The sequence below is a fragment of the Martes martes genome (assembly GCF_963455335.1).
Source record: "Martes martes genome assembly, chromosome: 14".
In the NCBI taxonomy this organism is placed as follows: Eukaryota; Metazoa; Chordata; class Mammalia; order Carnivora; family Mustelidae; genus Martes; species Martes martes.
The window spans coordinates 85,726,110-85,968,539 of NC_137902.1; the positions used below are offsets into that span (position 1 = coordinate 85,726,110).

At 46.2% G+C, this 242,430-nt stretch overlaps 3 protein-coding genes across 8 annotated transcripts; 1 reads left to right on the forward strand and 2 right to left on the reverse strand.

Annotated features, from left to right (window-relative positions):
- Positions 1-250: 250 nt before the first annotated feature.
- Positions 251-73,393, forward strand: TBCE (tubulin folding cofactor E). Of its 4 annotated transcripts, XM_080822456.1 has the most exons (19): positions 251-464; positions 16,688-16,818; positions 37,267-37,351; positions 52,500-52,685; positions 56,824-56,912; positions 59,781-59,880; positions 61,881-61,983; positions 63,139-63,215; positions 64,309-64,404; positions 64,951-65,015; positions 65,115-65,179; positions 66,607-66,759; positions 67,319-67,472; positions 68,847-68,915; positions 69,452-69,511; positions 71,738-71,829; positions 72,008-72,096; positions 72,615-72,681; positions 73,309-73,393. In XM_080822456.1, the coding sequence occupies exons 2-18, from the start codon at positions 16,719-16,721 to the stop codon at positions 72,622-72,624; spliced, it is 1,593 nt and encodes a 530-aa protein (XP_080678582.1). In that variant the 5' UTR covers positions 251-464; positions 16,688-16,718; the 3' UTR covers positions 72,625-72,681; positions 73,309-73,393. The 4 variants fall into 4 exon arrangements, with proteins under 4 accessions (XP_080678582.1, XP_080678581.1, XP_080678583.1 ...); XM_080822455.1 differs by lacking the exons at positions 72,615-72,681; positions 73,309-73,393 and adding an exon at positions 70,115-70,265 and having other exon boundaries at positions 72,008-72,147; XM_080822457.1 differs by lacking the exons at positions 72,615-72,681; positions 73,309-73,393 and having other exon boundaries at positions 72,008-72,305.
- On the reverse strand, positions 70,996-129,550 carry B3GALNT2 (beta-1,3-N-acetylgalactosaminyltransferase 2). 3 transcript variants are annotated; one of them, XM_080822459.1, is made up of 12 exons: positions 129,207-129,524; positions 116,814-116,961; positions 108,907-109,007; positions 105,789-105,982; positions 97,937-98,032; positions 85,823-85,933; positions 83,293-83,371; positions 78,987-79,170; positions 76,334-76,459; positions 75,559-75,718; positions 74,921-74,977; positions 70,996-73,575 (listed from the first exon to the last, which is right to left on the reverse strand). In XM_080822459.1, the coding sequence occupies exons 1-12, from the start codon at positions 129,316-129,318 to the stop codon at positions 73,429-73,431; spliced, it is 1,515 nt and encodes a 504-aa protein (XP_080678585.1). In that variant the 5' UTR covers positions 129,319-129,524; the 3' UTR covers positions 70,996-73,428. The 3 variants fall into 3 exon arrangements, 2 of the variants coding, with proteins under 2 accessions (XP_080678585.1, XP_080678586.1); XR_013967904.1 differs by having other exon boundaries at positions 73,440-73,575; positions 75,559-75,813; positions 129,207-129,444; XM_080822460.1 differs by lacking the exon at positions 97,937-98,032 and having other exon boundaries at positions 70,998-73,575; positions 129,207-129,550.
- Positions 129,551-173,308: 43,758 nt separating this feature from the next.
- On the reverse strand, positions 173,309-235,976 carry GNG4 (G protein subunit gamma 4). Its single transcript, XM_080823665.1, has 4 exons — positions 235,804-235,976; positions 204,474-204,583; positions 199,840-199,948; positions 173,309-176,723 (listed from the first exon to the last, which is right to left on the reverse strand). The coding sequence occupies exons 3-4, from the start codon at positions 199,936-199,938 to the stop codon at positions 176,595-176,597; spliced, it is 228 nt and encodes a 75-aa protein (XP_080679791.1). The 5' UTR covers positions 199,939-199,948; positions 204,474-204,583; positions 235,804-235,976; the 3' UTR covers positions 173,309-176,594.
- Between the last annotated feature and the right edge of the window lie 6,454 nt (positions 235,977-242,430).

Sequence of the window (242,430 nt, forward strand, 5' to 3'; positions counted from 1 at the left end):
AAGCAACGTGCCTATGGAATTTGCTGTTACTGTGTTTACTTTCATTCTGCCTCGTGTTAATTATTATTACTATTTGTCGCTTGTGAGGCAGCAACACCACCTTCTCCTCTGGGACTACCCGCGTCCTACGTGCTAGACTGCGTAAACGCGGTACTGAGTAACAGGCAAACTAGAACGTGCACGGTCATTGGCCTGTTCTGACTTCCTGGGTTTGCGGGAAGCACGCATGCAACACGGGGGCGGAGAGCCTGTGCGGGTTTGGGTGGATGGACCGACCGTCCATCTGGCTCCCGAGACCCTTGCCGATTACGTCCACGCCAGAGCGCCAGCGGCCGCCGCTCATCTCGCGGAGGCGGGACTTCCTGTCTCCCTAAAGAAGCACTTCCGGCCAAAGCCGGAAGCTTCGCTGCGGACCGGCGCGTGCGAGGGTCGCGGTTCCGACCACCCCACTGGCCGCGGGGCAGGTGAGCTTCGGAGGGGCTGAGGGGCTGTGGGAGCCAAACGCTGGTAGCTGGCCTGTGGCCGGTGCGTCGCCCTGCGGTGCTTCGGTCCTTCTGTCCTCTCCTAGAAACTTCCCGGGTTGTCGGAGTCGGGCGGTGCCTGCTCTCCGCCACCCCGGCCAGACCCAGACCCGGACGCGCGGGCCGGAAGGGAGTCCGGGCGGGCGGGGGCCCCGCGCCGGCGGCGGGCGAGGGGGCGGGGTGGGCCGCGCCGCCCCGCGCTGTGCGGAGATGCCTTGTTGGCGCGTGGCTTGGGAAGAGCGGAAGAGAGGAGATGGCTCCGGTGAGGGAAATGGCCCTGAACTTCCCGTCATTTAACGTCTGTGACGGGGGAGTAACGTGAAGGAGGCGCCGAACTTGGAGCGTTTTGGAGAAGTTCCATTTCCGGCCGCTGGGGAGGGGCCGGGGTGGTGGGTGTCCGCGGGAGGGCGTGACGTCCCCGCTGCGGGGGCCGCGTCTGGTGGGAGGACGGGGCTCACGGGCGCGCGGCTGCAGGACGGAGACAGCGGAGACGAAGGACCGGGAGGGCGACGTCGTGTGTGACAGCGGCCCAGCGGGCGCTGCCGTCTGAGATTGGTCCCAGCGTCCCCACCCCTTCACTTCTCACCCTTCCCTCCGCTGTCACACACAGCGCGTCGCTGGGGACGTGTAAAAACCCAGGTCGACAGACTCTGCCTTCTGACCGTGCGGTGTTTATACTCGTTCTTGCCGTGACTGAGGTGTCGTTCAGGTCCAGACCTCCGGAGTCGCCCGTGACCCCTCGCGCCGCGCGTGTCGTCCGCCGGCGAATCCCGAGACCGTCAGAGCCCGGCCCTCCCACGCTTCTCTGGGCCGGTTTACAGCCCTGCCACCCGGGCTGCTGCCGGGCCCCCTAACTCGTGCGCCGTCCTTCCAGCCTCTTTTCGTCCCAGCATCTAAAGCGACCCGCCTAAAAAATCAGACTGTTGGCCTCCTTTCCCAAGGCCGGCCAGCGTTCCCCGCTTCACCCAGAGTAAGAGCTGAAGCTACCGCTGCTCTCTGCCCCGCTCTCCGGCCTCTTCAGGCACACCCCGGCCTCGGGATGTTTGCAGTTGGGGCCCCTTTGCCTGGACTGCTGTCCCCCGCATCTGTGCGCACGGTTTAGTCCCTTAACTCCCTCATTTATGGGAATGCCGCCCTCGCAGCCGGGTCTCTCCGACGCGGCCTTCCCGCACCTCCCCGTTGTGCCCGCCGTCGTTGAACGCGCCGTGTGCGCTGTGCCTTCCTCGGGTCCGCGGTGCTTCCCCGCTGGGATGGAACCTGCGCGAGGACATCTTTGTCCGTTTTGTTCACCGCTGTATGCCTAGTGTCTGACGCAGTGTCTGGCTTCCCGTGGATTTTCTATACTGTAACTGTGGAAGGACTGGATTTGAACTTTTCCTACCCTCTTACACTTGGTACTTTCTGTGCTTGCTTTCTTTTCTTGCCTTTTTTTGGATTGACGTTTGATCTTGTGGGTTTTCTCTGTTCATTTTTTCTTCTCTGTTTCTTTGGAAGATAATATTACTCTAGGTACTCTATTTCGGTACTTACAGGGCTAACCTTTTAATTTTTAATTTAGCTATGCATACTTAATTGAATCTAATTCAATCTTAGATGAATCTTAACCCTGCTGCACAATATTGTTTTTACCTTTGTTTTACCTTTGTCTGATTTTAAACAGACTTCTTGGATCATCTCCATACTTAATTATTTTTGTAAGATGTAAATGTTCAACAATAAAACTAGAGTTATTACTATTTTCTGGTGGTTTTGATTATTTTCTTTTTGACTTATTTTTTTAAAGATTTTATTTACTTGAGAGAGAGCATGAGCGGGGATAGGGGCTCCTAAGGGGGAGGTCAGAGGGAGATGGAAAAGCACGCTAACCACTGAGCAGGGGCTCACTCTTTCCAGCACTCTGAAATCATGACCTGAGCCCAAGGTGGGTGCTTAACCCAATGACCCATCCAGGTGCCCCTTGTGATTGATTTATCAAAGTCAGTTTATCATACACTTAATAGAATATTTGTTGTATACTTAGCACTTAAGAGTTTATTTTTTTAAAAGTATACTTTCCCTACTTTAGCATTTTCCTGGGAAAACAAGAGTCCACTGGAAAACAATATGGCAGACAGTAAGAGTGAAATGAATATGACCCAGTGAGTGAAACTAATAGTACACTATATGTTAACTAACTTGAATTTAAATTTAAAAAAATATGACCCAGAGAGTAATTAGGGTCTACCGGAATGGAGAAACATTATAGTTTGCCAATTATTAGGAGTGCTGGGATGAATTTGTGGAAGAGTGGTTTGGGGAGATTTGCTAGTATTTAAAAGGGCACAAAGTTATTGATTAATTTTGTTCTCATTCATACAGTTTTGTCATAAAAATTGTGGGTTTGGTGTAGATTTTACATATTGGTGTTTTAGAGAGGAATGCCTTTGGCCTCTTAGGAAATGCTTAAAGCTTTTTGGGGGACCTACTTAAAATTACGGGAGACAATTCAGTATGCGAAGGCTAAGAATCTCCTGTCAGGTTGTAGTAAAACTTGGGAGACAGGCTTTGACATTTAGCATAAAAGGACAGCAAGACATTATGGTAAGTAAAGTAAGCCAGTCACAGAGACAAATACTGTTTGATTCCACTTACATGAGATACCTCGAGTAGTCAAGTTCATAAAAACATAAGGTAGGGGCTGGGGAGAAAGGGATATGGGAGTTGTTTAACGGGTATAGAGTTTCACTTTGGCTGGATGAGAAAGTTTTGATAATTGGTTGCCCAACAATGTGAATATATCTAATGCCACTGAACTCTATTCTTAAAAATGGTGAAGATGGTAAATTTTATGTGTATTTTACAACTAAAAACACTTTTTTTTTTTTTAAAAGAACAGCAGATGGATTTGTTTAAAATTATGCTAAATGCAAGCACATCGCTGGCTCGGTAGAGCATGTGACTCTTGGTCTTAGAGTTGTGAGTTTGAGCCCTGCATTGGGGGTGGAGCTTACGGTAAAAAAAAAAAATTGGGCTAAATACTTGGAAATTGTAACATTTTTGGGTGGTAATTTTTTTAAAGATTTTATTTATTTCTTTTTTTTTTTTAAAGATTATTTATTATTTATTTCACAGACAGACATCACAAGTCAGACAGAGATCACAAGTAGGCAGAGAGGCAGGCAGAGAGAGGGGGGGTACAGGCTCCCCGCTGAGCAGAGAGCCCGGTGCAGGGCTCGATCCCAGGACTCTGGGATCATGACCTGAACTGAAGGCAGAGACTTAACCCACTGAGCCACCCAGGCACCCCAAAGATTTTATTTCTTTATTTGACAGAGAGATAGCACAAGTAGGAAGAGCAGCAGGCAGAGGGAGAGGGAGAAGCAGGCTTTCTGCTGAGCAGGGAGCCCGATGTGGGACTTGATCCCAGGACCCTGGGATAATGCCCTGAGCTGAAGGCAGCTGCTTAACTGACTGAGCCACCCAGGCGCCCCTGGGTGGTAATTTTTTAAAAGATTTTATTTATTTCAGAGAGATAGATAGCATGAGCAAGGGGGAGGGGGAGAAGCGGAGCCTGATGCAGGGCTCAATCCCAGGACCCTGGGCTCATGACCTGTGCTGAAGGCAGATGCTTAACCAGCTGAGCCACCCAGGTGTCCCAGCTTATTGAAATTAAACTTCCCCGTGTTAGCTACTGTTATTTTTTGAATTTGTGATATAGTTCTTTGATTTATGGAATATTTCCCCTTACCTAAATATAGAATCTAATTTATGATGTTAATGATCTTAATCATTAAGAGATCTTAATGACTACATTGACTGTTTATGTTGGGCACTTATACACATAAAAACTCATTTAATTCTCACAACACCTATGAAGTAGGTCCTAATGCCATCTACATTTTACAGGTGAGGAAACTGAGACACAGAGAGATTAGATTATCCCGTGTCCCATTGCTATTCTGTAGTGGACAAGGTCGAATTTCTCTCCAGCAGCCTGGCCGCATATAATGTCCAAATTACGTTAAATAGGAACAAATGTCTTAATTCTTATGTGTTTTGCAGTATTCTTTCAGTAGTGGGAGAAAGAAACTGTGTTCAAACTAATGTAAACAAAAGAAAGACTACTGTTTCATTTAACTGGGCTAATGAAAGGCTTTAGGCATAGTTGGATCAACTCCACTTCCCTTTCTGGCCTTATTTTCAGACAGATTTTTCCAAATAATGGGAGAGGTACCTCTCAGCGATTCCATGTTTAAGTGGTCCTTTTGTTTTAAGGTCTAGGGAAAGAGAGAGATGGATCCTGTCTTCAAGAGCGCATGTTATTTTCTAGAAGACTGACTCTCCTTGGGTTAGGATCTTTACATATGGACCAGTTGCTATATGCCGGAAATGGAGGTGAGGAGTCATCATATTGGCCATTGTGGGCCATGTGTCCACTCCTTGAGTGGGTGAGTGACAGCCCACCAGGCCGAGAGAGTACACTTCCCATGAAAGTAGGTAGGAACCGTTTCGATAGTATAGATAGAACTCTACGTCTCTGTTAGGTGCTTTCCCAGCTTAAGATTCTTCCACTCTTTTTTTTTTTTTTTTAAGATTTTATTTATTTGAGAGGGAGAGAGAGAGGGAATGAGAGGAGAGGTCAGCGGGAGAAGCAGATTCCCTGCCAAGCAGAGAGCCCTATGTGGGGCTCGATCCCAGGACTCCTGGATCATGACCTGAGCCGAAGGCAGTTGCTTTACCAACTGAGCCACCCAGGCACCCAAGATTCTTCCACTCTTAAACAATAATAGTCATTTTTAGAAGAATTCTTAAAAGAATTAAAGAAATTGTTAACATTTTGAGTGGATATTGTGCAGTTAAGGTAAAGAAAAGGAAAGCATGTGCTACATGTTGGAGACTGACCAACAAACTCCGCTCATGTCCGCAAATTTTCTTTGCTTCTTTATCGAGGATAAAGACCCCTTTAGCAGTCTGATAAATCTTGTGAGCTCCTTAGAATTTGTTTTTAAGATTTTAGTTTTAAGTAATCTCCACACCCAACATAGGGCTTGAAGTCAGAACCCCAAGATCAAGAGTCACACACTCTACTGACTGAGCAGCCAGTCACCCTTAAAATGTGTGGGTTTGTTTGTTTGTTTGTTTAGATTTTATTTATTTATTTGAGAGAGTGCCAGTGCAAGAGAGAGCACAAGCGAGGGAGGGGCAGAAGGAGAGGGATAAGCATACTCCCCGCTGAGCAGGGAGCCCGAAGTGGGGCTCGGTCCCAGGACCCTGAGATCATGACCTGAGCTGAAGGCAGACTCTTAACTGACTGAGCCACACAGGTGCCCTAAGGTGTTTTTAAATATAGAAAACACATAGCATTTCATATAAAGAACTTCTACAACTCAGCACCCAAACCCCAAATAATCCAGTTAAGAAATGGACTGAAGATACGAATAGACATTTTTACATGAAAAAATGCTCAAAATCACTCACCGTCAGGGAAATACAAATCAAAACTACAGTGAGATATCACTTCATACTAGTCAGAATGGCTAAGAACAACACAGGAAACAAGACGTGTTGGTGAGGATGTAGAGAAAGGGGAACCCCCTTGTGCTGTTGGTGGGAGTGCAAACTGGTGCAGCTACTGTAGAAAGCAGTGTGGAGATTCCTCAAAAAGTTAAAAATAGAGCTACTCTATGATCCAGCAATTGCAGTGCTAGGTATTTACCCAAAGGATACAAAAATACAGATTAAAAGGGGGTACATGAACCCAATGTTTATAGCAGCATTATCAACAAGAGCCAAATTATGCAAAGAGCCTAAATGTCCATCAACTGATGAATGGATAAAATGGGGTACATGTATACAATGGAATATTATGCAGCCATAAAAAAGAATGAAACCTTGCCATTTGCAACCATGTGGGTGGAGCTAGAGAGTATAACCCTAAGTGAAACAAGTCAGAGAAGGACAAATACCATGTGATTTCACTCATGTGTAATTTAAGACACCCAACAAACATGGGGGAGGGATAAAACAAGAGGAGAATCAAGAAACAGACTCTTAATTATAGGGAACAAACTGATGGTTACCAGTTGGCAGGTGGGTGGGGGGATGGGTGAAATAGGTGATGGGGATTAAGGATTGTGATGAGCACTGGGTGTTTGAATGGAATGCTGAATCAATAAATTCTGCACCTGAAACTAGCGTTACACTATATGTTAACTAACTGAAATTTAAATAAAAACTTGGGGGGAAAATAGAAAATATATAAGGATTTCAGATGAAATCCAGTTATGTGAAATGAAGTTTTTATGTCAAGAGACTTAAAAATTGTAATATCAACATGTGTTCATTAACATTAAATGACAAAAATCTAGTGGCAGGTCTAATACTGTAATTTTGAAATAGTGATGCATATAAAGAGTATCTTGAGATATCTGTAATAGCTATAATGTGATATAAAATATCTGCGGTCACAGGTGCTGCTAATCCAACTGATTTTTTGGCTTATACGCACAATTTCAGTGAGAAGTTAGTGAATTTCTTCAGTTGGAAGATACCTTGAGGGGACGCCTGGGTGGCTCAGTTGGTTAAGCCGCTGCCTTCAGCTTGGGTCATGATCCCAGCGTCCTGGGATCGAGTCCCACATCGGGCTCCTTGCTCGGCAGGGAGCCTGCTTCTCCCTCTACCTCTGTCTGCTACTCTGTCTGCCTATGCTCGCGTGCGCGCGCGCTCTCTCTCTCTCTCTGACAAATAAAATCTTAAAAAAAAAAAAAAAGAAGATACCTTGAGAACCTATGGACTTAGAGTAAAAAATACTTAACTTAGGTGCTGTCCAGGTAGTCAGCCCAGTACTCCAACCACCTGGTGAGAGTGAGGTCTCACTCTGTTCTTTTTAGTTGGCCCTGATCCCCAGTTGCATGACTTGTACTGTTTCTTTGACCAGGCCTCCCAGATGCAGTCTTTGGGTTTCTGAGAAACAGTCACTTGGACTGTCCCTTATTGTGCTGTTTCCGCTCTTTGGGAGCCATCTATGTTTTCTTGAATCCTTTAATATACCAGACATTAACCTTGATCTCCCTTCATGGTCATGACTTAACCACTTAGATATATTCCCTCCCATCTTTTTATTTTTTTAATATTTTATTTATATATTTGACAGAGAGTGTGTGCGTGTGAGAGAGAGAGGTGGGGGCAGGGGCGGAGGTGGAGGGGGAGAGGGAGAGGCAGAGAGAATCTCAAGTAGACTCCACGCTGAGTGCAGAACCAGATGTGGGGTTGGATTTCATGACCCAGTGTCCCAGTTGAAGGTGAAGCAAATCAAAACTCTACAAAACTTAAAATACTGGGAATTAAATTTATTCTTTTTTTTAAGATTTTGATTTACTTGACACAGAGAGACACAGGGAGAGAGGGAACATAAGCAGCAGAAGTGGGAGAGGAGGAAGCAGGCTTCCCGATGCAGGGCTCCATCCCAGGACCCTGGGATCAGGACTTGAGCTGTAGATAGACACTTAATAACTGAGCCACCCAGGTGCCCCATAAATTTCCTATTTTTTAAATTGTATTAAAATACAGATAACATTGAGTATCTTTATTTTTTTTTCTAAGATTTTATATTTAAGTAATCTCTACCTCCAGAGTGGGTTTGAACTCGCAGCCCTGAGATCAAGAGTGGCACACTCCACCGACTGAGCCAGCCCGGCACCCCAGACCATTTGAACAATTTTTAAATGTACTACAGTTCAGTAGTGTTAAGTAAATTCACATCGTTGTACAACCATCACCACCATCTGTCTGCAGAACTCCTTTCATTTTGCAGAACTGAAACTCTTAGCCATTAAACAACACTTTCCCCTTCCCCACAGCCCTTGACAACCACAAATCTGCTTTCTCTCTCTATGCATTTGATGACTCTAGGTACTTCTTCTAAGTGTAATCATACACTATTTGTCTTTACGGGCTTGTTTCACTTAACATGATGTCCTCAGGGTTCATCCATGTTGTAGCATGTAGCAGAATTCCCTTTCTTTCTTTCTTTCTTTTTTTTTTTTTTTAAAGATTTTATTTAGTTATTTGACAGAGATCACAAGGAGACAGAGAGGCAGGCAGAAAGAGAGGGGGAAGCAGAGAGCCCAATGCGGGGTCCGATGCCAGGACCCCGAGATCAGGAGCTGAAGGCAGAGGCCCCAACCCCCTAAGCCACCCGGGCGCCCCCCCTTTCTTTTTTTCTTTCTTTTTTTTTTTTTTTCAAAGATTTTATTTATTTATTTGACAGACAGAGACCACAAGTCGGCAGAGAGGCAGAGAGAGAGGGGGGAAGCAGGCTCCCTGCTGAGCAGAGAGCCCGATGCGGGGCTCCATCCCAGGACCCTGAGGCCAGGGCAAAGGCAGAGGCCTGAGCCGAAGGCAGAGGCTTAACCCACTGAGCCACCCAGGCACCACCTCCCTTTCTTTCTAAGGCTGAATAATATTGTATGCATACACCACATTGATATTTGGGTTAGTTCCATCTCTTGGGTCTTTGTGAACATGGTTGCAAAGTACCTGTTTGTGTCCTTCCTTTTAGTTCTTTTCAAATATTTTATTTGAGGAATTATGTAGTCCTCTCTCATCATGAAGAACATACAGGAAACTGTTTAGATTTTAAAAACAGATTATGAGAAAGATCAATAAACCAACAGGAAAATGGATAAAGGATGTGAACAGTTAGTTCATGGAAAAGGGAATCAAAATGAAGAGATGCTCAGCTTCCTTCATAAAAGAAAATGTAAATAAAATGCGTATTTCACTTGTCAGACTGACAACCAAAATTGTGTTAATATTTTGTGAAGGGCAATGTGACAACACAGGGGCTCAAAGGGTGCTGCTGGGACTGTGAATTGGTCCAGCCACTAAAAAGGGACATTTGTTATTGCCTATCAGCATTAAAAATGCACATACCCTTTGACTTAGCAATACCTGTTTTGAGAATTTTCTACAGATATTTTTGCACAGGTATAAAAAAAATAAATGAGCAGGTTTAGTCTTTGCAGTATTATTTGTAATAGCAAAAACTTGGGAGTAACTGAAGTCCATCAGTTTGAAGACTGGTTAAATCACGCTGTATCTACACAAATACTATGCAGCCAGAAAAAATTTAAAAGCTCCTGACATGGCTGTAGATAAATTTCCAGGTTATATTATTGAATGAAAATGGAAGGAACAAAACCACATATGTAGTATGGTATCATTTGTATAAAGAAAGAAGAAAAATACCGGTGTGTATAAGCTTAAGATGGGTATGGAAGTATATATAAGGTACTAATAAAGCTGTTGCCAGCAGGAAGAGATAATGACTAGCAGGAGTGGAAGGGAAACTTTCAGTGTATTCCTTTTTATACTTGAGTATCATCTATTTAAAAAATTAAATGAGAAAGATATGCCTAGAAAAATACAAGGATTGGGGTGCCTGGGTGGCTCAGTCGTTAAGCATCTGCCTTTGGCTCAGGTCATGAACCCAGGATCCTGAGATCGAGCCCTGCATCAGGCTCGCCACTCAGCAGGAAGCCTGCTTCTCCCTCTCCCACTCGCCCTGCTCGTGTTCCCTCTCTCTCTCTCTCTCTATCTCTGTCAAATAAATAAATAAAAAATCTTAAAAAAAAAGAAAAAGAAAAATACAAGGATGAAATGGAAAAAGAGACCGCCTAACCAGTGACTTCCAGACACTTGAATAGATTTCTTTTTTTTTTTTACTTGAATAGATTTCTTAAGAAAAACATCAGTAAAGTTGAGCCTCGAATTCAACTTGTGAAAAAATGTGAAGACAAGAAAAGAAGCTTTTAGGATTGATCTAGACTAAAAAGTAGTACAAGAAAGTCTATTCCTTGGGTGTAGTAGTATATGTCTTTTAGCTTTAAATCCTGAATATTTTGAAACATAGGAAACACCCAGATACTTGTTGCTTTTATTTAATGATTGTTAATATTTTGGCAGCTTTGCTTCATCTTTTAAAAATATATTTAATGTAGCATAAGAGAGGACAGAAAAGTAGCAGATTGATTCAATTTCTTATCTTTTGTTATTTCTGTGGAGAATGATTTCCTGTCTTGTCCAAAAAAAAAAAAAATCTGGTTAGAAAGCATGTTGAAGATAAAAAGAGATAGGATAGCATTTGGCCATTTTCAATTAGTCTGCATTCTCCGGGTGCCTGGATGACTCAGTCAGTTAAGCCTTTGCCTCAGGTCATGATCCTGGTCCTGGAATTGAGCCCTGCATCCTCAACAGGCTCCCGGCTCAGCAGGGAGTCTGCTTGTCCCTCTCCCTCTGCTCCCTGACTCATGCATGTGTGTGCATGTGTGCGTGCGTGTGCGTGTACGCATACACGTCCACGCTCTCTCTCTCTCTTTCTCTCTCTCTCTCATAAATACATCTTTGAATTAGTCTGCATTCCAAGAGAAATTACATCTAGAACATTATGAAAAACTGGCAAAAACGATTGCAAAAAATTCCTGTTCATAATCTTTAAAGAGTAATGAACAAGGGGAACTAGGATTTCTAGAAATGATGTTTTGTGAACATTTGGAAAAGTAATAATCCTAAGGAGATAGGAAGAGTTTAGTGAGTCTTGGCTAAAGTTACCTTTCTTTGTTTGTCTTTTGGATTGTAATTCCCTGGCAAGCCAGGGAAATTTGCAGAGAACAGTGCATTATTTCCTTTTGCTTTTCATCATCTTTCCTTTCCTCCCTCCTCATTACTGTTAATAGAACAAATAACAGTTATTCCTTCCAAATACATTCATACAGTTGAGAGGTGTGTAAGTTAAAAAGTGAGGAGACACCTTCCCTCACCCCACTCCTCTGACAGTATACTCTGGGACTGACAGTGGGGTTTGATTTCAGTGGGGGGCTCATGACATTCACAAAGCTCATGACATTCTTGCTTGTGAACTGGGTAATAGGAGAGCTTGTAACTAAAAAACATTTTACCCACAGTTTGTATGAGTTCTTTGGTTAGGTCATATATACGTGGGTCATATACATATACATACACACATATTTTATCTTTGATCTTATAAAAATTAGGATAGAACTAGGAGAGATAATGTTGGGTTATTCTATGTTTAAAATATATAAATGTAAAGTCCTACATTTACACATAATGTTATGATGTGTTAAGTCCTACTTCAGTAATTAGTTGCACAAGGGGTGCCTAGGTCAGCGTATAACTCTTGATCTTGGGGGTCGTGAATTCAAGCACCACATTGGGTATAGAGATTACTTGAAAAATAATTTGTTGTACAAGTATAGCATAGAGAAGACCTGATTTGAAAGTTCTTCATGGTAATTCATAAGACTTTACAGAAACAAGTAAACAAGTAGACTTTCTCCTGGTCTCAGTGTAAGTATTTAACTTTTCCTTTGGATGGATGGTTTGGGCATGGCTTTCTCGAATCTTAAATATATTTATTTACTTTGAATAACTGTCTCAAGAATTTTTCCCAAGGAAATAGTTCGAAGGACAAGAATAATTTAAAAGTGAAGATGTTTTTAGCTGTTTTCTTTGAGATAGTAAACAATGGAAGCATATATCAACAGGGAAATCTTTAAATTGTGGTATCTACAGGTCAACATTAAAGAGATTAATATGACTCTGTGGCTATATAGAAAAATGTTCATGCTATTAAAGAAATAGAACAGATTACATATCTATATCTTTTTTTTTTTTTAAGAGATTTTATTTATTTATTTATTTGACAGAGAAACACAGCGAGACAGGGAACACAAGCAGGGGGAGAGGGAGAAGCAGGCTTCCTGCTGAGCAGGGAGCCCAAGGCGGGGCCCATCCAAGGATCCTGGATCATGATTTGAGCCAAAGGCAGATGCTTAACGACCGAGCCACCCAGATGCCCCTCATATCTATTTCATTCATTCATTCATTTATTTTAGATTTTATTTATTTGACAGAGAAAGAGAGGGAGATCACAAGCAGGCAGAGAAGCAGGCAGAGAGACAGGAGGAAGCAGGCTTCCCGCTAGGCAGAGCCCGATTCGGGGCTCGATCCCAGGACCCGGGAATTATGACTTGAGCTGAGGCAGAGGCTTAACCCACTGAGCCACCCAGACGCCCTTATCTATTTCAATTGTAAGAAAATTGTATTTACATGTTAATGAAAATTGAAAAAGGCATTTAAAACTAGTGAAAACTGTTTTTAGTGTAGAGTTAAATTTAAATTCTTTTACACTTGAATCTTTTTTTTTTTTAATAAATGTTTATTTATTTATTTGACAGACAGAGATCACAAGGAGGCAGAGAGGCAGGTAGAGAGAGAAGAGGAGGAAGCAGGCTCCCTGCTGAGCAGAGAGCCCGATGCAGGACTCGATCCCAGGATCCCGGGATCATGACCTGAGCCAAAGGCAGAGGCTTTAACCCGCTGAGCCACCCAGGCGCCCCTACACTTGAATCTTTATTATTTATTTAAAAAATTATTTTATTTGACGTGCTCGCTTCGGCAGCACATATACTAAAAAAATTATTTTATTTGAGTATAGTTGATACACAGTGGTACTTTAGCTTCAGATTTACAACATAGTGATTCAGTTTCTTTATACATTTTGCTATGTTCACCACAAGTGACGCTACCATCTGTCACTACAGAAGTCTATTATACTATCATTGACTGAATTCCCTATACTGTGCCTCTTATTCCTGTTACTTACTCATTGCATAACTGGAAGCCTAGAGCTCCCATTCTACCCACCCACCCATTCCCCCCTCCCCTCTGGCAAACATCAGTTGTCTGTATTTAAGGTCTGATTCTGCTTTTTTTGTATTCATTTGTTTTTTTGTAGATTCCACTATATGATATTGGTCTTTTTCAGTCTGAGTTATTTTACTTAGCTTAATACCCTCTAGATCCATCTTTGTTGTCGAAAATGGCATAATCCCATCCTTTTTTTTTTCTTCTCCAAAAAAAATTTTTTTATTAACATATAATGTATTATTAGCCCCAGGGGTACAGGTCTGTGAATTGCCAGGTTTACACATTTCACAGCACTCACCATAGCACATACCTTCCCCAGTGTCCATAATCCAACCACCCTCTCCCTCCCCCTCCCCCCAGCAACCCTCAGTTTGTTTTGTGAGATTAAGAGTCTTTTATGGTTTGTCTCCCTCCCGATCCCATCTTGTTCCATTTATTCTTTTCCTACCCCCCAAAACCCCACATTGCATCTCCACTTCCTCATATCGGGGAGATCATACGATAGTTGTCTTTCTCCGATTGACTTATTTCGCTAAGCATAATACCCTCTAGTTCCAGTCACTGTCGCAAATGGCAAGATTTTATTTCTTTTGATGGCTGCATAGTATTCCATTGTATATATATACTACATCTTCTTTATCCGTTCATCTGTTGGTGGACATCTAGGTTCTTTCCATAGTTTGGCTATTGTGGACATTGCTGCTATAAACATTCGAATCCCATCCTTTTTTATGGTTGCATAATATTTGTGTGTGTGTGTGTGTGTGTGTGTGTGTACACACACCTTTCTTCCTTATTCATTCGCCTGTCAGTGGACATGTAGGTTGCTTCTACATCATGGTTATTAGAAGTAATGCTGCAATAAACACAGGGTGCGTATGATGTAGGAAAGACGTTAGGGTTTGAAGCCAATGGCCAAGAAAGAATTCTTGAGATGTCTTTGGTGCAAAATGTGGTTTTATTAAAGCACGGGGACAGGACCCTTGAGCAGAAAGAGTGGCACTGGGGTCATGAGGAGTGGCTGATTATATACTTTCAGGTTTGGAGGGGGTTAGAGATAGTGTAAGTCTAAGGATTTTGGAACCAAGGTTTCCAGGACCTTGAGGGGCTAGCTGTTGTTAGGATAAGGTCATTTATTACTGTTTGGTAAAGCCTTGGTCATGAGATCCTTCAAATGTATATTGGTGGGTCATATGCTTGGGGGATGATAGCCAATAGGTATCTTGGGGAATACAGATAAAGGAAGTTTCCAAAGGAATTTTTAATATGCTAAAGTAGACTTACAGGATCCTGGGGGTCAGGCTAAGATTGCCTTTTGCCCTTAACAAAGTGTTAACATTGGAGCAGTTGAGTCCCTAGAGGAATGTCACTCTGCCTGTTTTAAGAACCTGTCAAGGGGTTGTAAGTAGTAAGGAAGTTTAATTTTTCTTTTGCCTTTGTTTCCCAGATTACATACATCTTTTCAAATTACTAGTGTTTTCATTTCCTTTGGGTAAATACCCAGCACTGCAATTGCTGAGTCATATGGTAATTCTATTTTTAATTTTTTGAGGACACCCCATACTGTTTTCCACAGTAGCTGCACCAATTTACATTCCCACCAACAGTGCATGAGGATTCCTCTCCCTCCACATCCTTACTGACACTTGTTATTTCTTGTCTCTTTGATGCTAGCCATTCTAACAGGTGTAAGGTGGTCTCTCATTGTAGTTTTGATTTGCATTTCCCCGATGATGAGTGATGTTTAGCATCCTTTCATGTATGTTTTGGGCATCTGTATGTCTTCTTTGGAAAAATACTAATTCAGGTCCTCTACCCATTTTAATTGGATTTTTTGTATTTTTGGTATTGAGTTGTGTAAGTTTTCTATGTATTTTGGATATTAACCCCTTATTGCATATGTCATTTGCAAATATCTTTTCCTATTCAGTAGGTTGCCTTTTGGTTTGTTGATTGTTTCCTTTGCTGTGCAGAAGGTTTTTATTTTGATGTGGTCCCAAATAGTTTATTTTTGCGTTTGTTTCCCTTGCCTCAGGAGACATGTTTAGAAAAATGTTGCTAGGGTCAATGTCCAAGAAATTACTGCCTATGTTTTCTTCTAGGAGTTTTGTGGTTTCAGGACTCAGTTTAGGTCTAATGTAGTTTGAGTTCATTTTTGTGTATGTATAATAAGCAAGTGGTCCAGTTCCATTCTTTTGCATGTAGCTTTCCAATTTTCTTAACACCATTTGTTGAAGAGACTATCTTTTCCGCACTATATACTCTTGCCTCTTTTGTCATAGGTTAATTGACCATATTAAGTGTGGGTTTATTTCTGGACTCTTATTCTGTTCTATTGGAATATGTGTCTATTTTTGTGTATTTTTGACCTTTGATTACTATCGCTTTGTAATATAACTTGAAATCTGGAATTGTGATACCTCCAGGCTTGTCTTTCTTAAGATCGGTTTGGGTGTTTGGGGTCTTTCGTGGTTCTATACAATTTTAGGATTATTTGTTCTAGTTCTGTGAAAAACATGATTGGTATTTTGATAAGGATTTCATTGAATTTTAAAGTTATTCTTTAATCTCAAATCTAGTCAGGGTTCAAATTTTCAATATCCTCATTTCTTTTACTTTAAAATTATTTACGATTTTTAAAAATTAGGATCCACATGAAGTCCATATATTGCAATTGGTTGACATAGTTCTTAAGTTTCTTTTAATCCACTCATCCTCCGGATCTCCATGCCTTTCTTTTTCTCCTTGCGTTTTATTTGTTGAAGAAGTGGACTTGTGTGACAGTAGGGATCCCCCGGTCTGGATTTTGGCAGACTGCAGCCTGGGAATGTCATCTAACATGTTCTTCACTCTTCTGCTTTGCTGCGAAGTAGGAGTTGGATCTAGTTTTATCCCTAGATTGGGGATACTTTTCACTCAGTCTCCCTTTAAGACCTTCTCTTTCTCTTTAATTTTAGGGTTCTGTATTTTTAGAGAGGCATGTTCCACCAGCTGAACCAGCCAGGTGCCCCTGGAGTTTAATTTTTTATTTATTGTTCATTCTGTGTGTTGCCCCATGTATCTATGGATTTGGGTTTTTCTCCCTTCCTGAAGAGACAACAGTGCCCTTTTTCTTTCCCTGTTCTCTATCACTTTTATCCCCCTGTCTCTGTTCTCCTCTCCTTCCAGCCTCTTCAGGAAATGACAGAATAGACCAGTTATGTGATGTGAGCTAACTAGAGTTAAACAAAACTTAGAAAAATGTGTTATCAAAATACAGTTAAAAAGTAAAGTAAAATCAAATTATGAGAATATGGCACATATATCTGTCAGTCCTTCTTTTCACCAAAATATGAAGACCAAATTGGTCAGGAGTGTTGACCTTAAGAATTATCTCAATGAAATGAAAAAAATATTTTTTAAAGGACTTTTTAAATCTGTATTCATTCTTGTTAATTTTATAATATTCTTCCTAGATCTCATATTTTGGATTCTGGCTACATTATAATGAATGACACTTCGACATCAGATGTCATTGGTCGACGAGTTGAGGTTAATGGAGAACATGCAACAGTGCGTTTTTCTGGTATCGTCCCTCCTGTGGCAGGTATGTTTGTGCATTTGTTTATTTTAGAGTTCTTTCTTTGCAGGCTTCTCTCTAGTGGTTTGTAACATCGATTTTGAAGAAATTAACTACAAATTTGTAGATGCTTTCTACATACAATTGTTTGGTTTGGGTAACAGTATCCTGTGGTATCTTATGATTTTATTTAATTTTAAACTTATCTAATTATTTAGTGTTGCCATTTTATATTAATTTAACCTTAAGATATCTTCTGAGTAAACTTTAAACAACAAGTAATAATTTTGATTTCTCATATCCTAACCTCAAAAACTAAGAATTTTTGGAAAATTCTTTTGTCATTAATTCATGTGTATATGTACTTAGAGTAGTTTAAATTGATAGGCATACAATTTTGTGATATCTTTTTTCACATATTATCTGGCACATATTTATGTTTCTACAGCATCATTTTGTTTACTTTTTTTATTGAGATATAATTGACAGATAACATTATATTAGTTTCAGGTGTACAAAATAATGATTTGATATTTATATGTATTGCCAAATGATCACCAAGATAGGTCTAGTTAACATCCATTACTATACATAGTTAAAGTTCTATTTTTCTTTTAAACAGTATCATTCTTTTCTTTTTAAAATTAATTAATTTATTTCTTTAAATTTCAGTACAGATAACATACATTGTTATATTGGTTTCAAGTGTACAATATAGTGATTCAGCAATTCTATACATTACTCAGTGCTTGTCAAGATAAGTGTGTTCTTAATCTCCTTCACTATTTCACCTATCTCCCCCCCCCCCACCTCCCTTCTGGTGACCATCAGATTGTTCTCTGTAGTTAAGAGTTTGTTTCTTAAAAAAAAAAAAAAAAGAGTTTGTTTCTTGGTTTTTTGTTTTGTTTTGTTCCCCTTTACTAGTTTGTTTTGTTTCTTACATTTCACATACTAGTCAAATAATATGGTATTTGTCTTTCTTTGACTGACTTATTTTGGTTAGCATTATACTTCCTAGCCCCATCCATGTTGTTGCAGATGGCAAGGTTTCATTCTTTTTTATGGCTGAGTAATACTCCATTGTGTGTGTACATACACTATTCTTTATTCATGCATCAGTTGATGGACACTTGGGCTGCTTCCATAATTTGCTATTATGAACAATGCTGAAGTAAACATAGAGGTGCATATATTTTTTCGAATTAGTGTTTTCATATTCTTTGGATAAATAACCAGTAGTGGAATTACTGGACTGTATGGTAATTTTGTTTTTAATATTTTGAGGAACCCCCCACACTGTTTTCCACAGTGGCTGCACCAGTTTGCATTCCCACCAGCAGTGCACGAGTGTTCTTTTTCTCCACATCCTCGCCAGTGCTTATTTCTTGTATTTTTGATTTTAGCCATTCGGACAGGTGTGAGGTGTTATCTAACTGTGGTTTTGTTTTGCATTTCACCGATGGCTGAGTGATGTTGAACATCTTTTCATGTGTCTCTTGGCCATTGGTATTTCTTCTTTGGAGAAATGTCTATTCCAGTCTTCTGCCCATTTTTTTTTTTTAAAGATTTTATTTATTTATTTGACAGACAAGAGATCACAAGTAGGCAGAGAGGCAGGCAGAGAGAGAGGAGGAAGCAGGCTCCCTGCTGAGCAGAGAGCCCGATGCGGGGCTCGATCCCAGGACCCTGAGATCATGACCTTAGCCGAAGGCAGAGGCCCAACCCATTGAGCCACCCAGGCGTCCCACTTTTTTTTTTTTTTAAGACTTTATTTTTAAGTATCTCTACACCCAACGTGGGGCTCAAACTCACAACCGTGAGATCAAGAGTTGCGTGTTTGTGGGATGCCTTGGTGGCTCAGTCAATAGTTAAGCATCTGTCTGCCTTCAGCTCAGGTCATGATCCTGGGATCAAGTCCCATATCTGGCTCCTCGCTCAGTGGGAGTCTGCTTCTCCCTCTGCCTACTACTCTCCCTGCTTGTGCGCGCTCTCTCTCTCTGGCAAATAAATAACATAAAATCTTAAAAAAAAAAAAAAGTTACATGCTCATACGGAGGTTCCTCAAAATGTTAAAAATAGAACTACCCTATGACCCAGCAATTGCACTACTAGGTAATTATCCAAAGGTACAAACATAGTGGTTCGAAGGGGACATGTGCACCCAAATATTTATAGCTGCAGTGTCCACAGTAGCCCCCCTATGGAAAGAGCCCAGATTTCCATCGATGCAGGAATGGGTAACGATGTGTGTGTGTGTGTGTGAGAGAAGTACGCACACATGATGGAATATTACTCAGTCATCCAAAGGAATGAAAGCTTGCCATTGGCAGTGATGTGGATGGAACTAGAGTGCATTATGCTAAGCGAAATAAGTCAGAGAAAGATGAATACCATATGATTTCATTCATGTGGCATTTAAGAAGTAAAACAAATGAACGTAGGGGAAGGGAGGGAAAAATAAAATAACAGAGAGGGAGGCAAACCGTAAAAGGCTCGACTATAGGGAAGTGGGGGGGAATGGAGGGGAGGGGAGGTGGGGGGATGGGGTAATTGAGTGATTGGCATTAAGGAGCGCACGTGATGTAATGGGTGTTCTGTGCAACTGCTGAATCACTGAATCCTACCCCTGCAACAAATAATACACTCTATGTTAACTAATTTGAACTATAAAAAAAAAAAAGAAAAAAGTTGCCTGTCCACTGACTGAGCCAGCCAGGTGCCCCTGTGATACAGTCTGAACGTAAGTTCCACCTGACCCTGTGGGAACTCTGAAGGGAGGGTGGCCCTTCAGATTTTCGCAGCTGAGATGAGGGGCGGGGCACTTACACCTGTGATGGTCTATCACTGGGTTTTGTGGAAGCGGGTGTGCCAAGCACTTTCTCCAGCGGAGACAGTTCTTGAAAGTGGGTTCATAGTTGAGGGCTAATTGCCAGAGGCTGGTTTGCCCAGCAGCTGGCGGGAATAAGTCTCAATTTCTAAAGGCAGGTTGGAGTGGCCCGTCGCAGATCCAGTGATGCCAATGGAAGCTATTTCATGGTAATTTAGTGACTATGAAGTGGTACATATTATTTTCATTTATTAAATTGCCTGTGAGTTTGACAATTCCTTCATGTATGTATGATCAGGCAAATTTTCCCTCCTCAAATTATAGTTCTGCGAAGAAGGAGCTACCGTATATTCACTCCATTAATTATCTCATCGTGTGGGGGCATTCTGTAGGACTTTACTTCAACGGGTGTGACTTTTGAGTTTCTTTCAGAAGTCAACAGGTGGAATTGGTACAAAGATGCAGTGAAATTGAACACAGATTCAGTAATTACTCCTGGAGCTGCTTCACTGGGTATAAATTTTAGGGTTGTTGTGATAATTAAATAAATGAAGGTGTTTAAAGCGCTTAGACCAGTTCCTGGTGCATAGTGGTAGCTATTGCTGTAGATAAAATTTGCTTAAGAAAGAAATAGAGCAGTTCTAATGTTTTACAAATGGCTTGGGTTGGAAATTGAGATATCCTGAGATAGCATCACATGCAGGTTTTTAAATTTTTTATTTTTTTAAAGATTTCTTGTAGAGCGTGTGAATGAGTGTGGGGTGGGGAGGGGCAAAGGGAGAGGAAGAGAAAGTCTCAAACAGACTGCTCTGAGCTCGGAGCTGGACGTGGGCTTGATCGATCCCACGACCCTGAGACTATGACCTGAGCTGAAACCAAGAGTCATTGCTTAACTGACTGAGCCATCCAGGTGCCCCCATATGCAGTTTTTAAAAAAGTGTTTAAATAAAGAGGATATGCTGTGATGAGTAGAAAAATGCCCCTCCTCTTCCAACAAAGACGTCCCCAGGAGCTGGGAGCATTGTGTTCGGTTACATGGCAAAGGAGAATTAGGGTTGCAGGTGGAATTAAGCTTGCTAATCAGCTGACTTTTTAAGATGGGGGGAGATTATCCAGGTGGGTTCAGTGTGATCTGAAGGATCCGTAGAAGTAGAAGAGGACAGTGCAGGAGTGCAGCGATGTGAAAAAGTTTTGACTGGCCACGGTGGGCATTGAAGATGGAACTGGGTTGTGAAGCCGAAGAATGTGTGCAGCCCCTACAAGCTGGGGAAGGCAAGGCAATGAGTTTTCCTCTCTCGCCTCCAGAAGGGAACACAGCTTTGCAACCCCTTGATTTGATTTGATTTGATTTTTTAAAGATTTTATTATTGAGAGAGAGAGAGCGTGCACGAGAGTGGGCTGAGGGGCAGAGGGGAGAAGCAGACTTCCCTCTGAGCAGGAACCTGATGGGGGGCTTGACCGGAGACTCCAGGGTCGTGACCTGGGCCGAAGGCAGACACTGAAGCAACTGAGCCACCCAGGCGCCTCTGCAGTGCCTTGATTTTAGACCAGTGAGACTGTCCTCAGGCTGTAGGATAATAAATTTGTGTGAGGGGGGGATGATAGTCAGACACTAATGTTATAACTGTGTTTGGAGAGTCTGTTTAGAATTGTTTCATGAATGTGGGAGTGAGGAAGCACTTTTTCTAAATTTGTTTCATGTGATTTAAATAATTAACTGATTAATGAAATACTACCAGTAGACCTTTTATTAATATACATCTGTATGCTTAAAAATTAGATATTTGTTACTCGATATTCTCATATTCATGTACTTGGAGTTAAGATCAATCAATATATACATTGTATTTTTATTTTCTCTCCAGTGATTATCTTCATGGTTCTTTGCCCTTAGTTATTGTTTTGCAATACATTTTATGGTGACTGAAATCTGGTATTATTGTCAACCTGTATAGAGTGACTAAATTAAATGGCCCTATAGTATCTTGGGTTCCATTTATCCTGTAGTAACAAGTTAATTTAAAAATAGTTGAGGGGCGCCTGGGTGGCTCAGTGGGTTAAAGCCTCTGCCTTCGCCTCAGGTCATGATCCCAGGGTCCTGGGATCGAGCCCTGCATCGGGCTCTCTGCTCGGCAGGGAGCCTGCTTCCCCCTTTCTCTCTGCCTGCCTCTCTGCCTACTTGTGATCTCTCTCAAATAAATAAAATCTTTAAAAAAAATAGTTGAAACATATTGCTTCTAAGTTCTTATGGAGGTATTTTGTATTCTGCACTCAGTTTATTGATCCTAGTGATTGAAATGCATTGGCACCTATCAAAGCAAATATTGGCAATCCAAATTCATCAGGGAACAGCTGACTCAGCAAAGTCAGATAGAAGTCTGCTTTTGATCTTTTTTAGTATTTTTCTCCATTCTTCACATCTTCTTACCAATTTCCAGCCCCTCAGATTCCAGCTTCTAACCTGGAGCTCTCCAAGGGTCTGACTCTACCATGCACATCTCTTGAGGCTTATCACAAGAATTTGATCAGATTCATTTTTTTCTTGTGTTTTAGAGGATTAATATAATTTTCCATGACAAAAGAAGCAGTTTTTGTTTTTTTTTTTAGGTCTTGGATGATGTTGTTTTTAATATACAACAAGATTTTCTTCTAGTTTCATTTAGTAATGCTGCTAGTTGATCTTCCGGGCCATTCTTGAAGTCTCGTTGCTGTGTTTCCTTTGTGGTTTTTTTTTTTTTTTTTTTAGTATCTATTAAAATAATACATGAGCATGATAAAATATAGTGCCTAAGGGCTTAGGATGAAAAGCCAAAGTGTCCAGCTGTGGGTGTTTCTTCACTGATTGGTTGTCCGTGTTTTCTTGGTTAAGCCTGTTTAATTGAGGTCACATGTACCTTTTCAGTTATGAAATGTTTTCTTCTAAGATTATCTTTGATAATGTTTACCCTTCCATTTTACCTGTTTTCTCTTTCTGGCACCCCTATAAGTTGGATATAGGATTTCCTAGAATGATCTTCTACGTTCCTTTTTTTCTTCCTTGCAATTTGTTGGAAAAAATTGTGTTTGTCTTCTAAAATTTCTCATGTTCTGGATTCTTCTGATTACATCCATGTGATGTCGTTAACATGTATTTCTGTCTCTACGTTTCCTGTAAATTGGTAACTGTATATAGGGTTTATCAGATTCAGGTTTGATAATCTCTCTTTTTGGTACAAATACTCTGTAGGTAATGCATTCTTCAGTTAGGAGGCGCACAATTTCTGGTTGTATCTCTTTTTGTGATGTTAGCAGCTCTAGATGAACATGGTTTTATGTCAATTATTTGGGGGTGGTCAAATGGTGAAAGTCTCAATTTTCTTCTGTTGTTCTTCTGATGGACTGCGTATATTGTGGAAAATTTCCCTATGTTAATTAGTTTCTTTCCAAATAATTGGGTGATTGAAAGGCAAGATAAATGTTGGATTTTTTCCTTTTATTTGTCTTCATAAAAATGAATTGGTTGACTTAGAAAACCAATGAATTTAAAAAAACTTTATAAAGTCATGGGTTTAAACATATTTTATCTGTTTTAGTCCATTGCTGTTATCCTTGTTGATGCTCAGACTGTCCCAGATTCGGCCAGAAGGACCCCCTTCAGATTGCCTCCTGAGTACTTTTGATGTGACCCAGTGGTTTTTGATAGTTTCCTTACTGAGATTTGATAAGGAAGCTATCATATGTGAAGGGTTCATCTAACACATTTTTTGCCCCACAATCAGCCATTTCTCCAAGGTTCTGCTTTCCTTTTTTTTTTTTTAAGTGGCAGGTAGCATTTGGAATAGTATAAGGAACAACTGTATATACTTGTTATGTCTGTTTAACATTGCTAACACTTTGCCTTATTTGCTTCATTCAATAAAAAAATCTTTTTTGCCTAAGCATTTTATTTTTTAAAGACTTTATTTATACATTTAACAGAGAAGAGATCATGAAAGAGCATAAGCAGGGGGAGTGGCAGAGGGACAGGGAAGAGCAGGCTCCCCACTAAGCAGGAAACCCAGTCCAGGGGTGGGGTGGTGGGCTCAGTCCCAGGACTCTGGGATCATGACCTAAGCTGAAGGCAGATGCTTAATCAACTGAACCACCCAGGCGCCCTGCCTAAGCATTTTATTTATTTATTTATTTATTTATTTTAAAGATTTTATTTGTTTATTTGACAGACAGAGATCACAAGTAGGCAGAGAGGCAGGCAGAGAGAGAGAGAGAGAGAGGACGACCCAGGCTCTCCGCCGAGCGGAGAACCCGACTTGGGACTCGATCCCAGGACCCTGAGACCATGACCTGAGCCAAAGGCAGAGGGTTTAACCCACTGAGCCATCCAGGCGCCCTGCCTAAGCATTTTAAATAAAGTGTTATGCATAGTGGCATTTCATCTCTGAATACTTCACCATGCATCTCCAAAAAGTAAATGCATTTTCTTATAAAATACATTTTAAACTCAAATTCTGATTCGTATCGTGTTACTGGTGAATAGAATTCTTTTATGGTAAATAGAGTTTATGTAAGCCACTGAATAAACAAGATTATTGAAAAACTCTGTCCTAATTAACCTCTTGGTTTATAGTCTTTGAAGATTAGTCCTAAGGTGAAGTGTGTCCGTTCTTTAAAAGGGGGCGATTATAGGCGCACCTGGGTGGCTCAGTCTGTTAAGTGTCTGCCTTCAGCTCAGGTCATGATCCCAGGGTCCTGGGATCGAGCCCCAAGTCAGGCTCCCTGCTCAGTGGGGAGGCTGGTTCTCCCACTCCTTCTCCTCCTGCTTGCACATGCACCCTCTCTCTCTCAAATAAAATCTTTTTTTTTTTTTTTTTAAGATTTTGTATTATTTGACAGAACATGTGCACAAGCAGGGGGTGGGGCAGGCTTCCCACTGAGCCAGGAGCCTGATGCAAGGCTCAATCCCAGGACCCGGGTTCATGACTTGAAGCAGATGCTTAACCGACTGAGCCACGTACATGCCCCTAAATAAACTCTTAAAGAAAAAAATGATAGGACTTTGTTTGTTTAGGTAAAGTTGACACAGGTGTACAATGTAGTGATTGGACAACTCTATAGTTAGCTAGTGTAGCTGTCATCATCTGTCACCATAAAGTGCTGTTACAGTACCGCTGACTATTCCCTACCCTGGACCTTTCATCCCCACGATTTACTCATTCCATAGCGGGAAGCCTATACCTCCCACTCCCCTTCAGCCATTTTTCCCATCTACCCCCCCCACCCCCTCCCCTCTGGCAACCATCAGTTCTCTATTTGTAGGTTGGTTTCTGCTTGGTTTGTGGTGTTTTTTAGATTCCACATGTAAGAGAAATCATGGTATTTGTCTTTCTCTGACTCATTTCAGCAAAATCTTAGGTGTTTTCATCTGTATCATCAAAATTCTGCACTAGCTTTTTTCTCTCGATTAGTTTTATTTTTAAAGTTTTTTAGTTTATTTTTAATTTTTATTTTTTTTAAAAGATTTTATTTATTTATTTGACAGAGAGAGAGAGAGCACAAGGGGGCAGAGTGGCAGAGGGAGAGAGAGAAGCAGGCTCCCTGCCAAGCAAGGAACCCAATGTGGGACTCGATCCCAGGACCCTGGATCTGATGACCTGAGCGGAAAGCAGCTGCTTAACCGACTGAGCCACCCAGGCGTCCCTTATTTTATTTTTTAGAGGGAGACAAGGCACATGCCTGCATGGGGTAGGGTAGCGGCAGAGGGGGAGAGAGAGAATCTCCAGTAGGCTCCATGCTCAGCGAGGAGCCAAGGGGTGCTCAGTCTCAGGACCCTGAGATCATAACCTGAGCTGAAACCAGGGGTTGGCCACTTAAGCGACTGAAACACCCAGTGCCCCTTTTTGATTAATTTTAGATATGAGTTTCTTATTCCCTCATAAAAGAAAATTTGTATCTAGTCTTTACTGTTCTACTTTTTTTTTCCCAAGAGGAACGGTGTTTATTTAACATTTTAAGGCTTTTGTAGCATTTATTTACCTACTTTAGATTTTTTACATTGAGTTGAGTTAATTGCCCTAGGTTTTTTTTTTTTTTTTTTTTAAGTAATCTCTGTGCCCAACATGGGGCCTGCAGTCCAGACCCCGAGATCAAGAGCCACATGCTCTTCTGACTGAGCCAGCCAGATGCTCCTAAGGTATTTTTGTTTAAATAACATGTTTCTTAATTTTTAAATTTATTTTTAAAGGATTTTTTTTATTCATTTGACTCAGAGAGAGGGAGCCACAGGCAGAGGGAGAGGCAGGCACCCCGCTGAGCAGAGAGCCCAATGTGGGACTTGATCCCAGGTTCCTGTGATCAGGACCTGAGCCAAAGGCAGACGCTTAACTGACTGAGCCACCCACCCAGGTGCCCCCAAATAACACTTATTGATTGTACTTTATTAGTGTTGTTTTGTTGCTATTGTTATTCCAAGGTTTTTAGTGGGTTTTATTTTCTCACAGCTTTTATTGAACAGATTCTACTTTGAGAATCAGAATTAATGCAAATTGTTTGGTAGCAAATCTCTACATAAAGTATGTATAACAGTGTTCTTCTTTGAGCATTTTCAAATGAATCTTGCTTTTGTCCTCCTACCAGAGCAAATAGAAAGGTATATGTGTGTTTAAATGTGGTGATGACCAGATAGGTTTTCATGTTCTGGGAGTTGATGGAAGAAATGGCTAAAGTTACAATTTGTTGTCTAGAAGAACATTTAAACATTATGTTAAAACCAAAGTTGTTGGGGTGCCTGGGTGGCTCAGTGGCTTAAAGCCTCTGCCTTCACCTCAGGTGATGCTTCCTCCTCTCTCTCTGCCTCTCTGCCTACTTGTGATCTCTGTCTGTCAAATAAATAAATAAAATCTTAAAAAAAAAAAAAAAACCAAAGTTGTTGTCTTTGACAGACACATGATAGTATTCAGATGAAAAACTCCGGTGTCATTTAACTAGGTAATCATTTAATTATTTCAGGATGATTTTTATAGCTTATTTCTTACTGGGATGTAGTCCTGCTACAAACTGGTAGGAGATCTTATTATAGGAGTAATAGGCATTTCGTAATTTGTAACTTCAAGTATGTTAGGCCCTTAGTCATCTCTTCTGTATTTATAGGTGCAAAAAAATTGGTACTCAAGTGTGTCCTTGTTTGAGGCTTTGGACAGATGTGGGGTTGCTTCCTGAGAGAGAATTCTTGCTCCTGAAAGTTAGCGGTCTTTCTGTGGCCCACAGTCGTGCTGAAGTGGATGGCCCTCTACTTCGAAGGGTTGTTATGAGGAGTCAATAAATTAATATATATATAAAGCATTTAGACCTAAACTTGACAGGATGTAAGATCTTTTTAAATGTTCGCTGTTCTTGTTGTGAATCAGGAGAAAAGTACTCTTTTTCTCAGAACACTCCATTTCCCTCTATAGGAAAACCATCATAGAATCTTGATTTTTGTTGGAGCATGGTACTCACTGTCATCTGTCAGGGTATTGATGTATAAATAGAAAAATTATATTTATCATTGGAAATTAATAAACCTATATTCTCATGTCTGCTTCAGTCTTTTGCACATTTGAACTCGGTAGACTGAAGGTAATCAGGGCCTTATCACCCCTGGCGTGTAGGAGGCAGAAGCCTGGGTCTACCAGTGTTGGGAAATGACTGATGAGGTCCTACCAACCTCCACTTGGGTCGCGCTCTCATCTCTGCTGGTTTCCGGACTCGCTCTGCTGTCTTTAGTGGACAGGGTGAGAGTTTGCCAGACAGGAGCGATGCTTCGCCACAGTTACAGCTGATCCCAAGTGCGTGCTGGCCTCGCTCTCCCCACCTGTGTGAGTCTGAGAAGCGACTTGTTCCTTGCAGTGCGAGTGGCCTTCTTAGTGATGTCCGCCAACGCAGTTCATTTGGGTGAAGGCTTTTATGATGAATAACATTACTTGTGTTTAAGGCCTTTGTTTAACAAAGTGGATTAAGACACAAAAGGATTGTGTGTGTGTATTAGTACACAGTTTGGTCCTTTTTTACTGTGTTATTTTGGCAAGTGTAATATAATAAGACAAATACACCTGGTCTCTGTCTCAGGTTCTTGACACAAAGCTCCCCAAACCCACGTAACTTCCTGTGTGTTAGGGGAACATCTGTTAATCTTGAAAATAAAAGCTGCTGGGGAGCCTCGGTGGCTCATTCGGTTAAGCATCTGCCTTCGGCTTATGTCGTGAATCTGGGGTCTTGGGATCAAGTCCCATGTAGGGCTCCCTGCTCAGCTGCCTCTCCCTCTTGTACCGCCCCTCCCCCTGCTTGTGTTCTCTCCCTCTCTCAAATAAATAAAATCTTTAAAAATTAATAAATAAAAGGAGCACCGAGGGGCTTCTGCCTTCGGCTCAGGGCATGATCCGGGGGTCCTGGGATGGAGCCCCTCCTCCGGCTCCCTGCTCAGCGGGGGGTCTGCTTCTCCCTCTCCCTGCTGTTCCCCCTCCTTGGACTTGCTCCCTCCCTGTCAAATAAGTAAATCTTTAAGAAGAAAAAAAAAAAGATGGGCTTTTTTAGGAATAAAAGAGAATTGCAATCCAGGATAAATAAACTGTGGTAAAACCTGTAGGAAGGTCAGAGGGAATAAAGGAGAGGCATGCTTTTTAAGGAGGAAGGGGGTAGGTTGGGAAGTCTGTTATAAACTAAAAGTCCACTGGAGTAAAGTGGAGGTCGTAGTATGGTGGCTTTTCACTGGCCGAGCTGTTGGCTTATGTCAGCGTGAGGTGGCTTTTCATTGGCTGAGCTTCTCTGCTTTTAGCCGGAATAGTGGAGTAGTATCTGGGTGCGAGGTCAAGTCCATGTAAAGCCAAGTTCGTCTCTTCCTGTTGGGTCTGCAGTTGACCACCAATGATGGTAGGGCTCGAGAGCTCCCTCCGTGACCTCCCGACTACATTTTGGTGAGATTTCCCACTACTGATTTTCACATGCTCTAATATTTGTCCTTCAATCCCGGTTCTCCACCGAGGACTTCTAAAGAAGGCCCTTGGAATCTCCAAAGTGATAATTGTCTTTTTGCACGCTAATGACGACCGGTGGCTGGGTTGCCCTGGATAGCTTCAGGATGGGGGCTGGTCACCAGCACCTTAATTAGGAGTTTGGAACTTTGACTCACCCCCATCCCCTGGGGAGGGAAGAGAGGCCTACATGAGGAGGTCTCCATGAAAATCCCCAAACTATGGGGTTTGGAGGCCTTCTGGGTTGGTGAACATATGCACACACTGACAGGTACACCTCAAACTGTGGGGACAGCCACCTGTGCTCAAGACCCTTCTGGGTACCTCTTCTTGTAGATGTTCATCTGTTCTTTGTTTTATCTTTTATAATACACTGTAAATGTAAGGGTTTTCTTGATTTCTGTGAAGCAGTTCTAGCAAATGATCAAAAGTACGGGCTATGTACTTTTGTATAAACCCCTGATTTATAGCTGGTGGCTGAGAAGTTAGAGGTGACAGCCTGGGACTTGTGACTGGCATCTGAAGTGGGGACATTCTTGTGGGACTGAGCCCTTAATCTGTGGGGTCTGCACTAATCTGGCCAGTTAGTATCAGCTCGGAGGTAAATTGTAGGACATCCAGGTTGCGTCTGCCAAGAATTAGAGAATTGCTTGGAGTGGGAACCCCACACATCTGATAGCAGAGTGCTGTGAGACTGCAGGAAGAAAGTTTTCCCGTGAGTAACTGACGTACTTCTCCTGAGCTTCAATTTCTTCTCTTTCAAGATGGAGATCCTGTGTCTCCATGCTGCTTAGCGAAGGAGAAGCAGGGTAAAGTTCAAGCTCTTTACTGTGTCATTGGAGAGTTTTATGTTAGGGTTCAGCCTCTTGGCGGCCCTGCTAGTCTTTTCCTCCTGCTCCTGGCTCCTGCCCTGACTCTGGGCTACACCCCCAGCTCTACCTGTGTGGGACTTTTTGAGGCTCCCTAAGCAGGTCCTGAGCTCTACTAGGCTTTGGCCTCTGCTCTTTTCCCTTCACGGTTTCCTTCCTGCTGCCACTGCACGTCTTTCCCACACACCACCCCCAACCGTATGAACGGTCTTCTTCCCCTTTTTTTTTTTTAAATATTTTATTTATTTATTTGACAGAGATCTCAAGTAAGCAGAGAGGCAGGGCAGAGAGAGAGGAGGAAGCAGGCTCCCCACCGAGCAGAGAGGCCGATGCGGGGCTCGATCCCAGGACCCCGAGTTCATGTCCTAAGCCAAAAGCAGAGGCTTAACCCCCTGAGCCACCCAGGCACCCCTGAATGTTCTTTTTTTTTTTTTTTAAATATTTTATTTATTTATTTGACAGACTGAGATCACAACTAGGCAGAGAGGCAGGCAGAGAGAGAGGGGGAAGCAGGCTCCTTGCTGATCAGAGAGCCTGATGTGGGGCTCGATTCCAGGACCCTGGGATCATGACCTGAGGCGAAGGCAGAGGCTTTCCCACTGAGCCACCCAGGCGCCCCTTGAACGGTTTTCTTAACTGTGCTTCCTTATCACCTGCACTCACTTTTATTCCAAGAGTTAGCCTTTATAAAATGGCTGCTGGTTTTCACATGTATCCCTGTTGGAAAGCTTTGAGCTGTTTTACAGCGAGAAACGGTCTTATTTATTTTTCTGCCATATTCATTTTTCCTCTTTATTATTTACTTCTGCTTTCTATAGGTTTAATTTAGGCTGTTTTTCTCCCCTTAACATTTTGAGATAGATGATTATTTTCTGTCTTCCATCAACCTATACATTTAAGTCTGTAAGTTTCTCTCCAAATGCAGCTTGTGGCTACATTTCCCAAATTTTGATATGTGGTATTTTTATCATCATTCTGTTCAAAATATTTTCTAATTTACATTGTGCTTTTTTTTAAATTAAAATTTTATTTTTTAAAAAGATTTTATTTATTCAAGAGAGAGAAAGAGCACCAACAGGAGGAAAAGCAGAAGGAGGGGGAGAAGCAGATTCCCCACTGAGCTGGGAACCCGTTGTGGGGCTCTATCCCAGGACCCAAGCCAAAGTCAGATGCCTAACCATCTGAGCCACCCAGGCACCCCGTGCTCTGCCCCCACCCCCGGATTTATGTATTTATTTGAGTGAGAGAGAGCACACGTATGTGGGGAGGTGCAGAGGGCCAGAAGGAGAGGGAGAGAGAATCCCCAGCAGACTCCCTGCTGAATGTAGGTGCCTGACGTGGGGCTTGATCTCAGGACCCTGAGGTTATGACCTGAGTGGAAATCAAGATTGGACACTCAACCAACTTTGCCACCCAGGTCCCCCTGTACTTTCTCTTTTGAAGCAAGGTAATTTAGAATGATATGGCTTAATTTCTACACATATAAGGATTTTCTAATAAAACTTTATTGACTGCCAACTGAATTCCACTGTGTACAGAGCCGCTACTCTGATTTCAGTCTTTTATATTTTCATTGCGGTGAAATGCACAGAATGTAAAAATCCACATTTGTTGCATTGGTTACGTGTGTGGTCCGTGGCATTGGGTTTATCACGTTGTTCTGTAGCCATCACCACTGTCCACTCCCAGAACATTCTTTCATCTTCCCAAATTGAAATTTCATATTCATTAAACAGTAGTTTCTCATGCTTCTCTCTCGCCAGTCCCTGGCAACCGCTATTCTGCTTTCTCTCTCTTGGGAATTTGCGGTGTTTGTCTTTTTTTTTTTTTTTCCCCCCTAAGATTTCATTTTTTAATTTAGAGTATGTGCACACGAGCAGGGAGGAGAAGCAGAGGGGGAAGGAGAGGGAAAGAGTCTCAAGCAGACTCAGCGCTGATCGTGGAGACCAGTGTGGGGCTTGATATCACAACCCTGAGATCATGACCTGACCTGAGATCCGGTGGGGGACACTTAACCAACTGAGCCACCCACATGTCCCTGTGGAATTTGCTTTTTTATGAGTATCGAATCTCACCAAGCATGATGTCCTCGAGGTTTACCTGCGATGCGGCATGTGTCAGAACTTCCTCGTAAAGGCTGAATAATACTCCGTTGTCTACATGTACCACATCAAAAAGAATGAAACGCTTGGGAATTAACCAGGGAGGTGAAAGGCATATACAAGGAAAATTATAACATGTTGCTGAAAGAAATGAAACGCAAATAAATGGAAGGACATCCCTCGTTCATGGATTGGGACTATTATTAAAATGTCAGTACTACCCAAAGCAATCTACAGATTCTGTTTGATCCCTGTATAAATCTCAGTGATGGTTTCTGTGGACTCTCTTTAAAACAGGTTTTATTTTTCTTTTAAGATTTTATTTATTTATTTGACGGACAGAGATCACCAGCAGGCAGAGAGGCAGGCAGAGAGAGAGGAAGGAAGCAGGCTCCCCGCTGAGCAGAGAGTCCGATGCGGGGCTGGATCCCAGGACCCTGAGATCATGACCTGAGCCGAAGGCAGAGGCTTCAACCCACTGAGCAACCCAGGCGCCCCTCTGTGGACTCTCTTAATCAAAATGTTTAGTCCTTGTTTCACTTATTTCTTTTTTTTTTTTTTTCCCACTTATTTCTTGATAATTTGGGTTTATAGCTGCCATCTTACTATTTGCTTTCTGTTTGTCTTGCCTGTGGTTTTTTTTTTTTTTTTTTTTTTTTTTTGGTCTCCCCTCTCCCCTCCTTTTTGGAATATTTTTTAAACTTTATTTTTCCTCTCTATTAATCATACTTTTTTAAAAGTAAGTTTTTATTTATTTGGCAGAGAGAAAGGATCACAAGTAGGCAGAGAGGCAGGCAGAGGGGGAGGGGGAAACAGGTTCCCTCCTGAGCAGAGAGCCCAATGCGGGCTCGATCCCTGAACCCTGAGATCATGACCTGAGCCGAAGGCAGAGGCTTTAACCCACTGAGCCACCCAGGCACCCCTAATCATACATTTTTTATTAAGTAATTATCAGGGAGATAATAAGCTGCATCTTTGACCTACAGAAGTCTAACTAGTAATTTTACTTCTTCCTGGACTCCTGCAAAGACCTTGGAATACTTGAATACTAATTCTGCTCACCCAATCCTAACTCATGTTGGGTATTTTAATCTTTGTGCATATAAAGCACCAAGAACTGATAATGGTTTATATCATTTTTATTAATTTAGATGTATCTATATATTTACCCTTTTCTTTCCCTCTGTATCCTCAGGTTTTCATCTGGGATAATTTTCTTTTCTTTTTTTTTTAAAAGATTTTATCCATTTATTTGACAGAGACAGAGAGAGGGCACAAGCAGGCAGAGGGAGAGAGAGAAGCAGGCTCCCCACCAAGCAAGGAGCACGATGCGGGACTCGATCCCAGGACCCCGGGATCATGACCTGAGCCGAAGGCAGCCGCTTAACCCACTGAGCCACCCAGGCGTCCCTCATCTGGGATAATTTTCTTTATCCTTGAAGATCACTCCTATTAATTTTTCTTTGCTGAAATCATCTTTGTTTTTTAAAATTTTTAAATTGTGGTTACATGCATATGAAACATAAAATTTGCCATTTTGACCATTTTTTCTTAAAAACTCTTAATTGTAAAATACAAGATTTACTGTTTTAACCTTTTTTGAATAGGCTTTGTTTTTTGGAGTAGTTTTAAGTTCACAGGAAAGCTGAAGAGCAGGTAGAGCGATTTCCTCCTGCCCCACACACATGCCTAGGCCCCCCCATTACAAATGTCCCCCACCAGAGTGTACATGTGTTGCAACTGATCAACCTGTATTGATACATCATTATCACTCAAAGTCCATTGAAGTTCACTCTTGGTGTTGTATATTCTATTGCTTTGGGGAAATTTATGATGACATTATCGTAGAGAGTAGGTTCGCTGCCTTAAGAATTCTGTGCCCTACCTGTTCATCTCTTCCTTCCCCCTATTTTTAAAATGTTAACATATTTAATTGTGGTAAAATATACATAACATAAAATTAACCATCTTAACCTTTTGTTTTTTCTCTCTTAAACCATTTTTTTGGGAATATTTTATTTATGTATTTGACAGAGCTATAGTGAGAGAGGGAACACAAGCGGGGGAGAGGGAGAGGAAGAAGCAGGCTTCCTGCCAAGCAGGGATCCTGATATGGGGCTCGATCCCAAGACCCTGGAATCATGACCTGAGCCGAAGAGGCGCCCCTCTTAAACCACCCAGGCATGCCTCTTAAACTATTTTTATTTATTTTTTATTTTTTTTTTTTTTTTAAGATTTTATTTATTTATTTGACACAGAGAGAGAGATAACAAGTAGGCAGAGAAGCAGGCAGAGAGAAGGAAGCAGGCTCCCTGCCGAGCAGAGAGCCCGACGAGGGGCTCAATCCCAGGACCCTGGGACCATGACCTGAGCTGAAGGCAGAGGCTTTAACCCACTGAGCCACCCAGGCGCCCCTTAAACTATTTTTAAGTGTATAGGTAAATAGTGACTAGAGTACCTCATATAAATAGAACCATAGAAGCCTTTGTCCTTTCAGGATGGCTTTTTTTATTTAACAAAATACCTTCAAGGTTCCTCCATGTAGCATGTGCGAGAACGTCATTCCTTTTTACGGCTGAATGTTCCATTGTATGTGTATCACGTTTTTTCATCTTTCTGTTTGTTGATGGATATTTGGGTTATTTCTGCCTTTTGCCTGTCGTGGGTAATGCTGCAATGAACACTGGCATACGAGTGTCTGAGTTTTTTTAATGCTTGTGGTTATATGCCTGTAAGTAGAATTGATGAGTCCTATGGTAATTCTACATTTAGCTTTTTCAGGAACCACCTGAAAATGTTTTCCAAAGTGGCAACACCGTTTTATGTGTCCGCCAGCAGTGTATGAGGGTTCCGCTTTTTCCACATCCTTGCCAGCACTTGTTACTTCCCATTATTTTGGCTATAGCCATACTATTAAGTGTGAAGTGGTTTCTCATTGTGGTTTTGATTTGGATTTCTGTAATGACTAATGATCATCTTTCTGCGTGTTTATTGGACATGTGTATATCTTTGGAGAAATGTCTATCCAAGTCCTTTGTCCATTTTTCAGTTGGGTTGTCTTTTTTTTTTTTAGCTTTTTATTTTAATTCCTGTTCATTAACGTATGGTGTTGTATTAGTTTCCAGTGTACAGTCTAGTGGTTGAACAATTCCATACATCACCCAGTGCTCATTATGACAAGTACAGTCCTTAATCCTCTTCAGCTGTTTCACCCATCCCCCACCCACGTCGCCTCCGGTAACCATCAGTTGGTTCTCTATAATTAAGAGTCCATTTCTTGATTTGTTTCTCCTTTTTTTTCCCCTTTGCTCACTTGTTTTGTTTCTTAAATTCCACATATGAGTGAAATATGGTATTTGTCTTTCTCTGACTTATTTTGCATAGCATTATATTGTCTGGCTTCATCCATGCCATTGCACATGGCAAGATTTCATTCTTTTTATGGCTGAGTAATGTTCTATTGTATATATAGACCACATCTTCTTTATCCATTTGTTCATGTGCGGACACTTGGGTTGCTTCCATATCTTGGCTATTGTAAATAGTGCTGCTATAAACAATAAGCATACATGTATCCCTTTGAATCATGTTTTCTAGTTCCAGAATTTTTATTTAGGGTTTGGGGAAAAAAACACAGTTGTAAAATTCTCTGCTGAAATTTTAAGGTCATCCTTTATTTTCCTGAAAATATTAAGCATCGTTAAAACTCCATTATGCAGATGCCTGATGAATCTGTTTATGTTGGCTGTTGTTTTCCTTGGTTCTCAGTCACGGAATCTTTGTCTTTTTCTGCGCTTGGATATTTTTGTTAGAATGCCAGATATGATGATGAAAAATTGTAATTCCACCTTTGCAATAGTGTTATCTTCCTTCAGTCCTTTCCAAGGATTTACATTTAATCCCTACGAGGGTTAGTTTATGTATCTTATCGCTGGTGTCTCCTTACTCTTAGAATGAAGACATCTTGAGCTCAGTACAAATCCTAGAGACTTTCTCAGCAACTTGGACCTTCCTTGGGGGGCTGTGAGTCTCAGTATTGATTTCTTAGCCCTTGAAATCTGTCCAAAGCTCTGTTCAGCTTTTTAGCTTCTTATCTCAGAATTACCAGATGCCTTAGGGGAAAACATTGCTCTAAATGTTTATTAGTTCAGCTCTTTGGGTTTCCCTTTTCTCCCACATGTTGTCTTTGTAATTCTTGGCTGCCTTAGTAGCTCTCTGGGATGTACACACATATCTTTAAAATTGTAGTAAATATACATAACTAAATAGACCATTTTAACCATTTTTCAGCGTAGAGTTCGGTGCTATTAAGTACATCTACATTGTTGTGCAACCCTCACCACCGTGCACCTAGAACACTTCATTTTACGGATCTAGAACTCTGTATCTATTAAATAATAACTCCCCATTCTCTTTTCCACTCAGCCCCTGACAACCCCCATTTTACTTTCTGTCTCTGAATTTGACTGCTCTAGGTGTCTTGTGTATGTGGAATCCTATCTTGTCTCTTTGGGTTTGGCTTATGTCATTTTAGTATAATATCTTCAAAGTTCAACCGTGCTGTGGCATGTCTCAGACTTTCATTCCTTTTATTGGCTGAATAACCTTCTGTCGACTGGATACACCACATTTGGTTTGTCCATTCATCATTAATGGACACTTGGGTTGCTTCCACTTTTGGCTGTTGTGTATAATGCTGCTGTAAACCTAAATATGCAGGTGTGTGGGTCCCTGCTTTCAGTTCTTTTAGGTTTATACCCACAAGTGAAATTGCTACATGATTTGGTAATTCTGTGTTTAGTTTTTTTGAGGAACTATCCTACTGTTTTCCATAGTGGCTGCAGCAGCATTTTACATTCCCATGAGGAGGGCACAAGGGTTCTAATTTTTCCATATCCTCACCAGCACTTGTTATTTTGTTTTGTTTTGTTTTTTGACTTTGGCCATCATGATTGATGTAAAGTGATTTTCAAAAATAGTTTATCTAGCTTTTTACTAGTTTATCCTATCCTAAAATAGTTTATCCTAGTTTTTACTAGGAGGGTTGATCCACAAGTGAACCACTCCATCTTTCTTTTGTACCTAGCACAGTACCGTATATAGTGTGTTCTGGAAACTGAGGGGGTATACAAACACAAGGTCTGTGTCAAAGACAGCAAAGTGTGATGGGTAAGCCTTGGCTTCTGGAATTACAATCACCTGGGTTTGAAGTTGTGTGACTTTGAGTGAGTTATTTTACCTATGTTGAATAAGGATACTATTTATATATAGATTTTTATTTTAGGAAAAGCAGAATAGTAGACGAGGACTCCAAAAACTTGGGTTATTTGTCCAGGAATTAGTAAAAAAGAAGGTAATACTATCTGCTTGACAAAGACAAAGTGTCTTGTGAGAATAACATGAAGTAATGCAAAGAAAAGTTTCTGGCATTCAGTAAGTGCTCAGTAAGTTTTAGCTATTGTTTCTTTCAGTTGTAGTTTTTGTTGGCTTATGAACCAGACATGCTATCTGTCATATTTGCTGATTGCAGTCCCAAGTCAAAGGTTAACTTGCTCTTTTTTAAAAGATATTTTTCGCCCCCAGTGGTGTCTGTGTGATAGGGTTTCCATTGCTAACTGTATTTGCTTGCAGCAAAAAGGAGCGTTAATTATCTCCGTCCTCACTTAGTCCTCATTTTTTTTTTCTTATTCTGTTAGGACCCTGGTTAGGAGTAGAATGGGACAATCCCGAGAGAGGAAAGCATGATGGAAGCCACGAGGGGACTGTGTATTTTAAATGCAGGTAATTTTTCATTATGAATTTGCACGGTTATTTCAGGTAATATTCAATAGTCGAATAAAGGGGGATGGAGAAGAAGAAATGTTTGGCTTTGGGTATAGTTATAATGTAGAATTTGATGTATTCTAAAAAAAAACAAAAACAAACCTAATTTGCAGATTTTTTTCCCTTAGCTTTTAAAACTCTGGCTCTTAACTTCACAAGTAAGATTGCTTGCTTTTTCCTTCTTTGGGTTTTGTTTCTTGACAGCTTTTTAAAATTGGATAAATATAAACATTTCTCATTGATAAACAATTTACAGTCCACTAAGTGAATAATAAAAAAGAGAAATAGGGGCACCTGGGTGGCTCAGTGGGTTAAGCCTCTGCTTTCAGCTCAGGTCATGATCCCAGGGTCCTGGGATCGAGCCCCGCATCGGGCTCTCCACTCAGCGGGGAGCCTGCTTCCTCCTTTCTCTCTGCCTGCCTCTCTGCCTACTTGTGATCTCTGTCAGTCAAATAAATAAATAAAATCTTTTAAAAAAAAATAAAAAAGAGAAATAACCTAGATACCCAATAAGAAGCAGTTGGTTAAACAAAGTACAGACCATCTGAATAGGGGACTGCTTAGGCCACTGTCAAGAAAAGTGCTTATATTGCTTATCTACTAATATTTTTAACTGCTTGAATTCAGAGAAACTTTATGAAGCTTTGAAGAGGATGGTGGGATGCTATCGGACAGAATTTTTAAAATTTTTGTTGTTTGTTTTCCTTAGTAGGTTTCAGTTTCTCAGAAAGACCTTGGTGGGTTTTTTGTTGTTGTTGTTGTTGTTTGTTTGTTTTTAAAGATTTTATTTATTTATTTGTCAGAGAGAGAGTACAAGCAGGCAGAGAGGCAGGCAGAGGCAGCGAGAGAAGCAGGCTCCCTGCTGAGCAAGGAGCCCGACGTAGGACTCGATCCCAGGACCCTGGGACCATGACCTGAGCCGAAGGCAGCGGCTTAACCAACTGAGCCACCCAGGCGCCCCTGTTTTTTGTTTGTTGAGAGAAAGCACAAACCAGGGGGAGGGCAGAAGGAGAGGGAGAAGCAGACTCTCTGCTGAGCAAGGAGCACAATGCAGGACTGACCCCAGGACCCTGGAATCAAAACCTAAGCCAGAGGCAGAGGCTTGACCAACTGAGCCACTTAGACAGATCAAAAGATCAAAAAGATCTTTTAACATCAAGCTTATTTTCCCTTAAATGTGGCAGAGTGAACGCAGTCCTGGCCCTGAATAAGACTAAATTTACTAAGCTCTAAAATGGGGATCAAAATTAGATGATAGCACAATATATTTCCCAGCCTACCATTCTGTCATTTTAGAGAATCAGGGTGGAAGAAGAATCAGGCAGATGGCCGACTTGGAATGAGGCCGGCTCAGAATGTGTCAAGAGTTCATGGAAGATACGTTTAGGGAGGTGTGGAAAATAGAAATTCCTTATCCTGGCTTGTTGATCCCTCACCTTCCTGAACCAGGAGACCTCATAAACCTTCCAGTGAAGGAGCTTTTCCTCAGGAGCCTGCCCAGCACAGTTCCCTTTTCTAAAAGCGTGCCCACGTCATTCGTGATTGCATGGACCTTAATGGGCTCTAGATGGAGTGATGTTTTCAGTCTTGGTTATTCTTAGTGTGAAAATGAAGAGTTGTTTCAGTTTTGACAGACCTTGGGGATTTGCCCTGAAGTGCTGATAGAGGCCTCGGTTCAGGAACAGGGACTCATTGTTTGGATTCTTGCCCTTGGAATAGCATTTGCTTATTTCCTCATGTCTTCTAGTGTGGTCATGCCTGAGCATTTACAGACTGAAATACATACTCTCCTGTTACAAACTACTGTTCTTTCATTTCAGTGAAATGAGCCTTTTGTTGATTTTAAGTTTTATATGGGTAGGTAATGTTAAGTATGTATCCCGTTGCAGAATATTTATGGGGCAGTACAGAAGGGAGCATTGGATCTAGAGTAAGGGAATCACCTTTATAGTTGTTAGTGCTTATATTGGCATAATTAGGAAGGACATGACTAATAGAGATCGTATCAGTATCGTGGAATTTCTGCCTCATACAAAACATTATTACATGTATTTGTTATTAAGTTCATTGATCTCTTCCTAATATATCATACTTGACACTTCTTCCCTGTCAAAACCCGTGTTCGGAGGTGGCCGTAAGAGGTGATCTGGTCCACCCCCAATCCTCTTTTGACAGTGTCGTGCCAACGACTTGGGTGGTGGCAGGGGTGGGGGTTGATCATTTCATGTCACTCTAATTTTAATCTGATCTCTTACATGACCTGAGGTACGTCTGGCAATCTTCTGAACTACTACTCATAATTAATATTTGTGACACAAGTTTACAGGTTTATCCTAGAACTTATGGCTGTGAATCTCTCATCAGCATGATCCCAGGTGCTTCCGTTCTCCATCTGTTGTTTTTTTGGGGTGTAGAGAGGTTCAGTTAAGGTGATTAACCTGGAAGTTCTTTCCACCTTGCCCCTAGACAGCAGAATGATTTCCAGGTTTTTTTCGTTCAACCTAAACTAGAGAGCGTACTCTCAGCAGAGCCCTGTGGGTCAGTATTCCACTGTTCAGTTTTTATTTAAAGTGTTCTCTTTCTAAACAGTTATTTTTTTCTTCTGGTGAGCATGACATCTTTCTTTCTTTCATTCTTTTTTTTTTTTTTGAGATTTTATTTATTTGAGAGAGAGCACGCACACACAAGTGGGCCAGGGGTGGGAGGATGTGGCAGAAGAAGAGGAAGAAGTAGGCTCCCTGCTGAGCAGGGAGCCCAATGTGGTTCTTGATCCCAGGACCCTGAGATCATGACCTGAGCTGAAGGCAGATGCTTAACTGACTGAGCCACCCAGGCAGCCCCCACCCCGCCACCTTTTTAAAGAAATCTGAAAATGTAACTTTTTGGTGTGCCTGTCTAGCTCAGTCAGTAGAGTATGCGACTCTTGATCTTGGGGTTGTAAGTTTGAGCCCCACGTTGGGTGTAGAGAGGACTTAAAATCTTCAGAGGGGTGCCTGGGTGGCTCAGTTGATTAAGCGTCCAACTGTTGATCTCTGCTCAGGTCTTGATCTCAGGGTAGTGAGTTGAAGCCCTGTTTTGGGCTCCACACTGAGTGTGGAGTACTTAAAATATACTTAAAAATATATATATATATACACATATATATATACACACACATATATATAAAATATATAAAATATAGTTAAAATAACTAACTAACTTTTTAAAAAAGTGACTTTTCTTTGGCACCAGTGAACGGAATACTTGACATCAGAAGAAATGCGCTGTTCTAGACTTTGTGCACAATACTGGATAACTTACAAAATAGAATCTTGATTTGCTCATCCTGCATTTGTCATAAGATTGTTGTAAAGTATTTTGAGGTTCTTAAGTGAGCATTAATGGATTAATATAACTTATTCCCCTGCTATGGTGTAAAGAGTTAAAAGAACTTTTTTTAAAAAGTCACCATGTACTGATAGTTTGCAGGCAGGGCACATTTCTGCAAAAGACGAAGAAGAGAGGTATTTCATTCTTGGAAAACTCCCATAAATCAGGGCAAAATAAAAATTGCGTCACTCAGGGTCAGTCTACAAAAAAAACTGAGCTGTTTTTCCATTGGAAAATTAGTCTACCAGATCAGTTCTTGCGTAAAGCACTGTACATCAAGTGAAATGGAAGTTAGTTTTGCAAGCTTGCCTAAAAGGCTCTAAACATGTCTAATTTTGTCTGCAGCAAAATAGGGTATGAAGATCAACAAGATTTACTGCAATCTCCCCAGACACCCAGCCTTTCCCAGGAGGTAGCATCTAAAGCCCCAACAAGAAAAATGCTTACTATGGTCAATTGGTCTGTGGAGGACCCTTGCCTTTGAGTGATATTGCCAGATTCAGGAAAGAAAAACATGGAATGCATAGTGAAATTTGGATTTTTAGATCAGCAGCCAGTCATTTTTTAGTATAAATATTGGACATGTATGGGACATGCTTATACTAAAAAACGATTGGCTATCGATCTAAAATTCATATTTCACAAAATTCATCCTGAATTTTAGCTGGCAAACCTGTTGGGGAGGTAATAGTGAAAACTGAATCTCGATGACAGGGCTTCATGACCGTCCTCCATTCCCACAAGGGCCATGGTCGGGATGTTGATTTCATTCAGAGCATCTGTAATTGGTGGGCAGGAGGAGGACAGAACCAGCACAAGCTGAATGCTTACGAGGGAAAAATGTTTGGACTCTCCTCCTTCCACCCACCCCCCCCAATTTTTTTTTCTTTGGGCAGGGTTCAGAATTTCAGTGTTTTGATCTACCATCTCAGTAATCATCTGGAATGAGTCTGTGTAGGTTATTAGTTTATTTTTCGATATTTATTGTTACTGGTGGGCCTTCATTCACTTGGTATGTTTCAGTATTTGCCAGTCTGTTTTGTTATCTGAGAAACCCTCCAGGAATGTTCCAGAGGAGACTGATCTTTGATGTTATCCTTTGATCTGTAAAGGGCATAGCATCCACTTTGCAGCTACCTAATACATACCATTCTAACTCCTTTGATCTGCCTGCAGTCAAACTAAATAGTAATACAGATCTCTTCTTGAATGGCTCATTACCACTGTTTAAAAAGTGTGAATTTAGAACAAAAAGTGAAAACCATGGCATTTGTTTTGTATTGAGTTTTCTCATTAATTAGAACTGTGCTAGTTTTTAAACTTATGCACTCAAACTATTTCCTTTATTTTTTGTTGCCGTATAGTTGACACACAATATTATGTTAGTTTCAGGTGTACAGCATTGTGGTTTGACAGTTCTGTGCATTGTACAGTGCTCACCACAGTAACTGTAGTCCCCATCTGTCAACGTACAGTGTTACTTTGGTAGTGTTGACTATATTCCCTGTACTGTAGTCTTCATCCCATGACCTTTTTTTTCTTAAAGATTTATTTATTTATTTGGTGGGGGGCAGAGGGAGAGAGAATCCTTAAGCAGACTCCCTGCTGAGCACAGGGCCCAAGGCTCGATCCCAGGAGCCTGAGATCAGGACCTGAGCCAAAATCAAGAGTCAGCTGCCTAACTGACTGAGCCTCCCAGGCACTGCCCCACCCCCATGACCTATTTTTAACTGGAAGTTTGTACCTCTTAATCCCTTTACCTGTTATGCTTATCCCCACCTGTCTTCCCACTTTGGTAACCACCAGTTTGTTCTCTGGATTTAGGACTGTGTTCCTGTTTTTGCTTATTTGTTCATTTGTTTTTTAGATTCTGCATATAGGTGAAATCATATGGTATTTGTCTTTCTCTGACATATTTCATTTTTCATAATACTCTCTAGGATATTGTTGTGAACATGTAGTGCATTCCTATTGTGGATGGCAAGATTTCATTCTTTTTTTTTTCTGAGTAATTGTTCCATTGTATATTTGTATGTCTGTATCTCATCTTTATCCGTTCATCTATGGATGGACACTTAGGTTGCATCTGTATCTTGGTTGTTTTAAATAATACTGCAATAAACATAGGGATGCATATATGTTTTTGAATTAGTGTTTTTGTTTTCTTTGGTTAAATACCCAATACTGGAATTGCTGGATTGTGTGCTATTTCTACTTTTAATTTCTTTCTTTTTTTTTTTTTTAAGATTTTATTTATTTATTTGACAGAGATCACAAGTAGGCTGAGAGACAGGCAGAGAGAGAGGAGGAAGCAGGCTCCCCGCTGGGTGGAGAGCCCGATGCGGGGCTCGATCCCAGGACCCCGGGATCATGACCTGAGCTGAAAGCAGAGGCTTCAACCCACTGAGCCACCCAGGCGCCCCTACTTTTAATTTCTTAAGGAACCTCCTTACTGCTTCCCATAATGGCTGCACCACTTTACATACCCACCAATAGTGCACAAAGGCTCTCTTTTCCCCACATCCTTGCTAACACTTACCTTTGTCTTTTTGATAGTAGCTATTCTGACTGGTATCTTATTTTTTTTTTGTATGTATGTGTGTATGAACGTATTTTTAAAGATTTCATTTTATTTATTAGAGAGAGATGAGCAGGGGGAGGTGCAGAGGGAGAGCAAGAAGCAGGCTCCCCACTGAGCAGGGAGTTGGGTGCAGGGCTTTATCCCAGGACTCGATCCTAGGACCCTGAGATCATGACTGAGCTGAAGGGAGACGCTTAACTGACTGAGACACCCAGGTGCCCCTTGTTTTAATTCTTTTTATTTTTTATTAATTTTTTTTAAGATTTTATTTATTTATTTGACAGACAGAGATCACAAGGAGGCAGAGAGGCAGGCAGAGAGAGATGGAGAAGCAGGCTCCCTGCTGATCAGAGAGCCCGATGCGGGACTCGATCCCAGGACCCTGGGATCATGACCTGAGCCGAAGGCAGAGGCTTTAACCCACTGAGCCACCCAGTATGTTTTTTTTTTTAAAGATTTTAATTTTTAAGTAATCTCTTAGCCCAACGTGGAACTTGGCACTTACAACCCCGAGACTGTGACTTGAGCTGAAACCAAGAGTCAGACACTCAACAGACTGTACCACCCAGATGCCCCTAAGATTTTAATCCCTACACCCAGTGTGAGCTCAAACTCTCAACCCTGAGATCAAGAGTTGCATGTTCCATCACTGGAGCTAGCCAGGTGCCCTGCATTTTTGTTTTGTTGATGGGCTCCTTCCTGTGCGAAAACTTCTTAGTTTGGTGTAGTTCCCATAGTTTATTTTTGTTTCCCTTGCCTCAGGAGACATATCCAGACATATCCATTATATTTGTCCATGGTCTAAGAAGGTCACTGTCACTCTTGCGTGTAGCTATCCAGTTTTCCTGACATCACTTATTGTGAAGACCACTACTGCCCCATGGTATATTTTTGTCTCCTTTGTCATTGATTGGTGATTGGGGTTTCTTTCTCCCGCTGGGCTCTCTGTTCTGTTCCATTGATATATCTGTCTGTTTTGTGCCAATATCTTATTGTCTTGATTAGTTCAGCTTTGTAGTATAGCTTAAAATTTGGGATTGTGGTATCTTCAGCTTTGTCCTCCTTTCTCAAGAGTGCTTTGGCTATTCTGGGTCTTCTGTGGTTCCATGTAAATTTTAAGATTATTTGTTCTAGTTCTGTGTAAAATGCTCTTGGTACTTCAATAATGATTGCAATAAATCTGTCTATTGCTTTGGGTAGTAAAATGGACATTTTAATGTATTCTTCCCATTCATGAGCATGGAGTATCTTTCCATTTGTTTATGTTCTCTTCAGTCGCTTTCATCACCGTCTTACAGTTTTCAGAGTAGGTCTTTCACTTCTTGGTTAAATTTATTCCTAGGTGTTTCAGTCTGTTTGATGCAATTGTATGTGGGATTGTTTTCTTGACTTCTCGTTCTGCTACTTCATTATTAGTGTATAGAGACGTTATAGATTTCTGTGTGTTAATTTTTTATCCTGCAGCTTTACTGAATTCATTTATTCTGATAGTTTTTTTGGCGCACTCTTTAGGGTTTTCTATACATAGTATCATGTCATCTGCAAATAGTGACAGTTTTACCTTTTTTTTTTTTTTTAAAAAGATTTAATTAATTTATTTGACAGAGACAGAGACAGCAAGAGAGGGAACACAAGCAGGTGGAGAAGGAGAGGGAAGCAGACTTCCCACTGAGCAGGGAGCCGGACGTGGGGCTGGATTCCAGGACCCTGGGATCATGACCTGAGCTGAAGGCCAACACTTAACGACTGAGCCACCCTGGCGTCCCACAGTTCTACTTTCTTACCAACTTGGATGCCTTTTTTTTTCTCTTGCCTGATTACTGCCTCTAGGATTATTTTTTCATTTAAGTCATATGATATTTGAAAAACAGATATTCCAAAAAAATTTAAAAAGGAAGAAAAGTAGATCTTCCCCATTCTGTTTCTATACCCTCCCCATTTTATTCCTTTAAGGCAAACCAGTACTATTTCATACTTTCCTTTCACCAGAATTACAAATTTCACTAGTTCTTTTTAAAAATTTTTTTGTTTTTCTTTTATTTTAAGATTTGACTTATTTGTCAGAGAGAGAGCACAAGCAGGGGGACTGGCATGCAGGGAGAAGCAGGCTCTCTGCTGAGCAAGGAGCGTGATGTGGAACTGTCTTTCTTACTTAAAGATTTATTTATTTGAGAGAGTGCATGCATGTGAGTCCTAGCCCCTTTCGGCACTGGCTCGAAATCCAGGGTGTTGCCATTGAAATTAGTTCCAGGTACCAGTGAGGCTCCTTGGATGCATTTTCTGGTGCAGGTGCTCGGGAGGGGCTCCTTGATCCGGTGAGAGGCGAAAAGTTCTTGGCCCTCCTCACATCCGATGCACAGTGACGAGAGGGAAGGAGTAATTGCAGTTACCGGTTCCAGGAGAAGCACACAGCAGCCACTGATCTGTATGGTTCTGGTCTGGCCTGGTGCTCCTTGCCAGTTCCTCTTCCTCTGAGGCATGCAGTGTTCCTTTTTTTTTTTTTTTTTAAAGATTTTATTTATTTATTTGACAGAAATCACAAGTAGGCAGAGAGAGGGAGAAGCAGGCTCCCCGCCGAGCAGAGAGCCTGATGCGGGGCTCGATCCTAGGACCCTGTGATCATGACCTGAGCTGAAGGCGGAGGCTTAACCCTCTGAGCCACCCAGGCGCCCCCATGGAGTGTTCCTTGTTGAGGGCCCACCTCTCTTCCTTGGAAGCACAGTTTGCTAGTAAATGTAATGGTTCAAACCAAGACACCTGTAACATGAAAGCACCTGGAATCATTCTTGACACCTGCTTGGCTCTCAGAAACGTTGAGTTATGTAGTAGTAGCTTCTCAATAGCGAACGCTGCTCTTGTGGGACATTAAAAGCATGGGTGTTTCAACTTTCAGGCACAAGTAAAACATATCGAAGATGGAAAATTCACAAATTAATAATACTATATTTCTTGAAGTTTTTGCTTAGTTTTTTAAAATAATAACCTTTAATCTTCTTTTATAATAACCTTTTGTTTTGCCCCTCCTGGTTTCTTAATTTGTGCTTTGAAGCAGTTAAAATTTGATTCAGTTAAGATAAGATTCTCTTAATATATATATATATATATGTGTATGTGTGTGTATACATATATGTGTGTGTGTGTATATATATGTATACACACACACGCATATATATACACTCCTTCCATTTTGAATGCCGTATTTCTCAGATATAGTGAATATAATTATATTCAGCGCATTAGATGTTTTATTTTGAGTAGATGCTTATTTAAAAAGTTGACTTTTAAAGTTTTTATTTCAATACCAGTTAACATACAGTATAATATTAGTTTCAGGTGTACTATAAAGTGATTCACACTTCTGTACAATACATGGTGCTCATCACAAGTGCTGTTCTTAATCCCCCTCACCTATTTAACCCATTCCCCCACGGCAGTCAGACAACAAAAAGAACTAAAAGGCATCCAAATTATCAAGGAAGAAGTAAAACTGCCACTATTTGCAGGTGACATGATATTCTATATAGAAAACCTGAAAGACTCCACTAAAAAATTGGTAGAAAGGATACATGAATTCAGTGAAGTGACAGGATTCAAAAGCAATGTGCAGAAAACTTGCAATTCTATTACTAGCAATGAAGTAGCAGAAAGAGAAATTAATTACAATTAATAATTGTAAATCCTATTTACAATTGTTTCCAAAACCGTAAGGTATCTAGGAATAAAACTAGCCAAAGAGGTGAACAACCTGTATTCTGAAAACAGTAAAACACTGATGGAAAAAAAAAAAATTGAAGGTAACCTAAAGAAATGTGAAGACATTCCATACTCATGGATTGGAAGAACAAACATTGTAAAATGTCTATACTACCCAAAGCAGTCTACACATAATTTAATGCAATCCCTATCAAAATACCAACCACATTTTTTACAGAGCTAGAATAAACAGTCCTAAAATTTGTATGGAACCACAAAAGACCCTGAATACCCGAAGCAACCTTGAGAAAGAAAAGCAGGGGCGCCTGGGTGGCTCAGTTGGTTAAGCGGCTGCCTTAGGCTCGGGGCATGGTTCCGGAGTCCTGGGATTGAGCTCCGAGTCAGGCTTCCTGCTCAGTGGAGAGCCTGCTTCTCTCTCACCTTCTGCCTGCAGCTCTGCTTGCTTGTGCTCTCTATCTCTCTATCAAGTAAATAAATCTTAAAAAAAAAAGATAAAAAGAAAAGCAAAGCTGGAGGCATCACAATTCCAGATTTCAAGTTATATTACAAAGGTGTAGTGATCCAAACAGTATGATATTGGCACAAAAATAGACATGTAGATCAAAAGAGCAGAAAAGGGAACCTAGAAATGAACCCACAAGTATATGGTCAATTAATATTCAACAAAGCAGGAAAGAATATCCGATGGAAAAAAGGCAGTCTCTTGTTAAATGGTGATGGGAGATTTGGACAGCCGCATATAGACGACAGGCCCAGCCCGCCACTCCAAGATTGGAAGCCACCTTAGCCCAGGTGCCGGTCATCTGACTGGAGCCATGTTGGATCGTGAAAGCCTCCACTGACTCCCTGCTGAGTGCAGTCACCCGGATCATGTCACCTGACATCATGAGAAACAAGGACCGCTCAGCAGAGCCAAGCCTGCCCCAGTGAATTACAAGAAATAGACCACTGTTTTAAGCCACTATGCTTTGGGGCAGTTTTTTTTTTTTTTAAAGATTTTATTTATTTATTTGATAGAGATCACAAGTAGGCAGAGGCAGGCGGGGGTGGGGTGGGGAAGCAGGATCCCCGCTGAGCAGAGAGCCCGATGCGGGGCTCAATCCCAGGACCCTGACATCATGACCTGAGCCAAAGGCAGAGGCCTAACCCACTGAGCCACCCAGGTGCCCCGCTTTGGGGCAGTTTTTATGTGGCAGTAGAGAACAGCTTTGCCTGAGGTTGCGTGTGAACTTTATCTTGCGTATGTTAATAACTGTAGTTTTTCTTAGCAAAACCATACATCATTCATAGGATGAAATTGTTATGACGTCACTGATGTTAGACGCCATAGGAGCCCAGCTGGACATGCTTGGCAGCCAGTGCTTGAGTGTAGAAACTGTGGCTTCTGGGATATCCCAGTATTTTGGAAGATGTCAGCTTATGTTGACCAGTGTATTAGATACGATACTGTATAGAAAAGACTGCTGCACTGATCTGTGTGTCTGTGTAGGCAGTATACTGTGCAGGCAGTATAGTGATGGCTTATATATTATGGTTTATTTAGTCCTTATAAATAACCTCATTTGACAGGGCTTTATAGATGAGGAGACTCAGGCTGAGAACATACAATCACCTCCCTGAGGTCATAGAGCCAGTAGGTAATGGAGCCCAGAAGGATCCCAGGTTGGCCCGACTCCAGAGCGGCAGCGTCCCCATCCTGCTCCTGCCTCCCATCTTAGGAACATAGCTGTCGGGACGCCTGGCCTACTCAGTCGGAAGAGCGTGTGACTCTTGATCTTGGGGTCATAAGTTTGAGACCCACATTGGGTGTGGAGATCACTTAAATAAAAATAAAACTTAAAAAAAAGGGATGATATATGTTCATTAGGAATTTAACTTAGGGAATGTGTTTAATTTGCCAAAATAAAGCATTGATTTGTATCTATAAGCCCCGACAGAGATGTGGGAAAGGACAGCGCACCAGTAGTCAGAAATCCAAGGTTTTTGGTCGTGGCTATGATACCTCTAACAGTGGACCCCAGTTTCCCCAGCTGAAACGGGGCTGGATTAGATGAGAGTTTCTTAAGGTGGGACAGGAGGCCCACGGACGTCAGAATGTCCTGGAGCATTGTTCTAAACAAGCAGATTCCTAGGATCCAGTAAGATTGTCAGATGACTTTCTGCTTTTTAGGTTATGTTTAAGGAGTCCTAGCCTAGGGGATCTCTCAAGTTCATCCCTTTGAACTCTTAAAAAATCATGCTAGCTGTATTTGATCCCTTTAGCTGAGTAGCATAGCTGTGCTTCTTAAAACAGCACCTTTTTTTTTTTTTTTAAAGATTTTATTTAGGGGCGCCTGGATGGCTCAGTCGGTTAAGCGTCCACCTTCAGCTCAGGTCATGATCTCAGTGTCCTCGGATCGAGTCCTGCATCAGGCTCCCTGTTCAAGGAGGAGTCTGCTTCTCCCTGTCCTTCTCCCCCTCTCCCTGCCCATGCGCGTGCTCTCTCTCTCTCTCTCTCTCTCAAATAAAATCTTTAAAGAATATTTTATCTGGGAGAGAGAAAGTGTGCCCAAGCTGGGGAGGAGAGGCAAAAGGGGAGGGGTTCAGGGAGAGGACAGAGGGAGAGGGAGAAGCAGGCTCCCCACTGAGCAGGGACCCCCCCCCCCGATATGGGGCTCCATCCCGGGACCCTGAGATCATGACCTGAGCCCAAGGCAGACGCTTAATCAACTGAGCCACCCAGGTGCCCCCAGAACTGTGTCTTTTGCGAAATGAACCTCTCCTAGGGTTAAAATGTAATATTTTCTAGGAAGCTTCTGGTAGTCTGTGATCCTCTGATATCACAACGTACTGTACAGGCTCAGAATTTGATTTTACTGCAACAGAGAATTTAATTTCCTGCATCATCAGTTCTCCCCTCACCACTGGATTATTTTCAGCAGCGTACAGCTCTGATGCGCCCACCCATCATAAGACATCCCCTCTTTTGATCCCCTGTGTTCCTGCAGCCGTTTTGCCCTGTGCTCTTCTCCCCTTTGCAGTGAAGCCCTCGGGGCGAGAGTAGGAAGGGCTCCCCATCGTCTTAGCGTCTGGAACTCGCCCACCAGGCTGCTGCGCCATGTCTCCTGCCGGGGTTAACTTCCTGCATCCTTTCCTAGCACTGGACCTGGTTGTCCACTTCCATCACCGGCTTCCAGGACCCCGCACTCTGGGGTTCCAATGACTTCTGGGTCATTTTTTCTTACCCGTGGCATCACTTCTAACTTTCGGGGATCACAACCCCCTTTCATCTCTGCAGACCCACTTTAAAAAAGTGTGTGTTTATATGGATGAAATTTATCAATCTGAGTTTTCATCCTTTTTAATCGTGGTGACTTCTAGGAAACTTTGATTTCTTTAAGTGTCAAAGGTTATGCTCTGGAATAGTGTTTATAATTTTTGGCAATTTATGTATTTCATCATTTATTCTCCAAAGTGATCAAATGATAATAACATTTATGACTATTTTATAGTAGATACTTAAATCATCCTGAAAATAAGGTTTCCTTGCCATGATGTAATGTTGAAGCCTGAAATTTAAGGGGTCCAGAGACCCACATTGCATCTCTTGAAAAGCCTGATAAAGTGGTCATTACATTCAGTAATATGATTAGTCTTAATATTAAATCTACTAAAAATTGCTCTAAAACCTGAATAGAAATTGTGGCGAAATATCCTATATTTCTGTAGAATTCTTTCCACATTCTCTCTTTTAGGCCCATATTTAACCTTTTATTTTTTATAAGATTTTATTTATTTATTTGACAAATGTGTGGGGAGAGAGAGCACAAACAGGGGGAGTGGCAGGCAGAGGGGGAGGGAGAAGCAGACTCCTCACTGACCAGGGAGCCTGATGCAGGACCCCATCCTAGGAGCTTGGGATCATGGCCTGAGCTGAAGGCAGCCGCTTAACTGAATTAGCCACCCAGGTGCACCATATTTAACCTTTTAAAATATATTTAGTTGAAGGTTGTTACTTTTCAGCTTTTGTACCTCAGCCTGCTACCCACAAATGTTTTTATCTCTTTGTGTCCTTACTCAATCTTTGTCTGTCTGTAGATGTGATTCCTCTATAGTTGTGTTATGTACAATTTGGTTCAGTTTTTAGAAATCTCAACATTATTCTGTGATTAATTTTATTAAGTGTTACAGCTAGAATTTTTAATGACTACATCTGTCTGGTTTACTTAATAGTTCCTATCCAGCTGGGCTTTTGTATGGTTTCCAGAGTTCCTCAGTTACAAATAAATGCTATTATACAGAATCTTTGTTAAATGCAGTTTTGTTTTTATTTTTAAATTATTGCCTGCTGACAAGTTCCCAGGAATACGATTATACCCTCAAAACCAAACCCAACCTTGCAGTCTTTGAGGTGTTAGGATTGTTCTTTATTTTTTGCCAGTTTCGTTGAAAATAGTTTCATTATTTGAATTTGCATTTCTTAATCTTGAGCAAGGTAAAACTTTCCCCTGTGGATTTAATACTTCTGTTTCCTGTTAGGTGAATTGTCTTTTTCCTATTTCTTGTCTGTTTATCTGCTGGGACTTAAGCTTGCGTAAGCTCGCAGCCCTTTTTGATCAATCACATCGATTATACATTTGTATAGTACTTTCCCTTTTATGCTGATTTTGATTTTTCAGGAGAGAGAACATTTTGCTGTCCTTCAGAACATTGCTGTTATGGCCATGCTGGTGGATGATATTTTCTTTTTCTTTTTTAAAATTGTGTGATTACTGAGGCGCCAGGCGGCTCAGTCAGTAGAACAACTCTTGAGCTCAGGGTTATAGGTTCAAGCCCCACATTGGGTGTAGAGATTACTTAAGAATAAAATCTTTTTTAAAAATTGTATAATTGCTTTTGTTTGCTACTATAAACAAATTTCTTTTTTTTTTTTTTTTAAAGATTTTATTTATTTATTTGGCAGAGAGAGTTCACAAGTAGACAGAGAGGCAGGCAGAGAGAGAGAGGGAAGCAGGCTCCCTGCCAAGCAGAGAGCCCGATGCGGGACTCGATCCCAGGACCCTGAGATCATGACCTGAGCCGAAGGCAGCAGCTTAACCCACTGAGCCACCCAGGCGCCCTATAAACAAATTTCTAAATGTAGGCATTTCACATTCGTGGCAGACTGACAGTTCATAAAGGATTTTTGAATGTGTCATTAAAAAAATTTTAAAGATTTATAGGAGAGAGTGTGTGTGTGCGGGTGGCGGGGGTGGGGGGTGGGCAGAGGAGGGCCAAGGGGGAATCCTCAGGCAGACTCCCGACACAGGGCTTGATCATGGGGCCCCTGAAACCGTAACCTGAGCCGAAAACAAATCAGACGCTGAACCGACTGAACCACCCAGGTGCCCCTTGAATGTGTCCTCTTATTTAAATGTCCCCATTGATGGTATTTTATCTGTTCCATTTCTCTTTTTTTCCCAGACACCCAACAGGGGGATCCTTTATTCGTCCCAACAAAGTAAATTTTGGAGTGGACTTTCTCACTGCAGTTAAGAATCGCTATGTGTTAGAAGATGGACCGGAGGAAGATGGAAAAGAGCAAATCGTTGTAATTGGAAATAAACCCGTGGAAACTATTGGTTTTGACTCTATTATAAAACAGCAAAGGTACGTAGGCTTGATAGCGGTAGAACTGACTTTGACGGTTTCATCACTATTCAGGATTAAAGTTAAGTGGACTATATGTTGATACTCACAACTTGGCCTCCAAACTGGTCTGTCCTTTCTGCACAGCCGGCCAGTTGAAATCAGAGGAAGCTGAGGACTGAGTCTTTGGGGAAATTAAAATTCTTCCTTTAGCATAGGATTGTTGGGCTTTTCCGGATTGGAATTCAAACATTACTCATCATTAATATTTATATCAGCCGTCTTGTGTAATAAGTAAGATTGACATTTTGGTCCTTTTCTATTTCATGGTGACATTTCTAGCTGGGTGGTCAGTCAGAAAGGGAAACAGAGGTCTAAGTTGCTACCTACCGTGTGGCATGCTGGGCCCTCTAGAGCCAAGTTAGTTTCCATCTCTGGATGCACACCCATTCTTCCCCGGAGTGATTGTGAAGTTGCAGAATCTTGGGTCCATCCTAGACCTGGATCAGAATACTGTGGGCTCTTGCTTTTAAGAAGTACCCCAGAGTATTATGAAACTCTCTGTACACTGTGGTTCTGTGAAGAGAGGCCTTCTGCCCACTCTGATGCATGGGCTGAATCACAGTGAGTAGAAGCTGATGTTCCACAGAAACACAGCCGCGCTGGTCAGTGCTGTGGTGTTTGACCCTGACCCCGACGAGGTGGCCTAGTGGTGGCCCCTGGTGGCCACAGTGGAGAGTACATTTCTAGCCACTTGGCGTCTTTCACTTTTCTCTCTAAAAGTCTCTTAAATCGCACTGTGGTTTTGTTCGGAGTCCATGTATTTGCTATCTTATTTTGCCATTATTGTGAAAATTGAACATGACACCTGATGTAAAATGCATATGGAGACCGTGTGGAAGAATAAATTCGTTTCTGGATACCTCTGCTTTTTAGCATAGGTGACCAGCATTAGTAACAGCAACAAAAAATTCAGGGCACCATCCAAATACCTAGAAACAGAGAATGGATAAATAAATTATGCTGTATTCATTCCATGGCAGTAGACACGAGCAGCAGATCCCACTTGGTGCGACAGTACGTGTGAAGTCTCATTAGTACAGCATCCAGCCAAAGTAGTCAGCCAGGAAGTGCACCTTGAATGATTCTGTCTCCATGAAGGTCAACACCAGGCGCAACTGATCGATAGTGTGAGAAGTCAGGGTAGACGGTTTTGAGTGGAGGAAGCACAAAGAGGACCTCCCGAGTTCCGGGGGTGTGTTTCTTGATCCGGGTGGTGGTGACCTGTGTGTATTTATTTAAAATCACTGAGCTGTGTACCGATGTGTGGGTAGGCTAATCCATATACTTTTCCTACGTGGGGTTTTTTTCAATATACAATATGTGAAGGAGGAAAACTCAAGGAAATCAAGATTTTTTTAAAAAAAGCAACCATTGGACTGTGAATTACAAAGCAGCTTACACTCATTGTTGAGGATTTAGAAAATAGAAATTGAACAAAAGGAAGCCGTGGCTCATGCTACCACCGAGAGGTGACTGTCGTGGATATTTTTTGCTTTTTATCCTAGTGGTTTACTTGGATTTAAAGAACTACGTGCTTTATAGGGTTGGAGTTCTTTCCTTCATCTTCCCATTTAAAATGCAACTATTGGGAAAAAAAAAGTGCAACTATTGAAATATCTTTTACCCCCATAAGAAGCACATTTTTTTCTTACTGGTTAATCTGAATACCCTGGCTTCTGTGAAAATTGCAAACCGATTTTCCTGCCCTAGCTTATGAACGACTATGTAACTCATGAATTCGTTTGCTGTCTGACCCAGCTGCTGGAGGCTCATGGCGTTCCATAATTAGCGAGCATCTCCCTGGGAACTGACTCCGTGTTGGAGTCCGGCTGGGTCAGACGTTAGCTAAGCCACCTTCTAACTCTGACACTTTCCGACTTCTAAGCCTGAGTCTCCTCATTTACGAAACAATAACTAAGCTGTTAGACCTGCTGTGGATAACACTGGAGAGTGGGTAAATAGTGGTCCCCAGTGTTAAGGAGGGACAGAATCCTCCTCTTGAAGCCATCATGTTATCTTCTTAATAGTATCCCGCTGACCAGCTCTGAGTTTGTGCCACTTAAGACTTACGGAAAAGGAATTTAAAAAAAAACAATAAAAACCAGCATGTGTGACTTCTCTCGCAGATGGCTCTGGCTCCGGAGTGAGGTCTGTGCAGAGACCCGGGCTCCCACCCTCTGTAGCAAGGTTTCCCTGGGCCCTGCAGCCAACTCAGCAGGCACAGTGAGATATTTTTAATTTTAGAGGGAAACTGTGGCCTCTGTTGCACACAGAACAAACTATTAGTTTGAGGTTGTTCAGTTCCATGATAATCCTACAAGTCCTTTTATTGGTGTCCCATCCCCGCAAAGCTGGGGGTTTGGTGTTCCTGTGATAAAAAGCAAGTATCTCCTGAAAATCATCATGAAACAAGAAATGAATGTAGTGATGTCCAGTCCGATTCCAGGGTTTGGGAAGTTGCGCTGGGCACAACTGACACTGACAGTAAGTTTGAAGGACACAAATAATTAATTAAGTTGTTTGGCCCTAACTACTTACTAAATGCAAATTCGGTGTGATTTGTTTTGTTTTGTTCTGTATGACTTACGGGGACACTGAAAAAAATGATTGCAACACCAAGGGCACTGTCAACTTGAGCCAGTTTGGGAGCCCCTAGACCTTTGTTGCTGCCTTTGTCCTGGTTTCTTGTGACTGTAATAGCGCATGCCTGGGGTTTTGATGGAAGTATTTCCCCCAAAGGCGGTCAGTTTTTTCGTTTGTTTTTATAAATACTTACAAAATAACTTTCTGTATGTCAGGCAGTGTTCTGAGGTTTCACAAATACTAATACAGCTTTTAAAAAAATTATAAAGAGCGCAACACAGAATTTACCATCTTAACCATTTTTAAGTGTATAGTTTGGTAGCGCTAAGTACATTCACAGTGTTGTGCAGCTATCCTCACTGTCTGTCTCTAGAATCCTCCCCAAATGAGACTCTGTCCTGCTTAAACAGCAGCCCCCAGCCCTTGGCAGCCACCATGCTACTTTCTGCCTCTGTGAAGTTGACTCCTCTAGGGACCTCACAAGTGGAATCCCACAGTATTGTCTTTTATGATTGCCTTCTTTCCCTTGACATAATGTCCTCAAGTTTACCCACTTTGTGTGGTATGTCAGAATTTCCTTCCTTTTTAAGGCTGGGTAATATTCCATTGAATGGACATACCACACTTGGTTCATCCATTCATCTATCGATGGACATCGGTAGCCCCTTTGGCTACGGTGGTAATGCTGCTGTGAATATGTGTGTGTAAACCCCAACATTTTAAAGCTGTGCAATCTGAGGTACAGAGATTCTAACTCCCCTCAGGCCAAAGGAAGTGGCGGACTTGGGATTTGAACGCAAGTGATGGGGCTCTGGATTCCTTGTTCTAGATACCATACAGGCTCTTTCAGTGACCAGAAAATGCGGGTCCTCTGCACTTAGAATGTGGCTTCTGAGATTCATCTACTAAAGCTGAAGATACGCATGCTTTCCTCACCCTAGAGAGACTTTCCACGTATGAATGCGAGAAGCATACGACAGTGTTGACTTCAGCCCTGCTGGGAATAATGTAACTGTCAGCAGAGGAGTAAACAAATTAATTGTGGTCTCCAAGACGTGGAAACAAATGCTCTGGAGCACATGGGTTGACATAGCTAAATCTCACTGCTGAACAATGTACTGTTGGGGGGAAGTAGCTTGGAGGAGGATACATACACTAGGATACCATTTATATGCCGTTTCATTATAGATGAAATGCTATGATTGTTTAGGGACATGGAAACGTGCAGTCAGACTATTCCGTGCTTCCGTTTAAACAAACACCCAGTGTGGGGGAGCAGAGGAGGAAGGAACATGCTGGAATGGGACACGAAGGACTTCAGCTATATTTGTAGTGTCTGTAACACTTTCTTTTTCTTCTCTTTTAGTAAAGCGTTATTTCTGAAACTGGCTGGTGGGTACTGGTATTGGTTATTTTTGGTAACTTCTTACAGGAAATGCTTTTTAACTTTTTAAAGGGCCAGTGGACGTGTCCGTGTTTATCCATACGTGTGAACTCTGTGTTTTTCATGCAGTCAGCTGAACAAGTTGCAAGAAATTTCTCTGAGGAACTGTGCCGTGAATTGTGCTGGTGACAAAGGAGCAATTGCCAAAGCGTGTCCTAGTATCCTTTTCACTGAGAACCTGACTTTGGACTTGAAGCTCATGCGGGACACAGCCAGGAACCTTCCCGGTGTCTGTTCTCCCCAACTTTCTTCCTCAGGGCCTCTCTGGCTTCCCTGTGCCAGTCGCCGTGCTAGGACATTATTTATCTTCCCGGACCCCTCTGCCTTCAGGTGAGGCAGCGGGCCTCCCCCCAGCCAAGGAAATGTCTGGATAGGGCTCCTCACACAGGCCAGACTTGGCTGGCATCTGCCTTCCGCCCCAAGCCGTTAGCCTGCTCCTGAGTGCAGACAGAGCACCCAGGCAGCCGTCTTGTGGGCAGACCATCCAGTGTGGACCGGGAGAGAGGGGGGGAGCCGGAGGCCTCGACCGCACCCCGGGGCCCCCCACACCAGCCCACCTGGACCGCCTTCCTGTTTCACGCAGCTGCGCGCGGTTTGTCACTATCCCTCAAAACAGGCCCTTCCAAAGTTTGTAATCCTTTTCTCTACCTTCTCTTAGAAGAGTTTGAGGTTTGTGTTTGCCCTACATTGCTTTCATGTCCACAACTAAGAATACAGGAGATAAAATGAAAAATCCCCCTGGCAAATGAACGAGATTTTCTCAATTCTTTAAGCCCGCCTCATCTCTGTGTAATAATTTATGCCAAAGATAGTTTATAATCCGTGTTCTTTGGGGGAAGAGACAGCGCATGAGCAGTAGTCTCTAGCCAGCTGTTCTGAGCTGTCCCTGTCCTGCATGCTTTGTGACTCCCTCAGTCGGGACCCGGTCACCTTGCCCGTGAGCAGCCCCTCCGTGGGCCCCAGCGAGCTGAACCGGTGCGGTCCCTTCCCCCGTGGACAGTGGAAGCATTGTGGATGGAGTAGTTGGGTAAGGAGCAGAATGCCACGGGCAGCATCTGGAACATTCCATGATTTGCCCGGCCAGCTACTAAGTGATTTTAGAAGATTGGGAATTGGGTGGTTCAAGACTTATTTTGAGCATGTCGGAGATGTGGCCAGTAGGTGGGTTTGGGAACAACGACTGTTTGCTTGCTCAGAGTTGTCAGCAGTGTCCTGGGGAGTCAGCATCTTGCTTGCTGATGCTGTTCTTTCCTGCGGAGAACATCCCCTGAGTCTTAAAGAAATGCGGCTTCATGAGATGGTCAAGGGAGGGCTCATACTTGGAGGTACAGAGATTGACGTCTTCCAGTTGCTGATTGAATTCTCGCCGGCACTGAACGTCTTGTCTGTCTAATCCAGTTGTCCCTTTGGAGTGGCCCCGTTTGAGGTCACTCCCTCTGCCGGGACATGAGGCTGCAGGAGCGCTGAGGCCCTGAGCTTGCCAGGCCTGGGAAGCTCCTCCGGAGAGGGGATGAGCTCCTTCCTGCTTTGCCAGCTGGCTCTGCGCCAGGGGAGTCTGGGCCTGCGAGCGGGAACCGAGTACCGCCGACAGATCCTTGGCCTGTGCGTGCGTGCGTGCAGGGCACTGCGTGACAACTGCCAGCTTGTTTAGAGCTGATTTCAGAGTGCGGGCCGTCTCTGTGCTCTGGATCACCAGCAGGTGTGTGTATAACCCTACGCTACGGGATGGAGAGTATGAGTGAGTGAAGGATTACTGGACCCCTGCCCTCGCTGACCAGCCCCGTGGTCCAGAGTTAGCAACATCACGGAAATGAAAGGTGGCTGGCTGGAGCCTGACGGTGAGGCATGAAAGCGCCCTGCCCAGCAGTTGCAGGCGGGTCCAGACCCCCCAGAAGCTCCCATTTCAGTCTTCAGTCGGAGACTAGCCAAGATTTCCTGGCCTAGGTGTGGCCTGAGGTGTGGCCTAGCCCCTGCGGCCTTTGTGCCCTCGTTTCCAGCACCTCCCACTCCCTTTATCTAAACCTGTTCTAACTTCAGGACCGTGGCTTGTCTCGTTCTCTCTGCCCGGATGCTCTTCTCCCTGATGGTATTCCTCTTTGCCTGTGGTCTCCGCTCAGACGACACCTTCTCCGAGAAGACGGTTTTCCACGACCAGCCTATATAACGTACCCACACACCCCTCTCCTGCGTCTGTGGCTGCTACTGTGAGCCTGTCTGTAGGTGGCATACTGCAGAGGTACGTGCTTATCGCTGTCTCCCCGACTGTGACTGTTGAGTTCGCTGCTCTGCTCTTGGCCCCCTCCCCACGGTCGTGGAACAGAAGAATGAATGGTTCCCCAGCACAGCAGAGTTGTGCGCAAGACCCTCCTTCAGCAGGTCCAGTCCTGCCCCAGGCTTCTCTTCCGTCTCTCTGCCTGGGGGTTCAGAGCTGCGCCCCCTCTTGATGGCACCGTGCTCCCCTGAGATGTTCGGCTCGGGTGCCTTTTTCTCTCTGTCCTGCTCGTTTCTCCTTCTCTGAATTCCCAAATTATTCTCAGCACTTCAGAACCTTTGTCCGCGCTAACCCCCATGGTCTGTTCTGGAGGTGCGGCTGGGGGCTTGGGGGTTCCTGCGGGTTGGAGCAGAGTGAGGCCCCACAGGAGAATGATGCGTGGCCGTGAGGCAGCCGCTGGAGGGATTGCCCGGCATGGGGCATAAAGCAAACTCACCACCCTTGTTCTTTTTTTTCACTCTTTTTGTTGGATATTGCTAGAATGGTTTCACCTTGGTTAGGACCTTTGGTTCTTACTTACTGATTGTAGAGGTTTGTCTCAAATTTGCAGCGTATGACAGTGAATGTTTTCATTTCTCAACGAAGTTGGGTGACTTACAAAGGTAAAAGTAGCATGTGCTCCTGAAAACATTTCACGCGGCATGAAGGGTGTAAGGTGAGAAGGTAAAGATCCCTGCTCCAGAATTCAGAAGTGACGACTGTTCTGTTTTGTGTGACTCTTCCCATCTTACTCTTCCTTAATGGGTGCTTTGAGATATCAGAAAAGTAGATTTGTCAAGAAACCTGTTGTCCTCGTGGGATGATGTCCTAGATATTGCTGATCAGTTGAAACATCTGGAAGTTCTTAATCTCAGGTATGAGCTCATGGGTGTCCATTTGTCACCTGTTATGAAAACCCCAACGTGTCCTCATTCCCTCATGGCATCTCTGTGGGAGAGAGGGAAACAGCTCAGTGGAATTTAAGCGTAATTTCTTCTTCTTCTTCTTTTTTTTAAAACTAGACCTTTTTTATTTTGTTTTGTTTTGAGTGCCCCTGAGTTGGGGGAGGGGTAGAGGGAGGGATAATCTTAAGCAGGCTCCATGCCCAGCGTGGAGTACAACTTGGGACTCGATCCCATGACCCTGAGATGATGATCCGAGCCAAAACTGAGTCAGACACTTTTTAAAAAATCAATTTATTTTTTAAATTTTAATTTTTAAATTGTTCCATTAGCCAACATATAGTACATCATCAGTTTTGTTTTTTTTTTTAAGATTTTATTTATTTATTTGACAGCACGAGTAGGCAGAGAGGCAGGCAGAGAGAGAAAGGAGGAAGCAGGCTCCCTGCCGAGCAGAGAGCCTGATGCGGGGCTCGATCCCAGGACTCTGGGATCATGACCTGAGCTGAAGGCAGAGGCTTTTAACCCACTGAGCCACCCAGGCGCCCCCATCATCAGTTTTTGATGTAGTGTGTGTGCAGTGTTTCATTAGTTGCAGAAATGTTCATCACAACACGTGACACTTAACTGGACCATCAGTTACTTATTACTTATTTATATTTAAGCTTTCCCCTCAACGAGGGACTCAGACTCACAACCTCAAGATAAGAAGAGTTTCATGCTCTATTGACTGAGCTAACTAGGCGCCCCTTTTCTGGGGGATTGGAGCGGGGAGTCTTTTGGTTGACGGAGGGTTGGCCTGTCGAGCTGGGACATCTTGGTGTCTCTTGTGAGGCTACCCATGAAGGATGGGCCTTCTGGGGGAGTCAGTATTTAACTGGGGAGTAGGAGAGGGGCTGTGAAGAGTGCTTATTTGTTCCGAAGCTTCCGGCACTCGATTGCTGTAGGAATGAGCAATTTTGTTGGAATGCTGTCTCCTTCAGTTCTGATAGGGGTTGTCCACCAAGCTGCGTGCTTCACTAATGGCACCGTCTTCTGGGCCTCTTCCAATGCGTGGTTAGTTTCAGTCTTAGAACCTGATTCCCCGAGGGCTCCGCCAGGTGGGAAGTATGAAGGTACTCGAGCCAGCCTGGTGTGGACAGGTGGCTGGTACCTGGCTCAGGCAGGTTCGGTGACAGCAGAGAGTCAGGCCTGAATCAGTGCTCCAGATAGGGCGGAGGGTGTCCTCTGACCCCTGGCATCTCCTCTTCTGGAAATAGGGGCTCATGGGTTTTCATGGTACCTTCTTTCACAATGACTCAGGATTGAGCACTATCTGAGATCAGGATCACAAGAGAGCCCCGAGAAGGCAGTGACTGACTTTATCCATCCTGATAGCAAGAGAGTGGTTTCGAGACCCTGGAGGAGCGGGACTGTAGCTCCGGGGCAGCCGATCAGTAGGGCAGTTGAGAGGGCGCTGGATTTTGTGGTGTCCAGAGTCTGCCTTGCGAAGCTGGACGCTGACCTTACGAACGCCTGAGGCTTACGCTCCAGCCAGCTGCCCCGACCCTCGGAGAACATCTGTGGATATCAGCTCCCAAAAAGTCGTGCATCACGAATACTAAAAATGAGGTAGCCTGGACTCCCTTGGCTTTTAATTAATTTCGCTTTAAGGTCGAAACAAACCAAATGTCTGCTATTAAATCCCAAGTTGTTGGGCGCCTGGGTGGCTCGGTTGAGCGACTGCCTTCAGCTCAAGTCATGATCCTGGAGTCCCAGGATTGGGTCCCCCATGGGGCTCCCAGCTCCAGGGGGAGTCTGCTTCTCCCTCTGACCTTCTCCCATCTCAAGCCCTCTCTCACTCCCTCTCTCTCAAATAAATAAATAAATAAATATCCTAAAAAAAAAAAAATCCCAAGTTGCTTTTAGGGACTTTCACTTGGGCCTCCTGGGGAGTGGGTGATCAACACATTGTGACTTCTTTTTCTACACAGTGAGAATAAACTCCGCTTTCCCTCGGGTTCACCAGCTCGAACCGGAACATTTCCTGCACTGAAGGTTTTAGTCCTTAACCGAACAGGAATAACATGGGCGGAGGTAATCCTGTTTTTCCAGTTTATTACCCAGAAATAAGAAATTTAAAATTCTTGGCTTAATAGGGAACGGAAGCACAACTGTGACTTGGTTTTAATCATCCTGTTATCCAAATAATAGGATTCTTTAAACTGCCTCACTGAAAGGAGTTACAGAATCATTGCAGTGTAGTAAAATTTTATATTTTGGGATTGGGATTTTCTCTCTCGGCTCCTTCTGGATTGTTCTGGTGTCTTTCTGGACTGTAGCACTCCATAGCGGGGTGGAGTTAACCTATGCCGAACTTGAAGAGCCCTCGACTTAGCTGTTGATGGAGCTTCTCCGCAAGTGCTCCGAGGCAGAGCTGCCAGGAGATTCTCGCATCCTTTTCTCGTTTAAAGTTTACCTTTGGAATCCACTGTTCATCATGTACAGCTGGGTTCAAAGTGGCCTAGCGGGTACTTTGCCCGGCAGCATTTGGAACTTCTATCTGGCACTGCTATTTTCCATCAGGGGTGACCTGTATATGTGCCCAGTATATTCCGTTTTCGCAGATACGTACCTTCCCCACGAAGTCCTTGTCTTTGAAATGCCACTGAGGCGCCTCCCGTAAAGACCAGTCCCCCTTACTGGTGCGCGTACGTCCTAGAGCTCCTTCCTCCAATATGGGATTAGAGTTAGCCTGAGAACAGGCAGGGCACATAGAAATTCAGGTGCTAGAGATGGTGGTGAAGTTCAAGCGCGAAAACGTAGAAATAGTTTGGGAAACGCTGTCTGATGAGTGTATTCTTTGCACACCCGGGTCGGCATTGGGAACTGAGCAGCGGTGTTTAACATCAAGTTCCTTCCTTCGCTGGAGCAAACTATGTCACGTGCTAAGAGTGCGCAGTGCATGTCTGCACATCCGCTTTGCAGTCCTCGTACAGTTCAAGACCTCCCTGGAGGATGCATTCACAGCTGCCAGAGCGCCAACTGTATACGCTCCCATGTCATCGAAACACTTTGTCGCCGGCCCACCAGTGCTCCTGGTCTGAGTTAGAGTCCGTGATGAAGTGTCCATGGGACATTTTGTTTCTAAAACAGTAAGGGAGTTGAGTTAAAATGGAGGTAATGGTAATTAACACACAGGAAGAAACATGTAAGAGAGGCTGCTTCAGCCTGAACTCCGTTTCTCTCCAGGTGCTCCGGTGCGCCGCTGGGTGGCCGGTCCTTGAGGAGCTGTACCTCAAGTCTAACGATCTCCTCATTTCAGAAAGGTAACAAAGGCTTACTTCTGTCCATGTTTTGCCGTGAAGTCTGAATAAGTGAACAGTCTCAATGATGCCTCACACTGGTTTTTCTTTTTAAAGGATTTGCTAGTGAGAATTAGAAACCTGCTTATTCTTTACAAAGTAGGGCGCCTGTGATCATTGGTCCTGATTGAGGAAAAGCCCATCAGAGTGAGAGCCTTGAGTTAAATATATTTGAAGACAAGAATTTTATTAGTTTCACAGAAATATATTTAATTTCTGTTTCTAAATGGAGGTTCTGTAGGAAATGCTTTATAAGGATCAAATAATGCATTTTAATTTTTTTTCAAATAATGCGTTTTAGGTAGCATTATCTGCATAAGGTTGATGTACCAGAGTATATGTAAAAGTTTGTTCTCCCTAAGTAAATTAAACCTGTTATCTTTCTCTTTTGTTAATTATCATTAAATTATTATTAAAACTAAACACGGGTAAATTTACAACACATTCTCATTGGACAGATTCAAGTTTAGTGAGATTTTAATGTACGGAACTATTTTCTATACAGACAACTGCAGGTGTTTTTATTTTTATTTGTTTTAAAATATTTTATTTGTTTATTAGGGAGGGAGGGAGAGCAAGTGAGTGGGGGAGGAACAGAGGGAGAGGCACACGCAGCCCCATTCGGGGCTCAATCTCATGACCCTGAGATTATGACCTGAGCCAAAACCAAGAGTCGGACACTCAACCGACTGAGCCACCCAGGTGACCTAGGTGTTTTCAAATTACACTTTTTATTTCGAGATAATTTGAGATTCCTATGCAGTTACCAGAAAGACTACCCAGAGATCCCCTGTACCCATGAGCCAGATCCACGCCCTCGGTAACATCTTGCAGAGCTGCGGTTCCATATCACAGGCAGGGCCCTGACATCGGTCCAGTCCAGACAGAGAACATTTCCATCACCATCAGGGCCCCGAGTTTCCCTTGTGTGGTGCTGTCCACCTGCCTCCCGCCTCTCCCTCTCCTTTACACTAAAGGCAGGTACTTTAAAGCTGTGTCTTCAAAAACAATTAAGAGATGAAATTCATGTTGAAACATTTTTATTTTCCATACACAGGCCGGCTGATGTCCTGCAGACAGTCAAGTTATTAGACCTTTCCTCTAATCAATTAATTGATGAAAATCAGCTGTTTCTAATAGCCTATCTGCCCAGGTAATTTGCTTCTTCAATGCTGCTTGCAGTAGTGCTTAGAAAATGGTTAGTAAATGGATCACATCCTGTCTTTGCTTTTTCAGTGGAAATGTAATGATGATGATGATGATGGCATTCACAAACTGAGGAATTCCCTTTGGGACTTTTTTTTTGCATTTATGCGGACCATGTTCCTGCAAACCGCATACACTTTAGTCTACATCTGCACTAGGTCACTGAAGAATGAATAATTTGGCCCTGGTGCTGATGTCCAAAGTCTTCATTCATTGTCCTTTGGGAAGTTAGACCATGTCTCTTTCCTCTCTGAGACCCATGAGCACGTAGCACAGCCGTGGGCACCAGGAACCGGTAGGCAACTCAGAGCACGTTCTAGAGCACATTCTAGAGTCCACTCCGTGTGCCCCATACTGCACTGTGTGGTTTCTCAGCGTTTCATGTGGCATGAAAACCTAGGGTGTGGGGGAAATATTACAGATGCAGGCTAGTTGATAGCCTGTAGCATTTTCTACTGTGCTTTATAATCAAATTTAACATTTTCAATTTCAGATTAGAACAGCTCATCCTTTCTGATATTGGACTTTCTTCTATACATTTTCCAGATGCTGGAACTGGTATGTGAGATCATTAGCTCCCCTCCCCTGCCCAGTACCTCCTACTTGAGCTCTTCCTTTCACTTCTCCTGTGTAACTTCGTTCTCCTTTTTTTTCTAGGGCACAAGACATCCATGTTTCCTTCCTTGCAGTACCTCGTGGTAAATGACAATCAGATCTCACAAGTAAGGGCTTCTGCAGGATGTTCGTACCTCATGAGCCCTCGTTTCCGCTCTCAGGAGAAGTTCGTCAGTTCCTTCCGTTACAAAATATTTACTTCATTTTAAAAATATGCTTTATAAAGTTAATTTTACCTGCAGTATAGTTAACACGCAGTGTTGTGTTAGCTTTAGGTGTACAGTATAGTGACCCCGCCCTTCCACACGTTACTCAGGCCTCATCAAGCTAAATGTACCCTTAGTCCCCTCCCTCTCTCTCCCCCATCTCCCATTCACCTCCCCTCTGGTGACCAGCAGTTTGGGCTCTATAGTTAAGAGTCTTTTTTTTTTTTTTTTGGTTTATCTCTCTCTTTTGTTTGTTTTGTTTCTTAAATTCCACATGAGTGGGATCAGACGGTATTTGTCTTTCTCTGACTGACTTACTATGCTTAGCATAATACCCTCCAGCTCCATCCATGTTGTTGCAAATGGCAAGATTTCATTCTTTTTTTTTTAATGGCTGAGTAATATTCCATTGTAGATACGTACATCTTCAGTCATCAGTCAGTGGACACTTGGGCTGCTTCTGTGGTTTGGCTGTTGTAAATATCGCTGCTGTAAACATAGGATTGCGTGTATCCCAAAGTTAGTGTTTTGTATTTTTGGGGTAGAGACCCAGTGGTGCGATTACTGGCTCATAGGGTAGTTCTGTTTTTAACTTTTTGAGGAACCTCCATATGATTTTCCACAGTGGCTGCACAGTTTGCATTCCCACCACCAGTGCGCAGGGGCGGTGGGGGGGAGGGTCCCTTTTTTCCACATCTTCGCCAACACCTGTTGTTTCTTTTGTTGTTGATTTTAGCCATTCTGACAGGTGTGAGGTGATCTCTCATTGTAGTTTTGACTTGCATTTCCCTGATTGTGAGTGATATTGAGCATCTTTTCATTTGTTGGCCATTTGGATGTCTTCTTTGGAGAAATGTCTGCGTATGTCTTCTGCCCATTTTTCATTGAATTATTTGTTCTTTGGGTGTTGCGATTGCTAAGTTCCTTTTACATTTTAGATACTCTTTATGGGATGTGTTATTTGCAAATATCTTGCCCTATTCTGTAGGTTGCCTTCTAGTTTTGTTGCTGGTTTCTTTGCTGTGCAGCTTTTCATTTTGACATAGTAAGAAATATTTTAAATTGAAAGAGAAATGCTTCCCCTCAGAAAATCCTAAAGTATTAAGAAAGAATTTAATTGAAGTCACAGTAAGCAGACTGTCGTTGTACGTGACATGGTTCTAGAGTAAAACTGTGTGGTCTTCCCAGTGGGTCCTCTGTGCATAAGGACAACCCTGCAGCTCGGGTAGGAACAGGGGGTTTTTGCTTTTCTCTTGCTAGTTCAGATACTCCAAGAAATGAGCCTGAAACATGTTTATTTTCACATATTCTCTTTTGCTGGGTTTCAGTGGTCGTTTATCAACGAGCTGGATAAGTTACCGAGTCTGCACGCTCTGTCCTGCAGCAGAAACCCCCTGACCGAAGGGAGCAAAGCAGCACATACCACACGCGGGCTCATCATCGCCAAAATCGGTCAGTTGAAGACCCTGAACAAATGCGAGGTGAGTGCTGGTTTCAGGATCTGATGCCTCTTAGAGCAGGAAACGCACGGTCAGAATCGTCCTGGGCCTGACGCATGATGGCTCTTCCCGGCTCCTCAGGAGGTGGCGAGGACGAGCCCAGTCCCGGAGAAGCCTGTCGCTCCGCGGCCTTGAGAAGGGGCAGGGCGCGTCGGGGGTTGCTCTTTTGTCTTGGGGGGATCACAGGAGGAAGAGCCGGAGAACGTGTCCTCCTCTTCTCAGCCACTGCTCTCAAGAAATTGCCCGGGCAGGGCCTTGCTGGCCCCGCGCTGCCCGCCTGGAACCGTGTGCCCGCCTGGAACCGTGTGCTCCGGGGTGGGGTGCGGTGGGGGGCTGGGCGTACCCGTGGGCTGGACGCCGGCGGTGGACACTCTCGTGAGGAAAATGTAGGACGACGTCCTCGCCTCCTTCCGCCGTCAGCTCCTGAATCCTGTCCCTGTTGGAAGGGACGGTAAGAAGAGACGCCCCGTGCGCTCTGTGTGATGACTGTGCCGCAGCGCGCAGGGCAGGGCCCAGAGCACAGACCCTGTTTGTCGCGCAGATCCCGCCGGAGGAGAGGCGCGGCGCCGAGCTCGATTACCGGAAGGCGTTCGGCCGCGAGTGGAAGGCGGCGGGCGGCCACCAGGACCCCGACAAGAACCGGCCCCACGCGGAGTTCCTCGCGGCGCATCCGCGGTACCAGTCGCTGTGCCTCAGTACGTGTGCGGGCCGCAGCCCGGCCGCGGGGCGTCGGAGGGGACCCTCGGTGGCCCTGCTGCTCTCCGGGGCGTGGTGGGCTCCCCCGAACGGGCCCTCGGCGCGATGCTGGGGCCGCGTGCGCAGGCCGGGAGCCAGACTCGAACCGGCCTCTTCAGGGCAGAGTCCGCAGCCTCGCTCCGCAGGGGGAGCCCGAGGCCTCCAGGAAGGGCGAGATCGGCATCGGGGCGCTGGGCGGGGGGAGCGGCCGGGCGGTGGAGGCCCCTCCTGTCGGCCCCGCGTTCACCCGGCTTCGCGCCGCGGGAGGGCGGGCGACCCCCCTGCGGGGGGCAGGAGCAGCGGCAGCCCCGGCCGGGCCTGCGGAGCGAGTTAAGGTCGAAGCCGGGCCCTGGTGTTGCCGGAGCTGCCCGGGCAGTGGCGTCGAGCGCGTCCGGACCCCTCCGCGCGGCTCGAGGCCCGCCCTGCCCGGCCCTGCCCGGCCCCGGGCTTCCTTACCTTCCCCGCTGGGTCCTCAGGCCCCGAAGCCCCCCCTCGGCGACTCCGTCCCTGCCGTCATCCCCGTTTTGACTTCGTCGCTACTCCAGACCTCACGTGTCCGGGACGTCCATCCTCAACCCGTTTCCCGGTGCCGCGCCCGCGGAACGCTCCGGGCTGGGCCGCTGGCCGTGAGGGCGCGAAGCCGCCTGGGGGGCGCTTTCGGATCCGGCCAGGAGCCGCCCCGTTTCCCGCGGCTTCGGGGACCCGAATCACCTGGGGGCGGGGCGGGGGAAGGGAGCTTCTGTCGCGCAGCCACGCGGGGCGGCCTGTGTGGCCGCTGAGAAGGCCCCGAGGGGTCAGCCCGGCCTCTCGCGCGCCCTGGAGAGAAACGCAGGCCCCGGTGGTCCCCGCAGGCCAGGCCTGCCCTCCCGCCGCCGCCTCCTGACGCCGCTTTTCCAGGCGGGGGGATGGGCCCGGGCACCCAGCCTGGCGCCATCTGGCTGACACCTGAAGGTGTCCCTTCCGTTGTGTCCCATCTGGTCCCGGGGGTCTCGCTCAGGACCCCGAACGCGAGGGAGCTGTTGGCGACGGCGGAGCTCTGCTCCGGGTCTCACGGCTCTGGAGGCACCGCCTGGTCTCGCCGGTCGGGAGGCGGGACGCGGTCTTGTCGTGGAGGCGCGGGGGGTGGGGGGGGGCTGCCTGGACGCGGTGGCTGGCCATGGCTGTCCCCCTGCAAGTAAACAAGTAAACTAGTAGCCCAGTGAAGGGGACGGGTCCCAGGTGAGCGGAGCAGCTGCTGCCGGAAGGAAAGGGCTACGGGGGTCCTTTCGACGCCTGGATTTTTCCTTCTAGGGGCCTTTGGTTTATGGTGACCCGTGTTTATGCTTCTTGCACAGAATACGGTGCGCCCGAAGACGGGGAACTCAAGACACAACAGCCGTTTTTGCTCGAAAACCAGCTACTAAGTAAGACCCACACGCTCGGAGACCGCTTACTTGTATGCGCGTCTTTAGGCGCCGACACAGATAGGGACGGTTGGTTTCTCTTAAGGAGGTAGCTGGAGTGAAAGAAAGGATGAATTCGCGAACATCTCTGAGTTGTATCACAAGTTTTGGCAGTTCCCATGCTTTCAGCTCAACTGTTAGAAACTGGGGCGGGGCGTGTGAGAAGTGCGCGGACTTGTGGTTTGTAAATGTGTGACTTTCTCACACGGGGCCACCGGCTACATGGTCAGGCCAGGAGTCGGAGGGGAGCAGGGGAGGCACTGGAATGTTGGTCCAGCACTTTCTGTTGTTGCTAATTCCGTGAATAACTGTTGTTAATTGTTAATTCTGTGAAGAACTAGTGGAAGGAATTTTCAGCTTCGGTAAGAGCTGTTCCCGTATTAGGATCTGAGCCCGGTGGTCCTACAGTTGGATCCTGGGGCAGGTGCGGTTCACGTGTGTGCAGTTTGAGCCCTTATTACACTAGCTCTCAGTCTTTTTCCTTTTTTTCTTTCAAGCACTGAAGATAAAATATCCTAATCAAGTTGATCAGGAAGTCGTGGAGAAACGACTGCCAGGTAAGAAAAACAGGACTTTTGTCTCCTTACACTTAGGAATCACTGGCGTAGGCATGAGTCAGCTGGTAGAAAGTATCTAGAAGTGTGGACTTTTGGAGCTCACAGGTTTTCACTAACCTTTTATGATCTTAAATACAATGCGTCCTTCCCCCCAAGCACTCAAGTCTCCTGTACCCATATCAGCTTGTGTAGAAAGTCTTGTTACACAATGACCTATTTAGCCAAAGGCACGAGTGCTGGAGCGGCATGGCCTTTCCCGAGCCCACCGCTGTTTAGTGCCCAAATTGTGGCGCTGGTCCAGAGAGACTGTCACTGGGCCTGAGGTCTTACCGTCCCTTCGTAAAACAGGAAACCTGTCTTGGTGAGCTGAAGTGTGAATTACTTGGACATTTGTGACTTCACATACACTCTGCTCCTTGCCAGTCAGGAATCCCCGCAGAAAGTTCTCAGATGTGGTCTTTTAATGGACGCACTGAAATGGTATTCTTTGGAAAAACGACTCCAGAACTGTCTAAACATCACTGTTACTGGAATGGAGTTAGTTTCATCCCGAAGATACTGTTATGTCAACCAACGAGAGTGATCTAATGTACTTAAACTTAGAATTACAGTGTCTCGAGTGTGCTGTGCCTTGTCAGATGGAAGCCCGCCTCACGGTGAGAGAGGGGCCTGGACGGCTTAAGTGTGGAGCGGCGAGGCTCTGGGGACATGAAACGTGTAGCGCCCTAAGTGACTCTCATAAAATACTTCGCTTGTGAGTGGAGTAAATTCACATTTTAAAATGTCTGCCTTGTAGCACTTGTAATGGCAAATTTCCGCACACCTGACTGCTCAGCAGTGGGGAGGGGGAAGGGCCGAGTAAGCGCCCGCAGCTCCGTGCCCCGCGGGGTCAGGCAGCAGGAGCGAGAGCGCGGGGGTCTGGAGTCGACTATGCAGTATGGCTGCCACGAGTCGCCATTTAAGTTGAAATTCATTAAACTGAAGTAAACGAATTCAATCCCGAGCCGTCCTGGCCCCGGCTGCACGGACGGCTGCACGAGGGAGCAGCGCGTGGGGTCAGGACGTCACGAAACCCGCCTGGAAGCGTCCACCCCCATTAAACTTCCGCACGGGGCCGAGGAAGCCATAAACCATCTCCGCGTTTTCTGAATGTTAAGACAATTGTGTGTCATGTTGACATTAGAAATGGTAATAGTATTTAGAGCAATACGGGCAAATTGCCGTCTTTTTCTGTAGACCCAGTGCGAGTGGGCAGATTTCTTACTAGGATCGTTGTGCGACCAAAGTTTTTGTTTCTGACGTGACTTAGGAACGGGTCCTTCCCCGTTGCTCTTAACCCATCACTAACCACCCTGCGAACGGCGGAAGCCGGTCCGCCGACATCTGTAAGGACAAGATTATCTACACATATTCACACACAAAAGAACAAGTTATGTGAAGTATGTCAGTTTATATTCAACACATCAACAAGGCCAGTTTTTATTCTAAAATAAAGGTAACATTTATTATCACAAGTTGCATAAAAACACAGCTTTACAAAAATCATTTTTGATAGAAAAATATTTGAATACATGTGATATTTGTAGGAACACCCTACTATTGCTGTACCTCCAGCTAAAGCTTCAAAGAAACTCTATTTCTCATCATCAAAATATCCAATATTTACCACAACCCGTCTTTGGAAAGAAGTTCATAGCGTTTTCTGAACAAAACCAAGGCATCTGCTCGCGAGGCAGGTCCCCCGCGTGTGGCGAGCGCAGTCCCACATCGCGAGCCTCGCAGACCGGTCCCTGCCTCATTCCACAGAGGAGGAAACCGAGGCAGAGCCATGGAGAGGCGCCCTCCGGCCGCCTGGCCCCCGCGCCAGCGCTCTCGCCGCCATCTGTAAGCGAGTCATCAGAGGTTTAGAAAGGGAACGATTTTACTCAGATTTACTCCTCTGTGCAGAGAACGGGATTTCTGGTTTATTCAGATGGAGGAAATGTTCACCACCACTGAAATGGACTCCCACTGCCAAAGGGCACTTAGGTCAAACCCTGGCTCAGTTCCCCACGTGGCGGGTCCGCGGTGCGGAACCGGCTCTCGGGCTGCGTGGGGCAGGCGAGACTTTCCCTAATGATGTCTACGGGGAAACGGACACCGTGAATCGTTGCGACTGTGGTCTTGTCACACGAGCTAGACCGACACGTGTCATTTGAGAGAACTGAGGGTGTCTTTCTTTGACAGACTCCATGACCATTCAGAAGGTGAAGGGACTGCTGGCCCGTCTTCTCAAAGTTCCTGTGTCAGGACTGCTGCTCTCCTATGAAAGCCCCAAAGTAAGTAGCCCCCAGAACAGAGCCCGCCCGAGTCCCCCTAGTGTGACACGCTGTGAATCTAGGGCTCCATGTGACACGTATTGTTTCTAAATGGGAAACATATGCCTCTGTTCGGGAGGGGGCGCATGCATGAAGATGGCTCCGTCTTTATCGTCCCAACCCTTTGTTCTGTTGGTAGATGCCGGGCAGAGAGATCGAGCTCGAAAATGACCAGCAGTCGTTACAGTTTTATTCTGTGGAAAGTGGAGATTGTCTATTGGTGCGATGGTAATAATGAACTAAGAAAGTTTGGGGACTACACTGTTTATCATGACTGGGTGTGGGGGTCGCCGGAAATAAAGGATTTATTGGAACAATTCTGTCAGAAAAAGAGGTTTTACAACTTGCCCTAAGCGTAGAAAAGGTGGTATTTTCACTGGGAAGAGACCATTTCTAGGCTTGTATGTAACAGCAGTAATAAAGGCTTTGCACCTACTAATGATTTTCTGATTTTATTTCATATTTCGTGACTATACATTTCAATATGTGGAGATTTAAATATTAAATAGGACCTAGCGAGCCCAATGAAATCTGAACACAGTTAATGTCGGCCACAGGACCAGTTCCAATGGAACTCTATGGATACTACGAGCTTAAAAGATTAGCAAAATGATTTGGATGGTCACTTTGCGAACTGTCACTTCAACTTAGGCATTTTCTATGTGTAACGTGTGCTGTGATCTCTTCCCTCCATTACCCTGTTTTTAGAGTACTTACAAAAATTCATTACATGCTTTTCCCTACAGTTGTACCTAAGCTGGGCATATATCCTACAGAAGATTTCCATCTCTGATCGGAATTCACTTACGTTAGGTAAACATTACGCAATGACGGGAGGACAGAAAAATTCATTCTTTTAAAGTGTCTGCTACTTAGCAGTATCCTTCCCTATGTCACTAAAACCCAGAGAGGTATTTGATTTACAGCCACAGAATTTTAGCTTTTTTTTAAATAGTACGAGACCATGACCTTCAGGCTTTGTTAAACAGCAAAAGAAAACTGAAATTAGCTCACTTAATAAGTGAACTTTAAAACCAAGGTCCGGAACTGAGAATTACATGGGTTCCTTTTCCAGTCGCCCACTTCACTCAGACATTTCCATTCCCAAACTTTGGTATAAGTGACCACACAGCATTCTGTGAGTTGTTTTTGGCCCTTCATGATCCTAATTATGCCTCACAGAGCTATTCTGTAATGCAGGCTGGAATTCACATTCTCGGTTACTAGATTTCTGAACGAGGCCAATTTTAACCAAAAGTGATAGGTAATGAATTAGAAACTAGAAAGGATACCTCAGGTTTTAGAAACATGTTTTATAAAACAATTTGGTGTTTTTCAAATGCTCTTCCAATATGGAAATAAAATTTTTATGTACAGTATCAGTTGATTTTTAAAAAGGGAATTTTGTGCAAACATTTAGAAATATCACATTGGTTTCAGGTAAAAAGTGCCAACCTAGAACCATCTGGAAAGACCACAGCGCCTGCTGCCTAACTGCGGGCTCTGCTCCGACTGACCCCAGCTGCTCCCAGGCGCACCGTCGTCCTCCGGCACCGCAAGTTAAAACCCTCCCGCTGCTGCTTCGCACTGACAAGGGTCCCCGCACAGTTCCTTCAGCTGCCACAGCCGCGCCAGCTCCTGGGGCGAGTACTGCGGGGAGGACAGCATTCCCGTCTCACACGTCTTCTCACACAGCCACAGGCCATCCTGGCGAGAAACCAAACCAAAGTGAGCTCGGAGCGCCGTGGGAATGAGCTTGTAGGCTCCAGGGCCGGGGGGGGAGAGGATTCCAGGCGCATGCGCGCGTGTACGTGTGTGTGTGTGTGTGTGTGTGTGTGTGTGTGTGTAAGTAATTTAGAAAACAACCCATGTCTCAAGCTTGACCCTGTGTGTGTGTGTGTGTGTGTGTGTGTAAGTAATTAATTTAGAAAACAACCCATGTCTCAAGCTTGACCCTGGGTGGGAGGGAAGGGGGTCTGCCCTTAGCTGGGGTCCCGTTCGCCAGCAGCGCAGTCGGAGACGGTCGCGGCCTTCGGTGCGAGGCACAAACAACATGAGTCCTCTTTGTAGAGTGCATTGTAAATACTTCCTTTCCAAGGACACGAGGTCACACACACAAGTCTCCGAACACATCAGGGAACAGGCTCCCTGCGCCACGGTCTGCAGACACCCCTGCCCACACAGACCCACCAACCCCAGCTCCCACAACGATCAGACGCAGAAAAGGATGTTCAGCGTTGGGCAAGTCAAAGCCGGGACTTCGAGAGGACGCGGGGCGGTCACGGCTGGCCCAGGAGGGAGGGTTCATCCCCGTGCAGCCCTGACGCGAGCGGGGCCTGCTCTGGGCCCAGGCGCCGCACAGGGTTCCTGCCCCACCCGTCCCTGCGTGTGCCTCTCCCCCCTGCACCTTCTGTGGCCAAAGCGGGAGCTGCAAGAATCGGAAATTCACCAGAAAGCCTCGAGCTGAAGCCCAGCTTCGTGCCTGCCTCTTCCCAGGGCCCCTGTTCCCATCTCCGGCCTCCGGAGAGCCCTTCCTTCCTTCCTTCCTTCCCCTGGCCCGGCGGTCAGTGGACTTCCAGGAGCACCTGCCGGTACTGACATCCGGGGTTTCACGTGCATCAGAAGAGCCGCAGGGTCCCCGGTCCGTGACGCTGCTGGGAACCTGAGCCAGCCGATTCCGTAAGGTCTTTTTTTTCCTGAAGTGATGTCCGTGCCCAGCATGGGCTCAAACTCATGACCTTCAGATCAAGAGCTGCAGGATCCACTGACAGAGCCAGCCAGGCCCCCCCGACTCCTTGTATTTTAAAGCTACAAAGACTTTCTAACGAAACACAGAAAACCCAACTCTTCTCTGTGGGTGGGAAAACTTCCATCCGAAACATTTCTTTTGCACTCCGAAGTGCGCGAGCACGGGTGCGAGCCTGCGAACCGAGGCAGGAGCGCCGCCTGCCGCCGGGCCTCCCGCTCGCCGCTTCTGCCCCACCTGTGCCCCGGGCGCCTCAGCCCCGCCCAATCCCCGGAGCCCCGGGCCGGCCCCGCCGGGCTCGCTTACCTGGTGGCGCGTGGGTCCTATGGCCGCCATCCAGATGCCCATGCTCACGTCTTCGCCCTGCGCGCGCCCGTGAGTGGAAAGGCAGAGGCTGAGACGCGTCAGCTCTAAACGCGATGCCACGCGTTCCCCTACGTCACCTTTCCCCTTCGTCTTGTCGCGATTCTACCGGGAAACGCCAAGTCCACCGCTCGTACACAGTGAAACGTAGCGGCCGTGCACACCCGGCGGCCGACGTGACCGCACACGGGACGGCGAGGGGCCGCTCGGCCGCCCTCCGAGGCCCTGTGCCGGCAGCACGAGCGCCGCGGCGGCTCCGGGGGCCAGGCGGGCTGGTGAGTGACACGGTCACCGGGATCCACAAAAGGGAAGCCCGCGCTTTACAGCCTTCCTCCTCGTGCCTGCCAAGCTTTCGGCTCCTCCAGGCACTACCCTCGTAAGAAGAGCCCGAAAACCCGTTACGTAGGCTCAAAAAAGATTTTAGGAGCAGAACTTAGAGCCAGGGTTTGGAGGCCACGGCTGCGTCCTGACCGCGGAGGGGGACTCCTCCCAGGTGCGCTGCTCTGCGCTCGGAGGCGGAACACCGGGCCGGACGGACTCGGCGCGGAGAGTGCACGGTCGGGGCGGAAATCCGGCCTCACCTGATAGGTCTTCAGCCTCCCCGCGTTGCCCGCGAGCCAGTGCACGATGTCCCTGGAGATGACGTACCCCGAGCCGCAGGCAAAGGCCGGGTAGGCGGGACTGGGGTACTCCAGCTCCTGCCACTTGCCGGTCCGGTCCACTGCCCAGTTCAGTCTGAAACTGAGAGCCACAAAGAGGTGGCTTCTTTGTGTCGGTGGGACAGCTGTCCTACGCTACGCGCCGGGACCCCTTTACGATCACTACAAAGGACTAAGCTGTAAAAGCAAGGAAAGAATAAACTTTTTTTTTCTTTTTGTCTAAGGAAAGGCATTATTTACCCAGCGGGTGTGTTACGTGAAAGACCGGCGCCTCACGTTCTCTAAGTTACACCTGTGGAGTGTCTGAAAGTACCAGAGCGGCGCGTGGACATTCGCTAAAGACCCCGAATCCGGGCTGGATTCCTGAAGAAACAGCCAAGTTTCAGAAACGAGTCACAACTCTCTTCTAACCTGTCCCCTACAGCTCCTCCTCACACGAGACCTGTTATTTCTGGGCCACGACAACGAAGGCCACACGGCCTTCCCCTCCTCCTTCACCTTAGCCCGAGGCTTTCCAGTGTGCAGATGCCCCTCTGGCCGCAGACTGCCGACGCCCAGGGCCGCAGGGGCCCGGGGCAGGAGGCTTCCGGTCTCAGCCACTTTTTACTTGTGAAAAACAGCTTGTGTGTTTGTCACTCTAAATTAATTCCTTTTGATCAGGGCCATGAAGCCGAAGAGCGAACAAGGTTTAACTTACTTTCCCCACCAAAAATTAGGCCCGTCCAGATTCTTGTGGGCGATCCTATTAAATACAGCCTCCAAGTCTATGTAACAGTCGTCGTCTGTCTTCAGCAGTAAGTCAAAGCTGGTGGTTTCCACGGTCCTGTGGGCAGAAGGGAAAACGGGAGTCAGCGCGTCCGTACCAGGACTGGAAGCGCCGCCGCCGTGGTGACATCACCACTGGTTCACGGAGGACCGTCCCCGGGCCACTGCACTCGGTCTCTGTTTCTCCGAGGCTGAGAACGTGCTCGGAACGCTGCCGCCAGCCACTGCGTCCTCACTCGATACTCCCCGAGTGTAACACAGAGAAGCACCAAGCGGATCTGAAAGGTGCGGCCGAAAACACAATAAACTACAGCCCTGGCTTAAGCGGAACCTACGTGCAAACACACGGTTCTGTGACCTTGTTCCCATCAGGCTGGCAAACATGCCAACCCCGGCACTTGGGTTCTTCCCCGGGGGCCCGGGGTGCAGGGACAGGTGTCCTCGCAGGCTCGCCCACGGAACCCTGCTGCACGAGATGCCCTTTTGTGCCACGAGTTCCACTCCACTGAGAGCTGATGGTTTTTAAAACACTGAGCTGTAAAATGGAAGCAGACTTCCCCGAAGAAATGATTCCCCGCAATTAAACTCATAAACGACCTTTAGGAAGGCGCGGGAGGGTGACTTCATTTACGCAGACATGTGAGGGCGGGCAGAGACAAAACTGACTTCCTTTCACACTGCCAATCCCTGTCCATCTTGGATTAAAACAAAACAAAACAAACCCAGAGTCTTGCTAGGGAACCAAATGGCAGAAATCTGAATAAAAGAAATCTGGAGAAAGTGTTTTTCGGTCGAAGAGTGGTGAATTTCACAACAGGTCCACACTGAGGTGCGCGACCCTGTGCTTCCGAAGTTTACTTCTAATTAACAGCACAGGAGCACATATTTGCTCATCAGGAGGAACTCTGTGATAAAGGACACTGCGGTCACCCAGGAGTCACCCGAAGAAAGAATGCCTAGCGCCGCTTTCATTACAGCACGGACGGTGGACAGGTGGCACAGGCGGGGAGGGGGAGGAGTGGGTCCCAAGCCCAGGTGCATTAGCCTGTCACCAGTGATTCCGGTGGCAGTGATGACTGAGATCTCAGAGGTGTGCAAGGAGCACAGGAGAGAAGACTTACGCCGAAGGTAACAGATAAACTACACTGAACTTCCCCAACCAGGAATCAGCTCCCCAGAGAAAGTCCTAGAACCCCACAATCCGGGTTTCCCACTTCCTGGACCTCCACTCCCACCCTTCACTGAACTCCTTCCATTCCTGCCTTGGCCCCCTTACAACAAGGACCCCTCTCGGGGGCCTTGAGCTAAAGAAGGTTCTTTTTCTCGGTTCAGTTGTCCAAACACAACCCTGGTATTCTAGACACACCCCGATTTCCAGCTCTTTCTTCTATCTGCCCTCTAGCCACAGGGTGTCTCCAAAATTATATGAACTTGCCCTAGCTATGAAACACGACCTTCCGTAAATGAATCCGGACTACATCCATCCACTCGGCCCAGGGCAACAGGCAAGAGAGCGCGACAGACTTGGGGGCTCACTGAGAAATGAGCTTCCTGATCCAGTTTTAAAAGACACAGATGGGGAAACCTCTAGATTTAGGCTAAACAGAGACAGCTCGGGTTCGTTCTAGGGTGGACAGTGTCACAGGGCTCAACAGCAAGTAAGCGGCCCCCAGAGTGACTAATCTTGTTAACTGTATAAATAGGTAAATAATAGCAGTGGTTATTGTTGCTGCCATCAGTCGTATAAAGGCAGGAACGACAACCCAGGTGGAAGAAATGCTGAAGGGGGAGTTGTGGGAGAATCCCCGGGCTTTGCATTTCATCTTACAGAAAAGGTCTGGAATTAGGACAGGTGGTTCTGGAATGCGTGGTGGAGAGGATGGAAACAGAATGTGCATGTTCTGAAGAGAATTCAGACCAGTAACCTGGGTTCAAGGGAGCTGTACGTGGGCCACGTAGGTCGGCAGGTGTGATCACCACTGAACACGGGACATTTTCAAACTCAGTGATTTTCACCTGGTATTGGCTTGAGGCAACCAAGACAATGACTCGCAGGACTCATTTTGACTCAGAGAGAATGGAACAAAGCGAAATGAGAGCGACTTTTGCCCTGATTTTGATAAAGATCATTCACATCACGGATCTGCTCATCTGAATGACAAAGCAGCAGAACTTGAAAAGGTCAATACTCACAAAGAACCAGGACACAAGACATCACATCCCAGGTGCTGAGGGGTTCTGGGGTTGGTTTAAAAAAAAAATGCGGGGGGGGGGTGTGCCTGGGTGGCTTAGTGGGTTAAAGCCTCTGCCTTTGGTTCAGGTCATGATCCCAGGATCCTGGGATCGAGCCCCGCATCAGGCTCTCTGCTGGGCGGGGAGCCTGCTTCCTCCTCTCTCTCTCTCTGCCTGCCTCTCTGCCTACTCGTGATCTCTATCTGTCAAATAAATAAATAAAATCTTAAAAAAAAAAATCTTAATTCCATCTTCATTTAAAAAAAAATGCAGGGGTCTAATGTTGATCAATTGTTCCTACATCCAAAAACCAGTAAGACAATTTCTACCTACCCCACATTTTTACCACCTACCATCTGTAGAAGTTCAGCAATTTCGCAGGGACGTTTCGGTAAGTGTCCACGACATCCACAAAAACAATGTCATCATAGACGCTGCTTTCCTCCCTCAATAGGGCGTCTTCCCTGTGGAGGTTACTTATGTGGTCAAGAAGTCTTCGAGGGCGAGAATGGAGGTTTTGTAAGAGTGCGTCACCTTCTACAAAGGAAAATTCGAGAGATGGAGAAAAATGCTGTTGCGAACGTGAGACCCAGCACGTGGAACGTTGGGTACGTTCACACCCTGTCCCCGGGGGACCCAACAGAAAGCAGCGGGAGGCCCCTGAGCTGGGCTCCAGGCCCTCCTGCACCCGCGCGGATCCACAGCCACTCACTCCCCTGCGGACGGGCCCGCGGCGGCCCATCAGGCCTGGGAGGCAGCGGGTCCCTCCCCGACCACCCCAGCCCCGGACTCATATCTCGCGTGCTCACAGGGACGTCCCCTGCAGCGCTGTTTGTAAGGGAGGAAATGGAACCAACCTAAATGTCCCCTGACAGGAGAGGGACCAGCCTGGGGGACAGTCACGTAACGGAATACCGCAGGCAGAAGATGGGACGTGATCCTGCGTGTTCAGGGGAATGGCACTGACAAATGATGCCAGGGAGGGGACCGTCATCGCTAGGTGATATGTACGATGTGATGCCGTAGCCCTCGACGATAAAACGCTCCCATCAGAGCCGCTAGGAAAGATACACGCCTATGTAGCAGGGAGAAGGGGGAAGGGAAGGGAAGCGCGCACGTGACTCTCGGGACAGCGACGCCTCTCCGAGGGGAGGGAGGGACGCGGCCGGACAGCTAGCAGGGAGGGGGACGTGACTGTGACGGTTTTTTCTTAAAAAAAGGAAGCCAATATGACAAAACATAAGCATTTGTTAATTCTGAGTAAGAAGGACACGGCTGCTTCCCACAGCGCGCTCCGGTCTTGGTGTCTCTGTGCTATTTCACAACAAAAACGTGCCGAAAGACATCCGTTCACTGGCTCACACGTTAACGAATCACTTGTCACGGCGGTGCGGGGACTGGCCTCAGACCCTGCGGACGTAAGGCGGCCACTTTCACTAGGGCAGGATTTTCTCAAATGTCTCAGTCCAGCCAGAGAGAACGTCCAGTAAGTACCGCGAGCGGCGCAGGGCGAGGACACAACAGCGCGGCTCAGCCCCCGCCTCCGGGAGCGCAGGGCAGAGCTGGGCTGCGGCGGCCGAAGAAGGCCGAGACCCGACTTCTGCCTCTGCCGCCCGGGGAGCCGCGGGGCAAAGCGGCAGGTGCCCGGGCCCGTGTTCTCACGAGCGGGCGGAGGGCGGGGGCTGCTTCGGGGCGCTCGGGGACCGCCTGCGGACACGCGCACCCAGCAGCTCGGGGGCGGAGGCCACGACTCTGTCTTCCGCACGTGTCTTCCCCGAACTGTGAGGCCGCGGGAGCACAGACAACCACGGTTTGGGAAACGCGGGCCTGCGGGACCCCGCGCTCTGGCAGCGCCTTCTACGGCACGTTCTCTCACACTCTACCGTAAGAGCCCTTGAGAGATAAGGAGACGTAGATGCAATTGAACACATGAAGGAACGTCCCAGTGCTGGAAAACCGGCAACACGGGAGAACGGCTGCAGCGAGAGCAGAGCCGGAGCTGAGCACAGGCCTCTCGGATGGACGAACCGCACTGCGGGTGTCGGGAAACCAGGCACACGAAGCAGCAGGCCTGCGTGTGTTTTAAACCGATGACCTGTCCGGCTGCGACCGAAAAGAACCGCAGAGCTGCCGGCCTCCGAGTGTGCTAGATCACGTGCGTCCAGCAAGCCTGCTAAGATACAGACCTCTGCGCTCCAGTCTTTAAGATTTTAACTCTGTAGCTTGATGTAGCTTGAGGCAGGGCCCGGACAGAGATGCCAATGACAGAAAAATTGTGACAAGTTTTCGTCCAGGTACAGGAGCGGCCCCTTCTAGAACAGCTTAGTGACAGAAGTCTCAAGGGCCCCTTAAACTAGTTTTTAAAACCTCCCGGTGGTATATTCGGGCATGAGCTGGTCAGAGAAGGGAAGGTGCTGGATACTCCAATCAGTCAGTGTGTTACCCCGGCCCCGGCCCCCCGGCTTCGCTGCCTTAGGAAGCTGCCTGAGCTCCGGACCGGAGTTGTCCCCAGGGCTGGGGTACTCATTAGCTGCTTGGGGAGCTAAGTGGACACCTTCCTTGGCAGAGTGGTCTCTCGGTTTCATGAAAAGTCTCTGGACTGGAGTTAAGGATCTCTAAATTTTAAATCTATTTTTAATGGCAAGTTTATGGGCAAAACCCATGTACCTGTTCTAGCCTACTCTTGGGGATGATGTAAGAATACAACAACTTCTGTGGGGAAACACTATAAATTAAGATGCTTTTGAAAAAATTTTATAAAGCCACAGTCCATGTGCATCCCCAAAGAACAGGCAGTGGCTCAAACGGGGTGTGCGCCCTCCTCAACACTGTGCTGCCAAGGGCGCCCGGAGAGTCTCCTTTCACCATCTGCTCGGCTTTCCCCGGCCACGGGGAGGCTTCAGGGAAGCTGGGTCCTAATTCTTTTATCAGAATCCGTGCTCTGTGGAGCTCTGAGATGTCAAGACAGAAATTCCACTGGGCACCTTTGTTCCCTGGCTGATGTTCAGGACAGGTGGCCAACAGGAACTGTATCCGTGGTAGTTTTTCTTTCTTAAACACGACGGACACGGAATTCTCAGGAATTCATAGACACATATTTAAATAAGCATCATTCAAGAAGACAAACACAGCCACCCCCATCCTAACAAAATCCCGCTCGGGTTCTAGGCTAATGTTCCTGACCCCAAGTTTTAAAGGAATCTTTCTAACAAACCCATCCTTGAAATGTGAGAGATTAGGAGAAGCATTTAACAAACCGTACTCTGAAAGAGAGTCTATGTTTAAATATTCACATGATGAGGCGAAAGTGCACACATGGAGCAGGACGGGAAGCTGAGTCCGCTGGGCCACCTCCAACAGAGGGACCGACGCAGGCGTCGGAACGCACAGCGCTTGTTGGGACAGGCAGAGAAAGGTTCTTCCCTTCTTCCCTTCCCTTCTGACAGTAGCACAAAACCCACTACAGCTCTATGGCCTCTGTAGCCGTTCTGCAGAAGTCCCCACCTGGCTACAGGATAAACCAGACACAGCCACACTAGGGCCAACAAAGTCCAAGGTTACAGGTTTTTCAACGTCATCCTTACGGTGAAAGACTGGGTACTTTCCCTCTAAGAGCGGGAACAAGACAAGGATGTCCGCTCTACCACTTCTACTCAACACTGTATTAGACATTCTAGCCATGATGTTTAGACAAGGAAAAGCAGTGAAAGGCATCTCGATTTGGGAGGGGGGAAGGTACAACTATCTCCATTAGCAGATGACATGATCTTGTAGGTGGAAAATCCTAAGGCACCTAACTAGTAACTTAATAAACGAATTCAGCAAAATTGCAGCATACAAGATTGATATATAAGAATCAATTTTATTTCTATACATTAGCAATGAGAATCTAGAAATGTAAAAAACAATTCCACTTATAATAGTGCCAAAAAGAATATGTAAGAATAAACTTAGCAAAAGAAATATAAGACTTGTACTCCGAAAACCATAAAACATTACTAAAAGAATTTAGTTTAAGACATAAGTAAATGGAAGGATATGCATGTTCACGGATCAGGGACTTAATGTTAGAATGGCAACACTCCCTACATGCCACCCCTTTCAAATTCCAGCTGGCTGGCTTGCAGAAATTGACAAGCTGATCCTAAAATTCGTAGGGAAATGCAGGACCCAGAATAGCCAAAACAATCTTGAAAGAGAACAAAGTTGGAGGATTCACACTGCCTGATGTCAAATCCTGCTACAAAGCCACATATGCAAGACAGAGCAGTACGGGTAGAAGGACAGACACAGAGTGCACAACAGAACAGAAGTGGGAGCCCAGAAGTAAATCCTTACATTTAAGGTCAGAAAGTACAGCGTGGAAGTTAATGGCTGGTAGGTGCTGCGGGAGGGGAGAATGAGGCACGCCCGCTAATGGGCACAGGGTTTCTTTCTGGAGTGACGGAAATGGTTTGGAATTAGCGGTGATGCTTGCAGAACTCTCACACCGCAAACCAGTGACTTAACCACTTTTAAAGGGTAAAGTGTTTGTGAATTATGTATCAATAAAGCTTTATTTTTAATTACAAAAAAAAATCCCCTTTTCTATCAAAGTACGGAGTAAGATTAGGTACATGAGACTCAGCACACTCCTCACCTTCCAAGCCGCAGACTTACCCTGAATGGTGTAAATAAAACCGCCGGCAACTCCCTCCACGCCTTCCATGAACTCATGGGGCAAGGCGCCCTCCCCAGCCTGAAAACAAGGGAAATGCTCGATGCCGCATTACTACAAATACACCTCTTCTATTTTAAACTCATGTGGCAAAATTTATAATGTGACTCCACAGCAGATAAATCCATTTAAGCCCTACACGATCAGGTTGACATCAGTGCTCTATGTTTGTTATCTGATTGTTATCTTGATTACAGTATTCAAGATCAGGTGCACAGGGCAGTCCACAGGGCTCCGAACTCCAGCTGACATCGAGTCACAGTCTTGAACTTGCTACCATAATAGTACAAAACCCAATTTTATTTTACATCCCAAACCTGCCACTTAAAAAAAAAAAAAAAATGGCCACCTTTGATTTCTTTGAGACTGAAAACTGCCATGAATTCAAATACATCTAGGCAGAATTTTTTCAAGTTTGTTCTACCGGCAGCGAAAGCCCCTTGAATGAACTGTGCAGACGGAGCCCTGCTGCTCACTGATGCTCTCACAGCTGCCCAGGCCGGCCACAGGCCTCGCAGCCTTCGAGGACTGGAGGAGATTTTATGATTAGAGATTTACGAGTTCCCCAGTGTGGTGTTTCCCCTCTGCGTGCTGCACGCCCGTGTGGCATCCCCGGCAGAGTGGGGCTAGGCCAGACCACACAGGGGTGGGTGTGTGTGTGCGTGTGTGTGCACGGCACTGCTCCCACACACTCCCCTACCAGCATGGCTGCAGCCTGGCCTGTCCCCTCAGCAGAGCTGTACTGCGCAGAGCAGTGTTTTCGGGCTGCAGAGAGACCCCATCCGGAGGTGGGACCGTGGGAGCGCATGGCTTAATGTGGAGGAAGCTACCGAAGGTGCAGCTAACGTCCCCGGCTTTGCAGAGCCAGGAAAGGTGGCATACTCTGTTTTTTCATTGTGTACTCTACCTTGTTTCGGCTTGTTTAGAACTTGACGGTACTTTTCGTTAGCTTCTATCTAAAAGGTCACGGCTGGACTTTTAACAGTTTCTGACATTCTCACTTGCTGGCAAGAGAGCAAGACTTGGGGAAACTTTCAGCTCCACTCATTTATGGAGGAAACCCGTATCTGTACGTGGGGGGTTCCGAGAAGGGGCTACCAAACTACCGGACTATTTTTTAAGGTTAGCGGAGCGTGTAAGCAGTCTTTTGCCCTCTACAACTATATTTACCCCCAAAGTGGATCATTTGAGTCTTTCCGTTTGAACCTAGGCCTCAACTCAGAAGTCATCTGGTTTCCTTTTGTGCAATCAACTTAGTAATGACAGAATTTCAGCATATTTTGGATATTTTTTAAAGTTTCATAAATAGAAAAGGAGGCGACATACTAAAGGCCCTTGCCTTGGAAATAAGGAAAGAAAAGAATAAAACTATAATTAAATTTCATAAGACGTTCTATGCTAAATAAAGGACTGCTGGTAACAAAGGATGAGATCCTAAAAATGACCCACAAGGCTAAGTTTGTACATGTACATACATGAATCTGTGATCTAATGACTTTCTTCCTCACTGTAGTATAAGTTCCACCGTGGGCCAGGAGTGGTTTTCTAAATGAGTAAACAGCATACCACCTAATGTTTACTTCAAATTTGGGAACTAATTCATGTGAATATTAATAATTAATGAAAATAGACTAAGCCCGTGAACTGAGATGGCAAGCACTCTCCTAATCATTACACCAGAGCATCGAAGAGAGTGAGACTGTGTTTGCGACACCACCACACACCCCACTTGTATATTTAAAGCTCATCGTGTGAAGTCTGCCTACACCTTATCGTCCCACACTTACTTGAGAGATATTTACCTATCAAACTGTTTTAAATCTGAAGCAAATCTGGATACATGAAAAATATGAGGCAGATATCCCAGCAATACAAACACCACCAAAAGCTCCGCTGTATTTGCCAGTACTGCTGTCTACTGCTTAGAAGTTATTGAGAAATGGGCGCCTGGGTGGCTCAGTGGGTTAAGCCTCTGCCTTGGGCTCAGGTCAAGATTTCAGGGTCCTGGGATCGAGCCCCGCATCGGGCTCTCTGCTCGGCAGGGAGCCTGCTTCCCCCTCTCTCTCTCTACCTGCCTCTCGGCCTACTTGTGATTTCTCTCTGTCAAATAAATAAATAAAACCTTAAAAAAAAAAAAGAAATGTATAAAAAAAATTGAGAAATAAAATATCACATTTTTAAAATTCACCAATCTTAGGGCAAAACTGTGCATTTACTACTGCTGGAGTGAGAAAATCCGAGAACACATGAGTTGTTCGTCTGTACTGTATGGTGACTCAGCATTTTCTGCTGTACACGCGCGAAAGTACCCAGGATTCACTGTTCCACATTCCTTGGGTTGATGTAAATTGTAAAGTTTACAATTTAAATTTACAATTTAATTTAATTTACAATTTAAAACACTCTTTCTGTATTAAAAAATGCTAAAGTCTAGATTATGCCGAACAGCCTTAGGAAGAAAGGATGACTTACCGTAATGACTCGGAGAACGCCGCCACCGTCATTCACAGTCACCTTGTGGAGATTTCTTGACACGAGGCCTTGGAGATCTTGGCTCTCCCACACGATGGTGCCTTCAAAGCTCTTTTTGTGGAAAGATAAAGTGAGTCGATTTCTTTATCGTTGTCATTTAGGTATTAAGTACGTTTTTAAGGAAAAATAATTTTTTCCCTAAAACCTATTGGTTACAATTTTTATCCCCCTACTCTAACACACAGCACCGTTAACATGTTGGTGTATACGCTCGAGTCATTTTTCTCATGCGTATCTGAAAGATACAAGTACAAAGAGTGCAGAGACAATTTTGCTGCTGTTTGCATGTCCCTCACGCCGAAGAGTTTCCTGTTGTTACAGCTCGGACGACCGCTCTTTGCCGCGCACACCCAACGGACGTGCATCAAGTCGCGATCCCGAGTCACGCAGACATGTCCCCGTGGCAGATCTGGGCTCTACCAACTATGTAGTGAAGTGTGTTTTGGTGTGAATGTTTATTTTGTTTCAAAATACATTTTCAGAGGTGAAGTTATGGGGAAAAGAAAGAAATAGAGATATTTTGTACAGATTTTGGGACACGATGTCAAACTGTTTTTTCAAAAAGGAAATTATCTAATTTCCCAATTTATAAAAATACTACCTGCACTGTATTCTTCTAAGTATGGGATATTGATGAAAGCAAAGACATTTATGTCAATTTAGTAGATTAAAAGATGATTACACATTAACTGCGTTTCTTTTGATTTCTGAAGTTTATAAATTATACAGTCTCTGCTGGGAGGTACTGATCCATGCCTCTTTGCCATTGAGCTACTGAGTTTTCTATTTTTCTTATTAATCTGTGTTATCTTGTAATAAATAATTCTATTTCTATAATACATGCTAAAATATTTTTTTCAGAACTGTTTGCCACTTAATTTTTTTTTTTTTTTTTTACTTAAAAGGTCCATAAGTTTTATTTTATCAAATCTGTCAAGCTTTCTGTTTGTGATAATTATTAAATTCTGGGCTTAGAAAGTTACATTCTCTTTCCCAAGTTTTGACACACATTTAAATTCTAGTGTCTTCTAACTTTTCCAGGAGGGTTCAGCTGCTCCTTTGTACTGCTCAGGCCATCCCCACCGTCAGCCCCTCTGGCTTGCTCCAGAGATCCAACAGAGGGCAGCTGGCATCCAATTTTTCTCTACCACATCAGCCTATCTTCTTTTCCTAATACCCCACTTATCAGTCTGATACTTCCTATTTATTTTACTACTGTCGAACTAACATTTCCCACTAGAACACAAGCACCATGAGAGCAGGGATCTCGTATGTCTTATCGAGCACCATACTCCTGGCACCTAGAATGGCCTGACATGCATAACAGGCATTTGAAAAATATTTACTTAGGGGCGCCTGGGTGGCTCAGTGGGTTAAGCCTCTGCCTTCGGCTCAGGTCTGGGCTCAGGTCTGGTCTCAGGCTCCTGGGATCAAGCCCCGCATTGGGCTCTCTACTCAGCAGGGAGCCTGCTTCCCCCTCTCTCTCCTCCTGCCTCTCTGCCTACTTGTGATCTCCGTCTGTCATATAAATAAATAAAATCTTTAAAAAAAAAAGAAAAATATTTACTTAATAAACATTGTTAAACTCAAAGTTAATTGGAATGATTTTTGGTCTAGAACCACCAGACAAAAGATACAGCTTTAATTATCTTTTAATTTTTTTTCACGTATTAAAATTAAGAGATAAAGTGCTGTACGGTCTCAGTTAGCCAGCATTAGGAAGGGCACTATATAAAACTGAACTTTCCAATAAGTGAGGCCAGTGGTTTGGAAGGTTAATTCTTTCAAGCAAGGCCAGTGGTTTGAAAGCTTTTTGTAAAGCACTATAAGTCCTCTATGAAACAGAAACGCTAGGAATTGGGATTCCTCGGGCAGTCTGTCACTTTATAGTCTGCACTGTTGGGGAGACTCCTGCTGTGCTTTGAGGAGCCCCAGGGCTCCAGAGAGCAGGCCTCTTGGACACACTATGGGTGGTCACTGCCTGACCTCGAGCACGGAGAAAGCGATGCCCACCTCACGGGGCCGGGCCGGGGGTTAATGATGACACGCGTGCGGCGTGCTCCGTCTCTGCTCAGCACAACGGAGCTTTAAGACCACTAGAAGGAAAGCAGAAAGTGAAGGGCCCCTTGCAAAGATCTCGTTGTCTTATCTTGGAAATGGGCACAGACTATTTCTCTACTCTCCCTGGAAAGCCTTAACTCTCTAGTTGAATCTTGAGTCCCTAAAAACAGCATCCGTACAGACACATGCGCAGAGGGAAACAAGCCGAGGGAGAAATACAGCAAGTATCCTGGGAAACATGTGGATGACGTCACATTCCTCTAACCTTTCTATATGTAGTCAAGTTTTCAACAGTGGATCTGTATTCCTTTCCTATATTTTCGCACTTTTATGATCAAAAAAATGTTTTAAACATATGTATACAAGGAAATAAATTTGGGGTCAATCTTCTTCCAGACATGAGGCGTTCGTTATTTAAACTTTTGAGTGTCTACGACGCAGCAGTCTATGGGCTACTCGAACATTTACGGAGGTGACACAGCTCCTATCTTCAGGCCTTCATAATATGCCCTGCTGGGGTCAGGGACAGAGGAAAGTCACTCTGCCTGAGGTGCGCCAGGACTCCAGATGACAGAGCCCGGGGCGGAGTGTGGCGGGCGTCTGAGTCAGGAGAGGGAGAGGCGGACGAGCACTCCTCAAAAGGCAGGCGTGGGCGCCCTGCAAGCCCGGGAAAGCGTGGAGAGTTTAGTGCCGCTGAAGCCCCAGGCTGAGGGAAGGAGACGCGGAAGGCGGGCTCTGTCTGCGCCGCCTGCGGGAACAGAGTCTGTCCTTCACCCCCAGCCCGGGGAAGCATGTCTGTTTGCAAGCACAGAAGTGACGCAATCCTAGCCCCCATTTTAATCGGTCGCTCCAGTAGCAGAACAGCATCAGGCAGGCCGGTAAGGAGACTGGTAACCGGACTACTCTGGAGGTGCAGGTGAGGAGTCAGCACTAACCTAGAAATTCAGACTGTCTTCTGAGAAGCCGAAGGAGACACAGATACATGGAAAGATATTCAAGCTCGCAGACTGGAAGCATTAATATTAATATGTCCATACTACTCAAAGCAATCTAGAGATTCGAGGTAATCTCTACCAAATTCCAATGGGGTTTTCATAGAAATACAGCAAGTACTACTAAAATCTGCACAGAACCACAGAAGACCCCAAACAGCCAAAGGAACCCGGAGAACAACAAAGCTGGCATCCTGCTTCCTGATTTCAAACTGCATTACAAAGCAACTGAGAACAAAACAGCACGCTATTGGCATAAAAACTGGAACAAAGATCAGTGCAACAGAAGAGCGAGCCCAGCACCAAGCCCATGCATAAATGGTCAATCCACTTACCACCGAGGAGGCAAGAGTCTACATGGGAAAGGCAGCTACTGCCACAAATGGTGGTGCGAAGACCAGACAGCCGAGTGCAAGGAAAGAACCTGGACCACTACGCTATGCCACACACCAAAAATCACCTCAGAATGGATTTAAGACCTCAACAGAAGACCTCACGTCGTTAAGACCCCTAGAATAAAACCTAGGTGGTAAGTTCCCTGACACTGGTCTTGGCAATGATTTTTTGGGATTTGACACCAAAAGCAAAGGCAACAAAAGCAAAAATAAACAAGGAGGACTACATCGAACCAAAAAGCTGCTGCATAGCACAGGAAACCATCAGCAAAATGAAAAGGCAACCTATGAATGGGAGAAAATATTTGCAAACGATATACCTGACAAGGAATTACTACCCAGACATATAAAGAATTCCCACAACTCAACAGCAAAAACCAAACAATCCAATTAAAAGGTGCGCAGAGGATCTGAGTAGAATGTTTCCAAAGACAACACAACGCACAGACGGCCAACAGGTACATGAAAAGATGCTTACCACCACTCATTATCAGGGAAATGCAAGTCAGAACCACAATGAGAGACCACCTCACGCCTGTCAGAATGGTGACTACAATCAGAAAGACAAGAAATAAGATGTGGAGAAAAGGGAACGCTCGTGTGCTGCTGGTGGGAACGTAAACCGTTGTAGACGCTACGGAAACAGTATGGAGGGGCCTCAAAAACTGAAAACTAGAACTACCATATGATCCGGTGATTCCACTTCTGGGTATTTATCCAAAGGAAATGAAAACACCCACTTGAAAAGACACCTGTGCCCCTTGTTCACTGCAGCATGTTTACAAAAGCCATGATGTGGACACAACCCGAATGCCCACAGGCGGATGGATGGATAAGGATGTGATCCAAACACACACGCACACATGCGCACAAGCACGTGCACGCATGCATACACACACAACACACAGAGGAATATTATACAGCCATAAAAGGAAGGAAACCTTGCCATTTCCAACATGGATGGACCTTGAGGCCATTATGCTAAATGAAATCAATCAGAGAAAGACAAACACCGAATGACTTCACTTATATGTGGAATCCAACACGTTTTTAAAAACCAAAAAATGAAACACTGAACTCTTAGATACCGAGTATCAGATGGGTGGTTGCCAGAAGGGGGTGCTGAGGGGCTGGCTGAAATGGGTGAAAAGGTGCAAATTTCCAGCTGTAAAATAACAAGTCCTGGGGATGGAATGTACAGCATGGTGAGCAGTTAATAATGTTGTACTGTATATCTGAGAGCTGCTAAGTGAGTAGATCTTAAAAGTTCTCATAAGAAAAGATATGTAACCGTGGTGAACGATGTTAACTAGACTCAGTGTGATCATACTGCAATATCCAATCATTATGCTGTACACCTGAAATGAGTATGTTATATGTCAATTATATCTCCATAAAAAAAGGAAAAAAAGACTGCTTTCTGAGTTGAATCATTAAATGCATACGTTAAAGGGAACAATGTCTCTGATTACTGAGAAGGCTCTGAGATTGAGGCTTAATTGCTAAACTCACTACCTCAAAACAACAGATCAAGTGGCCCCTCCACAAAACTGGCTTGAGAGAGGAATCTGCGAGGAATCTGGGCAACGGGGCAACGTCTAGTGGGAGGGAGGCGCGGGCATGGGAAGCCACCGACCACTCCAGTCACCTCGCGCCCGAACGAGCCAGCTCTGGGAAACAGACACATCCCACTCCTGTAAGCAAAGCCAAGGATCAAACCCAGCACTGCTCTGAGTTGGGTTTTTGGTGTCTGACATCCCAGTAAGGAGGTTCCCAGACAGGGGTCATGACTTCCAAATCTAATAAGCTAATACCTATTAAAGATGAATGAACAGGTACTCTGGTTTGCAAACCGGTCTCCTGTGAATTTATTCAGTTTCATTCAGTGAGACTCTGGTCATCTCCGTGCGAACTACCTGGAAGACCAGTGCTAGAACCTGAAAGCTAAGTCCGAGACCCTTGGTAACGTGCAGCTGCTCTGGGTTAACCATGTGTCTTTCTTCTGGCAAAACAGCCTCCTGCCCTTGTATACATTCTTCTAAAACTTTACCAGTAATAGAAATTTTTAAAAATTTCATTTAAATTCTAGTTAGTTAACATATAGTGCAATGTCGGTTTCAGAATTCAGTGACCCATCCCTTACATACAACACCCAGTGCCCGTCACAACCAGTGCCCCTCTCAATTCCCATCACCCACCTAGCCCAGCCCCCGCCCACCTCCCTCCACCAACCCTCAGTTGGTCCTCTATTGTTATGAGTCTCTTATGGTTTGTTTCCCTCCTCCCCCACCATAGGTTCATCTGTTTGGTTTCTTAAATTCCACGTATGAGTGAAATCATATGGTATTTGTCGTTCTTTGACTTATTTCACTCGGCATTACAATCTCTAGCTCCATATGCATCACTGCAAATGGTAACATTTCGTTCTTTTTGATGGTTGAGCAATACTCGTGTGTGTGTGTCAGACATAATGCTGCTATAAATATTGGGATACAGGTGCCCCGTCAAATCTGTATTTTTGTGTCCTTTGGGTAAAGACCCAGTAGTGGGATTGCTGGGTTGTAGGGTAGCTCTATTTTCAACTCTTTGAGGAGCCTCCACACTGTTTTCCAGAGCGCCTGCACCAGCCTGCGTTTCCACCAACAGTGTGGAAGGGCTCCCCTTTCTCTGCATCCTCACCAACACCTATTTTCTTGTGTTGTTAATTTTAGCCATTCTGACGAGTATAAGGTAATATCTCATTTTTAAAAAAGATTTATTTATCTAAGAGCATGCACGTGAGCATGTGCAAGTAGGGGAAGGGGTAAAGAGAGATGGAGAGAAGCAGACTCCCCACTGAGCGCGGAGCCCAACATGGGGCTCAATCCCAGGACTCTGAGCTCACGACCTAAGCCAAAATCAAGAGCTGGTCACTTATCCGACTGAACCACCCAGGTGCCCCTCATCATGGCTCTGATTTGTGTTTTTCCTGCTGGTGAGTGATGTGGAGCATCTTTTTATCTGTTAGCCATCGGATGTCTTCTTTGGAAAAATGTCTATTCATGTCTTCTGCCCATTTATTTTCAAAATTTTATTTGAGAGAAAGGGAGCAGGAGCAGGGGAAGGGGCAGAGGGGAAGCAGACTCCCCACTGAGCAGGGAGCCTGACACGCGACCCGATGCTAGGACCATGACCTGAGCAGAAGGCAGACGTTTAACCAATGTTTAACCACCCAGGCTCTCCATCATGGTCCACTTAACAGGATTATTTGTTTTTGGACACTAGCCCTTTATCAGACGTGTCATTTGCAAGTATCTTCTCCTATTCCGTGGACTGCCTTTTAGTTCTGCTGTTTCCTTCACTGTGCAAAAGCTTTTCATCTTGATGAAGTCCCAACAGTTCATTTCTGCTTCTGTGTTTCCCTTGCCTCTGGCAACGTGTGTCATAAGAAGTGTCCACGGCCGAGGTCAAAGAGGTTGCTGCCTGAACAGTGATAAAGTCTGGGAGAACTGGAACCAAACACACCCAGGAGGAAGAACTGATAGGACTGAGTGTGTGCCTGGATATGAGAGTTGAGGGTAAATCCCATGATTCTGGTTTGGGCGCCTGAGAAAAAGGAAATACCGCTACCCAAGACTGAAATACAGGGGAGATGAGGACGGACGGGACAGAGATGATCTTAGCGTCAGAAAGCCCCTGGGACACCCGTGTGGAGAAGAAATTAGAATTTCTCTAATTCACATTAGAGAAATGTGAGCCATAGTTGGATTCAAGAGCGGTAATGAATACAATTGCTGAGGAAGGAGTAAAACAAAGCAGAAACCTGGGTATCAAAGCCTAATGACTAAGAGGAAATCGAGAGGCGTGCCTGGCTGCTCAGTCAGTGGAGCATACGCCTCTTGATCCCGGGGTTGTGAGTTCGAGCCCCACGCTGGGTGTAGAGATCACTTAAAAATAAAATCTCTGAAGAAGAGGAAAGTGAGAGAGGACATGATGAAGTACACCGGGAAGAAGGACCGGGCCGGATGTGACTGGGCCAAAAGAAGGCAGATCACGTAAGCTAAGAGGAAAACGTGATCCACGAAGCGAAGGACAGAAAGTGTCCCCTGGAGCTGGCATTGGGGTCACGGGCCTGCCGTCTCAGATGATCCATCCCAAAAGTAAAAGCTATCATGACCAAATAAAAATGCTTCACCTTCAAAGTATGATTCTAGAAAATACGATGACAAAACAAGTCATTCTGTCCCGTCCGCTGAGCTGACCCTGGCATTTTCCCCCTGTTTCAGGGTGGCTCCTGCTGGCGCCCGCAGCAGTAACTCTGTGACCGGGATATGCCACAGCATCAACGCTGTGGACTAAACTGGGTAACTGCCCGAAAACCTCATCGGCCCCCAACACAATCCTGGTGTCTCCCCTGCACTTCCAGAAGCCAGCGGTGACTGGTGACCGGGGAAGGGGGGAGCGGAATCCACCCTCCCTTTCCGGCACCTGCTCCTGCCCCGCAGCACAGCTGACCTCTGGTTCTCGCTTCTCTCACAGGCCCGCCTCCTAACTCTCTGACACAAAGTCACCAGAAAGCTGGGGACCTCTTCAGAAGAGGCACAACTTGTTTGTGGCAATTCCCTGCTAAGACCGTAAAACCAAAACAGAAGCTGGGAAACAGCCCGGTGTGGGCGGGAGAAAGAGCTCATAAACGATCCCAGCGGTAAGGTAAGCTCGCTCTCCGCAGGCCCTTTCACTTGTTAATTCCCTTGTGCCACGTTTCTAACTTCTCATCCAAGCCAACAGAGTAGCTTAAATCTATACTACTTTAGCACTTAACAATTTTTTATGGATTGGGGAAATGACTGCATCTGAGGAATGTCAACTGTCACCAACAGTGACTGTGTAAGTACCCGCACAGCCAACGGCGATGTCTCTAGTGACTCAGGGGAACAAAAATAGTCTTTTTTATCGAAATTAGTTTCAGGTTTCAACTGCAGCAGTAAGGAAAATACAAAATTAGAGAAATAAATATTTTAAGAGACGCGCACAGCAGTCTCCGTTTAAATCTGTGACCCCCACTGAGATTTATGCTTTGGTGAGTCACAAGATGAAAACACTACAAGAGCTTTGCTTACTTGACAAGCTGTACTGCTGACATGTCACTCCGGGAGGCCGGGAGGCGCAGAGGGACTAAGACGATGGGCAGATCATCTACTACTCTCTTGAAAATGGCATAAATGATGTTTGTCTTCGTCATTCTTTGCTGACGATACGCAGGCAAACCATTCATCACTGTCATTTTTTCTGTGCTAATAAACCCAATTAGGCTGGAGGCAGCAAAAATGAGCATCTATGTACATTTAAACACGGTTTCAACAAAAATAGAATTTTTCTGTAAAAGGAAGGAATTTTTCAAAAAGTTGTTTTTATAAAGCTAATACGTATTTATTACAGAATATCCAGAAAATGCACAAAAAGGAGAAAACAAAAATCATCCATAATCCTACCTCCTCACCCCTGGGTAAAGTCACTGTTAAATAATGGCACATTTTTAAAAGAAAAAAATATGACTCAGAAGTAATGAAAAATAAAAAGTCAATTTGGCTTAAAGCTTCAAGTGAAATAAAGCTCACAAGGCTGTAGGCACGAAAAATCTTAACCGAAATGGCCATTCATCGTCTCATCATTAGCATCTCCTGCTACATACATAGTCCAGTCCTTGCCTCAACCCAGTTATTTTGAAAAACTTCAAATCTACAGAAAAGCTGAAATTAACCCCAGATTACCTAGACTCACCAGCTGTTAACATTTGGCCACATCTGCTTTTCCTCTGTCTGTATACATGTCCTTTTCTGTTCTTGATGGTTGTTAAACACTTGAGTACTCTAACATGTATTTCCTAAGAACAAGGACATTCTAAGGGAAAGTAATAATTTTTGCGGATTAGCCAAACTGTATAATCCTTTTTAAAAAAAGATTTTATTTATTCATTTTGAGAGAGAGAGGGAGAGAGCACAAGTGGGGAGAGGGACAGAGAGAGGGACAGAGAGAGAGAGAGAACGAGCAAGGAGGAGGGCCAGAGGGAGAAGCAGGCTGGCAGAGTCCCCGCTGAGCAGGGAGATGGACGTGAGGCTCGATCCTAGGACCCTGGGATCATGACCAGAGCCGAATGCAAAATTTGTACCTCTAGGGGCACTCGGGTGGCTCAGCTGCTTAAGCATCTGCCTTTGGCTCAGGTCATGATCCCAGGGTCCTGGGATCGAGCCCCTGCATTGGGAGTCCCTGCTCAGCGGGGAGCCTGCTTCTCCCTCTCCCTCTGGCTGCCACTCTGCCTGCTTGTGCTCTTGTGCATAAAATCTTTAAAAAAAATCTGTAAATCGATCTAGAAGACTGACCAAGACAATGGGGCAGGCTCTGTAATGCTGCGATTAGCCTGAGGTTTTAAAGCTGATCTTCTTCCTCTTCGCCCCACACTGGGACTCCTTCCTCTGAAAGTTTCTCAATGTCGCCATCACCGACCTTTTGAGCCAGCTAATTCTTTGTTGTGGGGGCTTGCGTGTGTGTTGTAGGATGTCCAGCAGCACTGTTGGCCCCTAGATGCCAGGACCACCGCACACCCAGCTGTCACCCTGAGCGAGTCCCTGGACATCGCTAAGCGCCCCCGGCGGGCGAAGAGCCCCGGCGGGAGACTCTGCTCTTGAACGACGGGTCCCGGAAGTCCCGATGAGCGGCAGCACGAACAGGGACAGTGCGCATTCATCTCCCCCGAGTGCTTACCACGCGGCAGCACGTTCGGCATTCTGCAGGTCTGAAAATCATTTAGTCCCTTGAATAAGCCTCTCAACCGGCTGGCGGAGCCCCATCTTACGGATGAGGGATGGACGCGGTGAGACTGAACGGCCTGCACAGGCCACACCGACCCCGAGCGGCGGCGCGGGGCTGCTTGGACTCGCTCATGCTGCGCCCACGGCCGCCTGCGCGGACACCTGCTCCCAAACGTGCCCTCACGTACTTACTCCCTGGTACGTCATTTTTCTCTTTCCTACTCATGTCAACCCGAAGCCTTTTCTGGGCAAATCCACTCTACGCCAGCCTTCAGACCGCTCCGAGACCACCTGACACAACGCCAGTGTCCCGGGCTCCTCGGAGCAGCAGGACTGTCCCTCTGGGAAGAGTTCTAGCAACCACAGAAAGCCTGGGGCGCTGCCCACGCTCGTTCTGAGCAAAGTCCCATTGAGGACTTGCTTCCCCCTTCGGGGAGCTTGTGTACTAGTCAATCCGGGACAACGGCTCCCACCACACCTGACACGCGGTCAGCTAGGTACCAGCTCAGGGCCAGCCCCTCTCGTCCCTCCGGGACGGCAGCTGCTCTCAGGGCAGGGATCTCTCACTGTGTCCTCACAGAGCCCCGGTGCTTGGCACACACTAATTTCTCAAATATTTTCTGAGTAAATGAATAAACAAAGCGAAGAATGGCTTCCTTCAAAACCTGAGATCCAACACTTAGCGAACACGACTTAGCTAAGCCACTGCTCTTGATTAAAAGTTAAAATACTTTTTGCTGGGACATACTCTGCCCCCTCCCTTGGCTCATGTGTTCGCTTGTGCTCTCTCTCTCTCTCAAATAAATAAATAAATAAATATAATCTTTAAAAAAATAAATGTTTTTGAGCAGAAGTCCATGTACAGGTGAAATGAAGGAGATCCCGTTCGCATCTACGGAGCTGACATACATAGCTGTACTACTTGTACTGAACGCCATATGCTCCCCAGCACATGATGAGATGCGCTGTATAAGGCAAACAGAACCCCGGACACGCGTGGTAGGAAAATGTTTCTCGGTTTGTCAGTAGAGCTGGTCTCAGGTCTGGCTTCCGTGTTTTAGCTCAGCTCTGACGGTGCAGGACGAACTCCACAGCTGATCTACGGTGACTCCCAGAGATGCTTGGGAAACTGACCTCTATGTGGTTCCAAAGCCTGAGGAATGTACTCGGACTGGACTCGACCGGCCTGGAGAGGCCAAGCCGCATGGCTGACTAATCCGTTCTCGCCCACCACTCGATGCTCGGAAACCACCCTGCGGCTTAACCGCAGGCCGATGCGGGCACTTGGCAGGTAGGGGAAGGGATCTCTAGGACCCATCTACTCAAGATTGGACCTAGAAGGACCTAGAACAGGACAGCTGTGTTTTCAGACATGTTCCACAACCTCGAGAAGTTTTATTCATCTTGGAAATGTGGCCAGTCTCTGCAATTAGCCCGCCTGCACCTACCACCCGGGCCCTCTTTAGATAAGTAAACGGCCCAAGTTACTCAAATGGTATCTGGGTCTCGAGTTCCATCAGTCCGTACCTATAACTATCCTTTGTCACTAGAACCATCACGCGGTTCTCGGTCCACTGAGCGAGCCAGGCAGTGCCTGTCCAAAGGGGTGCTGTGGGGACTGCTGAGGCGTCCCGGAGCCGAGGAAAGGGACGGTGCCGGGTGCTACGCTTTTGTCATCTGGGCACAGAGCCGGTGGCCTCACCCAGTGCCCTGAAGGGCTGCGCCGGCACAAGGAAGTGTCAACCGGCGGCCTCGAGAGCACAGTGCCAGGCCTTTGGTGGCCGCGCGGCCCCACGGCCTGTCCCCTCCACCCTGTACCTCGGGCAGGATGAACTGCTCCACGGGCTTGTACCACAGCCTGTTCACCTGCACGCCGCAGCTCGGGGGGCTGAAACGGGCCACGAAGAGGGCCTCCTGCAAACGGGGGTGGGGGGGGACAAAAAGAAAGACTTTGCGTTAGACACTGTGTATGCGGCAAGTTTTCCAGCATCTTCTGTCTTGGGCAGCTTAATCCTTGATGCCCCAACCAGGGTTATTATGCGTCTCCTGATGCTGAGACACCATCGTGTTTTCCAGCGTGGTCACGGCTATTACGTAGATATTTAAGGTAACAAAAGCTGCCCTAAAGTTCTAAAACACACAATAAAATCCACATAACCTTAAAAAAAAGCCCACCTTGAAATGAGGAGCATTAGGGGCGGCATGAGGTGTTAAGTCAAGCCCAATTATTAGGCTTAACCCCAAGGGTTAAGAAGAAACTGAAAGATCCCATCTTTCCACACAGAACAAAGGTACTGCTGGAGCCCCCCCTCCAGCCCCCCTGGCCAAAAAGAACCTTTAGAAGAAAAAAAAGGCACAGACACAAAAAAGGAACATAAAAGAAGGCTGATTCCCACTGTGTCTCTAGGTACTCCTCGTTAAGGGCACTTGGCTCTAAGGCGCTTCGCACGGTGTTTTTTATAATCCGTGGCCACCCCGCAGTGAAGGAGTCCAGAGACCCCATTCTCCTGACAGCATTTGCTCACTTTGTGTCTCTGTGTCACATTTTGGTAACTCTTGTGGTATTTCACATTGTTCTGTTGTTACTGTGTTTGCTTTGGTGATCTGTGATCCTGCTTTAACTGTGGAGGAGCCACGAACTGCTCCCAAATAAGACGGCAAACTCACCTGATAAACCCACGGACCGGCACTTCCTCACCCCGCTCCCTGTCCTCGGGTCTCCCCTATTCCCTGAGACACAACAATGTTGAAATTCAGCCACTTAATACCTCTACAATAAGTGTTCAAGTGAAAGGAAGAGGTGCCTGTCTCTCACTCTAAATCAGAAGCTCGTGTGGTCCACGATAGCCAAACGGTGGGAAGAGCCCAGATGTCCACTGACAGATGAATGGAGAAGGAAGATATGGGGGATATACACAGTGGAATATTACGCAGCCATCAAAAACGAAATCTTGCCATTTGCAATGACGTGGATGGAACGAGAGGGTAGTACACCAAGTGAAATAAGTCAATCAGAGAAAGACAATTATCGCATGATCTCACTGACATGAGGAATTTGAGAAACAAGGCAGAGGCTCATAGGGGAAGAGAGGAAAACATGAAACAAGACGAAACCAGAGAGGGAGCAAACCATAAGAGACTCTTACTCTTAGGAAACAAACTGAGGACTGCTGGAGGGGAGGAGGTGGGAGGTTGGGGTAACAGGGTGATGGACATTGGGGAGGGTATATGTTGTAATGAGCACTGGGTATACAGAAGATTGATGAGTCACAGGCCTGCATCCCTGAAACAAATCATACATTATATGCTATTTAATTGAATTTAAATTTCAAAAAAACTTAAAAGGATGTAAACTTAAGAGTTAAATAAATGACAATGCAAGCCAAGTTAATAAATACACACACACACACACACACACACAGCTAGTGCGATGAAGCTTAGTGAGGAAGGCACGTTGAAAGCAGGTACAGGCTGAAAGCGGGGCCTCTCACTCCTCTTCGCGAACACAAAGGAAACGTTCCTGAGGGAAAGTCTAAGGGCCTCTCCAGGGGACGCGCGAATCGGAGCGGCCTTGGTGCCGATACAGAGTCTTAGTCATCTGGACAGAGGCCAAACCAGCCACACCGTCGCCTTAAGTCAAAGCCTAATCCAGAGGAAGACTCTGACTTCAATTCCATGAAGGCTGAGGGAGGCGAGGAAGCGGCAGGAGAAGGGCCGGAAGGCGGCGGAGGTGGGCGCAGAGGCGCAAGGACGGACAACGTCTCCATAACCTCAAAGGGCCAGTGAGGCCGCAGGTGCCGACGGAGAAGCCGCAGCAAGTTCTCCAGGGCACGGAGCGGAGATCATTCAGGAAGGTGGCTATACTGACCAACAGATTACCAGTGTAGACAAAGCAGCCTTCTACCGGAAGGAGACACCACCGGCGGCTTTCCTAGCTAGACAGAAGTCAACGCCTGGCTTCGAAGCCTCAGAGGACAGGCCGACTCTCTCACTGGGGCTAACGCGGCTGGTGACCTGAGGGCGCGCGCTCACCGGCCGTTCTGCAAATCCTCGGGCCCCTGAGAATTACGCTAAATCCGCTCTGCCTGTGCCCTATGAATGCAACTACAAACCCTCGGTGACGGCGCATCCGTTGACGCGTGGTTTCTGGATATTTTAAACCCACTGCTGAGACCACTGTCAGAAAGAAAAGATTTAAAACATGACCGCTCAGTGACTATGCACCAGGTCACCCAGGAGCTCTGACAGAGACGTACGAGATGAGTGTTGTTTCCACGCCCGCTAACACAGCATCCATTCTGCAGCCCACGGATCAAGGAGTCATTTCGACCTTGGAGTCTTATTATTTAAGGAATACATTTTGTAAGACTGCCACAGACTCCTCAGACGGATCTGGGCAAAGTAAACCGAAAGTGTCCTGAAAGGATTCATCATTGTAGGGGCCATTAACAACATTCATGAGCCCCGGGAAGGGGCCCAATACCGACACGAACGGAATCTGGAAGGAGGTGATTCCCACCCTCACGGAGAACTCTCACAGGCCCGAGTCACTGCAGATGTGGTGGAAATAGCAAGAAAACTAGAATTAGAAGTGCAGGCTGAGGATGTGGGCGAATGGCCGTGATCTCATGATGAAAAGGAGCGGCTTCTTACGGGTGGTTTCCTGGGATGGAAGTGACTCTGCGTGAAGACGCCGCGAAACCGCTGGAATGACAAAGGATTCAGGAAGCGGCACGAATGTAGCTGATACAGCAGCTGCAGGGTTTGAGAAGTGGACCCCAATTCTGAAGGAAGTTCTACATCGGAGAGAACGCTATCGAACAGCATCACATGCTAAAGCGAAATCATTTGTGAAAGGAAGAGTCAGCCAGTGAGGCAAACTTCACCGCTGTCCTATTTTAAGAAATGGCCCGGGCCACCCCAGCCTTCAGCAGCTGCTACCATGGCCAGTCGACACCCACTGACATCGACGTAAGACCCTCCCCCAGCAAAAAACCCATGACTTGCTAAAGGTCAGATGATGGTGAGCATTTTTTTGCAATAAAGTATTTTTATTTTTTAAAAAGATTTTATTTATTCACTTGAGAGAGAGAGAGACAGAGACAGAGATAGCGAGAGAGAGCACAGGCAGGGAGGAGAGGGAGAAGCAGGCTCCCTGCTCAGATGCGGGCTCGATCCCAGGACCCTGGGATCATGACCTGAGCCGAAGGCAGACGCTTAACGACTGAGCCACCCAGTGCCCCAATAAAGTATTATTATTTTCAGATTTTATTATTTATTTATTTATTGGAAAGAGTGAGAATAAGAGAGAAAGAGAGAGAGACAATGGCGGGGAGGGTCAGAGGGAGAAGCAGACCCCCTGCTGAGCAGGGAGCCCAGTGTGGGACTAGATCCTGGGACTTTAGGATCATGACCTGAGCTGAAGGCAGTCGCTTAACCAACTGAGCCACCCAGGGCCCCCCAATAAAGTATTTTTAAATTTAGGTATGTGCCTTGTTTTTTCGACATTTGCATTAATATTAATACTATGGCACATGTCATAGACGATAGTAAAGTGTAAACATAACTTACAGGTACACCAAGCAAAATGTTCATTTGACTTGCTTTCCTGTGATATTTGCTTTACTGTGGTGGTCTGGAAGCAAACCCACAGTATCTCGGAGGCATGCCTGTACTGTTTTCTTTGAGTCCTTCCCAGTTTGTTTTAGGCAAGAACATTTCCTACTTCTCTCATGCATATTCTTACAGGCCACCTTATCACAGGAGAAACTTCTGTTAAAACTATGAAGACCACACAGAAGCTTAGGATTGGGGGGTTTTAGCGGATTATGCGTATTTCTTTCATTAACGCCAGTTGTTGGCCATATGGTGGTAATACCTTTTGTATTTTGAGTACCTGCAAACCTATTAGCATCCACCTTAGAATAGGCCTTCCTTGAGGACAAAGATTAACTTCTCGGCTAACACTATGGCAACTGAAAGATAAATCAACATTATCAAAATACTGTCTGGGCCAAGCCTCTTCACTGATAACTCAAACATTACGAATGGTTTTAAAAAAAATAAAGACAACATATACTAAGACAATTAAATGGATCAAAAGGAGGGATGCCTGGTTGGTTCAGTAGGTTAAGCATCTGCCTTTGGCTCAGGTCATGATCCCAGGGTCCTGGGATTGAGCCCCACAAAGGGCTCCTTGCTCAGCGGGGAGCCTGCTTCTTCCTCTCCCTCTGCCTGCTGCTCTCCACTTGTGTGCGCTCTCTCTCTCCCTCTCAGAAATAGTCTTTGTTAGCCAATTTAACTGCCTGCTAAAACAAAACAAAACAAAACAAAAATCAATACTCTTCGAGAAATATAATAGATCCAGAGATCCTGCAATGAATTATTCACAATATCTAGGATACAATCCAAAGTTACTTGATATAAGACAAACCAATCCATACCCAAGAAAAAAAGATAATAATCAATAAAGACAGACCTCAACATGATTCAAATATTAAATTATTTATTAAACTAAACAAATAGGATTTTAAAGTCATTATTGTATCTAAGGTTAAACCTGTAAAGAAAGTATGTTCAAAATGAATGAGCTCAGGAAATTTTAGAGAAATAAAACTACAAAAGAGAATTAAGGGGACATGCAAGAACTGCGAAGTACAATATCTAAAATGCATTCGTCGGTGAGGCTGAACAGCAGATCTGAGATGCAGAACAGTCTGTCAATATGAACACAGACGGAAGGAATTAGCGAATCTGAAAAACAAAGAATTTTTAAAAAATGGACACAGCCTCATGGTCTGTGTAACAATGGCAAAAGGTCTAACATGCATGTAATTGGAATCCCAGAAAGAGTGGAGAAAATGGGGCTGAGGAAAATTTTTTGAAGAAATAACAGGTGAAAGTTTCTCAAATTTGGTAAAAAACAAGAGTTACAGATAGAAGAAAGCTGCCAAACCCTGAGCAGCATAGACAAAAAGAATAAACCACACCCGAGGTACAACACAACCAGACTGCGCAAAACCAAATACAAAGGGGCGCCTGGGTGGCTCAGGCCATGATCCCGGGGTCCTCGGATCGAGCCCCACATCAGGCTCTCTGCTCAACAGGAAGCCTGCTTCTCTCTCTCCCACTTCCCCTGCTCGTGTTCCCTCTCTCCCTGTGTCTTTCTCTGTCAAGTGAATAAATAAAATCTTTAGAACAAACAAGCAAACAAATATCAAAAGAAAATCTTAAGGGCAGCCAGGACAAACAGACGAAAAAACCACTTACATATACCATACACAGGAACAACAATATGAAGGATAGTTGGCTTCTCACCAGAAATAATGAAGGTCAGAAAATATTAAAACGACATCTTTAAAATAGTGAAAAGAAAAGAAGTCAACCCAGACTTTCTATATCCAGAAAATATTCCAGAAGAAAACAGGGGGAGGGGAGGGAGGGAGACAGAATAAAGACAAAATAAAAACATTTTCAGAAAAATGAAAATGAATCAAATTCATTACAGTAAACTTGCACATTCAGAAAACCTGAATATTCAGGAAGGGATGAGGGGCACTAGAAATGTAAATGTGTGGGCAAACATAAAAAATGATCCTCTAAATTACTTTAATACACGTTTAGCTGTTTAAAGCACAAGTTATAACACTATACTCTTATGTTTTACATGAAAGGGTACAACATTAATTTTAAGAAAAATGACAATATAGGATGTACACTGTAATCTTTCTGTCAACTACACATAAAAAAAGAGGAGTGCAAAGAGCTATAGCTGATAGGACAACAGAGAAACTGAAACGGAATTCTAAAAAATACTCAAACCCAAAGAAGGCAGGAAAGAGGAACAGAAACAGAAAAACGTAGAACAAAGAGCAAAATCACAAACACTTCGATAACTGCATTAAATGTAAATGGATAAAAACTCCATTTAAAAGGTAGAAGAGATTCTCAGACTAGATCAAAAGGAAGACCCAACTACATGCTGTCCTCAGGAAACACAATTTCTTTCTTCCTTTCTTTCTATCTATCTATATCTATATCTATATCTATATAAAAGAAGGATGCCTGGGTCGCTCAGTCCATTAAGTATCTGCCTTCAGCAGATCATGATCCTGAGGTCCTGGGATTGAGTCCCACATCAGGCTCCTTGCTCAGTGGGGAGCCTGCTTCTCTCTCTCCTTCCACCTGGGGCTCCTGCTGCTTGTGCTCTCTCTCTGGCAAATAAATCAATTAAAATCTTAAAAAAAAAAAAAGAATAATATGTCATGACCAAGAGGAAGAGGAAGCTGATTTAACATTTCAGAATCAACAGATGTTAATTCATCCCACTAACAGAATAAAGGAGAAGAGCCCTGGAAACATTCTATATGCCCAGCAACAGGAGAATGGAATTGCTAAGCTGCTTAGCAATTAAAAAGAGGAAAAGGGATAGGGTACCTGGCTGGCACAGTGGGCAGAGTATGCCCTCTTGATCTCAGGGTTGTGAGTTCAAGCCCCACGTTTGGTATAAAGCTTACTTAAAAAAAAAAAAAAAAGAAAAGAAAAGTAAAAGAAAAGGGAAAAATCATGAATACATACAAGAACATGGATGAGTTACAAAAACATGTTGAGTGAACGAAGCCTTACAGAGGGGAGTACTTTATGATTCTATTTACATATGAAATATCACAATGGGCAAAACCAGTCTATGGTAAAAGAGCAAAAAAAAAAAAAAAAAGTCTAGTTAATGATATGCATGCTGAAGTGTTTAGGGACAAAGTGCCCGGATGCCTGAAACTGACTCTGAAATACAGTCAGGAAAAATAAGACAGATCGTTGAACAACTTTATATATGATAAAAAAAAAAAAAAAAAACAGTTTGCTGGATTTGCTTTAAGATTTTATTTATTTGAAAGAGAGACAACACAAGCAGGGTGAGGGGCAGAGAGAGAGGCAGACTCCCAGCTGAGTAGGGAGCCCGATGTGGAGCTGGATCCTGGGACTCCAGGATCATGACCTGGGCTGAAGGCAGATGCTTAACTGACTGAGCCACCCAGGCACCTCGAAATACGGCAAAATGTTAACTACTGTAGAAATTAGGTAGCTACATGGGCATTCCCTGTATAATTCCTCCAAGATTTCTACATATGGATCTCTTCAAATACAATTCCTTCCTAACATACTCCTTCAGATGTACTCCATGAACAAATCAGATTATGCTACATACCAGGAAGAGAGTAACCCCAGTTGTTTTAAACTTCGATTCCCTCAACATCTTTATTACCAAAGACATTTGAAGTAGCTGTTAGCCTTGTATTATAGAGACAAACTTTCAGGGTTGGAACGAAGAGACACTAATACTTGCTTATACCTTAGAGTCCCGAAGTTTCTACAATCATCATCAACTTTTGTAATTCCGTAGGCTTTAGGGGATTTTAGGTTGGGAATTTCTAATCTGACCCAATCTCTTCTTTTCTAGATATAACACATTATTTTTCATTGGTATTCTGCTCCCCAAACAGCGTATTACTATATTATGCTATAATGTATCCAATCAGTAAGGGAAGAAAAGTAGAAATCTTCCAACCAGATGTAATGATATAGTCTTCCAATCTACTATATGCCATGAGGAAAAAGCTGGTATTTTTTTAAAAGAAAAATGGGGAAAACCTTGTACCAAACAGTGCATTACCTCTTGTTCCGCCTGGTAAAGCTTGACCGTGATGTTCCTCTGGAAACCCACATCACTGGCATCATAAAACACCCCAAGACTGGTAATAACGATGGGGTAGAGAACGCGGAAGCTCACGCTGACAACTCGGTCCTCAGAAATTCCTGAGGAAGTGTCTTCAGAAAGACTGAATGCCTCAATTTCCTGGTTCAAAACTAAGGAAATCATAAGAAAAGGAGTTTTACATAACCAAACAAATATAATCTTACAATTCTTTCACAAATGGCAGTAATTAAGGAAATTCTTCAGAAATATGGCTGCTTCTAGGAAAAAAATAAGTTAATTTTGAAATTTAAGAATGAAATTTTTAGCTACATCTAGGTAAAATATTTAATTATCAGAACTACTTTAATAAGTTTTTGTATGTATATGTGTGCATATATATGTCTAAATGCCATAGAGGAATAATCTATTAGGAAAGGTTCTAATAAATAGGGATATTAAAACAGTACCTAATGCAGTCATAAATAATGAGAAAATTCAGTCTTGCTCTGCAAATTCCAAAAATTCTACTTCTTGTTGGGCAATTTAAGATACTTGTGATGTCACATGACAAAAGTCCTTGAAATCACTTCCAATAGCACTGAAAAATTCTATATAATACTGATAAATACTATACAATACTGATAAATACTATATAACACTGATAAAAGAGAAGCACATCAGAGTAGCATTTCTGACCACATACTGTGTGCCATGCCCCATCACATTTACGAAACTTCACAACTACGCTGAGTGGTCGTGGCATTATCTGGCCTCAGGTGTTATGATACTGAGGCCTGGAGATGTTAAGTGACTTGCCCGAGGTCACAGAAAGTGGCAGAGGCGGGAATCAAACCCAGGTTTATGCACTTCAAACTCAGTGCTCTTTCCACTCCCCACAGCTGCCTAAATCTAAGCCAAAAACAGTCCTTTGCAAATAATGTTTTCAATTACCATAAATGGATCAGGACCGATTACACGAAGTAGTTCACATGGCTGAGAATATCAGTGCTACTTTGTGAAGTAATATAAAATTGTATTCTAAAAGATTTTATCAAAGTTCTTTGTATCTTTCAGAGCTGTGGTTTTCCAATTTTCCTGCTCACACAACCACATCAGTGAAACACATTTGTACACACACTCATATACCTATTTACAAAATAGACACATATATTTTTGTTACCAATATATTCAGTCTTTATAAAGATAACATTGTCTTCTTTTCAGATAAACAGAAATTCAGTTTTCTTCCCACATCCAGATCATCTGGATTCCTACCTTCGAATTCCTACCTTCGAATTCCTACTTAGTAAATGCTCAATAAAATGTGCCTAATTGGAATCGATGACCCCCACCCACTTCCATACATAAGCAGAAGGGGGAAGAAGGTGGATACACATTTTGTCATGGGCTGGCCAAGCACTGGCCACAGAGTCTAGACTCCAAGGAAATTGGATGACGGCAAAAGTTTTCTTTTTAATACACTCAGTAAATATAAAAGACTCAAAATATACGCATATAGGTTAAGCATACTATAACATAACTACATATCTATTAAAAACAAATGTACCTTGAACTTCAAGCTACCTAGACACAGGAAGTCCTGCTGCTTTAGTAATGCTATTAATCAAAACTTCTAGATATCCAGAGGAGCATGATGATTAATTAACACTCATGATGACCTTAAGGTATTGAAATAAAATGAAAATGGCAATTGAGTCATCAAAAAGGCAAAATAAGGTTCAATATAAATGTAGTTACACCTACTGAAAATTTTTTAATCTAGGTATTGCACTTATGAAAATTTTCTATTAATAGCTCCCTTCCTTTACTATTAATGGATAGTAACACTTAACATAATAAAAGTCTGGTTAATTCAAGGTGAGGTCTTTAAAATTTGATTTGGTTTTGGATTTCAAATGTAATTTGTTCTAGGCTACTCTTACATCATTAGCAATGCAACATTTTATTAGGTTCATGGTCCCTTTGGGACTCCAGTGCAAGCTAACGACCTCCTCACAGAAACGCAATTACACATGACATTTTACTTACAATGTTAACTAAAAGAGGATAAGTAAGAAACCTCAGCTTTACACAATACAGATAATTTATTTATCTGTAAACCAACTGAAACTCAACTTTATAAAAGGCAGGTTCTTTAAAATAACATTAAGTACCATGTCCCAGGAACAAGGCTAAGTTTTTATATGTATCAACTTATTTTATCCTGTCAATGCCTATGAGGTAAGTGCTTTTATCCCCAGTTTACAGATGGTGAAACTGAGGAACAAAGGGGGTAAATAACTGACCAAAGGTCACACAGCTCAAAAAGGCAGAGCGTAGACGTAAAGCCACGGAACCTGACTTGAAAGCCCAGGCTTTCAACAATGACAACACTATCACTGCCTGTAAGAGTAAGGTGTACGTAATTATAAGGCCTGACAAATCTTAAAATTCCAGGGGTCATAATTGGCACACTTAAGTCTTTGAAAAGACTTAGAACCATAGCTGAACATAACAGGAAATGCTGGTAAAGAAAGACATCTGCTTACACAGTTAGCAACGTCCTAAAACTGGTTCCCTGGTAATAGAGGAACCTGATTAGGACCATCTTTCTTCATCATCAAAACTCCCACAAATCTTTAACTGTAAGGAATACAAAATATTACTCAGATTTAAAATTCTTACTATTTGTTTCTTTTGCAAGATCTTATAGGCAATAATGCTAAGGGAAAGTTGACTCATAATATTTGTACCAAGGTCACTATAAATTGACAAGATGGTGAAATCAGCAGGTGTCTCAAAGTTCAAAACTCAGTTTTTTAGGATTATCTATGCACAAGGAAATCTCCAGCTGCATCTGAATCATACTGAGAAACAAACTCTCCTGGATTCTGAAATTAAATATATCTAAAAAGACTCTTCACAGAGAGCTAGAGTGATCACTCAATCTGTCAAAAAGGATGAAAGGTACATTTTCATGAAAGCTCGATCTTAGTCTGCTAAAAGCGGACCACGAGACTAGCCAGCTTAGCAACTTTTCCTCTACATCAAACCTGTACACGGCGGCACAGAGCTGAGGGAGAAGATGACTCACCCGGATTCGTGATGTTGAGCAGTCTGCAGGAATAAGGATCTTCCCTGTCTTCCACGGGCACGTCGCAGCCATGAGCTCCTATTATGAACTTCACAAGCACACTGAAAGATGGATTGGCATTACCATCAGATACTGATCAGATACTGATCGGCCCTCTGCGCATGCCCGTTTCCTCATGCCCATTTCAAAGCTTTTACTTTAAGACCCAAATATTTATTCTAACTTTATTTTTCTAGTCTAGCAAAACAGGAACAAGCAAAATGAAAGCTGCCGATCACCACGGGACATATGGGTAAGCCCTCTACTGTAGAACTATGTCAAAGCAAGTATGAATATGTTTGGCCGGGCTACCAGCAAACGCTCATACCAATTAAAAACAAACCACAGTAAAGTCAGTTTCTCACAGTCCGACCTAAAAACATATCTGTATCTGCAATCTTCTTTATTTACTTTCCTCTATTGTAGAAGGTATTCCTTTTGCTCCAGACCAGATCAGTCTTCCTGTTCAAGAAGAAGTCCTCTCCTCTCCTACACCTTACCTGTAACCTGTGGCTCCTTCCCTACACGTTACAAATACGATGAAGTCTTGATGCTCATTTCTATTTACCGACCATCCCTTCTTTGTCTCCACCTTTTTCAGTGAAGTCCCACGAAGGAATGAACTACGATTGTAGGTTCTAGTTTTTCATCTCCCACTCACTTTATAAAACAGAAATTTCAGCTTCAATACCCACCACTTATACTGAGCTGTTTACCACCAATGTAATCACTGATTTGCTGCTAAATCCAGACAACTTTTCAGCCCTTCGGTCTGTGGTTCAAGAGTGCTGGTCTCCTTACTGTGCCTCCCCCCCAACTGTGTGGCTCAGTCACTTGCACCGGCTCTTCTTCGCCAAGTCTGCCCATTACGGTAGATATTAAAGCAGGGCTTTTTGCCTGCTCTCCCTGGACAATATTTATTCTCAAGACTTCAACTAGCTTGGGAAAAATTCCCGAAGTAGCATCTCTAGTCTGGACCCATCTCCTAAAAGATGCATATGTATCCATTGAACACTTTTTCCCAGATGGCCCACGGATGACAGTGGAACCTGCTCCTACTGGCTTATGAGAGCCACCTGCCGAATCTTCAAGAATTCTGTGGGCTAGTTATTAAGAACAGCCTTTATTAAATTATATAAACTTACAATGAAACACCTTGCTTTAAAAACAAAGAAAATACTCAAATTAATCACTTCTTAATTATTTCACTACTACCTATGTTCTTGAGGTTATATTTACCTATTATATCTGGGTGGTGGAAATAAAATGGTATGCTACTACATATCTTCCCCAAGTCTGTGTTCAGAGATGTTGTGTTAGTTGGTTGAAGTTGGTCATGGTGGGAATATTTATACCACGGAAACTAGCAAACACTACAAATAATGGTTTCATTGACTTTAAGGGATGGAGAAAAAAAAAGTAAATCGTTGGAGGAAAAGTTAATGAAGATTAAACTTAAAGTAAGACGTGTCTTCATAGATTAGTGGAACAGAATAGACAGTCCAGAGATAAACCCACAATTAATCAATGACAATGGAGGCAATTAATTAATGATAATTAATCAATGACAATGGAGGCAAGGATATCCAATGGGAAAAAGATAGTCTCTTCAACAAAGGGTTTGGGAAAACTGGACAGCTACCTGCAAAAGAATGAAATAAGACCACTTCTTACACCACAAACAAAAATAAACTCAAAATGGATTAAAGACCTAACCGTGAGACCTAAATCCATAAAACCCCTAGAAGAGAACATAGGCAGCAATTTCTCTGATGACAGCTGTAGAAACATTTTTCTAGCTATGTTTCCTCAGGCAAGAGAAACAGAAGCAAAATTAAACTACTGGGACTACATCAAAATAAAAGCCTCTGCACAGCGAAGGAAACAATAAAACTAAAAGGCAGCCTATGGAATGGGAGAAGATACTTGTAAATGACAAATCTGATAAGAAGATAATATCCAAAATGTATAAAGAACTTACACAACTCAACATCAAAAAACCGAACAACCTAATTAAAAAATGGGCAGAAGACATGAATCGACAGTTTTCTAAAGAAGACATACAGATGACCAACAGACAGTTGAAACCATGTTCAACATGATTCATCCTCACGGAAATGCTAATCAAAACCACAATGAGATACCACCTAACAGGTGTTAGAATGGCTAATACCAAAAAGACAAGAAATAACTAGCACTGGTAAGGATGTAGAGAAAAGGGAACCTTTGTGCACTGCTGGTGGGAGAGCAAACTGCTGTAGCCACTGTGGAAAACAGTATGAAGGGCCCTCAAAAAATTAAAAATAGAACTACCAGGGCACCTGGGTGGCTCAGTGGGTTAAAGCCTCTGCCCTCGGCTCAGGTCATGATCCCAGGGTCCTGGGATCGAGCCCTGCATTGGGCTCTCTGCTCGGCGGGGAGCCTGCTTCCTCCTCTCTCTCTGCCTGCCTCTCTGCCTACTTATGATCCTTCTGTCAAATAAATAAATAAAACCTTTAAAATAAAAAAATAGAACTACCATATGATCCAGTAATTCCAGTATTGGGTATTTACCCAAAGAAAATGAAAACACTAATTCGAAAAGATATATGCACCCTGTATTTATTGCAACATTATTTATAGTAGTCAAGATATGGAAGCAACCCAAGTGTTCATCGACGGATGAATGGATAAAGACGTGGTACATACATATACAATGGAATATTACTCAATCATAAAAAATGAACTCTTGGCATTTGCAGCAACACAGACAGATCTAGATAGAGTATTATGCTAAGTGAAATAATTTGGAGAAAGACAAATACCACACGATTTCACTTATATGTGGAATTTAAGAGACAAATGAACGAAAAAAAGAGATAAACCAAAAAAACAGTCTCTTCATAATTTTTTTATTTTATTTTATTTTTAAAAGATTTTATTTATTTGTCAGAGCGTGAAAGAGAGAGCGAGTGCATGCACAAGCAGGGAGAGCAGCAGCAGGGGGAGAACCAGGCCCCCCGCTGAGCAGGAAGCCTGATGCGGGACTCGACCTAAGAACTTTGGGATCATGACCTGAGCTGAAGGTAGACACTTAACTGACTGAGCCACTCAAGTGTCCCCCCAAAAATAGACTCTTGAGTACAGAGAACACACTGGTGGTGGCTAGAGGGGAGGTGGGTGGAAGGGATGGGAGAAACAGGTGAAGTAGATTAAGAGTCTATTTATCTTGATAAGCACTGTGTAACGTAGAGAATTGTTGAATTACTATATTGTACACCTGAAACTAATGTAACACTATATTAGTAATACTTGAATTAAAAATAAAAAGAAAAAAGTGATGTGTCTGTAGCCACCCCATTATGAATAGCACAAAAAACTGAGGAACCATTCTTCCACTATTCAAAACCTATTACCTGATTCAACAAAGAAGTCACTGACTTTACTGACGAAGAGTAAAGTTCTGACATATATCTCTTTTGTCACTTCAGTTTTACTCTATCTTAAAGGAAGTATTTATGTCCAAACTGCACTCCTGTCAGGCACAACATGTAATTGGTTAGATACAAAGGTCTAGAAGAATGGGAGCATTCGTGGAAATAGCTCGCTACGTGGAATTCATAATAAAGAGTATCGTGTATGCTATTATCTGTCAGTTACGCACCATACATCATTTCTATCAGTAACACTTAGAGAGAACACATACATATACACACACGTACACATAATTGTCATACTTCCGAGAGCCAGCTGGTACACTTTGACCAGCACACTACTGCCTCCAGGTACCAGACTCAACATACCCACCGCAGAACTTCTCTCCCATGAAACCTGCTCTTCTCATATAGTGTTTCTGCCTTGATGGATGATTTCACTATTCTCCAAGTTAGAAAGCTAGCGACCATCCTCGACTCCTTTTCCTCCTCTCCCTCTTGCTGTTTATTTCCCTCATTTTCTTCTAAGGTCACTTTTTTTTTTTTTTAAGATTTTATTTATTTATTTGAGAGTGAGACAGTGAGAGAGAGCATGAAAGGGGAGAAGGTCAGAGGGAGCAGACTCCCCATGGAGCTGGGAGCCTGATATGGGACTCGATCCCAGGATCCTGGGATCATGACCTGAGCCGAAGAAAGTCGCTTAACCAACTGAGCCACCCAGGCGCCCTAAGGTCACATTTTAGTTCAGCCCCTCAGCCACCTAGCCAGGTCTCAGCAGTCCATGCCTCTGTCCCCACACAGGCCTGGCCACAGCCTGCCCCTGGACTCGATGCCCTCCCTCTCTCTACCTCATAATCCCCGTCTCTCGGCCACACTTTCCTTCCCGAGCGCTTCATCTCACTCACCCACACCCTCCTCTGAACTCCCCTCCCCAGCCCAGGGTTCCAGTTATATGGAACTGTTTGGAGTTTCCCAAACACTCCAGGCTGTTTTCTATTTATCTGTACGATAGCACATATAACATTTTATTACACTGTTACATCTATTTCCTTCTATTAAACTTCAAGCTCCCGTAAAGACTGGGACTCTATGGCAACTATCTTTGCATTCTCCCACATGCAGTAAACTACGGGCATGCAGAAGATACTCAGTAGTTACTTGTGAAATTGACAATTTATTAATTTTATTACAAAGGCTTTTCATTAAATAATGTCCCGGAAGTGTATGTGGAATCTGGCTCCTTCAGTGAAATGCAAGATTCGAAAGTAAGCCACAGCCACAGAAATGCAAACATTTTCGTTTACTAATGGCCAATTAAGGCAGAATACCCATTCGTAAACAGCTAGCGTTTAGAATAAAAGTATAAACAGAAATGAATAAGTTCGTTGACTAAATTATTGCAGATATTTACCAAATTAGTTTTTTTAAAGCCATCTTAAATACTCTTACTAGATTCACAAAATTACTCTGCCCCAAGAAGTTTTTGGCTAGTATCTATTTTTATATAAGTATCCCATCATTTTTATAGAAAAAATCACCAAGCTTACTAAATTTAAAGCAGTAATGCTATGATGGCAAATAAATGACTCGTGACTATCTGAATGTTAATTTTCCTCACTACATTTAGTCTGAGTCATTCCCTCAAGAGTTGTCGAATGTCTTACTCTGTGCCAAGTTAGGTTCCAAGTACTAGGAATACATCAGTGAAATAAGCGACATTCCCCGGGTGCCTGGGTGGTTGAGTTGGTTGAACATCCAACTCTTGGTTTTGGCTCAGGTCAGGATCTCAGGTTGTGGGATTGAGCCCGATGTCGGGCTCCACACCCAGTGCGTGGAGCTTGCTGAAGATCCTTTCTCCCTGTCTCCCTCTCCCTGAACCCCTTCCCCTGCTCACTTGTGTTCTTTCTCTGTCTCTGAAAATAGAATCTTAAAAAAAAATGTTAAAGTCCCTACACTCACGAAACTATATTCTCGTGGGGAAAGACAAATGATTTAAAACACAAAGCTAAATATAATAAACATGCTAGTTGGTAATAAGTATTATAAAGAAAAATGAAGTCAAGTAAGGGAGGATGGAGAGGGAAAAGGGGTTAAGTGCTATTTAATAAAGGGCTGCCTCCTGCTAAGGTGACATCTAAACAGAGAGCTGAAAAATGTGAGACTGTGAACCATGAGGATTGTCCAGTGGAAGAGTATAAAGACAGGGGAGACAGTAAGAGCAAAGGCCCCGAGGCAGAAGCACGCTTAGTGTATGATGGAAGCACGGTAATGTTCACCAGTGTAGGGAAAGTAGATGTAGATAAGGTCGAAGACCACAGTGAGTGCTTGGTGTTTTACTCTGAGCAAAAGAGAAGCCAATGGAGGGGTATGAACAGACAATAGATGTAGTTTGATGAATTTTAAAAGAAGCACTCTGGCTGCTGCACAGAAAATAAAATATAGGGGAACGGAGGTAGAAGCAGGAAATCCAGATAGAGGAGGCCACAAGAATCCAGGTGAGAGGTAATGTGGCCTGATGGGGAGAGGGTGGTGGTTCTGACGGTTAGTGGTAGGGGTGGTGAGGGGCTGGATTCTGGATAATATAGAAAGGTAGCACCAAGAAAACATGCTGATGGGTTGGATGTGGTATGTGAGAGAAAGAAGAAATCAAGATAACAATGTAGTACAAATTTTTAAATTTCTTATTTTCCTGGTGCCTCAACATCCTCACAAAGAGGTTATGAGCATCCTCCCCAGGTGACCTGATACACTGGAGTGATAAAGCTGGTCCCTGCCATGAGATCCCCCTCTGGCCCTCCCTCACTCACCTAGTGACATTCGAACACAACAGTGAAATCCCCTCCCTCCTCCTGCTTGTATACGCCCCTGTGAACCCTGTAAAGGCATGTACCCATGGGGCCCCACTGTGGACTCGCCACCTGCTTGGTTGAGCCTGCTCCCTGGACGCTCCTCCTGTGTGGCCACCCCCTGTGTGGCGCACTGGGCCTCCGTCTCTAGGACTTGGGAGTGGACTAGATCTAATTTCACAGGCCTCTCCCAGTGTATCTTCTATGGTCATGCTGGACGGATCCTTAAAGACGCATAAGGGGGACTCACTCCCTCATTTATAACATAGTCACCGGGGTTTTCTGAGCAACAGGCAGAGAGGGGTCATTATTCTCTGGGACAGAAAAGGCTACGGAAGAAGTGCAGATTTTGGACAAGGTTCTGATAGCAGCGAGGAGTCCAAGGCCTTTCATTTGCTGGTTAATTGGTACTATTATCATCGAGATCATGAACCAAGGAAATCTGTCTTGAAAAGGAATGAAAGCTGCTATGAATAAGATAGGAAATCTATAAATGTTCACGACTGATGACAAGAAAATGCCGCAACTGTGTAGCTACTCAGTCCCAAATGTGCCAGTGTAATGCAATCCTGAGAGGGCCACGGAGAACCGCTCATCATCTGAGAGTCTCCGCAGAACTAGAAGTTCAGTCTCCCGTGCTTCCGTTCCACTAGCCGCTCACGATGTCATCTTCAGAGGCTGGTCTCACTGCTAAGGTCCTGGGCTCCTAACCAATAACTGGGCCATCTAATACCAACATGAGATGTGCTGCCAAAGCTCAACCCTGGAAGGGCAGGCACACTGCAGAGCACACAATTAAAAAAACAGTACAGAACAGGAAAAATTCAGTGTGTCTCTGTGAAGTTGGTAAAAAGCATATTTAGACACAAACATGTCTAAACAGAGACCTATTCTGGAATAGAACTTTTTTTTTTTAATTTTTATTTTATTTTATTTATTTGACAGAGAGAGAGAGAGATCACAAGTAGGCAGAGAGGCAGGCGGCGGGGGGTGGGGGTGGGAAGCCGACTCCCTGCTGAGCAGAGAGCCCGATGTGGGGCTCGGACCCAGGACCCTGAGATCATGACTTGAGCCGAAGGCAGAGGCTTAACCCACTGAGCCACCCAGGTGCCCCTGGAATAGAACCTTTTAAAAATTACTATTCTAGGGGCACCTGGGTGGTTAAGTGCCCAACTCTCGATTTTAGCTCGGGTCATGACCTCAGGGTTGTGACATCCAGCCCTGCACTGGGCTCTGTGCTGGGCATGGAAACTGCTTAAGGTTCTTTCTGATTCTTTCTCCCTCTCCCTCTGCCCCTCTCCCTGCTCACTCTTGCTCTCTTAAAAAAAAAAAAAAAAAAAAAAAAGGAATTAGTATTCTAAATCAAAGCAAAAACAAAACAAACTAGGTATCTATAAATGCTAGTATATTAACCAATGAATACATTCTCCCCTAACTATCTTTCCGTTAAGAATTTTGTGACTCTATGTGAAGGGAAAGCAAAATAAAATAGCCATTTCTCCCAGGAAGAGCGGCCACATGCCTCAATTAACATTTCTGACTGTCTCAGGAGAGGTTTTCCAGAACATTTACTCATTTAATCAGGCAAGTGCCAACTCAGAAAACCTACCGTTGACTTAATGATGGATGTTGTATTAAATGCTTCAGCCAGGTGCTTCTTATCACATTTCGAAGTTCATGGTTATTGCGAGCAGACAGCACACCAACTACCACATCATAGTGACTAGACTTCCACTGAGGAAATGAGGCCAATTGATCTAGAAATAAGCAACAATAAATTAGAAATGTCATATCTCAATTACTGTTCATATGTGACATAAAAATGTTTATTACAAAATAATCCATGTTCATGTATATAGAATATACAAAGAAATACAATGAAAAAATATTTAAAAAATCAGACGTACCATCCAGATAACCACGACTTTTTAGCATATGTCTTCCCTACGTATGTATATATTTATGCTTCCTTAAGTACGTAAATACTTCAAAACTAACAAGATGTTTACGGTGAGAATGAGTTTGGAAAGGCAGCGTGGCATAAACCACGCAATAGTAGGCAGTATGAGTCCGTTAGGCCGCGTCCTGTAACAGTTATTTAACTTCTCTTTTTAATTAAAGATTAAAAAAAAAACTTCTAAGTAATCTCAGTCCGCCACAGGGGGCTTGAACTCCCCACCCTGAGATCAAGAGTCTCACGTTCTACTGACTGAGCCAGCCAGCCACCCCGAAAAGTTATTTACTTTCTTGAGCCTCAGTTTCCTAGACTACAAATGGGTATAGTAACAGTTCTCACAGAGTTGTTGTAAAAATTAAATGAGATGATATAAAGGTCCTGGTTTGGTACCAAAACAGTAGGCACTCACTGGCGACCAACTGCAACAATAACCACCACACAAATCCACCACACAAATCCGTGCTTTCAAAGGTGAAGGCCTACGTTAACACTACAGGGGGCGCCTGGGTGGGTCCATTGCTTGAGGAGCCGACTCTTGATTTTAGCTCAGGTCTGATCTCAGCGTCCTGAGATCAAGCCCCATGTTGGGCTCTGTACTGGGCATGGAGCCTGCCTGGGATTCTCTCTCTCCTTCTTCCTCTGTAGCCCCCCCACTCCGGCTCTTGCTCTCTCTCTCAAAAAAAAAAAAAAAAAAAAGTAAGTTTGGGAAATAAAGCTGAAAGACTACTATGCTGAAAAGTACCAGAACCCTGATCAACACCAATAAATTCCACAGCCAGCAAATCTTGTATCACTTAATATAATATTCCAAGGAATGAACGAGGGAGGCAACATTTCCAGGGAAGCAACAACAAAATCAAGTGACAAGTCATGCGAATGGCTCATTTTTTACTGCTGTAAGGTCTAATGGGCAGGATTACATTTAAGAAAAAAAAATTGTCCTTAATAGACAGAAGGGGAAGAGATTTTGTTGTTTATCACCAGTTTCAAAGCTGGAGAGCTACAAGCTTATACATAGCTCTGATGAGGGGCCGTTTCACCTCTTTCTCCAATGACGGGAACTGATCCAAAATGTTTCCAAAATTAAATAATCGAAGGCCAGAGAGCTTGCCTACATTAAGTACAAGCCTTTTATATGCCAGAGGATCCAAGCATTCAGTCAAAAGACAAAAAAAACATGATTGTATTTTTTCAAAGGACCAATTAAAATAATAAGAAAATCTGGGAAACAGACACTTCTAATAGGATACCTGAAGGATATTACACTGTAACACGTCTAGAAATATAGGAATTTTTATGTAGATACCTTATTTTCCACAAAAGACACATTTCTAAAAACAAAAGAAACCCCCCAAAACAAACAAACAAACAAAAAAACCAATCTAAATGAAGTAGAGATACTTGTTATATTAGCTTACCATGAATCCTGTACTAAAATGAATTCTTTAAAGGCAGGAATTTATCTTTTTTTTTTTTTAAGATTTATGTATTTGAGAGAGAAAGAGAGAGAACAAGTGTGAGGGGCAGGGAGAGGGAGAGAGAGTCCCAAGCAGACTCCCGGCTGAGTGGGGGCTTGATCCCAGCGCTGTGAGATCCTGACCTGAGCTGGAACCAAGAGCTGGTCACCTAACCAACTGTGCCACCCAGGTGCCCCAGGCAGGAACTTATCTTTAATGTAAATCCAAATTTTCCTTGACTAACCTTGCTTATAATAGACCATATTCATTGCACGCCTATAAAGTACTATGCACAGAGTATCAGTTGAACGCTTTGCATGTAGAGTATCATTTAATGCTCACAACACCGAGAAGTAGGTGGGGTCAGGCTCCTTATGAAACAAACAAGGCCAGAGGCACAGAGAATTCAGCAAATTCTCCTAAGGCAAACAGTTAGTCAACGGCGAGGCTAAGATTTAATCCCCGGCAACTGACCTCCATTCTTCATCACCTTCTATTAGCAACACGGCTCGATGTAGCTCCTCTGAGACTAAATTCCGATCTTTTATTCCTAACACCAGTCTAGGCGGCAAATCAGTGATCACTGGAAATGCAGATCACTGGAAATGCTGGTTAGCACGTTACTTTTTTTTTTTTAATTTCATGGAAATTAAACATTTATATGAATGAAATAAACACTTCAGGAACATATTTTCTCAGGTACACAGAACTATACGATGAAAGCTATACCTACTGCCGGAACTAACTCTAAATGAGTCTGAATTTGGAGGATAAGTTAAGTGCTTATGTAAAATTGGCAATGATATTGCATCTCATCCCCTTCTCTTTCACAGAGAAATAGTAAGTACTTTTAACAACAGGAATGAGGCAAATGTAGTAACCAGACATATCTGACACTGATTCCAAAGCCAACGTGCTGCATGATACCCATAATAAGCTATTTAAATCCCTGTGTCTCAGGTTCCTTAAAAAAAACCCCAAAACAAAAGAACAAACAAAACCCCATACCAAAAAGTCTTCAGATAGTCTATTTCATCCGTTACAAAATGTCTTCTGCAATGATTAAAAACTGTAGAAGAGCAAAGAGACATTTAATCTCAATGCCTCATTTACCTGACATCAGCAGAAAACAAGGCTGATGGACAAAAGAAAAATCATAAAATAATTAAAACAATCCATTAAATGCCAAATTATCACTGCTTCATTTTTGGTAGATAATCAAAATAAACCTTTGAGAAACAGATTACATGAAACATAATTTAGCTTGTTCTTGATTGACAAAGTCTTCATGAACAATGTCTCAAAACAATGTCTCAAATCCCTTTCTCGTCATTAATTCTACCCCCTGCTTCAAGTCAGACTCTTATCTTTCACTGGACCATGATAGGGGTGTCCTAATGATGAGCACTGAGAGATCTGTGGAAGGGGTGAACACTGTATTTATATACCTGAAACTAACACAACACTGCATGTTAACTACACTAGAATTAAAATTTAAAAAGACAATTGGGAAATTCTGAACACTAAATATTGGAAAGAATCATTAATTTTTCTAATTGTGATGATGGTTTTGTAGTTAAGGTTTTTTAAAGTCTACTGATAGAGATGCTATACTAAGATATTTATGAAAATAATACCTTCTCTGTGATTTGCCTCTAAATAATCCAGTGGGAAGAAGTGGGTAGGAGTGTTTATGAAAAATGTGAGTTGAAGGTGATGGTGCATATATAATATTTGTTCTAACCTTCTACTTTTGGTATGTTTAAAAATATTCATAATAAAAACTTAAAACAGGAAAAAAAAATCCCAAGGCTATCCTAATGGTTTATCCCTGGTTTCTTCATCTCACTGCCAAACAAGATTTTTCTGAAACTTAATAAATAAATAATAAAGAGAAAGATGACCATGTCGCATGTGAAAATCCCACAGCTGCAAACTACTTTTTGATCTCATCCCACTGTCAATCCTCTCCTTTGCTTTACTCCGTGTCTAAGCTGCTTCCGCGGATGTGCTTTCGTTTACACGCATTTCTACTTTTCTTGCAGAAGAGAAGGGCATGGCAGATTTGGGCCTCTGAAAAAACTTCTCCTTCCAGATACACTGAAAAATAGGTCCCTAAAGAGTCAACCAAAAAAACTCCTGTAAGTAATAAGCAAACTCAGTAAAGCTGCAGGACACAAAATCTATCTATAAAAATCAGAGGCACTCCTATACACTAATAATGAACTATCAAAAAAAAATGCAGAAACCAATCCTATTAACAACTGAATCAGAAAGGATAAAACACCTAGGAATACGTTTAATCAATGAGGTGAGAGAGCTGTACTCTGGAAGCTGTAAGACACCGACAAAAGCAACTGGAGAAGACACAAATAAATGGAATGATATTCTATGCTCACGGGTGAGAATATTTTTTAAATGTCCATACTACCCAAAGCAATCTACAGATTCAATGCAATGCCTATCAAAATTCTAGTGGCATTTTTCACAGGAATACAGCAAACAACCCTAACATTTGTACGAAACCACAAAAGACCTTAAATAGCCACAGCAATCTCAGGAGAGAACAAACAGGCATCGGGCAGCATTAGCTTTTCTGTCCTCATCTAAGAGGGATGATGACAGCAATACAGGCCTACCCCAGGAAACAAGAAGAATCTCAAATAATCTAACCTTATACCTAAAGAAGCTAGAGGAAGAACAAAACCCAAAGCCAACAGAAAGAAGGAAATAGCAAAGAAGAGAGCAGAAACAAACGATATAGAGACTAAGAAAACAATAAAACTAGGAGCTGATTCTTTGAAAACATCAACAAAATGGATAAATATTAGCCAGACTCATCAAAAAACAGAGGGGGGGGGTGAGGGAGGGAGCTCAGATAAATACCACCAGAAATGAAGGATAAGAAATAACAACCAACACCACAGAAATACAAGGATTGTAAGAAATCATTTGCCAACAAACAGGACAACCTAGATGAAATGGGTAATTTCACAGTAACATAAACTTTCAAAACTGAATTAGGAAGAAAAAGAAAATTTGCAGACCGGTTACCAGCAATGAAACTGAATCTGTAATCAAAAAACCAACTAAAGTCCAGGACCAGATGGCTTCATAGGTAATTCTCCCAGACATTCAAAGAAGAGTTAGTATCTATTCTTCCCAAACTATTCCAAAAAATAACAGAGAAAAGAAATCTTCCAAATTTATTCCACAAGGCCAGCATCAGTCTGATACCAAAACCAGATAAAGACACCACAAAAAAGAACTACAAGCCAACAACTCTGATGAACATAGGTTTAAAGATTCTCAACAAAGTATCAGCCAACCGACAATACAATAAAACATTAAAAAAATCATTAACCACGATTAGGTGGGATTTATTCCAGAGATGCAAGAGTGGTGCAGTATTTGCAAATCAACCAACAAGACTGAAAAGAGACATGCACCTCTATGTCTACTGCAGCATTATTTACAGTAGCTAAGATATGGAAGTAGCCCAAGTGTCCACCGATAGATGAATGGATAAAGAGCACAGGGTATATGCACAATGGAGTATCACTTGGCCACAAAAAAGAATGAAATCTCATCATTTCCAAAAACATGGATGGAGCAAGAGAGTATAATGCTAAGTGAAATAATCCAGTCAGAGAACGACAAATACCATATGATTCCACTCACACATGGAATTTAAGAAACAAAACAAATGATGAAACTAAACAAAAAAGCAGACTCTTAAATACACAGAACTGGTGGTTGCCAGAAGAGAGGTAGGTGGGGTCACAGGCGAAAAAAATGAAATAAGCAAACACATCGAGCAAAACACTGGAGGCATGATGCTCACTGGTTTCAAACTATATTACAAGGATATAGTAATCAAAACAGCATGGTTTGGCATAAAAACTGACATATAGGTCAATGGGATAGAATAGAGCCCAGAAATAAACCCACAATTATATGGTCAATTAATCTATGACAAAGGAGACAAGAATATACAATGGGAAAAGGACTGTCTCTTCAATAGATGGTGCTGGGAAAACTAGACAGCCATATGTAAAAGAATGAAACCGACCACCACCTTATACTATACACAAAAATCAACTCAAAATGGATCAAAGACTTAAACATAAGACCTGACATCATAAAACTCTTAGAATAAAATATAGGCAGTAAGATCCCTGACACTGGTTTTGGTGATGATTTTTTGGATTTGGCACCAGAAGCAAATGCAACAAAAGCAAAAATAAATGAGCAGCACTACATCAGACTAAAAAGCTTCTTCTGCACAGCAAAGAAAATCATCAACAAAATGAAAAGACAACCCAAAAATGGGACAGAATATTTGCAAATCATGTATCTGATACGGGGTTAATACTGAAAACATATTAAAAAATAAAAACTCCTACAACTCAATAGTAAAAAACCAAGCAATCCAATTAAAAAATAGGCAGCGGATCTGAACAGACACATTTCCTAAGACAACATACATATGGCCAACAGGCATATGAAAAGGCGGTCAACATCACTCATCATCAGGGAAATGCAAATCAAAACCACCAGGTGAGATCATCTTACACCTGTCAGAACGGCTAGTATCAAAAAGATACAAGTGTTGGTAAGAAAGTGTAGAAAAAGGAAGGCTTGCGCCCTTTTGGTGGGACAATAAATCACTGTAGTCCCTGTAATAAACACTATGGAGGTTCCTCAAAAAATTTAAACTAAAACTATCATATGATCCGGCAGTTCCACTTCTGGATATTTATTCAAAGGAAATGAAGACACTGGAGAAGATACCTGAATGCCCTGTTCACTGCAGTGCTATTTACAATAGCCAAGACATGGAAATCACCTAAGTGTTCACCGACAGATGGACAGATAAAGAAAACGTGTTATAGACAAATGTAAGGGAATATTATTTACTATAAAAAAAAGAAGGAAATCTTGCCACTTCTGACAACATGGATAGACCTTGAGGGTGTTATGCTACATGAACCCAGCCAGACAGAGAAAGACAAATGTAGTACAGTTTCACTCTTACATACAATCTAAAAACAAAACACTAAATTCATAGAAAACAGACTGACGGTTGCCAGAGGGGAAGGGTGGCGTGTGGGCAGAATGGTGAAGGGGGTCAGAAGTACAGACTTCCAGTTAAAATAAAAAGTCATGGGGATGTCATGTACAACTCAGGGGCTATAGTAAATAATGCTGTAATGCGTATCTGAAAGGTGCTAAGACAGATCTCAAAAGTTCTCATCACAAAAAAAAAATTATAACTAAGCTAACTAGACTGTGTTCAATTTTACAATATGTACATATATTGAATCAATCTCATACACCTGAAACTCATGTAGTAGGTCAATTATATCTCAGTTTAATAAACAGGTCTTCTACCACGTACCAGCGATGTAAATCAGTCCAACAGACTTGGGAGTACTGCATTGCATGGTATGAAACCCCCAGCAGGTGCTCAATAAACAGCTGTGCAAGAATGCCCAAGTTCCTACTGCCCCTGACCAGCCTTTGCCTGCACACTTTCAGCACCCTATGCTACTTGCTCGTACAGGGGACCTACTTTGATTCTGGTATCTGGAGACAGGAAAAAAAGAAATGAACAGCTAAGAAGTAAACATGCTATAAAAAGACACAAAGAGGGGTGCCTGGGTGGCTCAGTGGGTTAAAGCCTCTGCCTTTGGCTCGGGTCGTGATCCCAGGGTCCTGGGATCGAGTCCTGCATCGGGCTCTCTGCTCAGCAGGGAGCCTGCTTCCTCCTCTCTCTCTGCCTGCCTCTCTGCCTACCTGTGATCTCTGTCAAATAAATAAATAAAATCTTAAAAAAAAAAAAAAAAGACACAAAGATAATTCACGGATAAAATGCAAATAGTCAACCAACTTATGAAAAAACATTCCATTTCACTAGGAATCAAGTTTGATTTAGAGCAGTAAGGTACCAGGCTCCTGCTATGTTCAAAATGACAAATACCTTCTTAAATAATACCCCAACCATTGGTATTATAAAGAAATGTTATTTAGAATTTTTTCAAGGAAATGGCTCCTCTCCTATGTTCCTGCTGGAATGGAATTTGGTAGTCTTCTGTGGGACAATTTGCCAATACACATCAAATACCTCAGATAATTTTTTTTTTTTTTTTAAATAGGCTTCACGCCCAGAGTGGAGCCCATCACGGGGCTTGAACTCATGATCCTGAGATCAAGACCAGCTGAGATCAAGAGTCAGACACTTAACCTACTGAGCCACCCAGGCTTTCCAGAACTATATAAGTTCTATCCAGCATTCCACATCTAAGAACTTATTCTAAAGAAATAATCAGTGATGTACTAAAAGATCTCTACTCATCACAGTGTCATTTATTAATAGTGAACAACTGCAAAATCCAGAAATGCAGAAATAAGGGATTAGTTAAATTAAGGTGTATCTATATGCAGCCATTAAAATTATGTTGTAGAATTATGTTTTATTGTTATTTACCATATTAAGACCAGGAGACTATAAGAACGATGTACATATTGTGTGGTTCCATATATAAATTATATGAAGTATTAACAGGCAAATCTCTGCCATTTAAGATCAGGACAGTGGTTACCACTCCTGGCCATGATGGAAGGGAGCATAAAGGGGGCTTCCGATGTGCTGGATTAGTTGGGTGTATCGAAAATATATCAACCTATACATTTATAGGCCCTTTCCTGAAGGTATACTATACATCAATACAATTTTAAAAAATACTAAGTAATTTCCCTCCAACATGCATTGTAAGTATGTGCATTCAAAAACTGTCATAAAGATCATTTTCCCTGTTCTTAAAAATAGTTTCAAATTTTTCTACAAAAAACTTATTTTCATTTTCTAAGAAAAAAATTTATATCGTAAGGTCATCATAAAAAGTGAATAGACAATATGTAGGTGACAAATTCATTCATGCTTTCCCAGTTTTGTTCTCTTGATTCATTCCTTCAAATTACTAAGCACAAAAAAACAAACTTCCATGCCAGGAATAATGAAAACCCCACACCAGCTCCCTGAGGACAACGGCATTTCCTTCTCTAATATGTAGTGTATCCGGAGGGTCTGGCAACCTGCGAGGTTCTCCACTGACAGCGGACATCCCATCCAAAAGTCTATTCTAGACCAAGGGAGGTTGACTTCAAAACTGATTGTTCAGAACAGGCCCAAGGATTCTTAAAAATCGGACCAAAATTTCCACTCTCACATGCATGCTCTCAGAGGACATCAATCCCAAATAAGCAGATATCTTGGAAATGAGGGAAACATATAAATTAATGACTGATCTACTGATAAGGACAATCATCATATACACGACTAGCACGCCCAATCTCTAAAACCTCCCCAAATACCTCACTAGCCTACGCACCAGCCACCACTATCCTATTCCTCCTCTCTATAAAATTCATGGAGTGTTTACTATGAATCAGGCACTTTTCTGGGTGTTGTATTAATCGAATCTTCACAATAACCCTATGAGATCATCATTTTATAAATAAGGAAACTGAAGCACAGAGACAAGATTACCATATAGGGATAATTTTGGATGAACCAGCCCTAGGCAAAATTGCAGAGCAAGCTCAATTCGTCTTTGGCCTTCTCCTTGCTTCCTGTCTCAGTTCAGCAGACTCGGAGGGTCTCAGAGCAGGGGACTCCGCATCTAGCTAGAGCTAGACCTAGAGCTCTAAGCATTTGTTGAATGGCTATGCTTCTTTCCTTTCACTTTGGTTTCCTTCTCTCCAAATATCCTAGAAAGAGAAGACTTCTTGGTCACATCCTTTTTCTTTTTTTAAAGATTTTATTTATTTATTTGACAGACAGAGATCACAAGGAGGCAGAGAGGCAGGCAGAGAGAGAAAGCAGGCTCTCCACGGAGCAGAGAGCCCAATGCGGGGCTCGATCCCAGGACCCTGGGATCATGACCTGAGCCGAAGGCAGAGGCTTTAACCCACCGAGCCACCCTGGTGCCCCTCACATCCTTTTTCTAAAAAAGGATGTTACATAATTCCTGCTAAGGTATTACCCAAAATGAGTATGAGATAAGAGATGTATCTTCTATCTGTATCATCCAGTCCAGTGTCCCTGTCTCCACTCTCCTCATGCACCCCTAGGTGTGCTGGATTTCACAAGAGACCTGCTTCCTCTTCACCAGTTGCTCTCCTGGACCTCATTTCGGCTGTTTCAAGGGAGCCACTACATTAAAAAAACACCAGGTGCTGACAGGACTCCTGCCCGTCATTCAGGCCCCTGCTCAAGGGCACCTCTTCAGAGGGGCCTCCCCTGACCTCTCTATTTAGAACAGCAGCGCACCATTCTCTGTCCTCTACACTGCTCTCTTTTTGTCATCCCACCTATCTCCATCCCCTAGGATATTAAAAAATTATTTTCACGGTTCTGTCTTGCCTTCTAAATTGTAAACTGCACAACAGCAGGGATGTGATCTGGGTTACTGCTGTAACTCTATACCTACAATAGGAGTGGGCACAGAGTAAGCTCTCAAAAATTTGCTGAATCCACTACAAGTCAGAGGGCTTTTTTTTTTTAAAATATAAATATTCAGGGAAGGTAAGTCTCCCTTTAAAAAAGTACTGTCACAACTTAATGAGCCTGAAGACAAAGAGGCAGACAAGAGAACAAAAAGAAATCTTAAAACATTAATTCAAGGGGAAAAAAGGTAACAAAATCTTGGGTTTTCTCTTTCACTTTAGGCTGAAGGCATAAGGGTAGAAATATAAAAGTGCCCAAATGTTTTAGTTTGAATGCGGTGGTAACACGATGGGAAAAGGAGCTGCAGGAAATCCTGGCGATCCATATGCTTCTACTGCTTTTAGTTTTGCAAAGTGAAAGTTAGGAGTCTGCCAGGTTTCATTTAGAGTAAAATATCTAATTTATCATCTAACCAGATGCATGGTATCCACCTAAGTCAAAGTTAATTTATTTAACCAGTACTGATTTCTTCACCTCTAGCCGCATCCTCCTCATGGCCTATTTCCTAGTCTCCTTAACCTAGCTCAGGCTGACCTGATGGCAAGATAGGGGCATCATCCAAACACTGTGGAGATAGGAAAAACTTCACTGAAACTAAGAGACCGCCTACTAAGTTTTAAGCTTGAAGACAAACAGGTTTTTCTTGTTTATTGAAGCCCAAAAGACTAAATTAAGGTCATAAATATCCTAAGAATGTTCTGCAAGTAAATTCTAGTAGTGCTCACAAAAAGGGAAAGGAAGCTGTAAAACACAAACCTAACAGATGACAGAAAGCATTTTAGATCTGTGGCACTCTTTCCTCTGCTCAGTTTACAAAAACCTAAAAAAACAAAACCGTAAAAAAAAAAAAAAAAGCCCCACATCCTAACCTGTTAATAGGTTAAATGCTCTGTAACCACTGTATTTTCATTAAATAAATTAACCGTGTTTTTAATTCTATTCGGGTCACACAAATAGCCTTTTCAAAGAGCTTGTGGTTTGTCTAATAGGAAAAGAGTCTAAGAGATGGTTACCAGTCCAAGGAACCCCCATAATAACGAGGAGATTGCTTTGCGGATTGCCGAGTTAGTGTCTATGCCTCCTACTTAAAAAATAAGGCACAGACCCATCTCAGAATTGCAAATATTCAATTGTGATTTTTAAAACGTTTGGGTAAGAAAACAGCTGTTCTGTTCGGGGAGAAGTGGTCGGAAAAAAACTCCCGAGTAGTTAGACCACAACACAACTACTGCCTCATTCTGAAAACAGCCTTCTAGGTTTCTTTACATGTCCTAGGGCAACCTCTTAGAAAAGAAAACAAGAAAACCACCACCACCACCACCAAAACCCGCCGGCACCTTCCACGGACAAAGCATCCCGTGAGGCGGTGCAAGGAGCAGGAACCAAGCGCTCAGTCCCCGAGGGAAAGCTCCGGAGCCGGCGCACAGGCCGTCGGGGAACGGCGGTTTCGCGGACGCCTCGCCAGCAGGCGCGCAGCCAGCCTCACCGGGACAGCCCGCCCGCAGCCCCATTTCACGTCCGGACGTGTTCACCGACCGGCCCCGCAGTTTCCAAAGAAAACAAAACCCGTGTATTCTCACGGCAAAGTGACCCCGGCCGGCGAGACCCAGGCTTCCCCGGCGCGCAGCGGCGCCGCCCGCGGCCCCGAGACCCGCACGTCCCGACCGCGCGGCCCCGCAGCGGGGAGGGGGCAGGCCCGGCAGCCGGAGCCCGAGCGCACGCAGCGGCCGCCCGCGGCTGAAGGACACAAGGTTTGGCTCCCGGGGCGGGCGGGCCGGCGCCGACAGCTCGCACCAGGCCTGGCGGGCAGACGCAGGACTCGCGGCGGCCGGCACCGCTCTCCGGCCCGTAGAGGAAGGCGGGAGGGGACAGGCGGCGGGACTCGGACGGAGAGAAGCCCCCGGAGTTCGCCCGATGTAACGCCCCGACGATGAAAAGGGCCATTTGTCTCCTCAGGGGACGGTCGCGCTCGGCCCGCTCCCCGCTGCGGGACTCCGCGCAGGAAGCCGCCCGGGGGCTCGCAGTCGGCCTCCCGCCCCGCCCGGCCTCCCTGCCCGCCCGGCCCCCGGACCTCACCTGCCGGGCCGGCCCCGGAGGCGCGGGCGGGCGGCGGGGAGCGCAGCCGCAGCCAGAGGTGCAGCGCGGCCCCGAGCACACACGGGCACAGCAGCACCAGCCAGTTTCGCATTGGCCGCCCCCGCCCGCTCCGCCTCGCGCCCCCGTCGCGCGCCGGGCTCTCCCGCGTCCCGGCGGAGAGGGAGGGGACGTGCGGGGAGGAAGGCCGCGGGGCGGCGGTCGACGCAGGCGCGACCACTCCGGCTACGCCTGCCCTCGCGCCCGCCGCCGTCCGGACTCCTCGCGGTCCCGTGCCCCGCGCCTCAGGTTCCTCCAACCGCGGGCGGCGGGGCCTTAGCCGGCCTGGCCCCGCCCCCCCCGCTCGGCCTTCCCCCTCGGCCCCGCCCACCTCCCTCCCTCGCCCCGCCCCCTTCCCGCGCGTCCCCTCCCGCGCCCGCTGGCCAGCCGGGAGCTGAAGTCCTGCTCTGGGCCTAGGCGGGGGACACACCCCAGGGGTCCCGAGGCTCGGAAACCACATTTCCCATAATCCCATGCCCTTGCTCGCGTCACTCGGCGATCGCGGAGGCGAAGCGCGAAGGCCCACTTGGAGCATGCGCGTCTGTTCTCGACGCCTACTAACCCCCGGACGGCCGGAGGGAGGCGGTGCTGGGCAGCCGGTGCTCGGGGCCAGGCCCAGGCCCGGGAGGGAAGTACGGCTGGGGCGAAGGGGCGCCAGTCGCCTCTGATTTAGGAGGGATCCGCGTGATGCTTGTTTTAAGCCACGCAGAGCCCGGTCCTCAGATGCTCGCTCCTGTGGAGGCGGGATCCTGCCGCAGTCTCCTTGGCCCGAAGAGCGGGCGGAGCGCGTCTTCCGCGGCGAATCGTCCCTCAAGTTACTGGGGCCCCGGACCGGCTCCCTGCCCGGCTCCGTCCTCTGGGCGCTCGGGATGAGACCGCACCGGGGACCGAGCGGCGGGGGCGGCCGCGGCGACGTCCGGGCGACGGTCCACGCTTCCGCGTGCCCCCGACTCAGACCGGGGAGACGAGCGCGGGGACCCCTCCTGCGGGACGGAGCCGTGACTGCGCCGACGCGGGCTGCGCGCGCCCGGCGGGAGGGACTCGGAGCCCAGGCCCGGCCCCGGGACTCGACCCCCGGACTCGACCCGCTGGCCGGGCCGGACGCTCGAGGGCGCGGGTGGAGGCCGTGGCTGAAGGCGCCGGGCAGTCCGGGCCGGTGCCAAGAAGGCCGAAGGACGGATGAAGAACGCCCCGCGTCCGGTGCTCTTCGCGGTTTGTTTGTTTAAAGTTTCCGCAAGTTGTGGCAACAGAGGAACTATATCGTGGAGTAAAGTCTTGGTTGGAAGCCGCAGAAAATCCGTTTCAAACAAACAAAGCGCATTTATTCAAGTAACTGAACAGCGCAGGAGGAGCGGCCTCAGGCGCCGTCAATACCAGAGTCTCACCGAGTGGCCATTTAATCTCAGCAAAACAACCGTCTATTAATATTCCTTCTCTTTAAATCGAGAACTTCCAATCTTCATTTTATTATTTTTATTACGTTCAGTTAGCCACTGTATAGTACAAAAATAAAATCATTATTATTTTTTAAGTAGACTCTATGCCCCTCTTGGGCATAGTCCCAAGAGGGGCACAGATTAAGGGCTGCATGCTCTAGGGACGGAGCCAGCGAGGCACCCCTAAAATTACTTATTATTTAAATGTTTTGTAATGTTGTCTGTACTCCATTTAGTTTCACAGTCTCTTTTGGTTTAATAGTTGTATTAAAGCTGTAAGCCCAAGGTGTTCATACTGTATGTTTGTACTTAAAAAAAACCCACCAATGTGGGGTCAGAAGTGATTTTTTTTCCTTTAAAAGGATTTGTATATTACTTATCGATTGCTAGCTACCAAATTACTCCAAAAAAATTTTTTTTGAGATTTTATATATTTCAGAGAGTATGAGAGAGAAGCAACACTTCCAGCTGAACAGGAAGCCGGACAAGAGGCTCCATCCCAGGACCCTGGGATCAGGACCCAAAGGCAGATGCTTAACTGGCTGAGCCACCCACGTGCCTCTTACCCCCAAAACTTTTTTTTTAAGATTTTATTTATTTATTTATTTGACAGAGACAGAGATCACAAGTAGGCAGAGAGGCAGGCAGAGAGGGAGAGAAGCAGGCTCCCCGCTGAGCAGAGAGCCTGATGCGGGCTCAATCCCAGGACCTTGGGATAGTGACCTGAGCCAAAGGCAGAGGCTTTAACCCACTGAGCCACAGAGGCGCCCCACTCCAAAAACTTTTAAAACACCAGTATTTATTATCTCTCACAATTTCTGTGGGTCAGGAATTTGAGAGCTAAGTTCTGGTTCAGGGTCTCCCATAAAGTTGCAGGCAGATGTCCGCTGGGGCTGTGGTCATCTGAAGGCTTGACTGGTGCTGGAGAACTGGCTTGCTAGATGGCTCACAGCTGTGGCTGGCAAGTCAGTTCTGCCTTTTGGCTGCTGTTCTTCTCTAAGTGGGTTTCTCCCACAAGGTGCTTTACTGTCCCCACGCCATAGTGGCTTTCTGCCCTGAGAGCTGGAGATCCAAGAAACCAGCGCTGATTGCTGTGATGCCTTTTATGACGAATCCTTGCAAGACACACACGGCACTCCTGCAGGATTCTTTTGGTTACACAGACTGGCCCGATTCACCGTGGGAATGAGGGACCACAGAAGGGGGTGAATACCATGGAGCAGGGACCACCGTGGCTCATGTCGGAGGCTGGTTACCACAGTACCTTATGCAAATGGTTTCTAAACAGTTCGGGGAATCGTTAGGGGCCTCTACATACTCACTATGGCCCCCAAATACCCCTAAGACAAGAAAGAACAGTATTTTCTTGTGGGAAACAGAATTAGCAGGCTGTGATCACTGCGGTTCTTGGGCAAATGTCGTCAAAATCCGTGCGTCCCTTCCTCAGAACGTTTGTTTCCATATAGCAGTAAGGAAGGAGGATGCATAATGTGTACAAATTTCTTGTTTGAAATTATTTGTTTAGAAACTACACCGATCAGCTCTCTACATTGCAATGAAAGAAATTGTGAAAGTAGTAATAGGTTGTTACTAAGGGTGTCCTGTTTCTCATCTTTAAGAAGGATAGTAAAAGGGGCACACTCAGTCACATAAAATACTGTGCTGCCAAAGGGATCCCCAACTTCTGGGATGGCAAGTAGCCGGGCCCGGTGTGGAGCACCTGGGCGAGGCCATTCCAGGGCCCGGCCCGGCGCAACGTTATGCCCTCTTGTGCCTGGCCAGAAAGTGCTTTGCCTCTGGGGACCTGCAGGTGAGCTGCACAGGGCCCCTGGGCAGCAAATTTATGAAAAGAAAGACAAAAAAGAATGGTAGTAAAAGGCTTCTGTTGATGTCCTAAAATATTCATTTTGTGGTTAATGAATTATAATGAGTTAACCCCCAAAGAGAAATAAACTCTCATTTAGGCAGATCTCTTTATTCAACAAATCCTTAATTATATGCCAGGCACTTCGGTAGAAGGTACTTGGGATAAACTGATGAACAAAACAGAGATCCCTGGCCTGCAGTGGTGGGGGAGGGGGCAGACTGGAGACTATAATGATAAAGAAAAACATTATAGCAGCACATAGATGATGGTAAGTGTTAGAGAAAATATGAAAGTAGAGCAGGGTAGGGGAGTGGGGAATGCAGGACTGAAATGGGGCCAACTACAGTATCAAATAGTATTTAAAAAACTTCAAAGTTACAATGAGCACTAAAGGGAGGAATAAACAAAACCAGCCTAACCTATGGCTTTAACTAATTAAGATGTTGTTCCTTCCAATTACCAGAATGCTTTAACCTACGGCAGGAACTTCGCTGGTGTTCTGACATGCCTGTAACAGAGCTTTGAGTAACTTTACAGCTTCTGCGGATCTCACCACAGTGGGAGCTGCTCTATCACCTGTTGAGAGAGGCGGGACCTCCCACTTACTTGTCATGTACTTTCCTCTAATAAACTCAAGACTAAGGTGGATAAAGATCGTAAGAGAGACAATGTGTATAAAGGAAAGAATAACATTTAAAAAACCCTAGGGATGATGTAAACAGCCTGTGTAGTCAAGGTACTCATAGTTTAAGATGTGAACAAGTTTTGGGTTGTTTTTTTTTTTTTGAGATTTTATTTATTTGACAGGGAGAGATCACACATAGGCAGAGAGACAGGAAGAGAGAGAGGGGGGAAGCAGGCTCCCCACTGAGCAGAGAGCCCAATGCGGGGCTCGATCCCAGCGACTCCGGGATCATGACCTGAGCCAAAGGCAGAGGCTTAACCCATTGAGCCACCCAGGCTCCCCTAAGGTGTGAACAAGTTAATAGAGAATTAGGATTAGGGAAAGGCAAACAGATGGTTGGTCACCCTGGCTGCAAATCAGTGTAATAAGAGAAAGGAAACACATATTGGGGCCACACAAAGGAGGAGGTATCTGACCAACACCAAGGCATCCCAGAGGAGGTTATCCCTTGAAAACACAGGGCTGGGGGCTTAAAATTAAAGAGGCCAGTTAAGAAGGCCAGTGGGGAATAAAGGCATTTAGGACACCTTAGGCAGGGCGCCTGGCTGGCTCAGTCAGGGGAGCATGTGAGATTTGATCTTGGGATTGTGAGTTCGGGCCCCGTGTTGAACTGCTGGGTGTAGAGCCTATGAGAAAGAAAGGAAGGAAGGAAGGAAGGAGAAGAAAGAAAAGAAAAAAGAAAAAAGAAAGAAGGAAAGAAGAGAAAGAAGAGAGAGAGCACCTTAGGCAATAAATAAATAAATAATAAAAATAAATAACCCCCAGGGGCGCCCCGGTGGAGCAGTCAGTTGAGCGACTGATTCTTGGTTTAGGATCAGGTCGTGATCTCAGGGTTCTGGGATCAAGCCCCTCCTTGAGCTCCACACTCAGAGGAGAGTCTGCTTGGGACTGTCTCTCTCTCTCTCCCTCTGAAGTCCACATTATAATTTTTTTTTAAGATTTCATTTATTTGACAGAGAGAGATACCTCGAGACTGGCAACACAAGCAGGGGGAGTGGGAGAGGGAAAAGCAGACACCCTGAGTAGGGAGCCCGATGCGGAACTCGATCCCAGAACTCTGGGATCGTGACCTGAGCCGAAGACAGACGCTTAACGACCAAGCCACCTAGGCGCCCCCACATTATAATTTCTTATCTGGTCCCCTATTACTAGACACATGAGCCCTTCTATGCATAAAATGTTACCAATATTTCAGGTAACTTTCTTTTTAAATATTATTTTAAGGCTCTTTGTTCATACTGGTATCGTACCAATGTGTTTAGTTTGCCTTTAAGTAGTTAGTTTCCATCCCACCTAACATTTTTTAAAAAAGTCTTTCCTAACTCAATGGCAAAATGTTTTTTCATTAAGGAAATTGAATATTTTATATTTATTACCTGTTTTTATCTTTTCTGTAAATTATCTATTTTGCCTTTAATCCATTTGAACAAACTCTTTATATATTAAGGATATTTATCCTTTACATTTATATTTGTTGAAAATACTTTCCCCTGTTTTCTTGCCTTTTAATTTTATGACTTTTTGGACACAAAACATTTTGCATTTTTATGAATTCAAATCATCAATATTTTCTTCACATTTTAAAACACTTCTGATGAGATCTGATCAATATTCTTTTTTTAAAAAAAGATTTTATTTATTTATTTGACAGAGATCACACGTAGACAGAGAGGTAGGCAGAAAGAGAGAAAGAGAAGGAAGCAGGCTCCCTGCTGAGCAGAAAGCCTGATGTGGGGCTCAATCCCAGGACCCTGCGATGGTGACCTGAGCCAAAGGCAGAGGCTTTAACCCGCTGAGCCACCCAGGCGCCCAGAGATCTGATCAATATTCTTATTTGATTTAACCTTTCCCTAGAATTTATTCTGAAATGTGATCTGATGGGAGGATCTTCTAAATAAATTTTTTATCCCATAGCTATTTATTGTCCCTGAACATTATTTCCCTGTTACTTTGTGATGTATGTTAATTATTAAAATTTTTACACATAACAGTATTTGTTTTGAGCCATATTTTTGCATTAATCTGTCTTTATATCAGCACCATAATATTTTAATGATTGTAGTTTTATAATATCTTATAATCCAAAGGGCAATTCTCCCCCCATACTCTTATTTCTCACAAATATATTATTTCTGATGAAATTTATAATCATCTTTCATAGTTATTACCTTGCTCCCTGAGCATAATGTTTAGTTACAAAACTAATGTATGCTTATTATAGTAAATGCCAGTAATGCAAGTGTCAACACGAACAAATGCTAGAACCTTCCTTTGGCCCACCCAATCATCCTGTCCAGATTTAACCACTTTAGCCTAGATATTTCTACTTGTATATATATCTGGAATTTTCCCAAATCCCCTAATTTTTGGTATAGAAAGGGAGGAGCACGTTTCATTTTAATCCCCGAGAATGCAATCTGTGCCCTTACTCCATTAACTCCGGGAATTCTAGTTTCCTTCCGAAATATCTAAGCGTGGCCCAGGAGGGTTTGCTTCTGCCCAAGTTCATTATTACTGTCACTGACCACCTCTTACTCCAGACCGCTGCTCTGATTTTCTCCAACAATCGCCTCAGCCCATAATGACTTCTGTAAACCACAACACCAGTTCCTTCTGCTTCCACCCAACCATGGACTCGATACCTCCCTTTCCCCTCCAAATCACAGCTGCGGCGTGGCTCTCATGTTTAATACACTTCATTAAGAATTTAGACTAAGAAAATGCAATACAGAAAGGAAAATGTTAAACTAGAGGTGAGATGAAATTGTTCTTAAGGTCTACGAATAGAGTTTCCCATCAGGCTGTCTCTTGGCTTATGTGCCACGCCCCCCCCCCACGCCCACCGGTCACTTCCAAGGGTTTGCTCATCTCCATGTGAAGGTCACTTCTCACTGGTCCTCTCTTTCCGTACAGAGTCCAATTTTTATTGCCAACCAATGAAGTCAAAATTGCCCTTAAATATCTCTTAAAGTCACCTAAAATGTATAATATGCATGGTTCTGTGTATGCAGTTCTATAGAAAGATTATTTTTTATTCTTCTAATTCTTTATCATTAATGTGTCTCTGCAGCTCTCGATCATTTTTTTTCCCCTCAAGGAAACCATCTTTCCTTAAACAATAAGGTTCACTTTTTTTGGTTAATAGTTGGGAAACCTGTGAAACTATGCAGACCGTCCTTTCGAGAGCTTCAGGATGACTGGCATTCTTTGCCTTGGGCGTCCACTGTCCAAGGAATGTGCACTACTTAATAGCTACACTGGATGGGGCGCCTGGGTGGCTCAGTGGGTTAAAGCCTCTGCCTTCGGCTCAGGTCATGATCTCAGGGTCCTGGGATCGAGCCCCGCATCGGGCTCTCTGCTCGGCAGGGAGCCTGCTTCCCCCTCTCTCTCTGCCTGCCTCTCTGCCTACTTGTGATCTTTGTCTGTCAAATAAATAAATAAAATCTTTAAAAAAAATAGCTACACTGGTGATGAGCATAAAGTATAGACTGGTTGAATCGCTATGTTGTCGCACCACACTTGAAACCAATGTAACACTGTGTATCAACTACACTCAAATAAAGAAAATAAATGAGGACTTCTCTCTCTTTCCTTAGTCAATACTTGAATTCTCTTAGGAGCCTATGAAGCGACTATCAGATAATTTTTGCAGAAAACAACCTTCACACCTGCAGATAGAACGCTTATCATCTCAGTCTGCAGCCTCTCGACTCTTGTATTTTGGTTATCCCACTTGTTTAGGACTTCTCCAGGGCCACCAGAAGGTGGAGGAGTGTTTCCAGATGCTGGGGACAAGGTGCGCGGGTGGCCAGAGGAGATGCCATGGTGCCCCGTCTTCAGGGTGGAGTGTTGACCGCTGATGACCGGTTGCATTGCTTTCTGGGAATTGGTCTTAGCACAAGGGTACTGCCTTGCCCAAGGGTTCAGCCCCTTCCCCTGCATCCAATGACTAAAGTTGGGGTAAAAAGATTTAGGTTAACTCTGAGGAGCCATCCCATGGCTTCTGTTGTAGCTGTGTCACAGTTCAGCTCCTGCCCGATTCTGCTTCCCTGGCTCCCCTGTAGCTGTCTGTCCTCAGTAAACCTCCGGCACATGATGTGAGCTCGAAGGTCTGTTTCCCCAGAAACCTGAACTGAGACAGTGATTCTGTTAAGACGTAAATAAGATGGGGCTGTTTCTCAACTCCAAACCCTGGGATGGCTCATTGGTTCCCTAACAGGGAAACCAAAGTCCTTGGCCTAGAGGTCCCATGTGATCTGGAACCCTATACACCTCTCACCTCTGCCCCTTGTACCCTCCCCCTTGTTTACGTTGTCCCAGAGCCGTACTGGCCTCTTTGCCACCCCTCGAATATGACAGGTGCATTCTTGTTCCAGCATCTTTGCACTGCTCGGTCCCTCTGCTCTTCCTCCGGATATTTTCATGACTCGCTCCTTGTCCTTCAAGTCAGCTAAAATGTTACCTTCTCCAGGAAGTCTTCCCTGTCCATTCCACTGAAAATTCAACCTCTCTCCCACCATTCCCAATTTCCATTACTCTGTTCTATAACACTTCTCCCCTCTAGCATACTGTCCACTTTACTTATTTACTTTGTCTATGGTTTATCGTCTTATTGTCCATGTAGAGCAGAGAACCTCCCCCCCCCATTTTGTTCAGTAATAAATCTCAAAACCTGAAGCAGTGACTGGCACTCTGTGGGTGATCCATGCATTTAAAAAAAAAAATTATTTATTTAGCACAGAGGGGAGGGGCAGAGGAAGAAGGAGAGAGAGAGAATCTCAACCAGATTCCCGGCCGAGTGCGGAGGCTGACCGGGCTTGATCTCAGGACCCTGGGATCATGACCTGAGCCAAAATTAAGAGTCTGATGCTTAACCAACTGAGCCACCCAGATGTCCCATGATCCATACATTTTTTGAATGAGTGAATGAATGAATGAATGAGTGAATGAGTTTGGGAATCTTTTTTCAAGGTGTTTGTAGTAGAATTCATGGGGTGTTGTTACCACCAGGGAGAGTGTGCAAAGCAAAGACAAAGAAAGACACGAGCCTTTAGATGCAAATAGAGGAAGAGGAAATTACAAAGGACACTGAGAAGAAGCCAGAACACAGGAGAAAGAGAGGAGATTGTGTCACAGAAGACAAGAGGTGAGATGGGGAGGAAGAACAAGAAGTGTGTATGCGGTTTTCAAACTATGGAGCCACGTAAAGACTTATGGCGTGAATGTCTTCCCCCAGATCCATCTAATCCCACGTGGGATGGATGCGCAGGTGGGGCCATGGTGGGGGTGGGGACTAGATCCTGAGAGCGGAGCCCTCAGGGTAGGATGGGTGTCCTCATAAGAAGAGGCCAGAGGGCTAGATTACTCTTTGACCGACTTCTGCAACAAGAAGTTGGCTGTCTAATGTCCAGTGAAGTGGAAATGACGTATGGATCACTTTTTCAAGAAGGTTGGGTGTGAAGATAGGGAAGGGAAAGACCGGAGTTGGGAGGAGAGACTGAAGAAGTGAGTGCGTTGCATTTAGGTGGGAGAGATAGGAGCAACCCAGGTATTGTAAATGATGCATAGAAAGAACCAGTAGTAACCGCATAATTAATCACCCAAATCCGAGTTTTGAGAGAAAAAGGGGACAGGACAAATGCTACAATGGACAGATGATGCCAAGACAACAGGGACTTTCCATAAACCACGGCATATGGTCAACCTATCCAAAGCTCTGGTTCTCTATGCAAGTCATTCCTCTGTGCGCTTAGCAAGCCATTACGTTTTCTAACTGTAGGTGGCAGCAAAAAGCTTGGCTCTTTATGACCTTTTCTTTTCTTTTGGAGGTGGGGGGAGGGGTGGCAACTAAATGTGGGTAAAAGTTAGCCACTGGCTGTAGTGTAGGTTCAAGATAGCAGATTTCAGTTTAGATTTTATTCCGGGAAAATCCATTTTGTACTTTTTTGGGAAAAGAAGGATCTCTATTGGATCTCAAAGAGGAAACAATATTTGAGCCATTATAAAATAATGTTAGTTGTATTGTGGAGTCATTTTATCTTTTCTTTTTTGACCATTTTCTCTTTTTTTCCAGTCTTACTGGGAAGTAACGGACATATATCACTATATAAGTTTAAGGAATACAGCATGATGACTTGTTTACATATATTGTAAAATGATTATTGCAGAAAGTTAACCTCCATCATATTATACAGATACGAGAAAAAGAAAAAAGGGAAAAATTTTTTCTCATTGTGATGAGAATGCTTAAAATCTACTCTCTTAAAAACTTTCCTATATATCATACAGCAATGTTAGCTATAATCACCATGTTGTAGAGTACATACATCCGTAGTATTTACCTTATAACTAGAAATTTCTCCTTTTTGGCTACCTATATCCAATTCCTGTGGCCCCACCCTCTGCTCTGGTAACCACATGTCTGATCTCTTTTTCTGTGAGTTTGTTTGGTTTCTTTTAGATCCAACGGATAAGTGAGATAATTTGTCTTTCTATGTCTGACTTATTTTGCTTGGCATAATGTCTTCAAGGTCCAACCATGTCGTTGCAAACAGATTTCCTCATTTTTTATGGCCGAGTAATATTCCGTTGTCTGTGTATTTATATACAATGTTATATATGTATATATATGTATATATGTGTATATATGTATAGACATAATGTATATATGTATAGACATATTACATATGTCTATACATATGTAATATGTATACAATACATTGTATATATATTGTGTGTGTATATATATACACATATACATATATACGTATATATACGTATACGTATATATATACGTGGTATATGTATACATATATACGTATACGTATATATGTATATATATTATATGTGTATAAATATACACACATACTATATATACATATATACATATATACACGTATACGTGTATATATATATACACACACACACATATTGTATGTGTATGTATATGCAGCACAACTTCTTTATCCATTCGTCCACTGATGGACACTTGGGTTGTTTCCATGTCTTGGCTATTATAAATAATGCTACTGTGAATATGGGGGTGTAGATATCTTTTTAACTTAGTGTTTTTGGTTCCTTTGAATATAATCATGGAAGTGCAATTGTCGGGTCATAATAGCTCATGACAGTTCTATTTTTAATTCCTTGAGGATCCTCCACACTCTTTTCCGTAGCTGCGGTACCAGTTCAAAATCCCACCAAACAGTGTACAAGGGTCCCCTTTTCTCTCCATCCTTACCAGAACGTGTTACCTCTTGTCGTCGTCGTCTTCTTCTTCTTCTTCTTTTTTGAGAGAGTGTTCGCGTGAGAGCAGAGGTGGGGTATAGAGGGAGACGGAGAGAGAGAATCTTAAGCAGACTCTCTGCTGAGCACAGAGCCGCACATGGGGCTTCATCTCACAACCCTGAGATTGTGACCTGAGCTGAAATCAAGAGTTGGAGGCTTAACTGACCGAGCCACTCAGGTGCCCCCACCTCCTGTCTTTTTGATGACAGCCATTCTAACTGTTGTGAGGTGATACCTCAGTGTGGTTTGGACTTGGATTTCGCTGATGATGAATGATGTTGAACCCCTTTTCATGCGCCTGTTGCCTTTTATATGTCTTTCGAAAATGTCCAATCAGGTCCTTTGCCCATTTTAAAAATTGGGTTATTATTACCAGTTACAATTATTTCTTATTGAGTTGTATGAGTTCTTTATACATTTTTTAAAAATTTTTTTATTTTAATAAACATATAATGTATTTTTATCCCCAGGGGTACAGGTCTGTGAATCGTCAGGTTTACACATTTCACAGCACTCATCATAGCCCATACCCTCCCCAATGTCCATTTCCCCACCACCCTCTCCCGTCCCCCCTCCCCCCCCGCAACCCTCAGTCTGTTTCTTGAGATTGAGTCTTTTATGGTTTGTCTCCCTCCCAATCCCATCTTTTCATTTTTTCTTTTCCTACCTCCCCCCAACCCCCCCCGCATTGCATCTCCACTTCCTCATATCAGGGAGATCATATGATAGTTGTCTTTCTCCGATTGACTTATTTCGCTAAGCATGATACCCTCTAGTTCCATCCACGTCGTCGCAAATGGCAAGATTTCATGTCTTTTGATGGCTGCATAGTATTCCATTGTGTATATATACCACATCTTCTTTATCCATTCATCTGTTGATGGACCTCTAGGCTCTTTCCACAGTTTGGCTATCGTGGACATTGCTGCTATAAACATTCGGGTGCACGTGCCCCTTCGGAGCACCACGTTTGTATCTTTAGGATATACCCAGTAGTGCAATTGCTGGGTCGTAGGGTAGCTCTATTTTCAGTTTTTTGAGGAACCTCCACACTGTTTTCCAGAGTGGTTGCACCAGCTTGCATTCCCACCAGCAGCGTAGGAGAGTTCCCCTCTCTCCGCATCCTCGCCAGCATCTGTCATTTCTTGACTTGTTAATTTTAGCCATTCTGACTGGTGTGAGGTGGTATCTCATTGTGGTTTTTTTTTTTTTAATTTTTTATTTATTTTCAGCGTAACAGTATTCATTGTTTTTTCACCACACCCAGTGCTCCATGCAATCTGTGCCCTCCCTAATACCCACCACCTGGTTCCCCCACCCTCCCACCCCGCCCCTTCAAAACCCTCAGGTTGATTTTCAGAGTCCATAGTCTCTCATGGTTCACCTCCCCTTCCAATTTCCCTCAACTCCCTTCTCCTCTCCATCTACCCTTGTCCTCTATATTATTTGTTATGCTCCACCAATAAGTGAAACCATATGATACTTGACTTTCTCTGTTTGACTTATTTCACTCAGCATAATCTCTTCCAGTCCTGTCCATGTTGCTACAAAAGTTGGGTATTCGTCCTTTCTGATGGAGGCATAATACTCCATAGTGTATATGGACCACATCTTCCTTATCCATTCATCCGTTGAAGGGCATCTTGGTTCTTTCCACAGTTTGGCGACCGTGGCCATTGCTGCTATAAACATTGGGGTACAGATGGCCCTTCTTTTCACTACATCTGTATCTTTGGGGTAAATACCGAGCAGTGCAATTGCAGGGTCATAGGGAAGATCTATTTTTAATTTCCCGAGGAATCTCCACACTGTTCTCCAAAGTGGCTGCACCAGTTTGCATTCCCACCAACAGTGTAAGAGGGTTCCCCTTTCTCCACATCCTCTCCAACACACGTTGTTTCCTGTCTTGCTAATTTTGGCCATTCTAACTGGTGTAAGGTGGTATCTCAATGTGGTTTTGATTTGAATCTCCCTGATGGCTAGTGATGATGAACATTTTTTCATGTGTCTGGTAGCCATTTGTATGTCTTCCTTGGAGAAGTGTCTGTTCATATCTTCTGCCCATTTTTTAATATGATTATCTGTTTTGTGTGTGTTGAGTTTGAGGAGTTCTTTATAGATCCTGGATATCAACCTTTTATCTGTACTGTCATTTGCAAATATCTTCTCCCATTCCGTGGGTTGCCTCTTTGTTTTGATGACTGTTTCTTTTGCTGTGCAGAAGCTTTTTATCTCATTGTGGTTTTGATTTGTATATCCCTGATGCCGAGTGATGTGGAGCATTTTTTCATGTGTCTGTTGGCCATCTGGATGTCTTCTTTGCAGAAATGTCTGTTCATGTCCTCTGCCCATTTCTTGACTGGATTATTTGTTCTTTGGGTATTGAGTTTGATAAGCTCTTTATAGATTTTGGATACTAGCCCTTTATCTGATATGTCGTTTGCAAATATCTTCTCCCATTCTGTCAGTTGTCTTTTGGTTTTGTTAACTGTTTCCTTTGCTGTGCAAAAGCTTTTGCTCTTGGTGAAATCCCAATAGTTCATTTTTGCCCTTGCTTCTGTTGCCTTTGGCGATGTTCCTAGGAAGAAGTTGCTGCGGTTGAGGTCAAAGAGGTTGCTGCCTGCATTTTCCTCAAGGATTTTGATAGATTCCTTTCGCACATTGAGGTCCTTCATCCATTTGGAGTCTATTTTCATGTGTGGTGTAAGGAAATAGTCCAATTTCATTTTTCTGCATGTGGCTGTCCAATTTTCCCAGCACCATTTGTTGAAGAGGCTGTCTTTTTTCCATTGGATATTCTTTCCTGCTTTGTCGAAGATTAATTGACCATAGAGTTGAGGGTCTATTTCTGGGCTCTCTATTCTGTTCCATTGGTCTATATGTCTGTTTTTGTGCCAGTACCATACTGTCTTGATGATGACAGCTTTGTAATAGAGCTTGAAGTCTGGAATTGTGATGCCACCGACTTTGGCTTTCTTTTTCAATATTCCTTTGGCTATTCGAGGTCTTTTCTGGTTCCATATAAATTTTAGGATTATTTGTTCTATTTCTTTAAAAAAATGGATGGGATTTTGATAGGGATTGCATTAAATGTGTAGATTGCTTTAGGTAGCATAGACATTTTCACAATATTTGTTCTTCCAATCCATGAGCATGGAATATTTTTCCATTTCTTTGTGTCTTCCTCAATTTCTTTCATGAGTACTTTATAGTTTTCTGAGTATAGATTTTTTGCCTCTTTGGTTAGATTTATTCCTAGGTATCTTATGGTTTTGGGTACGATTGTAAATGGGACTGACTCCTCAATTTCTCTTTCTTCTGTCTTGTTGTTAGTGTAAAGAAATGCGACTGATTTCTGTGCATTGACTTTATATCCTGACACTTTACTGAATTCCTGTATAAGTTCTAGCAGTTTTGGAGTGGAGCCTTTTGGATTTTCCACATATAGTATCATATCATCTGCAAAGAGTGATAGTTTGACTTCTTCTTTGCCAATTTGGATGCCTTTAATTTCTTTTTGTTGTCTGATTGCTGAGGCTAGGACTTCTAGTACTATATTGAACAGCAGTGGTGATAACGGACATCCCTGCCGTGTTCCTGACCTTAGCGGAAAAGCTTTCAGGTTTTCTCCATTGAGAATGATATTTGTGGTGGGTTTTTCATAGATGGCTTTGATAATATTGAGGTATGTGCCTTCTATCCCTACACTTTGAAGAGTTTTAATCAGGAAGGGATGCTGCACTTTGTCAAACGCTTTTTCAGCATCTATTGAGAGTATCATATGGTTCTTACTCTTTCTTTTATTAATGTATTGTATCACATTGATGGATTTGCGGATGTTGAACCAACCTTGCAGCCCTGGAATAAATCCCACTTGGTTGTGTGAATAATCCTTTTAATGTATTGTTGGATCCTATTGGCCAGTATTTTGGTGAGAATTTTCGCATCCGTGTTCATCAAGGATATTGGTCTGTAATTCTCTTTTTTGGTGGGATCCTTGTCTGGTTTTGGGATCAAGGTGATGCTGGCCTCATAGAATGAGTTTGGAAGTTTTCCTTCCATTTCTATTTTTTGGAACAGTTTCAGGAGAATAGGAATTAATTCTTTAAATGTTTGGTAGAATTCCCCTGGGAAGCCGTCTGGTCCTGGACTTTTGTTTGTTTGGAGATTTTTGATGACTGTTTCAATCTCCTTACTGGTTATGGGTCTGTTCAGGTTATCTATTTCTTCCTGGTTCAGTTGTGGTAGTTTATACATCTCTAGAAATGTATCCATTTCTTCCAGATTCTCAAATTTGTTGCCGTAGAGTTGCTCGTAGTATGTTATTATAATTGTTTGTATTTCTTTGGTGTTGGTTGTGATCTCTCCTCTTTCATTCATGATTTTATTTATTTGCGTCCTTTCTCTTTTCTTTTTGATAAGTCTGGCCAGGGGCTTATCAATCTAATTAATTCTTTCAAAGAACCAGCTCCTAGTTTTGTTGATTTGTTCTATTGTTTTTTTAGTTTCTATTTCATTGATTTCTGCTCTGATCTTTATGTTTTCTCTTGTCCTGCTGGGTTTAGGCTTTCTTTGTTGTTCTCTCTCCAGCTCCTTTAGGTGTAGGGTTAGGTTGTGTATTTGAGACCTTTCTTGTTTCTTGAGAAAGGCTTGCACCACTATATATTTTCCTCTCAGGACTGCCTTTGTTGTGTCCCACAGATTTTGAACTGTTGTGTTTTCATTATCATTTGTTTCCATGAATTTTTTCAATTCTTCTTTAATTTCCTGGTTGACCCATTCATTTTTTAGAAGGATGCTGTTTAGTCTCCATGTATTTGCATTCTTTCCAAATTTCCTCTTGTGATTAAGTTCGAGCTTCAGAGCATTGTGGTCTGAAAATATGCAGGGAATGATCTTAATCTTTTGGTACTGATTGAGACCTGATTTATGACCCAGGATGTGGTCTATTAAGGAGAATGTTCCATGTGCACTAGAGAAGAATGTATATTCTGTTGCTTTGGGGTGGAATGTTCTGAATATATCTGTGATGTCCATCTGGTCCAGTGTATCATTTAAGGCCTTTATTTCCTTGTTGATCTTTTGCTTAGATGATCTGTCCATTTCAGTGAGGGGAGTGTTAAAGTCCCCTGCTATTATTGTATTACTGTCAATGTATTTCTTTGATTTTGTTATTAATTGGTTTATATAGTTGGCTGCTCCCACGTTAGGGGCATAGATATTTAAGATTGTTAGGTCTTGGGGCGCTTGAGTGGCTCAGTGGTTTAAGCCTCTGCCTTCGGCTCGGGTCATGATCTCAGGGTCCTGGGATCGAGCCCCGCATCAGGCTCTCTGCTCAGCAGGGAGCCTGCTTCCCTTCCTCTCTCTGCCTGCCTCTCTGCCTACTTGTGATCTCTCTATCAAATAAATAAATAAAATCTTTAAAAAAAAAGATTGTTAGGTCTTCTTTTTGGACAGACCCTTTGAGTATGATATAGTGTCCTTCCTCATCTCTTATTATAGTCTTTGGCTTAAAATCTAATTGATCTGATATAAGGATTGCCACCCCAGCTTTCTTCTGATGTCCATTAGCATGGTACATTGTTTTCCACCCCCTCACTTTAAATCTGGAGGTGTCTTCGGGTCTAAAATGTGTTTCTTGTAGGCAGCATATTGATGGGTTTTGTTTTTTTATCCATTCTGATACCCTGTGTCTTTTGATTGGGGCAGTTAGCCCATTAACATTCAGGGTAACTATTGAGAGATATGAATTTAGTGCCATTGTATTGCCTGTAAGGTGACTGTTACTGTATATTGTCTCTGTTTCTTCCTGATCTACTACTTTTAGGGTCTCTCTTTGCTTAGAGGACCCCTTTCAATATTTCCTGTAGAGCTGGTTTAGTGTTTGCAAATTCTTTCAGCTTTTGTTTGTCCTGGAAGCTCTTTATCCCTCCTTCTATTTTCAATGATAGCCTAGCCAGATATAGTATTCTTGGCTGCATGTTTTTCTCGTTTAGTGCTCTGAATATATCATGTCAGTTCTTTCTGGCCCGCCAGGTCTCTGTGGATAGGTCCGCTGCCAATCTAATGTTTTTACCCTTGTATGTTACAGACTTCTTTTCCCGGGCTGCTTTCAGGATTTTCTCTTTGTCGCTAAGACTTGTAAACTTTACTATCAGGTGACGAGGTGTGGACCTATTTTTATTGATTTTGAGGGGCGTTCTTAGCATCTCCTGGATTTTGATGTTTGTTCCCTTTGCCATATTAGGGAAATTCTCTCCAATAATTGTCTCCAATATACCTTCTGCTCCCCTCTCTCTTTCTTCTTCTTCTGGAATCCCAATTATTCTAATGTTGTGTCGTCTTATGGTGTCGCTTATCTCTCGAATTCTCTTCTCGTGGTCCAGTATTTGTTTGTCTCTCTTTTGCTCAGCTTCTTTATTCTCTGTCATTTGGTCTTCTATGTCACTAATTCTTTCTTCTGCCTCATTTATCCTGGCAGTGAGAGCTTCCATTTTTGATTGCACCTCATGAATAGCTTTTTTGATTTCAACTTGGTTAGATTTTAGTTCTTTTATTTCCCCAGAAAGGGCTTTTATCTCTCCGGAGAGGGCTTCTCTAATATCTTCTATGCCTTTTTCGAGCCCGGCTAGAACCTTGAGAATTGTCATTCTGAACTCTAGATCTGTCATGTTACCTATGTCCATATTGATTAGGTCTCCAGCCTTCGGTACGGCCTCTTGTTCTTTTTTTTTGAGGTGAGTTTTTCCGCCTTGTCATTTTGTTCAGATAAGATTTGCTTTCTCCTGCTGTGGAATTCCGCTGTTCTTGGTGAGCGAAGTTGGTTTTGGATGGGTTTCTTGTTGATCTTCTGGGGGAGGGGCCTGTTGTAGTGATTCTCAAGTGTCTTTGCCGCAGGCAGAATTGCACCGCCCTTGCCAGGGGCCGAGCTAAGGCGCTTGGGTTTGCTTTCGGGAGCTTTTGTTCCCTGAGCGCTTTCCGTAGAGTCCGGAGGACGGGAATGAAGATGGCGGCCGCCCAGTCTCCGGCCCGGAGGAGCCGAGAGCTTGGGGTTCCGCTCCTCAGTGCGCTCTCAGAGCAAAGCGCCCAACCGCCCTGCCTCCCTGGCTTGCGGTCGCGCCTCGAGGAAAGCAGTCAATTGCTGGAGCTGGAGAAAAGCGCCGGGTCACTGTCGTCTCCGTGGCCTCGGGCCGCGCTCCGAACCCACCCAGCCTGCGACCGGCACAAGGTAACCCCGGGCTTAGAGCTCGCTCCTCGGCTCTGTCGCTGTAGCCGGCTTCCCCGCTCTAATACCTGCGAGCTCTGTGGCACTCAGACACCCCCGGTCCTTCTGTGACCCCGCGGGACCTGGGGTTATGCTGACCCCGCCTGGGTTTCCCCCCGGTTTAGCCTCTGGAGCGATGTCTCCCAGTGGAGCCGACTTTTAAAAGTCCCGATTTTGTGCTCCGTCGCTCCGCCGCTTGCCGGGTGCCGGCCCCTCCCCCCGGGGTCTATCTTCCCGTCGCTTTGGATTCACTTCTCCGCAGGTCCTACCTTTCAGAAAGTGATCGATTTTCTGTTTCTGGAATTGTTGCTCTTCTTCTCTTCGATTTCCCGTTGGATTTGTAGGTGTTCACAATGGTTAGATAAGCTGTCTAGCTGATCTCCTGCTACCCGATGTCGTCTCAGCCTGCTACTTCTCCGCCATCTTGACTCCTTCCTCTTTATACATTTTGGATATTAACCCCTTATCATATATATGCTTTGCAAGTATATTTTTCCCCATCTTATAGGTTGTCTTTTCACTTTGTTGGTGGTTTCTTTTGTTGTACAGAAGCTTTTCAGTTTGACGCGGTCCCACTTATTTTTTTTATAAAATATATATATTTTAATGTAAAAGTTCCATTGTTATCGAATGATGGAAGCAACATTATAAAGTTTGAAGGAAGCTAAAAAATAGAACTTTGAGGGGCGCCTGGGTGGCTCAGTGGGTTAAGCCTCTGCCTTCAGCTCAGGTCATGATCTCAGGGTCCTGGGATTGAGCCCCGCATCGGGCTCTCTGCTCAGCAGGGAGCCTGCTTCCCCCCCCTCTCTCTGCCTGCCTCTCTGCCTACTTGTGATCTCTGTCTCTGTCAAATAAGTAAATAAAATCTTTAAAAAAAAAAAATAGAACTTTGAATCAACCGTGCATAAAATTAGAGAAAATTACGAATACCAATTCCAATTTATGGGAAGCCTTGGTCGGGTGTATCTTGAGGGGAAGTCCTTTGAAAAATTAAGCGCATTACTTTATTTTGTGTCTTGTTGGGACTGTCCCACTTATTATTATCTTGTTGCTTGTTTTAGGTTCATATCCAAAAAATCATTACTGAGGCCCACGTGAAGGAGCATTATTCCTGTGTTTTCTTCTAGGGGTTTCGTGCTTTCAAGCTTTACATTTAAGTCTTTAATCCACTTTGAGATAATTTTTGTGAGTGGTATGAGCTGGGGTTCAGCTTCATTGCTTTACACGTGAAGATCCAGTCCTCTCAGCTCTGTGTGCTGAAGACCATCCTTTCTCCACTGAGCACTCCCCGCTCCCTTGTCCAGTACTAGTGGACCATATATGGTCAAAAGACCACATAGGTCTTTTGATTCTGTTCCACTGGTTTATTTGTCTGTTTTTATGCCAGTATTATGCTGTTTTGATTACTAGAGCTTTGTAGGATAGCTTCAAATCAGGGGAGTGCTGCCTCCTGCTTTGTTCTTTTTCAGTATTTCCTTGGCAATTTAAGGTCTTTCTCAGTTCCACATAAATTCTAGGATTGTTTATTTCTGATCCTGCAAAAATACCATTGGGATCTTGATAGGATTGCATTGAGTCTATGGGTGAACTTTGTCAAATGCTTCTTCCGCTCTCTTGAAATGATCATGTGATTCTTTTCTTTCATTCCATTAATGTGGTATATCACATTGATCTATTTGCATATGTTAAACCATTCTTGCATCCCAGGGATAAATCCCACTTGGTCATGATAAATAATCCCTTAAGATGCTGCTGAATTCAGTTTGCTAGTATTTTATTGAGAAAGTTTGCATCTATATTCATGAGGGGGACTGGCTCTAGTTTTCTAATAATATCATTTTCTGGTTTTAGTTTCAGAATGATGCTGGCCTCCTAAAATGAACTGGGGAGTTTCCTCCTCTTCAATTTTGTGGAAGAGTTTGAGAAGGGCTGGAGTAAATTTTTTAAGTGTTTGGTAAAATTCAACAGTGAACCTGGGCTTTTCTTTGTTGGAAGATTTCTGATTATTGATTAATCTCCTTATTAATAATTGGTCTACTCAGACTTTCTGTTTCTTCCTGAGTCAGTCTTGGTCAGTCATATGTTTCCAAGAATTTTTCCATTTCTTCTGGGTTGGAAAAATTCAGTTTGTTGGTGTACAGCTGCTCACAGTAACCTCTATGATCCTTTGTATTTCTGTGGTATCAGGTGTAATGTCTCCTTCTTCATTTATAATTTTGATTTGGGTCTTCTCCCTTTTTTCCTAGTTTAGCTAATTGGTTAGTTTGTCAACTTTGTCTCTCTTTCTAGAGAACCAGCCCTTGGTCTGGTTACTTTTTTCCATCGTATTTCTGTTCTCTATTTCTGCTCTAACCTTTATTATTTCCAGTCTTTTCCTAACTTTGGGTGAGAAGGAACTTCTTTTTCTAGTTCCAAAAAGTATAGAGTTAGGTTATTTATTTGGGCTTTCCTTCCTTCCTTTCTTTCAAGTTTTATTTTATTTAAGTAATCTCTACACCCACCGTAGGACTCGAACTCAGAACCTTTAGATCAAGAGTCACATGCTCTTCTGACTGAGGCAGCCTGGCACACCTGGGCTCTTTCTTGCTTCGGAATGTAGGTATTTATTGCTATCAACTCCCCTCAGAACTGCTTCCACTGCATTCCACAAGTTATGGTATGTGTGTTTTTATTTTCAGTTGTCTCAATAAGCCTTTTAATTTCCCCCTTAATTTCTCCTTTGATCCATTGGTTGGTCAAGAGAATATTGCTTAATTTCTAAGTGTTTGTGATTTTTCCAGTTTTCCCCTTGTTATTGATTTCTAGTTTGAGCTAACGTAGTCAGAGAAGATAGTTGGTACGATTTCAGTCTTCTTGAATTGCTGAGACTTGTTTTGTGGCCCAACATATGGTCTATCTTAGCACAAATTTTATGCGTGTTTGAGAAGAATATGTATTCTGCTGCTGTTAGATAGAATGTTTTGTATATGTCTGTTAGGTCCATTTGGCCTATAGTGTTGTTCAAACTTTCTGTTTCTCTACCAAATCTCTATCTGGATGATCTATCCATTGTTGACCATGGGGTATTAAAGTCCCCAATTATTCTTGTATTACTATTTATTTCTCCTTTTAGCTCTGTTAGTTTTTGCTTTATATATTTAGGTGCTCTGGTGTTGGGTGCACAAATATTTACAACTGTTGTGTCTTCTTGATGGATTGAGAACTTTGTCATTATGTAATGACCTTATCTCCTTTTTTGTTTTCTTAAAAGACTTTATTTATTTATTTGACAGAGAGAGAGGTCACAAGGAGGCAGAGAGGCAGGCAGAGAGAGAGAGAGAGGAGGAAGCAGGCTCACTGCTGAGCAGAGAGCCCGAAGCGGGGCTCAATTCCAGGACCCTGAGGTCATGACCTGAGTCTAAGGCAGAGGCTTAACCCGCTGAGCCACCCAGGCGCCCTGACCTTGTCTCCTTTTACCATTTTTAGTTTAAAGTCTGTTTTGTCTGATATAAATATAGTTATCCCTGCTTTTTTGTTGTTGTACATTTCCTTGAAATGACTTTTTACATCTCTTTACTCTCAGTCTATGTGTGTCTTTCAGGCTAAAGTGAGTCTCTCGTGGGCAACACGTCATTGGATCTTGTCTTTTTAATCCATTCAGCCATTCTAGGTCTTTTGGTCAAAGAATTTGATCATTTCATGTTTAAAGTCACTACCAGTAGGTAAGGGTTTATTTTTTCCATTTTGTTAATCATTTTCTGGTTGTTTTGTAGATGCACTGTTCCTTGTTTCTTAACCTGCTATCGTTTTATGTGTGTCTTGATGTTTTTTGGTGTCAGCATGCTTTGACTTGGCGTCATGTTTTTTGTATAATTGCTATAGGTTTTCCCCTTGTGGTTACCACACACTCACCTAAAAATACCTTAAAACTATAACCCTATAGTTTAAGCGGACAACAACTTAACTTCAGTAGACGTCCTAAACTTTATACTTGTACTTCTCCTCCCCTCACCTTTTAGGTTATTGCTGTTAAAATTTACACATTTTTTACTTGCATAACTAATAACAGGCGTGGTGCTGTGCTGGTCTGGGGGAGGGGCAATGTGGTCACCGTGTAGCCCCTTCTTTAACCCTACAATGCAGTCTATCTTTGTCTCTGAAAGAGTGCAGGGGAGCGCTTTGGCCTCACCTCTGTGTTCTAGGATTCTCTGTGGCGTCTTGTTCTTGAACAGTTATGGGTTGTTCTTAGGAGGGGGAACCAAGTCAAGAACAACCTGTGTCACCATCTTGGTGACGTCATCTTTCATTTTGTCATTAAAAGATGAAATTCTGGGGATACCTGGGTGGCTCAGTCAATTAAGTGTCTGTCTCTTGATCTCAGCTCAGGTATTAATGTCAGGGTTGTGAGTTCAAGCCCTGTGCTGGGCTCCACACTGGGCATGGAGGAGGCCACTTAAAAAAAAAAAAAAGATGAAACTCTGTCTTTCTCCTAATACAGAATAATTTCGGTTAATTTTACCACTTCAGTATCAGCACATGCCATATGCACATGTCTTATTTGTACATAAAAATTTTTAGTCAAGTCAAATTTTGGTGGATCTTAGAGAACCTTGCTATTGAACATTATAAATATTTAAAAACTATTACAACTGATGCCAAAATTCTTGTTTTCAAAGATAAGCCCAGAGAAATCCAAAGAGCAAAAAAAACTTTAGGGGCGCCTGGGTGGCTCAGTGGGTTAAAGCCTCTGACTTCGGCTCAGGTCATGATCCCAGGGTCCTGGGATCAAGTCCACATCGGGCTCTCTGCTCAGCGGGGAGCCTTCTTCCCTCTCTCTCTCTCTCTGCTTGCCTCTCTGCCTACTTGTGATCTCTGTCTGTCAAATAAATTAATAAAATCTTAAAAAAATTTTTTTTAGAAGTTCAGGTATGCCTAGGTGGCTCAGTCGATTAAGCGTCTGCCTTCAGCTCAGGTCATGATCTCAGGGTCCTGGGATGGAGCCCTGAATGAGGCTCCCTGCTCAGCAGGGCATCTGTTTCTCCCTCTGCCCCTCCCCTTGTGCTCTCTCTCTCTCTCTCTCTCAAATAAATAAATCTTGAAACAATTGTTATAAGTTTAGAATGGTAAAGTGAAAGTGCACACATCATTCAGACAATCTTGCTGGAATCTAATGTCATAAAATTTAAAGTTCAGAAAGCTTTGTAATAGAAAAAGCAGAATTAGAATGTTCTCCCCAGGTCCATCAGATAAATGTGAATTCAAAAATCAGATTTGCCTTGATGACTTATACGATCTTGAGCAAGGAAAGTACTTAACATCTTTAGATCTCTGATTCCTAATCTATGAAATGAGACTCCCAGGGCATACTTCAGTGAGTTGTTTTGCATATTAAGTGAGAAAACAAATGGGCAAAGTCTATACATGTTCATTTCCTGTTCTCCTCTAAACATGAATACGAAGGTGTTTAAACTAAAATTAGCCATATGCAAATTTAACCCTTAATACATCACAAAGATTAAAAAAATGGAATTAATTCCACCAACAGCTTTCAAACAAACACTCAAAAGGCTTTCTTGGACATACCTTGGTTTGGTAGTTTTCAGTTTTACATCTCAGATTCCAAACGTCCAAGTATATCTTGATGCATGGAGAAGTTTCATTGCAGGGGAATTTGGGGACGAAAGTTTGCATTGTTTGGATTAGGGCCAGAATTCAAAATCCTTCTGCTAAGTCGTCTGCCTTTACTCATTTAATGAACTCTATTACTGTGTTACTTCCTCCATTCCCTCTTAGCTTAATGGAAATGCTGAAAGCAATCCACAGTATCAACCATATCAAATATCATGGATCATCGTCTCAGTCCTGGATGACTCTACCCACCCCATACGTGTGCCCTGCCACATTACAGAGCTCATGCTTGCTGAGACGCACCCTTTGGCCAGTCTGAAATTTGCAGAGCTAGAGTCACTAATGGATTTGACAGCAAACAAGCACTGTCCACTGCCTCTGTTCAACTCCCTAAAAATGCCAGTAACACTAGGAAGTTGTGGCCTTCTGCTGATATCAGACTAAATTTTTAGGGGTTTTTTTTTTTGGCTTTTTAAGTTTTTATTTTAACTGCAGCTATATAACATACATTGTAATATTAGTTTCAGGTGTACAAGATAGGACTTAACATGTCCCCATAACACCCAGTGCTCATCACAACAGGTGCGCTCCTTAATCCCCATCACCTATATCACCCGTCCTCCCACCCACCACCCCTCCAGTAACCATATGTTTGTTCTCTATAATTAAGAGTCTGTTCCTTGATTTGTCTCTTTCTTTTTTCCCCCTATAGTTCTCTTAAATTCCACCACTGAAATCATATGGTACTTGTCTTTTTCTGACTGACTTATTTTACTTAGCATAATCCCCTCTAGTTCCATCCATGTTTTTGCAGATAGCAAGATTTCATTCTCTTTTTGTGGTTGAATAATATTTCAGTGTGTATAGAGACCACATCTCCCTTATCCATTCATCACTCGATGGACACTTGGGTTGCTTCCGTATCGTGGCTATTGTAAATAATGCTGCTATAAGCACAGGGGTGCCTGTATCCCTTCAAATCAGTGTTTTTGTATTCTCTGGGTATGATTGATTATAGGGTAGCTCTATTTTTAACTTTTTGAGGGGACTTCCATACTGGTTTCCACAGTGGCTGCCTCAGTTTGCGTTCCCACCAACAGTGCATGAGTGTTTTGTCTCTGCCTCTTCACCAACACCTGTTGTGTCTTGTGTGGTTGATTTTCACCATTCTGATGGGTGTGACTTTAGCTATTCTGACAGATCACCTCTGAGAATGTTCTCTCATTGTAGTGTTGATTTGTGTTCCCCTGACGATAAGTGATAATGAACACCTTTTCATGTGTCTCTTGGCCATCTGTATGTCTTCTTTAAATGTCTGTTTATGGCTTCTGTCCATTTTTAAATTGGATTATTTGGTTTTGGGGTATTGGGTTTGATAAGGTCTTTATATAATTTAGATACTAACCCTTTATCAGATATGTCACTTGCAGATAGCTTCTCCCATTCCACAGGCTGCCTTTTCGTTCTGTTGGTTGTTTCTTTCACTGTGCAGAAGCCTTTTTGTAGTCCCAATAGTTTATTTTTGCTTTTGTTTCCCTTGCCTCAGGAGACACATCTAGTAAGAAGTTACTATGGCCAATGCTGAAGAGGTTGCTGCCTGTGTTCTTCTCTAGAATTTTGATGGTTTCCTGTCTCACGTTCAGGTCTTTAGTCCATTTTGAGGTTATTTTTGTGTGTGGTGTTAGGAAAGTGGTCCAGGTTCATTCTTTTCCATGTGGCTGTCCACTTTCCCCAACAACATTTGTGGAAGAGACTGTATTTCCTATTGGATATTCTTTCCCACTTTGTCGAAGATTAATTGACTATATAATTATGAGTTTATTTTTGGGGTTTCTATTCTGGTCCATCAATCTACGTGTCTGTTTTTGTGCCAGTACCATACTGTTCTGATCACTACGGCTTCGTGATACAACTCAAAGCCTGGAATGGTGACGCCTCTAGTTTTTCTAGATGCCTTTTTCTCTCTCAGGATTGTTCTGTCTATTCAGGGTCTTTTGTGGTTCCACACCCATTTTAGAATTGTTCCTTCTAGTTCTGTGAAAAATGTTATTGGCATTTTGACGGGGAGTGTATTCAACGCAGAGATCGCTTTGGGTAGTACGGACGTTTTAACAGTATTTGTTCCTCCAATTGGTGAGCGTGGAACGTCATAGACTAACCTGTTGACCAGCTGGGCTGGACTCTTCAGTCCTTGCGGGTTCAATGGCCAGAGTCTGTGCTGAGTGAGGAATGCGGCCAAGAGAGGAGTATGGGGAGGAAGGCTGGCGGGAGGTGGGTGCTGGCAGTGACCGTGACCCCTGGACCTGTAAAACCATGGACTACGGGCCACACCAAGGTTGCAGAGCTCACCCGTCAGAAACATCTGCCTTTCTTCCTCCCTCCCTCCTGGCATCCTTCTCTCCCCCCTTCCTCTGTTTCTCTGCTTCAACAAGTATTTATTACGTGTTTGTGCATGCCTAGCACCGCTAAAGTTATAAACGAGAACACGACAAATCGGTTCTTGTCTTCACAGACCTTCCACTCTAGCGAGGGAGACACACACAAAGAACAAGTGAACACAACCCACACAGATGAAGGCTGTGAATCTTCTCTAGACTTGATCAAACTCAGGACACACTGTTGCGGCCGTGTGGACAGTTTCCCTCCTGTGGCTTCCCGGCTTTTTTTGCAGTCTGCCCAACCAGGTTTCCCATGGAAATGAATAACCAGCAGCACTGCCACAGGTTAAGATAAAGGTTTATCTTAAAAATAAACCTTTATCATCGTAGCAAGCACGATATTAATAATGAGCTCACTTCCCACTGCTGCTCAGGTGACTTCAAACCTGCTGCTAAAGCAACGACTGCTATCACTTCTTTATCATCGACTTCTCCTGCCTATAGTATCTTTTTTATTTTTTTTAAAGAGTTTATTTACTCATTTGAGAGAGAGAACGAGAGAAAGCGAGCATGAGTGAGGGGGAGGGGCAGAGGGAGAAGCAGGCTCCCTCTAAGCAGGAAGTCCGACTCGGGGCTCGATCCCAGGACCCTGAGATCACCACCTGAGCCGAAGGCACAGGCTTAACTGACTGAGCCACCCAGATGCTCCTTCCATAAAGCAAATTAACGACAACAACAACAAGAACAACAACACTTTAAAAAAATGAAATAGATTGTCATAATGAGCAAGTTAAAAAAAAAAAAAACCCTAAGTAAAATTTGGTCTCTTTCTCATTAGTGCTCAATTTTCTTCAATCCACACAATCCAACTTTAAATACATAGTCAATCCCTCTTAACAAAAAATTCCAGGCCTTTCCACATTTGCTGATCTGAAAGCTTATATTAAGGCCTATTCTTAATACTCTTTTATATATATATATATATATATATGTATGTATATATATATATATCCCTTTATCTATATTTTAATGTAAAACGTGATGAATTTCTCTTAATCATTGCTCACAACTGCGTATTTCCCAGGTTGCAAAATTCCATAAATTAACACTCTTTGGGTGATCTGGGTTTATGCACATAGGGGAGGATTCGTTTGTACCCTCATCTCCACTGATTTTTCAGCTTGTTTCTCCTTGCTCATTCTGTAAGGAATCTTGCTTTTTGGAGATCAAAGAAAGAGAAAAAAAAAGTTTCCCCTATATTTTTGTCTTTTGTTTAGGTTAAAAATCAACATTGTTTTTACATTTGCCCAAGATATACTATTCAAGATACTTCAAAGCCTTTTAGCCAGGATGTGTACAGAGAAGCCTTGTGGCTAATGGCAGAACTATTTTATAAGGAATTAATTTGAAATGCTAGCAGAGACTGTAGCTTTAGGTTTCCAAAGTGACGTTACACTAATGCAGCAAGAATATCTTAGAGCCATTCTGAGTCAGAGGACAGGATGGTATTTTGTCTTAAAAGATAAGATGGTAATTCCAAATAGCTAATTATGCACAGGGTTCATTATCCATAGCGGTAGAATTAGGGTGAGTTTCCTCCATGAGATCAGTGCCGGATCCCATCCCACTCTTACACACTATTAAAGAGTTTTTCCTTCTCGTTTATACACAACGAGGCGACTATCTCTTTCCCCTGCTGAACCAGTGTTGGGGTACAAAACCTATAATTACCTTCCATGGAGACAGCAGTCAGATACCGCAGCAACCTCATCTAATCTCTAAAGTATTCGGCAGCAGAAGTCATGCTCCTCATAAAGTCAGAGGAGGGGGTTTGGAATCCTAACTCTGTCACTTACTAAAATTATAACTTTGGGTAAGCTACTTCATTTCTCTGGGCCTCAGTTTCCCTGTCTTGTAGAATGTGAAAAATAATGAGCGCCTCATTGAATATAAGACTGCAGTGAAAGTACTTGGCATTAGCTGGTGCTCAGAGAATGTTAGTTTCCTTTCTTCCGCAAGCTCGAGGGACAACGAGGTAGGAGCTGTATCGGCCAGCTGCTGCTGTGTAACAAACCACAGCGAAACAGGGTTTGTTCTGGCTCAAGCCTCTGCAAGATGGCCAGGGGACTGCTGCAGTCGCCAGGGCAGCGCTACCCCGGGGGTCTTGTTCTGGGGCCCATGATGATAGGACAGTCACCACCTGTTCCCGTCAGCGGAGGCAGAAGTGCAGGAGGGCTGACCGGGAACACGTGAGGCCTCTTGTGGTGGAGGCTCAGAACCGAGGGCTGAGCCCGGTGTCCGCGGTGCGGTGAAACACGCACACGTCCGGGGGAGGACGGCAAAGCCACGTGCAGAGGGTGTGGACACGGGCGGGCAAGAACCGGGAGACACAGGCCGCGTCTCCGAGGAGCAAGAACAGCTCCGGGACATCATGATGTGAACACTGGACCGTCCAAGTCGGGCCGACAAAACGTCCTGCAGCCATGAGCGGAGGAAGCCGGGGGAGGCTCGTGGGGCCCACAGGGACAGGGCGGTGTGAAAGCGTTAGCCCCTTCGCCGTCGCAGAGTCGAGAACGGAGGGCGTTGGGACAGCGAGGCTGACAGGGTACGAGGTCCCCGGCAACGCCAGACGGGCTCCCGGGGCTAAAACACACACACGCAAGGGATGGATTTGAGGATGATGAAAGTATTGTCCCTGCTGTCCCACCCATCCGTCGGACGACCTTTACGAAGAGACTGGTGGTGACTACGTACTTCCGGTGGTGAATACGTACTTCCGGTGAGCCCCAAGGTAACGGGCGCACAGATTCTGCCTCTGCTCGTCGACCGCCGGCGGTGGCCGGAAGCCCCGCTCCAAGAGGCGGGCGCCGTGTGGGGAAGCGAGCGAAGCGGAGGCCGGCGGCGACGGGCCCGGGAGCCGTCACGGGACCTGCGATCCGCACTGCGGGGAACGCGGGCCGGTGCGGCGGCAGCACCCAAGAGCGGCTCCTCCCGCAGCCCTGGGAAGGGGAGGGAAGGCTTCGAAGGGGGGTGCGACCCCCAGGCACGTACGAGAGTCCGTAAAGTCCTAGGTCGGAGGAGAACAGGTGGAAGGCCTTGCGGTGGTCTCAGCATCACTCAGGCGCGCAGGGAGCGCAGAAGGGACACGGACCGAAGCTCCGACCGGCAGAAAGAAGAGGGACTCGCTCGTAGCCCTGCCCGTTTACATGCTCCTCAGGAAGGCGCTCCGCAATGGTTGACAACGGGCAAGGGACTGTTTCCTGGCTGCCTCTCATAGTTGTGGCTCCTTTTACCCATTGGACGAGCTTCTTGTGCCTGGATCCAGCACTGCGGTAGGTCAGACGTGGCTCCGGCCGCGGGGAGCTCCGTCATCACCAGGAAGGATGTCGTGCTACCACGGAGGAAGGACAGGTGTTTGCGAGCCTCCTGCAAGGGGCTGCGAGCCCGGCTAGAGCGCGAGGCAAGACTGGTGGAGGAAGCGGGCACTGGCCGGCGGGAGCAGGGGCAGAACATCCCACCCAGATGGGCAGAGTGTTGCATAAGGAAAGGCAGTTCTGCAAACAAGGGAAGCAAATGGGCCAGGAGGCGAGGCAGAGCCGGCTCTCATAAGATGTCGCAAGGACATAACCCATGGGACGTGTTAAACAGGAAGAGTGGAGCGGGGTGCGCCCGACACAGACGAGAAGCCCGGAGCAGAGGAGAGTGTTAGGGACACACGGAGAGGGATGGAAGCACAAAGATCGACCTCCTCGATGACAATGCCATTCCTACACTGCCCGTATTTGGTGTCACCTACTCTGCCCCACATAGGCTCTGTGCCCCAAATCCAGGCGGAAGGCCTGGGCAGGTCATCGGCGAGCCGTGCTGGCAGGGCGTGCTGCTCCGGAGTCTCTCTGAAGAGGAAGCATGTTGGATGCAGACACTTTATCTCTGCAGACCCTCTGTCCCCCACCAGCCCTGCGCCTCGTAACCACACCGTCAGAAAGAAGGCTGGTGGGAAAACTACAGAAAACTAGACAGCCAAACGCTGTCAAAGGCAGAGTTCAGGGGCTGTGATCCTGCCTGTATCCCATTCGAGGTGTGATAACCTACACTCGTGCTTTCCTCCTGCTTCGTCTCATGTCTTTTCCATTGCTCCAATAATCCACACAATCCAAGCATCTCCAGATGGGCTGTGAGACCGTCTGTTTTGTGATCTCTGGGATGGTCTGTCTGCCTGGTGGGGCGCTCGAGGCCACCCCTGCCTCTGATTTCAGACACCTGGTGGAGCTTCGTGGGTGTCTTCTGCGGAACTCAGCAGCCGCAGGACGTGGGGCACCCCAGAGACGGACAGCTGGGTTTACTGGGCTGGGGGTTCGGCCAGTGGGCGCAAAGAAAGTAAGGTGGGGGGCCTAGGAAGCTGGCAAGAGGGAGGCTGAGATGATGGACATGGAGGAACTTTAACTTGACCAGGGAGTGAACTGGGGGAAAGAAAGGACGTAAGGGCTGTGGGCGGGGTGTGTGTCGGGGAGACAGAGGAGGGCGAGGAAGACGGGTGAGTCTGGCTGGCATGAGCCACAAGCCAGAGGGCTGGGAGGCTGTGACCGGAGGGAGATGTCTGAATGTGTGACTTCAGAAGGGCTCCAGGTCACCTCTGCCTCGAGTTTGTCATACGATCTTGAAGGGGTTGTGCATTTGGGTTCAGAATTGACTTAACGGCACCTACTTCGTCTTTAGGACTCAGCACTCATTCCCCGTCCTGTAACGGCTGCAAACCCATGATGCTAAGCCACCCTTCCATGGCGACTGACCCATGGCACACAGCTAACCCGCAGCTTTTCTCACCGAGCCAGGGTGGTTGGCCGATTGCTCTGCTTCAATACAAGACTGTAAACGTCTTGACATTCAAACTGTTGAAACATTCTACTAAAACAATCCTGTTCTTAAATTTAATTCAACAAGTGATCATTGAGGACCTGTTCAAGGCCAGGCCTGGGGACAGGGCCTGGGCAGCAGTTTGGGGGATGGGGACAGCAGGTCTCGGAGCAGCCCCTCCTCCAAGGTGGCCAGCCGTTCGGAGGCACCAGCCTGAAAGCCTCTGCTCCAGGGGACACTGATTTTGTGCTGGATACAGGCGAAGCCTTCCTGCTCCCGTCCCAGTTCTCCCCTCCAGTCCTCAGAGTTACCCAACCTGCTGACACAGGGGATCTCCTCTGTACCATGCTTGTGTCCGTATGTCCGTCAAAACATGGAGTATTGTCTTGCTTTTAAATGTACCTAGCATATTTTATATATTGTTCTGCAACTTGTTCCTCCCACTCAATGTCTTTTTTTTTTTTAAAGATTTTATTTATTCATTTGACAGAGATCACAAGTAGGCAGAGAGGCAGGCAGAGAGAGGAGGAAGCAGGCTCCCCCTTGAGCAGAGAGACTGATGTGGGCCTCGATCCCAGGACCCTGGGATCATGACCCAAGCTGAAGGCAGAGGCTTTAACCCACTGAGCCACCCAGGTGCCCCATCAACATCTTTTTGAGTATGAGACCGCGCCACTGGATGTCTACATCACAATCTATTTTTGAAATTCCCCACTAACACAACATGTAGATAATATTTCTTACCAGCCTGGCACCATTCTCTGTGTCTTTCAAATTCTCATTCACATATCCTCAAAAAACAGGCAGTATTACACCAGCCTGATTTTATACATGAGGAGACAGACAGAGGTTCAGTAACCCATTCAAGGTCACACAGCCACTCAGTGAACAAGGATTCAAACCCATATTATCTGTCACATCAGGTCTACATCCGTGACCCCTGGGCTACCGTGTTTCCTTATGGTGTTTCTGTCTTTCCCTATTACAGTCTTATGACACTTATTCGTATGCCTACTGCCGGGTGTGCATAGTGGTTGCTGGGTCCAGAGGGTGTCTCTCATTGTGATGAGTGTTTATAGCGAGAGCTCGACTGGGGACTAAAGCGTTGTAGGAGCAATTCTGGAGGCTCTGAGGGAGTTCAGGGCAGTTTTGATCCAGCTCAGTGTTTGATCCAGCTCTTAACTCCAGCCTTTTTTCCCGTCACGGTGATCATCTAAGAGGAGGCTAATAGACTATAAAAACACTTCTAGAGAAGTGAGAAGACAGAATGACCCATGTCAGATAAGCAACTCTTTTGAACTGCTTCTCTCATTCATCACGAAGGTTCTTGGACCCGCTGTGTGATGCCGCGTGAGGGACCCAGGAACTGGCCATTTCCCCTGTATAACTTCAGCCCATCGGTTCCGCTCGTTAGTCTGCTCGACCCCTTAGGGGAGTCTGTATGTTGGCCTAGGTCAATAATTTTGACCACACTCTTGCAATATGATTAGAGTAAGAATGGAATAGCTTTTGGCTTTACAACGTTCCGGAGTAATCGGCGTAAGTGTGGGAATGTTTGTGGGAGTACTGATGTCCCCCTGTCTCCTCCTTCTCCGGGTCCGGACCGCAGCATCCTCGTTTGAAAAGGACGAATGTCCGTGGGGCTGTAATAACCAAGGGCGCTCATTAAATCCCACAAACCCCGTTATCCTACAGGTGAGATGTCCCTGGTGACTTTAAATGGCAAAGAGGAAGCAGGATCGGGGGGCTTTTGGTCAACCCTCTCTGAGGGCTTTTTTGCCCTGGCCGAGCCCGAAATAGCAAAGACACAAACCACAAAGTGTGCCCCAGAAACGGTGAGGTCCAGGTTTGCTCTTTATCCCTCCCTGGTCCATCTCTGGGCAACTTTAGGGGAAAGGGATATGTGTAATGCTATGGGGGAAATCCTAATTTTTCAGTAGGTCGCAAAAGGCGAGGTTCGGATAAGTAGTTTGATATTCCCTTTCTGGAGGGAGGACTCGTAAGCGAGTTGGCACATTGATCAATTAAGCCGTCTGGCGTGAAACGTGGGAAACAGCGCATCTGCTCCTGGGAGGGGCAAGGGAGGACAGACAGGACCCAGCCCTGCACAGGGGAGGAGTGAGGGAGTGAGGGAGAAGCATCCTCGGGTGGCGGGACCAATGTGTCCAAGGGGACTTGTAAGATCGTGGATGATGTAAAACCCTCCTCTGTCACCCCTACAAAGTCTAGCAAAACTGACACTGGCCACTCGCACTCTCAGTGGGAATGGAATGCTTTCGGGGGCGTTCAAAGTCATCACAATTACACAGGATACAAAAGCTGTTTCCAAATTGCAGGCCAGAGTCTGCTGGTGCGTGTGAAAGCAACTTGGTGTTTCGTGCCCAGCATTTAACAAAGGAAGTAGGACGGAAGAGAAAAGAGCCGCTTGCACCGAGTAAAGGTAAGGAGGGTTTTGGAAAAATTTGTACGGGGTTTAGTCCATCCGGACTGCTCTAACAAAGGACCACAGACTGGGTGGCTTATAATCTACAGAAATCTCCTCCCAGTTCCGGCGGCCAGCATGGTCGGGCCGGGGCCCTCTTCCCGGTTCAAAGCTGGTGCCTTTTGCTGTGTCCTCATGTGCTGGAAGGGGCAAGCGGTCCCTCTGGGGCCTCTTTAATTAGGGCCCCGATCCCATTCGCGACGGTTCCACGTGATTTAAGCACCTCCCCAAGGCCCCACCTCCTAATAATCATCTTTTGGAGGTTATGATGTCAGCATAGGATTTACGATTATGAAGACAAACGTTTCAGACCACGGCAGTATGTATGTGCTGAGCTGTGATATAAAAGGTGTTTCTTTTTGTGGATCATGGTAAAAAAAAAAATGAGGAGCTCTGCCCTCGTCATGTGCCTGCTACAACAGTAATCTTCACCGTTCAATCAGCTCTAACAAGAGCCCAGAGTCCTTAAAAAGCAGTCCTGGGGGTGCCTGGGTGGCTCAGTGGGTTAAGCCTCTGCCTTCGGCTCAGGTCATGATCTCAGGGTCCTGGGATCGAGCCCCACATCGGGCTCTCTGCTCAGCGGGGAGCCTGCTTCCCCCTCTCACTCTCTGCCTGCCTCTCTGCCTACTTGTGATCTCTGTCTGTCAAATAAATAAATAAAGTTAAAAAAAAAAAAAAGGCAGTCCTGATGCCTGTTGGCTGCAGCAATCTTCACCACCCCCAAGAGGCGGAAGCAAGCTAAGGTCCAGGAGGGACGGATGGATAAACACCCCGTGGTGTATACATATGGTCTACACACACAGTGGAACGTTATTCAATCTTAAAAAAGGCTCCAGTCAAAGGCAGCTGCACAGATAAACCTGAAGAACGTTATGCTGAGCGAATCAGCCAGTCACCGAAGGACACGTACTGCGTGAGTCCACGGATAGGAGCGACCTCAAGTCAGCAAAGTCCTAGAAGCAGAAAGCAACATGGCAGCTGAGGGGCTGGGGGCTGGGGAGATGGGAGTATGGAATCCTAGTCAAGATGAGAAAGTTCTAGAGATGTGTGGTACATCAATGTGCAGGTAATTAGCAGTACCGTATTATACACTTAAAAACTGTTAAGAGGGTAAATTTGTGCCATGTTTTCTGATACACACATAGGCACGCACACACGCACATGCACACACACACGCACGCACGAGGAGTCCTGGCTCAAAGGCTCCCGGGGCTGGGCACTAGCTCCTACCTTCCGCTCTCCCTGCTTCTTTTCTTCAGTTCCTGGCAGGTCTTGTTCCGGCATCTCTGCTGAGCCCCGTTGGGCAGCCCTCCTTGGCTGGGCCCCCCTTGCTCACGGGCTGCTTCTGACTTGCAGAACTGGGCTCCGCCTGGGGACCTCGGGCCTCCCTCACCCAAGCAGGTGGGAGCCGGCACTGGAGCCCCGCGCTCCCGCCACCCACCCGCCGCCGCACCTGCCCCACCTCGCTGCCCCTGCCCAAACCCTGGAAGGAAGCCCTGCATGCTTCACCTCTCTCTCTCTCCCCCCCACCGGCTGCCTCCTGGGAAGAGGCGTCTCGGGCCACCTGCACCGCCACGTGTGCCAGCCAAGCCCTACCACGCTGGGAGGTTGCTCCGTGTTTGCCCCGACAAAGATGCTCTCACTGATCAAATTCTACTACGGCTTCCATGAACTGGTTTTCAACTATGCTTGACTTGGGGCATTACTGTTGTCTCTGCGTTGTCCAATTTCAGGAAGAATCCTCCTTAACCAGGTTATCCAGGATACCGTCCACCCCCCACCCTCAGTATCTGATCACCTTCTGGAACACATCCTCTTCCCCACCCCCAGATGAGGTCTGATCACCCCGGCCAGCCCTCCCTCCCCCTGATGTTTTCTCTCCGTGATTTCCATCCACCGCCCGGCCCTGCTCCTCGGCCACGAATCCCCACTTGCCCGCGCTGTATCGGGAGTGGAGCCTGGTCCGTCCCACTGAAAGATTCCATTGCAGTGGTCTCTACGGGCCCCCTCCCGTGAATAAAATCTGCTTTACCTCTTCAACAAGGGTCACGACTATTTTCTCTCCTTAATAGCGCTCACGTGGGTTTCCAAGCTCGACAGATCGCTGACCCTGCAATCAGCCTCCTCATTGTTTGGTGAGGGGAGTGGTCTTTTGTACAGAGGGGAGTGAGGAGACAGCCGGCAGCACTGCTGTGGACGGAATGCAAATCAGACCGCAGGACACCCTTTCGCCAAACCCTCTATGGCTCCCTATTGCCCTTGACGAAAAGCTCAAACTCTCTACCTCAGTTTACCAGGACCCATTTGCCCTTCGGCCCTCTTCCCTTTCCGACTCCTCGTCCAGGCCTCCAGAACAGCCTGCAGCTCCCAGACCCTCTCTCTTGAGCTTTTCCCCCTGCCTTTGTCAAGCCCTGCTTTCCACTGGGGTGGCAAATTCCTACTTACTCAAGTCTTAGTAGAAATGGAGCTTTTACCATGAAGCTAACAAAGCTCAAGCTTCTGGGTCTGTGCCCAAGCCTTCAAACCTGATTTTGTAACCTAGTATTCCTCCTCGTCCTCCTCCTCCTCTTCTTCTTCTTCTTCTTCTTTTTTTTCCTTTTTAAAATTTAATTAATTTATTTGACAGAGAGAGAGCAGGAGAGCACAGGCAGGGGAGCAGCAGAGGGAGAGGGAGAAGCAGGCTCCCTGCACAGGGAGCCCCATGCGGGGCTCTATCCCAGCACCCTGGGACCACGACCAGAGCCAAGCCTTTGCCTCGCAAAATCTGAATCTACTTCTGAGTGTCAGTGTAGACAATCTGATCTCCCGAACTCATTAAGAAGGGGATCTTGACCTCCTATATGTGCTGCCCACTGACCCCACCCCCCGGGGACAGCCCTGACTGTGCTCCCCTATGGGCCTCTGGACTCAACAGTCTCTGCCCTGAAACTCAAAGAGAAAAGTTATTTTACCTTTGCCCCTCGTGTGCCAAGATTCAAGTGCATAGTAGGTAGTCAACAAAAATGTGGCTGTGTGGTGCACTGTGTACACTGATTTGGGGAAGTGGTGCTTTTTATGTCTGTCAAGGTATTCCACAATACCTCTGATGTGACTGAATGAAGGAGTGAGCTCGATCCGGGAAGGTCGTTCCAAACCCTGCCCCGGCGCTGTGCCTTCCTGATTCTCTCCCACTTCTTGGAGCTTGACGCATTTGTGGCGACTTCACCAAATAAACAGAGCTTTCTTATCGGCCCGACCACCTAAGGATCTCTCTGAAACAGGACGTTTTTATTAAAGAACAAACAAAAGAGAAACAAAAGATCTAGCATCTCTTCAGACTTAAGAGCTGTCCAGTGTATCCATTTTTCTTCCTCTGAGAATTCATTATATTATACAATTTACTTTTCTTCCCTTTTTTTTTAAAGATTTTATTTATTTGACACAGAGAGAGATCACAATTAGGCAGAGAGGCAGGCAGAGAGAGAGGGGGAAGCAGGCTCCCCACCAAGCAGAGAGCCCGATGCACGGCTCAATCCCAGGACCCTGAGATCACGACCCGAGCCGAAGGCAGAGGCTCAACCCACTGAGCCGCCCAGGTGCCCCTTTCTTCCCTTTTCTTACTGAAATCTCAAGTTAGAGGTGTTGGACACTCGTCTACTCCTGACCATGGCTCTTGCCCCGGTGCAGCCCTGGGAAGGCAGGTCCCCTTCTGGTGCCCTTTCTGCGCTCTTGGATTCTTGGATGACATGGTGGTTGAGAACAGGCTCCGAAGTCGGTCTTCCTGAGTTCAAATCACAGCTCTTCTATTTATGGGTGGTGTTCTGTGAACTTGACCTGGTGACTTGAGCCAGACTCTGAACAACCAATTGTTGAACTTTCAGGAACTTTGCAAACCTGTGGATGATCTTGAACTTGGCCTTGACAGGAGTAGCTACGCCATGGAAACTGGCAAATGCCAGTTCCCTGCCCAATTCCCTAACCTGGTTGTTGCCATAAACCAGCATGTCACGGCTTCTTCTTTATCTATAGGATAGGAGTAATAATAGTGCATATCTCACAGAGGATGTGGGGGAAGTTACGTTAAGTATGCTTACTTGTGCATGCCGAGTACTCAGTAATTGTGAGCTTTTCTGGGTGATTCTCCCATTTCACATGGTGTAAAGTCTTTCTGCTGTGTGTGTCCCTTTCTGCCATAACTTCAAACATTGGATCCGCCAGATCCAGCACATATATGGCTAATAAAAATTTTAAAAATCCCTTAGACTAATTAGGACCTTAAAACAACCAGCTCGGGACAGTTGGGTGGCTCAGCCGGTTAAGCCTCTGCCTTCGGCTCAGGTCGTGATCCCAGGGTCCTGGGATGGAGCCCCACATCAGGCTTCTTGCTCGGCAGGGAGCCTGCTTCTCTCTCTGCCTGTCACTCCTCCTACTTGTGCTCTCTCTCTCTCTGACAAATAAATAAATAAAATATTTTAAAAAAACCAAACCAAAACAACTAGCTCATAATTGATAGGAAATGTGTGGTCTGATGTTGTTTATGAGACAGACGGTGATGGGATGACACATATATTATAAAAGTAGAATTCTTCTAAATTTAGCACCGATTACTTACGCTATACACACTTCACTTGGCTAGAGGTTAGAAAGAATTCCTCTTCCGAATGTCTACTCTTTGTCTCATAGTTTTAGGCAAAGAGTGTAAAGACAGATTATTACAGCACTTGGTAATTCAGTAATCAAACATGTTCTAAAAATCTTAAATAGCTGTGTTGAAGTAAAACATGCTAAAAATTCACACGAATGATATGCAAGTTAATAAAGACTTTGGCGAGTGTTGCCTGGTTGGCTCGGTCAGTGGAGCACGTTATTCTTGATCTCAGCGTTGTGAGTTTGAGCTCCACATTGGGTGTTGAAATTACTTAGAAATAAGACCTTAAAAAAAATAAACAGACTTTGGTGAGCAAATAAACACTCAGCAACATATTGTTACCTGAGTGCTAAAAATATCATGCAGAGAGACTTCTGAGGAAGATGTCAGAGTGGGATGATCCTCAGCTCACCTGGTCTCGCAGATTCAACCAGAAAACACCCGCATCCGAGCACATGAAGTCTGACCCCATAGACCTAAAACATGGTGGCAGGAGCGGTAAGGAATGGCTTCAGACGTAAGTGATGGTCAACTTAACACAGGCAGCTATATGCAGATGTTACATATAAACCTACTAGTAACCAAAGTCAAAAACCAATAACAGATATGTGAAAAATAAAGGAATCCCAAGTATATCACTAAAGAAAGCCAGAAAACCATGACAGAAGAAAGCTGGAGAAGAAGGGAACAGAAAACAACAGCAAAAGAGGGCGCCTGGGTGGCTCAGTGGGTTAAGTGTCTGCCTTCAGCTCAGGTCATGATCTCAGGGTCCTGGGATCAGCCCCGAATCGGGCTCTCTGCTCAGTGGGGAGTCGGCTTCTCCCTTTGGGCTCTCTCTCTCAAATAAATAAATAAAAATCCTAAAAAAAAAAAAAAAGAACTGCAAAAGAACCATAAAATAACCAAAATGGCAATAAGTCCATACATATTAATAATTACTTTGAATGTAATGGAATGGACTAAATGCTCCAATCAAAAGACATAGGGTTCCAAATGGATAAAACAGCAGGACCCATCTACACGCTGCCCACATTAGACTCATTTCAGACCTAAAGATGCATGCGGAGTGAAAGGAGGCGAAGGAAAAGCATTTCTCATGCGAATGGAAATGAAAAGGAAGCCAGGGTGACAATACTTACTTTGGACAAAATAGATTTTAAAACAGAGACTGTAACAAGAGACGAAGAAGGACACCATGTAATCATAAAGGGAACAATCCAACCAGAAGACATAACAATTGCAAACATTTATGCACCCAGCAAGAGTGCACCCAGATACGTAAACAACCAAAACAAGCATAAAGAAATTAACTGATACTAATTCAATAACAATAAGAGACTTTAACATCTCAGTTACGTCAGTGGACAGATGACCTAAACAGAAAATCCACAAAGAAACAGTGGCTTTGAATGCCGCATTGGACCAGATGGATCTAACAGATATATTCAGAACATTCCATCCTAAAACAGTGGAATAAATATTCTTTTCAAGTGCACGTTGAACATTCTCCAGAATAGATTACATATTAGGTCCCACTACTGGCTATTTATCCAAAAAATACAAAACACTAATTCGGGGGCGCCTGGGTGGCTCAGTCGGTTAAGCGTCTGCCTTTGGCTCAGGTCATGGTCCCAGGATCCTGGGATCGAGCCCCACGTCAGGCTCCCTGCTCAGTGGGAGTCTCTTTCTTCTCCTCTCCTCTTATATGCTCTCTCTCTCTCTCGCTATCTCTGTCACTATCTGTCTCTCTCTCAAAAATGAATAAATTAAAGTCTTAAAAAAACAACCCCCCCAACTAATTTGAAAAATTACACGCACCCCTATGTTTATTGAGCACTGTGGAAGCGGCCCGAACGTCCGTTGATGGATGGACGGAGGAAGAAGACAAGGTCTATGTGCGGTGGAATGTTAACCACACCAAGAATGAAATCTTGTCATCGGCAACGACATGACTGGAGATAGAGATTATGACGCTAAGTGAAAGAAGTCAGTCAGAGAAAGACAAATACCATAGGATTTCACTCATATGTGGAATTTAAGGAATAAAACAAACAAATGACAACAGCAAAAGGAGACAACCCAAGAAACAGACTCTAGACTATAGAGAACAGATGCTTGCCAGAGGGAGATGGCTGGGGGGTGGGGGAAACAGGTGATGGGGATTAAGATTACACTTGCCATGGTGACTAATGGACATCCAGTCACTGGCTGATAAGTTTTACCTTCTCTTTCCTTCAGTGCATTTTGGTAAATGTCAGTCTTATTTTAAATTCAAAGTCTCTGTCTGATCTTGTGTCCACACTGATGGTGAACAGGGTAAATATAGTTTAGTCCCTATTTATCAAGCACGTGTTATACCCCAGGCAGTGTTAAATAGCCATGTGACTTCACCGAATGTTCTAGAGTCCCATGTGAAACAGGGGTTGTTACCCTCATTTTACTAGAGGGAGTGAGAGCCCAGTGCAGCGCCGAGCTAGTAAGTGAGAGTCAGGATTTGAACCCGAGTCCCTCTGACTCCAAAGCCATGTTCCTTAACCCTCTGTTTTGTTTTGTTTTGTTTTGCCTTTTTAAAAATTGTGTTACGTTGGCCACCATACATTAGTTTTTGATGTAGTGTTCCAAGATTCATTGTTTATGTATAACACCCAGTGCTCCATTTTTTAAATCTCCTAACAGAACTCCTGGCTTGATCCTTATTTGTCTACCAAGTGGGATCCTCCTTTCCTCCTGTATTTGTCCTGTTCTTACATCATTTTAGCTGAAGCAAGATGAGCCATTAGGGATCTGTACTTCCGGTGTCAGAGACCAGCAAGGGCTAAGCTGAATCAAGTTCCTTGATCCGGAAGCAGGTCTGATAAAAGCAGCATCAGCTACAAAGCACCGACATTATTGGGGATAACGGTTTCCTTTATTCTGCCCTAGGGATTGGCTTATTCTTAAATTGAGTTGGACGAAGTCTAATCTAACTTAAAAGCAAAAGAGAAAAGAAAGAATAATAAAAGATGTAAAAGCTCCAAGTAAATGATAAGAACTTCACCAAATAATTTGGAGAAATGAGTCAGACAATTAATACTTGTGCACACACCTGGCCATGGTAATAATAGGTTGCTTTTCTCACAGGAGCCCTTGAATACCCCCTACTCCAAACAATGGGCGTTGGGAGTGGACGAGGCTGACTCATGTGACTTCGTGCTCCTGGGACAATGTTTCCTTCCTCGTCCGGCTGTTCTGCCCTTGCTGACCCAGCCGCAGCCCAACCCTGACCTTGATCACCCCAGTGAGACCAGGGTTCAGGGAGATTTTACAGCACTCAGGTGCTGCATGGTTTTTAAACAGCCACAAAGTGTGACCCTCCCATAAAGTCAAGAGTCTGAATCAAGCCTAGTGGCCTTTATTTTTTTAATGTGGGGTGGTGGAGAGGAGAGACTTGTCTCTGGGTTTGACTCCAGGCAGTGGCATGACGGAAAGTCAGGAGCACCGATCGAGATCACATTCAGGCACTTAGAACTTGCCGGACTTTGGGCAAGTTCCTTAACTGGATTTAGCTTCCTCATATACAAACGAGGAGTACGTGTGCCCAGGAGGAGGGTCGGAAATCTTACACCACCGTTGTTGCCAGGATGAAAAGTTTAGCTCCTTTGCTTGGTGCCGGGCGGAGGCGAGCACTCCCCAAATAATGGTTTCCCTCCCTCCTTCCCTTCACAGGGTCTCCTGAAGCTTCGCGCAGGGGTTAGTGGCTTATGGAGAATCCCAAGAGAGACGCACTTGGAGTCAAGGAATGACCAGCAGCCTTCGTTGGGATAATACGGGGTGTCTCTCCTGTGCCGGCTGGTCTGTTAGGGGCTGAGGCCGCAGGGGTGAGTAAACGCCCCGCCCTCACGGAGTTGACCCCGCAGCTGGGGGAGCCCATGGGGAACTGAGCGGCCACATGTGCCGACGCGAAGTCCCAGCAACGACGGGCATCGTAAGGAGAGCTTCACGGCGCAAGCCGCAGCTGTGGGTACACCGGCCTTGGTCAGAGAGCTCAGAGAAGGCGTGAGGCCTCCGCGGCGTTCAAGGTGAGATCCAAAACGCAGGTCGACCTGGCGGGAGGAGGGCGAGGAGTGCGAGGCCGAGGGAACACAGGTGCACAGGCCCTTTGGCAGCAGGGGGCAGGCCGGGGAGGCTGGAATAACGGCCGGTGGGGATGAGCGCGGGGTTTGGAGGGGGGTGAGGTGCGCAGGCGAGTCTGGGAATGTGGGGGCCGCAGCAGGAAGGGCCTGCAGGACGCGTCCGAGGTGAGTCTTCGAAGGCGCGTGGTTAGGGTAACAACGTGGGCGTTTGGTTCATCCCCCGCGTGGGCTGGACTGTACCGGCGAGTAACCGGCCCAGAGCTAACAGAGAGCCAAGTGCAAGGTTTTCTCAGAAACTGGGGGTGGCCGGTTCCGGCCGGCGGCCGCTGACCCGGCTCGCGCATCCTCGCCTTCAGGAGGTGGAGACCGCAGATGCCCAGCCGCCCCCCCCCCCCGCTCCCCTCCCGCTGCTCGCGGCTGCGCCTCCCGGGGGAGGCAGAGCGGTGCCGCCGGGACGCGGAGCCCCTGGGGGCGGGGCAGGGCGCCCTGTCCGCGTCCTCCGTGAAGGCCCCCTGTGACCTGGGATCTGCTCACCACGTGGACAGCTGAGTGAAGGGGAAGTGTGCACGGAGGGTCTGAACTATCTCCGGGTCCATGTTCTGTCCGGGTCAAAACATTAGTTGTGGCTGTTGTTGTCGTCTCGGTCACTATTGTTTTCACCGCGAATTTGAAGTCACCAGGACCCAACCCCGACCTCCGGCCTGCTCCCCTCCCGGGCTCCGACCATGCGCAGACTCACTGCGGCTTTCCGGGGGCTGGAGCTCGGGATCCAACGTGAGACCCGCTGCCTCAGGCCGCGGGGGTCCCAGCGTGAAGCCGCTCCGGGATCAGCCTCGGATTTCATATTCGCTGTCCGCGAGGAGAGCGGCCACGCGGTGGTGGAGGGCAAAGGAGACAGCACGGCGGGGCCCTCGGCAACGACCAGAGGCCTGGAGGGGCCCGAGCTCCTGGGGTGGGGGCCTTGAAGGCCTGTCCGCCCCCGGCTGCCGGTGGGCCGGGCGGCCGGGCCGCGTTCAGAAGCTGTAGCTGGTGCCTCTGCTGTGGTTTCTTCCTTCACGGGCGGTCTGCGGTGATGGGGTTTTGCGGGGGCCGCGCCCTCTGTTCACCCCTGACGGCCGGGAGGCGGGAGACGCCAACAGGAGCTCGTACCGGCCTCGTTTACGGAGCGGCTGAGCCAAGTGGGAATCCCTGGAGGATTCCTCATGGTTTTCCAAAGACACGGACCCCCAGCGTGGCCCGCCGCACCCCGTTCCCGTTTCAGCCCGCATGCTGCTGGAAGCGGGTTCTCATCCACAGCAGAGAGCTGAGAAGGAGCAGCATGTCCCATTCCAAAATGCTGTCAAATACACTTAAGATGTTCTGCCTAAAGAGGAGTAAAAAATGGAACGAAGTGCCCCTCAAAACAAAAAACAAAAAACCAAAAAAACCAAACCCAGTAGGATTCTTGATTACTAGCCACACAAACCAACTTTTATTGAAGAATAACATACATACAGAAAAGTACACAATCCAAAGTGTACAGCTCAGAGAACTTTCACAAACTGGACACACTCAGGTAACTAGCAACCAGATCGGCACTCAGAACATTCTAGAAGCTCCCCTTGCGCCCCTTCTGGTTCCCATCCTCCAGAGAGTCACTAATATTCCCCACTTGCAACAGCTGGGGTTAGCTTTGCTGAGTTTTGCACTTGACATAAATGGAATCACGTAGTATGAATGTGCCCTATGTCGTGAGCCTCACACCATGCTGTGGGGTCGAGCTATGGGATCGTTATTCCCACTGCCACCCAGGATTTCACTGTGGGAATATACCAGAATTCGTTTATCCATTCAATGTGGGCATTGGAGCGCTTTCTGGCTCTGGGCTATCCTGAATAGCGCTTCTAGGAACATTCTAGTACTTTTGGTGAGCACATATACACATTTCTGTAAAGTACTAACCCAGGAATGGGGTTTTTAGATCATATGATATGTACATCCAACCCAGGCTATCTTACGGAATAAGAAATTTACTGGATGGAGCTTGGAGGCTCAGAGAATTGACAGAAAGCTAGAAGGAAAGAGACGTAGGAGGATGTGGGGGGGGGGTGAGACAGCTAGCGGGGCCGAGGAATGGGGCAGGAATGGTCTACTCAGGGCTCTGCCGGCCCTGGTCCTTGTTGGCTCTGGGCACAGAATCCCTGCAACCTGCCAGGCCTAGCTGCCACCCTGCTGGGCCACTGCTGCCCCTGGGCCACCGCGTCTCCCAGGAAACACATCTCAGCGTCTTCTCATTTCTGTGCCACTTGCTCCGAGCTCATAGGTCCAGACAAAGGGGTCCAAGCAGGGGTCCACCCGAGACAAGGAAGACCTCTCTGCCTCAGCACCCACAGTGAAAGGGAGTCCTAGTGCATCTAGTGAGGGTGATCTCCCCCTGTAGGAAGGGGGGGTCAGACGCTGGACAGCCAGCTCGTGAACACAAAGTGACGACTGTCCACAGCAGGCGCAGCCCCTCTGGTTCGCCTCCCAGCGAGCGGCTAGTGGGGCGAGGGGCTCATCCACCTGTTTGTGTGCCTTGGAGCCCAAGCGCACGGCCTTGCCTTTAGGAAGGGGGCGTCGAGTTCAGGGACACTTTAGAAGGGGCCAACCACAAAGGTAAGAAAGCATCTCCTGGAGGAAGGAAACGGAGAGAAGAGGAAGAGGAAAAAGCGAGTGACAGAGGGGAGGGACGGAAACAGTGAAAACAGCGGAGGGGAGTCTGGAGGAAGGCGAGAAGCAGTTTCTTCCTGACCTGATTTCGCCGGCTTCTGTGCTGTCCCACTTTCTCCGCTTCTCTGATGTGCTTTTATGAATTGTGCTTTGCTTTGTCAGGTTAATGATGTTGACATGGACCACAGAAGAAAGAGCTCCTGGTCATCGACCGAGACAGGGAAGGGTTTGAAGTCTCATTACCACACGCCGCATACGATTCTGCTCTCGGTAGAGCATACGGCTTCCTAACCTCGCTGGTGACATCAGTGAGCTTTAATGAAATGAAGAATCACTTCCAACAAAAGAGACAAAGCATAAAAATGTACTAAAGCCGTTTGTAAGGTGGCAAGTTATTAATTGATCTGGAATTATATTTGGCTCTCCAACAGAACCACGGTGTCTTTGAAGTCATGCATTCCCGCCAATGTTATGTTGGAGCCTTTAGTAATTTGTTTTAAATGATAATCAGAGCTTTCATCTATGTAGCACCTCTCTGTGGCCTCCCAAAGAGAAAGGCGGGAGGAGTCATTACCATTATCCCCAATTAGCAGGTTAGAACATTCCAGGCACACAATAGCTTGCCCCACATCACACAGCCAGCTGCTGTGAGAGCCAGCGAGTACAGCGGTTTCTACAACAGAAGAGCATGAACTTGGACAAGGAGCTCTCTGCCCCCATGGTTTATTCTCTTTCAACTTTGTTTTAGGCGGGGTCAGAAAAACCAGGACCTGTTCAGTCTCCCACTGGGGCACCCACATATCTATCATTTTCCATGAGCTACTTGGGCCCAATGTGCCTCCTTCTGGCAAAGATGGGGAGAGACGTGCGCTGCACTTATTTATATTAGAGAGAGAGACAGAACAAGCAGGGGGTGTGAGAGGCAGAGGAAGAGAGAGAGAATCTCAAGCAGACCCCCCCGCCGAGCGCGGAGTCCAACACGGGGCTCGATCCCAGGACCCTGAGATCATGACCTGAGCCGAAATCAAGAGTCGGTGCTTAACCCGCTGAGCCATCCAGGCGCCCCCGTTTGCGTCTCTTTAAAACAGACTACTCTTGTGGCATTTGTGGGTTGCGAGAGGATTAAATAAGTGAATACAGTCAATGCTCGGATGGCGGGATGGTGCAGAGGGAGCCGCTGCCCTGTGGCTCGCTCTGGGGCAGGGACCGCTCTGGTGACAGCCCACGGGCCCTGGGCTGTGCCCAGAGCAAGTCCCTATGAATGGAGCCATGTGAGAACTACGAGAAGTCAGAGTAAGAGGGGCAGGAAGACAGGGCCCGTGGAGGGGAAGACGCCCCCAGCGGGCGCAGCTCGAGCACACGGACGGACGGCTGTCGTGGTGCGCGCGGACACTGAGGCTTGCTACTACAGTCCCCCAACATCGACATTTGTAGAAGGACCCCCTCCAAAGTGGTCGGTGGTAATCAGTGAGAAGCAGGGACTTGTCCTTGGCGGGGTCTGGGCCCCCCACACATCAGGAACACCATCTGATGCTGTGGGTTATTTTCTTTCTCATAGGATAATGGAAAAGCAGGAGATAGAGAACTTCCAGATGAAAACTTTATCCACATAGCTCAGTGGGTCCAAATGCTCTAATTTGCTACTGAATTTTTGGGAATGCAGCGGCGGGGGGTGGGGTGGGGGAGGGTTTGTACAGTTTTTCTTTTCCATAAATTAACCACAGGAATATATGAACTTGAAGTACTGAAAATGGGAATTGATGCTTTAAAAAGTTAAACCCTTAACCTCATACTTATTTTCACTTGGCACATGTGTTATTGGGCTATGAAAAGATCTATTTGCTTTGCCAGTGATGGAAATACCACGAGAATGAAAAGAAGGCATGAAATGGAACGCAACTAAGAAAACCAGTGGAGAGAGGCAGGTCCCAGCCGTCCTGGTTGGGGAGGGCAGGGGTGGGCTGGGACTCCCTACAGCTAAGAGCATGCGGTCTCTACCAGGGAATTTAAGGACAGAAAAGGAGCCACGTCATAACCCATGGAGTCAGAGGATGGTACAAAAGAACTTCTTCTCTCGGAAGGGGTTTTCCGACGCAGGCACTGGTATGATGAGAGGGTCCTCACGCACGTGGGCTTCACAGTAGGCCAGGAGGTCCGCGGCTGCCTGGGAGACCTGTGGGGGGACACAGCACAGGGGTTAAAAGCCAGTTCATGGTGGGTCTGACGCAGAGGCGTCCGTGTGGATATGTCCAAGGACAGGCGGGCGCCTGTGCACCTCCAAGGACAAGGCCAGCCTGGAGAGAGGGTCTGTGCAAATCCAAGGAGACAGGGTTGGAAACATGCCTGGGTGGGAGGAGGTGTGGCCCGGGGGTGCAGGACCAACCTCCGGAGAGGAATGGGAAGGTCCAGACATCCTTGTTCTACTGTCAGTTGAGTGATGAGTGGAGGCCCCAGGCCATTAGCTTCACGACGACTCTGCTAAACCATGTACAGATGAATAAAGTGGAGCGCGGGGCCTGGCCGAGCCTGTGTGGTTGTGTTTGTTATTGTTATTAGTTGTTTGACTGCAGTCCACTCGCATGACCCGCACAGAGAGACACTTCATGTTCCCCAAGAGAACACATATTATTAGTGTATTGTATATATCACATACAACAGCTACGTACCCTAAGCACACACCTTAACTCACAACGGCCACCCCCTCCCTCACCGCCCCATGTGCAGGGAATTGCTCGGGACCAGAAATCTCCTTCCCCTCCACTTTCCTTCCAGTCTCGCCTGAAGCCTGCGGACACATGGTAGGGGTGCACTGAGCTATCCCCCTCGTTCAAGCCTAGGGCTCTAGAGGAGGAGCTGGGTGGGAGCCGGCAAAGGGCCCAACCCTGCTCCCTAATAGGAAGATGAAGCTACCAGCTCCTTTCACCCGGTGTCTGGGTCACGTGCTTGGCAAATGAATGGCCTGTGCATTGATGCATCCAGCCAATTAGGTCGTCCTGCCTGCAAGGGCTTATTAGAGGTTACATGTGGGGCTAAGTATCCAGCAGTCAAATGAGATCCTTTCGGGGCACTCAATGTCTAAATCCTTCCTAGAATGTTAAAAGAAATTCCACAAATGAATGAAAAAATGTCTTAGAGTCCCCAGTGTATACAAACCACACACATTCCCTCCAGGTTTTAAAGACTGACGTACCTTCCAAAATTTCCCAGAAATTTTTCTTCTGATTTCCAGCCCAGACCTGATTTAGCAGTGGCTGGACTCCTACAAACAATTCTGGTAGAGATGTATAAGGAATTGACCCCCCAAATAAAGGAATTTACCCCCGCCCAGGGCAAGATCTCAGGGTCCTGGGATCAAGCCCTGTGTGGGGCTTTCTGCTCAATGGGGAGCCTGCCTCTCCTTCTCCCTCTGCCCCCCCACCCCCGCTCATGTTTCCTCTCTTTAAATAAAGAAATCTTAAGGAAAGCTTTAATGTACCTCTGTTTACCTTTTAGCACGATCCAGCTAGCCCGAAGTTAGGTCGCTAAACTGTAATCACAGCTTCCTTCCCCTGGATCATCACCCTGTTCGCAGGCTTAACAACCCTTCACGGGGGGGATTGGAACAGTTCCGTTTCCTGAGACTGACCGCAAGGGGGCGCCCTGCTGGGGGGCGGTGGAGGCTGCACCGTGGACCAGCATGTTAGACGGAGGCGTTGGAGGAAAGAGCCCCAAAAATGTAGCTCTGGAGGTTGCCAACCTCCAGTTATAAAATAGTCACGGGGATGAAAAGTATTGTGGAGGAAATACAGTCAAATAATATTTTAATAACACCCTATGGTGACAGACAGTAACTACAGGTATTGGGGTATTTTGTAATGTACAGAATTGTGCAATCACTCTTTCACACTTGAAACGAATAGAACACTGTATGTCAGCTATAGTTCAATTTTAAAAAATGAGGCTTTGTAGGACGGCTGGGTGAGGGAGAGATGGGGCTGGGCTCTTCCCACCCCCCATCGGTGTCTCTGCTGCCCACACAGCTAAGCTGTTCATGTCTGGCCCTGCTGGTTTCAGCAGATCAGTCTAGGGAATTTTCTGTCACCTCTAAAGGTGATATTGCACTTGGTTCCACAATTTTTCTTTCAGGGAAACAGGCTGTTCTTCGATTGCCTCCTTTTCCTGCCGGTTTTAGGACCACCGATGTGCTTGCCGAGTGATAACTACAGTCCCCTGGATGGCGGAGTCCTGTCCGGGCACCTGCGCAACAGGAATGAGTACCTAATGGGGACTGTATTGGTGCCAAGTGATAAGCGCCCAATGTGAGACCAAATGGGCAGATCTGGTGTGGTTCCATGCAATAAATTACATCCTGGATGCCCTCGTTTTGTTGAAACAACATTCTTAAGAGCGCACAAGTCATCCTACAATCAAAGAATCAAGGGAGGTTTCCAGCTCAGTTATCAACCCTCTTGTTTCACAGAGTGTACGATGTTCCTTTATTCCTGCATAAGCGGAGTATTTGGATAACCCCTGCAGTTGGTTGTTATGGGATCTGTAAGGATAAATATAAGTAATGAACATCTTAATGAGTCTTACACATGAAAGGTGACATCTTGACGCACAGCTTAAGATCCAGGCATTAATTAACCCAAACCTGCTTGTTAGGTTGCGTGGAAGGGTTTTCTTAATCTGTCCTAGATTGATTTTTATAGTTGAAAGTTTCCTTCCATGCATAGAAAACATGGGCTGCGGGCATTGCCAAACTGCAGAAAACATCTGCCGTCTTTGAAATAAAAAACATGTGATTTGTTTTCAAAGAGAAAATTTTATTTGGGCTGGAAATTCAAAACTCCCTTACTGTTTACACTTTCTCCTCAAGCCTGAAGTCAGCTTTACCTAAAGACCTCTGCTGTAAAATGCCCAGAGCGTCTCTGCCTCTTCTCCTTAGTATTGAACTATTACAAGACAACAGATGTTGAAAAGAATCGGCAGCCTGGGAACAACTGTGGAATTTTACCATTGCGTTTCAGAGTAAAAGAGGTGATTAAAACAGCCCAAGTTAGCACATAATCCTGTTAGTTGCGCTATAATTACAAGCTTCAATGATGGGAGAAAATGTTGCAATTACTATAGTCAAACTCCTCGACAAGACAGATCACATAATTACTATTCTGGCTGTGACTCGCACTGCATTTATCCTTTGCATCTCAAGTAGAGCAACTCACACCTATTCCCCAGCAAGCCCGGTCTATTTAACAATACTACTTGGAATCAATTTCAAGCATCTTTGATGGTTATGCCTGTTCCTCTCTCCACCCCAAGAAAACAGAGCAGGATTATTGTGGAGAGCCCAGCCGGGTTCAGCCCTCCTGCCTCCCTGCCCTCCCCACCACCCCTGCCCCATGGTGCAACAACAGCCTCTTTTACAAGGTCAAACGTGGTGCACACTTCCAAGAGAAGAAGTCATCTGCTGGTTTTCCCCGGTAGAACCATCAGGACATCACAGGAATTATCCCTCACCTCTAAAGTCCGAGCAGGTGCCCCCGAGTGAATCCTTGTGATTTTTTTCTTTCTTCGAATGTTGGGAAGTATTTGAGATTAACGCACCAGTTCCTAAGCACATGCTCAAGATACTTGCATATTATGATGCTGTGAACTGAATGTTTGTGTCCTCCCAACCCCAATCCAAACGAGGAGGCCTTAATCTCGACATATTTGGAGGTGGGACCTTTGGGAGGTGATCAGGTCCTGAGGGTTGAACCTTGGTGAGTAGGACTAGTGCCTCTGTAAGAAGAGACACGAGAGAGACGCCTCTCCGCCCGCCGTGTCAGGTCACAGCAAGGAGGGGGCCGTCTGTAAACCCGGAAGAAAGCTCCCACCAGAGCCTGACCACACTGGCCCTGTGACCTTGAACTTCCCAGCTTGCAGAGCTGTGAGAAATGAATTTCTGTTATTTAAGCCACCAGGTCTACCGGACTCTCTTACAGCATTATGAGCTGGCTGAGACACTTGGCTTCTAGTGGATCCCAGCAATGACTTTGCATTGATCCGGATAAATATAGGCAATTTTCAATCATTGGGTCCTAGGACACAGATTGAGTTACCAGTTGGGAGGGTGTAAGGTTATCCCTGGAGGATATGGAGTGGGAGGGGCCTGGAAGATACACGTGAATACACGAAAAACATAATGGAGAGTCTGTCTCTGAATTCTAAAGGCAAATGTTCATAATGGCGGATGAGCTATCATCACATACGTTTTCCGCCCCCCACATGAGAAGATGACCGCACATTGAGAGGTAAATCCAAGATGCTTGGAGGAGAGTTAAATATCTCCAAGTTAACCTTAGAGTTGATACACATGTTCTTCACGGCCAGAAGAGCGAAGCCCTCACTGATTAAATGACCAGATCCACCATGGATCTCAACTTAACCAAACCCTTTCAACAGGTTGGCGCACGTCCTATATGACTCTGACCACCTCTTAGTTTTGATATAGCCCAATCTTCCACAAAGTAATTCCTAATTCAACCATTTTGCAAGTTTACCGAAAAGGTAATTTATTTGGTGACAGGAAGCAGTGAGTCACTCAAGAGGTTTCTGGGACTTAAAGGTGGAAGATGGACATAACAGGGAGGTTCTGGGCTCCAGGGTTTCTAGAAAGCCACAGCATCTCTTAGAGAGGAAGCAATGGCTTGTGAGTCAGGAAACACTGTCTCTGACCGAGCCGCGCTCAGCACTAATGAGCTGTGTCCTTCTGGGCAAGACAAACACTCAGGCGCTCGGTTTCAGTCCTGTGAAGGAGAGCAGCAGTAGCTGCCGGGTTGTGACGAAGCAACATAACGGGCGCGATCACACATACAGCATGTTCGTATTTCATCATTCCTTTGGCTGCTTTCTGGGAGGGCGCTGAGAAACAGACACGAGGAAGTTTCTCGGAAATGATCAGGGCAACCGGATGCCCACAGTGCCCCCCACCCAAATCCTCACGAGTTAGAAGTGTCCCTCGCCTTTCTCAAACGCACATTTTGTCTTCTTGTTCTCCTGCTTCTGTTCTCCTCTTTGATTGAATTCAAAGATTTTTCTCCTTTGATCTGACAGCTATTCTAGAATTGCTCATTCCTAGCCCCTTGTCTTTGAATTTATTTCTAAATCTGGCCGTGGACAGTTACCATCTGAACGGGTTTCTGGGAGAGGACGAGAAACCCAAGAGAAGGTTTAGAACTAACTGCTAAACTAGCAGAAGGTGAAACAATGAAGGGGCGGGACCCACGTTCAGAGTGGACATGCCCGAAAGGCAAGAACTGTTGGCACCGCCATGACTTTGGGCTGGGTCACAGGACGTGATTTATATTTATTTTCTTTTAGAGATGTCATTCTTTCAACCTTCACGTCATTTATCATCTCGATTCTATCCCTTCCTTGGACCGCTCCAGACGCTTTTAATTGGCTGTCAGTGACCTAGCAGAACACGACAGGCTCCCTGATTTTGTTCTTCTTCAATTTTCCACAGAAAACACCGTGATATTTGAGCCTCACTCGTCTTCTGTTTTAGCAAAAACTGCCTTTCGCTTTAGAATTTTCTCGTTTGGCTTCGGAAAACTCGACACAGCATGTTTTATCTTGTGGAGAAATGAAACCATAAAGAACACATGTCATTCTCTTAAAAGAATCTATACTTTCAATGCCATCCCAATCAAAAGCGAAAATGAAATTTGGGGACTTCTTCAAGAACAAAAGCTTCTGCACAGCAAAGGAAACAGTCAACAAACCAAAGAGGCAACCCACGGAATGGGAGAAGATATTCGCAAATGACACTACAGACAAAGGGCTGATATCCAGGATCTATAAAGAACTCCTCAAACTCAACACCCAAAAAACAGATAATCATGTCAAAAAATGGGCAGCAGACATGAACAGACACTTCTCCAGAGAAGACATGCAAATGGCTACCAGACACATGAAAAAATGTTCAACATCACTAGCCATCAGGGAGATTCAAATCAAAACCACATTGAGATACCACCTTACACCAGTTAGAATGGCCAAAATTAGCAAGACAGGAAACAACGTGTGTTGGAGAGGATGTGGAGAAAGGGGAACCCTCTTACACTGCTGGTAGGAATGCAAGTTGGTGCAGCTACTTTGGAAAACAGTGTGGAGATTTCTCAGAAAATTAAAAATAGAGCTTCCCTATGACCCCACAATTGCACTACTGGGTATTTACCCCAAAGATACAGATGTAGTGAAAAGAAGGGTCATCTGTACCCCAATGTTCATAGCAGCAATGGCCACAATCGCCAAACTGTGGAAATATCTGAGATACCCTTCAACAGATGAATGGACAAAGAAGATGTGGTCCATATACACTATGGAGTATTATGTCTCCATCAGAAAGGATGAATACCTAACTTTTGCATCAACATGGACGGGACTGGAAGAGATTATGATAAGTGATATAAGTCAAGCAGAGAGAGTCAATTATCATATGGTTTCGCTCACTTGTGGAGCATAACAAATAACATGGAGGACACTGGGTGAAGGAGAGGAGAAGTGAGTTGGGGCAAATTGGAGGGGGAGACGAACCATGAGACTGTGGACTCTGAGAAACAATCCGAGGGTTTTAGAGGGGAAGGGGATGGGGGGTTGGGTGAGCCTGGTGGTGGGCATTATGGAGGACACAGATTGCATGGAGCACTGGGTGTGGTGCATAAACAATGACTCTTGGAACATTGCAAAAAAAAAAATCTAAGGACTCACAAACCAGTAGGGTTGTCATGACTCTTAGAAGGGCTAGAAACAAACAAACAAAGAGGGGAAGACACGTGAAAGACTTATCTGTGAGAAGAATTATGAGGGGAAAAAAATCTCTGGTTCAAATATAAATGTGAAGCAAGAGCCATAATTGTCCCAGCAAACTTCTGCACGCTTACTGTTCAGTTCCGCTCAGCATCTCTGCGTTGTCTAAGCTGATGGGCAGGAGAAGCAGAAAAGATAATCCTGATCTCATTTACACTTACATCTGAGATGTAATTTATGCTTTTTATGCAGTGTGTTTCCATGAAAATATAGTCATATTTTGCATCTGGCTACTAGTCCCTAAGGGAATGAGGAGGAATATACAGATTGTATACAAAATGAAAAAAAAACCCAAAACCAAAATGGACAGTGTACTTGCAGATAATGTGCTAGAGAGAAACTTTGTGGGAAGGACAGAAAGGGTCTCTTTCTGTTTACTGTACTGTGCGGCCACCTCGCATAGCACCCTCTTTCCTCTTCACGGATCATCACACTATATAAATGACAATAAATTCAGAGGAGGGAATGCTAACTGGGTCCTCAGGGGTTGGTGGCATCTCTGGGCAAGAGGTGATTCCCATGCAGAATTTTAATTTTGAAACAGCTTTCTTGTCTTTACAATAATAATCCTTATTTGTTCATAAAATTGCCCCCAAAGTTCAAAGCTAGAAGCAAAAATCAATTGCCACTTGGAGACTGTGCTTTGGTGAACACCTTTTCAGATATCTTACTGTTCCTCTCTCTACATACAATTTCATACGCTGTTCTGTAACATGCTTTTTTGTCCACTCAGTACACACAGATGCACGTCATTGTTTAGGATGATAATGTAGTGTAACACGGTTTCTACCTGACTTACTTCACCAAGCCCTGTTGATGGACAGTCAAAAATTACAATTTGTCGACATTATACGAGCACGCTGATGAAATTCGTACTTCCCTTCATTATTTGTGAGAGAGTCTCTGGGTAAACTTCTACATGTGAGAACACTGGGATCAAGAGTATGCACAATAAACATTTTGATACACGTTCCGAACTATCCTTCTAGAAGACTGTATCAGGGTCCACTCCAACCATCAAGAACCTCTCACTTCACTTCACAGCCGATGGATGACAGTGGATTTCACTGAAGATTAAAAACATCAACAGTCTTACAGTAGCCAAGATACAGAAGCACCCTGAGTGTCCACTGATAGACGAAGGGATAAGGAAGATGTGGTGTGTACACACACACGATGGCGTATTACCCAGCCAGATAAAAGGATCATGCCATTTGCGACAACGTGGATGGACCTAGAAGCTATTATGGTAAATGAAATAAGTCAGACTGGAAAAGACAAATGCCACATGATTTCACTGATATGCGGCACCTAAATAAACAAAGGAATAAACAAGAAGCAGCAGAATCAAAGGCTGATGGTTACCAGAGGGGGTGGGGCCAAATGGTGAAGGGGAGCGGGAGACATGGGCTTCCGGTTATGGAACGAGTAAGTCAAGGAAATAAAGGCCCAGCAGACAAGGTCATGTTTTGCATTTGGCTCCTGGCCCAGGGCACACAGTCAGTGGTACTGTAATCGTGCTGTCTGGTCACAGATGGTAGCTACACTCGTGGGGAGCACAACATCACACACAGAGAAGTTGAACCACTATATTGTACAGCTGAAACTAATGTCACATTTGTGTGTCAACAATACTAAAACAAAACCAGAAATGGTATGGGTCTCAGTATTTTTTTTTTTAAGCAGATCTCAGTGTTGTTTTGTGCCTAATTCTTATTTATGGAGATAAATGTCTCTTCATATCTTTGACCATTTATAGGTCTCCATTTTAAGCTGCCTATTTGTTTGTACAGTTAAAAAAAAAAAGAGGATCTTTTCTTATTGACTTGTCAGAGAAATTTCAGAGAGGTTTAGGGAAACCAACCCTTTGTTACACAAATGCAAATGTGTTTGTTTTGTTGACTGGAAATTTTTACCATATCGAGTTTTTAAAAATGCCGTCAAAACTTTTATGTTACAAACTGTGGATTTTGTGGTATGTTTGGCCCTCCGAAATATTTATAAAAACACTTGCTTCTGAAAAAAAAAAAAAACCCAGAAACATTTTCTTCTATTTCCCCACCACTTTTATGGTCTTATTTGTTATATTTAAATCTTTGATCGGGGTGTCTGGGTGGCTCAGTCGGTTAAACGTCTGCCTTTAGCTCAGGTCATGATCTCAGGGTCCTTGGATCGAGCCCCGCATTGGACTCTCTGCTCAGCGGGGAGTCTGCTTCTCCCTCTGCCTCTGTCCCTCCCGCCCCCAAATAAATAAATAAATTCTTAAAAAAATAAATCTTGGGGCACCTGGGTGGCTCAGTGGGTTAAAGCCTCTGCCTTCGGCTCAGGTCATGATCTCAGGGTCCTGGGACCGAGCCCCGCATCAGGGTCTCTGCTCAGCAGGGAGCCTGCTTCCCTTCCTCTCTCTCTCTGCCTGCCTCTCTGCCACTTGCCTATCAAATAAATAAATAAAATCTTTTAAAAAATAAATCTTTGATCAAACTTAGGGACTGAACTGTGTCCCCCAAACTCCTATGTTGAAGCCATAAACCCTAATGTGACTATTTGGAGATACGGCCTTCAGGGAGGTAATTCAGGTTAAATGAGGGGATAAAGGGGACGGGGTTCCCTAATCTGATAGAACTGGGTGTGTTTAAAAGAAGAACAGACACAAGCTCTCTCTTCCCCGAGCACAGAGGGACGGCCACGTGAAGACACAGTGAGCACGGAGGCCTCACCAGACGCCAACGTGCTGGCTCCTTGACCTTGGACTTCCAGGCTCTGGACTGTGAGAAATTAAATTTCTGTTAAAGCCACAGCGTTTGTGGTATGTTGTTCTGGAAGCCCACGCAGACACATACCATCCATCTGAAGTTCATCTGTATAAAATTAGTGATGTACGCAGCTTTGTTTGTTTTCCTAAGGGCTAGCAATTTCCCGCAGCATTTATAAATAATGTGTTCTCCACTGATTTGAGATACCATCTGCATCATATTCCAAATTCCTAGCACATTTAGGTGTATTTAGGACTTCCTATTCTGTTCTGTTGATCTGCCTACTTAAAAAGCTTTAAATACTCTGATTTTATGATAAACTTTAATACCTCACAGGAAAATCCTATGTATCTTCTTCCTTGAACACAGATTACTTAAAAAAAATTCTTGGATACTTTCACGCATTTATTCATCTAATTGAACTTTAGAATAGTTTGACGTTTGCTTTGGCCAAAAACAGAAATAGAATTCTGATTAGATCTGTATTGAATTTATATATTAATTTACAGAGAATAGACATTTTTACAATATTGACTCTACCTATTCAAGAAGAGGGTGTCCACTTTCCTTTATCCAAACTGTCTCCACCTTCCCTCTTTCAAGTCTTTTACATCTTTTTATGTTTGAGTGTGAAAAAGTATACATCTTACACCTTTACATATGGTGTTCTCAAAGTCAATTTCATTGTTTAAGAGATGGTTTAAAAAGGATACTGAGGCTGACATTTATTCACACGATTGCTACTATTTTACTGCACTATGGTCAAAGAATGTGGTATGAACTATTTCTACTTTTTAAAATATATTAAAGTATTCCATGATTGGTACTTATAGAAAGGTGGTAACATTTTTTGGAAAAAGATATATGTCCCATTATCTATCTACCTATCAATCAACCATCAATCAATCAGATCAACCTAATTAATTTTATTATTAATATATGCTTACATCTCTTTTGTCTACTTGATCCACCAAAGACTAGGAAAGACATGCTATACTCTTACACAATTTGTCCATCTTGATATTTTGACAAATTTTTCTTTGTATATTTTTGATATAATTGGATCATATGGTAAGACTATGTTTAGCTTTGTAAGAATCTGCCTTCCAAAGTGGCTGTACTATTTTGCATTCCCCAGCAATAAATGAGAGCTCCTATCCTTCCACATCTTCGTCAGCATGTACTATTGTCAGTTTTTTGGATTTTAGTCATTCTAATTATTGTGTAGTGGTATCTCATTGTTCCTTTCATTTGTAATGCTCTAGTGGAGCGTTCTATATGTTGTGGAGCATCTTTTCATTTGCTGCTTTGCCATCTGTATATCTTCTTTGGTGAGGGGTCTGTTCAGGTCTTTAGTCTATTTTTTTTAGGATTTTATTTATTTATTTGTCAGAGAGAGAGAGCGAGAGAGAACGGGCACACAAGCAGGGAGAGTGGCCGGCAGAGAGAGAAGCAGGCTCCCCGCTGAGCAAGGAGCCCGACGTCGGACACAATCTCAGGACCCCGAGATCATGACCTGAGCCTAAGGCAGATGCTTAACCACCTGAGCCACCCAGGCATCCCTTTTGTCTATTTTTTAATGGGGTGGTTTCTTTTCTCATTTTTGAGTTTTAAGAGCTCTTTTTATATTTTGGATACCAGTCCTTTATCAGGTACGTGCTTTGCAAAGGTTTGCCCCAGACTGTGGCTTGTCTTCGCATCCTCCTAACAGTGTCTTTTCACAGAGAAGTACTTAATTTGAATGAAGTCCAGCTCATCAATTTTTCTTCTGTGGCTTGTGCTTTTGGTGTCATAGCTACAAAGGAACTGCCAAACCCAAGACCACCTAGACTTTCTCCTGTGCTTTCCTCTAGAAGTTTTTTAGTTCTGCCTTTTATATGACTCATTTTGGGCTCGTTTTTGTGAAAGGTATAAGGTCTGTGTCTGGATTTATTGTTTTGCATGTGGCTGTCTAGTTGTTCCCACAGCATTTGTTGCAGAGACTATCTTTCCTCCATTGTATTGTTTTGTTTTTTTGTCAAAGGTCAGTTGACTGTATGTATGTGGGTCTATTTCTGAGCTCTCTACTCCGCTTCATTGATCAATTTTCTATTCTTTTGTCAATACCACATTGTCTTGATCACTGCAGCTTTATAGTAAGTTTTGCAGTTGGGTAGTGTCAGTCTCCCTCCTCTCCCTCAATACTGTGTTGGCTATTCCATATTTTTCTTATTTTCCCTTCTCCATATAAATTTCAGAATCAGTTTGTCAGTATCGACAAGCTAACTTGCTGGGGTTTTTTATTGGCATTGTCTTGAATCTATTGATCAAGTTGGGAAAAAATGACATCTTAACTATATTGAGTCCTCCTATCCACGAACATGGGATGTCCTTATTTATTTAGATTTTCTTTGATCTCTTTCATGAGTGTTGTAGTTTTTCTCATATAGATCTTGTACATAATGTAACCAGTGGTTAAAAAACAATTGATCCGAGATGGCGAAGGTGACTCAATTAAATATGAAACAGTAGTTATAGACCCTGAAATCAATTGTGTCAAAGTTGATGGGGAGAAAAGTTGTGAGCAATGTGGCTTATGATACAAGAAAGAGGGTGGCTCTGTTCCTGTTAGAGCTGGACCTGTGACATTTGCAAGTTAATGCACAGCATAGTAGCTCTGGAGACATTTGGGCTAGGAAAGGGGACTATTCAGCTGAAGCAGCTTAGTCTCAAATAACACTTGTCTCAAGGTGACATTAATATAATACAATCTTGCAAACCAAGATATCAACATAATATGATATAATATTGTATATTATTTATACAATGATATTAATCATTGTATATGCTGATATACAATGATATTAATATAATACAATCTTGCAAACCAAAGCCCTTTGGTAACCTGGGCTTGAGAAGATGGTTTACTTTTTAGGTAGAATGATCAAACTACGATTCAGTTTTTGTTAAACACTAGAAGGCCCAAAGCACCAATCTAATGAAAAATACACAAAAATGATGAGAATAACACCAAATGTTGGGAGTGGAGAAGAGAACACCACAACGTGCTGGTGTAAATTCTTCATCAGGTTATGCTTGCTTATTTATATTCAACCCACGTTAGGGTCTAACTTTTGGAGTAAAAGGTAGTGTTGAAGGAAGGAGACTCTCAGGTCATTCCTATGGAAGAGTTCACCGTGTGCCTCACTGGTGACATCCACTCTACAGGACACCTCATATTCTTTCTGCTGCTGCTGTTGATATTTATACATCCCATGACCTGACATAGATGAGCAGTGATCTCTTTAACCATCTCGTACCTAATGGAGAAAAAGTGTCTTATGCCCAAATCTGAAGTCTATAGAGAGTAAAAATTGAGAAGACTGACCCTATCTCACTACCAGATAAAGAATCCAGCAGAATTCCAAGACTGAATTCATCTAGAAACTGCAACCTGGCAAAGACTTTGGATACCAGTGATAGATTCCTGAGGCAGATGACCTTTGGAGGGATGGCTCAGATAGATTTTCTGTTGTGAGTGAAGTGCTTGGTTCTCATTAGTACTCTTAAAGTTGGGAAAGAGACGCAGGGCAAACGGCACTATCCTATGTGCCATTTGTTGAATGTGGAAGATCTGGGGGTGAGTGGTGCTTTGACGGTGCCTACAAAGAATGCATCAAGCCCAATCTTGTGCAAATATTAGCGGGCATGCCGATATTTATTCTTGATGGACATGAACTCCTCTAGCATAGCAGACCCAACTGTACTAAAGCTTGTTGGCTCTGGTGATTGAAGCTGGATTGGAAACAAACTTTGTATTAAAAAAATTTGTTAAAAAATTTTTAATTGTGGTAGAACACACATAAAATGTATCATCCTAACCATTTTTAAGCATACAGATCAGTATTAAGTATATTCACACTGTGGTGCAACGGACACAACAGACCTCTTTCATCTGGTAAAACAGAAACTCTGTACCCATCAAACAATTCCCCATTCCCTCTCCCCCATCCCCTGGCAACCACCATTCCACGTTCTTTCCCTATGAATTTGACTATTCTGGTTACTTCATATAAATGGAATCATACAGTTTTTTTCTCTGGCTCAATTTCACTTAACATAATGGCCTCAAGTTTCATCCATGTTGTAGCCTGTGTCAGAATGTCCTTCCTTTTTAAGGCTGAATAATCTTCTGTTGTACGGATTTACCACACTTTGTTTATCCACTCATCTGCTGAGGGACACATTGGTTGCTTCTACCTGTTGGCTATTCTAAATACTGCTAGGAACTGAACGTACAAATCTCTTAGAGACCCCGATTTCAGTTCTTTGGGATATACACCTACAAGTAGAACTGCTGGATTGTGTGGTAATTGTATTTTTAACTTTTTGAGGAACTACCGTACTAGAGCTTTCTGTCATGGCTGCACCATTTTACGTTCCCACCAACAGTGCACAATAGTTACAATTCCTTCACATCTTCACCAACCCTTGTTATTTTCTGTTGTGTTTTGTTTTGAAAGTAGCTACCCTGATGGATGGGAGGTAATGAAAAAAGGTTTTTAACACTAAATGCTGATATTCTAGTCCCCTCTGTCCTGTGGTGGAGTTCGTTGCTACTGCTGGGATCCTTAGAATGCAAGAGAGAGCCTGAAGAGGCGGCTGGATGAAGTCCACTGGAGTGGCCCTAGCAGCTCGGTATAAAGTTAGAGACCTCATGAGGCAAGAGTCTGGGCAGCTGCCAAAAAGCGGGGCCTCTGTTTCATAGCCCTGATCAAAAAAGGTGCTCCTGTAGGTGTGGTTTATTTGTGACGTATGAGTCAGTGTTTATAGCTGCGGATTTTCAATGCCCTTTTAGGGGGAACAAGGTATGTGGTGCATGGACTGCCTCCCATGACCCTATTTCTATGATATTGGTTTGTGTCTCCTTTACTGAAATTCAGTTGTAGGCAACGAAAAAGGTTTGCTAAAGAAGTACACATTTTGCATTATATTTGACTTTCTGCATATTTGAGATGATTGTTTCTGTTGCCTAGCACATGAATGACCACTTGGTTAGGTAGAGAATTCTTTGCAGAATGTCAGCATTTTTATGTAATCTTAGGCTGGCCTCTTCTGAACTGTGATGCCATGTTGTCCAGACTGGTATTTCTGCCCTGCGTAGCGAGGGCACTGTGGTTTAATGATAAGACTCGAGGTTCTGGGTTGGTCTTCCCACCTCGTCACCTTACTGTGGGCCCAAGTTATCTTGTGTCTGAACTGGGGTATGAGCAGCACCAATATCTTGGGGCCAGGGCGGGGATTCAAGCTTTTAATGCATGTTGTTAGGGGTATGGGTCCCAAATGATTGCTTCCTCTGCCTGCATACTTAATGGGCTTTTCCTTTACTTTAGAGATTAAGGAACCTCAGCAAGTGTATGTGTCTCAGGGCTTATTATTCTCTATTATAGTCCTTCCTGGAACATGGTGAACTGTTTGGATCTGCAGATTTGAGTCTTCCTTTATTTAACAAAACCTTTTTATATTCTCCCCTTAAGAGTATTTTCTATTCAGTTTGTTCTCTCCGCCAGGAACATCAGCATCCAAACGTTGGAGTGTTGCTGCCAGTCTCTGTTTCTGTCCCCGTGTCCCTGACTGCTCTGATCTGACCGTTCGTCTTCTCTTCTGCATGATGTATGAGTTTCTGAAGCCTGCGCTCCACGCCATTAATTTGGCTTCCTAAGGAATGTGTCACACTCTTTGCTCCTCGTAATGTGGTTCCCCATCCCCCCTTAACTTCTTTCCTTAGTTTTCCACCTCCTTTTCTGACTCATTATTTTATCTCCTCTTTGAGACAGTGTTTCATGGATTCTGTTTGCTTTACATTTTTGAGCCTCTAAAGCAGTTGCCTGAAGTTTCCTTTGGTTTTCTGGAAGAAGACTTTTTCCCAAATGAATACTTTTTTGGTCTTCTATATGCTATTGTCCAGTTCTTGATTTTGGGGGGCAGTATGTTTACATAGGTCTATAAAACTTGTCTGGAACCACAAAAGACCTTGAATAGCCAAAGCAATCTTGAGAAAGAAGGACAGACCTGGAGGATCACAGTCCTAGATTTCAAGACACACTACAAAGCTGTGGTCATCAAAACAGTAGGGTACTGGCACCAAAATAGAAAGGAGAGCCCAGACATAAATCCACACTTAAATCATTAATTAATCTATGATGAAGGAGGCAAGAATATACATGGGGAAAAGACACTCTCTTCAAAAAACAGCTCTGGGAAGACTGGACAGCTACAGGCAAAAGGATGAAACTGGACCATTTTCTTATACCATACACAAACATACAGTCAAAACGGACCAAAGACCTAACTGTGAGACCCCAAACCATTAAACTCCTAAAAGAGAACACAGGCAGTAATTTCTTTGGCATCAGCCATGAAACATTGCTCTAGACATGTCTCCTGAGGCAAGGGAAACAAAAAGCAAAAATAAACTGTTGGGACTACACCGAAATAAAAACCTTTTGCACAGGGAAGGAAACAATCCAAATAACTAAAAGGCAACATACTGAGTGGAGAAAGATATTTACAAACAATATATCTGATAAAGGGTTAGTATCTACAATATATAAAGAACTTACACAACTCAACACCAAAAACCCCCAGTAATCCAATAAAAAAATGGGCAGAGGACCTAAAGAGCATTTTTCCAAAGAAGACATCCAGACGGCCAACAGACACATGAAAAGATGCCCAGCATCATTCATCATCAGGGAAATGCAAATCACAACGACAAAGAGAGATCAACTCACACCTGTCAGAATGGCTAGAATCAAAAAGACAAGAAACAACAGGTGTTGGTGAGGCTGTAGAGAAAAGGAACCCTTGTGCGCTGGTGGTGGGAATGCAAACTGGTGTAGCCACTGTGGAAAACAGTTTGAAGTTTCCTCAAAAAATTAAAAATAGACTTACCATATGATCCAGTAATTCTACTACTATTTACCCAAAGAGAACAAAAACATCAGTTTGAAAAGATGTATGCACCCTTATGTTTTGTTTGTTTGTTTTTTTAAAGATTTACTTATTTATCTGAGAGAGAGAGAAAGAAGGGGAAGGGTCAGAGAGAGGAGGGGAGAGAGAATCCCAAGCAGACTCATGATAAGTAGAGAGCTTGACATGGGGGTCGATCTCACGACCCTGCGATCATGACCTGAGCCAAAATCAAGAGTCGGATGCCCAACTGACTGAGCCACCCAAGTGTCCCTCTGTAGTGCTTTTTAAAAAGTAATGCTGCAAAATTGGAAATAAGGGAACTGTCCCAAGGATAGGAGACAGTGAAATAAATTATTGTACGGCAGGTGATGGAGGAAAGACATAGTAAAAATGACATTTTGGGAGAGTATTTACTGACCTGGACATGTCATCGCAATACACTATTCGGTGATAAGTCAGGTTGCAAAATGTAATCACCACAATTTTATAAAAAGAAAAACAGGCAAATGGCTAGATGGAAAAAACATGGAAATGTAGTGGTTAGAAATTATTTAAACTTTCTTCCTTATACTTTTATTTTCCAACATTCTCTAAAGTAAATGAGTACCATTTTTATGAACAGAGAAATAGCATTATTTTTAAAGCAGGAATTAAAGGCCTCGGAATACGGTGCCTAATTTCCTCGTCTCACTCGTAGCTTCTGGATGTTCTCTCTCCTTTACAAGCCTTACACACACTATATGCTTTGAGGTATATCCAACTTACTGTCATATATTTACGGTTTGAAAAAAATTCTCAACAGAAGAAGCAGAGTATATGTAAAACATATCTTCAGCACTTGCAAATTCAATTCTTGTGTCCTTGTGTTGTCTCTACAATATTTCTTTTTAAAGATTTTATTTATTTGACAGAGATCACAAGTAGGCACAGAGGCAGGCAGAGAGAGAGGAGGAAGCAGGCTCCCCGCTGAGCAGAGAGCCCGATGTGGGGCTCGATCCCAGGACCCTGAGACCATGACCTGAGCCGAAGGCAGAGGCTTTAACCCACTGAGCCACCCAGGTGCCCCTCTACAATATTTTTTGATCATGTGTTCTCTTTTCTTCTACTATTTATCTATCTATTAAAAGACTTTACTTATTTATTTGAGGAGGGGGAGGAACAGATAGAGAGGGACAAGCAGACTCTGTGCCGAGTGTGGAGCCCGATGAAGGGTTCAATCCCAGGACTGGAGCCAAAATTAAGAGTCAGACGCTCAACCGACGGAACCAGCCAGGTGTCCCTGATCGTGTGTTCTCTTCTCTTTTAAACACCAAATTACAAAACCTCAATGTCCGAGAGTAAATGTGAGTAATTCATTTTTTCCCTAAGGCTATTCTATTTCTTTTCAAACTGTTTTCTCCAAATTTTTCATAACTGTTAGGGAGAAGGATTGCGAGTCATTACTTGTCCCGATATGATCTCTTTTCTTCTATGTCAATGACTTCCCACACTTGTCTGCTTCTGCTGCTGCCTCTGGGGCTTTAGCTTGTCTTTTCTTTTTTTTTTTTTTAAATTTTATTTATTTACTTGACAGACAGAGATCGCAAGTAGGCAGAGAGGCAGGCAGAGAGAGAGAGGAAGGGAAGCAGGCTCCCCGCTGAGCAGAGAGCCCGATGCGGGGCTCGATCCCAGGACCCTGGGATCATGACCTGAGCCGAAGGCAGCGGCTTTAACCCACTCAGCCACCCAGTTGCCCCTGGGGCTTTAGCTTTTACAGCATTCATCAACTGACACTGTTCTTTCTGACCTCATTTCTTAGTCCATCAAATGCAAGATGATATAAAACAGGTTGATTTATCTGTTGGCAATCAGCATCTCAAGCCCGTGTTGACAAAATTAGTCTCAGCTGAATGGCAGCCCTATTAGGTAGGGATTGTTAGCTCATCCCACAGTGAGAGCAAATGAGCAACTGACAGAGAGAGAGAAAAAGAGAGAGAGAAAGAGAGAAAGAGAGACTGGGCATAGTCTCTTCGGCGAGTTTGTCAGCTGTTTCTGGTCCCAGCTGAGAGTTAGGTCTGCTTCAAGGTGTGTGTGGCTCTGAGGTCCGGCTGCGGCTGTGTATAAAGCCTCCCTCCTACGTCCCCCGCAAAATCTGGGACAAAGCTGACGTCGGCCCTGGGCTTCTGTGCAGATGATGTTTTGAGGGGACATTCAGGACTTCAAGACCAGAGTGAACATTTTGGCTACATTTTTCCCTCCACGAACTGCCCACACCTCTCTGAGTTCACCGTATTCCTTTCTCTTACCTTCACAACCCAAACACTGCTTCGTGCGGTTACTTTTTTCCTCTTCTCCCCCCTGGAGAGTCACCCCCTTTACTCTCAGGAGCAGCAGGCACCATCCCTCCCCTCCCTCCTTCCACACTGGACACTCTTCCAGTCACGGTAACTGCAAAGCCCAGAGGTGGGCTCTGTGGCGAGCTTCCTACCTTGCCAACCATGGTCCTTTCCTGCTTGGTGCCCGACACCTGTCCTGCCCGTGCGGTGCTCCGGCCCCCACCTGCCGGCCCCCATCTGCCGGCCCCCATCTGCCGGTCCCCATCCGGAGCCAGCTCCGTGCGACCCGTGCTTGTGATGATTTCTTCCACTGGAGCCTCCAGATGCCCCCCCGCAGGGTGCCTCCTGTCGCTCCGGGGCCCAGAGAGAGGTGGGACACACGCATCCTTCCCGTGCCACAGCCTGTCCTCGGCCCCCTCATTCCCATCACTTTTCGCACGAGTTCACTGAATTCTAGGAAGTGCCGCTCACCTCCGTCACGTGCCTTTCCTCTGTCACTGGCCCTCCAGGCTCCTCTCGTCCCTCCTCCTCTCCTGCACTGACCTCTCATCCATTCTGGAAAGGCCACTTCTCCCTGGTGACTTTCTTCCTCTTCCCTCCCTCCTCAAGGCCCTTACCGTGGTCAGTGCGGACTGTTCTTGACGGTGTCTCTGTCTCTCCAGATTCTGTTTCTGTGGTCTGGGTAACTGATAACAATATACACCTGCTTTTGCCAAGAGTTGCATCAAGTAGACTTTGCCCCCCAAAGCCCTGCTATGCCTCAAAACAAGAGATGTCTAAACACCTTTTGCATGAGCTTCGCACCCAGTAAGATGGCCATTATACAAAAAAGTAAGTGTTGGCGACGATGCGGAGATCCTGGGGGTGTCGCCATCATGGAAACCAGCGTGGCGGTTCCTCGGAAAGTTGCACAGAGAATTACTGTGTGGTCCTGCGCTCTCCCGTCTGGCTATATGCCCAAGAGGACGGAAACCGGGGACTCCACACACTCGCACGCCTTTGCTCACAGCAGGACTTTGACAAGAGCCCAAAGGCAGAAGCAGCCCGAGACGATGGGCACCGTCACCGGGGGAAGGGATCGGTGAGAGGTGGGACGTGCGACCGCATCTTCTCCAGCCGTGGCGAGGAAGGGCGCGCTGACAGACGCCGTGGTGTGGACGAACCCTGAAGACGCGCACCAAGTGGAGTGTGGACAGACGTTCACGATTCTTATAGGAACGAGTTTCCCAGAACAGTCAAGTTCACAGCGACAGAAAGGCTGGAGGCTGCCAGGGGCTGGGGGAGGGGGGCTGGGGGACAGCGCGTCTGCTGGAGGTCGGGACACGTTCTGGAGGGGGACGGCGGAGGGGACGGCGGAGGGGACGGCTGCACGATCCTCTGTGAACTTCACGCTACTGCACGCTTGCAGATGGTTCAAACGGCGAATTGCACGTTATGTGTATCTTAGCATATTTTTAAAAAAAATAAACAAATGTTCAAGGTTGGGTGAGCAAGGGGAGAAACCCTACATGTGACTGCGCGGCTACAGTGGGGGTGAGGTCCCTCGGGGCTACCTCTCTCGTCAGGAAGCTCTGGGTCCTCTGTGACCCATACCCGACAAGGCCATCGGCGGCCCCTCCCCAAATCCCCAGAGTCGGAGACACCTGCAGGGAGCCCGCTCCTGGGATCCGGCGGCCACATCTCCCTCACCCGTTGCCACAGGAAACAACCTTCCCTTCTGCTACCATCTAACGAGCTCGACTGAGTTGGTTTATGATTTCTCCTCATTCTTTTCGAGCCTGTGCATGGGCCTTTAGTGACTCTCGAAGAGCCCTTCACTGGGGGGACATCCGGTGACTGTCACAGGTGAGGGTGCTGGTGACTGTCACGGGTGAGGGGTGGTGGGTGACTGTCACGGGTGAGGGTGGTGGTGACTGTCATGGGTGAGGGTGGTGGTGACTGTCACGGGTGAGGGTGGTGGTGGCTGTCACGGGTGAGTGTGGTGGTGGCTGTCTTTGGTAAGTGTGGTGGTGAGGTGGTGACTGTCATGGGTGAGGGGTAGTGGGTGGTGGGTGACTGTCATGGGTGAGGGGTGGTGGTGATTGTCACAGGTGAGCATGTGGTGAGTGACTGTCAGGCATGAGGGTGATGACAATCACAGATGAAGGCGGTGGTAACTGTCACAGGTGAGGGTGATGGTGACTGTCACAGGTGAGGGTGGTGGTGGCTGTCACGGGTGAGGGTGGTGGTGGCTGTCTTGGGTAAGTGTGGTGGTGAGGTGGTGACTGTCATGGGTGAGGGGTAGTGGGTGGTGGGTGACTGTCATGGGTGAGGGGTGGTGGTGATTGTCACAGGTGAGCATGTGGTGAGTGACTGTCAGGCATGAGGGTGATGACAATCACAGATGAGGGCGGTGGTAACTGTCACAGGTGAGGGTGATGGTGACTGTCACAGGTGAGGGTGATGGTGACTGTCACGGGTGAGGGTGGTGGGTGACGGTCACGGGTGAGGGTGGTGGTGGCTGTCATAGGTGCGGATGGTGGTTGCTGTCACAGGTGAAGGTGGTGGTGACTATCACACGTGTAATTTAAATAAATTATACAGAATTTATCTTCCTGGTTAGACTCCAGCCATGAGAGCTGTCCCATGACCAAGGCCGGCGCCCACCGTCTTTCCAGCCTCTGGCCGTGGAGCTGGACCGTTGGGCTCTAGCGTCTTTCTCCCTAGTGTCTCCCACACGGCCTCGCTGAGTCTGCACCCGCTTCCTGGTGTGTCTGCCTCTCTGATCCAGCTCCGCGCACGGCTCCCGTCTACACCTCTCTCCGCGCCTCTGCCCGCACCCCCGGCTGCCTAAAGCGGCCCCCACCCCGCACGACCCGCAGCTCTTCCGGCAAGTCCAGCTGCCCCAAATGAGCCAGGCCCAGCTCGCGCAAGCCTTCCCTGCCCCTCGGGTACCACCTCTGAACCAACTACCAGCTCCCGGCTCTGCCGCGCCTTCTCTGAGCTCGAGGAGGGGGCCGCCCGGTGCATCCTCGACCGGCATCAGACCAGTGCAGAACGGGCGTGTTTGTCAGAAGAGCGAGTCCCCCCACCACCCTCATCCTCTCGGTGAACGTCTGTCCTGTGGATCTCATTCTTAGATCCATTTCTATACTAGTGGGGCTCTCTCTCCTTTACCTGTTTTTTTTTTTTTTTTAAGATTTCATTTATTCACTTGAGAGAGAGAGAGACCGTGCGCATGAGCATGGGGAGGGGCCAAGAGAGGGGGAGAACCAGACTCGCCGCTGAGCAGGGAGCCCGATGCGGGGCTCGATCCTGGGACTCCGGGATCATGACCTGAGCCGAAGACAGATGCTTAACTGACTGAGCCACCCAGGGGCCCCTCTCCCTCCGTTAGAATTGTTTGGTTCCTTGCTCTTTGCTCTAGCCTAGAGATGAAGGAGTGATGTCTAATTTGTAGCTGGTATCAGCACCTGCAACACAGAGGCACCGAACAGTACGGGCGCATTTATGTCCGCTTGTATCACGTCGTATTCCCCCCTCGCTTCATGTCTCACTGTGTCACTTTCTGTGCTCGTTTACTGCCTCCTTGGATAGCTCGAGCCCCAAAGCCTCAGTGTTCCCACAACTGTCCCGACAGAAGCAGGAGCTGGCGCTCTCTGGCCGTAATTCCAGCAGGAGGGGAGGTCTCAGTGCCAGGAACCTCGGGGAGGGACTGTCTGCTCTGCCAGCAGAAGGCTTTAGGGGTCACCCACTGTCCCCAGCAATTTGTCCTTTTTGAACCCCAGATGCCCGGACTGGTTCTGTGTGCCAGGGACCACTGGACTTGAGTTTCCTGGTGTCAGACTCCTGACAGCTGATGAACCCACACAGTATCCGAGAGCTCCAGGCTTTGCCTGGCCCCCTGCTGGCTTCTGAGTGGCATCTGGAGACTTTGGGTGGTTTCATCTTGCCTCGGCCCTCCCAGCGTAGAGGGATCTACACTCATCAGCGCAGTGAACGTGGTGAGAGGTGCCTGGCGCCTCTCTTCATTTTCCCCAAAGGGACGTCTGAAAACGTGGCCCACGGTTCAGTGCCTCCCTCCCAACAGCCCCTGTCAACATACCCAACATAGTCTAACCTCGAAGTCACTGCATCGGGCAGGAAAACGATGATGGATCTCACTGTCAGACCCTCTCGCTTACTGGCATGACAACAGAGCGAAATAGAGCTGAGAGGGATACGAGTCTATTTTTGGCAGCTCCTTACGGAATTCGTGCACACTGTGTATTCTGCATCATTTGAATCCTTGGGCACACTTGGAACTCGGAGGCAAACACTCATTTGTAAATGTTACAGCTGCCAAGGTTGGCTGGCGGCTCCGCTGGGTGACGAGTTAACTCTCACAAGGAAATGGGAGGAATGCTGGGAGCTGGGTTTGGCCAGCGGGGAAGGCTGGCTGGCGCGGGCTTACCTTGACCCTGTCCATACAGGCTTCCATCTTGAGCTGCTCTACAGCCTTCCTGGCTTGCGAGATGCTGGTGGTGCTGTTGTTGGACATGACTTCTTTCATTCTGCTGCCCCTGAAACAAGCGAAGTTGACGGGTTGGAAGGGGCTGACCCTCCTCGCCGTTCTCCCCTTTCCCACTGCCTACAGCTTCTCTGTCCCAGCCGGGGAGTGTTGGTGAGAAAACCCTCCCTCGACAAGGGAAAGACACGCTTCTCTAGAGTGATGGGAGTGAGACGCTCGATTGTCCAGATGGTCTCAACCGTGGGTAGACCAGATGGTCCCAGCGTTACTTCACTATTGCCATGACCGTAAGTAACACCTTAACTTTTGTGCAGTACTTTGTTGGTAATAAATCATTTTCTTACACATTTGTTCATTTACTCTTCTCGCAGCCCTGAAGGTTGGCAAAACATACTAACACACGTACTAACAAACTAAATTGTTTCGTAAGTAAAGAAGTGCAAACCTCAGAGAGGTTTTGCAAGCCAACAGCTAAAGTGCTCACGGCCAAGTTCTGTGGATCCTGAACCCAAACTCAAAGCTGGGAAGCCCGGCCAAGGGTTCTTTCCACAGTTTCACGTGGCCCTCTGGCAATCACTGTTCTAAGTACCCGTTTCCCCTGGAAACAACTGCTTTATTATTAATTTTAATTTGCTCTCATTCCAAAAACCTTACGGACTCTGTGCTGGGAGTTTGTTTTTAAGCATTAACACACATACAGACACACGCCCCTATCCCCAGCATAGATTTGTTTTTCTAGAAGAAGGAAGAAATTCCCCCGATCTGATTTGGAATGATGCCACACGACCAAGAAGAAACCTCTACAATGCTCACTGTCCCACAAGCGAGCGGCGATTCCCACATCGATTTCCACACAGATGCTGTGGTTTCAGGTGCCCCAGATAATGACCACGTAGTTTTATGTGGAAGGGGCCTGAGCTGAAGACGGGCCACACAGGTTGCTTCCAAACGGCTTCCAAAGGCACACAGGGAGGCGTGAAGAGGCCTGGCCGGCATGCTGGCGCCTATGGCACGTTCTGAGGGGTTTTGCACGTATGTGCTAACTCTGGTCCACGTGGGGCATGGCGGTGGCTTCATGTGTCCACGGGCAACTTTTCAAAAAGTAGAAGTTTCTTGTTATAAGATACAGATCAGCTGCCTAAATCAGAGTTTGACAAGTGTGTGCTCTTGTCTTGCTTGGAAACTTCTACTCAACAAGAAGAGGAGAATCGGGAGTAGCGGGGGCTTGGGGACCCGGCGAACAGCCATCCACACCGCACCGTGTAGAGACGTGCTGGTGTTTCTCCACGGTTTCAGGTCGGTGCGTGTCCCTGTGTGTGTCCACAAGCCCGAGGTGCCTGCCCTGGGCCTGTCCGTGCGTGTGTGGCTGTCCCCCTATGGATGTGTGTGTAAGTGTATCTGCGTGCCTGCGTGTCCACACAAGAGGAAGGAGGAGACACACACAGGGTTTCCAACCCTCTCCAGCTTGATGCACGCCAAAAAGGATCCGAAATTCATTGTCCTCAGATCCTGATCCTCCCTTCCCATTCCAGAGCTCGTCCTCTTTCCTCCAGACTTTGGGCTTTTGGGGGTTACGGAGGTCACCGAAGGGGGGCACAGGGATGGCTGAGAAGGCAGCTGCGGCCAGGGTCAGCGCGAGTGAAGAAAGAAGACACAGGGGAAGGGCCGGGGCTGGTGGGGGGGGGAGGGTCTCTGCGCCCTGAGTGTGTGGGGGTGGGGGTGGGGCGTGTACGAGGGAGCGGCGCATCTGCACAGGAACTTCCACCGGCAGAACTGGAGCCGCATAGACAGGGAGAGGCCATTGTCCTCCTCCCGCCCCCGGCCGGCGGCACCGAAAACACCGATCCCACCCACTTAGTTTCCCGTTCTTCCCCGTTGATGGAGAGGAGCACGTGGTCAACATACTCCGCTCTGCAGCGCGGAAGAGCTCTGGCTGACGGCTTCATGTTGGGGAAAGGCCCCACCGAGCCGTGTTTGGGTTCTCGCATCCCAAACACAGGATAAGCTGGCGGGGGCGGGGGCGGGGGCGGTGCTCCAGCACCAGAGACGCATGGACTCTTACCCCTGCCACGTCCTTGGTGTCCCCTCCAGACCAGGGGTGTCCACATCTCCAGTGTCACCTCAGAGCCTTCCTTGCTCACCCCCTTTCTCTTCCTCAGCCGCAAAGCACCACGTCCCTAGTGTCACCTAATGTCACAGTCACCTAGCGGACAACCCGACCCGTGGACACTCCCTCCCAAGACTCGTGTCCTTCCTGCCATGTGGATCCAACGTCCTCCCAGGGAAGGGCTGCAGAAAGCCCCCACGTGCCAGTACTGGTGCCCGTGACACACAGGCGGCCTTCCTGGGTCCTCGAGGCCAGCCACCATCCCATTCCCGGCCCCGGTCACCCCTTGTTTTCCCTCCTTGTTGGGGCACAAGAGGAGAAACCCCGTCTTTGGCTGCATTGACTGGGTCTTGCCATACTGGCCCCTGGGGACTGACCCAGGGCAAAGACAGGAGACACATGGGGCCACCTGCCCGGAGCTCCGAGCCGGATGGACCTTGGACAGTCCGCCTCTGAGCCTCAACACTGGGGAAACCGATTCTTCACGGCTGAGGCCCCGTCTTGCGGCCGGAAGCCCCTCTCCATCCAAGGCTGATACGGCACATGTGGTGGCCCGTCCCTCCTCAGGCTCCGCCCTCTCGCTCACCCCTCTTTCTCCTGGAATGTCGGTGTCCCTAGGTGCCCTCTCTTCGACATAGAGAAATATATTTATGTCTTTTCCATCACCTTCAAACAAATAGACAACAAGAGAGGAGAAAACCCTCACTCCCCTTCATTTCCACTCTTAAGGAAAAAGGGACAACGGCAGATGCCCACAGAGGACGGCTACGTAGCTCATGGCGGAGGCGCAAAAAGTAAGGCCGGAGAGCTCTCTTCCTGGGACACGGGATGACAAGCCTGTCCCACTCCATCTCTGTCTGCTGTGCGGCCCCTCGGTCCTGCCAGACCGCCTCACAGGATGCTGTTCCTCATGTTGTCCTCCGTGACCCTTACGGTTTCACGTCCTCGTGTTCATGGTCTCCCTCCAAGAGGCCAGTAAGCTTCCTCGCAGCACATGTACTCAGGACCTAGACTGGGACAACCGCCCCCGCCCCCCACACCTGGCCGTCTGCGGTTCACACGCTCCGGGGTGACCCCGGCACGGGCCGCAGGCGGAGAGCGGCGCCGGCTACAGATCACGTGTCCTCCTTTGTTCCTTTCGTTCGTCGCGTTACCTTGGTTCCATGCGTCTTCGGGACACGAAGGGGGTCCTTTAGAAGATTTGGTGGCGGTATGACTCTCTGGGGATCTTGCTAAACCACAGGTTTTGATGGAGCGGGTTGGGGGTGGTCCAAGCGTGTGCATGTCTACCCGGCTCCCGGCTGCTGCTGGTCCGTGGACCGGACATTGAGTAGCGCGGCTCGGAACGAATCCCCGGAGGTTACTACTGGAAGGGAACGCAGAGGTCCAGGTCCCGTCCCCTTACTTTTCACATGAGGAAACCTATTTGGGGAGATTAAATAACTTGACCTGGTTGAGCCTCTTCGTGGAAGTGGAAGGAAGCGCTTCCCGGTGCGGCTCCCCGCCTGCTGCCCCTCCCGGACCTCGTAAGGTGTTTGGGGCAGGATTAGGGTTTGTCCCCTGCCCCCTGGTCTATTCTGTTCTCCCGGGACAGACTCACCCGTCAAGTGAACTTGAACTTTGCCTCGCATGGGACTGAGATGGCAGGGGGCTTCCCCCGTGGGAGGCAACAAAACCCGGGGAGACCAGCCGGTGCTTCTGCCAACTGGAGCCGGCGGCAGCTGAGTCTCTTAAAGACGAGCCACGGGGGCGCTCGGGCCGCCCCCCACCCCGCCCGGGCCAGGCAGCTCTTAGTGTCCACCTGGATAACATCTCTGCCCTTTCGAGGCTGTCCAGACCCCGTTCCTGCATGAGAACCGGGGGCTGCTCTCCACATGCCTGTGTGTATGTGACTCTGTAGAGACAGAGCGGAGATGGAACGAAGCCAACGGGCACGCAGGCTGCCGGAGAACCACTGACTCGCTCTCGGCTTTGGAGAAGACGAGGCAGATGGGAAAGTGAGCCGACTGCAAGGGACAGAGGCCCTGTCACTGCCCCGGTCAGGGATCCTTTCCTCTCGGGTACACGGGCGACAGGTTTCGCAGGGAGAGTCTCTCGGGCTGCGTCCTACAGTGTGTAACTCAGGGTCTGGCGGGAGGCGGTGGGCAGCGCGAGGCGCACGCAGCTTGGTTTCCCGGTCAAGGTCTAGCAGCTCATGGAGACGGTTCGAGTCCCCTCCCCCAGGTCCCCCAGCGGGGGCACATCCATTCACATTCTAAGACAGGCTTCATAAGGGCCGGCCGTCTACTGTGGCAGGTGGAGAGGGGGACGGGATGGGGACAACCGCTAGAAGAAAGTGACAGTGGGAGGACGCGGCCCCACATCAAGGACCCTGGCGCCCTGCCCTCCCGCAGGCCCCCGCAGGCACTGCTGCCAAAGACAGCTGCTCTCCTAGAGGACCGTGCTCAGATGGGACACGCCACTTCCTCACCGGCTGAGAGGCGGCACAGCGACGGGCCCAGGCAGGGACAGGCTGGTGGCTGCAGCAGCGGCTGACGGTCGTCAGAGAGGCTGATTCGGGGCTCCCGCCTGGAGGCTCACCTGAAAGTGCAAGCAGGGTCGGGTCAGCAGGTGTGGCAGAAGCCAGGTATCCCCTGAACCGCCCGCCTCCCCACGGCCTCTGCTGGCAGACCACACGGGAGGTGGGGAGCCCCAGGCAGGAAGGGGAGTCCCAGTCTGACACCGCAGAGTGGGAGCATCTCGGGGCCACAGGCCGCCCTTGCTCTCCCCGGCCTGGACGCTGGGACGCCTCCCCCAGTTCCCCCCCACACCCCACTTCCAGCCAACCTCCACCAAACAAACAGTTTAGAGGTCTTTTCTTATTACAAAAAGTGAGGCCAGTTGTAGAAAAAGGCGAAGAGAGAGAAAATTACATCAAGGGAAATAAAAAACAACGATAAGGCCTCTTCCCAGAGATGACCACGGTTATTCCCGCACTTATTAGAAATAAGCTGATTCCAACCGAAGGACGTTCAGCACAGAAGAGGGGACTCGATCGGGTGGCTTTAAGGCTTCTTTAAAGTCAGGGACTCTGCGGACGAAGAGCTTGTTGCCTCCCTCCTGTGGAGAGGCCGACCCTGGGACAACAGGCATGTCCCCCAGGGGTGTCGTCTACACCCCACCCTAGAACATCCACGTCCCAGGGATCCCAGGGGCCCTGCAGCAACAATAAAGGCTGGCCGGCAACGGGCTGGACTTTGGGGAAGGATGTGTGCAGTCCTGCTCGGTGCATTTTTCCCAGCCCACTGCAGAGGGCACAGCACTTCCCCTCACTCCATCTTCCAATGGGAGACAGACAGACAGACAGACAGAAAAGTCCTTGAGAGGAGGCCTGCTGTCCTGCAGGGGAAGAGCCTAAACTCTGCCCCCTAGGCAGGTGACTTTAAAGCCAGGCTCCAGGAGACTTCCCTGCCCATCCTCTGGACAGACATGAACCCCTGGGGAAGGGAGTGTGGGTGGGGGGCTGGGGAACAAGCCGCCAGACCAACCCAAGTCCCCTCCACACCCTGCCCTTTGCTTCCTTCAGTTATCTCATCTTCATTCCTTTTGTCCCTTAAGATTTTACTTATTTATCTATTTGAGAGAGAGAGTGAGTGAGAGAGAGGGAGCACAGCAGAGAGAAAGGGAGAAGCAGACCCCCCACTGAGCAGGGAGCCTGACGGGGGGCTCGATCCCAGGACCCTGAGGTCATGACCTGAGCCGAGGGCGGACGGTTCGCTGACTGAGCCCCCCAGGCGTGCCTCTAATCTTTGTTCTGAAGTCAGATGTGCTCAGGGGAATGCTCTCTACTCTCACTGTCTTGATCCTTAAAAGGAAGGCAGACAGATGTTCTCTGAGCCGGTATCACATCACAGTTCCCTGCAAATGTCCTACAACAAATGCCATAAACGGGATGAGAAAAGCCAGGTGAGAACCAGAACAATACACCAAGGATGCGGATGTTTGCTTTATGAAGCAGATTACGTATTCTGTCCCTGGACACATCCTGTCTTAGAGGTCAGAAGCTTCGTGCAGCAAAATCTCTTGCCTGACTCCATGAAAAGCTTCCCTCGTCCTAGGAGTTGGTCATTCTTCTGCTCCTCCCTTTGGAGGACCACACCGCACACCAGCACGGAAAAGACTCTGATGAGTCCTGCAGGGACAAAACCTGTTTACTCAACCCATCACTCCCCCAAATGATTGATTCAGGAACATCCCGGGTTTTGTTTTGCTGTTTTTCATGGAATGATGCATCTCGTACTTTTTCGTTACAAGCTGGGGTGAGCCAGTGAGACAAGTGGCTGCAACGGCTCTGGCTACCCCGAGGGCTGGGGGGGTGGAGAAGAGCAGGGCGCCTGTGTACCGTTCTCCAGGCCCTCGCTCTTCCCCAGCCCATCGCGGGCAGGTCTCCCTCTCCCAGCGGTCCCTGAACTGGCCGCTGTCAGCACAACCCAGGAGCTCAGTACCCCGAGGCCTGGCTCTATCCCACTGCAATGACCCGAACCTCTGTGTCCTTTGCGGGCTCTCCAGGGATTCTGACACCTCGAGTTCTCAAACCACCACCCACCTCTGTTGGTTCTGAGACTTTGTTGTGCCCCTGAATCACCTGGGGCCATTTAAAGACGAGAAGTGCCAGTCACACCCCAGACCACAGAAGTCACACAGTCTGACTTCCCAGGTACTGCCAGTGTGCGAGCCGCATCTGAAAAGACACAGCTCTGGTCTGTGTCTACACTGTTGCTTGTCAAACTCAGGTGTGCATGTGATTCACACAAATCTCAGACTCTCATCCAACAGATCCAGTTGGCCTGGGCCGGACCCACCTCTGCAGCCGGGGAGGTTGTTAGAGATACAGAACTGGGTCCCCCCCAGAACTTGGGAACTGAATCCGCATTTTAACCCGAGTGATTCGTGTGTGAGTTAGAGTTGGAGGGGTTCCGTGCTGGAGCGGGGGGGCCCAGGGCCGCTGTATCAGGGACTCGGGGCCAAGGTGAAGAGGCTTTATTGGAGACGCAGGAGTCAGCAGGTGGGGACGGGAGAGTCACTGTTCTCCAGACCCTCATGTTACCCGCACTCCCAGCCCGCCTCCGCACCTTCCTTCAGCCGAGGCCGTGGCTCTGGTGGTTCAGAGAGAACAAACATTAGGAAGAGACGATCACTTCCTCTTGTCCCCTTGGCATCTGCAGAGCATTTTCCACCTGGTGCTTGTGGCGTGTTTCAGAAATCAGCCTACCAAGCTGCCTCAGGCCCAGAAGGAACTTGAGACACCTTCCCAGGATCAATGCTGTTTCTCAAAGTGAGACAAATGTTTGGCACCGACAGGAACTTAGCTCCTGACTGGCCTCCTTGATCTGCTGCTAAAAGATGCTGTTTCTTTCTTTCTCTCTCTCTTTTTTTTTTAAAGATTTTATTTATTTATTTGACACAGAGAGAGAGAGAGATCACAAGTAGGCAGAGAGGCAGGCAGAGAGAGAGGGGAAAGCAGGCTCCCTGCTGAGCAGAGAGCCCGATGCGGGGCTCGATCCCAGGACCCTGAGACCATGACCTGAGCCGAAGGCAGAGGCTTAACCACTGAGCCACCCAGGCGCCCCTAAAAGATGCTGCTTCTTACCAGCAGTGAATATGCTGCCACAATGTTTTCAGAAGCGTTTCTCTCCCCCCAAACGGAAAAAAACATGCTCATCTGTACACAAAATGCTGTGGTCTCCTTGTGACAGCCTAGAAAGATCCACCATGGGACCACCAGCTGGCTGGGAGGCTCTCGAAGGTAGAAGCTGGTTTTACGATGTCTGCGTCCCCAGGATGAACCCAGGACAGGCCCACTGTCCACGTGCCGATAACCCTAACTCAGGCAGGCACGAGAGACCCCACGGGGGCGTCACAGCAACGGCACTGATTCTCCCTCCACGACTTCTCCTGCTTCACGCTTACATGGAGCTAATTCCGCTCCCAGTTGCGAAGTGTAATGCCCTCGAGTCCTTCATATCTGCTGATGGTGTGGTGCTGGGCCTTGAGGAACCAAAACCACAGTCTCTATTCTCACAGAGCTTACGGTCGGGCGGGGGCCGCCGCACGGTGCTCAAGCAGTCGTGCTGGTGAATGACGGGCGCACGCAGTTCTTGGTGGGTCCATAACCACAGAACTTGACCTGGCCTGAAGGTTTATGTTGGTTTCTGTGAGTGACTCTGAAGCCACAAGGAGGAAGGAGACTTGCCTGCCCTCACAGAGCTCAGTGTCTGAGGGGAGAAGGTGAGAAAGTAATGGTAACGGTGTGATGCTTGGGGCTGAACCCATTCTCTCCTTCTCTCATAATGACATAACTGCGGCCCATCATGAGAGGAAGACGGCGGAGTGGGAAGATCCCGACCTTACCTCCGCCCATGGACACACCAAGGCTGCAACTACACATAGAGCAACTCCCTCTGAGGATGACCTGAAGATTGATAGAACAGATCTTCTACAGCTAAAGATATAAAGAAAAAGTCACATCGAGAAGGGCAAGTGGGGCAGGGACAGGGTCTGATCACGACCCACACCCCAGGACTGGAAACCCACAAGCAGGAGGGATATCACAGGCCCAGAGGTCCTCCATGAAGAGCAAGGAGTTCACGCCCCACGTAGGGCAGTCCCTGCCCTGGGAATCTGCATCTCCAGGAAGACAAGCCCCCAATATATCCGGCCTTAAAATTCAGCAGAGCTTAAATCCGGGGGAGCTGAGTGCTACAGGAAACTGAGACTCTGCTGTTAATCTCATTCACTCTGAGAACCAGTACTTTTTTTTTTTTTAAGATTTTTTTTTTTTTTTTGACAGACAGAGATCACAAGCAGGCAGAGAGGCAGGCAGAGAGAGAGGAAGGGAAGCAGGCTTCCCGCCGAGCAGAGAGCCTGACGCGGGGCTCGATCCCAGGACCCTGGGACCACGACCCGAGCCAAAGGCAGAGGCTTTAACCCACTGAGCCACCCAGGTGCCCAGAGAACCAGCACTTTTAAAAGTGCCTGGGTTATCTGTGAAGGAGACTTTTTGATTAATTTTAGGGCATGTGCCAATGGGATAGGGATCTGTAGGAACTGTCTCTGGGAATGGATGTGCTGACAGGTAGCATTTTTTCTTGCCCTCCTTCCGCCTAAATGGCAGTATGAGAAAAGAAAACAGTATGTATGAAGGAAACCTCAGAAAGCTATCAGGTGATTTTCCAGCAGAAACTTTGCAGGCCGGAGGAAACAGCATGATATCTTCAAAGTGTTGAAGGGAAAAACACCTGCAACCAAACATACTCTACCTGGCAAGATTGTCATTCAGAACTGAAGGAGACAGCAGTTCCCAGACAAACAGAAGTTAAAAAGAGTTCATCACCAGTAAAATGGCCTTATAAGAAATATTAAAAAGTATTTTCTTAAGCAGAAAAGAAAGAAAAGGTTATAACCAGAAGTTAAAAAAAATTACGAAGTGAAAAATAAGAAGATGTAAAATATGATATCAAATATATAAGACATGGAGTGGGGCATAAAAACGTAATGCTTTTAGAATGTGTTGGAATTTAAGCAACCATCAACTTGAAACAGACTGCTATATCTCCATACAGTGAACATATGAACATCATAGTAACCACAAACTAACAATCTATACTAGTTACACAAAAAGTAAAGAAAAAGGAATCTGAGTGTAAGACTAAAGAAAGTCATCAAATCAGTAGAGAAGAGAGCAAGAGAAGAAGAGAGGAACAGAGAAGAACTATAAAAACAACCAGAAAACAAGGAACAAAATGGCAATAAGAGTCAATAATTACCTTACTTTACTTTAAATTACTTTAAATTTAAATGGACTAAATGCTCCAATTAAAAGACATGGGGTGGGGTGCCTAGGTAGCTCAGTTGGTTAAGCAACTGCCCTTGGCTTACATCATGATCCCGGAGTCCTGGGATCAGGTCCCACATCGGGCTCCCAGCTCCATGGGGAGTCTGCGTCTCCCTCTGACCTTCTCCCCTCTCATGCTTTCTCTCACTATCTCTCTCTCTCAAATAAATTTTTAAAATCTTAAAAAAAAAAAAAGACACAGAGTGAATGAATGGATAAAAAACCCAAGTCTCATCTATATGTTACCTACAAGAGACTCACTTCATATCTAAAGACACATGCAGCCTGAAGGTGAAGAAATATAAAAAGGTATTTCATGCCTTGGAAATGAAAAAAGGCTGGAGTAGCAATATTTCTGTCACACAAAATGGACTTCAAAATTAAGACTGAACAAGAGACAAAGAAGGACATTAGGTAATGATAAAGTGATCAATCCAACAAGAGGATATAACAATTGTAAATATCTACGTACCCAACATGGAAGCGCCTAAATACATAAAGCAAATGTTAACAGACATAAAGGGAGAAATTGACAGTAGTACAATGACAGTAGGGGATTTCAACACCCACTTACATCAATGGGTAGATTGTCCACCCAGAAAATCAATACAGAAACCAGTGGCTTTGAATGACACATTAGACCATATGAACTTAACAGATATATACAGAACATTCCATTCCCCAAAAGCAGAATATACATTCAAGTGCACATGGAACATTCTCCAGAATAGATCATGTTAGGCAACAAAACAAGTCTCAAAACATTTAAGATTGAAATCATTTCGAGCATCTTTTCCAGTCACCATGCTAAGATTTCATTACAAGAAAAAAAGCCTGGACGAAGGAAACAAAAGCGAAAATGAACTTTTGGGACTTCATGAAGATCAAAAGCTTCTGCACAGCAAAAGAAACAGTCAACAAAACAAAGAGGCAACACATGGAATGGGAGAAGATATTTGCAAATGACAGTACAGACAAAAGGTTGATATCCAGGATCTATAAAGAACTCCTCAAACTCAACACACACAAAACAGATAATTGTATCAAAAATTGGGCAGAAGATATGAACAGACACTTCTCCAATGAAGACATACAAGTGGCTATCAGACACATGAAAAAATGTTCATCATCACTAGCCATCAGGGAGATTCAAATTAAAACCACAGTGAGATACCACCTTACGCCAGTTAGAATGGCCAAACTTAGCAAGACAGTAAACAACGTGTGTTGGAGAGGATGTGGAGATAGGGGAACCCTCTTACACTGTTGGTGGGAATGCAAGTTGGTGCAGCCACTTTGGAGAACAGTGTGGAGATTCCTCAAGAAGTTAAAAATAGAGCTTCCCTATGACCCTGCAATTGCACTACTGGGTATTTACCCCAAAGATACAGATGTAGTGAAAAAAAGGGCCATCTGTACCCCAATGATCATAGCAGCAATGGCCATGGTCGCCAAACTGTGGAAAGAACCAAGATGCCCTTCAACAGATGAATGGATAAGGAAGATGTGGTCCATCTACACTATGGAGTATTACGCCTCCATCAGAAAGGACGAATACCCAACTTTTGTATCGACATGGATGGGACTGAAGGAGATTATGCTGAGTGAAATAAGTCAAGCAGAGAGAGTCAAGTATCATATGGTTTCACTTATTTGTGGAGCGTAACAAATAACATGGAGGACAAGGGGAGGTGGAGAGGAGAAGGGAGTTGAGGGAAATTGGAAGGGGAGGTGAACCATGAGAGACTATGGACTCTGAAAAACAACCTGAGGGTTTTGAAGGGGGGGGTGGGAGGTGGGGGGAACCAGGTGGTGGGTATTAGGGAGGGCACGGATTGCATGGAACACTGGGTGTGGTGCAAAAACAATGAATACTGTTACGCTGAAAATAAATAAAAAATTAAAAAAAAAAAGAACGAAAAAAAGCCTGGAAAAACACGGACTCATGGAGGCTAAACAACATGCTATGAGACAACCAATGGGCCAATGAAGAAATCAAGAAGAAAATTGAAAAAAATGCCTTGAGAAAAGTGAAAATGAGAACACAGTATTCCAAAACCTTTGGGATGTAAACAAGCAGTCCTTACAGGAAGTTTATAGAAAAACAAGAAAAATCTGAAATAAACTATCTAACTTATACCTCAAGGAACTACAAAAACTAGAAAAAAACCCAAAGTCACTCAGTAGAAGGAAAGAAATGGAGATCAGAGCAGAAATAAATGACATAGAGACTAAAACCAACAAACAAAAACCAACAGAAAAGATCAACAAACTAAGAGCTGGATGTTTGAAAAGACAAGCACAATTGATAAACCTTTAGCCAGATTCATCAAGAAGAAAAGAGAGGACTCAAATAAATACATTAGAAAGAGAAGTTACAACTGGCATCATGGAAATACAGAGAATTGTAAGAGACGACTTATACACCAACATAAAAATTATACACCAACAACCTAGAAGAAATGGATGAATTCCTTGAAACGTACAATCTTCCAGGACTGAATCAGGAAGAAACAGAAAATCTGAACAAACTGATTACTACTAATGAAACTGAACTGGTAATCGAAACTCCCAGCAGACAAATGTGCAGGACCTGATGGTTTCAGGTGAATCCTACCAAATGCTCAAAGAAGAATTAAGACCTATTCATCCCAAAGTATTTTAAAAAAAAAAAAAAAAAAAAAGGAAGAGGAAGGAGAATTTCCAAATTCCTTCTATGAGGCCAGCATTAACCTGACATCAAAACCAAGCCAAAAAGGAGAGAGAGAGAATATGACAAGCCAATATCCCTGATGAACATAAATGCAAAAATCCTCAACAAAATATTAGCAAACCAAATTCAACAATACATTAGAAAGATCATTCACTAAGACCAAGTGGGATTTATTTCAGGCATGCAGAGATGGTTCAATATTTGTAAATCAGTGTGATACACTACATTACCAACATGACGGATTAAAATCATACGATCATCTTAACGGTAGCAGAAAAAGCATTCAACAAAATTCAGTATCGATTCATGATAAAAGCTTGAAAATACTTTCAAATATTGACACAAGGGCAGTAATTTTAAGAAATTCTATTTGGAAAACCAAATATGAGGCATTAATTATAGTGAGAATTCCACCTTATGAAGCCATGTTCACTTCTAGGGGCTTAATAGTCTTGGGCACAGACTGGGGGGGGGTGCACCTACCAGATCCCACATGTCCCCAGGAAAGAGCTCACTGGAGAGAGAGCCTGACACACAGCCCTGAGTCCCTAGCCACACCTTGGTCCTGAGTCACCATTTCCAATACTGCAGGGTACCTAGCCGGCAGCTCTGCTCTTTGGTCCAATCCCCACAGGTTAAGGGCGCTACAAGTATAAATGTAAGAATGCCGTGTTTTCACCCTAAAATCCTGTTAGGTGCTAGGGCCTCAAGGTGCCACTGCTTTGGGCATAAAAGCTGAGGAGAGGTTCTCCTAGGGTTCACAGCAATCATTTATTGAAGATACATTGTTTTTGAATTGCCACAAAGATTTTATGCATCAAGTCAACACGTCAGAGTGCCCTCCCCTACCCCGCCCATAATGGAGCTTCAAAATAAGGGGGAGGGTATTTCACTGGAAAAGTCATAACCACTCTACTAGCAAAGGCACAGACTTTCTCTACACGTAGAAGCAGAAAACGGTACTTTAGCGTCCCAAGAAGAATTTTGTTTTTTTCTCACAGTCATGCCAGGGTAGAGCCGAATATCCTGACCCCTGAGCAGAGAATTAGGAGCTGTCACACCAGGCTGCATGGGAAGGCGGTCCCCTCGTCCCCCTCGGTCAGGACAAGGCCATGGGCATCCCCACTCGGGCTTGAGCCACATTGCAACATAAACACTGTGATAGTTAAGCCTGACGCATTTTACAATCTGGGTCTCCCTTACTCAATTTACATCTTGATTGCCTGATAGCATCTGCCCAATCTGATAACAGCGCATCACCCCGAAGTTAAACCAGCACAGGGATAAGGAGATTTCCGTGTGGCACGGACTGTAAAGGACCTGAGGGACAAGCGGATTCTTAGAAGATCGCTCTGGGTCTGAACGGAGATGGAGCCCACTGGTCCCCAGTCCCCAGGTGACTGCCCGCCTTATCTGTCCCTGATTAAGGTCAAGAAAATTAGAGAAGGTTGGCAGACCAGTTGTTATATTGAAGGACATTTGACAAGTTAGTGCAGACTAAACAAGAGAGAGAGAACCCAGGACGATCTTCTCTGGGACCCTTGAGGCTTCCCACTCTCTCATGTACACGGCCGCTCCAGACATCCTCTAATTGTTTCTTTGGCCTTGCAGAGAGAGCCCCAAAATTTCATTCGGCGGCAACAGCATTAAAAAGTCTGAGTGTTCTGTTGCTTTTATATCAGCCTTCCTAGAGTATATGAAGTTAATTCTTTCTCTGCCTGCTAGATTAAACAAACATTCATTACGCACACGGGACCATGCCGTTGACCAGGGTGAAGATAGTGAAGAAGTGAGGCCCACGTCCTGCGCGTGGTACCTTAGAGTATATAAAACAGGTACGTTTCATTTTTTCTCGGGTGACTCTACTGAAGCGGGTAGGTCACTGCCCCGAGGAAGAAGGGGCAGTTGAGAGGTGACGTGGTTGGGCCAGTGTTTTGGCTTTCGAGGACAGCCGTAACAAATGACCGCACACTTGGTGTGGCTTGAAACCTCCTATTATTTATTTTCGCAGTTCTTGAGCCTAGAAGTTCGAAGTCAAGACCATTAAGACCGTGCAAGGCCATCTTCTTTTTGAAGATAATAGGGAGAGGATCTTCCCCCTCCATTTCCTGGTCTGGGGGCTCCCAGCAATCCTTGGCATCCTTGCCTGTACACACACCACTGCCATCGACACCGCCCCCTCTTCTCCATGTTTCTGTGTCTCATCCTTTTCTTACAAGGGCACCAACCATGTACCGGATACAAGGCCTTCCCTAAGCCAGTACGACCTCATCTTCAGTAATTACATTTTCAAAGACCCTATTTCCAGATAAAATGACATGTGACGTTGTCCCCATTCTAGTAGGACTGGGGAGGACACTATTCAACCCAATATCGCCATGAACCCAAGATCTGTGGCTATCGGTCTGTGATGGTTTCTACACAGCATCACACATGTTTTGCTCTTTGTAAGACCTGTACGGGAACACCTGAGGATGGCATGGTGTTTCATAGCTGGGTGAAAGAAATTCATCTCAGGGTGACGGAAACACGGTTTGAGAACCAGTCTATAGGACAGGATTCATAACCTACACCCACCTCAATTTCCCCACTTTGCAAATGAAACAGCCGAGGTCCAGCTGCTTTTTCCCCCAAAGCCATTAAATAGCTGATCAGTGGGGAAAATATGACGAGAACCTCAAGTCGATCACCCACCGTGCATTTATTCGACCCTTACTGTGTCAGGCATGAAGAAATGAGGAGTGACTCAAACATGATCGTCACCCTCTATTTCGTGCGGGAGACACATCTCACGGCAGCGTGTGCAATCAGAGATTCCGGGAGCCACCACAGAAGTCTGTGAAGGGCAGAGGGGCCAAAAAGGAGAGGGTGGATCCTTCTTGGGGTGGGCAGGGAGGTAAGGAGAAAAGTGGGAGGGGTTCCTACTCACTCTGAGCCTGGGAAGGTGACTAGGAGCCCACCGGGCAGAGGAACGGCATGTGCGAAGGTAGACAAACAGCACACACGCCTGGCCTGCTCTAACAACGGCATACTTCTTTGTTCCTGGAGCCTGGGACTGCAGGGGTCAGATCACAGAGGGTCTCAAATGCCACTCTGAGGAGGTGAGACTTGTATCAAGCAGGCAGTTATAATGAGTTTAAGGGTATTTAAGCAGAGAGGTAATAAGATTGCTTTTACATTTCAGAAAGGTCACTTCAACCTACTGCGCAGAATGTACCAGAGGTGAAGGAGATAAGCAAGCAGAGCAGATTGGAAGTTCCACGAGTCTAGATGAGAGACTCACCGTGTGCACTGGGTGCTCACGGAGAGATGAGGTGGGAGGTGATAGGAAACTAGTACCGGGATGGGAGCACACAGAGGATGAAATTAGGATCTGAAGGTTGGGGAAGGTGGGGAAGGCAGGCTCTGGGCCGACGGTCAGGGAGATGGCGCCGTGCCACTCACCAGGCTCCAGGAGTGACAGTGAGGTTTGCAGGAGTGTGCAACGAGTTCCCATGGGGCAGGCTGCACTTAGGGCGACCTCAGGACACTGAAGAGGACGCGCCCAGCAGACAGGCGGACGGACAAGGACGCAGCTTGGAAGTGAGTTTGAGCTGAAGGTGCGGAATCGTAACTCAGGACCGCGGGGGCACCTGCAGCCGGCTCAGGAAGGGCTCCGAGGAGGAGGGAGCGCGAGCCACAGGCCCGGCCGGCGGGGAGCTGGGCTCAGACCAGCAGGGCGGGACTGGGCAGAGGAAGGGGACTCCCAGCTCATCTGTGCTCGTTAGTCCGCACTTTCAGAACTGCAGAAGGAAAAGATTCAATACCGATAAAGCCAATACATTATCGGCTGCGGCTGAGACCAAGACGGCTGGGAGACACGCGGCCTTTCTCGAGAACGCCTGGGCCAGGAAGGCCGTGCTGGTCCTGTCCTTCACCTGGGGGCTTCGATGTCACTCTGCTCCCCTCAGCCCCTTCATCAAATAAGCCACCGTGACCAACCAGGTCACCCCCTACACCTACCCAGTGCCCCGGAGATGACGGGAACACGCGCTGTGCACGCGGCCAGCCCTCAGACCCCCCAGGGTCCGAGCTTGCAGTGGCCGAAGAGACTGTGAGCCAACACCTCCGGTGACAGGCAGGAGGCCGCCTCCCCTACGGCCAATAAAAAGTGAAATTATTCTTTACGGATCAAAGGGCACACACTTGCTAGGACTCTGACTGGGGCTTCATCAAGCGACGTTCTGCCGAACGGAGACCGAGGAGGTCCCGGGTCAGCACAGACCCCACACGGGGATCAGCCGGTGCGGCGAGCACAGGCTTCCGTGACGCTGTGGCCGCTGCCACTGCGGAGAGAGCGGGGCTCGCTCTCGGGAGGTGCCTGCCCCGACAGAGGACCACACAGGCTCTGAACTCTGCACAGCTGACCCTTGAACGATGCGGGAGTCAGGGGTGCTGACCTTCCCTGTAGCCTAAAATCTGCCTGTGACTCCCGACTTCCCCAGCACTTAAGGACTCACAGCCGACCGGCAGCCGGATCAGTGGCGTAAAGAGCTGACTAACGCTTACTTTGTATCTTACGTGTATTTTATATCGCATCCTTACCATAAACTAAGCTGGAGAAAAGAAAACGTGATGAAGGAAATCGTAAGGAAGAGAAAATACGTTCGCAGTGCTGCGCCGTACTTACGGGAAACAATCCCGCGTCGCGGACCCTCACGGGTCAAAGCTGCGCAGGTCAAGGGTCAGCCTGACTCCGCACATGGCAAACTGCGTGGTCATAGACGCCCGCCCACGCTCGGTGGGTCACGCCCTGTGATCGGGGAGAGGCGCTTCGTGCCAGCTTTTCTGTCCACCTTCCCCAGCCGGATCCTTTTCCACCGTGTGCTCAGGTTCAAGTGCCGTTTGCGATGTCAGAGCCGAGTAAAAGCAGTGGCTGTCATGAGTCTGGATGCGCTGCCTCTCTCCGGGAGGGCTTCTCCTGCCCCCCCAGCACAGCCCTCTCCCCTCACTCTGGTGGCTCCCTTGAACGTGGGCCCAGAGGCCGTGGTCTACCCGTGCCCTGCCGGGAAACCAAAGTCTTGGCAGACAGACCGGACTAACCAACGAAGACGAGGCCGTTCCATCCTCTGGGACCAGTTCCAGGACACGCTGTTTCTAAAGACGCCAGCGGCTGGCAACTGCATTTCATCTCTTACCATTCTGTAAGACCAATTTACAATGAAATGCTTGAATTTCTAAATAAATTTGTTGAGGTGACATTCACCTGACATGATGAACTATTTTGAAGCAAACACTCAGTACATTCACGATGTTGTGCAAACACCAGCTCTATCTAATTTCAGTACATTTCCATCACTCCGAAATAAAACTCCGTACTCAGTAAGCGCTTCTCCCCAGAGCCCCTGGCAACAACCCGAGTCTGATTGCTCTCCGTCTCGGTGGTTTTGCCTACCTGGACATTTCGTCTAAATCAAAGAACTCAACGGGTCCTCTTTTGTGTCTGGCTAATTGCACTAGCATAATGTTTGGGGTCACATTCACCTTGTCACCCGCATCAGCTCCTCCTTCCTTTCTACAGCTGAACGATACTCCACTGTGCGGACATACCACAACTTTTGGTCCATACTTCTTTCGATGGACATTTGAGCTGTCTCTACCTTTTGACTATTGTGACTACTGCTGCTTTGAAATGCACATAACCTACATTTGTCTGAGTACCTGTTTTGAACCATTTTATATTCCCTCCAGCAATGTATGAAGCTCCATTTTTTCCATATCCTCACCAACATTGTTATTTTCCGTTTAGGGGGTGGTTATCGACCTCATTGTGGTTTTCATTTGTATTTGCCTCATGACTCCTGATGTGGAGAGACTTTTCGTGTGCTTATTGGCATCATTTACTCTTTAAGAATGGTCTTAATGTGGGGCACCTGGGTGGCTCAGTTGGTTAGGTGCCTGACTCTCGATCTTGGCTCAAGGTCATAATCTCAGGGTCTTGAGATCAGGCCCTGCATTGGGCTCCACGCCCAGCCTGGAGTTTGTTTGGGACTCTCCCACTCCCTCCCCCTCAACTCGTGCTCTCTCACCCCTTCTAAAATAAACAAAATCTTTAAAAAAAAAATGACCTTAACGTTAAACTTAGAATTTTATAACAATCTCAGGTTTCCAGAAAAGCTGCAAGTTCAGCACCAGGGATTTTCTTCTGAACTACTCCCGAGCGTAAGTTGCCAGCCCGAGTCTCTATGACCCCTCAGCACCACGGATCTCCGGAAGAAAAGGACACTCTCTCACGCAACCACAACACGATGCTCAAAGTCGGGCCAATGTATGCGGCTATTTCCCTATCATCTGGTCCTCAGACTCCATCCAAGTTGCATAAAAAGCGCCAGTAATGTCCTTCATAGCAGAAGGAGAGCAACTGCCGGCAATGCGGCCTTGGACTTCTGCCTCCAGAACCGTGAGAAAATAAATTTCTGTTGTTCAAGCCACCGCTGATACAAAGCAGACTGATACAGCTCCTCCCTGGTTGTGAGAAGAAAGCCAAGTGCCTTCGCTCGGTGCAATGCCGCGGACTGACCAAACCTTCGGACTCGCACGACCACAGCAGAAATGGTCTCCATCTACTCATGACGACGAGCGCAGAAGGCGCAGCTGGCCGGCAGGACGGTATCAGGACGTCCCACGAGGGAGCCTTCGGAAGGTCTAACTGCGGTTTAGGTAGTGTCCAGGAGCCATTCCCGAGCGGTAGCACGGTGCCAGGAGACGACATCTACATGGGTGGGTGTGGGGGCCACCTTGGTGCAGAAGACCCCTGCCCACAGAAGCAGTATCTCTTCCAAATAGCGTCCAGGTCCCCGCAGGGACATGCCACGTAAAAATGTTACCAAAACTTGGGAAAGCTCACGGTGTAGTGTCTGCAGGAGGTGTTCGAGGTTCATTCATTGCTGCTTCCAGTCTGTAAGTAATTTACTATTCGGGGGACATTTTGACCATAAGCAATGTCACCTGACAATACAGTTGACATACGTTGTCCTATCTGGTTTCCAGGGTGTCATGGGTAGGCAGAAAAATGCCTTCTTAAAGATGCTCATGTCCTAATTCCCAGAATCTGTAAGTATGTAACATGACAAGAAGGAAATGAGAGCAGATGGAATTAAGGTTGCTAATCAGTTGACATTAAAGTAGGAGGGTTAGGGATGCCTGGGAGGCTCAGTCAGTTAAGTGTCTGCCTTCGGCTCAGGTCATGATCTCTGGGTCCTGGGATCGAGCCCCGCATTGGGCTCCCTGCTCAGCGGGGAGCCTGCTTCTCCCTCTGCTCGTGCTCCCTTTCAACTCTTTCTCAATAAATAAGTATGATCTTTAAGAATAAAATAAAATAAGGAGGTTACCCTGGATTATCTGGGTGGGTCCAGTGTAATCACAAGGGTTCTTACAAGAGAAAGAGGGAGGCAGGAGAGTCGGTGTCAGAGTCTGAGATTTTAAGGTGCTACATTGCAGGATTTGGAGATGGGAGAGAGCCACGTCTCAAGGAAGGTAACCAGCCTCTGGAGGCTGGGAAAGGCAAGACAGAAAAAAATGCACTTCTGACAACACCTGAATTTCAGCCCAGTGAGACCCTTTTCAGATTTCAGACTTCTAGAACTGTAACACAACAGACGTGCTGCTTGAAGCCACTGACTTAATTAGTTACAGCCGCAGTGCAGGGTAGCAGAGCCAGGAGGTTAGCAAGGCTGGGTTCTCACGCAGCAGGGGGCGAGCGTGTATGACCCTTTCACCCCCCTCCCTCCCTCCTCCAGCCTCCTTTCTGGCTCTCTCCGACTGTATTAGTCGTCTCTGGCTGCCATAACAAAGAATCACAGACTTAGTGGTTTATGAAACAGATACTTATTTTCTTACAGTAGGAGAGGCCACAAGGCCAAGGTCAAAGTGTTGGCAGGTTGGTTTCTTCTCAGGTGCCTCTCCTTAGCCTACAGATGGTTGCCTTCTTGCTGTGTCCTCAAGTGGCCTTCCCGCTCTGTGTCCTAATCTCTTCTTATAAGGACACCTGTCCCACTGTCATCTGCATGACCCCATTAATTACCTCTTTCAAGGCCCAGTTTCCAAATAGGGTCACATTCTGTGACATTCTGAATTTGGTGGGAGACACAACTCGCCCATAACACTCCGCCCCCTGGACCCCCAAAGTTCATGTCCTTCCTACATGACAAGTGAATTCACCCCATCCCAACAGCTCCAAAGTCTTAATCTTACTCCAGCACCATCTTGAAATCCAAAGTGTCACTTAAATCACATGTGGGTTCCAGGCCTCCTCCTGATCCTTCTCTCTGTTTGTGTTCTAGATCACTAATTCGATCTTCTGCCTCGCTTACCCTAGCTGTTAGAGGATTTCGATTAGATTAGATCTCGTTGATAGCCTTTTTAACTTCTGCCAGATCAGCTCTCCCTTCCGCCCTTAGGGATTCTGTGTTGCCACTCATGGTCTTCTCCAACCGAGCCGTTGCCTGGATCATTGTCGCCCTGAATTCCCTTTCTGACATAATGTTTATGTCCATATCCAATAGTTCTGTGGCAGAGGGCACAGTCTCGGAATTCTTCCTCTGTTGGGTGTTCCTCCTCCTAGTCATTTTGGTGAGAGGTGGTTGAGGGGATGTGTAGCTGAAAATATCCACCATGATCCAAGAAAAAAAAAAATCACGTGTGGGTGAGACGTGAGGTATGACTCGTCTTGAGGCAAAAACTCCAGTCCGTGGGGTTTACTCCATGAAATCAGACAAGGTATCTGTTACCAAAACAGAATGGTGGCCTACGATAGATTTTTCCATGCTGAAAGGGAGAAATCAGAAAGAAGAAAGGGGTCGTGGGTCCCAAGCGAGTCCTTTGAAAGACAGTGTAGTATTTCAGACCATGTCAACTCCCATTTTGACGTGACATTACTTCAATAGACGAGCTATTTTTACAAGGCGGGAAGTGTCTGACTGTCAGAACAAAATGACACATCTGAATTTTCCACGTAACTTTTAATTGAGAAAAGGACAAGTGTTGTCAAGTTTCAGCGCCTACCATTACTCCAGAATAATGCATTTTCTATAAACATTCCTCGGCAAGCTACTCATTTGCACATTCCTGGAGAATTAATCTTTTTTAAGAAATAACACGATTGTGTTCCAAAGAATCAGGATTTTACGTTACATCGTGTGTGCGTCTGTGAATTTATTTCCCATCTCATTTGCTTCCTGCTAGATTTTTAGCAGTAAGACAGATCACACAAGCCTGCTCTGCGGCCTTCGGCTCCATCCCGGTCCCTCGCACCCCCAGCCACCTGTTTTTCGTCGTGATCAAGATTGCGATTTGCAAACAGGCTCCTAAACGCTGGAGGAAGGCTTTGAGTAAACTGCGGCTCCTGGAAGATCCCTAACACACGGCTGACTTTCCAGAACTGAGGCAAGAGCTGGCTTTGAGAGCAGCTCCCAAGAGGGCCCAGAGCCCGCTGAGGACCCAGTGCGGGCGGAGCTGCCAGGCTGCCGGGGAAGGAATTACCAGAAGGCAGGGGAGGGCCCCATGTGGCAAAGGTGTGGGGGATCTTGGTGAAAGGAAGGACGACTGATACTTTCCTGTGACCTCCACAAAGCTACAGTCCTGCCATCCCTTCCCTTGTCTCTCTCTTGCTCAGGACACTACTTCTCTTTCCCACCTTCCCAACCTTCTCAACCTCTGTAACAAAAACCAAAATATATTGCTCAGAGCAGTTTTAGGTTTCACAGCAAAACTGAGCAGGAAAGACAGAGCTCTCCCCCCATGCGTGGCATCCCCCACCGGGCACTGACGCACCGCAACCACCCAGAGCCCTCTACTTGGAAGTGCTGAAGTTTAACACCTGCTTGATTTTTCATGCCCGAGTTAATGAGTAAACCTGACATTTATATAAGACAAGAGGAAGCAGAGGCTCGGATATTTTATTTCTGAAACCACATTTTAATGTAATGTAATTTCTTCTGATATGTCAAATAGCGAGAGGCTTTTGAAAAATCGGTACCAAGCTTCCTCCGTATGATATTCAAAATTAAATAATTCCAATCCCAACTCAGAGTCGGCTGCCTGCCCTGGCTCGTAGGTGCCTGGAACTTCGCCACCGTCATCTTTTGCTTTCGCTAGTTGTTCACCAGCCCAAGTCTTCTCCATAAAAGCTGCCTCTGCTCATTTTCAGGGTCTCATTCAGACGCTCCCACCCTCTCAAACAAAACTTTCTTGAGCTGGCTTGCCCCCGTGGTCCCTGGGGCTGAGCGCCACTGTCCATCGCTGTGATGCTTCTAGGCTTTCTGTTGTCCTCACTGCCTTAGACCTCGTACCCTGGTACTCAAGTGTGGTGAAGACGTGTTTTCTTCCTTCCCAGACTGCCAACTCTTTGGGCACAGGAAATTTGTTAGATTCGTTTTTATTTTTATTTTTTAAAGATTTTTATTTGTTTATTTGGCAGAGAGAGAGAGAGAGAGAGAGAGAGAGAGCGCGTGCACAAGCAGGAGGAGAAGCAGGCAGGGGGAGAAGCAGGCTCCCCACTGAGCAGGGAGCGGACACGGGACTCCATCCCAGGACCCCGAGATCACGACCTGAGCCACTCAGGCGCCCTTTCCCTTTCTTTCAAATAGGACAACAGTTAAGATATTTGAGGTCCCCTTTCCGTCATCCTAACTTCACATAAATCACACTCTTTATCCAAGAGATCTAAGAATTCTCTTCTGAGACTGTTTCAAAATGATCCTCAACCCCCCAGCACCCGAAAGCTGTCAGATACACATCTTCAGAGCTCGGTAAGTACTTGACTTTGCTGTCGAGCACAGCAGACCAAGGTCGGCCAAGGCCAGGTCTGTGGCGGGGTCCGCCCAGCAGAGGCCCCGTCAAGGCAGAGCCGACAAAGCCAGGCGTTTTGTCCTGGGGATTCTGATGGCCCGAGACGCCAGTGTGAGGCCACGGGGGTCTGCCTGTCATACACGAGGGCCGCCTGGAGCGGAGTGGGCACAGCCCAGCACCCCTTGGGAAGCCTGGTCCTCCCACTGTACGGGAGAGGAGCTCTGAACTGCTGTCATAGCCAGCCACCCGCCGCTCCATGGGCTGGACACCTCGGTCACCCAGCACTCCTGGATGCAACAGTCCGCAGCCCGACCCTCATGCCCCCAGGGGAGGCACCCCAGGACGCGCCCACGACTTCTCACTTCAGCGATCCACACCTCCCGTGCAACTCCTGTCTTCTCATTCTTCTGAACGCGGTGACGCGGGAATTAATCCTCAGCTGACCAAATGATGGCACCGACGGGCATGAAACCTTCAATCCGGGACCGTGTCCCGTGAGTTTCAGAGAACCCCTGAGAGGACGCGGTAGACCGACCGCAAGCGGAGAGGGTCCGCAGGCGCGCGGAGAGGCCGGCTCCTCCCCCGCGGGGGAGCGCCTCCTGCAGGCAGGACTCCCGGGTCATGCTTCCCAGCTTCGTGCAGACCACGCACCTCTGCAAACCAGCTACCAGACCGAATCCAAGAATCCTCCTTCAATCAGGTGGGAGCAGTCAGAATGCTCCGACGCTCGTTCTGGAGACAAAGAGTTTGGAAAAAGAGGGTTTTATTTTTTGTTTTTGTTTTTCCAGATAGGAAGGGTGGCTGAGAAGCCAAGAGATTTGCTTCTAACCCCATTTCAATTTGGGTCACTTGTCTGACTGTGAGCAAGCTTCTGTCCCTGCATGTCGGGGTTCCCCTTTGTAACAGTCTGTCATTGTCCCCAAAAGAGCAGAGTCAAGTATGATGCCTCAAGCGGGAACAAAGCCAACAAGACAACTTAGCAAATACATGAAATCTGAGATCCTGTCACTTGACTTTTTAAAAGGTTTTACTTATTTGTTTGACAGAGAGAGAAAGAGAGGGAGAGAGAGCACACAAGCAGGCAGAACAGCAGGCAGAGGGAAAGGGAGAAGCAGGCTCTCCGCCAAGCAGGGAGCCCGATGCGGGGCTTGATTCCAGGACCCTGGGATCATGACCCGAGGTGAAGGCAGCCGCACAACCAAATGAGCCACCCAGGCACCCCGTCACTTGACTTTCTGAGAAAAGATAACAACCTAATGGCTTGATCATGATGAAAAAACAAAGAAAATTAGTCACAGACTTTTCATAGGAGAATTTATGACCAAATGACTGCTCAGACACCTGTCTTCAAAAGAGAAAGGAAGCCTGACCTCAGAGACCGTCACCCATGAACACTGTGGATCATGTGTTACAGACGTTAATGGATCTCTCCAAGGTGTTTATTCATATTTTGCAGACTGATTCGTGAGCTATGCATGGAGGAGAATGTTTCAGCAACAGTGGAAAAAAAAAAGAAGACATTCAATAAGTCTGAAAGTGATCTGGGTATTTTCCAGGAAAAAAGATACAGAGTCTGATGTGAGTTTTCTTTAACGTGTTGGCAGCCTGCTGATGACCTCTGCAAAGTAGCTGTCTGGGGTGACTGTCCCTGAGTGGTATAGGTGGGGGTGGGGAGTGGCTGGGCTGTGGCTGGAGGCAAGCGGAGAGAAGTTCTACCTTTCCCAGGAGCCAAGGAAGCCACGGACCGTAGGATCTGTTCCGCGGACCCACCGAGGCCCATTACGACCCACCCCTAAATGCAGCACCGGCACCAGAAGGCTGAGCAAGACAGTCCGCCTGGGAGGCTGGCCCCGGCCATTTCTCCTTTGAGCCAGAAGTCAACGCGTGGTTGGGAAGAGGCACCTGAGAAGGGAAAAGTCTAATGAAGATAATAAGACTTTAAGAAGCAGGAAAAACATACACACGGTCCAGCTCACCTACAAAGTTTCCGTGAGATGCAAAGATGAGCCCCCAAATCTGAGATGTGGCAAAAACGAAGCTCTGGTCCGAAGAAATGAAGGGGGTGGAGGCAGGAGTCCTCCCAGTGCCACCGGCCACCCACTTGTCGCCACTTTGCCAGGAAGGGTGAGGGACCAACAGCCAGTCCTAGAACTGTCTTCTATCCCTACACGGAGAAGACCCGTCCTCTGGAAATCCCCCGCCCAGGTCCCTGCAGGAGGAGGAAGGCTGCTTAGCAATTCTTCGGCTCCGAAGCCAGCAGCTGATATAGGAACGCAACGCGGAAGAAGGTAGAGAGCGAAGAAACGTGTGGTACTTTAGAAAATCTACCGTAACATTTGTTAATGAACCACAGAGTGCTCGAAACGGAAAGGATTTCACAGACTAGGGATCCAGTGGTTTTAAAGCATAAAGGTCCCTTCTAAAATTAAAAAAAAAAAAAAATGTAGCCTCCCTCTGGCGGTACTTTCAGTTTCTATTGACTCAGAAGATTTAGAGCGATATAAAGGATTCGGGAATACACTCAAATTCGTCTCGTCTTCCTGATCCCAAGGATGTCACGCACACTTGCAGATTAGCAGTAGGTGAGCACGTGACATTGCACATTCCGTCTCCACGGGGCTCCCGGGCTGGACCTGGATTCAGAGACCCTCGCAGTCGCTCTGGGTACCCCCGGCAGAAGCTAAAGGCTGGAAGAAGCCGTTAGCCGGGCAGCTAGCGGTGGAGAAGCTGGCAGCGCCACCCTGCCAGGGGACTCGTGGGTCATAGCCGGGGGCCCTCTCTCTGGGGGACCCTGCGGGAGGGTCTTTCCCTTTACTGTGTAGGAGAGCCCAGACGAGGGTGGGGAGAAACCCGCGCTGTGTGCAGCGAGATGAAGTCCTGACGCACTGCTCCGGGCTGTCTCTCCCCGTGCTCCCTTGTCTCCCACCCATCCCCTGCCAGCCAGGGGACCCGCGCTGCCTCAGGGGGGACTGGGATTATCAAAGCAGGAATGCAGAAAGACGAGGAGGCATTTTGCTTTTTTCTTTCAAAGCAGGTTCCGAAAGCCCTCTTGGGGGACATGTTTTGGATGCCAGAGATTTTGATTTATGTGAAGAAGGCTTACGGAAAGGAGGGCCCCGAGGACACCTAGAAAGAAAAGAGAGAATGGCCAGGATTCACCTGTTCCTAGGACACCTGCGCTGGGAGACGTGCGGCGAGTAGCGCAGAGGAACTCCGGAGCCCGGGGGACACCCGTGGGAGGCGAGCAGCTCGCCCGGGAGGCAGGCGTGCCCTCCCTTTGTCTTCATCACGCAGGGAGCCCACGCTTGCTGCGAGCCTGTGCTCACGCAGGGTCACGTCCCCCGGGCTGAGGCCGTGTTCTCGACAGGCCTCCTGCCAGCAGACCTGCATATCCCTGTGGGTCCCCCGCAGGATGCCCGCCTGTGCCTCGAGACACTGGTGAGCCTCATCCAAGCTACGCCCTAGGGTGCGCTCATGTCAAAGGCCTGGGGGGGTCTCACGCGCTCCGTCCAGCAGGTGGGGCCACGGACAGGTGGTGGTGGTGCGTGGACGCCCCAGCATCTCATTTCTGTCCTTGGGAGGGGCACCCCCGACCTGGAATCTGGAACCCTATGGCCCCGTAAGGGCGTCTGAGGCCATTTTCCACCCAAGGGGCAGCAGGATGCAACTGACGTGTAGAAGCCCCGAGTTTCTGTCCTCGACCACTTACACTTGAGGCTTAGTTTCTCAGTCAAGAGTGGGGATAAGCATGCAGGCCTCCCAGCGCTTCTGAAAAGATCAAGCGGACGGGTCACGGGAATGCTTTTGGTAAAGCACAAGTCGCTAATCAGATGGTTGCGAGGGCTCCTTCGAGAGTCTAGGCAGCGTCTGTGAGATACACGAAATACAACCTCAGCAGACGTAGCTGGGGTAGTGGTTCCAGGGAGCATTTGCTGCGCTTAATATTTAAAAAAAAAAAAAACAAACTTGAAACGCTGCCTAAAAATTCTTCCGACCACTTATTTCAGTCAAAGTCCGAGGGGCGAGGATGCTTTAAGTTAAAGGACCCCTAACATAAAGAATTGTTTATGTTAAAGAATGAGAATGGATGACAGAAGCCTGAGACACAGGCAGATGTCTGGAGACAGGAGGATCTGGTGCGCACAGGGACGCTGTGTTCAACCAGACTGTCCCCTCACGGCCAGGCCACCGCGCTGAGGGAGGAAGGCGGAGGTGGGCGTCAGCGCGCAGCTCGGGCTGCACGGGGCGTCAGGTGGAGCGGCGTGAGTAGGGACGTGGAGCCGGCCTCGCCTCCGGGGGGGGGGCACTCACGGTCGGCGTGGGGGGGGGCACTCACGGTCGGCGTGGACGTGAGCAAACCTCTGGAAAGGAGCTCGGGCACAGCAGCGGAGGCCACCCTCCCCTCAACCAGAAAGGACCTGGGATCCAGCTCCTGCTGCCTGCCTTGTTGGGTTCATCTTCGGAAGCTCCCGGGTCTCCCGACCATCCTTTAGGCAGGACACGGGCAAGAGTGAGCCAGTGCAGGATCTGGAGCCGAGAGGCTGTATTTGGATGCTGGATCTTCTCCTCGCTCGCTGTGCAACCTCGGGGGCAAATTACTCAGCCCCTTGTTTCCTTTGGCTGTAAACCAGGAAGAGTCAGTACGAGCTTCCTACGGCTCCAACGGAGGACAACAAAGTTACGGCCTGAACAACCCAAATCTGTGATCTGAGAGCCCTGGTGTTAGAAAGCGCACCGTCCGCAGGGCTGCTGGAGGCTCCAGGAAGGGTGTCCCGCACAGCTCGCTCACAGCCCCTCCCCCATCTTCCAAGCCAGCAGCCCAGCATCATCGTCCAGGCCTTTGGACACCGCCGTCCTCCTTTTATAAGGAAACATGTGATTACACCGGATCCACCAAATAATCCCGGATACTTTCTCCATCTCAAGGGTCTTAATCACATCCACAAAATCCCTTTTGCTCTGTAAGGTAACGCAGTCACGGGTTCGACTGTGGCCGTCTTTGCTGTTGGGGCCACTGTGTTTCCTCCAAGTTCAGCGGGGCTTGAACTCACGACCCCGAGATCAAAAAGGCCTGAGCTGAGATCAGGAGTCGGCTGCCGCGGAAGTGATGGAGCCACCCAGGTACACTTGAGGAAATACACACTTAATACCATATAAGACACTTAGAGCCTGGCTTGTAGCGGGTCCTCAATAAATGTTAGCTGCTATTATCATTATTTCCTTAAACAAAAACTCGCAGCCTCCAAAGTCTTCCCTGTGCATTAGCGGTGATGCAACCCTTCCCTCTGGCCAAGTCCCGAGACCTCCTTCTGGAAGCCTTTCCTGACCTAGACTGGGTGTGGTGCCCTGCTGTGTTCAGCTTCTTAATTCTGTGCTGTCATAAGCCTCTGTCTCTCTGACTAGTGTGTAAATTCCTCAAGACCCGGAACCTCCCTTTACTCATCTCTGGGCTCCTGCCCGCTGGCCTTGTAGCGTTCACAAGTCTCCTCGGTGACTAATGATCCTCCCTGAGCCCTCAGCCGAGAAGGGTGAGGCCGGTTCATGTGCCTGCAGGCGCCGGACCCCTAGAGCTGCTGTGGCCCGCCCCACGGGAGCTGCGGGATGGCGGCAGGGGAGTCTGTATTTTGGGGTCACTATGCTGCGCACAGAGGCAGTTAGATCTTCAGGGTGACGAGCTGGTTTCCGGGTCAGTGAGGCTGCCCTGTGAAAAGGAGGGGTGGGCAGAGCCCCGTGTCCAGCCGGGAAAGGAGCTCTTCCTCTTCCAGGGGTTTTGCCGTTCTGGTGTCTGTGGGGAGTCCCGGTCTCACCCATCCAAGGGTTGGGCGGGAGCGGCTGGCATAGGAACCGGTCTGGGACCGCTGCGGGGAGTTTGGGGGTTTTCAGTCACACGGAAGGACGACCCGCGGGAATCACCTGCTTCAGGGGTTTCCGAAACTCGAAAAACACAGATTCCCTGGCCCCCGCGCCGAGCCGCTGAGTCGGAACGCCCAGGGGTGAGGCGGGACTTTGGAAAATGAGTCAAAGTCATTTTGCTACGTACGCAGCCAGGTTCGGGAGCCACGGACGGTTCTGCCCGGAATTTTGCAGACAGACCGCGCCAGACCGCGCCACTACGAGATGATCCCTAAGACAGGTGCGTGAAGATGGAAGGCCCGGCCGGCGGGGCCCATCACGCCGCAAGCTCGCGGCTCCGCCCAGACCACACCGCAGGATTCCACGAAGCAGTGTCTCCCGGCCCACCCGTGCCCACGGCGGAGCGGCCGAGGGGTGGCAGCTCCCTCCTCTGCTTAGCCCCCAGGTCTTCAGTCGTGTGGCCTTTGATCGGGCCTCTCGGGGCACCCTCGGGAGGGCTCAAATGCCCGTGGATTAGGGCTCCCTCCCTAGGGCCTCAGCGGCTGGATGGCTGGGACATCCGCCACACAGGGAGCTCCTGGTGCTGGGTGCTATTCTGCCACGAGTGTCTCCCTCCACCTTGGGTCAGACCAAACGTTCCTTCTGGCTTGCGTGGATGCGGGGGCGCGGGGGAGGCTGTCGAGGAAAGCAGCTGGGCAGAGACGTCCGCGGGCCCAGCGCACTGTCACCTCGTCCCACCTGTGCTGTCCCTGCACCGAGGAGACGAGTGTCTCTCCCGTCTCCTTCTTGGATCCCAACGCGGAGTCCTTCCAGAAGCATCTTGTTTAAAATCGGCAGTAGCCTTTCCCTGGACTTCTGTTATCGTCCTTCCTCCTCTTATTTTTCTCCCAAGCACGCGTCACATTTTGAGATGCTCATCTATTAACTTATTGCCGAGCTCCCTTTTGGTTCTCCGGCTTATTCTTCGCAGCCCGATCCCTCTACTAGAATGTAAATTCTGTGAGGGCAGGACTTTGTCTCCCCTTCCCCGGCTGCTCCTTGTCCGCGCGCTCGCGGGGAGCCCCGCAGTCGGGGGTGAGCGGCGAAGCCAGCCCAAGGCAGAGAGTGAGGAGAAAGACCAGAGAACCCACCACGGGCCACACTGCGCGGCTAACAGAGGCCCAAGGAGGAGGCAGGGCCGGAAGAACCGGAGGGAAGTCAAGAGTGGCCTGGGGCCCTGGGCCGCTGTGTGGGCAGCTCCGGTGAGTTGCCATGGTTACTGGGCAGCAAGGCCAGGGCCCAGCGCTCCCGCCTCAGGCCACCAGAGCTGGGGGGTAGGCGGAGGGTGACCAGGTCTGGGGGGAAAAAAACCCAAACTCAACCTTGGACGGACAGGCTGTCCCCGAAGGCTCATCAGCTGTGATCCCTGACAGCCACACGCAGGGAGAGATGGTGCGGCCGCGGCAGATCAAATTCGAAAGCGTCAGGGGACAAAGGAATCATAAACAAGAGACGGAGCCGCAACTGCCTGAGCACAGGAAGAATGAGTCATCCCGGGGCCTCCCAGACACCGGCGGCCTGAGCGGAGCCCCGGCACTGCTGGGCAGCCGTGTCCCTTCGAAGGGACCAAGGAAAGGTCCTGCCGGACCTGTTGAAGGGGGTTCAGAAAATACCACCCCCAAATATGCCTCTTGGGCATAAGGACTATTTTGAGCCGAATGCAAGGAAGAAACAGCAGACGCAGGGGGACCTCCCTGGCCTCGCCCTTCCTGCCAAGATGCACGTTTCTGTTTGTGAAGGAGTTTATCCCTCCCATCTCCCAGACCAGGACGGAGAACACCACCACCACCATCGCTGGAGAGAGAACGCTGGTGTCAAGACGGGGTCTGCACAAACAAACCTTGCTAAAATAACTCTGATCTTCTGTAAGTTGCCCCCCTGGATTTACCTTCTCACAATTTACCGCTCCTAAAAGCCCATATCCCTTTTTGTCTTGTCCCTTTACCACAACTTAATTTCCCTTTTTAAAAGATCATATATAAGCTCTCAAGCTTAACTGCTTCTTCAGGATTTCTCTTCTTGCCCGTGAAGCTCCCGTGTGTATGTATAATAAACGTTTTCTCCCATTAATTTGGCTCTTTTTCTCCTATTAATCTCTCCTGTTGTCACTTTAATTCACAGGCTCCAGTCACTAGACCTAAGAGGGTAGAGGAAAAGCTTTTTTCCTTTCCTACAGTTCCCTCCGAGGGCATGCACAGCAGGTACTCCAGGGCAATAGGAGAGGGCAGAGGCCTCCCCAGATTAGGCTAGAAAAACCCATCAGGGGAGGATACCAGGCCTTGGGTGTGCCTGGACCCTCACACAGATAAGGAGAGATGGGAAGGTAGAGGCCGCTGTGACAGTGGGTCTTACAGACAAAAGGAGGTCATCAGGCAGCAAAGATTCAGTCTGTGTGTGTATGGGAGGGGGGTCCTAGGCTGCCAGAACTTCCCAATAACAGTGGGTATTGGGGTGCGGGGAGAAAACGGTTTTTTGGAAGTGTATTGGTGATTTGATTCTGGGTTCTGTTGTTGATTTGGAAGGCAGACCTTGCTATATGGGGACTGTGCCGGGGTAGTCAGCAAACGCTGGCTCCCCCGCCCATGTGCTGCCAGATCTGCCCCCCTGCCCCCAACAACCCAGAGTGCCAGCATGAGGCACCACCCACCGTCTGCCACCTCTGCCTCTGCCTCTCCAGCAGTGTTCAGAACCGAGCCCCGGAGCCAGCCGGGCCCCCACTGACGGTAACCTGCTCCCAGCGGGTCGCCTCCAGCAACCTTCACACATCGTTCTGCTTTCTAACCCCCTTTCAGCGGTCCCTCACTCTTTCCTTTCAAATTCCATTTCTCCTACTTGGATTTTCACACTTGCACCGTGTTTTTGGTGAGGATCTCTCAGTTTTACGTATTTGTAGGCTAGAACACCAGAAGGGAATACAGTAGAATTCGGGGGGTGCACCTATGGGGGGAGGCACATTTTTCATATTAACACGTTTTGCTGTAGTTGAAAAGATGTTCCAATAAGAAGTTCCCTTTTTTCCTATTGCAATCTCCCTGGCCCTCTTCCTTTGGCCGTGACCCTGAGCAGGGGGGGCCGAGGAGCTCCTAGAGCTGCAACCTAGACCTGAATGCCAGGAGGAAACAGGCGCTAACGAGAGAGCAGGCGCGGGCGGTGCGAGCGAGTGGACGCGGGGCCGCTGCTTAGTGCAGCGCATGTGATTGTCAGCGGGGCCCCCAGGGAAGCTTCCAGCATGCCGCCTCTCTCTTCTTCCTCAGCCTCACACCGCACATCCCACTGGAGAGCCCCAACCTGGCGACCCGGAGTGAAACGGTTGGAGACAGCAGAGCAAGGAGGAAATCCGTGCCTTTGTGAGCAGAGCCATGCGTGGTCCCCGGGAGCCGGCCCCCCCCCATCACCATTTCTCCCCTTGCGCGGCTCCGGGGCTCTCCCTTTGCATTTGCATATACTTTTCCTTGGTTCATTAAAAAAGTCACCACGACCCACCAAGCACCTGCCAGAACACTCCGGGACAGTTGTTTTCTGCTACAGAGAAGCTCTGGACGTATGGGGTGAGGATTAAATCCAAGTGGCTTGTGGACCCGAAGCTCGTCTGTCCTCCCTCGGCCCCACGGCCCGCTAACCCAGGCTCCCTCCCCGTCTGGCCCCCTGAGGTTGGGCCACGGGTGACCTGCTTGCAGAGACCCGGCAACCTCAGGGCTTCAGGGGCCGGTGGCTTCTCCACAGCCTCATATATGTCCTCGCTGCTCCTAGGACACTGGAGCCCAGTCCACGAGCAACCTTTCTTCAACCCATCCGCCGAGAACTGCCATTTTGGCTGCTGGGTTCCACCAAGAAGGCTGATCGCACGTCACCTACCATTTGACCTAACAAAAGCTCGACAATTAAAGCGACCTGGAACCCTCCAGCCCGCTCACTGAAACGACCCTCCCTTCAGTACCCGTTGTTCTCCTCGGTGGCGACTTTCTTCTTTCAGCAGCAATTCTTGCTTCCATTTCCTTCCCTAAACGGAAATTTCATTTGCATTTTTTCACTTCCGCTAATTTATTGAAGATATTTGGTTTAGTCTTCGTACGGTTGGAAAGAACTAGTTAAAATCTTACAGTCGTATTATGCTATTATGTATCTGGCCCCCCTGGTTTTCTTTGCTGACGCTCACTTAGCCTCTCCGATTTTCAGTTAAAATACCCTTGCTGGCTACTATGGAAAGGATATTTTTGTAGTATTTTCGGTGTACTAAAGAAGTTAAGTTTTAATTTCTGGTTTAAAAAAACTGAACAAAGACTCTCTCTACCTGTATAATAATAAGTCTCCATGCCAGACCACGTCTACCGTATCTATTTACCAATAAAAAGGGGAAATCTGTGAGATTACAGAACAGTATATGTTCATAAAGGTAAGATCTTAAAGACATTGTTTCAAAATGCCATGAAGAAAATGGGCAATCCACGGACACGCATTGCATGATTAGGCATTCTCCCCTTTTCGAGTAGAACAAAAATGAGTCAAGGTAAGAACAATGTGATAGTGAGATGTGGCTATAAATACATGAGAATGAATTGTCTTGCAGACTTCTGTCTTTTCTTAGCCATTTGGCTGTCTTTCTCAGTAAGCAGCAGTTGGGGGGGGGATGGGAGGGCGTTTTACCCAACCCCTCCTACAGCCCAAGCCGGACCTCCTGAGACCGAGGGGACAACAGTGTCCGAGCTCCTACCTGACGTTCCAGCATTTCACAGAATGTGCTGAGATAGGGGGACTCTGGATGCTGTCACTAAATTTACCTTTAAAGACTGTAAAATGAATATGGGAAAACCTTTTTCCTGGTTTCTCCAGAGCCGACTTGCCCAAGAAATGTCAAAGGCAATTGCGTAGCCGATCGTGGGACCCCTGGGAACGACCCTTTTGTTGTGCTACTTCTCGGCTGGCCGGACGTCTTCCACAGGTTCCCTTTGGGCAATTTTATTTTAAGGAGGCTGAGGACTGGTGGTAGAGGAGCAAACAGGAAGGCCAGCGTCCTAAATAGTTATTTCAGCTTAATAACCCCGCGCTGAGGCTACTCATTAACCAGCCGAGCACCCTCATAAACCCTGTATTTACACGAATACCTACTATTTATTAAGCGTCATATCCATCTTCTATCCACACTGATAACTGAGCCAAGTCCACCCCTGAAAATTAATTCATAGTTTATGTCTTGTTTCTTGGAACTGAAAAAGGCTCTCCGTTCCACATCTCAGTTGTTCCCACAGTAGCTTCTTGCAGGGAACAGGGCCAGATCAGATGGCGGTGCCTCCCTTCCCCCACAGCACGCAAAAATCAGGAAAAGGATTTCCCCAAAGAATCAAGAAGCCAGCCACAGAGCCCGGGTCTTGCTGCTGCTTTGAGGCATTTACCCCCGAATCTGTCTGTCCCACAGTGGGAAAGAAGCCTCACAGTGGGGACTCACGAGCAGATGACAAGACTGACACGTTTTAATGGGCAGCACCGCGCAGCCCAGGAGGCCTTCTGCTCTCACGGAAAAGGCAGGCCCTGGGCCAGCCCTTCACAGCCCTGGGAGGTACAGAAACAGAAAGAGGCGAAGACGGGCCCTGCTGGGGAGGGGAGGCCGGGCGTTCAGGATGCACTTTATCACTTGATCAAACTTCAACGTTTTTCGATTTCCTGACACCCTTGCCCAAAATACACGAAAATAAGCAAATCCCCCCCAATTAAGAAGTCTTCTCCAGCCACACCTCTGCCCCCCTCCCCCTCTCGCAATTATTTCTAAGGCCACGGATTCAGCCAAAGCTTCCCCAGTGCCGCGGGCTGCGCGCGGCGAGCGCCGCCGGTTTCAGCACCAGCCTCGGGGACAGACGCCATCAGGCCGCGGGGACGGAGCCCTCGCCCCGGCGTCCACCGTCGCCGCCGAACCGCTCGAGGAAGGAGTCCCGGGGAGCTGCGAAATCCCGCGGCTTCTTCAAGCACGGGCCGAAAACATCTTCACAAATAAACCGACAACTGTCCACTCCGACCCTTCCACCGCGGGGTCCCCTTCCACCGGGGACGTCCCCGCCCGGGGAACGGCAAGCGTTCGTGACCTACATGTGGAAAGGGGCCCCCGGGAGCCTCTCCGCGCCCCCAGCCCCAGAGATCCGGAGACGCCGGCCCCCCCCAGCTCCCCCCGCCCCCCAAGCGTTCGGAGCAGTCGGTCCACGCCCGCGCTCGGGGTCGCTAAGGGCCCAGCCGCGGGCCGCGGGTCGAGGGGCGCGCTCACCTGCCGGCGCCCGCCGACGCCCACCTGTGCGGCCGCGCGAAGGCTGGCGCGGGCGGCCGGGGAGCCCCGGGTGCGGGTGTCGCGCGCCCCACGGACGGCGGCCGGACGACGCGCGCACCAAGCCGTGTCTCCACTTGCAGGGACTTTCCCGCCCGAGCGGCCCTTCGGCTTCCGGCTCGCCCGGGGCTCGCGAGCCAGGGCCGGGCCGTCCGTTCCCCCACCGCCCCCCGGGCCCGGCCACTTACCGGAGCGGGGCGCGCGGGCCGAGGGCGCCGCTCACGCGCGGGCTTTGTCTCCGGCGCGGCGCTCGCGGGGGGCGGCCAGACCGCGCGGCATCGCTCCTCGGCCGGGGGCGGCTCCGACTCTGCGCCCCGGCTCCCGCGCGCCTCGGCGCTCACGGGCTCGCGGGGGAAGGCGCGCCCCGCCCCGCCCGCCGCCCCCGGGGTCTCCGGGCCGCGTCAGCAGCCCCGCCCGGGCCGGGGAGAGACGACGTGAGGCTGGGGGCGGGGGTGCGGGGCGCGGGGCGCGGGGCCGGCGTGGGGGGCGAGCCCGTGCCCCGCGCGCCGCCGAAGTCACCCAGACCCAAAGTACTTCGTCTGCTCCCCGCCCGCGGCGCGGGGCTCCCGGAGCGCGTGCGGGGCGCGGGACCCCGGACCCCCGCCGCCCTCCTTCCACGTTGGTCGCGCCCACTCCGCGGCAGGGTCTCGCCGGGCGCCCGGGAGGGGCCGGGAAATCCCGCCCGCCGCCGCCGACGTCACTGGTGCGTCACCGGGGCTCCCGCGCCAGGGCTCCGCGCACTCCCCGCGCCCCCCGCCTCGCGCCCCGCGCCCCGCCCCGGTCGCCCCCGGCCAGCCGCGCGCCCCCGCGGGGCCCGGCGCTCCGGCCAGGGCGCGCGCACCGCCCAGGGGCTGGGGGCGGGGCGGTGGCCGTGGCGGGGGGCGGCGGGGGTCGCGGGGCCGCGGTCCTCGCGGGGTTCCCGCCCCTGAGCCTCCCGCGGCCTCCCCCGGCCTGGGGGTTAGTTCCGGGACCAGCGGGGCGGGCTGCAGCCCGCTCCCAGCCGCCCCAAGAAATGCACCCTCCGGCCCCGGGCCCCAGAGAAGGGGGCGAGTGGACAGACGCTCCCGGCCCGCGAGGATTCACGAGGCGTCGTCTCGCTCCCGGGCCGAGGGGCCGCGCTGACGTCGCCGCGCGGCAGGCGAGGAAGGGGCCGCGGAGCAGACCCAGCGCCGGGCGCGGGCAGCAGGGCGGGCGCGGGCCCCGTGCGCGGAGAGCGGGAGCCCGTTGCGCGGGAGCCGGTTGCGCGGGAGCCGGTTGCGCGGGGAGTCCGCGCCGCTCCGCACCGGCGTTCCGCGGCGGGGGCAGCTCGGACCGCGTAACCACGGCCCCTGCCTCCGGGGGGACAGCGTGGCCGCCGTCCGTGGCCGCCTGCGGGCGAGACGACACGGAGTCGCGGCGGCCGGGCAGCAGCGACGACGCTTCCGGCGCTGTTAGCCGGGCCGGTCGGGAAGGAGGCCGAGGCGAGCTCCGTCCCCGGAACCGAGTGAAACCATGGCCGGCAGTGAGGACGCGTCGCGGGGAGACGTCCGTGCGCCGGCCTGGCCCACCGTCGGGCGGCCGCGCCTTGATGCACACGACGCAGGGGTCGCTGGTGTTGTAGATCTCCGAGCCCCACGGACCTGACCTTTGCCCCAGACAAATGTGCAGCGTTGCTGACTCCAGTGCAAATGCGGAGTTCCGAAGTGCCCACCCGGGGCCAGCAAACATCTCACGTAGGTTTTCTTCGCAGCTTGCGAGTGCCCATTTAAGGCGCAGAATTGAACTATGGTAAAAGGACTAAGGCCGTAAATATACCTACAGCACTGACCTTTTTCAAAAAGTAAGAAAGGTATATGGGTACCTCACTGAAAATTCAACAAATCCAAAACTGGATTCATTATTTCTACCCCCCGATTTAATTCTCCTGGATTTCTTTCTTTCTTTCTTTTTTCTTTTTAGGATTATTTATTTATTCGAGAGAGCAGAGCTTGAGAGAAGTGGGGGAGGGAGAGAGGGAGGGAGCGAAGCCGCCTCCCTGGGGAACAGGGAGCCCCAGGCAGCCGGATCCCAGGACCCCGGGATCATGACCTGAGCCAAAGTCAGACACTTAACCAACTGAGCTACCCAGGCACCCCGTTTTCTCCTGTATTTCTTGCCCCTCCCCACTTGGTTGTCTAAGGCAAAATCCTGGTTTCCTATCATCCCAACCCCTATCTCACGCAAGCCCAAGTAATCAGTTGTAAGGGAAATCAGTACCTACACTTCCAGAAACTCAACTTCCTTATCTTATCTTTCTAGTTTATTACACTATCCGTTAAGGCTGACATATCCACTTCAAAGACAAAGAAGAGAGTCGGGGCCAGTGTTTCCGGGGTGGATCCCATCAGCACACAGCAGTATTAGCACTACCTGGGAACTTACTAGAAATGCAAATGATCAGATTTGACCCCAGCCCTACTGGATTACAAACTCTGGGGACGGGACCCAGCAATCTGTGTTTTAAGTCCTCCGGGGGATTCGGATTCTGTCCATCCCTGTTTATCACCCAAGGCTGTTAGGACCCGGGACACCCCTCTTCCTTCCTTTGTCCCTGGTAATAGTTCTTGCTCTCAGCTCTTTGTCCAATGTCGATAGGGCCACTACAGATTTCTTAGACTGGTGTTTGCATGGCGTATCCTTTCCCATCCTTTGACTTTAACCTGTGTCTTTATTCTTAAAGTGGGGTTCTCTACTCTTGAAGACAACACAGAGTTGCATCTTGTTTTTTAATTCAGCCCGGCAAACTGTGCCTTTTACTCGGGAGTGTTGAGGTCATCTACTTCTTACATAGTGATCATACGGTTGGGTTTAAATCTACAGTCTTGCTCTTTGTGTTCTGCTTGTCCTCTTACTTTTCATTTCTTTTTTCCTGTCTCCTTTTGAATTAACGGACTATACGTTAGTATTCCACTTTATCAAGTATTGGCTTTTATCCTCTCTCTCTCTCTCTCATGGTTCTAGGGTTTATAATAAGCATCTTAAACTTACCAGTCTGCCTTCTAATACCATTATGCTACTTATTTACAATAAGGTTTTTACAACAGTATGCTTCCATTTCTCTTCTTCCAGGCTTTGAATTATTTTTGTCATATTTTCCTTTTATATATATAATAAATCCCACAATGCATTGTTATTTTGGCTTTAAGTTGTCAGTTTTCTTATGTAGAAATTTTGAAATGATTTTTTAAAAAAGTCTTTCATATTTACCACTTCTGGTGCCCTTCATTCATGTATGAAGATCCCAATTTTTATGTGGTATCATTTCCTCCTGTCTGAAGAATATTTTTTACCATCTCTTGTAGATTTGCTGATGAGGAATTATCTCAGCTTCTGTTTATCTGAATAAGTCTGTATATTGCCTTCATTTTTGAGGGATCTTTTCCTAGTTTGACAATTTGAAGCTGTTTAAAGATGTCAGGCATTGTGCTTTCATAGTTTCCCGTAAGAGATCTGCAGTATTATACCTTTGTTTTTTGGAATGTAATAAATCTTTTTCTGTCTGCTTATATGATTTTCCCTTTATTGTTGGTTTTCCCAGTATGATTCTAAGGATTACTGGATTGAAAGACTGCTTGCTTCTGGCATAATGCATCGCTGAGGGATAGCCAAATTTTTGGTTTTAAATAGGGGTCTACAAGATCTTTTCTTTGGTGGATCTCTAAGGAGCTATTGGAATACCTAAACGTCCATGAATATATGGTTCTGTCATTCTTATCCTACTTTAGTATTTGTGTTAGAATTCTCCTGAGATAAACATAGAAGAACTGTGATCTACTAAAACCATAGACAAGAAAGGAGTTAGGGACTCTTTGGGCAGAAGTAAAATAAATTCACTCTAATGGAAGGAGCTTCTTAGCAAAGAAGAAACTTGAGGAAAGTGTGAAAGTGAGGATAAACCAAGCGTGGGCTTCATATTCTGAGGAAGACTTATTCAAAGATAAGGAAAGGCAACCCAGAACTCGGTCGTTTGTGTTAGAGTGTTTTCTTAAAAACAAGCAAAGAAACAAACAAATGTGACTTACTCTCTGTCCATCTGTCCACCCACCCATCCCTTGGTGGTCCACCTACCCCCACCTCCTGACCTATCCATCCATCCATCCATCCATCCATCCATCCTTCTTTTCTAGTATGTACCTACTCTACCCCATGATACTGTAAATTGCTCAAAACATTTAAAAATTCCTCTTATGGAATTACCTGCAGGATCACAATTTTCTTACTACTTTGTAATTGTACTTTGTTTTTGACTAAAACTGTTATCAAATATTTTATTTATCAGATTCAGTGCTGAAAGACTTTTGGTTGTTTTCAAAACTTACATACGTTTATAGGAGAGGAGAAACATGCTTAGCACTTGAATTAGAATATTACAGCCCGGCCTCAAATAATCACCTAGTCGTTTTGACCTCAAAGGTCACATTGCATTATTTAATTTCTCTCAAATAGCTGAGTTGCAACCCAGTGTCCCCAAAGTGGCAGGATGTATTTTTCTGTTCAGGTCATATAACATGCAATAAAATTAGTGGTATCTCTTTCCCATCTCATTGGCCGTTCAAGTGTACCCATTTTGTATTAGCAAATATAGCTGCTTTTTAAGTTGTGGAGTTTAAATTGGACATAACCTGGGGGAAATGTCAGATAAATACTGTGTAATGTAATACTCCAAAATACCAGTTTGCGTTGAACCTAAAACCTTTTTTGCGTTCCTTTGACCTCAATCTTGGCTTACTTCAGTTGGCCGTCTACTCTGCTCAACCTAACTCTTAATGCTTTTCGGTTGGTTTTCTTAGTTAAACGTTTTAAGCCTATAAAATTTTGAAGTGCTTTGGCTTCATAGTATATAGAGTGTGATCCTGAGAAGGGGAGGATTTTGAAAAATAATACAGTTGTCCAAGAATTAGGACAGATTGGAACAAATGGGGACATATTGCCCCCAATTTGGGACAAGCTGGGAATAGCTGAGGGTAATTAGTAAAGGTAACGTGAATAATCCAAGAAGTCCACAATGGTTTCAATCTCCAAATATTAGGCAATTGAGTTTCTTTCCTCCCTACTCATTTTTCTTTCTTTCTTTCTTTTTTTTTTTTTTTTAATTTTTAAAGAAAGATTTTACTTATTTGAGAGAGAGAGAGAATGAGAGAGAGAGAGAGAGAGCATGAGAGGAGAGAGGTCAGCGGGAGAAGCAGACTCCCCACTGAGCAGGGAGCCTGATGTGGCACTCGATCCTGGGACTCCAGGATCATGACCTGAGCTGAAGGCAGTTGCTTAACCAATTGAGCCAACCAGGTGCCCCTACTTACTTTTCTAAACATTGACTTTGTAGCTCTTTAATTTTTGATGCTTTAATTATAGTGCGTCTTGGTGTGGATCTCTTTGGATTTATCTTATTGGAACTCTCTGGGCTTTCCGGATCTGGATGTCTGTTTCTTTCCCAGGTTAGGGAGGTTTTCAGCCATTATTTCTTCAAACAAGTCTTCTGCCCCCTCTCACTCTCTTCTTCTGGGACCGTTGTATTGTGAACTCTGGTCTATTTGATGTTGTCCTATATGCCACTGAACCTATCTTTACTTTTTGTTTGTTTTTTTTTTTTTTTCTGCTCTCATTATGCAGTTCCACTGCCCTATCTTTGAATTCACTGATCCTTTCTCGTTCTCCATCTAGTCTGCTGTTGAACCCCTTTATTGTATTTTTCAGTTCAGTTATTCTTCAGCTCTGTGATTTCCTATATTTTCCTATTATTTGGTACATTCTTTTATTTTCCTTCTCTTTGTTCGAATTCTCACTTTATTCATGCCTTGGTCTCCCGACCGTGGTGAGCATCTGTATGACCATTATTTTGAAATCTTTCTCAAGTAAACCACTTATCTGTTTCATTAAGGTATTTTTCTAAGATTTTATCTTGTTCTTTCATTTGGAACACATTCTCTGTTTCTTTATTTTCCTTGACTTTCTCTGTTGCTTTCTGTACATTAAATAAAACAGCCACCTCTCTCAGTCTTGAAGGAGTGGCCTCTTGTAGGAGGTGAACCTTATTGTTCAACCCTGCCCTAGCTCCTGGCTGTCTCTTTGCAGCTTCATGATTATCCAGGTGACTTACTGGTTCTTAGTGGCCTCGATAGTCAAGGGTGGGCCAAGATCGGTCAGTGTATCTAAGGGAGGATCTCAGTCAGCACCTAGAGTCAGGCTCACTGGAAGCCATACCTTCAGGCAGCAGCTTTGGAGGTATGCAAATATACTTCTTTAATGGGAAGACTGGAAAATGGGTATTTCTATCTGCTCCCTCTGCACTGAGCCCTGGGGTGTTATCCAGTTAAGAACAGTTTCTTTGTTGCTAATGTCCCATTGAACCCATGAAACCAGCCCCACTGGCACCCAGGGCCCACCTATTAAAGGCATCCCCCCAAAATAGGGATGCCAGATATGTACATAATCTCCTTTCTTGGAGACAGTGGCACCCTGGGGCAGGGCAGAGGGAGAACATGAAGATGGTGCCTACTGCTCTCCCTGATCTCTGGAGAGGATTGCAGATGTGTTTAATTAGAAGCCTCCACACCCCACCACCGCTTGCCGCAGCTATGAAGATAAGCTAGTGGACTATTTATTGTTTACTAATAATAACCCCCCAGGGAAAGACTGGGGTTTATGCCTGCTGCCTCAGTGCTGTGCCTTGAGTGGGTAGCCGGGTAGGGACTATTTCTCCATTTGTTACGGTCCTGTGAGAGCACTGAACAGAAGCCCCACCGGCCACCAGAGCCCGTGATCAGGCGTGTTCCCTAGGTGGCAGCTGCAAAAACTGG

Bases quoted from the DNA above. Each gene is read 5' to 3' on its own strand.
- TBCE (XM_080822455.1), top strand. From the start codon at position 16,719: ATGAATGACACTTCGACATCAGATGTCATTGGTCGACGAGTTGAGGTT. The intron at 59,881-61,880 runs GTATGAGCTCAT...TTTTCTACACAG, and splicing joins CTGGAAGTTCTTAATCTCAG to TGAGAATAAACTCCGCTTTC. The intron at 63,216-64,308 runs GTAACAAAGGCT...TTCCATACACAG, and splicing joins GATCTCCTCATTTCAGAAAG to GCCGGCTGATGTCCTGCAGA.
- B3GALNT2 (XM_080822459.1), bottom strand. From the start codon at position 129,318: ATGCGAAACTGGCTGGTGCTGCTGTGCCCGTGTGTGCTCGGGGCCGCG. The intron at 105,983-108,906 runs GTGAGTCATCTT...TGATTTCCTTAG, and splicing joins GCTCAACATCACGAATCCGG to TTTTGAACCAGGAAATTGAG. The intron at 76,460-78,986 runs GTAGGTGGTAAA...TTCTGCCCACAG, and splicing joins TTGCTGAACTTCTACAGATG to GACCGTGGAAACCACCAGCT.
- GNG4 (XM_080823665.1), bottom strand. From the start codon at position 199,938: ATGAAAGAAGTCATGTCCAACAACAGCACCACCAGCATCTCGCAAGCC. The intron at 176,724-199,839 runs GTAAGCCCGCGC...GTCCCCCCACAG, and splicing joins CCTGTATGGACAGGGTCAAG to GTCTCCCAGGCAGCCGCGGA.